Below are 288358 nucleotides of genomic sequence, written 5' to 3' on the forward strand. Positions count from 1 at the left end.
TTTTTATTAATTTTCATTTGTTATAATTAGCTATATATGACAGTAGAATGTATTTATGGATTTTGATAAATCATATATAAATGGAGTATAATTTCTCATTTTTTTTGATCATACATGTAGGATCACATCAATCATTCGGTCATATATGTACATGAGGTAATAATATCTGTTTCACTCTACTATCCTTCCTACCCCCATACTCCTTCCTTTCCCTCCACTCCCCTCTACCCAATTTAAAGTAACTCTATTCTTCCCTAGTTCCATCCCCCCACCTTAGTGTGAATTAGCATCTGCCTATCAGAGAAAACATTCAGTCTTTGGTTTTTTGGGTTTGGCTTCTTTCACTTAGCATGATATTCTCCAACTCCATCCAAGACATTGAATTGGAATGTCAGCTTTTTCCTGCTTTTAGACTCCAAACAAAATGGTGGTTCTTCCTGGTTCTCAAGTCTGATGACCCCCATGGCTAAAATGAGACCATCAGCTTTTCTGGTTCTCAGGTCTTGAGACTCAGACTGAAATTGCACCATAGGCTTATCTAGTTCTCTACAGTGCTAATTTACCTGAAGATCTTGAAACTTTCTAGTCTGTAATTTTTATAACAAATATCTTTCACTTGGTGTATTTGTGTGTGTGTGTGTGTTCATCCTATTGGTTCTGTGGTTCTCTTTCTCTAGAGATATACATATATTATATATACATATATTATTATATATATGTTATATATATATTACATATATATGCTTTTTTTTCCAAAGCAAATATCACTCCATGTCTTATATAAGAGTAATGACCCTTACAAGAAGAACATGGATATCTAACCCTCTGCTTTCTCACTATCCTGCAGTGATTTCAGGATAAGATGGTTAAGTTCATCAAGAAAAATGGTCTTTCTTGCTTTGTAAAGATTCTGTGGATAGGAACTTTTGTCTCTTGTCTCTAAGAGGCTCATTGCCACATGCAAATAGTCAGTAACATTGGCTAGAAACTCTATCCCAAGTCTGAAGCAAATACCAAGTATATTCACTGTAACCTCTAAATCAGATATCTTTGGATTTCTTTTCAGGAATGATCAAATTTTCAAATCTAGTTGAATGGTGATTATGCAACATGTGAAAATGGTTCTAGAAAAAGAGAATTAGATGAAATTTAAATTTTCTATACATTGTGTTCTACTTTTTATTCAACTTCAAGTTACATGAGAGTTCTTTGCATTTGGGTATGTGACCCTTTTATATGTCATTAGAAGCAAGGCTAATGGGAAACATCAAGTGCATATTAATAGAAGTTATTCTTAGAAAACAGTCAAATATTTGCCATCTTAAGCAATATTTATTAAGGAAAGTGTGAATGTTTATGTTAAGTATTTGTCCTTAGCCATTCTTCATGCAGTTTTGTTTTTTCATTCAAAATGCATTTAGGGGAAATGCACTGTGTGCCTGAAACCTTCTTTGAAACAAATATTCCAGTCCTGTATGAAGCTTCTGAACTCTTTTAATTAGAACATCCAGTAAAATTAATCAAAAGAAATATATATTATTTCTCTAATCCTAGAGTTCAATACATTTGGTAATATTGATTTGTTCAGATTTTAATAACAACAAAAATATTGTAAGTAAAAATATGCATAAGCTTTGTGACTCAGTTTTCTTATGGATATAAAGTAGGAATTCTTTTATGTAAATAGGATCCATCGATGCACTCAAGAACTACATAATCATACTAAAATCATAGGCAGTTCTCTGGTATATGCATATGGGCAGCATGAGCACCTCATATTAACCAAAGTGTCTATATCTGCAAAATGCTAATATCTGAATAAATTAAACACATTTCTTAATGACAATCAATTGATTTTCTTGTCCTTTACTACTGCCCCATGTATAAATGGTTGAAGGGAATCTTGTTTAATCCAGATGGAAAACAACAATAGAAATATTAATAATAAAAACTATTGAGACCATATTATATGGCAGATACATTTTTTAAAGTAGGCATTTTACTTTGCCCATTTACAGGGGAAAAAATTCTAAGGATTAGATAGATGAGTAACAGCTCTGCAGCCTTATACTTTGTGATAGAAGAATGATTCAGACTCATTCTATCTTAGAGTTTGGGTTCTATTTTATGCCTTTATTACTGAATTATAGTTATACATAACAGTTTAGCTCATTTTGACATAATCATACATGCATGGAATTTAATTTACTCCATTTTAGTTTCAGTCTTTGTTGCCTCTACCCCTTCTCCTTTCCTCCTCCTCCCTCCCTCTACTTTCCTTCCTCTACTCTACTAGCTTTTCTTCCACTCATTTATTTTTAATCGAAGCTATATATATATATATATATATATATATATATATATATATAGAGAGAGAGAGAGAGAGAGAGAGAGAGAGAGAGAGAGAGATATGGGGGGAAATTTCTCCCATTCTGTAGGCTCTCTCTTCTCATAGATGAGTTCACTGTGAAATGTGTTTACATGAGTATAGCATGATTTTGTCAAATTCATCCACATTCCCTCCCCTTTCCATCTGTCCTCTTTCCCCTTCAATCTCCTTCTTGAACTCCACTGATCTTCCTGCTATCTTTATGATATCTGATCCCCTTTTTCTACTTACTTTGCTCTAGCTTTCACATATGAGCTATAACATTCAAAACTTGATTTTTTGAATCTGTATTATTTCACTTAATATAATCATCTCCAGTTTTGTCTATTTACAGGCAAATGCCATATTTCCATTCATTATGACTAATTCCCCTTTGTGTATATATACCCTATTTTCATTGTTCATTCAACCATTGATGGGCAGTTGAACTAGTTCCTAACTTGACTATTGTGAGTGTGTTCCTATAAACATCATTGTGTCTGCATCACTGTAGCATGACAATTTTAGATCTTTAAGATGCATACTGAGGGGTGGGATAGCTGGGTCATATGATGATTTCATTCCTAGATTTTTGAGGAATCTCCATACAGTTTTCCAGAGTGGTTGTGCTAATTTTCAGTCTCAACAACAATGTGTAAATGTATCTTTTTTCTCATATTATTCCCAGTATTTATTATTATTTATGATCTTGATAATTGTCATCCTGATTGGAGTTAGATGAAGTCTCAGGGAGATTTTGATTTGCATTTCCTGAATGCAAATGGTGTTAAGTATTTTGAGCTTTTTATATTTTCTGAATGTTAATCCCCTGTCAGAGGAGTAGTTGGTTAAGCTTTTTTCCCATTGTATAGGCTCTTTTTTTCCTGTTCTTAATAACTTTCTTTGTTATGAAGAAGTTGATTTTTTGTTGTTTTTTTTATGCCATCCCACTTATTGATCCTTGGTATTATTTATTGAACTTTATGGGTCATGTTGAGGGAGATGGTGTCTGCAACAATGTATTGAAGGGTTGATCCTAAGTTTTTTGTTTTTTTTTAATAGTTGCAAAATTTCTGATCTACTTCCTAAGTCTTTGATTCACATTGGTTTGACTTTTGTGTACGGTGAGAGCTATGGCTCGAGATTCATCCTTCTAATATGTGTATTCAGTTTTTCTACTCCATTTGTTAAAAAGTTTATTTTTCCTCCAACATAAATTTTTGGTACCTTTGTTAAGTATTAGATGACTATTACTATGTGGATTTGTCTCTGTGTCTTTTATTTTATTTCACTAATCAGTCATATCTATTCTGATGCCAATACCATGCTGTTTTTGTTACCATGGCTGTTTTTGCTACCATAACTCTATAGTATAATTTCAGATCAGGTATTGTGATGCCTCCAGCATCACTCTTCTTGTTCAAGATTACTTTGGTTATTTTATTTTTTTTCCAGTAATTTCAGAACCTTTTTTTTTTCTCTGAAGAATGGCATTGGTATTTTGGTGGAGACTGCATTGAATCTGTATAGCACTTTTGTTAGTATCACCATAGTATTTTGACAAAATTAATGCTGCTTATCCAGGAGCATTTTCTTCCAATTTTATCTTCCAATTTTACTTTTCTTCCAATTCCATTTTCAGTGTTTTATATTTTTTCACTGTAGAGTTCATTCACCTACTTGGTTAAATTAATTCCCAACTTTGGTTGTTTTTGTTTGTTTAAGTTATTTCGAATGGGATGGTTTTCCTGATTTCTTTCTCAGCTGAATTCCTGTTGCAGTATAGGAAAACTATGGATTTGTGAATGATGACCTTATATCTTGCTACTTTGCTCAATTCATTTATCATCTCTAGAAGTCTTCTGGTGGAATTATTTTGGATCTTTAAAATGAGAATCATATCATCAGCAAACAGCGATGATTTGACTTTTTCTTGTCCTATTTGTATCCCTTTGATTTCCTTCTTTGGTCTGACTGTTCTAACTAGAATTTCAAGTAATATATTAAATAGGAGTGGTGAGAATAGACATCCCTGTCTTATTCCTGGTCTTAAAGAAAATTATTTTAGCTTTTCTCTATTCAGTATGATGTTGGCTTTCAGTGTGTTATATATTGTCTTTTAATATTGAGGTCTATTCCTTCTATGCATAGTTTCTCCATAATTTTAACATGAATTTGTGCAGGATTTTATCAAAACCCTTTTCAGCATCTATTAAGATGACCACATGACTTTTGTCCTTACTTTTAATTGATGAATTGTATTTTTTGATTTGTATTTGTTAAACAAAACTTGCATCCCAAAAATTAAAGCAATCTGATCATGGTTTATATTAAAACCAGTACAATTGGGAGATACATTTATTTATTTATTCATCAAATATTTGGAGGTTGGGATCTGAAGACATAAAGTGTGAATTCTTTTTTCAATGAGTTGGGAAATGCAAGGGATATCAGTGAAAAAATAAATGATTACAGAATAATATGGTTATGTGATAGAAGTTATTTTTTTTTAAATCACCATTAAAGCCATACAAAAGAAATAATTTTTTTTTGAGTTATGCTTTAGAAGAACTGACAGAAAAGTTTGTGCAGGTAAGTGACATAATGAAGACTTGTCTAATGTAAATTCTACATACTTTAAGTTTAAATACTAGAGCAAAAAATATCATAAATATTTACAAGCAGGACTTTATTTAATTGATTCTATTACCTGCTTCTATTACTCACATGACCCTCCAAAGACAGAGAGTATGTGTCAAGGAGAGGAGGAGGGAGACAGAAAGATATAAGATCTTTGGCTAAATGATTTTCATTGAATTACTAATTTTTCATTAATTTGATTAACATTTTAAAATTCCTTATTTATGTAAAAATGTTATTTTTAGGTATGAAAAATTGAAAATCCATCACTGAAAAAAGGAAGCTCTTCACTAATTCATGCCTCACCTTTTGGAGCTTAATTCTAGTGGAGAAAGACAATACAAATACATGCTGATATACAATTTGATAAAGTTAGATAATTACTTCTATGAAGAAAATCATTACAGAAAAGTCTATCATGGATTTTGGTAAGCATGTAAGGAGTGATGCTATTTCACAAAATATTATTTTATATTATGTGGTATTTGAGCAGACATCTGAAGGAATAACAGACTGACTATGAGGATTAATGTGGAAGGGCATTTCAGAGAAAGAGAGCAGAAGGTGCAATTGCTATGAATCGTTCTCCTCTGTTCTAAGAGAGGGAGGTGTTCTTTGTGACTGGGCTACAGTGACTGGGGAAGTTATAGGAAGTGAACTTAAGGATACGAAGGTCAAGGTCATATTGGGTCTGGAAGGTCATAGTAAGGGGAAAGTTCATTGTAGGAACTTGGAATCAAGTGGATCATTTAACACTGTAATGATTATGATTGTAAATTCTGGTAAAAGTCACTTAGACAGATAAACAACTTAAACTCTTTAATCATCTCTACTGAAAGCTTCTCTTTTAGGTTGATTGGTTACAAATCCTGCAACAGAAAGCAGTCTCCAGAGCGAGCCATTCTCATTGAAATCAGTAAGAAATACTTTTAATTTTAGTACCTGGAACTATGATAGTCAATATTGAAAGGGTAGATTAAAACTCAGGGAGTTGTTAATCAGCAATTAATTAGGTTACAGAAATATCAACACCAAGGTCATCAGTTCAAATCAAAGTTGTGGAGACATAATTGTTAACATCTGAAAGCACATCAGTGGGAATTACGAAATGGAGGTCTGTCTCAATCTCTTTTTCTTCTCAAGAAGAATTCATATGCATCAGCCAAGAATGACCCTGCCTTTGATAGTCAATGAAGTGCCTGTTGGAAGCCTTTTTATAGATGTTAAGGTTAAATGAATCTGGAAATTTGCCCATACGACTGGGGTAAAATACTTCAGCAGAACACATAATCAAACATTTTCTAAAATGGCATCAGAGTGTGTGTTCCCTAGTTGATTCTAAACCTCATTATGCAAAATGCACTGAAAAATGTAAGGCAGAACATGATGATTTGATTATGTAACAAAACCACTTAAATGTTTTCATTAGCTACACAATATTTTTGCAACAATAAAGATAATTGAGTGTTGAAAATGTACTAATTCATTTAATCCCATGAGGCAAAAAACAATATTGAGGGAAATAATGATATTGTTCGGGACTTTTATTAGTAGAACACAAAACAAATTTTTTTTGCTAACAAGCATAGAGTAAACTTAGAGTGAATTTTTGTAGAGCAATACCAAAAAATTTTAGGCATTTTACTTGTTGAATTATTTAAACTTAATAAAGCATTTGATTTTGCCTCCTTACAAAGTTCAGAGACTTGTGTAAGTTGAGTGGGGCAACAGGAACATTATTCGTAGCCCACATGGAGAAACAATATATTAATATTTGTGTGCATATGTATAGGCTATGTTGGAATTTGCTAAATTTTTAGGACTGTGTGAAGGAGAAGGATGAAATAGTGGATTGCCTGTGGGGAAAGTTGCCTGTGAATGATGTAATTCAATACACTGCAAAATGACCTTTTGTCCAGATAGGATTATTTTATTATCTGACTTTATAAAAAATGAATAAAATAAAGATATTAAAAGTCTTGAAAATATCACCTGAAATAATGTTTTCATTTTTCTATAAATGCTGAAGTGAAGACGTTGGGGCAGTCATTGATACACCTTCCCCATACTGCTAAAATGACCACAGATTTCATGCTGATAATTTTATTACTATACTAAGCTATCATTCAATGTGGTAATAAATCCTAGCTGAAAAAGGATTTCTTATTTTTAATATTGTTTTTCCTTCCCAGGTATACTGATTTTCATCAAAATTTCAATTTATAGTATAAACTGTTATCTTTAGAGGAATTTAAGAATGATTATAAAATTCATTTCAAGAAAGTATTTGGAGCATCACTAGATCTACTTTTATTGACTGATTTTATTCTTGCTGTTGGGAAACATTTTATTGCTTCACGTGTTTCTTTATTTTGATTTTTTACAGGATGTTGAATGTAAAAGAATAGTAATGACTACTTTTTTCCCCAGGAGGCATATTCCTTTTTCCATAAGGTTCTAACTCTTGTATCACTCTAATCTGTTTTCAGCAGGTCTGATTTTTATATTGGCTAGATGCAGTTCAGCTATGAGTACATCATCAAAACTTTTCCATGTCCTGATATTGGAGCATTGCAGAGAATATAGCAATTTCTTCATGATTTACACTCCAGCACAAACTTTCCAAACTGCTTGAGATTTCTTTCTTAATTTACAGCCCTCTCTTCCAGGATTTTGTTTTTTTTTTTTGTTTTGTTTTGTTCTGTTTTGATTTTTGCTGTTGTTGTTCATTTGTTTGTTGTTTTAGACTATTGGGGATTTCCTCTGTGCTCCCAGTCTTGTTGCTAGTGCTCTCTCATACAGGTGCTATCTCTCTGCCTTGCTTTGCTATAGTCCTGTGAAACTTTTGAAATGTACACAATGAAAATCCAGAGCATCTTCAGAGGATTCATCTCAGGTTCTCAATCTTTCTGTTAATGAATCATGAAGCCACGGGTGGTTCTGAAGGCTTTCTTCAAATTCTCCTATTCTGTCTTCTGACTTTGATTGGTCTTGCATGAATGTACCACCGGAGCCTTCTCTTTTCTTGTTCACTTGGCTCCGAACCCATCATGTGAACACTCAGTGATGACCATTAGGAACAATTAGTGTGTGGGTGCAGATTCTTTGTCTTGGGGGCTGCTTCATTTTCTAATGTATTTTGCTAGTCAATGCACATTCATAAAATTTCAGTCAATTTACTCTTATCCTTGTAATATTTTTATCCCTTAACTTCTTCTCCATTAGAAATTAAATCTGCTATAGGTCTTTTCTTTTAAAACGGGTCTGGTATTTTCTATTTGTAATTCATTTTAAATTTCTGATAGAATTGAAACAAAAACAAAACTTTACTTTCAAAAGTCATCCCGTTTTCCTCCTTGCTGAGAATGACATTATTTAATTACCTTCCTGGTAATCAGCAGTATCAAAAATTTCAAAATTATTTTTTGTAGAAAGAAAGATATCCAACATTATTTCTAAATAAATCATGATGTCTTCATCTTTTCGGATTGACATAATAAAACATAGACTGGGTGGCTTGTAAACAAAAGAAACTTATCATGGTTCTGGAAGAGTGGAAGTCCTAGATCAAGGCAATAGAGAATTCATTCTCTGGTCAGGGTCACTTCATGGTTTATAGATGTCCATCTTTCCACTATGACTTCACTTAGTTCAAAGAGACAAATATACCTCTGGGAACACTTTTATGAGGGCATTAATTCCATTATTCAGGATTCCATTCTCATAACTTAATTGTATCCCAAAGATCAAACAATTAGACACATCACATTGTGGATTAATTAGGCTTTAATACATGAATTGGGGTTGATACAAACTCTTACTCTAAACCACATAATATTTCTATATATTAGGACATTATTTAAACATATAAGTGATATGGAAGATTATCCAATGCCATCTAAAACTTTTTATATTTAAATGACAATTGCAAATCATTACAATTTTGTTAAGGAATTACTTTTAGTTATGGTTATTTCTGCTAAGTTTATATGTTCTTTAATAGGGGGTCATTCAGTTGCATGGAATTTAATCCCTCTCTTTCTAGCCTAAGGGTACTTTTCTTTAAATGCTAAATTAGAGTAATCCCACAAAAACTGAAAATCTATAACAAGAAATTTAATATTCCCATTAGATTAAATAATCTGCAATATTTTATTTTCTATACAATGATTCTGAATCCCACAGGTAAATATTTGGGAAGACTAATATGGCAGGTTGTATTGTATATTCAACCAGGTTTGTCAGTGAGATGGATCATAATATACTAACGTGGAAATTGGGAATCTTTAATTTTGATTATTGTTTTTTATTATTGTTTTCTTAATTATGATCTTTATCTTCTTTGGTGTACAACTCTTTCAAGATCAAGTACCTGACTGACTTATTCTGTTGTATTCCTATTATGAAAAAACTGTGACCAACTCAAAAGACATAGAGTAACTGAATGGATAAAAATACAAGACCCAAATATATGTATATTTAATAAAATTTTTAAAATAATTTTGAGATTTTTTTCTGCCACATGAATGTTATTTTTAATTTTTTTCTATCATATGAAGTATATGTATTTAATATATTGACAGTTACATAATTTAAATAAAATAATGCATGTGAAGTTTACATTTTAATTTAAAAAGTTATATTCCTCCCCAAAATTATATGAAATATGAATAGAAAATAGACCTTATTAATCCCAAAATTTAAGAGTGGGTTTGGGGTTCAGTCTTTTGAATAGTATGTGATTTATACAATATAACAAATTTGATCTAAAGGGTTATCAACTGGTAGGGCCACACATTAAATAATCAATACAATATGGAGAAGAACACAAAAAGTTTATGGAATTACTAGTGATGGAGATGTCCTTTTAAGGTGAGTCTTGGTTGTTGATCATACTCCACCAAGCTCCATTGTTTCCACTTTTTTGAGCCATTACTGCTCAGGTATCTGTTAATCATGCTTTTTATGAAGATATTTCCAAAAGAGATTAAGTAAAGCAGACTGCCTTCCTCACTGTGGTTGAGCATTATTCATCTTGTTAAGAATATAAATAGAATAAAAAAGAGAAAATAGAATGAAAAGAGAAACCTTCCTTTTTACCTGATTGTTCAAACTAAGGCATAGATTTCACTGACACTCAGTCCCAATTTCATTTCTAAGGCCTTAAGATTAATACTGGAATTTGTTACATTGGTTCTCCCAATTCTCAGGTTTCCAGAATCAGGCCAAAACTATGCCACTGGATTTCCAGGGTTTCCAAGTAACAGACAGTGGATCCTGGGACTCAGCCTCTGTAATCGCATTAGCCAATTCCATGTAATAGATACCTTCATATATTTGACATATGTCATGTGTGGTGTGTGTTCTATTGGCTATTTTTCTCTGGAGAACCCTAATACAGAGTCTTATTAGCAAGTTGTTTTTCCTCTTCTTTCATTTGTTTGTTCTTTTTTCCCATACTGTCTTTTGAAACTTTCTCCCTTCCTTCTTTCCCTCTACAAAATTGTATTGATCGCATACTACATATCAGACTGGGCACCTATTTTCAAAATTATAACATAGGAATGAACAAAAGAAATCTCACCCTGTCATAAAGATTGCATGTTATGGAGTAAACAGGTGATGATAGATACATAGATAGATAGATAGATCATGGGTAGCATCTGCAATGAACAATTAATGCAATGGGATGAAGTAATAGTAACTGCTCTTTTAGATGTCCTCTGGTCAAAGGCTACCATCTTGTGCTTAAATGAAGAGAGAGAAAAAGCCACAAAGATCTGAAGAGAACTGATCAGGAAAAGCACATATCAGGTGTTAATATTATGGGTACAGGAGCCTATTTACTATGCTCACCTAAATTTAAGGATACCCGAAAAGCTGCAGTGGGGTGAAGAGGGGGATGAATGAGCATTACATGATCCCAATTAGGTCATGAAAAGGACTTGGAGCTTTATTCTAATAAGAGTAGTTACTAGAGGGCTTAGAGCAGAAGAAAAGACATGATCTTACTTAAAACTTAAAAGACTACACAGGCTGCTTTGTGAAGAACCTATAGAGAAACAATAGGGGATGTTGTTTTTCACAGAATTGTTCAGGTTATGATAAAATTTTAAATTATTTCTTGAGAGAGTGTTGGAGCATATGGATATTTTCTATTGTAGTTTTAAAGGTCATTAGAGTATTATACATAGGATATGTTTTTAAGATTCTACTGTCAGTCAACAAAAATGCATTTGTTTTACTGATGACACTAAGATATTCAGATGGAAGGAAAGTGAAAATATCATAGTGTCTTTTAATCCTCTAAGTACTGAATGCATTATTAGGCTGAGTGTACCTTTTTAATCTTATAAAAGCAGACAGCACTTATAATAAATAGTTTAATGTCAAATTATAATTTTAAAGCACCATTCAAAAATATAAAATCGTTGATGTAATCAAATGAAAATAAATGTTCACCAAGAAAATAGTAGTTTCATATATTGATTTTTTTAAAATGAATAATTTGTCAGAGATTGTTACCAAAAGAGAAGATTTACAAATATGCATGTGGGATATTTTTAAGCATCATTACAAATTGCATTAACTTAAGAGAATTTACAAGAAGGTCTAGATTAGAAAAGATGGGGATCTATCTGGAGTTATTGATCTATCTAAGGAGAAGGAGGTATTTCACTTCAGATCAAATGTGGAATGATGGTCACCTTTTCTGAATTGCCTACTCTGACAGCCACTGAGGTAAATCCTACATATACAAAAATGCCTTTCATATTCTGCTGATTCATTGTTAGAGTAAATTATGATCATCCATTTAGTCAATTGTTGGATATCTATTCTAGATAAGTACCCAACTTTTAATTGAGAAAATAAAAATATGATTGTATCAACTTAGCATTAAGACCACTGAGGAAATCACAGAATCTCATGCCTTTCTATTATTCTGTAGAGAAATGGCTAGTACTTATTTACCTACAGTGGTAAAGAAGGAACTAATACATGACAGCTTTATAATTCACTTGTTTATTTCCTGCAGCTGCCTTGCAGGAAATGTGTGCATCATCTAATTGGGAAGGTGTCCACCAGCAATTACATCAAATGGAATCCGTGGGATCCAGCAATTACAGCAGATTGGATTAAGAGCAAATGCATGCTTACTAAATACTTCTTAATGATGTTGGTGACGATGACCATGCTATGAGTATTGGTGTAACATTAACTGTCAATAAAAGACTATTTTCACTCTTCTTTTTCACTACATTTTTAATATGACTACTTAAATCTAATTTTGCAGTGAAAGAATCTTTTCAAACTTTTTGTATGACAATATTCTAGATCTTTATAAATGAACTGAACAATCTCAGTAGTATGGTTTAGCTATATATCACACAAAGAGCAGACAAGAGTAATCATAATTTTTTTCTGTGTAATTCATTTTGAAAGTAACCTGAAATTAAATTATAAACATTAAATAATTTTATCTCTTAGACTGAAAAGATCATTTTCTCCAGAAATGAACTTCAACTGCATTTTACTCAGTGTACAACTATACTATTAAGCTCAGTATAGGACGGGGAAAGATGGATCAGCTCAGAATGCAGAAAACAAGTTTTTAAGTATTTCTCTTAGGAATCACGGTAACTTACCATTTAAATATTAAAAATAAAGACCTTAATCACAAATTCAATTATATGTAATTTATAAAGTATCATAAACATCATATTTGATACTATAAATGTCAATTACCAATATAATCTCCTTTATTGTACTCTTCTAGTAAGTAGGTATCATATGTTAAATATCCTCCAGAACTTAACATAGCACTAATTTTTGTACAGAAAAAGGGAACTAATATTGTAAATCTTGATATCGTAAACAAAAATAAGTAAAATACTAAATTTGACGAGAAATTCCAATTAGGGTGACTAAATTAAAATAATTATATAGTAGATGTCAGGAATTTTTTTTGTGTTTGGGTTGGAATGTAGCTCAGTGTTAGAGGATTTATTCTTCATGAAGTCCTGGACTTTGACCCCAGTACTCCAAAACACAAAACAAAACCACAATATATTCATATTTTATAAGAAAAACATGGGAAAACGTTGGGTTCCAGTTAGTATCTGGAGAACATTAACTTGATATGTTTTCCGTATAAAGATAAACTTTTAGGATTTTTATGTAGAACTTAAGAAAATAGGCAATTAGAATGGTTGTGTATGGAGGGTTGTTGTGTGTGTGTATGTGTGTTTCATTGTTTTTTTGTTTGTTTGTTTTTTGGGTTTTTTTTTTTTTTTTTGATGCACTAGTTGCCTTTTTAAAAATTCTGGCCTGTACATTACAATTTTTCCCTTAATTCAATATATAGATAATACAGACGGTCCTCCATTTATGATGATGTGATGTATAATTATCTTATTTATCATGGTGTGAAAACAATTAACCCTTAATAGAAACTGTATTTGGAATTTTAGATCTTGATATTTTTCTTGGATGTTTTAATCAGTTTTTTCATCACTGTGACCACAAGATCTGACAAGAACAATTTTAAAGGAGGAAAAGTTTACTGGATACTCTGTTTCAGAGGTCTCAGTCTATAGAGAACTGACTCCATTCATTGCCCCAGCTGAAGCAAAACATTATGGCAGAAGGGTGTGGAGGAAAACAAGCTCAAGACACAGCTTCCAGAAAGCACATTAATTTGGGGAGGGGGCATTAATTGTCAGAATATAGCAGGTGCTCTGTAAACTTTTGTCTTTTTGTGTGATTAATAGCTATTTAAATTCCTGACTCTACTTTCAAAATTAACTCTACTATGTGAGATGCTGTAAGGATAGTCTATGGAGAACAAGATTCTAGCATTGGTGACCATTTTTTTTTTTTTTTTTAATTTCTGTAATGTCTCCTAGGAGTTACTGGCCTTGCATATGCATGTCGTCTTCCTTAGCATTCCTACTGTAAACGTAACCTTTATGATTTATAACATTTATTTTGCTTTAATAACTGAAGTAAATCCCAGGGACCTTTAAGGGCATACAACAGGTCTCATACATTATCACTTTGATTAAATCTCAACTTCTGATTATGATAAAAGGGTACTTACAGCTTTCTAATTTATGGCAGCTGCATAAAATGCCTTCCTTTGTGTCATCATGACACTCACCTAGTTTTGCCATTGTTTTGGAGAGTATAAAAGTTTCAACAACAAAATCGATACTCTGTTTATGGGGTGGAGAAGCTACACCTTTATATAACTGACTTTTCAGCCAGTAAAAGAGAGGGGCAAGTGAAAAAGTGGGGGACTTGAAGCAGAGCCTGGGAAAATGTGAATACTTTGAAAATTCACGTTTAAATTGCAATAATCTTATGCATGAACCATTATAAAATAAAAGAGTTATTGTGTCATAATACAATATACAGAAAGCAATGTTCTAAAGATCTACTAAACCTTCTGGTGTGGAAGGGATAAAAATGAAGAAAAATTCAACATGACATGATTCAGTATTTCTCAGAGGGGAGGCCTATATCAGCATTTAGATATAGGCTTAAGTTTTTGTTATTATCAAAAGGAGCCATGGATTTAAAAAATTACAGATTACCAATAGAATTAGCACTGGTCTGCAGCAGAGAACATTGACTAATGTTCTGTCTCTGTATCTATTAGAAAAATGTCACTAATTTTATTTATGATTCCAATTCATGGATCATAGACATACATTTGGGAAAACCTCAGATAATGTCTTCCTAGCCTGATGTTACCACCCCTGGAGACATCTCCGTAGATGCTATAAAGCATCTAGTTACAGAAATGCACTACCTACCAAGGCAGTCCACACTATATTTGAAATTGCTTCAATTGCTCTCTCTATTGAGCTAAATTTGCTTCCCTACAACTTCCTTTCACTAGTCCCAGGTCTACTCTCTGGATCTGTACAAAATTATCTAATCCTTCTTCTCTATGACAACTCTTGACATAGCTGAGAACACCTATCATGCCTCCCTAATATTTTATTTTCTAGGCTATTTACCCATCACCAAAATAAAATTAACTATCCCTGACCTGTCTCATCTGAGGATGCTGAAGAGAAAAAGGTGAGATAATAGATGTGAAAGTGTGTTGAGTACAAATAAAATCCTTAAAATTGACCATTTTATATTTTAAAACTAATAAGTATGAAATTATTCTTCAACCAAAATGTCTTTTGCCATGGTACGTAAAATTTTCAACTGTTTATATTTCTGCATTTTTATGATTGAAATTTATTAGTGCTTGGGTAAAGAGTCAGTCAAAAGAGAATTCAAAATGTGTAATAATTAAAATAGGAAAGGAAAATCAGAGCTCTCTCCAGGAAGGAAAGAGAATCTAAGGAGAATCTTCCAATTTTGTAAATTTTGTAAGGCAGAATAAGTCAAGAAACAATGCCCAGGGATTCCTCCTGTTAAGATAACACCCGTTACCAAAAGAGAAGTCCAAACATGGGCCTACCACCCTGATATATGTACCTTGTTTCCTGCCAGCTTTGGAAGTAAATCAAGCTCCAGGATAATTATTCAGACTTGACAGCATCAGGTATTGTAAGATTGCATAAATTAAAACAAAGTATGTAGAACTGTATCTGTCTTCCTCAGTAAGTCCCAGATGTGCTAATCATGATAAATAATGCAGTCCTAGGGCTAAATGGATATCTTTATATACTTTCTTACATTTGTGTATAGGGTATGATTAGTGGGTGCAAAATTGTCCCAAGAGCACAAAGTTTGCTCTCCTATTCCTCTTCTCCTTTCCAGTCATGGAGAGAGATCTGAAATAGCATGCATCATAACTGACACAGTGATTAGAAAATACATGATTAATAACTTACTTAAGTCATTTGTAAATAAAATCAACTATGTTTCAACCCCACCACCAAATCTGTGAGGACTGATTCTTTAAGAAAAATCACTATTTAAATTGTTCCAATTTAAAGTCAGATAATAAGGGCCAGTCATGTCACAGTCAGAAGAACATTCTAGTCAGTGATTCAGTGAATTGAACAGGAGAGGAAAAAATGCAGAAGCCAGTACCAGATTATTTTTCTCACTAATGCTATCCAAAGTCAGAGGGAAAGACAAAACAGGTTTTCAATGTGCATAAGTTGTCTTAACTGCACAGGCTCAAGTTAGCACTTCTATTAATAATTCATTTTGTTTCCTCCTGATCTCACCTTTTACTGTATAAATCCCTTCCAAACTTTTATGCAAAGTAGAAAAACAAACCATGCCACTAGAAATTCTCTATATATCATTAATGTTACTTCCTTTTTGTATGGGTTTCTCATTCTAATATGATCATTCTAATATGCTGGAGTGTCCTTTGTTCATTGTTGATATTTCTGGAGACACAACAGGATATTTACCTCAGCTGCTATAAATTGTTGGCTTACTTCTCTTTGTTATTCATAAAACTGCACATGAAGTTCCCCCATTTTCTTTCTGTCTTGTTTTCCATTAGGTCCTGCTGACTGATAAGAATCTTCTGAATTTACAACTTAAATCATTTTATGGTTCTCATTTTTAAGTGCCTTTCTGAGTTTTTTCTCTGGTCTACTTTTCTAATCCCTTTTTCTATACCCTAACAATGCAGTAGAATTGGGAAGTACATTCTTGATTTTTTGTAGCTTGGTTTTATTTTCCTTTTTTTCTGATATGAAACATCTCTTTTTCTTCTCCTAGTATTAAACTCCTGAGTTTCATATGATACTGGTTTCACCAGGCTGTTGCTTCCATAGATGATCCAAAGTCAATTAGCATTGTGTAATTTTAGTTATGAATCTTTGATTGCTTGAAGGCCCCTCAAAGGACTGGTAAGAACACAGTCCCTTTACTTCTTTCTCCTGGAGATTAGCCTTAGGGACTTTTATTGGTCCTGCACCAGTGACAGCCATCTTTTGCCTTCAAAACTATTCTGTTCTGTTTTTTCATGATTGTGGTTGAGATGTTGACCAGGGAATGTTTTTCAAATCCATTTTTCTCTTAATTCTCTTTGAATATCTCAATAATATAATCTATATTTAGTATATTTCTGTTGCCTCCCTACACTAATGGTCTATGTGACCAAGAAGTATCATCATCAGATAAAAATGCCAATAAATAGTGAATAGAAGGACACTTTTTCAATCAGAGGAACATAAATTCAATAGGCTGTGTGTCAAGGATGCCAAAATTACTTTTTGTATATGGGAAATTCTTATGCCTCTAGAAGATCTATTAATATAAGTAGATATAAAATTTAATATGCTATTATCAGTCTGAAAGAATGTGGGAATCCAAATAAATAAGGTTATATAGATTCTGAATAGTGTACTTAAGGAAATTGGTTTCTTACATAAAAATCTTTCTAAAACCAAAACTTATATGAAATTTTGAAACAAACATCAAAATAATTCCAAAGACCAAAAAGAAATAAATTTTAATTTATAAGTTATTTCTAGCATCATAAAAACAAGAACCCAATGTATCCAAATTTCTGGAGTATTTTAAAACTATCCTCAGGAAAATGTTGTTAGCATGAAAACAGATTTTTAACAATTAAAGTATTTGAAAACTTAGAAAATAAAAACAAATTTAAAAAATTATTAATGAACAGGAACAAATAATGATAAATTAAAAAATAGAGAATGAGAAAATAAAAAAATCCAAAAAATCATTGTTAAAAAACACAATAAAATAAATACATTAATTATCTAATTTAGAAAAAGAAAAATTAAACAGTTTTTTTAGAAGAATAAATATAAATAGCAAGAAACAAACAAAAAACTGTTCCGCATCTATAGCAATCAGGGAATAGCAAATCAAAACTACATTGAGATTTCATCTCACTCCAGTTAGAATGACAATCATCAATAATATGAATAATAATAAATCCTGGCAAGGATATGGGGGAAAAGGTACACTCATACATTGTTAGTGGGACCACAAATTAGTATTATCATTTTGGAAAGTAGTATGGAGATCTCTTAGAAGAGTAGGAATGGAACTACTACATGACTCAACTATTCCACCCCTTGGTATTTATCCACCAAAACTGAAAGAAGCATACTGCTGTGATACAGGCACATCAATATTCACAGCAGTGTAATTTAAAATAGCTAAGTTATGGAAACAATCAGATGCTTGACAGCAGATGAATGAATAAAAACATTTGATATACACTCCATAGAGTTTTACTCAGCCATAAGGAAGAATGAAATTTTGATATTTGCAGTTAAATGGATGGAACTAGAGAACATCATGCTAAGTGAAATGAGTCAAGTTTAGAAAGTCGAAGGTCAAATGCTTTCTCTCATATGCAGAAGCTTGAGAGAATAAAGGAGTAAAAAAAAAAAAAAAAAGAGGTAGGGTGGATCCCAGGAAAATAGAAGGGAGATCAGTGGAGTAGAGAAGCAGATCAAAGGGAGGAGAAACAGAAAAAGGGAGGAACTGCAGAATGAATTTGACAAAATTATGCTTGTACATAGGTGAACATATCACGGTGAATCCTACCTTTATGTATATCCATGAAACACCAATTAACCACAAATAAATAAATAGAAAGAAAATCAGTAGAAAAGAGAGAGGAAGGAAGGAAAGGAAGTAGAAGTACTGAGTATTGAAATGGTGCAAATTATATTCCATGAATGCCAAAATAAGCCCCACTATCATGTACAACTATAATGTACCAATAAAACATAAAAAAAAAATTGAAAGCAAATTAAATTATAAAGTATAAGTTAGAGACAAAATTATTTTGAGAGAATATTTTATAAACTTCTATACAAATAAATATAATAATGTGGACAGTGGATTGATTTGTACTGAAGAAATAGATTATATTGCCAAAGAAATCAGGGAAGAGTGATAATAATGTTCTCAACATTATCTATGTATGTGCATTTAGGAAATACGCTCTTCTACATTATTTAGAAAATGAGAATAATTATAATTGGATTTACCTCATCACATTGTTCTAAGGATTGATTAAGCAGTATATAGAAAGTTCTTTGCCAATTTCTGCCACTTAGCTTGTGATTAATAAAACTTAGGCATTAGTAGAAGTGGCAATCATTATGTTCTGTAGCTCTAATATTTTATCAGCCACTGAGTCAGATGTTAAAGCATATAATTTTGCCTTTGAATTGCTTTGATTTTAACTCTTAGTACTGAGACTGGAAAATGGCAGGCAAGTTATTGTACACCTTTTCAAGTAAATGAAACCTAAATCAGTGACCAATTAAAATCAAGGTGTATAAACTAGCTCCATTTCGAAGCCTACTGGGTTTGATCGTTAAAGGCCCTCTCCAAGGCTTATCCTGTCTTCTGGCTTGGTTGACTGTTAAGTCGTGGGAGTATATGTAAACAGAGCTGGACAATGGCAGAGGGGAAACATGTTCCCTTTGCTAGGACTTGTCTGTATCTAGATCCTATGCCATCACTGTTAGCAGTAGCTAGTGACCTCATCAACTATTTTCCTGGCACAAAAATTACCATTTATAGCTTCCTTTTTGTTTCTCTGTTTAGCTCTCTAACATCAGTGATCCTCCAGGGATGGTTGTCTGGAAGTTTAGAAGTGCCATGCTGCCATTTTGACCCACTTCCCACTCCTGGAAATTTATACTTCTGACATACACCTTCATTTCCACTCTCATCCAGTACAGATTTCAAAGAAGCACAGAGGTGCCTGCCTGCTTTCCCCCTCAAATTCTCCTGCTGGAACCAGTTTTTGGTTTTTGTTTTTGTTTCTTTCTTTCATTGGTATAAATAATGACTGGACTCATTTTGACATATTCATACATGCATGGAATTTAACTTATTGTTTCAGTCCACAGTGCCCCTTTTACCTTTCCCTCCTGTCTCCTCCTATTGTCCTTATATCCTTATAGTTTACTGGTCTACCTTCTACTCATTTATAAATTTTTAATCAGTATTTTATCCATATACATAGAGGTGGAATTCACTGTGATATATTTATACATGCACATAGAATAATTTTGTCAAATTCATTCTGCATTTTCTCCACTTTCCCATTCTTCCTCCCTCTTCCTCAATCTTCTTCTATTCCAATGATCTTCCTTTTCTCTTTATATCTGACTCTCCCTTTTCTTTCACCTTACTCTGCTCTAGCTTCTACATATGAGAGAGAACATCTGAATCTTGATTTTCTGAATCTGGCTTATTTCACTTAGCAAAATGTTCTCCAGTTTCATCCATTTACTGGCAAATGCCATAATTTTATTCTTCTTTATGGCCGAGTAAAACTCCATTGTGTATATAGACCACATTTTCTTAATCTATTCATCTATTTATGGACAACTGGGCTGGTTTCATGTTGGTTATTGTGAATTGCATTGCTGTAAACATTGATGTGACTGTATCATTATGGTATGCTGACTTTTAGTCCTTTTAGATAAAAACCCAGGAGCAGGGTAACTGGGTCTTATAGTGAGTTCCTTTGTAACTGCAACTTGTTACTGCCCTTCCCTTTCATTCCTCCACTTGGTTTCTTCTGTGGAAGGGTGAGTAATGGCATTGATCAGGCAGATCATGTCTTATTTCAAATTCCCAACCTGTCAAATTGAACTGATACTCAAATGTTTTAAACTGATATAAGAAGGCTGGATTTCTTTATAATTAGAAGAAAAAGAAGTTGTCCTAAAAAGAATGTTTAGTATGAGTAGCAAGTAGTATATGGATTAGAATGTGGAAGGAATCAAATCAAAAAAGTGAACAAGAGAGAGAAAGTATATAATTTTTGACTCAATATGAAGAAATTCACATTTTAGTCTGTTTGTAATGATAACCTTTAAATGAGTTTTCAGGGACTGGGGAGGTAGCTCAGTGGCAGAACAATTGCCTAGCATGCAGGAGGCCCTAAGTTTAATACTCAGTATCACAGTAAATAAGTAAGTAAGTAAATAAATGTTTTCAGTTGAGGAAAGGAATGATCTGAGTTATGCTGCTGAAAAACGTGGATACTAAAGGCAAGAAAAAAAGGAATATCACTGCACTCATCAAGTGAGAAATTAGATGATGTTTGGATCTAATATAACAATGGGACTGATGGTGAATTAGATGTGGTATGGATAGAAAAATGAGAATAGTCAAGATGAATTCCTTGGCTGTAGACCTGGGAAACAGAGCAATTTGTGTGGTCATTTAATGAAGGGAGGCATCTCTGTTGCTCTAGTTTTGAGATGTGTGTAATTCAGAGGAAAAATAGTCTATATTTGAGAATGATATTCTAAGGGAGGTGAATGTAATGTTCAAAAATGAAAGTGAAGACTCAGGGTAGATGCTAATCACAGAATATTTATTGCCTCTTGTTGGAAAAAGATTTAACCAGAGGAGGGCATGAGGGAATTTTATGTGGTAATGGAAATGTTCTATCCCTTGGTACATAAAGCTACATGCATTTATCAAAACTCAAGGAACTATACACTTAAGACCTGTGCAGTTCAGTGTATATAAATTATACTTTAATGTAAAAACTTATGAGTTAGAGAAACAAAAGTAGTGTTGTTTACTTATAGAAAGGGATGGAGAAAATACAAAGCAATTCAACCACCACAGCTGTATAATGAGATAAGAGTGCAAAGCAGCTTTAATATTCTAGGTAAACTATTTCCACTTAGCTTATTACACACCAGTTTGACAGTGTTGACTGCCAAGAATCCATTGCAACTCAACCTGAGGAGGTGATTTATAAAGAATTTCCTTTGTGATAATAATAACGTATCAGTTAACTTTCCTTATATAATCAAATATATGAAAACTTGTGCCACCACCAGAACCTAAACTTTCTCAGGGAGTTACAGGGAAAATCTATCCATGCAAGTCTCAGTTCTCTGCATTGTCACAGCCTTATTGAGCTAAGGGCAAACATATCTTGAGTGCCACAGAAAGTATCTCTCTAAGGTTAGAGAAACCCAGAGATGTTCCAAGATAGTGAAGTGTGGTGGTTAATTTTATGCATTGATTGAAGTCTCCTTCCCCTCACTGGAAATATTTGCTTACTTTCTAGGTTAATGAGTAATTATGCTCTCAAAAGAGAAAGGTAAACTAATTGCCAAAACATCATTAAAGCTTAGAGATTCAGGGGTTCCTCTCCTGTGCTACAAACCCACTGCATCTTAGGTGAACACCTTGCCCTCATTGAGCTGCCTGGTGCTGACAGGGCATGGAGAGGGGATGCTGAGATAATGCCCTGACCACTGCTTTTGCTGTAACAAACTATGTATGTCTCAGGCCCAGGACTGGTGATCTTCTATCATGTGTATAATAAACAAACGTCACCACACAATTTCAGAACAGGAAGCTTCTAAAGGAATTGTGTTATAGATTCTCATACTATATATCAGTTCTCTAGATCAAGATCAAGGTCTTAGCTCTAAAGTCAGAAGACCCTAACAATATAGAAAACTTTAGGAGATAATTCTAGTCTGGTTGGTTTCCACAGGCTAAATCAAACATGATCATCATTGAATCTAACCACAGTAAAAACTCCTTTGCAAGTTTAGGTAAGTAGAGGGCTAGTAAAGGTGTTACTTAGGAAATTTTATGAATGTGTGTATCTTGAAATTTAGATAAAGTTGACTTTAGTCTTGACAAAAAAAAAAAAAAGACTTTTTTTTTTATTATGAACAACTGAATAGAAAGCATGGAGGGAAATATTCATTGCACTGTTTATGATGTTTCTTTATCTGTATGACAGACAATTCTAACATGTTAATTGTTTTAATGCCAAATTGAAAAAGAGAATCTTAGAGTGTCTCTGTTATATCCTAGAGGGTTATTTTTTCCTATGTACTAAGCACAGGCTAAGAAATATATAGTATTTTAGTTAGATTTTAATCAGTAACCTCATACTAATTGTTATTCTGTTTGTTTTGTTACTGGGAATCTAAGAAGTAAAGTTTCAGATCTATTATATATATTTTAAGGCTATTAAAAACCAAAAGAAATCTTTTACAGAAGATATTGCTCCATATCTCTTTTCTTAATGTCAGTTCTCTACACATCTAGGATTATTATATATCTCCTAGAAAACTCTGATCTTTCATGAAAGAAAGAAGTGCAGGCACAATCTACTTCTAAGAACAAAACCACTGAGTATCTTTCTTTTCAGAAGGGCAAAATAATCTTAAATTACCTTAAATACTAAGTGATACTATCTGGACTAGAACCCAAAGATAGAGAATATCACTGAATCCTTTATATCATTCACCAGTGCATACTCTAGAATTAATTAAATGCAAATTTCATAGTAACAAGGTAGTAAACTATCTTTTTTATTAGTCTTAGTTCTTGCATCTATCTATGCACTTAAACATTTACTAACAGCCAGCCTATCTTCCAGAGCAAATATCAGTGAAATATTCAATTACATTTAAGTTGCCTGATGGAATACAGGCACTCTTTTTAAATGTTCCATTAAAAATCTGAAATTTGGTAAATTCTTCCAAATTTATCAAAGTCAAATATTTTGTCAGTACTATAAAGAATCTAATCACCATGTATTAATAAAATGGCTAAGGAAAAAATAATTCAAAGTTATCCAATCTCCCAACGGAGCCAGGACATAAGTTCTCCTGCCAATGAGACTGTGGATCCTTTTCCTTAGGTGTAGAAAGGTGGGAAGTGACTCCCTTCACGTTCATTAAGTAAGTTTAGTGTGATAACCACAGTGCAGAGCTGGGACACCAGAAAGAAAGAGAAATACGTTTCATGGACTGAATATATGGACTTGATAGCTCTTAAAAGATGATTCTCAGTCTGTCTGAATACATGACTCCCTTTTGAAGTTTCCTTATGAAAACCCTAGGAGTTAAACTTCTTGCTCCAATTTCCTCCTGATCCTCTAATAAGTCCTACCATTCACTGAAGAACAGAATGATTCTCAGTATTTCTTCCCTATCCTCTCCATCATTTATGAAGCAAGCACTACTTGCAGAGCTTTTCTATACTCTCATATATTCCATCTAAACGTCCTTCTTTTATAATTTGGGCAATGTCTGTGGAAATGTGGTAAAGGATTGTCTCCCCAAATCCCTTTTCCTCTTTAAATACTAGGTGTGCTCTACAAACTCAGCAGTCCAGGTGTGATGACTTGAAGTTAACACACTGCTGATGGCTAGGAGTGGGGGTGTAGGAGAATAAAGGAAGAGGAAGATGGGGAAATGGGAAAGAGAAAGGAGAAGAAGGTGGTTCTTCTAACACAGAGAACAAGAAGTAGAGTTAGACCACTGTCCTGACATTAGGCAGCAAAACAAAAGTCAGGTACCTAGAGGAAATGGAAAATATTATCTCTGGAGGAAAGGAGAACATGACTACACCACTCCTTTGGATAGCCCAGAGGGTATAGCTGATAACTGCCCAGATTCCTTTACCAGTCAGCAGACATTGGCTTGTGAAGCATGTTGAGGAACAGATGAAACTGAGTTTCAGGTCCCCTCTGTGTGACTCTCTCTCCCCCTTTTCCATTATCCTTCAGACATGGATTCTACAGAGAGGACCAGAGTGGTGAGCCCTTGGGAACCAGACCAGTTCCGTATGATATTCCCATGTTATTTTTTTTTTCCTAGACCTGTCATGATCCTGTGTAAGCAACCAAGAAGGCAGTTCAGTAGTGAGCCCAGTAGTGTGTAAGCAACCAAGAAGGCAGTTTAATAGTGAACCCAGTAGTGAGGGTGGTGGTAAAGGGTTAATGCAGTAGAAGTATAGAGAGGAAGATTTGAACTAGGTAGCAAGTGAGAGAATAATGTTGAATTGTGTAGTACATATTTAATAGTTGGAAGTACTTACACTTGATGGGGAAGGAACACTTATCTGAAATTTTCTTAAGAATGTATTAAAGTAAGTTGAAGCTGCCTCTGCCTGGACCTCATAAAGAGACCAAGAGTTCAATGAAGTTCTGATTGTACAAATATTTAATTTTTGGCTTTGTTCTTACCTAATGCACAGAGAATTCCTGAAAAAAAATAATCTCTCTTTCCTTTTCTCTGGCATAGTCACAGATGAATCCTCACTCCCACATATACTGCAGGACAGATCTCAATGCTCTGATGGAGAGATGCTGAATTGAGGTAGAGGGTAATGGTAATCTTCATCACCCATGAATCCCGCACGATCTAAACATAGGAACACTTGCTTCCTTCATTCTTTCTCTTTCTTTCTTTCAGTTCCATTGCACTTTTATCTTACTTAAGTGCTATGATACAATGAAGTCTTCCAAGTTCTTGTTCTTTTCATTAGAGTCATATTCCTACCTTGAAGCCTGGTTGGAGAAATAGTGTTGTCTAGTCAAGAGTGAATTGACAGCTCAAAGGGAAACTCCTCTGGTTTGAGTTGGAGAAGAAGATTTAAAGAAAGGTTGAGGTGATCCTGTGTCTGACTGTAAAGGCCATCAAGACAGAGCTGGCAGTGCCATCCCTTCCCTGATCTGTGAGGTCTAGCAAAAAGAAAAGTGTCTCATTTCAAAGTAAACAAAGTGGGTCACAGCTGAGGCAGTCAAAAGTTTCCTGGTAAGCAGCAATGATCTGAGCAGAGTGGGAAACATAACCTCCCCTGGGGACTGCAGCCAGGAGGACTAGAAGGTTTGCCAAAGGCTGTAAGGAAGGCTGATTGGGAAAGCTCAACATGCTGTTAATGGCTGTGAACTTGCTGATAAAAGATCAGAAATGCAAGTAGATGGAGGAAAAGAGAACATACTGATTTCACATAACAAACTCTGAATTAATGTTATTTTATGTTATAAAGAAAAAATGTTTTATTTGAAATTAAAATTTCCTTTCAGGGGAGTCTTACAAAGGAAAATCTATGCCACTAATACGGTTGAAGGCCATTTTATTTTAGCTAAGAACCAATGTAGGTCTTGGATATGCAAACTAGGGCCTTAGAGCTGAGTTTAGAAATGGCAATCAGAACCAGCTGAACATGCTGCTTAGTGAAGTGAGAGGAATTTGAGTTCCTGGAGGCAGTTGCAAGGTTGAGGACGGGAGGAGGGACCCAAGAGACTGGGACAAGTAAGGGAGCCAGGGTGGAAGAAATGCAGAAAGGTACAGCAAGACAGGGGTAGAAAAATGGCCCTGTGGTTCAGCAAACAGCCAAAGCTAAAGCTGAAGCCCTGTACAAAGAACTTTGAACCTTCCATATGTTGCCACATGTTATTGGAAGGAACTAATCTCCATATTACAGGCAGGAAACTTTCAAATAATTAAATGTAATAAAATAATTAAGTGACTAGGATATCTTTTCCAGATTTCAGATATTTTTTAGGAATGCTAAGTAACAGGAAGAAAATATATGACCACCTCAAAATAATGTAGGAAACACATTTTAGGAAAGCTTTAAGCAGGAATGGACTGACACTCCAGGAAAGTATGTATCCTCTAAGGGAATAAATGTATTCATTTCCATTATTTCAGTAACCAAACATATAGTAGTTTTTCAGCATTTGTTAAATGTAGAAACAAATAAAAGGAGGAAGAAAGAAAAGAGCAAAAGAGGGAAGTTACCAGAGTGTCACTGATGGAGAGTAAACAAATAACAGCAAATATGTTCAGCTCAACTTCTCTGCCTCCCCCTAGCACCACACACACACACACACATGCACACACAGACACACAATCTTTTTCTTTCACCTATTACAATTATTTCTTCCATTGTTACTTTATGTAAAAAGTTCAACTCTCAACCTGGTGCTTTCTACTCTCTTGCTATGCTTTGTAATGGGGCCTGCATAGCATCTGGTGCGTTATATATTTCATGGATATTTATTTTCTCTTACCAAGGTTTTGGCATATAAACTTCAGGATGACAGGAACTTTTGTCTGTTTTGTTCCCAGCAACTAAAGAATGTCTGACCCGTAGTAGATATTTTATAGGAATGAATATAAATTAATGAATGAATGTTTATGAGATTCATGACACTTGTCTTTGGAAATATAAAAATGATTTTTTTTTTTTCCAGCAGAATTGAATGAATCACACTGAGGAAGTTGAAGAGTCAGAGAGAGAGAAGAAGAAGGAGGAAGAGGTGAAAGAGAAGGAGGAGAAAAAAAAATAAAAGGAAAAACCTATTACTAGCTATGAATTAAAGCCTGTCTGCTTTTATGTATTCAAAACCCCACCCAACATAGAACAGTAGTCAGAAGCTGGACCTAATTTCAAGGAAGGAAATTAGAAGCTTATTTTCTGTCTTTCCATTGCTTTTGAGCCCATGTTCTGATACAAGCCAAATGTTGTCCATCAGTCTGCTACAGCATGTGCTCTCATGTGCTGCCACACTTTTCTTTGCTGTCCCCCTGAGTTAAACTGCTTTGTTCTGCTGCCTTGCTGTCTAGGGCTTGAGATAAAAATGCTCAGTTGCCACTGCCATGCTGCTTGTCTCCAGTGTTTAAATGCTTCCATATCATGGTGTTCGCATCTGACTACATCTTGGCAGCTTCCAAATAAGACTTAGCGAAACCAAGCCACCACTGGGATGATAACTAATCATTTTGCAGAACAGCAAGAGTCAAACAAAGGTATAACTCTGAAGGCTCTCAAGTTTTCCTTTGAAGAAACAACATCACACCACATAGAGAAGCCGGATTATTAGCAAGTACCATCATGGGCACAGCTGTAATTGGTCAACAGCTCCAGCCCTTTAACTGTGAGCATCCTGAATACATACGGAATGGAGGAAATTGAAGTATTGAGCCCTTCTTCATGAGAAGTGTACAGAAGCCCAAAAGCCTCCCTCTTCTTTGTCTTCTACCTTTCCAAAGAGTAGCAGATGTTGGGAATTCTACAAAATTAGAAAAAATGCAAATGTGTACTAAACCCTGAGTATTGGTTAATGCAAAACTGCAGGAATGTTGAAATTCAGAATTTCCACCAAGTGATGTTTATTAATATGATCCACATACGCTTTCTTTTTTCTTTCGGTCTTCAGGGTGTTCTTTGATGTAACTCCAAGTGGCTCTACAAAGCTTGTGGAAAAACAAGTATGATTCTCTTATTTATTGAAAAAGAAAGGGCAGCATGAGGTGAATATTGATTGCCATTAGATTGTAAGCCTTGTCATAGAAAAGTTACCGAACAGCACAAATTATCATAGAAAGTAACTTTTTTTTTTTTCATTTTCTATAGCTACCACTTATCTACAATACCCTTCCACTAATATGGATAACCTTTTAAATTTCCTTACAGTATTTTGAAATGCAATTGTTTTCAGGATGCTTTCCCAATCTTTTGATCATATTTTCTATGTATTCATAAATTTTATAAAGTTATGGGACAAATATAAAATGTTGTCATAAGGAGTCATTTTTCAATATCTGTTGAATATTTATCTACAATAAAGAAATGACCTTATCTTGAAGCATAAACATTTACTGCATACATCTTGCCAGGGATATTTGTATAAAGTTCGAAGTGTAGAAATGTTCAATACATGCTATCAATCTTAGAAAATAAAAGCAGCCAAATTTTGAAGTCATAGTTTAAGTGTTTAAATTTAAAAGAAAATATTGAAGGAACAAAATAATTTAATATCTGCTCTCCTACCAGTGAGAACCAATGAAAACTAAATATTGCACTCATGTTATAGGAATATGGTTCCTTTACTGACTATTGAGGAACCACATTATGACAAGCAATCTTGATTTAAAAGTCAAAATTCGAAAATAGCAGTAATGTCAACCTCACAATGCATTTGTAAAATAAATGTCAAATCTTGTAGACTAATTTGTGCTTGGAAAAAATATGTCCATGTTTCTTTTTCTAAACGATCTACCCCCATCATTTAAGAATAGATGTCTGATCTCATACTGTAGTCCTGCCTTTCCAGTGCCCTCTACTGGACACTATGAAAGATGAATATGTTTAGCTCTTCCCCATATTAGCTTCTGATTTTATTTGCAATCATAAAACAAAAGGACAGAACTGAAAAGAATTTGAGAATGCCATCCTTTCTTTATTCTAGGGTTATCCCAAACCGCCAGTGACAGATGAAAATCTCTTCTGTTTTTCAAGATGGTTAGAAAAGCAAAGTAGTTCAAAATTATTCTGCTTGGTATTTTTATGCATCTGGCTTCATACTTTGGCTTCTTAGTGAGCTTCAGTGATGATATAAATTACTGCATTGCCACAGGTGCTTTCAGGGTGTTATAACCTAAAATACTACCTATTATCCTTTGAGCATAATTGATGTGGCTTTCATTTCTGACTGATGGAATCTATCAGCTCAACATAAAAATTTAAGTGTGCTTATCTTCATTATTTTCTTTTTTAGCTGTAGTAATGGGTATATATGCACAACTGAGATTGCAAAATAATAAATTCATAAATAAAAACTGCATTTTAGTATATGGGGTAAAATACCATTTATTAAACCAGAATTTAATATAAACCTTCCGTTCATATTTATCATGTGTGAATAATGTAGAATTTATTTTGCTTTGTTATATGCAAAAATCTCCAAAATAGTATTTAGATTTGCATCAAAATTAGTCAAATTGTCTAAAACTCTCTTTCGGTTCTTTTTCCTCTCTTTTTGGTATCAGTGGAATTTTTCAACTGAAAACGTAGGGGATGACATTTAGTACACTTCAGAGCTGATTTTAATTAGTTTTGACTCCATGAACATTAAGTACATATGAACATTTATATCAGAGAATAGCAAACCCATTCTGTCCCTTCTGTTTCTGAAATATGTGGAGGCTGCTCAGTGAACCTTTCTCTATGTCAAATAATAAAACTACCATTACCCTTAGCAGTCTTCTAGAGGGTTCATAATTGTAAGACCCTAATAAACTTTCTAATGGATATAACATTTTTCTATTTTTTGAAGTGACTATAATAACAGCTAAAATTATGAATAAGAAATACCCACAGCAGTCCTTATAAAATACCAATCTATATTTGTTAAAAATAGTTTTAAAGAGGCTAAAAGGATTATTCCAATTTCTATAGTCACATGTGTTTTCCAAATATGTATACTGAATGTGTATATTATAAATAATACTGGTTTTCATTATTCTGAGTAGTCATTTTTGACAAATGTTCTCTTCAAAATGAAAAAAAAAAGGGAAAGAAAAAGAAAATCCAGAGGAAACGTACAGGGACTTTTATTTTAACTTAAAAAAAAATCAAACCTTGTTCAAAGCTGACAGAAGAAAATGAACACACTGATCATATCTTGCAGAACCTCTTGAAGTGTAAATTTAGTCATAGGGCCAAACATAGAAAGTTGATCTCAACCGAATCTTCAAATGGACCAAACATCCTTTTGGACTGCATAGGGATTGAGTCAGTCATGGAGCTGACTGATGAGCTTTCTGTTTCTGTGCTTCAAGGTAGCATTCTTTCAACCATCTGTATTGGAGTTCTGGAAATATGTTAGAGAATAAAATAGCATGCTCGTTTTGCAGAATAATTCTAGCTTGCAATATTTTTGACCCTCTTTGTGTTCATAAGTCTTGTGATTCTATATTGGAGACCAAGGGCCTCAAGCTGGTATGTTTGTCACCCTGCTCCTGGGCACAGATATGTAATTTTTAACATTTTTGTTGCATTAGTCTACCAACTGCTGTTTACTAATTGCATGTGGAACTAAAAACATGCTGATGAAAGCCTGCTAATATAATAGGAAAAGTGTTAGATTGGAAATCAAAGGAGCTGAGTTTTGTATTGTTGGTTTTTGTGGTTCATTGTGTGGTTTTCCCCCCCCCCTATTTCTGTCACTATCTATTTCAGAGTCACTGATGCAAAATGTGTTGTTATATTCTGAAATAAACTCTTTGAAAAATATTCATTTTAATAAGGTAGATTTGTACATCCAAAGGTTTTATTAATATCTCTGCTTATCAGTCTTTTCACATCTCACTGCTAATATGTTATCACGTTCAAAACAAAAAATTTTAAAATTTTCTTTCATGCATCTGCTTCTCACCATAGTCTTCTCAATCTCAGAAAACAATAATTATTTGGGACAAAAATTCTCAAGGCTTCCTTCTTCCTTCAATGATTTGCTTCTTTGAAATCAGATTCCAGTGTTTCTGTAGCATCCCACAGCTGGTTGACATATGAATGTTGAAGAAGTGAGCCAGGAAACACAGCTTTAGGGAAGACTCCCAATAAATGACACCTTTTCTAGATGTGCTATTCTATCATACATTTGCCCATGTTATGTCCACTGGTGAAAGTCACCTCTTTGTGTATCACATATCCATTAGCACTACTGTAACCAACAGCAAGCTTCCAAGATTGTCTAATTGAGTGTCCCTATTTTTGGGAAACCTCTTTAACTATTTTGTACAACAGTAATCACTCCTTCATTTGCAATATCCTAGGACTTTTGTTCTCATCTCTACTGTGGAATTTATGTCCTGCATTATAGTTGAGCATCATGCCAAATGGATAGGATAGAGGATGCTACAGAAACACTGGAATCTCTGAGTTCAAAAAAAAGCAAATCATGGGTATCTTCTATACTTGGAAAAACCCTCCAAGTTCCCTTTATCTAAATATTCCACTGGCCAGTAAGACAGGAGACCAACAAAGTAGGAACTGGACCCTATCTTCAGTTTAGCAGCAGTGTTATGTATCCAGCTGCTTCCTGCTGCTAGAGGATTTCTTAGTACTGAATCTCAGTTCTATTTCCCCACAGGAGGCAATCAGGAATGAAGTCTGGCCTCAACAAGAATGAGTGGAAATATAGTCATACTTCTTTGATGTTTATTTCTATTTTTGTAACCCCAAATATTTCACAACATTAATATTTTATTGTCCCTTTCCTTATGTTACTAACACATGAGGCAGAAATGCAAGAGAGCTGGTATTGTTTGATGAGCTTATTACTACCCATTGTGAGGCTCAAGGCTTTTAGGTATCATTCCTTATTAGTTTTTAATATAATGTTAATAATCGTAACTGTTCTGTCAGATATAGTAAAATTGAGTTTAATATAGTAAAGAAACTAGGTAATTGTATTATTTCTGGCTTCTAATCCTAATTCCACAATTAATCATTATATATCACAAACAAGGCATTTACCCTTTTTCTTAACATCCACATTTAGCCAAAGAGGAGTTTAGGCTATATATTCATTATTCCCTGATTCTAGAAAATTTTTAAAAAATATAGGTAATAAGTGAAATTAGTAAAAACTTAAAATTACCATCAATAGTTATTTGAAAGGCTCTGAGGTTTCTTTTTGTTTGTTCATTTATTTTAAATATATCATTTAGTTACTTTTATAGGTGTTAGAAAGTATTTAAAAAATTCTTTGTGCATGAACACCATTTTTTTCCTCTGCCTGAAAAGACAAGCAATGCTGATTTTAAAATTTCACTTTATTTTCCTTGATGGGATCTTAGACTGATGGTTCCATTTTGACCCAGGAAGCCTGAAAGACTCCTATCACAGGATAGTAGACATCATTTCCCTCATAACATTCCACTTCCCTACTTCCCTGGTGCTACATTTAACCACATTCAAGGCTTCAAATAAACCAAGAAATATATCTATGGAAGTTATATACAGGATATCTTACTAGTAAACTAGAAGTTCATTTAAAAATAGCTATTAAAATCAGAAAGAATATAGCTTGGAGTTAAAGAATATGTGTAAAAAAAATGGTTACCATGACAAATCAAAAAACCAGGGATATATTGTATAGGTTTTTTTTTTTTTTATTAATCTGTTTTTTAATGCTACCTTCCTAATAGTTATGTGGTTGTGGTAGGCAATTTATATTTTAGGATACTTAATAACTTAAAAAAATCAGTAAGTAGAGATTTTTTAAATGATGCTTTTAATATCTGGTTCAATAAAGCACATAGCAATTTCAAAGAAAAATTTTTGTTTATTAAAAAGCTAAATTTTGAATGAATTCCTTTGATAATATTTCTGTGTGCATTCTTTTCAACCACTCATGATCTCATCTTCTCATTGCTATTAGATTAAATCTTATTTACAAGTATGTAGGATGCTTAAATTGATTTATTTCCCTTTAAAAATTTTTGTATGTTTTCCCATCTAGCTGTATGAATAGTAGAATGTATCAGACATTATTACTCTAAAAAAAAATGTGCAACTCAGACCCATCCCTGATAATCTTACTTTTTTGGTCTTCATTTTTCAAACATATTTTCAAAAGAATATGATCCTGACAAGTATTTAAAGGAAACATATCATCACATTAAGCCAGGTATCATAGCTACATGGTACAGGATTAAGTAGCTTAAAAGACATTGTCACTGATCCTATATTCTTCCCTCTTTCTTGACAGCCAAGGTCATGTTTTCCTGTCTGCAACTACAGGGATTGTTCTCAAGGAGTTTTGTAGACCCAGGTCTGTGTACCTCAGTTGATTCATTCTCTTGGGGAAGAGGTGAGGGAATCATCTTTGTAATGATTTTTATGTTAGAACACAAACAGAATTTTTTAAATCATACGAAAGACAGCTGCATTCATTTACAGCTGCTGGTGAAAAAAATATCTCTGAGAACAGTTTACTTCTATTTCTACTTAGTTGAAAATAAGCAGAAACAAATTAGGCACTATTAGGATGACAGGATGTGTCCCATTCTTCCCCTTGAGTACCTCCTCTGCTGCCATGCCCTCTTGATGGGCTCAGCTTTGCCATCACCTCCTTCATGAATCCTATGACCTCCCTGTTTCAGCCTCCTGCTTCCTAAGCCCCTGAAGCCCATCAGGACATGTGAACTGATTGCCATTGCCATTTACATGAAAGGATTTCAAGTATTCTTCTAAACCAGTCTTAGGATCTTCAGCTTTTTATTTCTAATTGTGAAATAAATGTTATAAATTCATGAGCAGATTGTTCACTGAATTGTTAAAGTACCTGAAATCAAAATACAGTCAGCTCTGTTATACTTGTTTTGAGAATTTGAATTTGTTCTAATATGATTGATATATTAAGGAACAATTTAAACACAATGCAAATTTCACATTTGTTTCTGTGGGAATTCCTCTACCAGAAAAACTAAATGAACTCAGAAAACTGCATCCAACTGAATCCAGCTGTCTAGGAATACACAGAACTCAAATCTGCACACACCTCAAACATCTAGTAGATATCTCATGTAAGTCACAGATATTCTCATCTGGTGTTACAAATTTCATTCAGTTTTGGTTGTATCGACCTTCTACCACCTATTAATAATTGAAGTCCTACTCTTCCATCTTTTATTTTCATAAGTAAACTTCACAAATTTAAGTGACATATTTTTGTACTAATAATGTATTTTTAAAACACTTAGTGCATGTAAAATTTCACTACTACTTTTTTTAAAGTTCTTGTCCTTTTTATTGTATCACTGATGAAGTTTTTGAGTGTTGAGTGATAATATTTGAACAATTTTGCATGGCATGATAATTTGGAGGAGTGTATATGCAGCATAAGTGCAGAGCAGACTCTAAGTAACCTCATCCGTTATCAAGATTTCTTTAGGAGGATATCTAACAATTCCTTTTAGTCTTTTCTGACAACTTCTCAACCTTGATTTTGTCCACATCAACACTCAGTTGAGGCACAAAGACCAATTTTTTTTTTTGTAAATTTGAGAAGAGATATGCAGTGACATAGGTATTATTTCAGAGAGTTTGACTTTTATTGTGAAAGCAAAAATTACTCTTGAAGAATTTTAAGTTGGAGAAAGGCCAAGATAATGACAAGAATCAAGTGCATTCAGGAGACGGCTTTGCATCAGAGTCTCTATCAGGGGGCGCTGATGGGGATGCTAAAAGCTGTGAACTATAGGACACAGATTGTCATATCATCTCTGCAGTCCCAATGCTGGGAAGGGTGCCTGGCCCAAAAGGGCTCAGGGATTTGCTGAAGTATATTACAATAATACCAATGAATGATACTGTTCAAAATTGTCACTGAGAGGCACTGAAGAAGACTTAATAATGATACAGATAATCATTTTCACCATTTAGACATGGATATATTCAGAAACAAAAGCGTTGACATTAGGAATTAGAACAAAAATGATTTTTCATTTGTTCTAACTAAACTTATGTTCTTTGGGCTCTTGCTTAGGTTTCATAGTGCTTGGGCACAGTGCCTTTCCCATCAGTATAAAATTGATAATTATTCAATCCATCAGAAAGCCAATTGATCAGAACATTCTGCTTCCTCAGAAATATTCTAAGTGGCTGTTGTGTGTAGTATAATGTCTTCACACACTCTTGCTACTTTAACGTTTTGAGAGAATTTTGGATGTTTATAGAATCCTCTATAGATGAAAATATGGAAAATTCATTCATATGCAATATTTCCACAGTTAAAGCTAAAAAAGGGAATGGAAACCAGAAGTAAAACAATAGAGAGTGTGGAATCATGAGTATGCCTTTCTTTAAATGTGGTTGCTGCTGCATGACTCTGACTTCATTTCAATTAAGTGCATATTACAACTCCCCAGGTGGGTAGCCCATCTGCTCCTTATGGAAAGAAGTGCCACCCAAGTTCCTGGCTTTCTTCCCTGCCAATTAGTCCCCTATATGCATTTTATATGTGTTGTGGAGCCTTGGATAGGTGTGAAGATTCAAACCTTCTATACTTTTACTAAAACCTGGTTTAAGCATCACTGACAAAGGAATGGAAAGAGTGAGTACATATCAATATGGGAACATAGGAATTTCTATATTTGCTACATATATCTTTATTCTTTAAGTGGTTATCTGAATTTGAAATGATGTTTTTCCAGGCTTAAAATAGATGAGTCGCCTAGTAATAGATTTGTTTTGAGTAATAATGTCATTTTTCTCTACCCTACTTCTCACGGAAATTCGAACATAAGACATTTTTCTAAACATAGTTTAAATGCATGTCACTAACATGGTCCTATTGACCTCTGTGTATGTCCTACATGTTTTCCAGTTACTATGAGTGCATTGTATTTTACCCCAAGCATCTTTTATTGCCTTATAGCATTATTCTGTATGGCAAAAATGAAACTAAACTGGAATTATTCAGGGCAAGTAATACAGTGGGTTTTTAGGAAGCCTGAGGCAAATTGACTGTTTTGCATTCAGAAGAAGCCATTGGAGAGTGACAGTTCAAGAAAAACATTTTTGTGAAATAGGTGGCTGAGGAAACAGGATTTGGGGAAACTTAAGTTAACACATTAAATCACAAATCTGTGCCCCCAAAATAGATATCCTAGAAAGAATGCTACCATCTTCAATGCATTTACTCTAGTTCCTTCCTGAATGTTCAGTCACTGTCATGGAAAAGACATGACCTAAATTAAAGTTATAATACTGCTTGATAAATCTTGTTTCAACTTAATAGAGTGAAGACTGAAATGATAAGCTTTATTTTTACTGTAAAAGTCCAAGTCCCTCATTAGTAAATACTTTCATTATAACTTTTATAACAGTTATTTTGGGCTACTCTTATCAGCATAAATTAAATTGATACTGCAAAGAGAACCAAAATAACAATGGTTTGAGAAAAACAATAGAATTTTATTTCCCTTTCTGTGATATTGCAGAAGTAGGTAAGAGGTCCAAGACAGGCAGTTCTGATCCATTAAGTTATTGAAGAACCAGGCTTATTTTTCTCTGCCATTCCAGAGGAGGTTGTGTTCTTTGTCTGCATTGTTGAAGCTGGAAAATATCACTAAATCTCTGTGTTTCTATTATTAAGAAATAAATTAGGAGATGAAGCATAATTTCCTTTTTAAATGATGTGATTCAAGAGTTGTGCACATGATTTCCCATTCCTACTTGCCAGAGAGGTTCTGAAATACAATCTCAAGCTGGTATCTATTTGTTCAGCTAAACTCAGCATTCTATTGATCAAAGGAAGAAGGAGGGAATGGGTACCACACCTACTGGTAGGTGCTTGTTAATTTTTTAAACTAATTTAATAATAAAATATTTTCCACAGATATAACAGGGGTGTTTTTTAAATAAATCATAAAAGGTTTCCTCTGCTTAAAATCATTTAATGGTGCACCATGTTACATCCTACCATCAATTACAAGGCACTGCAGGCTCTGAGTTTTGCCTGTAACTCCGACACTTTGTACATTTTGTTCCTAGTATCCCATTTTCCAACTATGTTGATTTACTTTCTCTTTTTGCTGACATCCCAGTCTTCTAGATGCTTCTTTGTTCCTGCTACCCCTCCTTTCAGAACTGCTTTTATTGTGTTTTAGTCAGCATTTTTGCTGCTGTGACCAAAAGACTTGACAAGAACAATTTTAGAGGAGGAGAATTTTATTTGGGGCTCACGGTTTTAGAAGTCTCAGTCCATAGATGGCTGGTCCATTACACTGGGCCTAGGGTGGCAGAAGATCATGGTGGAATGGTGTGGAGGAGGAATACAGCTCAGGACAGGATAATCAGGAGGCAGAAAGAGACTAAACTCAGCTCAATGAAAACAAAATATATACCCCAAAGGCATAATCCCCAATGATCTACCTTGTCCAGCCACACCCTACCTGTTTACAGTTATCATTCATTTAATCCATATCAGTGAATTAATGCACCAATCAGGTCAAGACTCTTATAACCCAATTATTTCACCTCTAAACTTCCTTGCATTGTCTCACACATGAGCTTTTGGAAGACATATCTAAACTGTAATACCATGGTTCTACATATAATTGTCTCATGCAATGTTTAGTTCAAGCATCATTTCTTCAGACACCTTTGACTACCCTACCTGATTTCTCCAACTCATTGTGCCATATTAAAAAATTTACTTCATCGTACTCATACTGTCAATTATTTTGATTTTTTTTTATTTGCTTACAACCTGATTTATCCTCTGGAATATAGGCTGAAGAAACAGATCTTATTTTTATTTTATCTAAGATAACCATCTCCTAGAATAATTATAGTTACTGGATCATAGTTGATGCTCAAGATATTTAGGAAATGAAGGAACAACATATAATTATAAATATGCAATGTCCATATATAATAATTGCAGTACATTTTGGGGGCATTTTGTTGTCCAAATGTCTGTAGGTTTCTTACTATCTTATGATGAAATGAAAAATTAATATAGGGCTAAGTGATGTAGCTCAGTGTCAGAGTGCTTACTTACCATGTTCAAGGCCCTGAGTTTGATACCTGCTCCTGTAAAAATATAACAGAAAGTAATGTAAAGGGTTGATATACAGCTCATCACTTGTCTCACCTGAGATGTAGGCAACTTCCTGACCATAGCAGTTTTCCTAATAAGGTTCTATATAATAGTATGCTTAGATAAGTATAATGTTGTATTTTCTATTATGATTAAATTACCAATACATTTTAATTTATTTTATACCATAGATATGTGTTTATATTTGCTAAGTCCTGAAAAATAACATTCTGAAGTAGAATCAAATATTTGTCGATCTAAAAACTAAAGACCAAACTTTATCAGAAATAAATAACTTCCCAAATCATACTAATCTTCAAAACACAAAAGAAGTAAGTCATTTTAGCAGAAATGAACAATAATGATATTAGAAATCTAGAAGTAAAATAAATAGCATAAAATTTTAATATATATTTACACATGTAATTACTGTTATTACAATTGTAAAAGGTCTATGTTCATTTAGTTCTTCATCTTCTAAACAGTCATATGAAGTGACTTAACATTTAGAAAAAGTGAACATTTATTTCATTGCTCTTTGAAATTCTTTGTGCACTGCTCATTGAAGAAAGCAATAGTCATCATATGGTAACAGAAACAGTCCCTTGGAGTTCTCAGAACTGGTAGACTATACCACAGGAAACATAGCAGGTTCTCTAACATGTGCACAGTTCATTCATTTGATCTGAAAAGTGATAAGCTTCAGAAGATTTGCTTTGATTCATTTCTCAGTTGGCAAAATTACGATTGTATTGCAGAATCAACATTCCATAGAGCTTTCTGGAACCATCTGCAAAGTGGTATATTTTAAAAAGCTAGTTTCTAAGTAAACTGGTTCCTTGGGATAAATATAGAAGGGAATTTCTGTGAGTTTTATGATAATCAGTGATTCCTACTGAGACTTAACAATTATTTTATTAATGGTAACAACTGTGTCATCTCTGTGCTACTATTAATAGAAGCCAATTGAAATGAAAAAATGTTTTTTATATTCTAATGGACCACAAAACCCTTATTTTAAAATTATTCAAAAGTGGATTAAAATATGAAAATACTATTAAAATTTAATTGTCATTTTCCTCTCTTAACAAAGTACCTGGATACATGTGAAGCATCCAAAAATTGTTTCATGTGCTATTTTTGGGAGACTTCTTTAGGTATTGAGTAAATATTGGCCACCTGGAAAAGTCAATTGACTCAAAATACCTACCATATCCAAAGACATTTTCTGAGAAAAGAAACTATTTGTTGAACACAAGTTTTTGTGCCTTTTATAAAGTTTTACTTCATTTTTAATTAACATGTAATAATTGCACATATTTGAGGTACAATATGATATTTCAGTCTGTCATGAGAAACCTTGACTGTAACTTAGTGTACTGGATCATTATTTTTGTCTCATTGAGGCCTTTAGTTGTGAAACACACAAAGGGAAATTAATATAAGGAAATAAAAGCAGAGAAATAGAAGCTGATGGGTGGAGCCAGAAGGATATCCAATGAGGAAAATTGCTGAGGAAACTGGACACAAAGTCATGCTGAAGTCACTGGGTAGAAATTGTCAAACTTAGCTTCACCTTAGAATCACTGGGGGAATTTTAAAATATCTGCCTAGTATGCATCTTGGATTAATTTAATCAGAATGTCTGAGATGGACCTCAAGCATTGGTAATTTTAAAAGTTCCCCAGGTGATTCCATTGTTCTTTCTAACCAATCTGAATACTATATCATTAAATTAAGTACATAAAGACTAAGTGGGAAAATCAAGGGTTCTTGTTCAAAATTAACAGACTGTAGAAAATATTTAGGAAAAAATGTTCTCAGAATTGTTAAAAAGCCGTTGTAGGGGTTAGAGATGCAGCTTAGTGGTAGAGTGCTTGCCTAGTATGGGTGAGCCCTGAGTTTGAGCCTCATCACCACGAAGAAAAAAAAGAGTGCTTGTACAAACCACATGCTGAAATAAATTTTGTACCAAATAAAACCATACAAGACATATTTTCCCTAGAAATACTCAGAGGTGCATTTTAAAAATAAAGGAAATAGACATGTGGCATAGAAGGAAAGTCTTATGACTCAGAACTTAAGAAAGGAAGTGAGAAACTGAAAATATTAAGGAGTATCTTAAACATTAATAAACAAACTACTATACTGAATTTCCATTGAAAAACTGCATGATACAGGGTGTGGTTTAAAACAATTCCCCAGCTGGTATTTGAATACCAGATGTAAGTCTGTCTGCACCCAAATTCACTCATTCTGCTACATGCAGATGGAAGACATACTTTGGTATTTTAATTAAATATAGAATGTATAACTAGTCTTTGTGTATTCAACATTAATGGTAAAAGTATGACTTAAGTGCATATTTATTTTTGTAATAAATGTAGACCTTAGGACTGGAGTCATATGTTGACATCATAAATGGATTTTTCTTAAGTTTTATTAGTGTTTTTTCAACCTGTTTCTTATTTTCCTAAGAAATTATCCAACCACTTGCATAAACTAGTCAAATTTTCAACATACTTAAAGGCAAATATTAATGTTGCACTGACATTGAGGGAAAATTGTATTTATTACTGAAAATATACCAATGGTGACTGCTGAAATTCAAAGAAGAAATCTTAACACAAGTGCATTTCTTTAGATTTTGCTTTTAACTCTATCAAAGCTTTGAAGCATTTTTAATATTTTTTCTCTTCCTCTGCCTTATTATTGTGAGAAAGAGATGACGTATTCCAGATGTGTTTAAAATTCTAACAACACACTTTATGCTCTCCCACTGGCTTGCTTTATTTTTAGATTAGCTATAAAAAAAAGCATAAATACAAGTGCTAAAAACGCTGTACGTAGTGAAAATACAATCACTAAGAATGTTACCAGTGTTCTTATTTCTATATTTCATTTTATTTTATTGCAATATATATGCTATATTAAATTCTGGAACTTCTAAAGGCTTATTTGATACATGGCTAAAATTCCATCCTATTTCTTTAGAATGAAAATATTTTTAAAGTAGCAAAAACCTCCAACAATAATATTTTTATACCACCCCTCAAAAAAAAGGAAGAAAACTAAAAGTAACTTGTATATCAAGGAGACCCAAAGTAGAATACAAATGATTCTAACTGGACTAAATGAAAAATGTATCTACACTGAAGAGGGTGGAAGAAGCCAGAGGTACCCTGAGTCATGTCATAGACAGGAAGAACTCTGCACAAATGCTGAACTATGGTTGGTGAACTCTCCTAGTCTCCTCTTCCTCCTCCTCTTCTCTGGACAGAGTGAGTACAAACGTACTTCCCACTATCATAATTTCTCACAAGGTTATGGGATAGCCACTCTGAAATTACCAAATAAATATACTATAGATAACAAATAGGCAACAAAATATTTTGTGCTTAATAAAAGCCAAGTTTCTCATTGTTGGGGAATAAGCTTATTAATAGAGGAGAAAACTTAAAAAAAAACGCAGCAAAATATGCCCTGTGGTACTGAATTCAGTATATAAATCCATGATAGATGCATAAATACAGGCTTAATTTACATGCTTATGCTCACTAACTCTGCCCACCAAGATAGTCAAGAAGCAATGATACCTAATAGTAATGAAAACATCTAGTGCCAAATGTTGTTTTCCAAAGGTTGTTCTTTAATGTATCAAACAGGGCTTTCTGGCAAAAGAAGTGGTTCCATAGTTGGGCCATGGAGTAAATAGGCTGGATGGAACTTCTTGTGGTATCAGAAATTGTGTAAATACTCAAGGAAAGGTGGGACCTTGTTGAAAAAAGAAACAAACCAACTAGAAAGAGCTTCTGTTGACCAAAGATAAAACAATTTGATGGAGAAAATAAATGATGATAACATTGGATTATAAATTCAAAAATACAATAAGTATCTAAGTGAATATAAGGCAAATAAAGGTATCCATTAAACAAACAGAAGAAGAAAGGAATGATTTTCATTACAGTGGAATGCCAATCAATAAATGTAGGAAAAAAAGAGAGAAATAGAAAGTCACTATTATATAAATACCGCAGTAATGATTATTGTTAAATAATTCCACAGGTGAATGCTAAAATCAGGCATTGAAAATTTGAGGATTTTCATAGTATCAAAATATCTTTATCCATATAATTATCAAACACAAAGAGAAGCAGAGTAACTTCACAGTGAAAAAACCCAGAAGATGTCACGTTAATCAAGTTGTAAAGGTCAACATCATCAGTAATGAGATATACTGATATCATAAACCACATCAAGCACTGCACTAAAAAAGACTTCCTGGTTTATGTGATAATTCTGCCAAAAATATGTAGTTGCTGATCAATCATATAATATCAGACAAATGCATATTCTGATAAATTTATCAAACGGCCAATGAAATTTCTTTAAAAGTATCAAACTCATGAAAGACAGAGATGGACTGAGGAATGTTATAGACTTCAGGAGACTAAGGATAAATCACATCTCAATGCAATGTGGGATGCTGGATGGGATCCATAAGCAGATATAAGACATTAATGGAAAACTGGAAAATTTGAATTAAGCCTTCTCTTTATTTAATAGAATTTGGCCCATTTGAAGTTCCTGATTTTCAGAGTTATACCATAGTTTTGTGAGACTTAACATTTGCAATGTTAGATCAGATGACACAGACTATTTCTCTACTTGTTTTTTGTAAGTTTATTGTGAGTCTAAAATTACTTCAACGGAAAAGTTAAATAAAAAGGCTGAAGGCAAAATATTTTCTTAATAAAAATAATAGATGCTTCATATTCTCATTATGTTTTTGTTGTATTTAATGTATATGAGAACATTTTATTATTTTAATAATAATAATTAAAAATTGAGAAGCATTAGAAAAAAGTCAACACAAATTGTCCAATATCAAATGCTAAAGAAAATTTCACATGAATTAAATAATTTACTGCTAATAAGAAATAATTTAATAATATATTTAAAATCAATTGTCTAGTTATAACAAAAGCAATTTTTTTTTTTAAATATGAACAAAGAAGATAAAAAAACAGTAACATAAAAAGTTCTCTAGGACACACAAAAGCAAGTAGTTCAACTATGTACACTACTATTTCGCTTTGTTTAAAAAGTGTTTTAACTGTATTTAAGGAAAAATAGTGGAAAGCTCTGATGAGAAAGTAGCAGAGCCAAGAGTGGAAAGTGCCAGTGAGACTGTCTTATCTTACAATCTTTTTGTGTTTTAAGCACACACAAACATACACAAACACACACACACACACACACACACACACACATATAAAAGAGTAAATCAGTAGAATTAATAATGCAAACATTTAAAAATCTTAAACTAAAATTGGCTAGTTAGTTAACTAAATTCTAGGAACAGAATAACCAATGAAATAACTCTAAGAATTTCATTACAAATTTGATGTCATGTAAGAGGATTCCCTTCCTTGACTTTTAATTTTAATTTTAATTTTTTTTTGTATCAGGAATTGAACCCAGGGGACCTTAACCACAGAGCCACATCCTCAGTCCTTTTTTACTATTTTTTGTTTGTTTTGAGACAGGGGTCTTGTTTAGTTGCTGTGGCTGCCTTTGAACTTGTGCTCCTCCTACCTCAGCCTCCTGAGCTATTAGGCTTTCTTGATGAATTTAAACCATCTTTCGAAGGTTTCTTTAAAAATTTTATTAGTGCATAATAGTAATACATAATCATGGGATTGATTTTGCCATATCCATAGGTGCATATAATATAATTTTCTCCAGTACTTCCCTTTCCCTCCTTGACTCTATTCTTTAGTATTTTGCAGAGAAGCAGTAGTGTCTTCACCAAAATCTGTTATTCGTTTCTTGGGTAAATGACTGTATCAGGATAAATCAAGTGTTATTTAAATTGGAAGTGTTTGTCTTTCTTGTTTTGTTTTCCTATAAATTAATCAGATCATCAATCAGTCCAGACACCAGGTTGGTTACACTATCTTGGTTTCCACCAACTCAGGACTGAGTGAGCGACTGTGAAGGTGACAAGCTAGAATTATTCTTGTTACTAAGAATGATTTATCTGCCATGAAGACTCACCAGGAAAATCATGGTGATGTTTTACACAAAATGAAAAGTAAATAGCCTAACATAAACATAAACTGAAAACTTCAAAACAGTTGTCAGAAAATTTGACATAGAAAGTTCAACTGCCTTCAAAATTACGGCACTTGACTACATTTATAGAAAACACATCTCAACCTTAATGGACAAAGAGACCACAAATATTAGCCCCCAGTCTACAATATAGAAAATTTAAAAATTCAAGTTCATTTGAAATTAAAGATATTTTAAATTAAAACAATAAAATATCCAAAACCTCAGTGATGAAATTAAATATCAGTTGTGCTAAGGATGCACTGAATTATGTACTTATACATTCTTATAGCACTGTAAATTTGTGCAACACTTTTAGAAAGAAATTTGGCACCAAAGTACTATGCATACACAATCTCAAAACACTCAATTCCTTTGATCTAGGACCTGGTTATTTCACTTTTATACATATTTTAGGAAAATAAACAAAATTTGTCATTACAGTGATGTTAAGAATGGTGACAATTTGAAAGCAACCTAGGATAAAAAATTATATTTAAACCACACGTTAGAAAATCATGCAATGCTTATAATGGTTTCTTGTGGAAATTGATAATAAGTGAAAAATATTTATAATATTAATAAATTCCACCTGAAGAATTAAATAGATAATATTAACACAGCCATTTTAAAACACTTGCATAGAAAATGATTGGAAGATAATACACAAAAGTATTATTACTTATTTTCCTAGAGGTTGTGAAATGTCTTGCTCTTTGCACTAATTTCTTCAAAGTACATTTACTACGATTATCTCAAAGAAAATAAAATGAAAAATAATACATTTTCATATAAATAAATTATTACAATCTTTATAAGCATATTCTCAAAACCTACATAACAATTTGTGGATTTAACCCAATGAACTTTCTAGCACAAAGTCATCACATATATCATGAATTCCACATTAATAAGCATTGCTTTATTTTTGTCCTTAATGTATCCATTTATAATCACATTAAAAAGGGGTTAGTAGGGACAATAGCAATGGGCAATGAGAAAATCATCTCAAAGTCTACCTCTTTAAAGGCCTAAAAAGGACATTTTACCTCATTCTACAGGCAAAGGAAAACTACAGAAAGAATAAAAACTTTATGCAAAATTTATTATCAAATTTTAATATTGATTTGATGTTTCTGGTGCCCTATACAGACAGAAATTTAAGGTCCTGAATCTCAATAACTAAATAAAAATAAGAAAATCATTTAGTTTTTTTATAAGTATATTAAGTATGTATAGTTACTTGACTATGATCTTCACAGATTGTTATGGATTATCACTGTTTATTTGAAAAGCTTTTTTTAAAAATCAAAATGTACTCTCAGGAGTTCTAATAATTCCTGAGAAAAAATATTTTTACCGTCATGTAATAAACAAATTACAGTCTTTAAGATGTTTTCCAGTTATGCAGAAAATGAATTTTCATCAAAATGACTGGATCAAACTCCAAGATGCTGTTAGTCAGAGGTTATGATAAAAGAAAAGCCTGAAATCCTTCTGCATAATCTTATTTTTTACCCTTGTGGTTTAAGTAACTGATGTTAGACACTCCAGAGAATAATAATTAATCTTCTCATTCTCCTGGAAGGAACGTCTTGGTTACCGAAAGCAGATTGTCTATATGGCTTGATGGAAGGACCTTTATAAACACGTGGAAAAGAATATTAACTGAGAACCTCCTTCATATTTACCATCCAATTATTTTAGTGAAAACCTTGCATTCCCCTCAAGAGAAGGATCCAGTTTACCCTAAAATGGACACTAAATAATCAGGCATTTCTTAATAGTGGACCAAGATAAATCAATCACTAGAGAGTTTAAAGTTAATATTGAGAATTTTATTCTCCCCACTGTTGCATGAATTTTTGAATCTTGAAAACTATATTTCTAGGCATGCTGATATTTATCATTTCCTCTCCTGACAGAAATCTGATATCTAACAATTTAAGTATATTAGGACAGTATCTTCTTTCTGACACTAACTAGGAAATTTCCAATATTTTAGGTGCTTGAAATCCCAAATGATTTTAAACTGAATCTCGTGCAATTCCTTCTTCAGATTTCTTTCCTCAAATAATCTCTTAAATTAGGTAAGTTATGAAATAAAGAGAAAAAAAAAGAAAAGAAAACCATAATTAAAAAAATGCTCATTTGAAATCCCTATTTCAGATCTTACTTAATATAATAGGTTATAGTAAATAGACTATGATAATATAACAAACTATGATAAATCCATTAACATTCACTGTGTGTTTTATTCAGATTTGTTGATGTAGAAAAATATTAGAATTTTGCATTTTATTAAATGTCACATTATTGGAAATTTTTATTTCCAGTATTCACAACCAGTTGTGAGTTTAAAATTTGTGTGTGTTGATGAAGTCACCAAGTCATAGTTCAATAATTGTGGTATCTTTTCAGTTAGTCATTCAAACCAGGAAGCTTGCTACTTTTGAAGCTTGGCAAGACTTGCTGAGATTCAGTTATCCCAGAGAGAAATTTGAGTTTCTCTTTAGCTGGTTCAAATACAATGGAGACATTAATGTATTTTGTGAATGCTTAATATGTGTTGAAATGATTAGTTCAGAACTTTACATGGAATAAGAAATATATATTTGCTTAATTTGGATTTATGGTATAACAGGTGTAAGAACAAAAACATAAACATATGCACTACACAGAGGCAAGCCCAAATCCACAAGTACACACCCAAACACAAAACACATGGATCTAGTTATGATTTGTTGTGTTTGAGTTTTTGTATGAACAAGAAGAGCTAAAGGAAAACTGAAATTATCAGGAAGTTGTACCAGACTGAGTGACTTAAACAACAGTCATTTATTTCCCCCCAGTTCTACAAAGCTTGAAGTACAAGACCAAGGTGTTGACTGGTTTGGTTTCTTCAAAGGCCATTCTCGTTAACTTGCAGACCACCTTCTTACTGGATCTTCAGATGGACTTTCCTCTGCACACTCCACATTTCCTCTTCTTATCAGCATCAGTCAGACTAGAATAGGACTTCTCCATTTGGACACATTCACCTATTTAAAGGTCTTATCTCTAAATACAGTCACAGTGCTGGAGGTTTGGACTCCAGCATATAAATTACTGCTACTTATTTTCTATTTCTCTCAATTTTAGACATAATTGCTTAGTAACAATTTTCTTAGACAAGCAAAATAAAAATTAGACCTGAATTTCAAAAGTATCATGAAGTCATACTAACTAGAGAAAGTCATAGTTTTCATGAACTTTCACAATAAAGAATGTTTCTTCAGTACTTGGATTAACAACTGCATGTTCTAGCATAATCTTAAATACTGTCTAAATATATAACTAAATCCAGTAGAGGCCTTTCCTGCCCTTTGATAGAAATCTTCAGTCAGAACTCTTAAAAGGAATTTGAAAATTAAATCATCATGATTTTATTTTGTTACTAAAATTTTTATTTCACTGATTATTTTTAATAATCTCTTGCTATGTAAATTAAGACTTCATAGAAAGGTAAGTGAAGTTGATGATGCATTTTTTATCTTTTATCATTTTTTCATAATTAACTATTTGCTAAAATTAAAGCCTTAAGTGCCAGGTATGGTGGCACCCATCTTTAGTTTAGCTAATTGGGGACTGAGATAGGATGATCCTAAGTTTGAGACCAGCCTGGACAATTTAGTGAGACCCTCTCTATAAATAAATCAAAAAGGATTGGGGATATAGCTTGGTGGTAGAATACCTCCAGGTTCAATCTTAGTACCAAATAAAGAAAAAAGAAATAAAACCTTGAAATTATTATTTCCCAAATTATGCCTTCACTAATGTTTGGGCAGGCCTATATATAGGAGAGGATGTAGGAGACAACATTAAATAATTTGGTGGCTTCCTATAGGTAATGGAAGTAGAAACTGCTTGAAAGGAAGGAAACATTTTCCACCCACTTACACTTCTTCCACACTCTATTAAACAGTGTTCAGGTATGGTATTTGTCATATAGTTCCAGCATGTGATACAGTAGATTAGTGGGTGGAGATAGATGGAATTTGTTCATGTAGTTAGAGCAGCGAACATGTGGAGATAGCAAACATGTTAAACTAGAGGGGAAAAATGCAGATAAGGGAAATCAGTGTGACAAGAGTGAGCTTAACTAACCAGAGAACAAAAAATCAGTGTGTGTTTGTTGGTGGAAAGAAACAAGAAACAAGGCAAGAACCATACTAGAACACTTGAGATGAGATGCCCATGCAGATCAATCAGTTGCAAACCTAAGGTTGCTGCTGGCACCAAAAAAATCAACCCTGAAGAAACTACAGAACAAAATGTTTGGAGAAATCAATCAAATTTAAAAGTTTTAGGAATCATTTGCATAGATCAGAAGTTTTCTGAGGCTGGAATGGCAAGAAGGCAGTGGCAGAAAATATGGAGTAGAGGTTGTAAATTCTACTTTCTCCCCTTCACAATATAGCCAGATATGAATTGTTTCATTTTCTCTGTCCATACAAATTGACAGCAAGAGTGGAGACCACTAGTGGGCAACAATTGGTTGTAATAATTTCAGTGCAGCACAAATGTCATTCTGAATTGAGAAAATAATGATGAGATGCAGTTTATACATGTCTCTTCATCAAAACCTCCATGGCTGGTACATTGTCTCTTATTTTAGTACTTGTTTCTAAAACTGTTGCAGGAAAATCTATGACAATCATTCTGCCTTGGTATAGTACCAGTAAATGTGCTTGTCTAAAATTTTAGTGCTACTTCTCTGCCCTGGGGCTGATTCCTCCCATCCTCTTAAACTCTAGGAAAGTAACAGCAAATAGTCTAATTTTCACCATTCTCCAGTGCCCATCACTAGACAAGATAGTTTTTAACCCCAGGAAAACAAAAACACAGTCCTATTAATATAACCACAAGTGCATCCACCATAAAAGAAAAACAGAGTAACATATATCAAAGATGAAAAGAGACTTCTATTAGATTTAACAAGAAAAATCTCGGATTCAGTAATTTGCTGTGTACAGGTGATATACTTAAAAAGACAAATTTTGAAAATGAAAAGATGGAAAGACATAACTGAAGGGAAGAGAGATTGGGTATAAATTTCATATCTGAATTACAGAACTCTCAAAAACAGTCTATGAGATGAAAATGAGCATCCTGTGCTGATAGAATTTGTTTAAAAAGTCAAAGTAAGCTTCGTAAAAGCCATGTATTAAACACTTCAATCTCTAAATTTATAAAGCTATAACTGATGCTGTGGATTGACTCAGTATATTAAGGGAAGTAAAAGCAGATTCACTCCTAAAAAGCATATGGTGAGTTAGACACCAGATGGATTAAAGGTCTAAATGGGAAAAGTAAAACTACAAAGTAAACAGAAAATGGGAAAATTCTTTTTAATCACACCTTCAAAATAAGTTATGAAACATTGTATCTATAGTTCAATTACCTCAAAATTAAAGACTTATGCTCAATAAATTGCACCATAGCCGAAGTAGGTAGATGGCAACATACTGCACAAATGTATTTACAATGTCTAAAATAATCAGTCAACATCAACTATGTATGCATAAATATCAAAGTAACAAACAGTAAAGAACCTGACAGAAGCATATACAAGATAAAGGAAAAGAAGGTCCAAACATTTAATAAACATACAAAATATTCAAACATTAAGAATTAGAAAAACACAAGTAAAATGACAAGCACCTCATATCCATCAGATTGAGAAAAGTCAGAAAGATGATTAATGTCAAGATATTCACTGAAATGTGAAGATACAAGGAACTCACAAGCATTGTAAGAGAACATTTTGGGAAGCCATTTTGGAAAGCAATGTAGCAGTACTAAATCAAATGTCATATGCATACCCTATGACTCAAGAGTTTCAGTGCTGGGTGTAAGTCCCAGAGAAATCACACAATTCTATAAGGGACTGCATGAATAGATTGTGATAGTGAAGTTTGAATAATCACTCCATGGGGTGATTATCTGTATATGCATTAATAGAAAGTTGTGCTAGAGTGCAGAACAAAAACACAATAATCACAATAAGATGCATAGGACAATGCCATTTACATAACTTAGACATTCATGTTGAAAATATCCATTTTTAATTCAATAAAGGGTATCCGTCAAGCACATTAGAATGGTGCGGAATGAAAGGTAGTAGTGATCCAGGGAGGAAGGAGTTATGGATGAGAGTACAGAATAGAGATGCAGTTGATCAAATAAATAATTTAGAAAAATCTTGTCAAGGAAAATGGACTGTGATTAAAATGAGTGATTAACTAAGCCATTACATGTGACTAAGACTGAAACTAATCACTAATATAAATTTAAGTGTAATATTAAAAAGAGAATAATATAAAAGTTAAGTAAGCATCAAAAAGGTTTTCACTCTTAATAAAATTGCATTATCTGTTTCAGTAAAAGCACATTATTGACAGAAATGAACACAATGGCAAAAATATATTCTATGAATGTAGTAAGACACAAAAGAATGTTTTATTCCTCTTCAAATATAGGTTTGCATGTAAATTTGATTATTGAGTAATAATCATATTTTCACTTCTTTTGCTGTAATCTTATTCTTTGAAAATACATGTTTAGCTGTTGTTTCTAATAAAATTCATTGAGTATCAATATATTTGTGGGACAAATTTAAAGACATAATCCAGAAAAAACTAAAACTAAGATTGTTAGCATCATTAAAGTTTTCATCTACTTTCATTAGAGAAATTTGATTTCAAAAAGTTTTCAATGAACAGATCAATTATATAAAAGTCTATGACATTTTTGTTTTTAATAGTTTTTTTAAACCCATCTATCAGCAAATATAACATTGTAATTAATTCCAAGAACATTTAATTTACGAACTCAGAGTCTATGTCTTGTATTCCAATTTCAAAATCTAATATACCAATTTATATTAATGAAGATTCTTGGGACTAAAATATATCCTCATGCTTGCTAAATAGAAGGCACTGACATTTTCGACTATATGCTCATCTGATCATCAAAATGGCTTCCAAAAGACAAATTATTTCATTTCCACTGTCTTTGGGAATGATTTTCTTGCTTCTTATTTTGGATAATCTGACCTTTTATCAGATCGGTACCAACAGATGCAAAAAAGAGGATCAAATATCATTAGAGAACTGGAACATTTTTGAGGTAGTATTTTCTTTGATGAAGGCAAAATAATGAACTCAATGAAATGGCAATATAGACATTCTTTTCTCCCACCCTGCTATGACTCTTCCACTTAGCAAATGATGTGGAAGTTGTCATTTAAAGGGTGTTTTGGGGTTTTTTGGGGTGTACTGGGGATTGAACTCAGGGGCACTTGACCACTGAACCACATCCACAGCCGTATTTTGTATTTTATTGAGAGACAGGGTCTCACTGAGTTGCTTAGCAAACTGCTTTTGCTGGGGCTGGGTTTGAACTTCCAATCCTCCTACCTCAGCTCCCAAGCTGCTAGGATTACAGGCATGCACCACCGTGCCCAGCTCAAGGGTGTTTAAAGTCTGCAGCAAGTGGGGTTTTTAGTTACTTAGCATGTCACATTCGCATTGTGAGTAGGCATGACTATTTGAGACTCTGAGAACATCAGAGGAAAGTAGGGGCCCAGACAAAGCAAATATCTCTTGACTACTTTCACCTCTGTTACTTATTCCTTTTTTTCTTTTTCAACCTCTGCTACTTGTTCCATAAGCTTACCTAAGTTTTGTGGGCTATTTGTGTCTCTTCCTCATGCCTTTTTCATTATTCCTTTTTTGTTCTTCTGTTTCCTCATTTTTATGATTATAATATTAAATATTTAAATCAGATAAGTTAAACTTTTATGTTTCCTTCTTTCTCAAGCTCCTGGGAAAACATGATTTTTCTTTTAATTAATGAACTTCAAGGGAAAGAAAGAAATTCAGTTTTAATATGCAGACCACCATATGTAGACTGCACAGATCACACATCTTTACAGCTTCCGAATAATTCTCTCTTGTTTCTAACTAACTCAATTAGATGTTTTTTTTAACATCTCATAGTATCAGTCACACTCATTTTTCCCCACACTCATTCTTGTGAAAACACATTAAATTTATATTTAGTTCAAAAGCTATTAGAAAATGTGAGAATCTTTATAATAATGCCAATTAATGGGCATATTATGGTCTCCTAAAAATGAAACTTAATAATCATAGGGAAGCCAAAATTAATACAGTAAATATACTGATTAATATAATCTTACAAATATTCTGGAGAAACAAATGACAGACTTAAGATAGTATTCAACAGAAAACATGGGGATTTTGTAAAGATGTGAAGCTTGACATGAGATTGGAAATGTGAAAGTAGAAGGGTCAACAGCATCCAATCTTCCTCTCTTGTTTCTCCCCCATACATCAGATAGAAAAATCTACCATAAATTCACACAAGGTGTTGTGTTTATTGACCTAACTTCTCTGACTTAAAACCCTTGCGTGCCCATGCTTAACATTACCTGAAAGACTTTGTGGTCAACATATGCCCACAACTCACCTGGGCCTTCACATGTGCTCCTTCTAGAGACCAGAACCTCTTCCCTCATTCTCTTCTGTGACTCACTCATTCCGAGCATCCTGCAAGGAAATACTGGAGGCATATTGGTTTCTCTGTCCTATTGAATGTTTTAAGCATTATTTGAATTGAAATGATAAAACATTTCTTGGTTAGCTTTACATTCCTAGGAAAGAATGGGAAAAATAATATGTACTTATTTACATATATAATGATTTTATTTACCAGTATCTGCAGTTCCTTATGCTGAGTATAAAACTATGATTCCCATGCATAGATCACAGGCTGAGTTTACATCTAAAATTTTATGTGCATAAAATTTGTTATGAGATGGAGAATCACATTTTCCACCTCATGGTGTTTGTTCTGTTCAGAGACATAATCTCAAAGTCCTCTAATCTACTTCCATGTAAGAGTATCCAATACTTTATTAGTTTGAAGTTAAGTGTAAGGCAAAAGTCATGTTGATCACTCTATTTGTGATTTTTCCTATTGATTTTTTGCCTTTTTTATTCACTAATTATCAAATTATTATATCATATCATAAATATCAAGTGAGTAAAACAAAACAAACAAACAAACAAACAAAAAACACTTTGCAATGATTAACAAGTTCTGAAACTCTAAAATACAGTATTTGGAGTGCAACATTTCTATGCTTAATAAAGACCCAGAATTATTCTCCCAAAACACAAAAGTAATAGTTTTCTTACTTGTGAAAAATCTACATAAGCAAACTGAGATTTCATATGTGAAAGTGAATTATGGTCATTTATATGGTTTGCTTGTCAAAAAGGTGAATAGTCACTGATCAGAAAAAAAAAAAATGCCTTAAATCCTTCTCATTTTTTCTTTATGAAAATTCATCCTTTTCTGTATACCCCCAAATTGTGTTTCTGCTGTCATACATTAGATAAAATATTGCAGAGATTTAGAAAATCAGGCCCCCCTCTGTAAATGGAACAAATGACCTCCTTCCAAACATCCCCCCAGAGTAACAATCTAATTTTCAACAATTTTGAAGGAGTCCTTTGAATCAAGTCATGACTTTTTAGATATCACCTTTATTGAGTGACTTAGAAGTACCACAGAGAAGAAGAGAGACTGTGGGTAGTATGAATTCTCAAATATGTACATTTTAGGAACTCATATGAGATGAAAATAAATGTGTATGTTTGTGAGTGTGTTTATACACAGAATTTTGCATGAGACTGGTTTCTACTATGTAATTTCTAGACAACATTTACCATTTTCATGCTATTAAAACTGTTGACTAAAATAATAATTTTGACAATAATGAAATCATATAATACAAAAAGCAATAGAAATTATAACACCTTTTTAAAATTTCATTAACGCAATTTCTAACAACCTATCCCATCTCATCTCTATTTCTCAAAAAGTTTATATAAAACATGGTTGTTTGACCATGATCAGTGGAAACTGATCTGCAGTTGCCTTAATAGATTTAATTTCAGGCCTAAAATTCAGGTGTTTTGTACCTACTTATGAACTAACACTGGAACACACTTGGAAAAACTGGAGCTTTTTGAAAGCAATGATAAGGAGATTTTCAAACTTCCTATGTGATGTAGAGTTGAGTGAATTGTGATTGATCTTTAGCAAGGGAGACGTAGTCTTGAGAGAAAAATCATAGTTGAGAAAACATGTCAGAGAAAGAGGGATTGCTCAGATATCACCTAATGCATTGATTGATTAAAACAAAGACCATTTGAAATAATTGAAATGCTCTGAATATTAACCAGATGACCACTAAGGATAATATAATCCACATAGCTAAATGAATTCAGACTGAGTCAAGGTGATAAATGACTACATATATTTTTCAAATATTGAGACAAGATTGGACAAGATGGATTTAAAATTCTCTTTTAATTCTTAGCTGTGATAAATCTAAGGTAATCCAGGGTTATGGTTCCAAAGTGTCCCCTCCATAATATAGGAGTAACCAATGTGATGTTTTTAAGAGGTGGGGACTTGAGGAGTTGGTTAAGACTTGAGATGTTCCCCCCTAACAAAGAGAACTGAGGCCATTGTAAAAGAGGTTTTGTGCAGAGTTCCTTGGCATGAGCGTCCATCTTCAGTCATGAGGAGACATAGCATTCCTTTCCTGTGAAAGATTCAGCAAGAAGGCCCATCCTGGAAGAACAGAACTGCCCTTGCCAGACAAGCAGACCTGATGCTTTCTTGATCTTGGACTTCTCAGACTCTAGAACTTTGAAAAAAATAATTTTATAAGTTGCTCAGTCTCAGGCATTGTATTAGAGGCCATAAATGGGCTAAGATTGCCAGCACCAAATGTTAAAGCATCGGTCAATTTGCAAGCATATGTAAGTTCATGGAAATGTGTGTTTATGTGTTTATGTGGAAATGTGTGTTTCACTGGAAGTGGGATAGGTAATGGTAGATATAAAAGAAGCTTAAAAAGTTGTATCACAAGCTATGTAAATATAATAGTTACAAACTGCATGACAACAGTTAAATGCAAGCAATATAATGGACAAAAATGTACTGTATTAACACAGATGTGAAACAAATTACAAATTAATTTCTGTTTAGATCTTTTATACCCTGGTCCTTATTCAAGTTTCTCTCTTTCCAGACTCGAGTCAAGATTCAGGAATAATTTTGCCTGCCAATGCCATCAGGGTCGAAACTCCTGTAACTGCTCACAAACATTAACCCATCTCAGGGAGTCTGATTCAGTCAGTTCCAGGAATTCTTCCACTTGTGGACTGTGCTCAGGAAGTAGGAAGCTTCTCACACTCTGCACCTGCATCACCTCATTTCCCTCTGGATTCTGGCCAACCTCCTGGAATGCTGAAAGAAGGTTGGGCGTCATGCCCTCTGCTCCTGGGATGTTCAGACATGTCTGGAGTCCTTCTGCACTCATGACAGCACTCTCAGAGCACAGGACGCAGATGCAAGCCTATTGCAATCACAGGGGACTGTCTTTCTAGTTGGAAGAGAAGTTTTTCTCTTCTGCTTTTAAATCATTTTTTCTATACACTATAATTCTCTTCCCCATGTTTTTGGATGAGATGTTTCATCTGTATTATTAAATCCTTTCCTCTCCCTTAGGTTAAGCTTTTAAGATAGTAAAAACTAGTAGGCCTTACAGGATTTTCAGCTTTTTGCTCCAGTACATTTGGTTCTTCAGGAAATAAATACAAGCAGACCACTTGCTTAAATAGAGATGAGAGAAAGGGAAAGACACAAGGATTATTTAAATGATTAATGTCTCAAAAAATTGCCTTCTTCTCATAACGAAAACCCCATGATGACATATACACGTATTTAGGTGATTTGAGATTCTGGAACAAGGGACTTAAGAAAGTACCAGATATCAATTTCTTAAAGAAAAGTTTCAAGAAATTAGATTAATGATAATTTATACAACAGGTAAAATAATAGGTTTTGGGACATGGACTGTTTACATAATCTTAAGTGGTGGGATTAAGAATAATGAGTGTGCTTTTAGGGGACAAGTTGTGTCTTTCTCAGTACATTCCAGAAAGGATGCTGCAGGAATGGATTGTTTCCAATCTTAACTCAACTTCCATTTCATTCTCTGCTATCAAGTTGAATATGGACAAGCATCCTGTCGCTACAAGTGTCTCCATCAACTTACCTTCAATATGGCTGGTTGTGAGTTATTCCAGCACATATCAACAACAGAAGGATGTGTCAGAGCTTTTCTTTTCTTTTCTTTTTATAGCACAGCAGATACTGATGAGCCACAATCAGCAGGAAGCCACTGATAACCATTTTGAAAACTGCCTTTGCCTTTGATAATAATTCTGTCATAGTAACAGCTACAAATTCACTACAAATGTGCTGTTATCATGGTTGGGAGAATTCTGGCAAAGTAAATTGGCTTTTTCCCTTAGAAGAGTACAAGGTTTAGTCATTCTTGTAGAAATCCATATTGTTCGTCCAAATTCATAGCCCTTTTCTTTCCCAGCAATAGATACAATATGAATTTTAAGTGATAGATATAGATTATCTTTTTCAGTCTCCTTTGCAGACAGCCAAAGACATATGACTTGACTCTAAGAACAGAATGTAATGTTGATTAGTACAGACTATAGTAGGTCTCCTTAAGTAAAGGGTTGTCTATTTATTCTTACAAGTTTTCCTTTTTTTGTTGTTAGAATGCAGATGTAATAGCTGGAATTGAAGCAACTATCTTGGACCATAAGGTTGAAGCTACCTTACCCAATAAGAACAAAATAGATTGTGGCATTCATATTTTGAAGCTACCATTCTAGCCCTAAATTTCATATTAGAATTTTTATTTGAAATATATATACTTCTATTTTGTCTGAATAACTAGTTTTTTTAAGGGTCACAGTCAAATTTAATACTAAAAATATAGTAATGTATATGTGTTAATCCAAACTGTAATAAAACTTTGTATCAATAATGCCTCTGGAAATAGACTGAATAATAAAATATGTATGGAACTAAAGTAGATTTGTATCAACTTAAATGTATGTAAGACTGGGGTTGTATCACAGTGGTAAATGTGTGAGAGTCTGGGTTTAATACACAGTATTGCAAAAATTAAAAAAGTAGATAGGTAATTAGTTGCCATAAAAGGATATATATGATATTAGCTGTTTTAGTCAGGTTTTTCACTGTGGCATCTAAAAGACCCAACCAGCACAATTGTAGTCAAGGAAAAGTTTATTCGAGAGCTCACAGTTCCATAGTTCTTACTCCATACAAGGCCTGTTCCATTCCTAAGGGCTTAAGGTGAGGCAGAATATCATGGAGGAAGAGTGTGGCAGAGAGAAACAGCTCACGTGGGGATCAGAAAGCAGAGAAAATCCTCTTGCCAGATACGAATATATACACAAAGCCACGCCTCAAATCCCACCTCTTCCAGCCACACCCTACCACTTCAGTTCCCACTCAGTTAATCCCTATCAGGGGATTGAATCACTGATTGGGTTAAGACTCTTACATCCCACCTCTGAACCTTTTTGCATTGTCTCACATGTGAGATTTTGGGGGACACCTCATATTCAAACCATAACATTAGCTAATAAACATTTCTATCATAAAAATAATTATCTTTTTCAAATAATTATTTAAGATCACAGTTACCATATAGCTTAAGAAAAAAAGTACATTTTAGTAATCACTGTAAAGTATTCAAAATCTCTTTAGATAAATCAATGATACTACTTAACAAAATACATTCCATGTGCTAAGAGAATTCTATGGATATAGAAACAAATATTTTTCAACAGCAAATTGTATTTTTTAACCTCAGCATTTCAGAGTTTCACTCTCCTTTAGAGTCTGGACCAGCTTAGATGTCAGATATGACAAGAGGCTCAAGCACTTAGAACATTAACCTCATTTTCCATCTCACTGAAATGTGTGAAAACCAAGCTGGCATGTAGCGGATCTGTGACTGTGTAAACAACTCAGTTGGTCAATTATTATTACTTTTTTTCTGACTAGAACATATTAAAAAATATTTCTTGGTATTTATTTTTTTTAAAATTGTTTTCTAGTTGCAAGAATGGCACACCACTGTGACATTGTTGCCCATGGCCTATAGTGCAGAATAAAGCTTCAACCATAGATAGGGACATTTCCAATGATTTCAACAAGCACGTTTCTGTGGAAGGACTTACTGACACATGACCAGCTTGAACCATGTTTATTAATTATTTTCTGGCAATGTAAAGCCTTTTTTCACATTTCATTATTTTGCATGTACAGCTGTTTACCAATTAATAGAGAAAAGTCCATTTATAAACCACATCCTGGAAAGAATGAATTAGGTGCATTTGTAACAAAGGATGTCGTTAAAGATTTAACAATATTACTAACATTCCTGGGTTTCACAATTTTAGGTTCGTAAGTTTATTTTTCTTCTGTCTTCCTTGTTTGTTTGAAATCCTGGCATAACTTTAAATGGTGTGTGTATGTGGTGGGGGGGTGTGGCGGGGAGGGTTTGTGACAAAGAGACAGAGAAAGAGAGTGAGTATAAAAAGAACTCTTGAGAGGAGAAATGTACCCATTTCAGACTCATTATAGAACACAATGCAATGATATTTGTGCTTCCAAGGAAACTTATATGGTTCTCATTTTGTCAAAATGTATAAAGTCTATGCAAAATACATTGTTACTCTTAAAAATAATTTTGGATGATGTTTTGCTGGGTGTGGTGGTATGAGTCTGTAATCATTACTACTTGGGAAAATGAGGCAGAAGGATTATTAATTCAAGTTCAATTTGAACAACATAGCAAGACCCCATCTAAAATATGAGAATTTTGCTTCATTTGGATGATATTGGCCCTCTATATAAAGGACTGAGTTAAAGATGCTTGTATTTTACATGGGGTGAGTCAGTTGAAGATGGAGTTTCTTTGAAATAGTGAAGAGTAGCAAAGAGACCAGGACTGCTAAAGAAAAGCTAGCCTTCACATAACAGAGTGGCCATTTCCGAAGTTGGTGGAAAATTAAAATGCACCACCAGAGAGAGGTATAGTTGCACACACACACACACACAGTCTCCTGCTAGGCACAGGGGCACACACCTGTAATCCTAGCAACTAGAGAGGCTAAGGCAGGAGGATCACAAGTTTGAGGAAAACATCAGCAACTTAATGAGGTCCTAAAATACTTAACAAGACCCTGTCGCAAAATGAAAAATATAGAGTGGGAATGTGGCATAGTGGTTGAGCACCCCTGGGTTCAATCTCCTGCCAAAAATCTCTTATTTGTTTAATGATATAGGATGATATGCAATTCATACTCTAAACTTTGATCCAAATTTGTCCCTTGTCTCTTTTGTTCCTGTTTCTCAATTTAAAGACAAAATTGTGATCTGTACTGGCATTTGCTTTAGGGCAACCTTGAGTTGAGATAATCACCATTTGCTTTATTATTGTGTAATCCTAGGTTGTTGCTAATTTACGATAAAGTAAGAACAGTGACTTGTTCTAAACTTAAAATGCTTTTCACATTTACTTCTCTTGAACTGGTTTTCTGAACCCTCAAGGTTTATTGTGTTTTATTCTTAAGGAAAAGGTCCATTAACTTGCTAAGAACTTTTCACAGAAACTTATTGCTGACTTTGATAATGGTCTAAAGTTGGCAATATTAAGAGAAGATGAAGACAACCATTGTCAGAACACTAGATTCATGCCAGATATTGTTAAAATATTACGTAGAATTAGTAAAATACACTTTTTTATGTGTATTAGGTAAATTACAATTTCTGGGTCATACATGTAGACAATATCATTTTAAAGATGCTCAGCTATAATTTTTGTGTGACTTATTGCATTATACAAGTGAAAAAGTTCATCTTATTTCTTTTTCTTAATAATTCCACCAACTGGATGGTGTACATATTATGTATATATATTATTAATATATATAACATATTTACACATATATAATATATTATATAATACAACAATGGACTTGCATTCTGGGAACTCAAAGATAATTAATTTTTGAAGAGAAAACAGGGCTCTTTCCACGGGGCGATACAAGATGGAGGACTAGAGGGTGACTACACCCCCAGTCACTCCAGAACCCAGGAGTCAAGAAGGGGAGGCATTGAGAGACTCGGGCTAAAATAGAGCCACGGGTGAGTCTGCCCACTGGGTAAAGCTTGGCCCGGGTGGCAGGCCCAGATAGAGGTGGCTTATCGGAGCAGGGCAGGGCAGCTAGAGTCTTCCACAGTCAACCCTGCGCACTCAGGTGGTGGGCCTCTCCCACACAGCCAGCTTCTCCAGGTTCTCGGAGCAGGCCCCCTAGTGAGAGTCTTTCTGATCAGAACAAGCTCCAAGTCCCGGAACCAGCGCAGCGTGCTCCGACCCGCAAGCGGCTTCAGGAACCAGGACAGGGCAGCCAGAGACTTCCCCAAGGAGGCCAGCTGCCTGCGGTGGGAGGCGCCTTTCAAGGCTAGCTTCTCGGAGCAGACCGCCCACTGAGAGCCTTTCTACATAGAGCCAGTCACAAGTCCCCGAGCCAACAGAGAGCTTCGATCCGCAAGCAGCCTCTGAGATCAGGGCAGGGCAGTCAGAGACTTCTCCAGGCGGCTCTGCCCACTCTGGCCACAGGCTCTTTCCACGGGGCGATCCAAGATGGCGGACTAGAGGGTGACTGCATCTCCAGTCGCTCCAGAACCCAGGACTCAAGAAAGTGAGGCATTGAGAGACTTGGACAAAAATAGAGTCACGGGGTGAGTCTCCCCCACTGGGCGAAACGTGGTCTGGGTGGCAGGCACAGATAGGGGTGGCTTATCAAAGCAGGGCAGGGCAGCTAGAGTCTTTCCCAGGTAGCCTTCCACACTCCGGCGGTGGGCTCCTCCCACACGGCCAGCTGCACAGTGCAGGCCCCCAGTGAAAGCCTTTCCGCACAGAACCAGTTCCAAACCGTGGAACCAGTAGGGGGCTAGGGGCAGTTTTCTTCGGATGCGCTGCTTTATCAGATTCCTCCAAGACATCAGGCTACTGAAGGCTGGGAGGTGATACACTGGAAATCTACCAGGACACTATAAGCCAATAGAGGAAATCTGCGATATCTCAGAGTCCCACTGATATATGACCAATATGAGAAAACAAGGCAAGAAAATGTCCCAAACAAACCTAGATACTACATCAATAAAACCCAATGACAGCACAGCAGAAGAAATGTCAGAAAGGGAGTTCAGAATGTACATAATTAAAACAATCAGGGAAGCAAATGAGCAGATGAAAGAGCAAATGCAGGCATTAAATGATGGCACCAATCAACAGTTAAAAGACCAAATACGGGAAGCAAGAGATCATTTCAATAAAGAGTTAGAGATATTGAAAAAAAAAACAAATTGAAATACTTGAAATGAAGGAAACAATAAACCAAGTTAAAAACTCCATAGAAAGCATAACCAATAGGATAGAACACCTGGAAGACAGAACCTCAGGCATTTAAGACAAAATATTAAATGTTGAAAACAAAGTTGGTCAAACAGAGAAGATGGTAAGAAATCATGAGCAGAATCTACAAGAATTATGGGATGTTGGGGGCTATGCCATGCGAACTCGCCAAAGATGGCGCCTGGCAGCTAGCCAGAAGCTGTTTTGATCACATCGGAGGTACGCGTGCACAGGTGTTCTCAAGTGCTCCTGCTTGTGCCTGCTCATGATTGGGCAGCTGGCTCCTCACCTGATCTCAACTGGTGTGGCTCCACCCTCCGCCTCTTCGAGGGAATATAAGCGGACAGTAGATAGTAGAGAAAGAGCAGCGGTGTGCAGAGAAAAGTGACAAGAAGCAGCAGCATGCAGAGAAAAGTGACAAGGAGTAAGGAGCGACAGTAAGAGGAGCAGCTAGCAGAAAGAAACAGAGAAGTCATTAGCAGAAAGGAAGAAGAAGAAGCGGCAAGTAGATAGAAACAGCAAGTAGGGGCAGCGGCGGAAGATAGAGCGGAGAGTGGAGAACTGAGAACACATTTTTAGGTTACAGATCACAGACTGCAGTACGCAGGACACATCCCTAAAGCACCTTAGGTAGACGGACCCTTAGTTCACAGGATGCAGGATGCACCTTTAAGAAGCAGCAGCAAAACTGAGAACACATGGATTTCTGAAAGTGTAGTCTCTCTCTCGCTCTCTTAATCAAAGTCTTTCTCTCATGCAAAGCCTCTCTGTCTCTCTCCTCTTAAAGCAAGCAAACCTCATTTCCTCTATCCTCTATACCTGTGCAAAGTGTTGCCGCAGGCGGTGACAAATTGCCATGGGTGGCGACAATGGGATATCATGAAAAGGCCAAATTTAAGAATTATTGGGATTGAGGAAGGTTTAGAAAAACAAACCAAAGGAATGAACAATCTATTCAATGAAATAATATCAGAAAATTTCCCAAATCTGAAGAATGAAATGGAAAACCAAGTACAAGAGGCTTATAGGACTCCAAATATACAAAATTACAACAGACCCACACCAAGGCACATTATTATGAAAATACATAACATACAAAATAAAGACAGAATTTTAAAGGCCGCGAGAGAAAAGAATCAAATCACATTCAGAGGGAAACCAATAAGAATATCAGCAGATTTTTCAATCCAGACCCTAAAAGCTAGAAGGGCCTGGAACAACATTTACCAAGCCCTGAAAGAAAACGGATGCCAACCAAGAATCTTATACCCAGCAAAATTTACCTTCAAATTTGACGATGAAATAAGATACTTCCATGATAAACAAAAGCTAAAGGAATTTACAAAAGAAAGCCAGCATTACAGAACATTCTCAGCAAAATATTCCATGAGGAAGAGATGAAAAACAATGATGCAAATCAGCAACAGGAGGCGCTAGCCTAAAGGAATAGCCAAATAAAGGAGAAACCAAATCATGTCAAAAAACAAATATGAGTCAAATGACTGGGATTACAAATCATATCACAATAATAACCCTGAATGTTAATGACCTGAACTCATCAATCAAAAGACATAGACTGGCAGATTGGATTAAAAAGAAAAATCCAACAATATGCTGCCTGCAAGACACTCATCTCATAGAAAGAGACACCCATAGACTAACGGTGAAAGGATGGGGAAAAACACATGCACACGGACACAGCAAAAAAGCTGGGGTATCCATCCTCATTTCAGATAATGTGGACTTCAAGCCACAACTGGTCAGAAGGGATAAAGAAGGACATTACATGCTGCTTAAGGGAAGCATAAATCAGCAAGACATAACAATCATAAATATCTATGCCCCGAACATTGGCTCATTCCCGTCCATCAAACAAATCTTTCTCAATTCCAGAAATCAAATAGACCACAACACAATAATACTAGGCGATTTTAACACACCTCTCTCACCACTGGATAGATCCTCCAAACAAAAATTGAATAAAGAAACCATAGATCTCAATAACATAATCAACAATTTAGACTTAACGGACATATATAGAATATACCATCAAACAAAGAATGAATACACTTTCTTCTCAGCAGCACATGGATCCTTCTTTAAAATAGACCATATTTTATGCCACAAAGCTACTGTTAGCAAATACAAGAAGATAGAGATACTACCTTGTACTCTATCAGATCATAATGGATTGAAATTAGAAATAAATGACAGAATAAAAAACAGAAATTTCTCCAATACCTGGAGATTAAATAATACACTATTATATGATGAATGGATAACAGAAGACATCAGGAGGGAAATGAAAAAATTCTTAGAAGTAAATGAGAACAAAGACACATCATATCAAAATCTCTGGGACACTATGAAAGCAGTACTTAGAGGAAGATTTATTTCATGGGGCGCATTCAACAAAAGAAGTAGAAATCAAGAAATAAACGACTTAACACCACAGCTCAAAGCCCTAGAAAAATAAGAGCAGACCAATACCAAAAGTAGTACAAGACAGGAAATAGTTAAAATCAGAGCTGAAATCAACGAAATTGAAACAAAAGAAACAATTGGAAAAATTAACAAAATAAAGAGTTGGTTCTTTGAAAAAATAAACAAAATTGATAAACCCTTAGCCACACTAACAAAGAGAAAGAGGGAGAAAACTCAAATTACTAAAATTCGGAATGAACAAGGAAACATCACAACAGACACGAGTGAAATACAAAACATAATTAGAATCTATTTTGAAAATCTATACTCCAACAAAACAGAAAACCTCAAAGACATCAACAAATTTCTAGAGACATATGAATTACCTAAACTGAACGAGGAGGACATACACAACTTAAATAAATCAATTTCAAGCAATGAAATAGAAGAGGTCACCAAAAGCCTACCAACAAAGAAAAGTCCAGGACCAGATGGGTTCTCAGCCGAGTTCTACAAAACCTTAAAAGAAGAGCTCATTCCAATACTCCTCAAAGTATTCCATGAAATAGAAGAGGAGGGAACCCTCCCAAACTCGTTCTATGAAGCCAATATCACCCTGATACCTAAATCAGACAGAGACACATCGAGGAAAGAAAATTTCAGACCAATATCCTTAATGAACATCGACGCAAAAATTCTCAACAAAATTTTAGCAAATTGCATACAAATATATATTAAAAAGATATTGCACCACCATCAAGTGGGTTTTATCCCAGAGATGCAAGGTTGGTTCAACATTCGGAAATCAATAAATGTCATTCACCATATCAACAGACTTAAAGTTAAGAATCACATGATTATTTCAATAGATGCAGAAAAAGCATTTGATAAAATACAGCATCCCTTCATGCTCAAAACACTAGAAAAAATTGGGGTAGTGGGAACATTCCTTAACATTATAAAGACCATCTACGCTAAGCCCATGGCCAATATCATTCTAAATGGTGAAAAACTGAAATCGTTCCCCCTAAAAACTGGAACAAGGCAGGGATGCCCTCTTTCACCACTTCTATTCAACATCGTCTTTGAGACTCTAGCCAGAGCAATTAGACAAACCAAAGAAATTAAAGGGATACGAATTGGAAAAGAAGAACTCAAACTATCCCTGTTTGCTGAGGACATGATTATATATTTAGAGGAACCTGGAAATTCCACCAGAAAACTTTTAGAACTCATAAGTGAATTCAGTAAAGTAGCAGGTTACAAGATCAATGCTCATAAATCCAATGCATTTTTATACATAAGTGATGAATCTTCAGAAAGAGAAATTAGGAAAACTACCCCATTCACAATAGCATCAAAAAAAATAAAATACTTGGGAATCAATCTCACAAAAGAGGTGAAAGACCTCTACAATGAGAACTACAGAACACTAAAGAAAGAAATTCAAGAAAACCTTAGAAGATGGAAAGATCTCCCATGTTCCTGGATAGGCAGAATTAAGATTGTCAAAATGGTCATACTACCTAAAGTGCTATACAGATTCAATGCAATTCCAATTAAAATCCCAATGATGTACCTTGCAGAAATAGAGCAAGCAATTATGAAATTCATCTGGAAGAATAAAAAACCCAGAATAGCTAAAGCAATCCTCAGTAGCAAGAGCGAAGCAGGAGGTATCGCAATACCAGTTCTTCAACTCTACTACAAAGCAATAGTATCAAAAATGGCATGGTATTGGTACCAAAATAGACAGGTAGATCAATGGTACGGAATAGAGGACATGGACACAAACCCAAATAAATACAATTTTCTCATACTAGACAAAGGGTCCAAAAATATGCAATGGAGAAAAGATAGCCTCTTCAACAAATGGTGCTGGGAAAACTGGAAAACCATATGCAACAGAATGAAATTAAACCCCTATCTCTCACCCTACACAAAACTCAACTCAAAATGGATCACGGACCTCGGAATCAGACCAGAGATCCTGCATCTTATAGAAGAAAAAGTAGGTCCAAATCTTCAACTTGTTGGCTTAGGATCAGACTTCCTTAACAGGACTCCCATAGCACAAGAAATAAAAGCAAGAATCAACAACTGGGATAGATTCAAACTAAAAAACTTTCTCTCAGCAAAGGAAACTATCAGCAATGTGAAGAGAGAGCCTACAGAGTGGGAGAATATCTTTGCCACTCATACTTCAGATAGAGCACTTATTTCCGGAATCTATAAAGAACTCAAAAAACTCTACACCAAGAATACAAATAATCCAATCAATAAATGGTTAAGAAAATGAACAGACACTTCACAGAAGAAGATGTACAGACAATCAACAGATATATGAAAAAGTGTTCAACATCTCTAGTAATAAGGGAAATGCAAATCAAAACTACCCTAAGATTTCATCTCACCCCAATTAGAATGGCGATTATCAAGAACACAAGCAACAATAGGTGTTGGCGAGGATGTGGTGAAAAAGGAACACTCATACATTGCTGGTGGGGTTGCAAATTAGTGCAGCCACTCTGGAAAGCAGTATGGAGATTCCTCAGAAAGCTTGGAATGGAACCACCATTTGACCCAGCTATCCCACTCCTTGGCCTATACCCAAAGGACTTAAAATCATCATATTACAGAGATACAGCCACATCAATGTTCATAGCTGCTCAGTTCACAACAGCCAGATTGTGGAACCAACCTAGATGCCCTTTAGTTGATGAATGGATAAAGAAACTGTGGCATATATATACAATGGAATATTACTCCATAATGAAGAATGATAAAATTATGGCATTTGCAGGCAAATGGATGAAATTGGAGAATATCATGCTAAGTGAGATAAGCCAATCTCAAAAAACTAAAGGACGAATGATCTCGCTGATAAGCGGATGAGGACGTATAATTGGGGGTGGGAGGGGTTAGCATTAGGGTTAGGGTTAGGTTTAGGGTTAGGGATAAGGAGTGTGGTAAGAATGAAGAAAGAAGGACTGTATAGAGGGAAAAGAGGGTGGGAGGGGTGGGGGGGAAGTGAAAAAAATAATGAATCAAACATCATTGCCCTTTGTAAACGTATGAGTACACAAATGGTTTGCTTTGACTCCATGTACAAATAGAGAAACAACATGTATCCCATTTGTATACAATAATAATAATAAAAAAATCCTGCATATGAATTGATTTCTCCAAAACACAATTTAAATCAGTTTTTTGAAAGAGTAGATCCAAATCCCAGTTTTCTCCTCCTTGCTGTAGACACTTGGTTGCAAGGTCCTAGAACATCAAACATTATGGCAATCATTTAATAAATATTGACCAATGAATTTAATGGGCAAAAAAAAAAAAAAAAAGAGAGAGAAAACAATGTATTTTCATTCCGAAACTATTAAACCTAATGGAAGTGTTCACATGTGATTTTGATTTAAAAGTGCATTAATGATCACAAAAAATAAGATAGATTGTGCAATGAATTTGTTCAATCAATAGAAGATATACTAGTCTTTTTATAATGCAAAGAACATTCAACAAGAGATTACCCTTTTAAGAACTTTCCAGTGTAAGATAGAATATTATTACCTAAAGACATAATGTTGTGTAGCAGTTTTCTAGAGCTTATCCATCAGGCATAATTGAACCTTTGTTCTTGTTGAATAGCAGCTCTATTTCCCCTCCCCCCAGGAAACCACCACTCTGCTTCTATGAATTGGACTATTTTAGATCCTTCATATGAATGGGATCGTGCAGCATTTGTCCTTCTGAGTGAGGCTTACTTTACTTAGCATTATGTCCTCTAGGTTCACGCACCTTTTCCCATGTGTTCCTTCTCTTTAAGCTGAATAATATGACGTCATATGCATCTGCTGTATTTCTTTATCCATTGGTAGAAATTTCATTGCTTTCACACTTTGTTGTGAACAATGCTGCAATGAATGAACATGAGAGTTCAGATATTTCTTTCAAATCCTGATTTCAATTTCTTTGGAAAAATCACACAGAAATGGAATTTCTGATAGTTCAGACTACTTTTTTTTAATTGTTTTGAGGAAACCTTATATTGTTTTCCATATAATATACATCATTTTACTTTCCTATCATAGATATATAAGAGTTCCAGTTTCTCCACATCCTAATCAACCCTCTTTAATTTTTTAATAGCTATCTTAGTAGTTGTGTGGTAATAGCTCATTGCAGTCTTGATTTGCATTTCCCTTATGATTGGCGTTGTGGACTAAATAATCCTGTGTCCTCAAAATGAACATCTTGAAATCTAATCTCCAGTGCAATTTGTATGTTTAAGAGTGTCATTTGGGAGATGATTATGTCATAAAGGATTAGTCCCTTGTGTAGGATCAGTGCCCATCTAAGTAGAAGATAGAAAGCCACTTCAACCCCTTTCTGCCATTTGAATACACAAGGACAAAATGGATGGACCAGGAAGAAAGAACTCAACAAAAGATCTGCCAGAACCTTGATCTTGGACTTCCCCTTCTCCAGAACTGTGAGAAATAAATGGTTGTTGCCTAAGTCATCTGATGTATGGCAATTTGTTATAACAACCTAAACAGATTATGACATTTTTTTATAATATATAGGCAATTTGCATGCTTTTGCAGAAACATCTATTCAAATCCTTTGTAATTTTTAGATGACTTATGGTGGTTTTTTTTGTTTGTTTATTTTTTGTATTGACTTGTGTAAGTATTTTTGTGATATTTTGTATATTCATGTCTTATTGAACACATGTTTGCAAATTTTCTTCTACTCCCCTGGTTGCCTTTTCAGTCTTTTAAGAGTTTTGCTGATGTATTATTTTGTAACTTCATCACAATTAATCATTGCATTGTCTTATAATATATCACTCTCAGGAATTAAATATGTATTTTCACAGTTAATTCTCTAATGGAAAATCTGCATACTCTCTACTATAGAATGTGGAGTATCTGATTAATAGAAGGAAGTTAAATGAGCTTTATCATTGTGGAATACATAATTATTAATAGATTACTTTTAAGTTAACACAGGTCAAAAGGTATCAATGCCATTATTCTTATTTTATAAAGCAAGTTGAGCAAATTTATACTCAAACTTATATTTCAGCTTCTGCCTTCCTAATAGTAAAGGTCCCTTTAGTGGTTACATTCACCATGTAATTCACTGAGGAATCAGAAAAACATCAGGTCCAAATATTATAATGTATATGTGGCTTCAGACCTTTCCATAAAAACTATTGCATTATTGATGCAATAAATGGAAAAATCTGAAAAGCACTCTAACTCCATTTAGACCCAATTGCCATATTTGTCTTAATTAAGTCTTAAAACATGCATTGCATAGATGTAAACAATTTTGTCTAGACTGATTTTATTAAGAATATTACATTTGTCAATATACTGCATCAATATTTAATGAAAAAAACAAATATTTTCTTATAAATTCCTTTACTTTTCTTATTTTTTGAGAAAATCAATCTGAAAGAGATGATTTAATGAAGATCATGTTTCATTTGCAAAACCAGTGAAGACTGATAATTCATAATGGAAGAATTATGTGGAGTTTGATAATTTACCAAAGAAATTCATATCACTCAGTTTGCTCTTGTGTAAAAATATGTACAAAGATGATTTGACTATGCTTTGAAATACACTGAATTCAACTTGCTTTCTTGTGCTGATTTGGTTTAAAAGGGCTCTATTTAAGTATAAATGGAAGAAGGAACCTAGGAAAAACTTATAGAAAGTCAAAATCTTTGTGACCCATTTAAGTATATTTAGAGTTAACTTTTTTTCTGTTCTTTTGATGTCATGTAATATTCGTTTCACAATAAAATATAAGCCTTAGCTCTATCACTCAAATCAGTTCTATTATCCTGTTTGGCAGAAACCCAAAGAAGACAAACATAGATTCTTGGTTTCCATTAAAACTTGGGGAATCTTTAAAGCTTATTTAAGGACAACAAGAAAGATCTGCTTCTATACTTAAGAGCTATATTTCAGAGACATCCAAAGAAGTGGGTTGGGTTTCCATTCCATGCAATGACTATTTTAGAAATAAAAAAAAAAAAAAAACAGAAAGTTACAAGATATGCAGCTAAAATCCAAAAAATTCATTGGAGAATATCAATATCATTCAAACTGCAAACACAATAGCACAGACACACACTTTTTTCTACCACTTCAGCAACTGAGAGACCAATCCATGTGGGGAATAATTCTAGAATCTTCAATTGCATCAAGATTCAAGATGAACTTAAAACTTCCAGGCAGCCATTGCTTAACCGCAACTCTCATTTTAGATCCAAATTTATGCAGTGGTCTCTCCCTGGACTTTAAATTTACTTTCCCTACTGATTTTTCTATCACAAAATTCTTTTCCAAGAATCATAAGGATAATTCCATGAATCAGTCCTTTTGCTCAGCATCTAGTCACCCTAGAAGAAAGTAATGAGAACCAGTCATTGTGGCACATTTATGTGATTTTAGAAAGGTGAATTTGACCTTTTGTCTTATCTAGTCTTAGTTTACTAAGAACTTAAACTGTTTATAGTTGCTTTCCTAATTGAAAGAAAAAGAGGAAGTGAAACTACTCTCTTCCTAGAAAATTTTCCTCTTTCATGAAATATCATGGGCTCCTCATAAAGAGTTTTAGGTAATATTTGTACCTATTCTAGTAATTAATATCAACTGTCAAAATTCAAAGTATTATATAGCAAAGGGAAGATAAAGAGAAGAGAAAAACAAAAGACCCCATTAATATCAAATAGTGGAGAATGGATAATCTTACTATCTTAAATGAATCTTCTTCCTAATTGAAGAAATGTTACCATATCAAAAAAAAAACTTAGCTTTTTCCTGGCCAAAGATTATTATAGTCAAATACATTGCAATATGAAAATCACAATAGAACAGTTAGTTTAAAACATAATTTATTTGTTAGATTATAAATCTCGATAACTGAGATATTTTCTTATTTATAACTAATAACTACTAATCTTTACTATTTACTGCATAGTTCCTTTAACATCATGAGACTATTAAGAGCATGTCCAAACTGATTGATAAAAAATACATGAAGCATAATAATTTTTATTGCAAATATTTATTTTTCTAGTGGTGTGATGAGATACAAATAAAATAGAATTGTTTCAATATTTTATGAAATCAAAAAACTCCATTGCTTACAAGTAGGCATTTACATTTGGGGGTAGATAAGTGAGTTGTGTTTTAAAGAAATGAAGATGGATTTAAGGAAAGCATCTCAGGTGAATAGAAAACATAATTATTTTAACACTAAGAAAAAAGTAATTTTTAAGTGAAATTAAAACCTTTAATAGACCCTTCAGTAGCTAGAGAAAATTATCATATATATATTTTCTCTTTATCTAAAGGTATGAACAGTTCTATGTAAATGCAAAAGATGCAAAAGGATAGAAAATTATAGATAAAGACTGTCTTGTCAGAAAATTCATCTTTTTCCCGAAAAAATATGGTGACAGCTTTCCTCCTACTCACCTCACATTAAAAAAAATTTATAGATGACGTTTAATAGTATAAAACTATAAATAGTCATGAGAGTAGACATAATATATTCTAAAAATTCTAAGCATATTGTTGTATTATGTGCCTTTTACTGTTCAATTTGCACATTATGTGTCTCTAAATTTGTGACTGCCCACAATGTACTCACTCAATATTTGAAACTTCACTATAATAGTTGCTTGGTTCTACTTAAAAGGACAAACATTATACTCTCCTCTGCTTTTCTCTTATGACCATAAGGTTTGAAAAATGTACAATATTATTCACTTTTGCAACCATAATTTTTGTGTCAAAAGTGAAGTGTTTTCTCCTTTAAAACAGTGGTTATACATGTCCCCTTCCAGACAGTCTTTTTTCCCATTCATCTGTTTTCTTCTTTACCCAAGCAATAGTTACACATCTCTTTTGGCTTTCTGAGAAGATGGAATGATAGATAGATAGATAGATAGATAGATAGATAGATAGATAGATAGACAGAAAGTAGTAAATATAAACAGATAAAACAGACTAGGAAGCATACGTAGGATGATATGAACCTAAATTTTTTCCATGCAAATCAAGAGTCAAGGAAGAAAAAGTGAAATGATCTGATCATGATTATAGAAATGTTAAGGAAGACACCAGGTCTCCCAAATGTTTGCAGAAAATTTCAATTTTTATTAAAAAATACTTACTTTGGGAACATTCATACTTAGCAGAATCATGGGTTATAATACTCTTAGGTGTCCTCTCTATCCTATCTCAGTATAACTAACTCTTTGATAAAAATACAAAGAAAAAGCTAGGTATGGTGGTGCCTGCCTATAATCCCAGATACTAGGGAGGCTGAGGCAGTAGGATTTTGAATTGAAAGCCAACCTCAGCAATTAAGTGAGACCCTAAATCAATTTAGGGAGACTTTGAGACTCTGTCTCAAAAAATAAAATATAAAAAAGGGGATGTGGCTAAGTGGTTAAGTGCCCTTGCATTCTTTCCCTGGTTAAAAAAAAAAAAATTAATAAATAAGAAAAAATTTTTTTATTTTATTGTAAACAAATGGGATACATGTTGTTTCTCTGTTTGTACATGGCGTAAAGGCATACCATTTATGTAATCATAAATTTACATAGGGTAATGTTGTTTGATTCATTCTGTTATTTTTCCCCTTCCCCCCACCCCTCCCACCCCTCTTTTCCCTCTATACAGTCCTTCCTTTCTCCATTCTTGCTCCCCTCCCTAACCCTAACTCTAACCCTAACACTAACCCCTCCCACCCCCCATTATGTGTCATCATCCACTTATTAGCGATATCATTCGTCCTTTGTTTTTTTGAGATTGGCTTATCTCACTTAGCATGATATTCTCCAGTTTCAACCATTTGCCTGCAAATGCCATAATTTTATCATTCTTTATGGCTGAGTAATATTCCATTGTATATATATACCACATTTTCTTTATCCATTCATCAATTGAAGGACATCTAGGTTGGTTCCACAATCTGGCTGTTGTGAACTGAGCAGCTATGAACATTGATGTGGCTGTATCTCTGTAATATGATGATTTTAAGTCCTTTGGGTATAGGCCAAGGAGTGGGATAGCTGGGTCAAATGGTGGTTCCATTCCGAGTTTTCTAAGGAGTCTCCACACTGCTTTCCAGAGTGGCTGCACTAATTTGCAGCCCCATCAGCAATGTATGAGTGTACCTTTTTCCCCACATCCTCGCCAACACCTATTGTTGCTTGTATTCTTGATAATTGCCATTCTAATTGGGGTGAGATGAAATCTTAGGGTGGTTTTGATTTGCATTTCTCTTATTACTAGAGATGTTGAACATTTTTCAATATGTTTGTTGATTACTTGTAGATCTTCTTCTGTGAAGTGTCTATTCATTTCCTTAGACCATTTGTCGATTGGATTATTTGCATTCTTGGTGTAGAGTTTTTTGAGTTCTTTATAGATTCTGGAGATTAGTGCTCTATCTGAAGTATAATTGGCAAAGATTTTCTCCCACTCTGTAGGCTCTTTCTTTGCATTGCTGATAGTTTCCTTTGCTGAGAGAAAGCTTTTTAGTTTGAATCTATCCCAGTTGTTGATTCTTGCTTTTATTTCTTGTGCTATTGGAGTCCTGTTGAGGAAGTCTGGTCCTAAGCCGACATGTTGAAGCTCTGGACCTACTTTTTCTTCTATAAGATGCACGGTCTCTGGTCTGATTCCGAGGTCCTTAATCCATTTTGAGTTTATTTTGGTGCATGGTGAGAGATATGGGTTTAGTTTCATTCTGTTGCATATGGATTTCCAATTCTCCCAGCAATAAATAAGAAAAATTGAATATGTTAATGACTCAGAAGAAATCTCTATGAGGTTGTTGTTTTTCCTTTTTTTTGTGGTGGGGTTGCAGGTACCAGGGATTGAACTTGGGGGTACTTGACCACTGAACTACATATCCAGCCCTAATTTTGTATTTTATTTAGAGACTGGGTCTCACTGAGTTGCTTAGCAAACTGCTTATGCTCATTCTGCGTTTGAACTCAACATCCTCCTGCCTCAGCTTCCAGAGCTGCTGGAATTATAGGTCTGCACCACCAATCTCAGGTGAGATTGGGACTTTGAAAAACACAGTGAGTTTAACCCTGGAGACTGAACAGTTACCTGATAATGTTGCTTTGTGTCAAGCCTCCTAAGGAAATACAAAGGTAGCTACATCTTAATATTGTGTTTTCTTGTAGTTGAATTGAGGGAAATGTAAAAAGAAAGAGGTGAAATTAATTTAATAATATATTTGAATGTAATATATTCCAAGTATCATTTCAACTTACTGCCTTTATATCCGTTGGATTTTTGAATACTCATATACATAGTTTTGTCATTTTATCTGTTTTTGCTGCATGTTATCTGTTTTTGCATCCTCCTTGTGGGGATGATCATCGTTTTGATTTCTGTGTGTCTTGCCCTATAATATATAACATCAAATCAAATTTGATTTTTTTTTTTTGGATCGACAAATTTGTATTATTTAAAATGTTCATGAATCTTTTCCCTCTCTGATTTTTAGGTTTCTTCTCATTTTTGGCCTGTAATTCCTTACTATCTTGCCAGTTTATGCCTTAAGAATAACTAAAAATATACTTTTTCTCCAGTGTTTTGAGTTGTCTGTTTGGAACGATGATCAGAATAGCCTACCTTACTTTATTTCTGAAAAAAGAATTTAATAGAGGCTGTTATGTATGTGAATGTGAGCAAAATCATTCAAATACTGTGGGACATCATTGTGCAATTTCAAGCATGTTATTTCTATGACCAAACAATTTCACAATGGAATATGTACAAGAATGTTCATAGCAACATTGTTAGAACAAAAGAAAAACATAAAACAAACCAAAGTCAGGAACCATCTTGTAGTAACCTTATATTGAGAGAATATGCATTAATTCTGAAGCAACTGGGGAATATTAGGTGCCAAAAGTTAAACAAATTATTAATGCATTAAACAGAATGGGGAAATCCATGAAACATGTTTCTGAAAATCCTGAAGTGGATGGTTCCATTTTGACAAAGCTCAAAGAAAGCAAATAAAGATTATATGATTAATAGATACATAAATGGTGAAATATTAATAAGAGCAATACTCATTATCACCAAATTCAGGATGTTGGCTATTTTCAAAAGAAAAGACACAAATGAAATATAAGATAAACACACAGGTAGCTTAAAGATATTATTAATCAAGATATTGAATAATCTAGTTCTGAATTTGTTGCCAAAAGCTGGGTCCTTGTCCCTGATGCAAATCCAATATCGAGGACATGGTTTTGAGAAAAAGGAGAAATAAAGTTTATTGCTTTGCTAGCAAAGAAAAAATACAGGAACTCCTGTCCCAACGACTGTGATTCTATCCATCAGCAAGAACACAGGGTTTTTAAAGAGGTGATTCAAAGGCTACATTTCATGTGTCCTCTGTTGGAGTAGTAATTAACTTTTTGCGGGGGGGAGCGTATGGATCATTGAACTCAGGGGCACTTGACCACTAAGCCACATCCCCAACCCTGTTTTGTATTTTATTTTGAGACAAGGTCTCTCTGTGTTGTTTAGTGCCTCACTTTTGCTGAGGTTAGATTTGAACTTCCAATCCTCCTGCTTCAGCCCCTGGGATTACAGGCATGAGCCACCAAACCAGGCATAATTCACTTCTTAATTTGGGAGATCCTCATTTCTGAGATGTTCTGGAACCAACCCCAAAGTCTGGATTACTTTGTTCCTATTATGGGTGTGTACTCAAGAACAGATAAATCTGCCCAAAAATGGGAAGAAAGGTAATCCTGTTTCCTCTGAGATTAGGGAGTGGGGGGGGATTAGGTAAGAACAGGGAGAGAGGAAGCGAAAGAAACATGTCCATTTTAAAAATCAGTTGCAGTGGCAGAACATAAAGTGGACACTGTTACAAATTTATGTAGTGGTTTCAAGTGACATGATCATCTTGGCTTTAAATAATTCTAGCAGAATGTTTGTTCTCTTAATCTTAACACAGGATCCAACTGTGCGTCTATACTGTTTTAGACTGGAGTTCCAATATAATGTCTACTACAATTGGAAGCTACCTATTGCCCCCCTCAGATGTCTAAATTTACTAAATATATTATTTATTTGTAGTAATTTTCACCTTTTTAATTATGGCTACACAGAGAAATGTAGAAAGAGATTAAATAATAATTCCCTAGATCAATTTATTCCTTGTAATTCAGGCACATGACTTTTGCAGGCTGTATTAATCTGTGTCATTTACTTACAGTGGAGTTGTTCATGAAATAGTCTTTTGAATTCTATTTAAATTCTTGCTACACAAATATGATTAACAAAATTTAGAAACAGTTGAACTCTGTTAAAATAAGCTGGTAGTTTGTTAATATGATTAAAATTTACCAGGACATCCCTGCAAATAAGTGAAAAATTTCTAGAAGATTTTGCTTTCAATAAGGTCAGCAGCAGCGTCATAGACAAAAACTGCTAACCTGATGCTAGTCAAAATTAGGGACAGGGGCAGGATCAAGATTGTTTTTTTTCTTTTGACTTTTCTAAAGAACTTACTTGAAATGCTTCAGAAATAAAAGATGAAAATAAACATCAAGAGAGAAAAAAAACATTTTGTGATATCATTTAACTTTGTATGTTTTTTTTTATTTTGAATAGAATTGTGGCATTAAAATATACCTTTCTTAAAAAGAGTTTAGCAGTGTATTTTTTTTCTTTAGGATTTTAGTTAAAATGAATGACAGACAAAGCATAAATTTTTTACATTGCACAGAAAGTGAGTTTTGAACTGTGTTTATGTGTCTAATAGAAAATAATCACTGAACTTGGTATATTTTTTGACATATAAATATATCCCCAGTTCTACAATAAACTCCCCAAATTCCACAGACTTATATTTACTTTTGTCTATATTTCTGTACTAGCATATGGTATGTTTGTCTAAATTAGTTAAATAGTATTTGAGATTGCACAGAAACAAAAACAAAACAAAACCCAAGGCAATGTGAAACATTCATATTTCAACTCATACATCAGTTAGTACTATAGGAAGTGTTGACGGTTTTTCAGGTGGTCATGTCACCTTTGGTTCCCAATTCTCTTTTGAGAGTGAACGAGTCTTCTGGAATGAACTCCCTAACTCGAATTGGTGTGGGATACCTAATTTCCAAGCTGCTTTTGAAAATGAGTCTCTGGGGTAGCAGCAATGCTATTGTATCACCAATTGAAAAATTCCAATTTACTTTCCCCTTTAGATCTGCACAGAGAATAAGTCCACATCAAATTGTTATGATCAAGGAAGATATTGCCTGTAACAGTCATTCCTAGTTTAAAAATGACTTTACTATGGTTGAAAAGAAGTATACACATCAAATAATAAAGGGAATGGGAAGGACTGAAGTGTCTCAAAATGAAACCAGATGACTTTGACTATAACTGATAAAATGAATTAACAAATAAAAGGTAGTAAATAAAAATAAAGAGCTGTATGTGTGTGGGGGGGCATAGTGATATAAACTTTTCTGTATCTGAGTAACTTTTCAAAATTCTGTAGTTTAGAGTATATTTCTTTTGAGGGGGCATATTTTTAAAAAATATAGGAAGAAAACGATTTAGTGTGACAAGAAAAAAATTATCACAGACTATGGAAATCACATATGGTCTGGAATGTGGGATAGGTCCTTTTATTGAAATACTGTGTCAGTTTCTCATAATGACTTGCAAACATCTAAATTTGAAAATTCTTGGTTAAAAAATAATTAAACAAAATAATTAAGCAAAAAATACATGGCATGTTTTTTATGCTTGAGCAAAACAACCTCAATGTTCTCCTCAACTTGACTAAAATGATCAAGGAGACTTCTTCCTGACTCTAGGCTCATAGCCTTCCTTTTTCTGAAATAGTTTAGTTTAGAAAACTCCCATTATTTCTGTTTCTTTGAGATGTAAATTTTATGCAATACAGGCATGTCTTTTGCAAAGACCAGAAAGCCATCCCTTTGAAATACATCATCAAGAAAGTTAGTGCTCATTTCTCCCAGTCTCTATGTGAGGATAGAATCCTAGCTTCTTTTGTAAGCACCAATTATCCAACACAGATGGCCTCATCACAATGATGAACCTCCCGATTAATGTCTTTCAGTACTTGCCCAGTGTTTAAAAACCTCCCATCTTTTGTTTCAGTGAAGTTGAGTTAAATGTCTTTCCCCTATTGCAATAATCTTGACCTCTACTGAAGTCCTGAATAAAGCCTTGTTTGCAATGTTGAATAACTATTTAGTACAGTTTTTCTTTGATAATTCATGGATATTACAAATATTCACATCAGAAGTTTCTTAAGGAATGTGGATTGAAAAATATTACACCCTTAGATTATTGATGCATCATTTAATCATTGTAAAAATATGATTTCTATGCATTTTCATGGGTCATGAAATGCTTTCAAAGTCATTATTTAATTTTCAAAATAGCTCAGTGAGATTGGGAAAGATGACATCAATGGGTTTTTATGGAGATATTTGAAGTTTGGACTTATTACTTGCCCAAGAGTACAATGCAAGAGAACTCTGTAGTGACACACTAGAAGTGAACATCATTGAGTTTCCCTATTATTCTTGTTTCCACATTCTCCAGGTGCCATATATTAGTTTCCCTTAATGCATCATTTATACAAATGTTGAGTTACCCAGAGTTCTACTACTTTAAGAAAATGGCAAAGTTGTAATTTAACTGAAGCTTTTTTACTTCAATTACTTTGTTTAATCTATTACCTTAAAAAGTCATATTCTACTATTCATATGTAAATTTATGTTAACTGTATGTTAATCCATTTGAACAAAGATTAAACTGTAAAGTCTATTTGCTTCTAACACAGAGTCTAAAAGCTGACATGATTTTTAAACACAGCAGGCACTTTTTGTTAGGTAGATATATTAATAAAGTCAGACTTTCAAGGAAATCACATTTGTAATCTGTATTTTTTGGGATTTGTATTTTTTGTAATGTTGAAGACAGGGTTCATATATTATACTATATACTATTTATACTCAAAAACTGATGATTTTGATGATTGTACAATTCTATGTTATCAAAAATGTGAACATACCATCTATGGAGTAAAATGTTCTCTCAAAGAATATATGTCCTTGACTTTACAGTTGTTTATGGCATGGGTGTTAATCCTTTATGACAATCCTTGTGAAAGAGCTTAACAGAAATATTCTCTGAGATGCTTTAGTGAGAGAGGACAATTGAATTTGTTATACTGGAATTGCCACGATATCCACTCTCATGTTCCATGGGACAAGTTAATAATATGTACAGGCCAGCTTCTCAATTAATCTTTCCAAATCTATTTTCAGATATTTTTAGGGATGAAAATCTAGAAGTGATGAAGATCACTAACTCATGGAAGAGCTGAGATATTGACACAGGTCTCATTGACCCCAATACTTTAAGCGTATTGTCTTGTTTTTAGATGCTTTCCTTGATCCACCTTGAACAAAACCCAGTCTTATTAGTCTGATTTACATAAATGTAGAAAGCCTTAACTCCTTCATCCTGTCACCTTGAGACAGAATAATTTCACAAAAAAGAGAACACTCAGAAAATCAAGATGTGATACTTAATATGCAGAATACATATGAATCTTACATGGTGAATCTTTATGATATTTATATAATAGTATTTGGTAATTCTTCAGAAATTATTTTTATCATAAAGTACAGTTTATAAACTTCAACTTAAAGTATCCTACTTAAACTACAGAGTAAAAAAATTGCATCAGTCTGTAGATCAAAATTTGTTTTTTGTTTAGCAGCTCATCTTCCCATTAAAATTTATATTTAAAAATTAATGCACTACTAATTGATTATAAAAAGCATATTTAGGATGGGTTCAAATGATTGCTTCAGTGAAAAGATTTTGGGAGTGCCCTCTCCTATGTGTGTGGTTATGTCCATCAAGAGACCATAAGAAGAATACAAAATTACTGACAAAACTCTCAAAAACAAACTCTTCCAGTTTGGGAGAAAATGTTTCACTCACTGTCTTTATTTTATCTTTCCTTCTCATATTGGTCTTGACATTGGGTAAGAGCCATAGTTTGTGTTGGTTACAGGAAGTAGAATAAAATGGAAGGACATTATGATATTGTAAAATATCATAAAGGAAGAACCATAAAATCAGTTAAATTTTCTAATATCCTACTGTGTAGGTTTTCTGTTCTGCTTTACTTCACAAAACCTTAAAGAGAGAAAATATCTTGTTAGTAATAGCATCCTCCTTTAGTAATAAGACATACTATCACAGTGATCACTTGTAAGCACGTACATGTGCACACAGACAGGAGGGTGGGGTAGAGAGAACATGCTTTTCTGACATTTCAAAGAAGACCCTTTGGCCATAAATTATTTACTACAACACTAAAAGAAAATCATAAAGAATGTATCAGGGCAGTATACATGCACATAGTCTCAAAGAATTAGGAACTGAAAAATCTTACGGGGCAACTATTATATAATAAAAGGACAATAGATAAAAATATGAAGAACAGCAGAGATGAAAAAAGACTTAGGTGAGACATTGAACTATTGCAAAGAAGCTAAAATAGCAATAGCAGAATTAAAATCCATAATTGAGGTGATAAAGAAAAGCATTAATCGTTCAGGAAAATTGAATTAATAATCTGCAAGAGCAGGTTTTAAGAAATCCATTAGAGTCTGAGAAAATGAAAAAGAGATGATCAATGCAAATGAATATGATGAATGTGAATAAAGTACAGATTGTGGAAGTTTTACTTGCAGAAAACTGGTGTCCTTGAAAAACACTGCAAATAAGTATATGAAATAAGTATCAAATAAATATATGAAAATGGCAACAAACAATATAAATCATAAAACAGTAGGATTTCAGTTGGCAATAGGAATGTGTATGCAAAAATATATGCATGTGCAAATATATATATATATTGTATTATATAATATATTCATAAAAAACTATACCATCAGACAAGTATTTACTCTGGAAAGTGGTAGATTTTTTTTTAAAAGTAGTTTTTAATTTCTCTACATGTTATAATGAATCAGTACTTATTAATATAAAATATCAAGAATGTTAGTGTGGAAAAGCATATATTATACTACTCAGACTAAGTAAAAATAAGAAAATATCATCCTGTATAAAATTGCAGTTTTAGTAAGTTCCATTTGTCTAGTATTGCTACCTGCTTTACTTCACATTGCTACCTATTTTACTTCACATGTTCTAAACAAACTACACCATAGCAGTACTGCAGAAAGAGTTGAACATGACCATTTATATCTATCCATGGAATTGTCTATTTCCTTGTGAATCTGCTGATTTTTCCAACAGGAAACCCTTATATCCTACAAAGACATGAAGCAGAAATAAATAGCAGGAGCAAAGATAGATAAATAGATTTAGGTAGGTAGATAGATAATCTAAACACATAGGGGGAAGGAGAAAAAGGAAGTCATGAAAATATGAACAGAGGAAAAATATTTGTCAGTATAGTTTGAACATGTGTATTCTCAGAGCTTTGTTCACCTTGGCATTCACTGTCTATTTTCTTGTTGAGAACACATACATTTGAGATGACTTCTATCCTCTCAGGTCCTTGAATAACTCAGGCTCTCTGAGGTAACTACATAATTCACCATACCCTGATCTGAATTGATTTTAAAACATCCATCAAAAAGCTTAAATGGCACTTCTGGGCCATGTTATGGACCTTTTTACTTATTGTCTATATGTAAATTTCTTGTTTTGAAAGACAGTAGCATTTTATATGGTTTTTGCCATCTGAATGATAAGTGCAATTTTGTACAATAAAAAGAATTGCTTTGAGGCAGTTGAGATTTAATTAAATTCACTGAGCTTTGTGATTTAAAAAAAATGCTACTACTAAAGCTAGAATGCCTACGACATGTTTTGGAACCAGTGCTAGATTCCTCTCGTACTTCATTATAAGCCATGACAGATGATTGAAAAAGCATCTCACATATAAAATGTATTGATTTTGATAACAGTTCGGAGCTTAAACTTAGCATCAGTACTGTGAATTGTTCAAATAAGCACGCACTACACTGTTGACAATTAAAGCATTTAAAATAATTTTTAATTATTAAAATCCAACTGTATTATATATTGTAGCCTTATACTTCATATTTCTGCCAATTGAATAAGTAAATATTCATACATAAACTATCTGGTTAAGATATGTAGACTTATCATTTCGCTAAGTTGTAGCCTCCTGAAGGCTTAAGACCATACTTTATATTTCTTTTCTTACTTGATGATTATCATAGTGTGATTTACTTGGCTTATATTTGCTGATTAATTGACTGATTGCTGTCAAGACTTTGCTAATTATTCATCAAATTTCAATAGCTTCTTTCCAAAGAAAGTTAAGAGATCTCTACAGAAAGCTGCATATTTATATTTCATAATGTAAGTTGAAAGTAGTAAATCCAAAGAAGATGTATAAAAAGAAATAGGAGAGATAAAAAGAATAAATAATAATATCATTCCAACAAACACTTATTGGTCACCTAATGTCATGTATTAAAATTTTGCATTTCCAAGTCAACTAGCTGTCAGATTGTTTACTCGATAAAAAGTGGGGAAAGACCCTCTTAATTGCATATGTCTCTTGTATTCTTTCTCTGGACTCTCATGGATATGCTTCATTTCCAGTTTTAAGCATTGTTTCAATTTTTCAGGTTGCCATGCAATGTGTCACAGACACAAGTTAACTTGTGCCATGTGGTGCAGTTTCATAGGAAGGTATATTTGGGGAAAGGTGGAATTATATGCACAGAATTAGTTGAGTAGTATCAATGCTCCAAACCCTCATTATCTCTTGGTTTAGGTCAGGTTTTGATGATCTGTACGTTGTAGCGCTAATAAAGTTCTTATAAAAGGATTCTATTTTCATAATGTTATAAAAATATGTGGCAGTAGAGGAGAGAAGGGAGGATAGGGAAGAAACCACCTATGTAACTATGTAATAATGGAAATTTCCTGTTCAGAGTAGTTTCCTGCGTTATCAGTCTATCCTAATCATCTAACTCAGATATGCTGGGACAGTTCTTTGTTAACCAATACATAAAGGGTATGCGTGAATATCTATAGTAATCCTTGGTCAAAGATAAGAACGTTCAGAAGTAAACATTAAGTCACAAACCTAAACCTTTTAGAATAAAGAGGTATTACTGCAGCTGTAATATTGCGTTTCTGGAATGTTTTGACAGTGCTTGATAAAGAACATGCAAGCATTGGGTGACACATAATTGAGCATTGGATCCCAACCACTAGTCACTCTGCTCTTGAATGAAAGGATATTTATATTATAGTTCATGCAACACAAAAACCTCTATTTATCATTAATTCTTTCATGGCTTTATAATAGTACATTTTCACATGACAAAAAGGACTAATGGTATAGTTTGAATGGGTCCTCCAAAGTTTTGGTGTTAGAAACTTGATTCTCAATCAAGTTTGGGATGTTTTAGGGGTATGAAGTTATGAGATTTCTACCATCGTGAATGAAATGATGCTGTTATTGTAGGAGTGGGTTTCACTGAAAAGGACAAATTCAGCCCTCTTGCTCTTACTCTCTTTCTTGTACTCTAATTCCTTTCTATCTTCCACCTCGAGATGAAGAAACATGTAGGCCTTCATCAGATGCAACCCCTTGATCTTAGACTTCTAAGTCTCCAGAATTGTAGGAAATAGATCCTGATCTTTGAAAATTATCCAGCTTAGGTATTCTGCTATAGCAGCACAAAATTAATGGAGAACAAAGGAAATATCATTTCCTATGGAATATAGTTGACTGGTTTATATAGATGAATATAATTTAGAGATTTTTAGAATGTTTCAAATATTTTTTAATTTATTTGTGAAAGATGTTTGAAAACATCATATTTTCTAGCAATCCTAAAACTCTTCTTAAAATTTTCCTGCCTACACCATCATAAGGATCACCTTGTCACCTAACTACTTAATAATCACACAAATTGTTGATTTTACAAACTGTATTTGCCATTTAAGATCTAATTCTCTTTGTCTATTTATATTATTTCAGATCAACTATACATGTATAAAATATGTATTGGATGTTTGGAATTGTAAGTTGTTTGTTGCAATGATGTTCTGTTTCATAAATTCATGAATTATTTACATTTTTTTACAAACTTTTTGCTCTTGTTTACTCACACTTCAATCCTGTATTTTCTTTGCAGAAACTATTTTTTTGCTTTATTGTTATTATTATTACTATTATTCTATATGGTAATACAAACTAAAAGGAATAGAAGTTTCAGTAAAGATCCTCAAGAGCAAAACAGTTTAGGGAATATTTAATACCAAGTATTCTATTGTGCCTTAGAATAATTTTGGTTGGCCATTTTTATTAGTCTACTCTTCTAAAAAAGGAAAACATCAGAGGGGTGAATTGTGAGTTTCTTACTAGGCCTCTCATTCTATTTTATTGCATGGTATAAAGACACTTTAATTAGAATTGCACAAAGAAATCAGGGGTTAAATAGTATTGTAAAAATGCACACAATTTTTTATTTATTGTTCACTTAATTTTCTCCTATGGTCTGTTCATAATTGCTTAAAGAACAAATGCCTAAAGCAGAGAAATTGAAGTTTTTGCTATACCTAGATTAGTATATATTTGGATTGTCATTTCAAATAAAAACTCTGAAGAGTAGCTTATTCACCTCAATTCCCATTAAATCCTTCCTCCAAAGTTGTAGACAGAACAAAGTCATGAGTTGTGTGGTTCAACTGAAGTGATTTTTAGTTTGTTCAATAATACTTCTTCCCTACTATTATGGTTTGGATTTAGAATTTCCCCCAAAGTCTCTCATATTGAAAGCTTTGTTCCCAATGGAGTGATATTCAGAAGTGAGGATTTGGGAAAGTGATCAAATCATGAGTACTCTGACCTCATGGATGGATTAATTCATCGAGAGATTCATATGTGCTATATTGTTAGGAGTTGGTGGAAACTATAGATGCTGAGCCTTCTTTGAGAAAGTGGGTCACTGGGGACATGCCCTAGAAAAAGATATCTTATTCTTGGACCCTTTCTTGTTTTCTCTCTCTGCCTCTCTGTCTCCCTCTGTCTCTGTCTTTCTCTCTTTCTCTCTGTCTTTCCCTCTCTGCTTTGTTGTCGCCATGAGGTAAGCAGCATCTACTCTACCACACCTTTCCATCATGATGTATGTCTTGCCTCAAAGCAATGCTGCCTTGTGACCATGGACTAAAATGTCTGATAACATCACCCAAAACAGATCATTTCTCCTCTGTTGTTTTTCTCAGGATTTTCGATCCAGTGACAGAAGGCTAACTAACACATATCACATGCTACTCTCGCAAATAAAATAGGATATACAATAGAACTGTTTTAAAACCATTTCAAATGTGTTCATAGTAAGTTTAAAATAGGTATACACTGTTTCATGACAAAAATGTGATAAAAGTAGCAAAAGTATTAGAATTGGTGGAAATTTAAAAGAAATAAAGGATGAGGACAACTTCTTTGTTTTTGTAAAATCTAAAATTAAGAAATACAATTTTTTTTGCATATTGTCTTATGTGACATGCATTTATATGAAATTAAATGGTGTTAAAATTAGAAACTTTCAATTTGCAGATGGAAACTGACATGAGGTAGAACAAATGCTTTTGCTATAAAAATAATTGTTATCCTTTTATTTTCTTTGTAAAAACAGTGAATTTTGAAAATACAATGTATGTTTTTATACGTGTATACAAAATAATTTCAAGTGCATATGTGCAATCTTATGTGAGTTTGGAAGTCTTCTCTTTGAAGAATTTATATTTAGATTTATAAACTTACTGTCATTTCAAAAATGACTTAAAGTATATTGAAATTTACCTACTTGTAATTATACTTTTTATTTTCAGAAATATAATCTTGGTAAATTTTAGAACACACAGAAAAGTAGAAATAGATAATAAGAGTTCCCTTGTGTATAAAAATTAGTGTAATCATTTTGACATATTTGTAGTAGTTTCTAAGTTTATGTATTTGCAATCAAGTGTTTATTCACTTTATATTACAATAATATATAATATTATTTTAAGTAGACTTGATATAGAATTGCATTCTTATTTTTAAACTAAACACAAATCATAAATAATATCTTATATCATTAAATTCTGTTTTAAGATTTATGTTTAATCATTCCAGAGTTCTATCTTATAGCTGTCCTAAAATACACTTAATTACTATCCAAACATTTGACATGAATGAGGTTTTGCTACTATAAATCTGCCATGATTTCTTCTTTGAGTCTAAATGTTTGTCTAGATTTTTTTATTAGTTCCTTGGGATAGACTTCTATAAGAGAAATTACTGTAGCAAAGGGTATGAACTTTTTACAGACCTTGGTCTATATTGACAAATTGCTTTGCAGAAAGTTTATACCGATTTACACTCTTACCAGTAGAGTATATAGATGAGCCTGGTAGTGCACACATTCTAAATATAACTTTTAAAATGTTTGCTGATTTGGTGGTAGATCATAGTATCCGTTGGATATTGTAACCTGAAAACTTTTAACTAATGGAAAGACTGCATTTTTTTTCATGTGTTTGTATATAATGTGTATTTATTTTTCTCTGAAATATGTTCATGTTGTTTTCATGCTGCTCTATTGATGTTTAAGCAGGTACATCTTGCTTTAAAAGTTTGTAATTACAGTTATGTGTTAATTTTGCTTCTGTTTCTTCAAAATATTTTGTAATTGTGGCTTTGCTTTTAAGTTTATTCTTGGTGAATTTCATTATATGCATTAATTTTTGGATCATTTACTTTCCCCTTCCTCTCTTAATTCAACTTTTATGCTTAGAAAGTACTTTCTAAGTTGATAATCAGATAATTCATTTTCAATTTTTTTATAGATTTGTAGGTCTCTTAGTATAGAGATGTTGATAGAGTGTATCATTATTAAACAATAATCATTATTAAACCACACCAGATTTAAAAAGGGGCATAGTCATATTCAGTTATTTATTATATAACATGTAACACTTTTTAAGATATGACTAACAGTTCATTTAAATTTCTTGGGAAATTTAAACCTATTTAAATTCAGTGTTTGAGAAGTGTCAGAATTCCTTTAACCTGTCACAAATTTTGATATGCTATAATAATATTGATACACTTAAAAGGGAAATATAACACCATATTCCTGGAATCAGTCTTTTGTATAAAAAAGTAGAAAAAGAGTCATCACATAAGATTCTATTTTATTCTGTGGTTTTTCACCTCAGTACAAATTTGTTGCACCACCATGATTTTCATCACATTTTCTTATAAAGTTATTTTATCCATTTGAAACTTGTGTGATTTTCTTCTTATATTTAACAAAATGATTCTAGAGTGATATGGATGAATATTCTCAAATGATATCCAAATGATACCTATGAATGACCATTACTTTCTGGTTTATAAAGAACTTGTACATCCATTCCCTCTACAACTTGATCATAGGCCAGCTGCTCTGTGAAAATGGTATATCTATTCTTCTTTTCTCCCTACTGATGAGAAAAGTAAGATTCAAGATGCTGAGTAGCTTTCCTAAAACCATATGGTTAAAGTTGACAGGCCTGGGGTTTAAAATATTTCTTTTTAGTCCAGATCCCATGTCCTCTGTTATAATAGATTCTTAACTCCTATCATCGTTTGGATTTGAGGTGTTCCCTCAAAGTTTTGTGTTAATACAGGATTTAGAGGTGAAATGACTGAATGAGAACTGTAATTTTATCATTCCATCATAGTTTAAATGGTCTGAGTAGATGGCAACTGTATGCAGGTAGGGTGTGACTAGAGAAGGAGGGACACTATAGATGTGTCCTGTCACACATTTCCAGAGGTGCATCTTCCCTGTAGCCCCTACTCCACAACCTTGGTCTTTTTTTTTTTTTTTTTTTTTTTTCTATTTTAAAAATCTTTATTTTACTTTTCTGTGGTGCTGAGGATCAAACCCAGGGCCTCACACATGCTAGGTGAGTACTCTACCGCTGAGCTACAATCCCAGCCCCTCTCTGCTTCTTGAACTGAGAAACTTTCCTCCACTGGGCCTTCTACCATGATGTACTTACTACCTCACTTTGGACCCTGAGACCTTTGAAACTGTGTTCAAAAGTTCAGCTGACTTTTCACCTCTAAGTTGTTTTTGACAGATATTTTGCACAGTTGACTTAAACAGTTCCCAATTATCAAATTCTCTTATGCCAACAAAGCAATAATTGAATGGGCTTCAGTCATAAAGGAGTAAATTGCAGTCTAAATATTAAAATGCTAACTGCTTTGCATGTGACAAACAGTAGCTTGCATATAAATTTTCAAATTTATTTACCTCAAAATATTATCATAATTTTCTCAGATATACTTTTTCAAAAAAGTATATTTATGCATAAAGATACAGGCAGACACATTAAAGGAGTGACAATTTGGGGAGCACACATATTTTAAGAACGTATAATTGTTTTTAAAATTGGCTCTTTAAGTTCTGTCAAATTGCTTGGTTTAATATTAAATTAGATAGTGATTTTGAAATTCTTATCCCACTGTGAAAGTTGTGTAAATGTTGTAATGAAGAGGAGGAAGAAGTGTAGGAGGATGATAATTCCACAACTTGTGAGATACAAAGGTTTCGCGTCTGATCCTGGGTAGAAGTTCGCATCATGTGATTCCTGTGGGTTGAAAAGCTACTCAAAGAAGTTGTTCTTAATGACTTAGGGACAATTAACTCAGTGTTGATAAAGAAACACTTCCTCTGTGAATAAAACTCAGGGAGAGTTTTGTGCAATTTAAAACCACCTAAGATTGGAAAACCATGAGAGAGCATAGGAATATTGTTCTATAAAGTGCTAGAAGGATGGTCTGAATTATTTATTGCTGCCTACTAGGAATCTATCAATTTATTTAACACACCTATAGATATCAAGTCAATCTACAAAAGTATGGTTTAAAGTGAGGTTAAGTCTTTCCCAGATAATGTAAGTTTTTAATTTTTTTCTTTATATAATAGCAACTCTCCATGGGGAAACACTTTCCTCAGTGTCTTCATAGCTAGAATTAGCATCTGTTGATAATTCTTGCCAGCAAAAATATTTACTATGTGGTAAAAAGATCTATCTTCACTGTTTCCTCCACATTTATCAGTTGAGATTCCACTGGAATGAAGAGTCTCTGCCTTTCTCCCCTACTTATTTTTGTTGAACTCTCTCTTCTCTTTGTATCATCTTCCTGTTATTAGTATGGACTTATGAATTCCTATTTTATTCAATGGATTATTTTCTGAGCTCTCCTTATTTAATTTTAAACTTATACTACCCCTGATTTTGCTCAATTCTGGAGATAGTATTCCTTTCATCTGGTTCTCCTATCCTTTTATTTTCATTTTTATTATTATTTTCAAGCACTATTTACATTCTAAAACATTACTCATTCTCATCTTCCGGCCTTGAAATAAATTCATCCAGTACTTAAGGAAGTCTGGTTCCTTTCAGTGGGAATCATAATTACAAATCAAGATCTGTGCTAATTTTATTGGATGTCATTGTGTCCAAGCCTACTGAGATATCTGTGAATGTATGTCATATGTGTATGTTTGTATTAGTGTGTGTGTGTGTGTGTGTGTGTGTGTATGTGTGTGTGCATATTTACATGTGTTATGTATATGAGTACAGTGTATGTATGCATGGATACTGAATACATACTGATGCCTCTACCTTCAGTTTTCTTCATTTTTCTTGGCTCCTTTGCCCGGTCTGTATTTGTGTGTTCCTTCTTTAAAAATGAGGACGACGGCATAGCTCCAAACACCAATACACTTACTCATTCACTCAATCTGACAACTCATGTAAAACAACGTCAGCATAGTAGACCCATACTACTATGAAAACAAAAACTACAAAGGAGAGTTTGAGATTTGTTTGTAGTTTTATTTTCTCATTAGAAAGAAAGCTTGGAGTTTAAAAGTTGTATTCAAAAGTTACATGCATTAGTTTGACTTGTTTCTGTTTTTATTTGGTTTTGCTTTTTCCTCCTTTGGTGTGTTTGTTATTCGTGTGAAATACAGTCGAGTTCATTTATTTCTGTTTGTATTCAGGTTTTTTTTTTTTTTAATTTCATACTGATTTTCTTTTATTTATTCAATAATAAAGTATTAGCACACACTGGAATATATTGTATCAAAACAAAACTCAACACATTTCTTATGGCTAAAATATGCCTCTACTTTAATCACACTACTTGAAGCATGAACCTGGAGTAAGATATTCTGCTTACAGACCTTTGCCTGTTCTTTGTCCATGACAGTGAATTGGTGAATGACTTTTCTTTCACCATTACTTTTGCTGGACTGTGACTGATGTATGCTGCGTCTACTGTGTTGAGAAGGCTCTGTGAACAAAGTCTGGGTTTTGTACATATTCTCCTACATCCTGAGTACTGATGTCTGCCATGGACTTGAGGCTAGGGCCAAGACACCCATGTTTATTTGCCAGAAAAGGGCACTTATTCCTTGCAGACTTCATTTTCTGTTTAAAAATGGAGGCACACTTTATAGTGTTTCCTTATTAGCTCCACAGGTTGTTCTGAGAATTCAATCATATGGTATTTGTAAATTCTTTGTAAATTATAAATGATCTTAAAATAGAGGTTATTACTGAGTCTGGAGCATTATCCAAGACATTAGTACCTAAGTCCTTTTTACCTTATTTTAAGAAAAAATCATTTGTGCCTTATTTTTGAAACCTCTGCATGGTGGGAGTTAAAGTCCTACCTCAGAGATTAAGGTCTGTAATTTTAGAGTATCTAAGAATAGCAGGATAAAAATTGACCACAGGCTAGCTTGTACTGGCCTCTCCAATGAGCCCATGGGCTACTGGTAGGTCATGATCACAAAGCCTTCCAAGCTCTGCCATGTTTCCTTTAAAGATTACCTCCGCTGGAATCCTAAGAACATCTGATCCCAGCAGGAGGAAAACTTTAACTCTCTGCCTTTTACATTTCATCAGTCTGACTTCTGACCTTCCCAGCCAAACAGGGAACCAGTGATGGAGTCTGTACTTCTGATTATATATCTTAGCTTTCCTAGTGTATCATACAAATAAGCACCTTTCTCTGAAGTTTTCTAGTTCAGAGCCATAGAATACTTGCCACCATGCCTTGATCCCCAGACATGAAATCCCTTGAATCGGGCTGCCTATGGCGAGTGCTTGTGCATCAGTGAAACCGGAGCAGCGCAGAGCACTTCTCCAGGACAGACCCTGAAGCTGGCAATAAATTTGATTGAGCAGCAAGAGCCACAGGGGAATCAAATACTGTTTTTCTTTTGCCACAAGGAATGATTTTTAAAACCACTTTGGAATCTCCCACAATTCATAGGTCACCCCCACTATATTATGGAGAATAAAATGCCCAGGCAGGATCATCATCCCACATAGCAAAATATCGGATTCAGGCACCTTAGAGGCATCGGAAAATAAGGAACTATGAGTGGCTTATCTGTATAGTAAATATTTTATTTTATTTTTGTTTCCATTTATTTGTTGACTAGGCCAAATGCAAAATATATTATAAAATAAAGAAACAAAACACAAAGTCACCTTCTTTGAATATTTATCTGCCTCTTTCCTGGCATCAGATTGTTTATTCATTTGTATTTGTATTTATTATTCATCAAAGCACTTTGATATTTAAAGCTTCATGTCAAGAGATGGAATGCAAATGGTTACTTCTCAAAAAGGAACCCTAGAACTTCAAATTGTTTTGAAAACCATAACATAATTTTAGCCTCACACACACAAAAAAATTATTTGATTATCATAAATTAGTGTACATGGATGTATTTTATAATAACATCCAAGTTATTTAAACATTTTAAAGACATTTCACAGCAGATATTCCTAAATCAGCTGCTTGATTGAAATAAACTTTGTTTTAAAAACAGGTTTTATAAAAACTTCAGTATTACGATAATATAGAACTGTTATAATAATTTCAGTATTTTTATAGAACATATAGTTTTTATAAATTAGATGGAAAGGCAGATAAAAAGCTAGATAAATGTGTTATTTTCAATAAATTAAATATATTTTTGTTGCTACTTTTTCCTTAAAGGTCTGTTAAAATCTACTTACATGCAAGATAAGACCTTACATTTAATGATTAAGTACAGCCTCAAATAACAAAATAAATAATAGACCAGATACGTATAATGTTTCAGTTTAAAGGTCTTCATTTATAGTGTAAATTTTGAAGTGATAGATTTATTATGAAATCCCCCTATATCATAAATTGCTGTTACTAGTTAGTGACTATAGATATTATAAAATGCATTGGCAATTTAAAAAGTGAATAGAGAAAAATAGAATTATGAAAAATAATAATGGCAAGACTGTACTAACTTCACTGATAATCTAGATAAGGCATGGAATCAGAGAATGATCACAGAATAATTTTAATTACATTGACAAATTAGGAATATAAATCTCTGTTATGAAGAATTAATTATTAGATGCTTTTTAAAAACTTCAATATAATATGATCAATTTTGTCTATAGGTGGGTTGTCAAATGTACCAGCATTTGCCAAAATCAAATCGAGTTAATATTTCTTAAAATGATTTTACTCTACATGTGAAAATGCATTGCAGTTCTATCTCAGTTATATATTTTTTCTATCATTCTGTGTGTTCTGATATTTCTTTGTCTTGAGAAGAAAAATTTAGCAGCAAAATGTGTTGCATTTTCCATAACTAATGTAATACATATGCTTGCAGCTTACGATTTAGATTCATTTTCACATTCTAATCTGTAAAAACAAAAGACCAATTATAAAGACATGTAGTAATTATTTAGTAGCTATCATTGATTTTTCTATTATTTATTCTAGGAAACAAAATTTCACTCATTCTCAGAAACCTTTTATGACACGTTTAAATGTGCTCTTCCTGTATATGTATATTCATTCATTTTTTTAAAAATGGTATCGGTTTGTTTTCCCTTTTTTAAAATAACAAGTAATCCGTCTGTATCAAAGGGACATTAGTTACATTTGTATGAAAAATGATTTTTAAAAAAATATTGAGAAGTCAAATCAAATAAGCAGTAATAATAAAGCACCTTTGATTACTAATTTCTATTGAGTTCCTGCTCTCTGTGTTAAAATGATATGGTACAGTTTCTACAATAGTTCCACATGGGTCATTGCAGCTTCTAGTGGATTTTTAAACAATTGAGCTAAGACCTTTGAAGTTAGGGATTTGTCATGGAAATGGGACACAACAGTATCCGCAGTGCCAATGATATTGCTGGACTATGCTTGCTATTAGTGGGTATAGCTAGAACTGGCTCCTATTGTGTTTTGCAAATTTTGACCAAAGAGAAGTCTTTGACATTTCAGCAAGAAATGGAAGTGCCTCACATGTTTTTGTTTGTATGGTGTGAAAGGAGTGTGTCGCAGTATTCATTACCAGGTCAGTTACTTGGGGTTGGCTAATCACTGGTCCTAATGCAAATCCATGATCCCAGCTTTTCCAGATATTTGTATGGCAGGCAGCTACACAGCAGCAACTTCTGTAATCCCTTCTCCTGCAGTTAGAGCTACTAGAAAAGCTTAATAATATCCCAGAGGCAAAGATGAAACGGTATTTCCACAGCTACTGTTTGCTGTAGAGAGCTTTTGAAGTCAAGCTTAAGATGTCTTTATTTCCCTACCAGAAAGAAATTTTTTTCACCCTCTTTTACTCTGGTGTTGTCATGATGATGGCTTTCTGCTTGAAAAATATTCCAAGAAGCTGCAGCTCTCCCATAAAGCATCAGGGAATGAGAACAGCTTTTCATCAGGGGCTGTTGGAATTTGTAACTACAGTTTGTCACTGCCGAAACCCAGGGCTATGCTGGTAGTGATCTTAATTTAAAACTCCCAGTTTCTTTCTTATCAGGTTTAGGGCAGCTGCAACTTTCACTGTCAGCTCATTGGGCTCTGCCCTCACTTTAAACTTCGTGCTTAATTAAATTCTAAATTGGGTGTAGCATAGTGCTCCCAATTCAACCTTTGTTCTATACCATCTAGAATACAAAAAAAAAAGCGTAGCTCAAGAATGCACAGAAGGTTAAATTAATTGCGGTAGTGGCAAACAAGTTAACATTCATATCCAACTTAAGGGACAGGAAATTATGTGCTAATGTGGAAGCCATCATTTCAGACAAAACCTGATCATAGGATTGCAACGAAAAGTTGGCAGGAAATAAAAAGCAAAATAACTTGCATTTACTTATTTTTTTAAACAGCATAAATGGCAAGTACAATAGGAACCAATGAATTTTGGACAAGAATGTTGTAACAAGAAGTCCTAATTAATTAAAAAGGAAAAGCAGCAAATCAAACCTAACACAAAAAAATAACAACATAAAAGCAACTATACCAAGCAGGGTTGATGCTTCTCCAGAGAACTAAATACTGCAAGTATCTTCATATGGCAGAAAAATATGGTTTGTATAAAAAGAGGTTGTTTGTTGACTTTACTTTATTGTGAAAATCACATCAGGTTTTTTTCTACACAGAATGTGAAAGTATTTTATGAAAAAAATAACATAATCTTGGCCAGGTATATATTTGTGGATTTTTAAAAAAACATATAATATATAAACTTAAAATTTATTGCAATTATATGAACTTTAAGTAAAAGAACTTTCAGGGAAAAAGTTCAATTCTATATATAGATTTTTTTTTTAAATTTAAAAACAGAAAAGTTAATGAACATTTGAGGAAATATGTCATGTTTTGTTTTTATGTCAATCTATCACCAAAAGATACTGTAAAATATTGAGAATCATATCATTAGAAAACAAATGCTGTCCTGTACCAACACTAAAATTCTGAAGAATTTAAAAATTGCTATAATAAAATAATTAATTAATAATTGTCTATATTTAGGAATGTTTTTCTTTAATACCAAAATTTCATCCATAAAAAAATTGAGAATATTTTTGCATTTTGAAATATGTTTTTTAGGCTCATCTGATTTTCAAAAAAGATTGGGAAAAAATGAGAAACTTACTACATTACTAATAAATAGGTTTATAATTTGTTTCAGAATGGTAATCCAAATAGTTCAGTATGAGAGTTTGGAAACATGACTAATGGGGTTAGTTCTAGGATGAGTGCTATTTAATAATTCCATCAATCATCTCAAAACATGCTCATTTACTTAGTTAATAAGATCAGAATGGGAAGGGTTATTTAGCTCCTTGAAGGACAGAATTAAAATGTAGTGTGACCTTGAGAAATAACAACTTTCAGAAGTCATCAGAATCAAATTATAAAATCTTCCAGAAAATACATATTAATATAGTTCTATAGGCTTAAAATATATGAATATCAGATTTGGAATAGATAGATTTATTAGAATACATCAATCTCAACAAAAAGCACAAGTGAATCAGAAATCACTGCTTCCTGAGAGAAAGTTACCATGGTTACCAGCATGACCACTGAGCTTCCCTGGGGTGGATTTGAATCCTGTCTCTGCCTATCTCACTAACTTGTGTGTTCACTGTCAGCCACTTAGAATCTCTAGGTTTCAGGTTTGTCATCTTTTAATGGATGAAAGTTGTAGCCTGATTTTATAGAACTTTTGTGAGAATTAAACAATGATTAAACAATTTAAGAATGCTTGCAATTTCATAAAACATATACAACTACCTATATAAATATTTGTAATATATCTGTGCTGAAGGTCACCCAACGAGGAGTGGATAGAACAGTTTGGGACTATTATCCACCAGGAAAGATGTTCCAAGATAGGTGCAGTTAGATCTGGTTTCTGAAGATATCAGCAAATTAAGGAAAAAGTTTGATTCAGATAAGCACAATCATGTCCATTCAGAACCTTAAAAAGTAGTTAAAAATACAGAGCACTTTCCATATGTTTTCTTGGTAACTGAAGACAAATGTGACTTAGGAAATTGAGGGAATTTCATTCAAGATGTAGAATCATGAAAAATATAGATCATAATATAAAATCTTGTGAATTACTAGCCTAATCTCCTGGTTGAAAATTTTTACTTTGTGATTCTCCCATAGTAAGTGCCAAGAAAAGAATGAGTATTGCTTCACCCAACTGCAAACACAGATCGATGATACTGTTCTGAAAAAATGGTATTTTATTCACATAAAAATAAAATGCAACACACTTTTAACTAAATAATTATTTATGAATATCATTATTTGGGGGGAGTTATTAGGGAGGAGGAGTGAGAGTTCAGAAACACTTGTATGATACTATCCTGCAGGGTTATGCATTCATCACTGTGAGAATTATCTATAGGGAAGTCACTGCTGTGAATGAGAAAATACACCAGGCAGTGCTGGCCTCTATTTTATGTTACAGTCTTCCATAAATGTCTTCCTCAGAATTGAGTATAACTTGATTAAAATAGTTTATTTTATGCCTCAGTTTTCTTGTCTTTACTATAGGAATACTACAAATTATTAAACGCAAATAAAACAGATTAATTCCAATGTTTCAATACTTCGCAATTGTGTGGTACATATGTGCAAAATAATAAGTCATCACTCCATGCTGAAAATAGCCAGGCCCAAGAGCCCAATAATTTAGAGTACATAAAACACTGACTCAGTTTGAATTTCAGTTAATTAGGTCAAGATAATTTGGTAGCTGAGCACTAAGGAGCAGTGGTGATGGGTATCTCTGGAGTGCCTAGAGACAGTGAACAGAGCTGACTCAAATAGTTTACTGAAATTGGTCATGCCCTACAGCCTGCAGATTTGTGGCTCTTTCTCATCCATTCCAGAATGCCAATTGTCATATGAATGTCCTCTCAGCAAAGCTCCATACCCAGTGCTTACTTTCAGAGGTACTGTACAATATAGTCCACACCATAATGAATCCATCATTAAAGATGTCACCAGAGCTGCTGAAACTGACCATAACAAGATCCAGAGATCTCTCAAAGAGCTAATCCTATCCATGTTTAGTTGGGGCATTATCTTTCTCCACTAAAAGGCATCTCTTATTTTCTTTAATAAACTTTTGTTTTTTCAGCTGAGTATATAAGAAAGTGTGTCACTTTTCATAAATGTTTCTTCTGTGCTCTTTTATTTATTTTCAGAAATACTAAGAATTCAGTGTACTTCAGGATTTAATATGTAGCCTGCTGCTAAACTATTTATGTAAAAATAATAGCTAAAACATTAAGAAAAATGATATTAAAGCCAACCCCCCTGCAAGCACCTGAAAGAAATATCAAACTCTGTCAATGTTCCTTAAAATAAAAAAAAAAAAATACTTGATCAAATTCATTTTTCTAACTTTGGTTAAGAATTTCTTTCAATAGGGGTGGGGGAATGATTTATTCTTGTGATTAAGAATTTAAATTCTTGATTCTAGTTCTTGCCTGGAGTACCTGAAGGAAATGAATCGAGTCAGAGTAGCATTTCCCTGATCTCATTGACAACAAATTTTTAAGTGCCTGCTTCCTGATAATTGCAATATCAGGGGTGGTGAAGAATGGAGTGGATTTAATTTCAGCATATCAGGTTTAAATTTTTATTTCCCACACTAAAAAATTTAACTCTCCTGTAGGGTTGTTTTAATTAAGAGATAGGAAAAAGAACACCTTTGCATCAAATAATTCCTACTTCGATAATTAGATTTTGTACAAATTGCTATAATAACTTCTGTCTTTCCATCTCTCCCTTCCTTTCTAGTGTGTGTCTGTTATTTATCTAATTGCATTCATCACTCATTCACAAAATCAAATATTGACTGTAGACCTACCAGGCATCAGGTTCTGAATAAGACACTAGTTTAAATTTATATTGCAAACGGTGATTCCCACCCTCATGCTATTCACAGGTAACCTGGAGGAAGCAAACAGAAAATTGCATGCCATGTGTCATCATTAGAATCTCATGGTGGTGTGAAAAAGTGATACTTCAATCAATCGTATGTATGAAGAATGGATGACTTCCCAATAGATCAAGCCCTGTGATCGGGCATTGGTCACACACACTGGAAAACAAAATGATACCAAGAAAACCTACAACAGCCCAATAGTTTGAACTTAATAATACCTGGTTAAAAGTGGTGAGGGGGCACAAAATATATATTGAACTTTCTTAGACTTATATTATGACTTAGAAAAATGTTTTACTTTGAATTCCATGTAGAATTGATATCTGAACTGTAATCCAGAAAACAACTATTCAGGAATTTGGAGGGAAGGAAGACTAAAAGGAGTTTTTATATGTTGAGGAAATGGGATAGATTTTACAAATGCTCAACCTGAGAGGGAATAAGGCTATCCTAGAAGTTGATAATGATCTTGTAACTAGTACATAATGAGTTCCTTTAATTCAGAAATTTAACTTTGGTCATTTTTGTTAATATCAACATCTATCAGAATGTTTATTAAAATATAATCTCATAAATGACATTGTGGATATGGAACAATGAAAATCATGCTTTAGAATGTCTGATGTAAGCTTGAGAGTCCACATTTCTGACAAACTCCCAGGTGATATAGATGCAGCTTATCTCAGGACCACACCTACAGAGTCACTGAACTAGCACTTTGCTCAGTTGTATAGAGGAGATCAAAAATCTTTGAAGAAGAAAGGATTATGTATAAATTATTTAGTTAAAGTAATTTAAATAAAGATTCATGCCATGTCATGGAAGTGCAGACGAAGACAGGAAACTACCTATTCTGAAAAAGTATTTATGGAAGACTTTCACAAAATGGCATTTGAGCAGAATTTTGATTAGATTCAATAGAAAGGCCAAGGCTTTTTTAAAGTTAGACACAAAATTTCATAGCTTTCCTGTGGATCATCCATTCTGGAGATTAATGGTGCATGCAAGGAAGCAATGGCAATTAGAAAAGTGAACTGAAGATATATTAATTCTTTCACGTAAACTATCCTCTACAAATAATATCAGAGTGCAATAAAAACTTTTTGTGATGTTGACTGCCCTGTGGTTACTTTTGGGGAAAAAAAGTCAATAATCATAGAGGAAATGACTCAAGCTAATTATCCCTAAAGATCTAATCATGGAGAGGGAACGAACTTAGATAAATAGAATAATAAACGAAGCTTATACAAATCTATCCTCAGCATGAATTGCTTTGAATAGTGTAACTGAGTCATAAATTGAGGGGTTAGAGCCTTAGAACAAGCAGTGGGGACAGCAGAAAGATGCTGACCTTTTCTCTGATCCATGCCCCTGTTTTTTAGACTGACCTGTCAAGGTGTAGGTGGCTTTACATCACTAGCATATCAGCCAGCCCTGATGTTAGCTATTTGCAAACAGCTCAGGCCCTGCCCTTCATCAGTGCCCCCAAACCAAGACAGCAGAGATTTGCTGCCATTCACATATTAGCCTGCTCCTTGCAATTGTCCAAGGTATTTCTTGGGTCACTCAATTTAGACTGATTCTGGCTTGGGAATAGCTTAATGGCTCCAAACAAGGATTATACTGTAGTGTGGTGACTTTGGGTTAAATATGGACCTTTAGGTCTCTCTCTAGGGACAGAAGTGAGTAACCATACTCCAGGTCATCTTAGAGATCAACCGTGGGGTTAGCAAGTTACAATGTCTGCATTTCCTTTCATGGAAAGCCAAGGAGTATTAATTCTTTGGAAATGATTTAACAATCATCCAGATATACAACAAGCTTTTATGAAATTTTGGCATTATGATGAATGCTGGGTGATGAAGACAATTGCAGCTTAAAGAGGAAATGGTTGCTCTCTGCTATTGCTTTCAGTGGACTTTCATGTTTCATATTATTCCCCCCATTTCTTAGACAAGGCACAAATCAAAGGGGTGTCAAGTCAAACTATGTAAATTGTCTGGGTCAGTTGAATGTTAGGTAGTTGTCAAAAATAATGTGATGAGTGTATTTGCTGGTGATCACTTGCAAGAAGACGACATTTTAAGGATGCCTTCTTTTACTGATGCTAGTCCCTGGGTCATATAGCCATCCACAGGCAAAGACACACATATGGTTTTTCACAATTGTACAGTGAATCATAACTGCTTCAGCAAATTAAGGAAGAAAAGGAAGGAGAGCAAGTACATGCACATGTTCACACATAAGCACACACAGAAAGGAAGAGAGAAAAAGCTTACTCTGTTCAAGTCTATTTTATCTCCTTGAACTTGGAGGGGAGGAGTGGGACTATTAAAACACTTTATTCATCTAAGCAATTTAGTATTGGTAAGATTGTTGAAATGAAGGGAGGTTCAACATCCAGGGATCTAATTTTCAAATTCATAACTAACTGCAAAAACCAAGAGTGGTGTCTGTATGCCACTGAACATTCCTTCGATCACTGCCAGTATCATTTTAGTAAATGATACAACAGCTTCATTAAAGTGTGGTCTTCCGTGCATCTCTATGAATGTGCCTTTGACTTTGACTGGGAAAAAAAAAATCCAACAGTACAGCTTCCAATAATTTCATTCTTGTTGTTATCACTTAAATATTCTCACTGATTGAGATGTTACATATCATTTTGACTTGTGTTAACTTAATTATTTCTTATCTGTTGAGGATTTAAACATGCTGGTGTAGCTGGCATTAATTATTAAATAAAGGAGAGAATGATCTGTAAAGCAGAGATGTACTATAGATGAAATCTTTTTTTTTTTTAATCTTGCCCTTAACTTCATCTCTTATTTTTTTTTCAGACTTCAAAAAGGTTCATGGTACCTGCAAATTAATTTTAGATAAAATGAGGAAATTTTTAAGTACAGGAGCTGCAAACTTAATAGTCTGTTTTATTAATGAAGGATTTGCTTATCAGTACTTTTAATTTTTTGAAATGCTTCCTTCTCAAGAATGGCAGGAAATATTGAAATGTCAGACCCCCATGGGAGGCACCAAAATATTCATGAGTGCCTCAGAGAATCTTATCTATGTACAAAGAGAAAAAATATGCCTAGATATAGATCATGGAAAACTTATTTTTTTTTCCATACATAAAATGCCTTTCCAATGAAGTCATATTATTTTCTGATATAATCAAAATTTAGTGCTCAGAAACTGTAAATAAAATCCCACCCATTCATTAAAACATAAAATGTTTAAATACTATTTAAATGATTTTTTAATTTTAAAGAATAAAATAAAATATCTAAATAATGCAGAAAAAATGTCAAAAGGATCTCAAATTTGTCTCATTCTCTAATCACGAGCCATTCCACAATTTCTTCTCACATCTAGTATTTTCTCTTTACATTAAATCTGGCTGCTGCAATTATCTTAAATCATTTTACCTAAAACATTTCATCAGCTTCTAACATTCTCTAGTAGTACAGATAGATATTTTTCACTTGGACAGTTCTATCTTTGGCTAACTGATTATAAAACTGTCTTCATTTTCACTTTAGCTCTCTCTTTCTTTCTCCCCATAGAACATGTGCTTCCTAAAAATCAGTTTTCACTTCCCAGGTAAATTCCATTTTAAAACATAGTTTAGTAGAGACAAATTGATAATTTTAATTTTGAATATTAAGCTACGAGGGGGATGCTAAAATAGATAAAAGGACTAGACAGAGGAAATTTTGAAAGAGCAAAGAAAAGCTGATTAAAATAGTTTCTGTCAAAATTAATTCATGAGTTATTTTGAGACAATCAAATGTCAAAACTGGCATATTTATTTATAACACTCAAGTATTTTTTAGAATCAATCTTAAGTAATCATTAACAATTAAATATTATAAATAAATTTTTTTTTGTCAATTATATAAGTCCAGATTTGCCTTTATTGTGTATCATTCTGGAACATGACATTCGCAGAAATCAACTGACTTTATCTGACTCAGTTACCATTGTATAACTTCAAAATACAATTTGTTTGGCTATATTCTAATTGTTTTGATGATACTTAAATAACTTACTATGCTTCCAGCATTTAACATGTAGTAAGTATATAAAAATAATTTATGAGTTGCATTTGAAAGCAGATAGATTAACTAGTCTATACCTAAAAGAGCTTTAACTGTACTTTTCCCACACTGAAGCTGTTATGCATGAAATATATAGCAAAGTAGTGAAAGAGATAATTTAGATAATTTAGGCAGAAGATCATCATCCATGTAACTTCACAAGTAATTTGTTGGTAATGTGCACAGATCTAGAAGGGAAAGAAAAGAAGCAAGACCTTTAATCAAATAGAAGCTTTTTTTTTTTAAAGTCTATTGACCTTGCTTCAGTACTAATAATCAGTTCTTCCCATCCAAACAATTAGTGTCTTTAGAATATTGTTTAAGAAATTTAAAGAAAATCATTCATAGAGAGAATTTTTTTTACTCTTTGATCTCATTCCTATTATTATAGCCTCCTTTAATCTTCAATACATTTTTCTCCAATTGCAAATGAATTATAGGTAATAAAATAATTCATTAATTATAGAAAAATGCAGAAGCCCCTGCCAATGGGCCTTTTTATATGCTGCTAGGATTGAAAATTAGTAAGTTTTTGAGGAAAATTTTGATGGGTAACACAACTTATAACTCAATCTCATTTGTTTGGATTCTCTTCATAAAATCAATGTTAAGGAAATGATAGAAACGATGCTCACAGATATGCATGTAAAGATTTTCTAATTGTTCAGTTTGTAATCCAGGAAGCAAACTTGAAAACATCAAATGCTTCCTAGAAAATCTTTTATGGGAATGTAGCAAAACAACAATGGTTCCCTGAATTCTAGTGCACAGGAAGATGTTGCATCAATTAAAATGGTCTTGAAGGAATACTTCATAAAATGGAACATTAAGTGAAATACTCTTAACTTGCAAAAGAGAGTTGCTGTAATCGCATTTTGTTTTAAAATGAATTCCACATGTTTTTAAGGAGGAATAACATTTTAAATGTATATTCTAAAATTGTAAAATGTGAAGTTTTGATCAAACCTTTTGTGAGTCTGAAGGGTTAAAATAATAGACAATAAAAATTATTTTTCCACCCAAGGAACATGTATAGTGAATCTTTCAAAAAGCTTTGCCTTTCCTGTCTCTAAAACCTTGAACTCTTTAGACAAACTGAGCCTGGGGGGAGCTATGAGACCTCTTCAAGGGTTCTCAGATTCCTAGGAGATTCTTCTGTACTGTTCTGATTTCATTGTCCTCTTCCTTCTTCCTTCCTTCCTACTCCTGTCTTCTTCTCTCATGGCCTGTTCTTCTCCTATCTAACCCTCCCCTGATTACTTTTCTGTTGAATTTCTTTTCCTCTGCCTCTACTGTTTTGGGTGGCTTCCTCCTGTATAGCCCATTCTGCTCTTTATTACCTCCCTTTACTGCTTTTGCTGACTGGAGACTGAGAACTGAACACAGAAAGCTTCAGTTCTGTTTTGTTTTGTTGCCTTTTGAATCAGAACCATGAGATTTTAAAAATAAATCACTCTCTGATTTAGAATCAACCAGAGAAACTCTCACAACTAAAGTCAAGAAGACTCTTAAGAGTAGTTGGTATCACGGAGACTACAGTAGCAACTACCATAATCTTAACACTTATGAAAACTGTGCAAAAACTTTATGCTACCTAAGCTGTTTAATTTATAAGTCAATTATATATTATACAGTATAGTAATAAAGATGCTGCCCTTATATCTTAAAATGTGACCTTTTATAAGAGAATGCAGGGTAAATACAGTGTTTAAAATGACAAAAATATCTCCTGTTATAAAAATTGTATCAAAAATCATGCAAACAATGGAAAATTTAGATATTTGTCCTCAACATTACAAAAATCTCATTTAACAATACTTTAAAACATATAAATCTTTATGAAAAACTGGTGCAGGCTTCTCAGGATACCTCCCCTGCTGCCTCTTGTGCTTGGATGTCAACAGCAGGTTATAAAGTAATCACAAGACCAGTCCAGAACAAGCAAGTAAAAAAGAGTGAAAATCCTTCATGCTGAAAGAGGTACCATTCAAGGCTTGCAGAGTGAGATATTTAAGCCAAGTCCTGCAGGTCAAATGATACTCCCTATTTATATGGAAATGGTCACATTCTAAGCATACAGCATAAGAACTTGCAAAGATTTGCTAATGCTGAGAAGAGCTCAGAGTTTTCACCTATTCCCTAGCACTTTTTCTAGCAAGACATAGGTTAGGAGACAATTCATGATTCAATCCCAACCAGAGAAGTTTTGTTTCAGTTTCTTGAAGGGATTTCTCCTACAATGGGTACTGTTTAGAAAACAAAACAAAGGAGAAATTGCAGGGAACTGAAATACAGTGTGAGTGCTGACCCTTCCTATGAAAAGTCACCAAATGACTTTCAGAAGCCTCTGTGACCTTGGCAGGGTGTTTCCACATGACCTCACTTGAGATTTGGGAGAGATTGCCCACTCCTGATCTCTATCAGGTCTCAAAGAATATGATTTTCCACACTTTTGTGAAATCTAGTCCCTTCTTCTCCAGAAATAAACACATACCACACACTTGGATACATTTTATCTGCAAGTACTGAGAATGACAGGAATATGCTGCATACATAACTAGTTCACTGGATAATCTAAATTTGCAATGATTTTATTCCTTGTTTAATTCTCTAACAATTCTATCTCGAATAAAGTCTCAATTACATATCTAATTTATTGCTCATCTCCTCTCTTTCCCTCTGTGTTGCTGGTCTTGGGCCTGAGGGATTAGGATCTGCTCTTTCATATCGCCTCCTGTTAACAGAAAGCTCAGTCTTGTGCCACATGCAAATCCAATAGGGAGCACACGGTTTTGAAAAAGAGAACAAAGAAGTTTTATTGCTTGGCTAGCAAAGGAGAAGCACAGGAGACTTGTCCCATAGGCCGTGATTCTGCCCATCAGAGGAAAGAGGGGACTTTTATTTATTTTTTAAGAGAAGAAGTTTATTTTGACTCATTGTTTGGGTGGTTGTAGTTCATGTTCAGTTGTCATTGTTGTGTTGGGCCTGTATGGTGGGAGCATGTAGTGACACAAAACCACTTACCCCTTGGTTGGAAGTGATTGATAGGCGAAGTAAGGGGTCAGGGTCCCAACATTCCCTTCAAGAACATGCCTTTGGGCTGGGGAGATAGCTCAGCTGGTAGAGTACTTGCCTTGCAAGCACAAGGCCCTGAGTTCGATTCCCAGTATCGCAAAAAAAAAAAGAAAAAAAAAAAGAATATGCCTTTGATGACCAAAATCCTCCACTAGGGCCCTCCTCTTAAAGATTCCAACATCTCTTAATATCTCACCACCCTGAGTATTAACTGCCAACCAAAGGTCCGTGGATGAACCGGGGGCTTTTAAAGAGGTGATTCCAAGGCTATATTCCCCACGCTCTCTGTTGGAGGTGTAATTCACTTGTTACTTTGGGGGTTAGTCATTTCTGAGATCTTCTGGTGCCAGCCCCAAAGTCTGGATTACTTCCTTCCTGTGGTGGATGTGTACTCAAGGACAGATAACTCTGTCCCTTAAAATGGGGAAGAAAGGGAATTCTGTTACCCTGAGGTTAGGGAAGGAGAGAGATTATTAGGGAGGAGCAGGGAGAGATGAAAAGAAAGAAACATGTCCATTTAAAAAAATAATTTGCAGTGGCAGAGCAGCAAGGGCTACATTCAAAGCATAAATGGGCCACTGTTGCTCTCCCATTCCTCTAGTGGGGGAAAGGAAAAGTGGACTTTTGCTGCACTTGCTTCTTAGTGGTCACAGTTTCCCTGGGGCAAGAATGCTGAGCCACTCACTGCAGCATCCTAGGCAGGTTGATGTGTGACTTTCTGAGAGCCTGGCTGTTTCCCTCCATGTACGTACGTACCATTGAAGGAGATCTTTACTGACTTAACCTTTTCTAACACCCTTCATCTCCTCCTCTTGTTAGAGCAGACATTGGTTCTCAGGCACCTCTTGCCATGGTTGCCAGTCCTCCTGGTTTAAATACTAGCAAGATGGTTTACGCTAAGCTAATTCTTACAGTACTCACTTGAGCCTCCATAAACACTGATGTCCTTTTCTACCTTCCTCTGTGTGCCAAGATCTCTCTTTGCAATGATCTCCCCTCCACTCACTTTTCTTGCCCAGATAATCAAAGTAGACAGAAATGTAAGTTCATTGCATAAGCAGATGTCCAAGAACTTATTATGCCACTCATATTTTCTACAAATAAAAATCTTGGAGTTCCACCTTTGGCCTTGTGGGAGGAAAGCTAGCATAATAAAAAGCAGTAAAAATTCACAGTATTCACTCTTAGACCCAATTCCATAAAGGTCTCAATTCCACACCACCATGTTATTGTACCAACTGGAAGTTAACAAGTGGAGGAAAGTAGTGGTTTGTTTTTGTTTTTGTTTGTTTGTTTTCTGGTGTTGGTATATGTGAGCATGTATGCATGTGCATGTGTTTACAAAATATAATAAAATCATGAGATGCCTACTGCCAATGATTTTCTGCCCTTTTGGGTACTTGCTGGCTATGCCTCCCTGGGATTCTGATAAAGTGGGTAACAGGGAAAGACTCACTTAATGTCCTCCTACTACCTCGGATTGCAGGTTATTCTTTCCATTCCATAGGAGAAATTTACTTATAACTTTTCTTATATCTATTGCTTTGGTTGAAGAATAAGGAATATAAATTGGCAAAAACAATCAAAGAAGAGATAAACAGCAAATCAATGCGAAAGCAGAATACAGCTAGGCATCTCTGCTCTGGAATCAGTGAAGAAGATACCTCTAAAATGCTTACTTTATCTGTATTCCTGGTATGTTAACATAAGTCCCCTTCACTGCAGAGTAGCTTTATTCACATGTCAGGAGATATGGCCAAATCTCTACATTTACTAGGGAAATCATTTTGAAAATCATTTTGGAAAGAGCTAGTTTTTCCATACTTTATAAAAACCTTATTTTAGACCACTATGGATAGTGAAGTAGCATCTCCCTGAGATAAAAATTACTACATCATATAAAAATTACCATGTAATGCATATGGAATAACTCAAATATTCCCCAACCCATGAGTTAATTAGTAAAATGCCCTACATGTATGCAATGGAATATTATTTATTAACAAAATAAAGGAGGTTCTGATGTATGCTACAACACAGATGAACCTTTAAAACATTATTCTAAATGAAAAAGTCAGTCAAAATAGATCACATTGTATGGTTTAATTGGTATAAAATATCCAGAATAGAAAAATCTACAAGCACAGAGAGAATTTTAGTGGTTGCCTAGAGCTTTTAAGGGAGGACAAATGTCTAAAATTAGATTGTAGTGGTTATAGCACAATCCTTTAGATTCGTTGGACAAACATTTAGCTTACCATAAGTAGATGAATAGATTGTATGGAATGTGAATGATGTATTACTTAATCTTTATTTTAAAAAAAACAAAAATATGTAATATGGCACTTTACTGTCCCAGTGAAAGGGACAGTTAATCTTACAGTCATCTTTACTGCTATACTGCATTTACTTTCTGTGATATATCCTAAATAAACAAATGGGTGCATCATTGCTATAAAAGAATATGAACTTGTTTGAACAACAGGAATTGGTTTTTCTTCAAGAACATCAGTGTAAGATGTACACCTGCCATACTGCTTGTCTCTTGCTAATTCGCTTTACTTAGATTGAATTAAACTTAAGTCTGAATCTAATATTAGTTGAATATAAACTTCTTAGAATAGTGGCATGGGGTGTACATCCAAAATCAACAGGAAACATTAGGATGTGGAAATAAACCAAGAGTGATATCAATATATTTTAACTTTGTTATATGTAGTGACATTGGTACTTTTACCAGCACCATAGTCCAGATGCCATCAGTCCATAAAGTATGAATTATCCTTAGAAAAGATTGAATCTTCAGTCTGTATATTCACAGCTCTTCATTGCTTCCAGCATTTTGTGATACTTTGCACTTTATTCATGACTATAGATTTCTACTATGACTCATTGGACTATACTGCATATTGCATATTACATTATGTAGTTTCATCTAGATTAATGTTCATAAAATAGGTAAGTACCTTAAAATTTTTCCTAGGAAAGAATTCATGAAAACTACAAATTCATTTTTCAGCAGGCAACAAGGCAACTAAAGATCAGACAGGTATACTCCCAACAAAAGCTCTCTGTGAACCAACTTTGGAAGTAAAATTGTTAGTATTCAAAGAAATCTGGAAAAAATTTGACTGAAATTATATAAATTGTTAAGAAGTCACTGTGAAATTTGGATTTATGTTCATTTACTGTAGTTAATCATAAACTTCTCCTTAAGTGTGTATTGTGTTTAAATGATTACCTAGTGATAATATGATGGCATAGCAATTATGAATGTTTTTTTAGAAACAAGTATCCACATAACCAGAAGAAATTATATATATTGTTTTAAAAAATCAGGACTCTGAGGACCATTTTACATAATTTTGCTTGATTTAATGATAATGTTCAGAACTTGATTAAAACAAAGAGGATCAGGAAAAGGAAGAGGAAGGAGGTGGAGGAGGAGCTAGAGTAGAGACAGGAACCGGAAAAGTAGATGCCACCTCAAAATAACTTTGGAGAAAGAAAAAATAAAAGCATTGGTTGTTTTCTTTCATTTCAAAATGACTATAGAAAATGGTATGTTGATGAGCAATGAGCCAGGTCTCATTTCTTTGTTCAGTATGTGCTTTTGGAAGAGAATTCTAAATATAAACAGAATAAACCTTTGAACAAGTGCATACAAAGAGAGTATAAGTGAAAACTATGCTTTTTAGTGCAGTGAATGTATAATTTCTAGCATGCCTCAATTTGGAGATGTTTTAGACATAAGGAACAAACTGTGTGACCTGCTTCCCTTGTCTAGTTTTTGGAAGACTTAGCATAGGAGACAAAAGAAAATCTTTAAAAACTACTGCTTTAACTAAAATAATGTCATCTTAGAAAATGCTGGTTAAAGCTGAATAAAGTGACTGCTTTGACTTTAACTTTTTTCTCATAAGGTTGCAGAAATAGCACCATTTGTGATATATTCACTGCATCATTCATAGGTAAGCTATTTCAGTAGAGAAGCTGTAGCCAGAAATGGTCAAAATATCACATATGGGAACTGTAGTTGAAAAAAAGACATTTAAAGCATACCTTCTTTAAAACATTTTATAATATGATTGAAAATGAACAGCACCAAAAAAAAAAAAAAAAAAAAAAAAAAAGAAAGAAAGAAAGAAAAGAAAAGAAAAAAAGAAGTCCAAATGTTACATTATGGGAAAATTACTTGGGACAGTTATTGTACTTAAATTTTTTTGTTTTATTAAAAAGACAAATTTGTGATGATAAAGGACGCTATCTAGTAAATAGCACTCCATACCTCCCCTTTCCAAAAGAAAAAGAACAGGGTAAATAAATAAGTAAATATCTAGTGTTTAAAACTGATTAGGGTGGTTTAATGGAAAAACTACTTATTTTCATGGAAAATAAAAAGGAAAATTATCATGCAGCATGTAAGATATTTTAAAAATATATTTTTAAAAATGTTTCCATCATTAAAGTGATTTTCTTGTCAGAAAATATAAGAAAGTTACTAATAAAATTTCTTCTCTAAATACTTAAAATTCAAGACAGAACATGTACTCTATTTTGTTCAAAATAAAGAATTAAAATTTCCACTCAGAGGTTGTGTGTTAGATGTCTTTTCATCACTATGAACAAAATACCTAACAAAAACAAAAAGGTTTTATTGTGTTTCAGGGTTTGGGAGATTTCAGTCCATAGTCCACTAGCTCCAAGGCAGAAACACTATGGTAGAAGAAAGTGGCAGAGGAAAGTTGCTCAAACTGTAGCAGTCAGGAAGGAGAGAAAGAATGAGAGAGAGAGAGAAAGAGAAAGAGAGAGAGGACGCCATTGCATTTGGATAGCATACTTTCAACACACAAGAGATTTTGGGGAACATTCCAGATCCAAACCATAGCAATTTGTACCCAGTTTTAAAAATACAGACATGCAGTTATATCTAATTAATTTGCAAAAATAATTACATGGATGTTTTCTAAACAAATTGCAAGAAAAAGTACTTGTGTTTTATATAATAGGTAGTTGGAACTAGTCATTGAATAACTGAATTTAGTAGGGATAGCTAATAATATATTTTCTTTTATTATCAGATTTTAGTAAGAAATCTTTCCCCTATGACACTTATTATAACAAGTTTTCAAATAAACAAACTTAGAAATATGACATCAAAGAGTTATATTATGAAATGTTAAACCAATATTTAAAAACTAAAAAAACATATTAAAATCTCATTATTTATTATATTTTAGGGAGAATATAAGTACTTTTTGACCACATATAAGTAAATGCAAGTAAAATACTTTTTAAAAAAATATTGTTAGTTTCAATTACATTTTTAAAAATTCATATTATTTATATGTATCAAAGTCCACATATTTATATCATTTAGGATTCCTTGGACTAAAAGAAATAAACTTAACAATAGATTAAGAAAGAAACACATGCATTGATTTTTCAAGAAGTCTGGAAGTAGGCAATATCAGAGTCGTTTCACTAACTCAATAATTTCTTCCATAATATTCTGTCCTGTCGTTCCACAGGTCTTCACATTGTCATGATTACAACTTCTGTGAATTCTGAAGTACCTTCAGGCACCATGCCCTTAAACAATTTTATCCAAAGATAGCAAAAAGGGGGCACAACAACAACAACAATTCTTCTTGGTAGAAATACTTCCTCCAGAGATGAAAATCTTGGAAATCCCTAGCAGAATCCTCCTGTATTTCATTGTCACTGGTTGGGTTCCATAAACCAAACACTGGCAGCTGAAAAAAGGCTTGTCATGATCTGCTGAGATTAAGAACAATTAATTCTAAGGACTGAACAAATCAATATCTGTGTCATAGGGTGCTCTGTTAACAAGGAAGAAAAGAGTTGCATCTGTCAAACAAATAAGTTTCTGCACCAATATGTATTAGTATAATACTTTCTGTATCTAATTTAAAAAAAATAAATATACCTATAAGGAATGTATTGCTCATTTTTCTTTTTCTAAAAATTGCTATCAAGGAAGTTTGCTTATTTTTCTTTCCCAGATAATTACATACAATCAAACCATGAGTGCACCTTATTCTTAGTTATATTTCTAGCAGAATTAGTTAATTTAAATTTTCTGATTGATCATTTTAGAAAGTGAGTTAAAAATGAATTACCAATCAGTAAGTGCAAATTCTGTCTAAAAGAATTAAACATGGTAGTTGTCTTAAGTACTTCAGTCTTTGTTTTCATTTTCAATATGCCATTCTTGTTTGAAGGGAAACTACTGAGTATTCTAAAGAGCTCAGACAAATGATACCTAAAACTATCACAAACATTTAAGGAAATATCTACTATGGCTATCATTGAAGGAAGAAATTGAGATATCATAAGTAACATATTTACCAGTGTAATAAATATCTAAACTTCTTAGACAACAACTGATCAGATGAATATTGTATTTCTCTTTATCTCCAGCTCACATGGTATGTGGGAGATGTAGACAAATATAAGCTAGATATATTTGAGATAAGAATAGAAAATAGAGAGCATTGAGTTCATAGAATGGTTTGGAGTGATGGTATCATTTAATATACAACTACATTTATTTTGTTTTTCTTACCATTTTTATTTTCTGATAAAATCATTTACCCGTAATGTACTAAATAGTTAATGTGTAACTAGACTTTTACCTTATTGTTCTAAATTTTCTGTAGTTTTATTTAATTTCCTCATTTGTGCAATTTTTGTACATTGAAGTTTTTCTCATAATTTTTTTTTTTATCATTTTAGTTTTTTTGTTTTGAATTTTCTCAGTGCTTTATTCTTCCTCACTCTCCCTATATCTTTTGTTGTTGTTGTTGTTGTTGTAAAATTAGTACTGTCCAAACAAGGTTAAGAAATCCATTATTGTCAGAACTGAGGATTTGAAGTGAACAGTGATCTGGGCTTGAGCTAGTTCAGTTTAGCAGATGAATCTGGTCTCAGAAATTTCCTGTAGATCTGCCATTGTCTGTAGAAATTTCTTCCACACAGAAAATGTGTATTTCAGTGTATTCAAAATATTCTTCTCTTCTCAGTCATTGTACCTACCTCAATGGATGCCAGAACCACAAGTGGAATTTTTGTATCCTTAGAAAGCAACATGCATGTATATCTTTCACAAATTGCTGTTGACATTCGCCATTCACTGTGTAGACCATAACAGTATCATTGACCAGATAAAATCAGAAAAATAATCATTCTCAACTTCAAATATGTATGTTTATTTTAAGAATATTCTGTCTGACTACAGGCAGCTACATAGATCGTGTTTAAATATTTCTCTGGAAAACATAGCTCTTTAAAAGTAAATATTTGTGTAAAAGGTCTCTCATTTTTAATTGTTTTTTTTTTTCCCACATGCATTCTAAAAGTGAATCTAGAGCTGCATTGGTCTTTTGGAAATTTTTGCATAAGCTAAATGATTTAAAATTGATTCTAGTGTTATCAGTTACTTCAAATGGAAAGTCAACTAATCAGAATAAAGATTTGACTTTTAAAAATACAATTTGTGAAATCATACTTGAACTTTGAGAAATTTTCTTTGAGATAACTGATATTGTAACAGCTATGCAAACTCAGATAAAAATTCAATATTTAGGATTAAATTATTTTTGCATGATAGGAATTGAAAGTTTTACATTAAGAAAACTATAATGCAGAAGAGGCACACATATATTTCACAGGTATTTTCAAGCAAATTTGCTATTCTATCAATCTAAGTAGAAGCCATAATGTCCACTGGATAATAAACCATACTAAAATTTATGGACTTAGAACAACTTATTGTTATTACTTCTCGTACTCTGCGAGTGATGGAATCCAGCTGGAGCTTTGCCTGAGGTCGCATATGTCTGCAGTGAGATGGTAGTTGATGTTGTTATCATGTGATGTTGGGTTGGACGTACAAGATGTCTTATTTACATGGTTGGTAGGTAATACTGGCTGATTCCTGGGTACTCCGAGTTTGCTGTTACCTGGAGCACTCACGTGTCTCTTCTTCACAAGGCTCAGGCTTCTTAAAGGTAACAGCTGAGTGCTAAGATGATTCCAAATATGGTCCCAAGAGATCCGGTTGGAAGCTGCAAGGTTCTTATGAAAAAGTAATACATTATTAGTTTAAATGCAGGCACAGTGCTAGTCCAGATTCGAGGGGAAAAGATTATAATGGGGCCTAAAAACAGAATTAATTCATGGTTCAACTTTGCACACTAGCTGTCACATAGTTTTTATAAAAATTATGTATTCTACCAGTTTAAACAAAAGAAAAGAAGTTTCTAGGTGGAAAAAATAAATAAAGATTCAGAATTGGTGAATTTCTTACAATAGTGGTGTTTTGTTTATTTGATTGCTTGGTTGCTTTCCCTTGTTTAGTGAGATTAAAGTTGGAGGTGGGATTCTTGAATTTGTATAAGATCTCAAATGATAGATCATCCTGAGACATATAATTAAGTATTTTAGTTGTGTGAAAAGCATCTGAAATATTCTGCAAGTTTTTGAGGAGGAGTTGAAACTTATAAACTGAATAAAGAAAATCTTTTTACCTTGTTGTATATAAAAGTTGACAAAATCACAACCCATCAATATTTTAATGTGTCTAAGTTTATCTAATGAATTATTTCATGGTCTCCTTACATGAGACAAAAGGGCTTTATATATCTGCTGAAGTTTGATGGCAAATATTCTATCATAGCAAGAAGTTTTAAAGTATTCATAGAAACCAATTCTGAACTAGAGAGCAGCCCAGCAGAGGGCTGTTACAGGACTGACATTAACTTTAATCATCCAAGTGGTGCTGCTGAATGGGAAGTTGCAGGTGAAGGTCAAGGTTAGAGATGCCACATTAAATAATCAGCATATACTAGAATTTAAAGCCAAGGGACAGGGTGAGAGAATCTTAGAAGAAAATATAGAAAGAAAGAAAAAGAAAGACAGATGTTTTACAATATTTAACATTTCAGAAGCTGACAAAGAAGACTTAAATAGAGGAAGTAGCAAGTACACAGAACTAGAAGACATTTTAATAAAAGAGGATTTATTTATTAATAATTATTTCCAATCTTGCTGACAATTCAAATATAAGGATTCAAAAATGAAGCATCATTGATTTCATTAACAATGGGAACAGTTGGTTCGGTTTTGTGGGGGAGGAAAAAGTCCATTTTGTCATAGGATCAAGAAAAAATGAGAGTAGAGTGCAGAAAATACATAAAAGATAATTCTTTAGAATAGCTATTTTGTAAAGATAGGTAGGCGGTGAATGGAATATCATTGGATAAAATGCAGGGCCAACATTTTTTCTAAGTGTGATGGTGTATTTATGTACTAATGGACATTATTCAGTGAATAGGCAATCGTTTAACAACAGAGAAGAGAGAACATTTGCAGGCATGTAGTACTGGGGTGGATGAGCATGCAGAAGACTTGGTCTGATCCTCTGTTTCATTAGTGAAATAGAAAACGAGAACATAAGGTGAGAGTTCAGTGTAGGAAGGGATTTAGAGAATTAAGAAGAGCAAGGCATGGAACACTCATCTCAAAAGGATATTCAGAAGACTGGAAGAACAAATGCTGGAGAAGGTCAGATCAGACATGTCATGAACAGTAAAATGAGCCTTTGGAGGAAATTTAATAATTTTCATGAGCCAAGACTCTTATGATTCATTGTAATAGTATTAATATATTAATGGTACCATATCCTAATGATGCATTGTCCTATGATACATACACTAATGAAATAATGAGAAGACACTCAGTGCTAGTTAGGCCCTATTATATTTTCAACATAACCCTCAAAAAAGCCCCACATAGTAGATGCCATTACAATAACAATTTGACAGTTGAAGAAATTGATGCTCTGGAATGTTGCAAAAGATAAAAACAGAATTTGATGCAGAGAGACCAGGTGAAAGCATTTGCTCTCCTATACTGTGTTGGTTTTGTATTTAATAGAATAGGTAAACACATATATACTCCAACCCAGTTAAACTGAATATCAAGTAGTTGCCTAGGAGTCACCGCACAGAAAACAGAAGACTCAAACCTAAAGTTTTCTTTAATCTATTGAACTTTCAGTAATGAAGATGGTCTAATCTTTTAGCATACTCACTAGATTTTGTTCAGTTCTATTTATGTTCATAATCATTTAGTTTGATCAAAGTTATTATATAATTAGTTCTGTTTATTTACATTAGAAAATATTTCATTTGTAGTAAAAAATGTAAAGTAATACAAGAAGTAATCTAAGCTCATAGAATATACAGAATATATAAAACAGGTTTAAACAACTATAAAAATAATATGCTAAATAATAAAAATTAAATATGGAGAGTGTTCTATTTTATATTTGCAATTTTACATGGGATTCCAGTGAGCTATATATGTTAACTTCTTTCATTTTTCCTTGGGTCATTTCCCTCATATCAATCTTACTTCTAAGGTCTAATTATCAATGTACACCTGTAAATCCTTACATGGTTATGGTAGGGTACTAACATCCTTTCAGCCTCAGTCAGGAGAGTCATTAATAACCTAATAATTTGGAAGTTATTCCTCAAATTACAAGATAGAAACATGAAGATGTATATGGGCAATCTTTTAAAAAGTATGTATGTCAGTCACAGTTAGCATTAATTTGTGATATAGATCATTAAATATAGAAATGTCTTTAAAGATTAGCAGGTATGCACCTTAGAATGTACAATAGATATTTTATTCAATTTGTAGTGCTATAGCAACAATGCATGAAACTCTAAAATCTTTTATGACAGCCAAGAAAGCCATCCTTGGAACAAACTGCTCTAAAGAAAATTCATCTGTTCTATGCTAAAAATGGTGAGATTCTAATGAGAATGTATCTGCTGATCAACAACCTATTTCTACCATTATCTAAGCACCATATGGCATAACATTCACAATAATTTTAACATTTGTATTATCATAGTGAAGCCAGTTTATCCTCAATTCTCATTAAAGGAAAAAGAAAATTCCCAAGTATGCCCACAAAGATAAATATTGAAATAAGAAATCTTTGCACCATTATCACTGTTTGTACTCCCCTCCTAGTGCATAGTTTTCAAGCACAGCAGGTAAAGTAGGAACAAAGTATAATAAAAAATACAAAGTTAATTTTTGGATAACGCATTCAGAATTGTTCTCATACCTGGGCCATTGCCGTTGAAAGAGGAAGCAAAATCGAATTGCAGTATTTCACACAGAAAAAATAACAGAGAAGTATATCTTCATATTTTATGTTTCTGGAAACTCAAGAAGCAAAAGAACCAAGCAGTTTTGACATCTGCTATTTAAAGTATTTACTGATGTGCAAAGGAGAAAACAGAAGATTCCTTAAAAGCAATAATCAAAATATACTGCATATTGGAAGACATGATAGCACTTGAATCTAGCCGCCCTTTGAAGAAATGAGTTATGTTGCAGATGGCTCCCATCCGGCAAGACTCTTCTGTTTATAGTGCTGCAGGTGGTAGAACAGGACACAGGAACAGGGGTGGAAAGGTTAAAGCTATATAATTCTCTCAACAGTAAGTTCAGTGAAATTAAATCAAGTTCTCAGCCTCCATTCTTTATCAGTAGTGCCATCTAGAGTGACATGGAAAATATCATTTTGATGAGCTTTAAATTTAGTGAATGATGTCAGTTTTTCTTAATTTAGAATACTAGTCCAAAGAAAATAACTGTATTATTCACAGTTAGAATAGAAATATATCTTAAAATAGTGACTAAATCTGAAGTATGCAATTTAATGTACTTATACCATTTTATGACAACTTTTGGCATTTGGTTACAAGAAGAATAACTCATACAATTAGCTTGATGACTAGGGAATACATTAAAATTAGAAAGTGGATCAGTCAAGATACACCAGACAACAACCCTCTCAGATCTCAGTGTTCAAAACAATAAAATTCATATTTTCCTATGTTTGTGAGAGACATTTTTCTTATCCAAGTTATCCACAAGCAGAGCGAAGGTTTTGCCATCTTATTGTTACCCACTCAATATATACTTCTGTGATCTTCACTGAAGAAGAGAATTTGAGATCCTGGAAAAAAACAATTAAATCCTTTTGCTCAGAAACCACACACTCCACTTTTAATCATATTTTAAGCAAAACAAATTAATAAGTCCATATCTAATATGTTTGGATAAATGCAATTCTTTTATGTATCTATGTGAAAGAAGAAGAGAATCTGAAATACTCGTGACCAATAATGGTGTTACATAAATGCAAATCTATGTGCAGAGTGATAGAGCAAGATGGTCCAAGCCACAGTATGACATCATATCTAATTTTTCCTAATTTTTTACTGAAAAAGTCTTTATAAATGTCTTTCTCAAGGGATTTCTATATGAAGACATACACATCAAATTTAAAAATCTAGCTAATCAGAGGATGAAGAGGAACATTGTAGTCACTTAGATTTGCAATAAGTTTTAGAATACTAAGATATATACAGTCTTGAAAGTAGAGGGAAAGAGACAATGGCACTTTCATAACTAGATATCTAGACAAATTTATAAGATTGTTAACTTAAATTTCCTAAATTTTGCATAACAATTTCAAAATCTTTTATTGGTGAGTATTAACTTTGCTATTGTGATTGTGCTGCTACAAACAGGGTGAACATGTGACACTAAAGCAGGCTAACATGGGTTGTTCTGTTTTTAGATTTTTGAGGAACTTACATACTGATTCTTTACAATGAAAACATTGGTTCATCTGTATTTTTCTCCAAATACCTTTACTGTAAAGATATAAAAAAAAAGTATGACAAAGTTAATAGGATCATTTTATACTCACCTTGGGACTGAAAGTCTGAAAGTGTCTATTACTAAATTCTTTGTTGTGACCTCTAGACTCTACTCCCTTGCTCAATAGAGTTGCTTAAAAAAATTTCAATGTCCAGAAATGTGGATAAGCTTAGAAGAAAACGTGCACAAAACTATCAAGGAAGCCATTAAACATACTGTCACTGACCTAGCCTAGCAAAGTTGGCTTTTATTAAATGGCAGCTGTGCCTGATTAAAAAATTATGACTCCCCTCAGAAATCATAAGGGTCATTAAAAACCAAGTCATAAAATCCTCTGCTCCCTAAAGGCACACTGTCAGAGAACACTTCTGATTTCCTTACTGTAATTTAACTTTAACTACCATAATACCCAATATGTACTTAAAAAGATTTTTTTAAATGTCATTTTATCCTTTACATACCTACCCCAAATGGTTAAATAATTATATTAAATTAATATTTGAAAAACACAAATGATCTGAATTATAAATATGGCCTGATACTTGGTCACCTTAAATAATCATTTTTTCAGATAGATTAGTGAATTTCAACCAATGCATTTTAATTATCTTCATATATCTTTACCTTTATAGTTTAAAAGAGATTGGATAAGAAAAGAGAAGAATAACTAAGAGAAAACAATCTATGAATGTTCCCAGAGTCACCAAATGTTAGAAATGGAAAAGTTTGTATATATTACCCTACTTCTAAATTTATAGATCATGTTAGACAACATTATTTCTGTGTGTGTGTGTGTGTGTGTGTGTGTGTGTGCACGCGCGCAGGCGTCTAATTCTCTTTGGAAGGAGATTATTAACATGTTCTTTGTATTTTAGCGGCTTTGTCTGACTTCTCTGGCAAAGGTTGCTCTCTTCAAATTCCAGTTGCAGTTAAGGTTGACAATTGGCTACAATTATCTAGATAATTTACAGAAAGCCAACAATGCAATTAGTGTAATGGACCAGAAAGTCCCTTATAGCCATTCTTTCAATGTCAGTGCAGAGTTTCCACATGATAGTCATTATTATTGTTAAAGTTCAAATTTACAAGTTTTGGATTACATATGAATTGCTGGGGAGAATAGAAACACTACCATGCCATCCTCTATGTCCCAAGAGTATATTCGGTTCATCACTTGACTTTATTATGGCAACTATGTATTTTTTTTTAATGAGAATTTATTTAAGCTCAGAAAACATCAAATATTGTGGAATGTTTCTCTAATATTTTTTATCTATGAAGAATCTATTATCCATTTGCGTATCTAATATTAATTGAGTTTTAGATATATACATGAAATATGTATAAACTGAACATAATATTAAAGACTATTCACATATAAACATAATTTACATATATATAAATTAAATTTATATGTACAAAATACATATACTTGAATGTCATAAATTTCATAATTTCTTATTTTCCATGTCATGTAGTATTTGTGTTTCTTCTACAGTTCAGTGTTATGTGACATCTCGGGTGTTTGTATTAGCTGAATATTTGCTGAATGAGGTGTTTTTGCATCTATTTGTCATCAGAATGCACTGATTCTTTGTTTCCTTATTTATACCTTAAAGAGTTATTATTTTCATTGTAAATCCTGTCCCCTTGGCTTTATTGATATTTGTTAGTAGAAATTTGCTAACCTTTTGTTAAAAAATTTTCTGAAATTACACACACATGGCTCACGCTAATCATTTTGAATATTGTGGAACATTGCTTTTCTTAAAAGTATAAGCAAAGGTTTGCTGATTTTTTTTCTCAGTGTAATTATTAAAGTTCAGTAGGAGTATCTTGAAGTTTTTAAAAGTTGGCTTTATCTTATTCTTACTTTAATAGGCCATGTTTACTTAGGTAAGCCTCTTACAGACTTTGAACTTCTTCTCATTGGAAAATAGAATAAATTAAATAAACATACCTTTCATTCCTTAAAGTTTTCAGGGCTATAATTGTAGTCTAGATAAAGTCAAAAGATAATTTTCTTTCAATCTGTCTACCATGAAAAAAATTGTCAACATATTGATACTTAAATTTGTCATTTATTATGTATAAAAGACCTAAACAGACCTCACCAAAGAAAATGTAGAGATGGCAAATAAGCATTCAAAAAGATGTTCAATATCATTTCATCAGAAAATTGCAAATTAAAATAACAATAGGTACCAGGACACACTTGTTTATATGGCTAAAGTCTAAAACACTGTGAAGATTAAGTTGTGTCCAGAATGTACAGCAACAGGAAATCTATTATCCATTCTATCAGGAATGCAAAGTGATGGAGCTACTTACCATATAACCCAGCTGTTCTGCTCCTTGATGGTTATACCAATGAATTGAAAACTTATCTCCACCCAAAACCTGCACACAGATGTTTATAGCAGGTTTATTCACAATTGCCATGACTTGGAAGCATCTGAGATGTCCTTTAGTTAATTAATGGATTTACCAATTGTCATACATCTGGACAATGGCAATTTATTAAAAAGTATAAAGGAATGAGGTAAGCAAGTAATGAAAATAAGTGGAGGAAACAAATGCATATTACTACGTGAAAGAAGAAAAACTGAAAAGTCTACTTATTGTACAAGTCCAACTGTATGACAATCTGGAAAAGGCAAAAATATGGGGAAAGTTAAAGGATTGATGGTTGACAGTGGTTGCAGGGAAGGGGAAATGAATAGGCTAGGCACAAAGGATTTTAGGACAGTGAAACTATTCTGTGTGATACTACAATGTCAAATACAAGTTAATATAGATTTGTCCAAACCCATAGATACACAACAGCAAAGAGTGAAACTTAAACTGTAGACTTTCTGTGACAATTATGTTTCAATGTAGTATGTTCAACTATTGTAATAAATGGACCACTGAGGTGTGGGAGCCCATAAGGAGAGAGCTTGTGCATGTGGGGATGTGAGAGTACCTGGAAACTATATATTCTGACTGCTCAGTTTTGCTATGCAGCTAAACTTACCCTAAAAATAAAGTTCATTAATTAAATATAGCCATTAACACTTGATTTTAAAAATAATAAATAAATAAATATAAAATGCTATGAAAGAAATAATATCGGGTTTGAATTGAAATGCATAGTGTGTAAATTCATGCATTATTTTTTGCAGTTCACTTGGTAAATTTTTTGGTATTTTTTTCAAGCATTCAAGTATATTACAACTTACTCATTTACTTATTTAAAATAGTTCTGGATAAATAGTATAATTATTCCTATCTTACACATGATGGAGTTATAGGATGGTTAACTTGTTTTATGTTATAGAGTTACTGGGTCAGATCTCATTTTAGTTCAAGAGGTCTGACTCTAAAGTCTATGCTTTTAACATTTAATTAAAAATTGCTTCAAACATAAATAATAAAAGTATTCAATGTGCTTGACATTTGAACTAGCAATCCTTTTAGGAAATAAAGAATTGGTAAATATGAATATATGAATATGGTCATGGGGTATCATTTAAAAGAGCGATCCACTGGAAACAACCTAAATAACACACAAAAAGGAAATGATTTAAAAGAAATTACTGTACATTCTTAATATAAAATGCTATGGATATATTAAATATCATTCTTTAATAGTTAATAACACAGAGGAAAGCTTATGATATGTTTTTAAAAGAAAGTAGCAGGTTACTTCACAGCAGGTACAGTGTAAATCTAATTTTATATATGTATAATTTGGAATGTTAAAAATGATAATACAAGGAAGATATAAATTTTATTATTTTTTATTTTATGCTGCTGTATTTTTGAAATTCTTAGGATAGATATTTATTGAATTTATAATAAAATAAAATATTAATTGAAAATTTTCTGTAAAGGCAGCTCATGTCTTCCAATTTTTGCCAAGCAGTCCTAAGAAAACAATATATATTTGCCCATAGCTATGTCCTTTCTCAATGCATTTTCATCATATTAACAAATTATAGGCAAGAGACACATCATAGCCAAGTAAAAGAAAACAAAGCATCTGTCTGTTCAATGAAACCTCTGACCATGAAGTGGCAAAGGGCTGACCATGGTCTGGCTGTTCATTTCTTTAATGATACTTACCCTACCAAATGGTGATGTGTTAATAGGAGTTTTGATGCATAAAGTACAAACTTCAATTTTTATTCAAGCCATGTAGAGAGATACTTAAGGTAAATAAATGTAAAATATTGCTGGTTCCCTTTAATACTTCTGGAAAACAGAATTCTGAATTGACACTCTTAATTTCAGTGATAATATGAATCAAAAATAGTCATTTGTATATCTCTGTCCTCAAAACCAACAGTAAATTGCAAAAGTGATCTTAAAGGATTAAGATATGTTGCTATAGCAACTTCTTATTTTCCAAGAAACTGTTAATACAACTAAAATATATGAGAAACGGGTTAGGGATGGTTTCCATGATTAAAAACAGTAGATGCTTTGCACTTTAAATTTAATGTCACAACTATTATATACATTAGAGTGCTCAAGAGAAGAAAAACATCTACCTTTATGCTGTAATTCTGAAACATGTACTATATAAACTGAATTCTGTCCACTAAGTAACAATAGAACAATGCCTTATTGTACACTTACTAAATAAATTTTATTAGATGAATGAGTAAATAAATAAATTGAAAAGGGTTACAAATGGAACAAGATTTAAAGAGCCTAATGACTTATTTTTGTATTCATGTGTATTTAGTGAACTACAATTGAGAAAAAATAAATAACAAGTCTATTGTGAGTTTCCATTTCATTTTAGAACTATGATCCAATTACTTTGTTCATTGTGTACTCGTTTCTGTGTGCTGACCTGGTCTTTCTCCAATTATCTTCTGAACCTCTCTTCCTCTTGTTTTGGGGTCCTTTTTATTAGCTCTTAGTACTTGTGTAAACTCTTGGGGTCAGTCACAAGCACTAAGCCTACACTTGAATATATGCATGTCAGGACAATGTAGGCTGTGGCAGGGTGATGCTACAGACTCCCACTTCCGTTACCTGCACACTCCCTTACCTGCACACTCCCTTACCCCACATGTATGGATGCCTTCGACTCTGTATCAAACAACATCAGTGCTATCTCCAATTGGTTTTGAAAATGAGAGTGGCATTCAAATTCCTCTTTGGCAGAAAGTGTCTTTGATTCATTTGTTCAACAAAGTTGTATTAATTGTCTATTATGTTAGGTTGTAGTGAAGAAAAGAGATGCTCTCTGCACTGCTGCTCTCAGGGGATTGAAATCTAGTGAGAAATAAAGAAATAAGCATATGATAGGCTCTTCGGTAAAGTGCTATAAAGGAAAAAAAGGTGCAATGATGGAGAAGGAGATATGATACCTGTTTAATTAAAGCCCTCAGAAAAGTTTTGATGAGGAAGCATTTTAAACTGAGACCTGAAGAATAAAAGCCAGCTATGAAAAGAAGAACATCCCAATGAGAAGAAACTGTATGTACGAAGGCCCCCAAGAGAAGCTTGGTGCATATATGAAATTGGTTCCTGAGAATAATAGACAAGGGGAAGAGCAGAACATGGCTGAGGTAGGAAAGCCAGGGATGGCAAATTTACCTGAGATTCTAGAACTGGTTTGGAGTGAGCAAAGAAGGCATCAAGCAGGTAAATGATGCAGATGTTTCAGTTTTTGAAAGCTTATTCTGCTGCCGTGTGGAGAATAAATTGGAGGAAAGTAGGGAGCTCAAATGGAGGTTAGCACTAAATACTCTAGGTGAACAGTGTTGATGAATTCACTGGGGACACAAGAGGAGAGAGAACATTTGGGAAATTTAAAGCAGAATGATAAAGTTGGCTTATGGATTGGATATAAGGATGACAAAAGGAGTTGTAATGAGTAAGAATAATCACAAACTGGTTAGGTGGCAAAGCCATTTGCTATAATGAAGAAAAGAGGAAAGTTCATGTTTGTGGTATTAGATAAGGAGCTTTCAAAAAATGAATTTCGAGATGATGTTGGTACATCTAAGTGGAAATGCCCAATAGGAAGGAAATGGTTACAGATGGGTTTCAAAGCTTTGGGATTAGCTAAGACCATCTAAGGAGAGAAGATGGACAGGAAATATGGCCTATACCCTAACTCAGGAGGGCACCAAAAAATTTGCAAAAAGAAGGAGCTTATGAGGAAAAAATAAAATGAAAGCCATAGATGAAAAAGAAAAATGAGGAAAAAATGTGATATTAAAATCAAGAGGATCCAAAGTTGAAGAGAAGAGGAGATCACATATCACTAAGATTTAGAGTAATAAAAAATAAGTACAATATCTTTGGGGTTCATTAACAATCTTGGGGCATTGTATAGGGGAACTTTTACAGGAATAGTACAAGGAAATTTTCATCGGAAATTAATGCAAGGTAAGAAAGAGATCTAAACATCTTCTAAAGGTGCAGGATAAAGAAACTGACATCCATCTGCACAGTATAATATTATTCAACAAAAAAAGAAATGAGCTATAAAGCCATGGAAATACACAGAAGAAACAAAAATGCATATTACCAAGTAAAATAAACTAATCTTAAAATTTCTTATACTGTGTGATTCCTAATATGTGACCTTATGAAAAGGCAAAAGTATGAGAAGCATGAAAAGAATCAGTGGTTGTCAGAAGTTGGGGACAAGACAGTGATCAATATCCACTACACATAGAAATTTTAGGCCAATGACACAGTAATGATTGACATGTGTTATATATTTTTCCATGCCTGTAGAATATACAACACTAAGAGTTCACCCTAATGTAAACTACAAAGTCTGAATAATAATGATATGTGGGTATGGATTCATCAATTGTAATGAATATATCATTCCAGTGGAGAATGCTGATGATAGAGTTATGAATTTGCAAGGGACAGGGGATATCTCAGCACTTTTTGGATGAATTTTCATATAAACACAAATTTTCTTTAAAAGTAAAGTATTTTAAAATTCATACAAAGTTAGAAACTAAAGGATAAAATACAAATAATATTGTATGAATTTTGACTTTTATAGATAATGGAAAACTGAGAATTTATGGGTAAAGGGAGTTAGAATGAAACATAGGATATATAAGAATGTTTTGACTATATGTTAAGAAAAATACAGTAGAGTAGAAAAGAATGAAGACCTAGAAAATGAAAAGAATACAGGGGAGATTGCATGCCTTGAGCAGTTAGAGGTAAAACTATTATTGCATATTTGCAAGGAATAGCCTCAGAGAGCAAGTAACTTTATTTTCTTGATCAATGTTTTTATTTTTTTAATCTAAAATACTGTAATGGAAAATTGCAATGCTCTGGTTTGGCTATAATGGTCTGTACCTACACTGTAGATTACCTTACCTGATATGAACAACCTGACCTTTTTTATAAGTAAGATAGTTAGGAGTGATTCTCATCTTTCAAACATTTTTCTAGGTCCTTTCATATATAATGCAGCATGAGTCTATGGATCTATGTATTGCAGCATGAGCTTTCTTATTCTTCAACAAAGTCATCAAGGAGTTTTATTGTTTTTGTGTGCAAAGGGAATTAATTTTTGTGAGGATGCTCATCTTTTCATCTACATAAAAATTAATCTCCAATATTGATATCTGTAATAAGCTTACAACATACTTTCATGTTGAGTTCTGTGCTTTGAGAATCATAACCAGGAAATAATTTGATAATTGTGCAGGATGGAAAATAATCTATTAGACCCAAAGTACTTTGTATCCTATGGCAGTTTGGGCAAGTTCTCCATCCAAATGGCTTGTGAAAAGTCACAGATTTATCATCAGTTTTTCAACATCATGTTCATTTCTGGTTGTAGTTAATGGACCTTCATTGGCCTTATTACACAAAATGTTTAAACAAAGTCTGTGAGCCAAAAATAGGCTTGTAAACTATGCTACTATATAATTTGTCAGACAATCTTTATTCTGTGGAAGTCTATAAATATATTATCATATTTCCACAAAATAGATAAAAACAATATAACAAATAATATTTCTTTTGTTAAGCTAAATCTTCATTTGGAATTTTGGTATGTTTCACCATCTTACCCTGGGTTACTAAAGGTTTCTAAGCATAATATAAGTTTTACTCTCTTTTAAATTTCTTGGTATCCCTTGAAATAGACTTATTCTTCACAAATATAATAGATCATATCCTGCCAGAGATCCGTATCAGACTCAGCTCAATGCCATTGAGATACACCATTGAGACAAGAACAGAGATGACAAGTAGAAACACAGTATTGGAGATTGATGACAAAATGCGAGCGGTTCCCTTTGATGATTTCTTGTGGAATATTCCCACTTGAGTTACAAGAAAAAAAGCTGATCGCCATGGTCAGTACCTTTATACTGTCCTTTAGGAAAATTAGCTAAGAAATTATTTGGGCTAAAAATGTATCCACTTTAATCCATAAATTTCAGAGAGAGATGCAATTGTTAGTGGAAATCAATCTAAAAAACAAGAAAGTTTAATTTACAGGGAACAAAACCACAAAGCACTAAAAAATATTGCATTTTAGTTAATTGCATGTCTATTAAAATATTAAAATAGACAGGAACACAAAGTGAAAGTGTACTAATGTCTGAATCAAATAAGTTGGAATGAAGGGACTGTAATCATCAATAGGCAGATAAATGATAAAATATTTATTATATCACATTAGTTATACAATCTAGGTGGGTACATCTTTATCCACAGTAAGAATACTTAAGCTTTTTAATAAGTATGCACTATTTCGTAGTAAAATGTTTGAACAATAAAGAAAACCTGAATTCAAAAGAAATTTAGAAATGTATTTAGACAAAGACTGATATTATTGATCTTATTTACTGACAAATGCCACTTATGCCTAGATACACTCTTTTCAGTCATCTTTTCCAACTCCAGTGACTAGCACTGCTTTAACTCCATCTCTATCACTTAACAGAGTAAATGATTCTCTAAATCCATTTCATCTGAAACAGAGAAAAACAGTAAATAAAAAGAAGAAGGAAGCTTTGGGTTTTCTTGATTGATAAGGACTTATACATCAACTGATGAACTGATGAACACATACAATTTGATTTGACTTGTCTTCTATTTGGAAGAAAAGGCATCTGTCCCTTGTCTCTACCATTAGGGACAAAGCTTGAGATTTGACCACTGTTGGAAAGAATATGTCTTCCAGATAACGGTGCCTATAGAAAGACAGGAACACAAAGCTTTAACTTAGGAACTTTGCAGGTTAAATCCGAGGGAAAAATTATGAATTCAGTAAACTGAGTCTGTTTCCATTCACAAGGAAACTCCTCTTTCACATTGCTATTATTCCTACCTCTTGCCTACAAAGGAATACTCAATGCTGTGTGTTCAAAAAAAAAAATTAAAATCATCATGTTCTGTTACATTACACAGTTTATACTCTTTGTAGGAAAGAAAAATGAGAATACAGAGAAGTAAAAATATAGTATAATCTCAATATAGGAAATGATCATTTTCACATTTTCAAAGTATACTATTTCACATTCTGTGTATGTATACATTCATAAAAATCATTATTTATTAATTTATTTCATTTTTAGTTTTTCAATTTTATAGTAACAGAAAATATAAAAGTGGAATGGAGGTATAAATTGAAATGATGTATGTATATCACAAAAATAATTTATTTAATGTCAGTTAAGTGATAATTCTCCCAACACTGGTCTATCCAAAGAACAAGTATAAAAGACTTAGCTAAAATATAATACACAATTATTAATTTTGCAACATGATTGAAATTGTACCCTCATATAACATGTGAATTGATAGTTTGACTTTTCTATATCTATTTTTTAATAGTCTTTTAGTACAAATCATGAAAGCAAATAAGGGCCTGCCTATATTTGTTTCAGTAAACATTTATGCACACATATCCTTGATCATTTGTCCAATGTTTGCTCATTGCAAATTTTTGAAGATAAATTATTAGATCAAAGAGAATACATATTGATATAATCTTCCTCTAAAAATCGATTACTCAAATTTAACTTACATTAACTGAAATATAGATTTCTATTATATCATCCCTTATCCAACACTGGGTATTAGTCTTTCTTTTTATTTCTGTCCCAAAAAGCACCATTCTTTAAAAACTTTGAAATAGAAACAGGCCACCCTCCCATTTGTGGTCCATGGGAACTACCAAATCTACACCACTGCCAACGTAATCTCTGCCACTCTTGAAGGAAGACCTCAGAGTGTGGGTCTTTCTTTTAGGAGAAATCAAGGTGGAAAAGCCTTAAAAGACTGCCTGGAGGATAACAAGTGCTCAAAAATTTAACTATTATTATTATTATTACTTTCAGTTTCCATTTCTATCAATGTTTTAATCAGATTTTTCATTGCTGTGACCAAAAGATCTGAGAAGAACAATGTAGAGAAGAAAAAGTTCATTTTGGTTCACAATTTCACAGGTTCAGTTCATGGTTGGCCAAATCCATAGTTTTGGGCCTGAGTGAGGAAGAACATCAGAACATCATGGCGGATGGACATGGTGGAGGACTGCAGCTCTGGATGTAACAGTGAGAGAGAGAAAAAGAGAGAGGGAGAAAGAGAGAGAGAGAGAGAGAGAGAGAGAGCTCCTCTCACCAGGGAGGGAAAAATATAAACCCCAAAGTCATACCCCAGTGACCTTCTTCATCAGTCTCATCTTACCTGTTTGTAGTTACTGCCAGGTTCACCCAAATCATTGGATTCATCCACTGACCAGGTTACATGTATTATAATTCTTGCTTTGTCTCATGTGAACTTTTGTGGGGACACCTGATTATCTAAACTATAATAATTAACAATTTTAAAAAACTGAATATCTAATGGCATAGTTAAAATAAATAAAACATTGCTTCTTTCCTTCTTACTCTAAATATAAATAATTTTGCTTAAGTTAACATTTCCTATTGACCAAAGTTTAAAACTCTGAGTATTTCATATTACTAAATCCCATTTTAAATTGCTCATTAAAATGTTTTCTGGAAAATAAATGCTTTCTGGTAATCAATAAGCCTTAATACTGATTCTAAAACAACAGTTTTTTCAGACTAATCTTTATTTCATTTCTTAACATTAAGAAAGGCCAAATTAATATATTGGGAAAAATACCCAAATAGAGACAAATCTAGTAATGGATAAATTGTTCTAACATGATATTTAAAATGCAGATCATATTTTTCTGCAACATTTCAAGTGGTAACTTATATACTTTCTTTGTTTAAACCTAGAATTATTTTACATAACTTTTGTTAATTTTAAAATTATTATATTTTATAATATTATTCTACTTTAGATTCATGCTTAATAATTTTGAGAAACATTGAAGAAAGAGTGTTTAATATGTTTAATCCCTAATATGGTTTGGATGTGATGTGTCCCCCAAAAACTCATGTGTGAGACAATGCAAGATTTGGAGGAAAAATGATTGGGTTCTAGCCTTAATCTAATTGGTGAATTAAGTCCTGATTGGATTAACTGAGTGGTTACTGGAAACAGGTGGGGCATGACTGGAGGAAGTGATTCATAGGGGGTGTGGCTATGGGGTATCTATTTTGTATCTGGAGAGTGGAGTCTCTCTCTCTGCTTCTGATCATCATGTGAGCTGCTTCATCTGCCACATTCTTCTGCAATGATGTTTTACCTCACCTTGAGCCCTGAGGAATGGAGTTGACCTTCTATGAACTAAGACCTCTGAAACCATGAGTCATGAAATAAACCTTTCCTCCTCTCTAGTTGTTCTGGTCAGATCTTTTAGTCACAGCAGAAAAAAGCTGACTAAAACAACCCCATTTTCAAGAAATTGCTTTCTACCTTCTTTCCATATTTTTATAAATCTCTACTTTTTAACTTCCCCCCTTTTTTGTGGTGTTAGGGATTGAACAAGAGTCTTGTACAAACTTGGCAAATACTCACATCCCCAGTCCCCTTGCCATGTTTACTTTTAATAAGTTTTGTCTCATTAAAAGGTAACTTTAGATACACAAACATACAGACATGTATGTATGTGTGTATGTATATGCATTTATTAAATATAATAAAGAGATATGTCCAGGTTAATGATGCAATTAAAGGTACCATATTAGTGAAAACAAGCCAAACTGTGTCAGCAGTGTAACAAAATAAAAGCTTCTTTTTCACTTGCCCTCTAATGTGGCTCTGTAGCAGAGTTCCGCTCATGACTATCATTCAGTGAACCAGGCTGGTTAGGTTCCACCGTTCATGGTGTCTGGGTTGTCTTATGTCTCCTCTCCCCAGTGAAGGTTTTCTGGAGCCCTAACCCCTAGTACTTCAGAATGGGACCTTATTTGAAACAGAACTGGTTGTAGATACAACTATTTTAGCTGTGGTCATATAGAAGTAGGGTGGCCCCTCATCCAGTGACAGGTGTTCTAAAAAGACATTTGAAGAAAGTGACACCTAGGGAGAACGCCATGTGATGAAAACAGACTGGATTACGCAGAACCTAACAGGAAATGCAGAAAATTGCCAACAACCACGGGAAAGTAGGAACAGGACAGAAACTCGTTTTTAGAAGGATCATGGTATTGGCAATTCCTCTATTTCAGAATTCCATCCTCCATAAGAGGCAAGATAAGAAATCCCCATCCTTTTAAGCTTCCCACTTACCATACTTCGTTATTATAGCCCTAGGAAACCAATGCACATAGGTGGGCAGGATTATTGAGGAAGAAAAATAGAAATATGGTAAATCTCGCATTGGCTATTAGAGCTTCTACCCAGAAACATCACATGTTATTTGCATTTAAATCTGTTGGTCAAAGAAAGCTTTTTGTTCTCATTTACATTCAAGTGGTACCAAAAAGGTAAAGCAATGAGAATATCTGGTTAAATCACCCCAGATTATTCAGAATATGTATTCACTTGTAAAGATACATTTTTAAAAACTTGTTAAAAACAATGCATGAGCAACTAGATAATTACTATATTTTTTTTCCTAGAAAAGAAAACTGGGACTTTAAAGTGGTCTGATACTATGCCATTTAACTAAGCTGCAACTATATTTCCATGTTTCATTCCAGTTGATATTCAACCATAAAAGTAATTTCCATGAGATATGGAGAGAAGTTGTAAAGCAAAGCATGATTCTGGGATGGATGGTGTACAGCATCAGGCTTTGCTGTGTCTCACAGATGGTATTAGTAACTTGCTGACCCAGCTTGCAGAGAACAGGCAGCTGCCCACGAGTCAGACCACTGGTGCATGGACCTGGGCTATTCAATGGAGTTCTGGCTTTGACCCATTTCAGAGTGGGCCCAGTAGGTCCTTGTACCCACGGAGTGGTTGTTGACCAGTTACAAAAGGTAAATTTGGAACACACATATTCCAGAATTGGAATAATTATAAGAATTTAATAGATCTGCTATATTAAATACTGAAAGAATGAGTTGCCTATTTAAAACAGATAATTTCTTAAAGTGTTAAAGAAACATACAGTTTCCGAAAGTACACAGACATAAATCTAATAAAATATATGAAAGAATTTTCCAAAGGTGAAATAGTAGACTAATAATTGAAAACTCAAAGATGGGAAAGTATGTTTATAAATTATAAAAATCAATGTTGCAATTTTCAATTTTACCTCAACTCAAAAAAGAAAAAAACAGGTGATTGTAAACTGTATGTGGAAATGCAAAGGGTCAAGGTAGGGAAGTACAAGGTGGGGCATTCTTGTGAGAAATCAAACATTTGGAAACAAAATATGGAGGAAATAGGACACACAGAATATAGAAACAGACGAATGGAATGGAGTGAAAATCCTGGGAACAGATCTGTGGATGCACAATCATTTTCTTGAAGGTAATTATGATATTGCAGTTTATGAGAAAGATAATTTTTTGTAAATAATTTTTTTGTATTACTACTGCTAGATATCTATGTATGATAAAATGTAATAGTATTCTAGTATAGAATTCTAGGTGAATCAGAAAACTAAATTTAAGCAAGCAAGCAAACAAAAAAAATGTTCAGAAGATAATATAGGAACACATTTTGTAACCTTGGGGGAGGGAAAGATTTCCAAAGACACAAACCCACTTCTATGGTTCAGATGAATATCACTAAATGTCTATGTGTTAAGCTTCATTTCCCATAGTGATGCTGTTGGGAGACAGTGGAGTCCTTAGGAAGCAGGGCACTCTGACAGGTCATTTGGGTCACTGGGGGCATGCCCTTGAAGTGGATTGTGGGAATCTGTGATCCTCTCTTTTCTGTTTCCTGGCCTTGAAATGAGCTCATTCACTCTGTCATATAATCCCATGATAATTTCCTACCTCAGAAGAGTACAAAAGAAAAGGGGCCACTTAATCATGTAAAGAAACCCCTAAGACCATGATCCAAAATATACCTTTTATCTTCTTAATTGTCTCAGGTATTTCATTATAGTAAGCCAAAGATGATTAACACACCCAATACCCATACTACATCAAAATATTAGTAAATCTGAAAAAGTTAAAAGCAAAACCTGTACTTAACAAAAGATACATTTATGTCCTTTGATAAAAAGTCAAAAGGCAAACCACATAATTGGAAATCACCTTGACAACACACAAAAAGGGGAAGGACTTGCATCTTGAATATATAGAGAACTACTACAAGGGGATGAGAAAGCACAGTTGACATTAAAAAAAAAAAAGATGAAAGGTTTAACAGGCACTTCATGAAAAGAAAATATGAAAGGCAGAAAGTAGGGAAAGTGTTTAACACCTCGTTAGGGAATGCTGATTCAAAGCACAATTTGATATTTTTCCTAATCAAAAGATAAGTTAAACTATAAGCATTGTGATAAGAAAATATGACAAAGTAAAGCAACGAAAATGCTCATTAGTCGTTGATTAAAGTTCATATTAATACGACCACTCTGGAAAAATTTTTCATAGTATCTCGGATATTTGAATTAACTTATATGATTATCAAGTAATTTCAATCTTGGTATATGTCCTCTGGAAATGCACACTATCATATTCAGGGCTGTTGAATAATTCTCATAGAAGCTTTAAGTGCTGCTAAACTGGAAATAACTAAATTTCAATAAACCTTGGAACAGCTAAATATCGGTAACATATTTACAATATGGAATACGATATAGCAATGAAAATGAATGGATGGATCTGTAAAATTGAACTTTTTGGGTGAAAGAAGCACGCTGCAATACTAAAGATTTTGTTATGATTTCACTTACTTACATTCCAAAATGTGAAAAACAATATTAAAAATTTGAGGCTTGCATGATTAGCTGATAATACTTGAAAGAAAAACACATAAAAGATGTTTTAAAAATGAATGCTGACAACTTTATCCAATGTTGATAATGAGATAGGCGATTTAGACTGAACAGTTATGGCAAGACGAAGGCTATTGTTGATCCCAAGAGGAGTGAACTCATTCAAGTGACTTGTAGGAGAGGCAAGGGAGAATTGACTGAGTGGGACAATGTGACTCAAATGTCTCCATGTAAATATACTTTACATCACTTGTATTCTCTCATACTAAATCCTGACCTTCAAGAACATTGCTCTTTTGTGGAGCATTCTCAGTGTATGACCAGAGCAAGGGGTCTTATAAAATTATCTAACCTTAAACTTTCTTTGGATTTTTTTCTCATCTATCAGTTCTACTGGTTTAAAGTTAGGCATTTCATTTCTAGCCTAGTGATTAACCACATAATTCATGGATATAGTTAAGCCATAGTTTCCTAATAACTGTAGAGAATGGTGTTTAGGTTTTTATTTTCTCTACTCTGGTCTTTTCTCATATGAAAGTTTTAAATCGCTTGTAACTTAATTGCATATTCTCATTTTGCAATATGATTTCTGTAATCAATATCTGCTAGACAAAAATATGTTACTAATGTCATTGCCTTTTGGGTAGTCAAAAGAAGTTCTCCAGGTAGTCAATTCCCTGGGTCCTTCTTCATCTGAAAATTTCTTTTACTCCCATTCTTGAATGATGTGACTGGATTGAGAATCTTAGTTCAGAACATTGAAGCTTCCCCTTTATCATTCTGCATCCAGTGCTGCTATTAAGTCTGTGGTCAATGACTCTTTTTCCTTTGGAGGTGACCTGCCTTATTTTTCTCTGACAGTCACAGTTCGAGTTGTCTCTATATTTTTTGTCTTAGAAATTTATTGCATATCTATCTGTTCAACTGGGTGAACATTTTGGCTATTATTTTCACAAATATTAGCTCACATACATTCTGCTGTTCCTCTCCCCTCATTGCTAGGAAAAAATGAAGATGCTCTGACTCTTCCATGTGTCTACCTTTTATTTTATCCCTCCCATCTATTTATTCTTTTTACCCCGAGTTTTGTGACCTTTCCCCAGCCAAATATTAGAGTTTACATTTTCTAGTCCACCAAAACCTTTCTTTGTATTTTAAACTAGCTTTTTAATAGCATTTTGACAATGTCTTCTATCACTCCCATCATTTGGTAATGAGGACAACCTTCACCATGTGTCAGTCAAATCCTCTGTCTTAAATCCTGCAACATTGCTGCTGCTGCTGTTGTTGCTGCTTACTTTTTATTTTTTCCTTCTGTTTCTCACTTAATCAGAAAATAACTCGTTAAAAAGAACAAAGAAAAAAATGAAATAAGGTGTTTTAGTTTTCAAATACAATTCCTTGCCAACTTTATTTGACTAATGTAGCAATATGCAACAAGTGACTACCACCTATCCTATGCCAGCCAGGATTTGAGGCTTGGGATAGGATATGTTTTTGAACAAGACAGGAAAATAATCCTTTCCCCCTTGAAGGCATTTAGTGTCCTTTTTTTTAATTGTTTTTATTTAGCTTTTAATTTTTTACAGACTGCATTTTGATTCATTGTACACAAATGGGGTACATAATTTCATTTCTATGGTTGTACACAATGCAGATTCATACCATTCGTGTAATCATACATGTACTTAGGGCAATGGTGTCTGTCTCATTCCACCATTTTTCATACCCCCTCTCTCTCATTTCCTTCTACATATTCTAAAGTTCCCCCATTATTCTCTCATTCCCCACCCCCACTCCCATTATATGTCATCCTCCACTTATCAGGGAAAATATTTGACCTTTGGTTTTTTGGGCTTGGCTTATTTCACTTAGCATGATATGCTCCAAAGCCATCCATTTATTTGCAAATGCCATAATATTATTCTTTCTTATGACTGAATAGTATTCCATTGTGTATATATATACCAGAGTTTCTTTATCCATTTATCTTTTGAAGGGTATCTACGTTGGTTCCACAATCTAGGTATTGTGAACTGAGCTGCTATAAACATTGATGTGGCTGTGTTACTGTAGTTTGCTGATTTCAGGTCCTTTGGGTATACCCTGAGGAGTGGGATAACTGGGTCAAAATGTGGGTCCATTTCAAGTTTTCTTAGGATTCTCCATACTGCTTTCCAGAGTGGCTGCACCAATTTGCAACTCCACCAGCAATGTAAAAGTGTGCCTTTTTCCCCACATCTACACCAACATCTTTTGTTTGTGTTCTTGATAAAAGCCATTCTAATTGGAGTAAGATGAAATCTTAGAGTTGTTTTAATTTGCATTTCTCTAATTACTAGAGATGTTGAACACTTTTTCATATATTTATTAATTGCCTGTGTGTCTTCTTCTGTAAAGTGTCTATCCAGGTCCTCGGCCCATTCATTGATTGGGTTCTTTGTATTTTTGTTGTAAAGTTTTGTAAGTTCTTTATAAATTTTGGAGATAAGTGCTCTATCTGAAGTGCGTGTGGAAAAGATTTTCTCCACTCTGTCCTTTATAGTATTTTACTAACACAGATTCTGTGACAGTAAATTATTTAAAAATAGAGACTTTTCAATGTTACTAATACAAAATCATTTATTTCTATAGGTTTATTGGTTAATAATTTTTGCTGAATGTCTACATATAAATCAATATACAATATTCTTTTGGGGGGAATACAGAGAACATCAAAGAAAAATAAGATAATTCATCAAAAACTCTAAACCAGAATCTTAGCCAAGAGCAAAAAAAGAAATATGCACACACTAATATGGAAAAAAAATACCAACTTAATCTATGTATACATATATAATAATCTATAAATTTAACTTTTAATATATTTTTGTGAAATTTAATTATATTGCATTATTATAGAATAGTAAAAAATGTACAAAATATAAATTTTATAAGCATAATGAAGGTATAATGAATAAAATGTTTAAAAATTACTAATGGTATAAAATTTACCCTCTAATCTTAGAAGTGTTTTTATCATGTTCTGGGCTGTTGGATTTTCTTCTTTCTAATCAGGTACTTTAATGTTACCACTGGGTATTTTGAGAAATATGCCTCATTTGTGACCCCCCCTCCCCACACTCTCAGGATCCCTGTTCCCATGTACCCTCTAATGGTGCCAACAGGAGGAGCCTGTTCTTCCTGGCCCAGAGCCCTTAGTCTGACATCTACCATCTGGGATTTGTTGCTTGCATGATCCTGGCCCAGTATAATGTATACCATCTCCTCTAAACAATTAGTGTCAGCAGTCTGGTCTTGCAACTTTTTAACTATCTGATATGATAAGCTAATCTGTATTAATGGGATAGGGTTATAGGAGCAACTACTGAATAATCCTAACATGGAGCTTCCAGATACCATGTCCTTGTCTTTAATAAAGTCAGTCTAAGAGTGGGAATTGCAGGTACAACTGTAATCATGCCATTCTTCCCAATCATTAGAAAAGACATTTGGGGAATAGAACAAAAAGTTACTGTGCTTTATTTCTTTTTAATACTGGTCTTGAATATCCCTTTTCTTTAGCAATATACCTTGGATGATACTCAACATTCATTTAGTACTTAAAAAGTTAAATATTAATTACTTTTATCTAGTTTAAAATTAAATTATCATAATAATTCATTAGATGTATTAACAGTTTTTTCTTGGTGAGAAATTGAAATGAAAGTTAAAGTCTATACCACAAAAGTCTATGCCATAGTATATTAGTCAGGGTTCATTCAAAGAATCACTAAGACCAGAATTATATATTTTTTATATAAAATTATATATTTTTCATATGTTTAATTATATGCGTGTGTGTGTGTGTGTGTGTGTGTGTGTGTGTGTGTGTGTATAATTTGTTAGAGGAAACTGACCTCATGAAATTATAGAATTTGGTGGCACAATCTCTGAAAAACTTCTGTCTTAGTCTCTGAGAATGGAGTTTGAAGTTCACAGTGCAGTAGTCCAGAAGGGAAAGATGGATGTAGCAGGAAACGCTAATGATAAACAAGAGCTTTATCCTCAGATAAATAATCAGTAGGTGGCTTAAAAACCAAAGGATTAAAACATAATCATATTGTATAATCGAAGGAAGCACCCAAGGCATAGAGCATACAGAATTTTATTCTCAATATTTTCAGAAGTAAATTGTCAATCATTCCTGATTGCAATGTTTTATTTGGTCATTATTTTTTTTTTCAGTAAAAAATTTTAGTTGCACCAGTAAAATTAACACTTTCCAGAGTAAATCAAGATAAGTATTCAGATATAGGTCATTTACTACCTTAACTAGAATTAGGTCTGCAATCCTATCAGATACTTAAGAAACATAGTTACCTAATTAATGGAATTTTCTTTATCTTATCTTTGATATTCAAATTAATCCTACCTTTAAAACAATTGAGAAATAAATTTGAATCCTTATGTTTCATTTCAGAACAAAATTAAAGCAATATAAAATCATTAGAAAAGTAGTACATCTGAATACATCTGAATTAAAATCCAGAAAAGTGTGATAGTTCTTCAGAGTGAAGAAAAAGATGTGTTCAAATACAAAGCTACTTCAAACTACTTTTCTGTCTAAGAAATATTTGGAATACACTAAACAACATGGAAAGGAAAAAATTGCAAACTACTTTTCTGTTTAAAAATATTTGAAATACACTAAACAACATGGAAAGGAAAAAATTATAATAAACCCTCTAAATAAGATAGGAAGATAGATTGATAGATAGATTTAAGTGGGAATTAATCTTCCACCCTGAAATTGCTCCTTTTAGAAATAAAAAATATTAGTAGCTTCCTATTTCTTCTGGTTAGTTTATTCTTTTTGGGGGGCAGAGTACTGGGAATTGAACTCAAGGGCACTTGACCACTGAACCACATCCCCAGCCCTATTTTGTATTTTATTTAGAGACAGGGTCTCACTAAATTGCTTAGTACCTCATTTTTGTTGAGGATGGTTTTGAACTCGAGAGCCTCCTGCCTCAGGCTTCCCAGCTGCTGAGATTACTGGTGTGCGCCACCATGCTCAGTCAGGTTAGTTTATTCTTATGCTTACCTTTATGTCTTATACACAAACACATGCACATTTTTCTTTTTCATGAAATGAGTTTTAGGCCTTGTGAACAATTTTCATTTCAATGTCATGGATCTTTTCCAATAACAATACATTAAAGATTATAGACTTTTTGTTTTGGTATTTCCATAGTTTTTCCCTCATATAGTTATAACATCATTTACTTAACTAGTCTCCTGATTTAGGAGGTTTAGATGATTTCCTTTGTTGCTGGTTTATTTTGCTATTACCCAGGATTCTGCAGCAAAAAACTTTGTACAATTGTAATAGAATTTCCTAATTACTGCTGAACAGTTTGCTACAAGTCGAATTGTTTATTCATAAATTTTGCCCTTTTGAATTTAAAAGGAATTCCTACTTTATATTTAAAGAGATATTTTCACCAGCCATCTTTTAAAAATTTTTGCTAACTTTATAAAAAATTATTTTCTCTTTTGAATTGAAATAAATAGTGGGTTGAACATCATAATGTGTATTTGATATCTAGTTGTATTTCTTCTATGAAGTAGCTCTTTATGTTTGTTATTTGCTTACTTAAAAAATGTATGGCCAGATTCAGTTGCACACACTTGTGACACAGTGGCTTGGGAGGCTGAGGCAGGAGGATCTTGAGTTCAAAACCAGCCTTTAACAAAAAGTGAAGCACTAAGCAACCCTGTCTCTAAATAAAATAAAAAATAGTGCTGGGGATGTGGATCACTGGTTGAGTGTCCTGAGTTCAATCCCCAGAACCCCATCCCCCCGAAAAAAGAAAGACATGGGGACATTTCATCTTTTCTTTATTGATCATGTGTATTCCACATACATATGGAATATTCCACATTAGAGATTAGTCACCTGTGTGTTTGTTGTAATTTTCTGACACATATACAGAAATATGGAATTTAGCAAATAATTATAATGCATACATATTCATCACTTTATAGAAACTATATCTATCACTGAGATTAAGCTGCAGGGCAATCACCCCAGAGTGGTTTGGTTTCTTTCTGATCATACTTTTCTTCGCTAATAGAGGCCAGCAATTTTTCCTTGCTGCTTTTTCTTTTGTCTTCCCTATCAATATTTCTCTATATTCTGCAAATATGTGTTAGATTTTTTATTTTTTTATACTAAAACAAAACAAACTTTCTTTGATATTCCATTCCCTTCCAGCTTTATTCTTTTTTTATTTTCTTCACCTTTCCTCAAAGGTTCATAGCTGCAGTGTCTCACCTTCCACTTACTCTTTTAAATACTGGGTTAACTCCTCAAGCCTGTGGGATTACACACCCATAATCCCAGCAATTCAGGAGACTGAGACATGAGAATTGCAAGTATGAGATCCATCCGGGGAAATGAGGTTCTCTGGCAACTTAGGAAGCCCCTGCCTCCAAAGAAAGATATAGAAGAGGCTGGGGATGTAGCTCAGGAGTAGGGCAGCTATGTGTTCAATTGCCTGTACAACCAAATTAATTAATTAATTAATAAACATGGCATAAAGTGAGCCATCTTAGTTTTTTGATGTGTATAACTCAATGGTATTAATTACATTTTTGTGCAGCCATCACCATTACACATCTCTGAAGCTTTTTCTTCTTTCCAAACTAAAGCTCTTCACCTGTTAAGTCGTAACTGCCTTTTCTTCCTCTTCACCCAGCCCCTACATCCACCATTCTATTTCTTTCTCCATAGATTTGATTTCTCTAGGTACCTAACATAAGTAGAATTGTACACAAAGACAATTGTTCTTTGTGTCTCACTTATTTCACTTAGCATAATTTCAAGATTCATCCATATTGTTGCATGTATTGACATTTCATTCCTTTTGAGGCAAATAATATTCCATTGGAAGTGTGTACAACAATTTGCTTACACATCCATCCACCAATGAACACTTGGGTTCCTGCTACCTCTTCACTAGGTGAACAGTGCTGCTGTGAACCTAGGTGTTCAAAATATATCTCTGAAGTCTTCCTTTCAATTATTTTTGATTATAGTCCTAGAAAATCAGTTGCTAGATTATAAGGTAATTTCATGTTTAGCTTCTAAAGGAACTACCAGATGCTTTTCTATAGTTACTATAGTATTTTATAAAACTGTTTTGGGATCCTTGTCTTCTGTTATTTATATTTTATATGCAGTCTTGGGATTTTAATTTTTCTGTAATAAATATGTTACTTATTCCTGTTTATAACTATTAGGTCACCTGTCATTTGTCACATTGTTAACATCTTCCTTTTCCTTAGTTATTATCATACTTTGAATATAACAATATAAAATAAATTTTGTAGAAAAATTTCTGAAAAATATTTGCCTCCTATGAACCATATTATTTGTTATGGAAGCCATCCTCTAATACTATGTGATTCTATATAAACTGGAGTTTGTAATTTTATCCAAAACTACATGGTACTATGAATGGAAATACTCTCAAGCCCCAGGTGGCCAGATTTCATTCTGTTAGTTCCTATATCCTGTGTTCCCAGAAGAATACCACGTACAAAAAAGTTGCTCAATAAATATTTGTTGAGTTAGAACTAGCTAATTCTGGATTTTATTCTTCACTATCAATGGTTGACTGTGGGTGCATGTAAATCAAACTAGAGTATTTTGGATGAAGATAGTCATAATATTTTCAATAGCTTCTTTTCCCTCTGGGATATAAAAGAAAAGATTAATGCTTCCCAAAATGTGGCATGTGTCAAATTATCTTCTATGGTAGAGATTTGAACAAGATCCCTAGTGATATTTCACCCTGTTCTCATAAAAGTACTTAGAAAAAAATGTCAGCATTTAATTGTTATTCTTCGGGAGAGGGTTTTGGGTGGTCGTCGTCACAGTTAAAAACTAGTTATTTCTATAAGATATGCTATCATAATTTTGATGTGGTTAATTAAACAGTCTTATAAAATAAACAATGACTCCTGAAATAATAAACAGTGTCTTTAGGCTTCATTATGTGTAAAAAGGAATGATTGATTAAGAATATTGTATGTAATAATCTTGGATATAAAGGTAGCCTTGATATAAAGATAATCTTTTAGGCACATGTAAATAGTGAACATGGGACCTGTTTTACTCAATGAAATGAAAATCAAAGTTGAATGTATTTATGGAGAGTTTTAAAAACCATTGTGCAGTATTTTATAAAATGTATTTGTTCCCAGAGTTTGTGGTCATTGAATTACAACTCTACAGATGTGTGAAATACATTGGTCTTTCTCTCATAGCCAAAGAGTGTAAATGCTATATAAATAAAAAACTCTCCAACACACGTGATCTATAAATTTTGATAATATGTGATAAGAAATATATCCACATGCACAAAGAGATGTATGAGAATCTTCACATCAGAATTGTGACTTGATAGCAAAAAGACTGGAGGCAAACAAAAATTTCATCAATAGTACAATGGATGTGCAATATACGGTATTGCTTATAGCATGGAACACTATGCAACAGTAAAAATTGAATAAAAAGTACTACATTTATCTAAGTAGACAAATAAAAAAAACACTGAGGAAAATTAGAGATGTTTGCAGAATAATTCATATACCTTTAACCTTTAAAAAAATGTGGGATTATATACAAAATTATATATGTACAAAAATACATGTGAGCACATATATACATGCATATGTGTGCATACCTATGTATGAGTAAAAAGCCTATATATATTATACATATGAAGAAAAGCCAATAAAAAATGAAAAAATAAATATGAAATTCAAGATAAGTTGTTTTTTATTTATTATTATTGTATACAAATGGGATACATGTTGTTTCTCTATTTGTACATGGAGTCAAGGCATACCATTTGTGTAATCATACATTTACATAGGGCAATGATGTTTGATTCATTATTTTTTTTCCTCCCCCCCGCCCCTCCCACCCGTCTTTTCCCTCTATACAGTCCTTCTTTCCTTCATTCTTACTGTACACCTTATCCCTAACCCTAAACCTAACCCTAACCCTAATGCTAACCCCTCCCACACCGCATCATATGTTCTCATCCGCTTATCAGCGAGATCATTCGTCCTTTAGTTTTTTGAGATTGGCTTATCTCACTTAGCATGATATTCTCCAATTTCATCCATTTGCCTGCAAATGCCATAATTTTATGATTCTTCATGGTGGAGTAAGATTCCATTGTATATATATGCCACAGTTTCTTTATCCATTCATCAACTGAAGGGCATCTAGGTTGGTTCCACAATCTGGCTATGGTGAATTGAGCAGCAATGAACATTGATGTGGCTGTATCTCTGTAGTATGCTGATTTTAAGTCCTTTGGGTATAGGCCAAGGAGTGGGATAGCTGGGTCAAATGGTGGTTCCATTCCAAGCTTTCTGAGGAATCTCCATACTGCTTTCCAGAGTGGCTGCACTAATTTGCAACCCCACCAGCAATGTATGAGTGTTCCTTTTTCACCACATCCTCGCCAACACCTATTGTTGCTTGTGTTCTTGATAATCGCCATTTTAATTGGGGTGAGATGAAATCTTAGGGTAGTTTTGATTTGCATTTCCCTTATTACTAGAGATGTTGAACACTTTTTCATATATCTGTTGATTATCTGTACATCTTCTTCTGTGAAGTGTCTGTTCATTTCCTTAGCCCATTTATTGATTGGATTATTTGTATTCTTGGTGTAGAGTTTTTTGAGTTCTTTATAGATTCTGAAAATTAGTGCTCTATCTGAAGTATGAGTGGCAAAGATATTCTCCCACTCTGTAGGCTCTCACTTCGAATTGCTGATAGTTTCCTTTGCTGAGAGAAAGCTTTTCGGTTTGAATCTATCCCAGTTGTTGATTCTTGCTTTTATTTCTTGTGCTATGGGAGTCCTATTAAGGAAGTCTGATCCTAAGCCAACAAGTTGAAGATTTGGACCTACTTTTTCTTCTATAAGATGCAGGGTCTCTGGTCTGATTCTGAGGTCCTTGATCCATTTTGAGTTGAGTTTTGTGTAGGGTGAGAGATAGGGGTTTAATTTAATTCTGTTGCATATGGTTTTCCAATTTTCCCAGCACCATTTGTTGAAGAGGCTATCTTTTCTCCATTGCATATTTTTGGCACCTTTGTCTAGTATGAGAAAATTGTTTTTATTTGGGCTTGTGTCCATGTCCTCTATTCTGTACCATTGATCTACCTGTCTATTTTGGTACCAATACCATGCCATTTTTGTTACTATTGCTTTGTAGTAGAGTTGAAGATCTGGTATTGCGATACCCCCTGCTTCGCTCTTGCTACTGAGGATTGCTTTAGCTATTCCAGGTTTTTTATTCTTCCAGATGTATTTCATAATTGCTTGCTCTATTTCTGCAAGGTACATCATTGGGATTTTAATTGAAATTGCATTGAATCTGTATAGCACTTTAGGTAGTATGGCCATTTTGACAATCTTAATTCTGCCTATCCAGGAACATGGGAGATCTTTCCATCTTCTAAGGTTTTCTTTAATTTCTTTCTTTAGTGTTCTGTAGTTCTCATTGTAGAGGTCTTTCACCTCTTTTGAGAGATTGATTCCCAAGTATTTTATTTTTTTCGATGCTATTGTGAATGGGGTAGTTTTCCTAATTTCTCTTTCTGAAGATTCATCACTTATGTATAAAAATGCATTGGATTTATGAGCATTGATCTTGTAACCTGCTACTGTACTGAATTCACTTATGAGTTCTAAAAGTTTTCTGGTGGAATTTCCAGGTTCCTCTAAATATATAATCATGTCCTCAGCAAACAGGGATAGTTTGAGTTCTTCTTTTCCAATTCGTATCCCTTTAATTTCTTTGGTTTGTCTAATTGCTCTGGCTAGAGTCTCAAGGACGATGTTGAATAGAAGTGGTGAAAGAGGGCATCCCTGCCTTGTTCCAGTTTTTAGGGGGAACGATTTCAGTTTTTCATCATTTAGAATGATATTGGCCATGGGCTTAGCGTAGATGGCCTTTATAATGTTAAAGAATGTTCCCACTACCCCAATTTTTTCTAGTGTTTTGAGCATGAAGGGATGCTGTATTTTATCGAATGCTTTTTCTGCATCTATTGAAATAATCATGTGATTCTTAACTTTAAGTCTGTTGATATGGTGAATGACATTTATTGATTTCCGAATGTTGAACCAACCTTGCATCCCTGGGATAAAACCCACTTGATCGTGGTGCACTATCTTTTTAATATATATTTGTGTGCAATTTGCTAAAATTTTGTTGAGAATTTTTGCGTCGATGTTCATTAAGTATATTGGTCTGAAATTTTCTTTCCTCAATGTGTCTCTGTCTGGTTTAGGTATCAGGGTGATATTGGCTTCATAGAACGAGTTTGGGAGGGTTCCCTCCTCTTCTATTTCATGGAATACTTTGAGGAGTATTGGAATGAGCTCTTCTTTAAAGATTTTGTAGAACTAGGCTGAGAACCCATCTGGTCCCAGACTCTTCTTTGTTGGTAGGCTTTTGATGACCTCTTCTATTTCATTGTTTGAAATTGATTTATTTAAGTTTTGTATGTCCTCCTCATTCAGTTTAGGTAATTCATATGTCTCTAGAAATTTGTTGATGTCTTCGAGGTTTTCTGTTTTGTTGGAGTATAGATTTCAAAATAGCTTCTAATTATGTTTTGTATTTCACTCGTGTCTGTTGTGATGTTTCCTTGTTCATTCCAAATTTTAGTAATTTGAGTTTTCTCCCACTTTCTCTTTGTTAGTGTGGCTAAGGGTTTATCAATTTTGTTTATTTTTTCAAAGAACCAACTCTTTATTTTGTTAATTTTTCCAATTGTTTCTTTTGTTTTGATTTCGTTGATTTCGGCTCTGATTTTAACTATTTCCTGTCTTCTACTACTTTTGGTTTTGGTCTGCTCTTCTTTTTCTAGGGCTTTGAGCTGTAGTGTTAAGTCGTTTATTTGTTGATTTCTACTTCTTTTTTTGAATGCGCCCCATGAAATAAATCTTCCTCTAAGTACTGCTTTCATAGTGTCCCAGAGATTTTGATATGATATGTCTTTGTTCTCATTTACTTCTAAGAATTTTTTTATTTCCCTCCTGATGTCTTCTGTTATCCATTCATCATATAATAGTGTATTATTTAATCTCCAGGTATTGGAGAAGTTTCTGTTTTTTATGCTGTCATTTATTTCTAATTTCAATCCATTATGATCTGATAGAGTACAAGGTAGTATCTCTATCTTCTTGTATTTGCTAACAGTAGCTTTGTGGCATAAAATATGGTCTATTTTAGAGAAGGATCCATGTGCTGCTGAGAAGAAAGTGTATTCATTCTTTGTTTGATGGTATATTCTATATATGTCGGTTAAGTCTAAATTGTTGATTGTGTTATTGAGATCTATGGTTTCTGTATTCAATTTTTGTTTGGACGATCTATCCAGTGGTGAGAGAGGTGTGTTAAAATCACCTAGTATTATTGTGTTGTGGTCTATTTGATTTCTGGAATTGAGAAGGATTAGTTTGACGTACGTGGATGAGCCAATGTTCGGGGCATAGATATTTATGATTGTTATGTCTTGCTGATTTATGCTTCCCTTAAGCAGCATGTAATGTCCTTCTTTATCCCTTCTGACTAGTTTTGGCTTGAAGTCCACATTATCTGAAATGAGGATGGATACTCCAGCTTTTTTGCTGTGTCGTGTGCATGGTATGTTTTTCCCCATCCTTTCACCTTTAGTTTATGGGTATATCTTTCTATGAGATGAGTCTCTTGCAGGCAGCATATTGTTGGATTTTTCTTTTTAATCCAATCTGCCAGTCTATGTCTTTTGATTGATGAGTTCAGGCCATTAACATTCAGGGTTATTATTGTGATATGATTTGTATTTCCAGTCATTTGACTCATATTTGTTTTTTGACATGATTTGGTTTCTCCTTTATTTGGCTATTCCTTTAGGCTAGCACCTCCTGTTGATGATTTGCATCGTTGTTTTTCATCTGTTCCTCATGGAATATTTTGCTGAGAATGTTCTGTAATGCTGGCTTTCTTTTTGTAAATTCCTTTAGCTTTTGTTTATCATGGAAGGATCTTATTTCATCGTCAAATTTGAAGGTAAGTTTTGCTGGGTATAAGATTCTTGGTTGGCATCCGTTTTCTTTCAGGGCTTGGTAAATGTTGTTCCAGGCCCTTCTAGCTTTTAGGGTCTTGATTGAAAAATTTGCTGATATTCTTATTGGTTTCCCTCTGAATGTGATTTGATTCTTTTCTCTCACGGCCTTTAAAATTCTGTCTTTATTTTGTATGTTATGTATTTTCATAATAATGTGCCTTGGTGTGGGTCTGTTGTAATTTTGTATATTTGGAGTCCTATAAGCCTCTTGTACTTGGTTTTCCATTTCATTCTCCAGATTTGGGAAATTTTCTGATATTATTTCATTGAATAGATTGTTCATTCCTTTAGTTTGTTTCTCGAAGCCTTCCTCAATCCCAATAATTCTTAAATTTGGCCTTTTCATGATATCCCATAGTTCTTGTAGATTCTGTTCATGATTTCTTACCATCTTCTCTGTTTGGCCATCTTCTCTGTTTTCAAGATTAAATATTTTGTCTTCAATGTCTGAGGTTCTGTCTTCCAGGTGTTCTATCCTATGGTTATGCTTTCTATGGAGTTTTTAACTTGGTTTATTGTTTCCTTCATTTCAAGTATTTCAGTTTGTTTTTTTTTTTCATTATTCTAACTCTTTATTGAAATGATCTCTTGCTTCTAGTATTTGGTCTTTTAACTGTTGATTGGTGCCATCATTTAATGCCTGCATTTGCTCTTTCATCTGCTCATTGGCTTCCCTGATTGTTTTAATTATGTACATTCTGAACTCCCTTTCTGACATTTCTTGTGCTGTGCTGTCATTGGGTTTTATTGATGTAGTATCTAGGTTTGTTTGGGACATTTTCTTCCCTTGTTTTCTCATATTGGTCAGCTGTCAGTGGGACCCTGAGATATTGCAGATTTTCTCTATTGGCTTATAGTGTCCCGGTAGATTTCCAGCCTTCAGTAGCCTGAAGTCTTGGAGGAACTTGATAATGCAGTGCTTCCAAAGAAAGCTGCCCCTAGCCCCCTACTGGTTCCAGGGCTTATAGCTGGCTATGTGCGGAAAGGCTCTCACTGGGGGCCTGCACCGTGCAGCTGGCTGTGTGGGAGGAGCCCACCGCCGGAGTGTGGAAGGCTACCTGGGAAAGACTCTAGCTGCCCTGCCCTGCTTTGATAAGCCACCCCTATCTGTGCCTGCCACCCAGACCACGTTTCGCCCAGTGGGGGAGACTCACCCCGTGACTCTATTTTTGTCCAAGTCTCTCAATGCCTCACCTTCTTGAGTCCTGGGTTCTGGAGCGACTGGAGATGCAGTCACCCTCTAGTCCGCCATCTTGGATCGCCCCGTGGAAAGAGCCTGTGGCCGGAGTGGGCAGAGCCGCCTGGAGAAGTCTCTGACTGCCCTGCCCTGATCTCAGAGGCTGCTTGCGGATCGAAGCTCTCCGTTGGCTCGGGGACTTGTGGCTGGCTCTGTGTAGAAAGGCTCTCAGTGGGCGGTCTGCTCTGAGAAGCTAGCCTTGAAAGGCGCCTCCCACCGCAGGGGGCCGGGCTGCTTGGGGAAGTCTCTGGCTGCCCCGTCCTGGTCCCTGAAGCCGCTTGTGGGCTGGAGCACGCCACGCTCGCTCCGGGACTTGGAGCTTGTTCTGATCAGAAAGGCTCTCACTAGGGGGCCTGCTCCGAGAACCTGGAGAAGCTGGCTGTGTGGGAGGGGCCCACCGCCGGAGTGCGCAGGGCTGACTGTGGAAGACTCTAGCTGCCCTGCCCTGCTCCGATAAGCCACCTCTATCTGGGCCTGCCACCCGGGCTGAGCTTTACCCAGTGGGCAGACTCACCTGTGACTCTATTTTAGTTCGAGTCTCTCAATGCTTCCCCTTCTTGACTCCTGGGTTCTGGAGCGACTGGGGATGCAGTCACCCTCTAGTCCGCCATCTTGGATCACCCCCCAGGATAAGTTTTAAAGTAGTAAAATCACTTAGTACCTTGGTATGGGAAGTACAGGGAATGCTACTAAAGAGAAATGTCAGAAAGACTTAAATGTATACTATCTATAATATTATATTTCTTATTTTTTCATGTGTTATATAATTTTATTTTTAAAATGTCTCAAATATTTCATATTTTTAAATAAAATTAATTAGAATTATGAATACAATTTCTGACAGCTCAGACTTGTCTTTTCCCCCTTATCTATCAATAATCAAGAAGATAAAAAAATTGTTGTCCAGTTTTTATTTCACTGAGCAGAAAATAGAATGAATATCATATTTGGCCTAAGGCATATTAAGGACAACCTCCCTCTAGCTGTAGTTTAGAGTCAAAACTTCTAAGTGTAACTTAGGTGATCTTTCATTTTTTGATCCCTTCCTGCTACTTTCTCCATGTAATCAACATTACATCAAGTGATCATCATCCTCAAATCACAAGTGACAACATATACCATCTAATTGTATACTGTCTAATTGTAAGTTCTGTTGTCTTGAGATTTTTTTTTCTTTGCCTAAGAGGACACTATATCCTTTTAAAAACAATTACAATTTGCGGGAAGGTTTTAATCCTGAGATTCCCAAGTTTGGCTGTATTTCTTATGAGCACCTAAGGCCCTCGGTTTTGTTTCTGTCCCAGGGTTCACATGTTGCAATGCCCCCACCCCTGCTTCTGTGCGACTCTAACTGCAGTGTGAGCTTGTGAGGCACAGTAGGGATGACTCACAGGTGCTATTACTAGGAATATGAGCACTGAAGGACCCTAATAGAAGGTCCTCAAAATGAGCACTTGAAACATATACTAAGTGTTAAACATACTTGGGATCTGGGATGCCCCCAAAGATCATATGTTCAAGGGTTTGTCCTGCTTTTTGATGACTCCACAGTGTTCAGAGGTGGGGCTTTTGCAAATTGATTAGAATATTTTGATCTTATCATTGGAATTATGCATTGATAGAGTCATTATTTGACAGACTACTGGAGCTATTGGAGGGCAGCATGCCCTGGAAGGGCACATCTTATTCCTGGTGCTCTCTCTCCTCTCTCTCTCTCCCCCTCCCCTTCCTCACTGCAAGCGGTCAGCAGCTCTCTTTCACCAAGCCCTCTCCACCATGAAGATTTACTTCAACACAAGTCCATAGCAATGGAACAAGTTGACCATGGATTTAAACCTCTGAAGCCATGAGCCAAAATAAATTTTAGATCCTTTACTTTGTTTTACTCATGTATTTTGTCTAACAACAAAAAGCTGACTAAGAGAGTAAGCCAAAACAGCTGTCTGGAAGAGTCAATTATGAAAGTAGAGGCTAACTTTTATATTTCTAGAACAATTGATGAAATTACAAAATTAAATAGAAAATAAACCCCAGAGAGATTGTGAGAGAAGGAAACAGTTCTCTGGAATTCCACAAATTTCCCAACAAAAGAAAACTCATGGAAGATAAACTCTCCACATCTAAGAAATGATGCAATGATGTCAAAAGTGACCTCATTTTATGCATAACTATGAATTATAAGAAAAACAGAAGGTTACAATTGAATGCATAAAATATTTAAAGATATTTTTAAAATGTTATCAAGAAGTCTGTGAAATAGAAGCTTATAAAAAGCCTTAAAAGATGTACATTAACTCAGTCAATACTGCCTCCATCTGTCTATAAACATGTCATTCTTTCTAACATTAAGAACAAAAGTACCTGTTCTGCCAATTTTGTTTCATTACAGCAATGAATTTGTATGCCAATCATCTTTATTTAATATATAAAGTAAACAAATATTAGAACAAAATAAGTAATTATACTATTTTTTAAATAGTATAATTCTGAGAAAAATGAAATTTAAAAATATCAGGTTAATGCCCCAAAGCATATGGTCGCTTTAAGGTGTATGTGGGAGTAGATCTCATCTTCTGTTCCAGGGTCTACAATATTTTCATTTGTTCCATGCTGTGTTTATGTTTTTAGACATACCAGGAAAGCTATATGAACATGGTATTTCCTTTAAGTTACTCAATTCACACATTTTTTTGTTTGCTTTTTGGCCCTGAATTTTGTCCCCTCTTTATGTGCTATGTTCGTATTGCAGTTTTTGTTTTACTAAGGATCACCTCTGGTAAAAGATGACATTTCTTGAAATTCTTTATCCACTGAGGATAATAGCTTTCATGTTGTAAAAAGATCACTTCCCATTCCAAGGCAGGTTGACTAATACCCTAGCCCAGCTCTGAAGACTGAGCAGCATGTGCCTGGCTCCCTAGAACTCCTCCACTCACACACCACACTCTTGAAGCTTTTTGCCTCCCAAAACAAAGCATGTCCATGGCTCATTTTTTGATTTACTGTTTGAACATGAATCACTCCTATTAACTGCTAATCTTTGAAAAGGAATGGTATATAAATTATTTACTTGAAGCAATGACTTGTGACCTCAAACTAAGAGTTTTTTTCCCTTATAGTCAATAACCTACCCTGACTTTTAAGAGGAGATACACCACACCACATTAAAATGCACTCCGTTAAGCTGGCATGGTGTGGGCATACTCAGTTAGTCAATGAGATGAGATGAATTTGTTTGCCTTGAATCTCTTGTAGCACATACACAAAGTGAACAATGTTAGGCACAAAATTTCTAAGGAATAAGACTTTTTGAAGATTAATTGTAGGAACATTTCCCTCACTCCCATAAACTACTTGTGTAGAAAGTATTTATGGATATTTGTTCTAATAAAGAGAAGGATGCTCAATAAAGCTCCTTGAAGTATAGGAATTTTTTCAGGTCCTGGAAATACCTCTTTCTTGGTGTTCCTGTAAGACTGCAGTACAAGACGTATCTCTCACTGTGTTGTGCAGTGCATAAATATGGTATAGAAGATGGGGCTGAAGTCCCATTCAGTGTTCTGGGGCTTACAGCCTGCAAGCAAAGAAGTTTAGGAAATTTACATTATGCAATGCAGAAGATATAGACTTAATTAAAGAGTGGTCATTGGAAGAACTACAACACAGAGAATTTGTCAAATTATGATACTTGAAATGTAGCAGTGATCTGCAGATAGGAGCTGAGAGTACACATGGTAACCCTTCTTTGGAAATGAAAAAGAAGGAAGAAAGTATAGAGAGTGAATTGCCCATACCCGAAACACCATGGCAGCAGAACCCCATACTGTACATCACCACCACGAGCAGATACCTAAAGATGTGAGTCATTGTCGGAGAGATTGGATATTCAGATAACTAATGAGTAGACTTTATCCCTGTTTTTCACAGCATTTAGGCAACTCTACCATCTGATCATCATATATCCTCTTTTACTACTTTGGACAATCCAGATAAATTTGGGGAGAGAGAAGTCCTACCATTCCCTTCTGGACTTTCAGTCATTCTCTTCATTTGCAAGAGAACTTCTCAAAACCCAAAAATTGATAAAAGCTTCTTAGTTGATCATAATGAATGTATCCTGAATGTGAATGTTTACCAAAGATAAATCGAATATTTAACTGGAAATGATGGGTGGAAAAAAAACTCAAATTGATTCATATTAATCTGATTTATTTTCATACTAGAAGAGGAATAAGAATACCTCAGAGTTAAATACATAAAGCAAATATAATTCTTGGGTTTCAATGTAAACTCCTTTAAAATATAAATGCCACGTGGGTAGTGATTTTGGTGTCGTTTTCTGACTGATGTATCCTGAGTGTGTAAAGTAGTGCTGGGTCTGTATTTAGGTTTTTGATAAATGCTTGTACATGCTTAGATGTTTATAAATCAGGTTATTTTAACTGATATGTTATAAGATATCAGCATAGATCCTACAAAATAATGAAAAGTTAATAAGAGAATATGTTGGATGTTTTTATTCCAATAAACTTGATAACCTGGGCAAAATGTACAACTACCTTGAAAAACATAAATTTCTAAGTTTGACATAAGAAATGTAAATTCAGAATTTTCCTATACCTGGCAGAGAAATTTGATCTGTAGTTAAAAATCTTTACACAATGAAAACTTCAGGACCAGATGGTATCACTGGTAAATTCTTTCAACATGTAAAGAAGGAAAAGTTATACCAATCTTAAATCACTTTTTTCAAAGAATAAAGGAGGGAGTAAATCCCAACTAGTTTTACGAGACTAACTTTACGAAACAAGAGTTATGCTAGTTTTACGAGACTAGCATAAACCAGATATGAAACCCAGATGAGAACAAAGAAATTTGGCAAACAATTATCACCTACAAAGACAGATACAAAATTATAAATATTTATAAATCAAATCCACCATTACAAAGCAAAGAATAATTCACTGTAACTAAAGAAGTGTATTTCAGGATTAAAAATTTAGTTTATACTCAAAATTAACTTAATACATAATATTAGCCCAAAAAGTCCATAAAATCATTTCCAAAGATGTAGAATATCACTTTAAGACTGAACACACATTTATGGTTTTTGAAAATTAATAAGTTGGGAGTAGAAAAGCACTCTCTTTTCTTAAAATAAAACAAGAGTTAGCTTTCCATGTGATGGTGAAATATTGAATGTTTCCCTTCTGAACCCAGAAATCGGCAAGAACATGCAAAAATAATTTCATTCTGAATTTTATTGGTTAACACTAGGTAGAGCAATATGAAAATAAAAATAAATGAAAGATAAACAAATTTAAGAAGAATCAAAATTCAAAAATTTTTAGATATGATTATGTATTTAGAAAATCCAAAATAACTTATACACTAGTAGAAATAATAAGTGAATCTGGCAGGTTACTAGTAACCGTGTAAATAGAGGTAAATAGGTTTATGTCTATATATGTGAAATGAATAATTCTAACATAAAATTAAGAATTAACATGATTTAAAGTAGGTCTCTAGCAAATGGTTTGTTCCACAACCACACTCCAATGTCACAACTCACTTTTTCAAAGCCAAAATTTGCACTTACTTTTTCTAGTCTTCTAAGACAGAGGCTCCTATAAAGAAAAGTAATCATGAGAGTGGCATCCCTGAAACTTCTACATATAACATAAGCAAATCAAAGTTTTATCTTGTTGGTCAGAAGCAAGTTCTGCCTATACTCAGAGTAAACCTAATTCATTAAGGTCCCCTAAGGTGTGTCATGCAAACTGTGCAAACTTTGAATTCAATGAGGCATAAGTTACTAATTCATGAACAGATTTCCAAATAATAAAGAATGAACAAAACAAGGAGCAAACTACATATATAATATGTCAATAATTATGTTTTAAAAATCTGCTTAGATATTTGTCTTTAAATTCCCAGAGCACTGATAAAAGAAAGAACAAGAAACTAGCTAAAGCAATCCTTTCCGCCAAGAGTCACTGAGTTAGGGCGGGAAAGCAAAAGAGACTTTGTAAGTACCATTTTTTGTATTTACAGATTTACACCATTTATAAAATACCTTTTTCAAATAATAAGGTTTTCTAAAGGAAATGCATGGTGACTAATTTAGTGCTTCAACTTGACTGGGTTAAAGGATGAACAATAGCTGGGAAAGCATGAGTCCTGAATGTGTCTGTGAGAGTATTTCTGGAAGAGATTAGTATTTGAATCGAGACACTGAACAAAGAAGATCCACCTTCGCCAATGTGGGTGGGCCTCGACCAAAATGTTGAGGGCCCAGATGGAACAAAAACGGTGGAGGAGAAGGGAATTCATGCCGTCTGCTGGAGCTAGAACACCCTTCTTATCCTGCTTCCAGACATCAGTGATCTTGATTCTCTGGCCTTCAGACTTAGGTATTTACACTAGTGATTTTTTGCTCTGGTCCTTAAGCCTTCAGCCTTAGATTAAATTACACTACTGGTTTTTCTAGTTTTCCAGTTTGTAAACAATATATTGGACTATTATGCCTCTACAGTCATGTAAGCAAATTTTCATAATAAATATGCATAAATATATATGTATATGAAGAGATTTATTATGAAAATTTGCTTATATTGCTTACATTTGCTTACAATTTATATATATATATATATATATATATATATATATATATATATATAGTATATGAGTATCCTGCTGGCTCTGTTTCTCTTGAGAAACCTGAATAACACAAACTAATATTTTTTAAAAATTATAAAATATGAGATCATGCAATATATAAGCAAAAATAAATCAGAAATATCAGAGGATCAAATATTTTTTCCTTATCTTGAACTGCATACAAGGGAATTAAGATTCCTTTCTAATTATGGTCCTTTTGTTTCATTTCATTTTTTGAGATGTGGTTTACTATATTGCCCAGCCTGTTCTCGAACTCAGGCTCAGGAGATCCTCCTGCCTCAACCTTTCAAATATCTGGGACTACAGGCACATGCCACTATTCCCAGCTAATGATGGTTTTTAAAATCAAAGTTCCAAATATAAAGGATAAGTTGATACTCATCACATGAAAGTTAATTTCAGAAGACTAATGAGTTTGAATTAATTAACAATTATTAACTCCTCTAAATGGTAATAAATAAATAGAAAATTAACAACTGCCTTTACCATCAATACTCTGATTAGGATCATACATTCTGTAGAATCAATTACTAAGAATAACCCCATTGTAAAACGCATACAATATATCAATATCCCACTTGGATAAGTCCTAGTATGTTAACTGATGTGGGGTTGTGACTTTTATTTTGCTGGCAACATAAGACTGGTATTCCAAGGAACACAGTAACATGTTTTAGGAATAACTGCAGTGTATTATTACTATATTTACTTCTCAGAGTTGTTCTCTACTTTTTTTTTGATAGCTTTCAAAACCTATCAGTAAATGGACTATAATTGAGTCTTAATAAGCATTTCGTAAACACTCAAAAATGGGTGATTAAAAAGAAGTTATAGTTTTCAAAAATTGCAAATATAAAAAAATGACAATTATCTTTTAAAATATCCTAACTTAATGTCCAAGAATTCTGAAAGTGACACATAAGAAGTCAAAATTCAGTCCATCATCTGAAATGTGGCCTAATATAAAATGCCTTCAGAATGCACAAAAGCTTCTCTATAATAGCATCACAGTAGTTCACACACATACATATGTATGTGTACATATGTGCATGTGTGTATGTGTAGATGTGTGGTTAGGAAGGTAGGTATACATGTGTCAATACTTCTCTAAGTGCACTCCTGGTTTTAGAACTTCACATATTAGGTCTTCTATTCATTATGAAAATCATTCAAAGCAGTTACCATCATTAGCCTCAGTTGAGGAAACCATAGCATAAAAAGTTTAAATGTGACTTTTCTTTGTCTTAGAACTAGTAAGTGACAGAACCAAATTTAATCCCAGGCTTTCTGGTATCAGAGTCCAAGTTCTTAAATATTGCCCATATAGCCTTTCTGAGGTGTACTGAAGTCCTCCAGCTGGGAAAACCACAGAGGAAGGAATTAGACTCTCGGAATAGCTTTAGCTTATCCCCCAATGGGAGGCAGGGAAAAAGAACTGCAGTTATGGAAAGAATTTCTGTGCTAACATCTCTAATGATAAAATTTTTGATACTAAGTGTGTCATTAAGACACATGCCCTTTCCCAATAAAGATATTATCATTTCAAAAATATCCAAACTGATATGCTGTGCTGCATGAATATGACTCAGAATCATCTTCCCTGCATATTTTACAAGCTTTCAGACTTTTAACATGACTTCAACCAACTCTTGAAGGAAAAAAAATTGTCTGCACGTATGCAATGCCTGCATTTCAACACAGCTCTTGTCATCACTCTGCCCTAAATTTGCTGTCAGGGAAATGAGAATGATCGGAAGTATATATAGGCATATGTGCCTGTGTTCTGTTTATATTTTTCCTCTTTGAGAATCTCTGCTTAAACTTTAAAATACACAAGAAGATAGTTTTTATTCTTAGAAATAAATACAGACTTATAAATACTAGAACACATCAACATGTATTCTGGGTGCAAAATTTAAATTACTTCATTATGAGCAGACTATTAGTGCTGCTTATGACCACTTCCCTACGTGTTTCCAGCACAGAATATCTCATTTCATTGTATAAGTTAAAAGGTAATGGGAGATTTTGAACAAAAGGCTCATTTACTGGCAAATTTTAAACCATCTATCATTAATTTGTACTTCTGTGCTTTCTTACCCCCACCCAATGCATATGCATTTAAGTATACCAGCCTTCACTTTAAAAAATTCTGATTCTTGACAGCACTCATCTCAGTCTATACATAATTCATTATAATTACTATCAATAACTTTCTAGTGCCAAGTTCAATTCTCCCATGAGCATAGAAAAGGAGTATGGCTGGCTGCATGCTTTTAGGCACATAAAACTGTCATAAGAGAGTGTGTGTACATTACTATTAGTGGATACCCACAGACTGCTGAAGAAACAGAGTACTTTTACAATGTGCAGGCATTGTGCTCCCATCAACTGAAGCAGGGAATACTTACAGCCAGAATTGCATAGAAAAATTCGGAAGCTTAGATTGAAGTTTGCAACAAAAAAAGATCACAACTTGATTACTGTTTTAGCCTGCATATTTTGAGAGAAAAATCTTGATGTCATGATTGTGTAGTGCCAGAATCACTTGTGCTTCTTGCGGTTTGGTTGGGGAGGCACTTTTCTCACATGGAGTTAGGACTTTTATAATGACAATGGAAACATAAGGCATTTGGAAGGAGATAGAATAATGATGTTGGTGATGCTTGCAACCTCCCTTGGATTTGTGGGAGAATAGAAGTTTGGAAAACGAGGAAGGGGTTTCTCAGAACAGGAGGAGATAGAAGTGTTTCCATTGCTGTGTGTCTGTGTAGGAAAGAAAAGAAAGAGTTTAGAGCTATGCAATGATTTCCTACCTCTGAGAATAGTCCATCTACAATTCAACAAAAGTTGTCTGATTTCCTTAACTTATTCAGGGAATAAGGGCTGCCTCATTTTTTAAAAATTGAAATACACATTTGGAGTCAGCATATATTTCAGCTTTCTGAGAATGTTCCAAGATTTTTTCGGATCCTGCTTTTTGCCCTTAGCTCCAATAAGCCCATTGTGGTTGTTTCCCTCAAATTCTATTCTCCTGGGCGTGCAAATGTGCCACAGGCCTGCTGCATGTCCATCAGGGATACAGAGGTTGTCAAAAGCCCTCCAGACAGAAACCAATTTGACTTGCTCAAAGAAACATGTTCCTTAACGTTACTCTAATTTTTCCTTTAAGTTAAGGCGTAACCATAAATTACTTAATAAATCTTCATGGAATACCTAGAAAATCAGTGGATATAGGAAGGTCAAGATTTTTCAAAAGGTACGTTTAAAGCCAACATGCCAGGGAAATACATTGTAATGATTTTGCCCCCTTCAAAGCAATCACTGAAGAGGCTCTGTTCCATTTTAACATTTAGCTGCCATAGCTCTAACCTGTGTTGAATCTCTTTTGGAATTGCCTTCAAAGTTAGTTTACGAGCCACATAAGAAAACCATTACTTTATGGTTACACATCGTAAAGTTCCATAAAGGGAATAGGAAAAACAAAGTGAAACAAATGGGGTGTGGCTTTACCCACCCATAAAATCAGCTGAAAAGATGGGCTTTGCATCCTCCCCTGAACACTGACAACTGATGTTCCTTTGGATATACAATAGAAGGTTTCTAAAAGAATTTTCTAAAAGAATCTTAAGTTATCTGTATCCCTTATGCTATAATTTTCCATAAAGTCAGGCAAAATAGAGGATATGTATCTTAAAGATCATAGGTAATCTTGCAATTATGTATATTCACCTTTGTTTCTAAACTAGACAGGTACCCTTAGACAACCATTAATTGAAAATAAATTATTACATGAGGAAGGTGCTCTGTTCTCATGTAAGCAGCCCCATGGCTTAATGACCTCTCTCCACATCTACCTTAGTTTAGGTCATTATCCATTCTCTCATTCTTTACTGCTATCCTTTTTTACCAGGTCTGTGTTTCTAATTCCTTGTCAGCATCGATGACACTTGGGAAAACCTTACAAGGTCTCCCCTTTGACTTTAAAATGAAGTTCACTCCTTAGTATGGAATTCAAATCTTTCATGATCTGTCCTTATTGAGACTCTGCATTAATTAATCTAGTCTTGTGATAGCCTCTTTTCTCCTTAATGCCTGCTGAATTAATGGATTTGATCCCAATAAAGTACTGTCCTTTTTCTAGTTCCAGTATTTCACATGTGCTACTCACTGCTACCTGAAATGTCTAATCGAGCTTTGAATGTACACAACAGCTATCTTTTCCTAAAGCTCTCTTCTTGTTCTAGATCAAAGATATAGACTTGCACCTTGTTAGCATTGATTCTTACCATAGATAACTAGCGTACATTATTAAAAACATCAAGATCTTAGACAATCTCTAAGGTCATGACTCATTAGGTGTGTTCTGCACAAGAATTTTTATTATTTGGAAAAATGTCTGGGGGCTCTAATGTAGGATTCAATACCATAGTTTGAGAAAATCTTTTGGGATACTCACTCATTGCCCTTACTGACTGTAGGAAATAATTTTGATCCTCCAAACCCCCTGCTAGGAATAGATGATTAAGCACAACATTAACCAAATAGTTGAACCCTGAGAAAGAATTGATGAATAATTAATTTTCATGAAATATCCACATGATCTCTTAATCTATTGTGGTAGCTAGGGTGAAAAGAAGGTTGTAAATAATGATGTCCTTCTTGTGCATGCATGCTACTACTCCCATCAAGAGATAAGATTTATATCCCTTTCCTTGAATCTGTGCTGTTTGTGTGACTCTTTTGAACAGTACTATGCAAAAGAAGTAACATTCAAAGACTTCTGAGTGTAAGCGCCATGAAAATCAGGGGCGGGGGCAGCTTCAGTCTCTACCTTTTTGGAATAATTCTTGAAACTGCAATGAGAAGCCCACACCACAGAGAGGGGTTATGCATATGTTGGCTAGCCAACAGCTCCCATGTAGTCGATGGCAGAACTGGCATCAATAGCAACTGTCAGCCTGATGTAGGAGCTGCCATGGACTATTGTAGCCCCAACAAGCAACACTGGGAGGGTAGAAGACCATCCAGCTGTGTCCAGTACCACAGAATCCTGAGAATAAATTACGAAGTATTTTAAACTAACATATGATAATATATAACTGAAATCTCCATCCAGGTTTTACTATTTATGTACTCCTGACATCCACGTGAAAATCCATTCCCCCAATTTTGGAGGACAATGTGATTATTTATTACACCCTTAAGTGGAATTAATATGGAACATGTTAAAAACCAATTTGCTTTTCCCTGTTTCCATTTAAACGAAGATTTATATTATACAGATGCTTCTGATGCTGGTGTCACATTTTCTTGACTGGCATCTGATATCAGCCTAAATGCAAGTGGCAGTTCTGACTTACCTGTTCTGGGGCCCTATCTGGTTCTAACTACATATTGCCTATATTCCTTTATTCTGTGTTAAGGCCCATTTTTACTTGAAAGGAGTTTGCTTGGCTAGTGCACAAGTGCATTTTTAATTTCAACAAGTAGGTCCTTTAAACAATGTGGTAGGTGAGAATGGATCAATGTTCCAACCTCCCATCTTTCAAATAAAAAATACTGGAGTGTTTTGTGAAGTTCTTAGACATCTTGGTTAAAGGAGAATCTTGGCCTTCATGAATATGTGCATCCTTTCACTGACTTTTCCTGTTTCATTCTCCCCATTTCTTTACTCTTGCCCCCTAAACTCATTTTGCAAATCCTTGTCTCAGTCCTTGTTTCCCAGAGAAATCTTTACACTGCTTTCAGTGGAAGGCAAAGTAATGGAGTTATGCATATACTACTGTTACAAACTGAATGTTTATGTCCTCCCCAAATTTAAATGGTAAAGTCCTAACTCTCATGCAATTATATTGGAGATGGGAATCTCTGAGGAAGTATTTAAGGTGAAATTGGTCACAAGAGGGTGACCTGAAACCAACAGAACTGATGATATTCGTATAAGAAGAAAAACAAAATTTCTGTCCTTTTTCTCTTTTTCTCTCCTTTTCCCCCAAGAACACGTATCCAGGAATGTGAGGTCCTGTGAGTCACAGAAAGAAGGCAGCCATCTACAAACAAGGAAGAGAGCTGTCACCAGACTCTCAACTGACTGGAAACCCATTCCCAGACTTCCAACCTCCAGAACTCTGCTGAGATATAGTAGTTTCCCATTAGTTGAAAGGTTCAATTTGCATCTGTCACTCTTGTCTGGGTTGCCCTTACTCCTCAGACTCAGGAATACTCACATCAGTACTCTGTTAACCCTTATGAATCCTCCATTACGGATGTAAATATTTGGGATTCTGAAGATGCTGTGGAATAGTATGGACGCTATCCCAGGCCTACCTGCAGAGACCCTTCCATCAACTGCTTCTGTTACACCACCATGTGGTACTATGTTATTCTGAATATCTCAAAATCTTGAGACTCCTTAAAGACATTTTTAATTTTCTCAAGCCATTTCCTGAGGATCAAAACATAATGAAACACCCCATACTAGGATTTCAGCAAACCCATTGACCTTTATTATTACCTTTTTGTCTTATTTCATGCTATTACAACATATCATATGCTAGGTGACTTAAAACGATAACAATTTTATTTTTTCACAGTTCTAGAGCCTGGAAATCCTAGAACAAAATGCTGGCAAATTTAATTCCTGACAAGGGCTTTTCTTGATTTGCAGATGGCTTCCTTTTCCTTATGTCTTCACATAGTTTTTTTTGTTTGTTTGTTTGTTTGTTTTCATTGTGTATATTTGGAAGAAAGGTAAGAGAAAGAGGGAGAAGACATCTTCCTCTTGTAAATTCACTGATACAATCAATGGCCCCATTCTTGTGACCTAGTTGAACTCTAAATATCTTCCAAAATGCCCATCTCCAAATATCTCTAGTCTGCACATTAGAGCTTCAATATATTAATTGGAGGGGTACAATTTAGTTTTTATGCTTTTCATTCTTAGATTTAACCCCAAGATTAGTGGATAATAACACCACTATTACACACAGCTATTTTCCCCCAGTGTTTAAAAAGTTTTTTGTTCCCCTTGTCCCTTTGGAAAAATTACCACTCCACCATTATATTAATACCCTTTTCTCTTTTTTTTTTTTTTTTTGGTTTGGGTTTCTCTTTTGTAAATGATGTCAATTTTTACAAAAGCCTTGGATTCTTAATGAAAAAGTACTCAGAACCAAGCTTTGATGGTAGGACAGTTCAGGGAAAGGAAAAATGAACAAACTAAAACAAGCAAACAAACACATACATTTGGAACACTTTGAGATAATGTCTTTATTATGTTATAAATGTCTTGTTTCTTCTAGAGTTCAGATGTTTTGACTTAAATATACTAATAATTTGCCAATGCCCAATCTGCCTTTCTGCCCTCTAAAGAAGTTCAGTAACTCTTTCCTGACCAATCTGTGGGGACGAGCAATCAACATCCTTTTGTATCACTATACAAAATACTTCCATAAAAGTTAAAAATAACTAAGTCAACTTAGTTATTACTTTGTGAGAAGTAGTGAATATATATTTATGTCAGTATGTATTCTATTCTCTTTCTTGACTACATGGAAGAGCTAAATTAAACAAATCTTGATATATTACTAAGACATTCTCATTTGTAGATTTAATTAAAGCATTTTATGAACAAATAAAAAAGTACAAGTGTCTATGTACATGTATAACCAAAGTCCTCCCCCAAATTCAGCAAAATTAAAAACCTTAGTTAGTTAAAACCCTCATAATATAATTTTAAGATACAAGGTGATTTATCTTATTAATTTATTTTATGTAATATCCAGTGGTGTTTTCGATTGTATTTTTTAACCTTGCACAAGTCAACTTTTCTTCCTCCATTAGGGTTGCATCTGGTTTTATTTCTCTTTCACAAAGATAAAAGTAATTACATTAGCTCTTTATTCTCATTCATATCTATTGTCATAGTCATTAAAGAAACTCTGAAATTACATTGCATGGTGAGCCTGAGTCAAATATACTATCAGACAGTCTTGCTTTCTAATGTATTCCTGCTCCAGTATTTTGTCCCTGTTAAACTTAATAAAATCAAGTCAGCCTTTCAATATTTCTCTGTTTTTGATTAACACCAGATAAAAATTTCATGGAAGATGGTTTTTCTCAGTATTTTTAACATCATTATCCATGCAAAGGGTTAAAACTTTCGTATAATTTTTGTATAATATAATTTAAAAGCTTTTAAAGAAGATAATAATATTTAAATAAGTTATTTCATAGGCAAATTTATAAAAAATATTTATATCTGTTTAACATACAGATATATAGTTCATAAAGTTAACTGTTGTTTTTTTATATTTTTAATACAGTGTCTCACTGTACTGCCCAGGCTGGCCTCAAACTCCTGGTCTCAAGTAATCCTCCCGTCTCAGCCTCCCAGGGAGCTGGGATTATAGGTGTGTGCCACCATATCCACCTAAGTTTTTCATTTTAGTAAAGAAAATTAAAATAATGTAACAAACTGGAAAATAAATAACACTAAACACTATTTATTGACAGATACCAGATTGTATGATAAGAAATTTACTTTTGTTAACTGTCATCTTCAAAATAATCTTTTGAGATAGATATTTCATTCTGTTTTACAGCAGAAAAACCAAAGCCCAGATGGAGTAACTTTTCTATCATCACAGCGTCAGTGAATGTTTGGACTAGAACTTGAGTATCTGATCATTTTAATAAATCACATTACCTTCTACTTATGGCAAAATAATTATGACCAAATAGAGTACAGGTTGATATTTCAGGCAAGTCGATGATAAAAATATTTTAGTAAAGAAGCCATTTCTTTACCTCCATTCACAGAACAAATCAATTCTGCTAACAGACTGTAAGCTTCTGCCAAATGGAAAACTGTGAACTGAAATCATCAGGCTCTAAGACCAGCACAGTCCTCAACAGAGAGGACAAGTTTCTGAGAGCAAGTATAGATCCTTTATAAATTAGGTTGTATCCTCCTAGGATTTCAAAGTGAAAGAAAATGTTTATGGAATCTAAGAAATAGGGTCTATTCACTGTGATTATATTTTCATTGCACAATTCTTGAAGATGAAACTGCTACATGGCATCTAGATCACAGGAAGTTTGTACCTCCCTCCTGCCTTACCCCATCTGTGAATGGTTACCATGATCATATGACTGCCCCTCTTTTTCTCTGCTACTGTAAGTTGGCATTCCTTTCCTTCTTGTACTTTCCATAGTTAATAACACAGCCTTAGAACTATTAGGATACTCTGTTTTGTTTTGTTTTGTTTTCCCCTAAAAGGCTACAAGTAAAAGAAAAAAAAACATCTGGGACTAGGGAGAAATCCTTTTCTTGGATCTTTCCTTAGAGCATGTTTGGTGACCTGGAGGAATAAAGATGTTCATGTATTATTAACTGATAACTGTGATTGCTTTTTCCAAGTGAATCATTGTCCTCAAGTTAGATTCATCAAGTTACAGTCTGACCACACAGAAAGTTAATACAGGTATTCATTCAGCTAGGCAGAGAAACTGGATCACCTTGTTAAAAAAAAAAAAAAAAAGAAAGAAAAAAATGTTTTGCACATCCTGGATAAGAATGAGAGCAGTAAACCCTGGTAATAAAAGCGACTCAGAGGGCACAGGCAAGGGTCTCAATAAGAGAGATTTTTAAATAAGTAAAATTTGTTATTTAATTTACTCATATTCCATTGAATAGAACTATAAGTTTAAAAACACTGTTTTATCTTAGCTAGTAAAATTCTTTTAAAAATGATTAAATGATGACTATTCCCAAACTCATACAGCAAGTTAGAAAGGCAGAGACCGCTTTTAAAGAACTAGCTATTTTGATTATTTTTAATTTCCCCTTTTCATTTAGCACTCTTCTTACCCATTGTTGCCAGTAGCAAGATCTCTCAGAAAGCCCCAAGAGGCTCCTGTGCTTTCCTCAGGTACAAGAGGATAGAAGGAGGCAATGAAACAACTTTCTATCTAGCAGTGGCCCAAGGACAAGTGAAATACTGGTTAGAATCATCAAGACAAATCTATAGGGTCTCAGGGAGACAGAATGAAATGCTTTCTTGTGTTTAAATTAAGATGTGTTATAAAGTGGTGGATATTTGAGTTTTTATCTGATTGCTAAAATGTTCTTTTTATAGCAAACCTGCATTGCTTCTATAACAAAAAGGGCGGTTTAAGAGAAAATGACTCCATTCTGTGTCATAATAAAACTTACTGCTACTGGAGCTTTATAGAGTAAAAAGGGGGTTCCCTGATGACTTTCTCTAAGAAATCTACAAACCTCATTTCTAAGACAGCACTAGGGGATCAGTTAGGATAGCTTTAACTTAGCCATAGAGAAGAATGTTCTCTTGACTCACTAATCCATACTTACAATATAAGTTTTAATAAGAAAACCATAACAAAAAGACAACAAAAAATATTGCCTGAGTCCATTTGGGGTTATTATTAACACAATACCTGAGGCTGGTAACATATAAAGAAAAGAGATACATTTCAGTTCAGAATTGTGGAGGCAAAGAAGGTCTGAACTTGCCTCACAAGGGAGGGCCTTGGCCTGCATTATAACATGGTAGCTGGCATCACATGTCAGGAGAGGACATAAGAGCTGTGAGTGGTACATGCATAAGAGTCTCAACCTGGGGTGACCTTGCTTTAGAACAACCCACTGGTGGTACACAATCCCAATGAAAACTAACCCACTTTTATGAAACAGGCATTAGTCCCCTCCAAGGGTGAAGCTCCATATCCTAATTACCTTCAATTTAAAGATTCCTCTCAGTACCATTTCCCTGGGATGCAGCTTTCAGTACATGAAACTTTGGAGGGAAAACCACATTCAAACCACCGCAGATATTCTCTGAAAACTCCACATACATCTCTAGTTTGTACTGTTTACCCATTCTGCACCATTCAAGATGTTCCAGATTTATGAACTCTGTAGCATGCACCTTGCTGCATTCTAACTTTGTATTTGCCTGTCTCCTTCATTAGACTATGAAGATTTGGAAGTTAGAACTGATTTATCATCTTAGTATTCTTACCACCTACCACAATTTCTAACTCAGACTAAATATATTTCTAAATTTGTTGAATTTGGAACAAATGAAAGGAGATGGGAAGAAGGGGATAAAAAGGAGAAAAAATGAGCATATTATATATTTTGGCTATGGATTGTTTTATAATGCAACTAGGCACATTAAAACATAAGAAAATGCACAAACATTCTAACTAGAGTATTTGTGGAAAACCCATGTCTTAACTATAAAACATACATACAACATGGTCACTGAAGGCAGCCCCACCTATAATTTAAAGTATGTAGTACAATGCTTAATGAAATTGTGTGGGAGTTTTAATTGTAAATATTCTAATACTTGTAAATGAATTACATTTAAATTTAGACTTAATTATTTGTTTGGACAATATGTTTTGCTCATAGATCATAATGTGTCTTAAAAATATCATTGTCCTTTAATGGAAAGTTGTACTACAAGTCAAATACCTGGGTTCATAGACGGTAGCATGCCAAATTAGAGAAGTCTCTCTAAATGGCATCAGGCCTGTCTTTCTCTGTATCATTAGTTAATCATCCAGAATCAATCAACTTCATCATAAAGTTGGATGAAGATTACAGAAGTATGCTTGGTGTCTAATATTATATTTAGTAATTTAGTCTAATATTGATATTTAGTAATGCAGCAAGAAAGTAAAAGAAGAAGGGAGAGAAAGGAAAAGAGAGAGAGAGAAAGAGAGAGAATTTTTGTTTTTGTTTATGTTGTGCTGGGACTTGAACCCAGGGCCTCCCTTGTGCTAGGCAAGTGCTCTATCACTGAGTTACATGACATCCCAGATTTGTGTTTCTTGGAAAAAAATTTTCAAAAACCTTGCTGGTTCTTACATTTTACCAACTTCTGCAATTGTGTTACATTTAGGTTTAATTCCTCCCATTGCAACCTAAGCCTTTTGTTTGTTTGTTTGTTCCTTCTATGGAAAAGAGTTGGTTGCCAAAATCCTTTATTTATTCCTAGTCTTAGTTTTATTCCTCAAAACTGTACAATATCCACTTTTTCCCATTATTCACTTGAGTGGAGTGTTTTCCCAGATCATAAAAATGGACTCTAAATGGTACAGTCTTTAAGGTCTGGTACACATATGTATTTCTTTTCATTAATCATTTAACAATTTAGCTAACACTTGGATGACAGAGATTCATTTTTTTAAAATGATGTAAATTTATCTTCTAATACTGTGCTATATTTTTATTTTATATTTTACAACAGTAACAGTTGTAACTCAAGAAATGGTGAAAAGCAATCCTTTCAAAGTTTTACTGATTGGATATATTTAAACATTCATTGGTGAGAAGAAGCTGAGATTGTGAATAGGAGAATCTCTATATAGGAGAATCTTTATGTTTTAATAAAATGTGGCTAATCAACCCATTCATAACTGGTTGTAATCAACCAATTCATAAATCCAGATCTTCTCAATTCTGATCAGAAATATTTAATTGGAAACTTTAAAATTAATGGAATCCTTTTTGTTTAGTAATTACTTTAAATATAACCTTTGGGAAAATGACTAATAATTGAATTTCTGAAAATAAATCAATTAATGTAACTATGCAATATGATTGTATTTCACCTGAAAATGAAAAAGTGTTGTCTTGTCTCATCAAATGTGAAGTGTTCTCTAGGGCAATTTTTCTAATGCTTCACTATCATTAACTTGAGCGTCATTGTCCTACACCTGGACTCTTTCTAGCGTAGATACCAATATTTACTAGAGGGCTATAACCAGATGCAGCAAATAGGAAAGATGTCACATGCCATGTGGGACTGTAATATAGTGCACCTGACAACTGGCAGAGCCCCTGGAAACGAGGTTTAATGGCTAAATGAGTGCAATTAAGTGTGCTGTTACATCTTTGCTGTCCCAGAGTATGAGAATGTTTAATGTGACTCATCAGTCCCATTTCAAGTTCCAGACACTTGAAAACTGAATGCATAAATAGCAAAAGCCACAGTAAATCAGTTGCACAAAAGAATTTATGATTACATAAAGAAATAAGAATCATTTTTCATCTGCAGGCTTCTTTTCAGTAACAGAACCAGTTCAGTGATACTAGAATTGTTTCCAATTCAACCCATTTAACTTTACTCTATTGCAAGTTCCTTAAAATGTTATCTATATTGCTAGAGCAAACTAACTATTTGTAAACCATACCTTCTCTGGCAGGTCAGGGATGTCTTTCAATTCCACTGTAAAACTCAGGACAGCATTGCTAAATTAAGGTTAAGAAATAGGTCTGCAATGACCTATGTTGCAACGCCTATCCAACAGTCATTTTGAAACAATCAATAGTACAGACAGCCAAAAGTTCAAGATTACAAAAATTGCCCATTTGGACAATCAAGATAAAAAAAAAAAAGAAAAGAAAAGAAAAAAAAGTGGTAGAACATCATTTTGTGTTTCTCTGATCAATTGTTGTCAAAAAAAAAAAAAAAAAAAAGAGGAAAATATAAACTCCCTCTACTCACGGTCAATAAAACCATAATTTTAACTTTTGTAGAAAAAAGAAGTAACATCACAACTTTGTAAACAGAAAGGAAGATTTCAGACATGCGGCCACATGAACACCCTTGAAGGGTCTAAAGAAAAGATTTAAGATGATCTCTGATAAAGTCAGTGAGTGCACACAAAATAAAAGTGATTAAACAGCATGAGATCAGGTCTTTTCAGAGAGAACAGAAAGTATTCTCTTGCTCTAAAATTCTTTTCACACCAGAAAATTACCTCTTTACTGGAAAACAGTAAAAAAAGAGTATTAATCATGATTCTCCTTTTTAACAAAATTTAAACACCAAAATGTTTTACGATCAAATAATCTGATTGCGTTGAATTATGCTGTTAAAGTTGAAGCAGACTTTTTAGATTTGAGTTGATTTTATCTGAAATTTTATTTTATTATAAAACTATATGAATTATAAGAAAAGTCAAAGCAATAGTGAATTTAAAAACCACAGAGGTTAATATTATTTATTAGCTATGTGCCATACAAGTCTGATAAATATATTTGCAGTATTTTTCAAAATATATTGTTCTATGATATTTTAGTCTGAATCCTACAAGGATAATTAGAAATAAACAAAAGTTAAGAGAATACAATTGCTTTCATACCTGATAGATGGAATTAGAAGCAGTCAGTGAGGTCTTTTAGATGCACACCTGTACCATGCCTGCTGAAGCAGATGGCCATGTTGATGAGAATTTCAGACAGTTTACAACTGGACGGTAGGTCCAAAGTCAGTTCATTTGGGAAAAAGGGCACCAACTGAGAAAGCTCACCTAATAAGAAAAGGATTTCTCCAATTCTAACCATTGGTTCATTTTGTTCAATGATGGTTATTTTGGTGGAAATGTTAGTATTTTGTTTTTATTTCCAAACATAAGTCAGAAAAATCAGCTGATATAGCGTATCAGCTATGATAATGGAGAGATGCAGGTTTAATACAAACAAAATTAACCCTACTTTTCATTTATGAATTGGAATTCACTGGTCACAACAAATAGAACACTGCACACATTTCATACACATATTATTGGGTGACTGAGGTGACTTTTCCTTCTTGTTACATATTAATTAATAAAATGGTTAACACTCAGCACATAGCATATGGCACTTCTTTCACACCACTGTGAGCCATACCACAGAATGCTCCATCACCCTTCTAAGAGTTTTTTCCTTCTCCTTCTTCACCATATGGCCTTCAATTCTAAAATAGATCTTTCTGTATGTACTCCGTGCCTTATTCAATATTCCATAGTTGGAAATGAGGTGTGGCTAAATGATGAGAGCAAATTCATATAAAATTTCAGATCCCAATTGATTCTATAGTTGAGAAGTCTCATCTCTATGTGTGTATTTCTAGGAATGCATGATTTCCAGAGAAATCAACTGATATCCAACTTCTCTAATAACAGAAAATTAAGATTATTTTGCTCTAAACTACTTAGTTCAAACCACTTAGCTATTCAGAAGTTTGCCTCAGAAATGCAATGAGCTAAACAGGAACAAATCAAAGTTTGACATAAGGAATTGTGTCATGACTTCAATATATAATTAGGTTGCAACCTCAAGGCTTCATGGTTGGATTTATGATATCAATTAAATCATAGTATCCTTAGTGCTGACTGGCAACCTCAGTTCATTTCAGACTCGATGCTTGATTGAAGACATATTGTTGGATTAAAGATATTTGCCTGAATTATATAGTAAGGTGTATTTTGTCCAGGAACATTAGAATAGAAAAATTTGTTAGAAATCTATCATTATTCTCAATTGTAAAGTTTCAAGGAAAGACCTTATGTAAAATTTATCCCCTACTAAGAGTCTTATGCTTATGACTGTTAGACAAAGGACTTGTCACTGTGTCTATATCTGCTGAGAAATGTTCTGGACTTCCTTTGACCTGTTTAAAAAATAAGACCTCCTTATTGAGAAACAAAATAAGTGTAATCCATCCTTAAAAGAGAAGTGTAATATATTTGCATTTCTCTGTCTCTGTTGTGTCCAAAACATTTCTCTGATTATCCAAATATTATGTTTTATCTTTCCTGATAATACTCAATAATTATCTCTAATTTGTTTATACTTGCATAGAAATTTCACATATTACTTCTTACCATATTAAATTAGGATTATTTACTAGCAATCATTCCACTATTTTCCCTAGTAAATTTACTCTAAGAAGCTTGAAAACCTTATTATATTTACTTTTGTATTCATGCTGTATAAAATGCAAATAATTTTTAATAAATGTTTTTTAATAAATAAACATTATACATTTTGGTGAATATTTCCATTGTATATTTCAGTGAATTTATTTAAAAAAATTTAACATTAACAGTATTGTTATACATTGAAAATGTTTCAGATTAAGACTGTCACTTATTTTCTATTTTTCCTTATAATAACTAAAAATTAAATTTTACAAGAGAGAAATCATGAAATAAGAAGCAAAATAAATTACTCAAGAAATTTTATCTTCTGCTTAAATGAGCAGGAGATACAGTTTTTAAGTTTCAAATAAAGTTAATATGTGAACCTACAGAATTATAGAAAACTTTGGAAAAAAATTTAAATAGAACATTGTTACTAATTAATATTACATTTAGAAAGGAAGGTATGCTATTCATTTATCATTGATATATTATTCATTCATGTGCAAGAGTTTATGTAGAATAATAGAAGAAATAAAACAGATCCATTGTGTTCATCATGTGCTAGCCCTTAACATTGGGCTTAAAACTGAGGCTATCATGAAAATGATTAAAGAAGTTTTAAAAGAGAAAATTCTCAGCAATATATGACAAAGGATCCTTTGTAGACGGGTACACGAGTTTGTATCCTTTCAGTGGTTCTAATGCTTCTGGTGAAAACAGTGATTTTGTTTAAAAGTAGTTTCTGTTTTTTCAATATTACGTGTACTCTTCAAAATGTCATCCTAAAACACAATTAAAATACCAACAACTTAAAATCATTTTAATTAGGATATAGACTAATAAGGTATCAACCTAGCTTATTTTAGGAAAAGTGTGAACAGGTTAATTATCTCTTATAGGAAATGATTAATAGCTTCTGTTAAATCAGTGGATCTACATCAAGGAGAATGATAGACCTGTATCTGAAAGAATAGATGCAGGAGATTGTCAAATTCTTACAGATTAAATGAAATGAATTAACAGAATCCAGGTATAAAAATAAGCACAGTTAAAAGAGATCTTTTTTTATGTAAATGAATTTGGGTTCCATTGCAAAATACTTTTCTGAACCAAACTATGCATTTAATAAGAATTATATTTCTTTGTGGTAATATTCAAGATGATAACAAAGAACCTCATTGCACTGAACTGAATCTTTGATTTAATTCAATAAGTTAGTCTATTAACTCACTTTATTCCAGATATGACAAAATGTAAACAATTAAAATCAAAACAAAAATATCCATAATTGAAAAGTGAGAACATCTTTGAAAGCAGAAATAGAAGTAGATGACTTATAATGAAGTGGGATAAGATGAGCAAATCACAGATTGTGAAGTCCTGTGAAACAGCAGCATGCAGGTTAAGGAATTTGCTTTTGAGTTTTATTGCAGCCAATCCAAAAAAAAAGATATGTGAATTATTTGCATGATTTACAGTGGCCATAAGGCAAAAAATCAATCATTCAAAGGTATCATTGGCAATCCTAATAATGAGATGAGAGACATATTTGTTCAATTTTGACAACTTCATATTAAATGACAAAGTATACGGAATCATTTGTATAGTAGACACAGTAATGTGTTTCATGAAGTTGTAATGTATTTCTCAAGGTATATTAATGATACAATGCTGAAGTTTTAGGCAGTAAAAGTGATTTGAACTTCATTTGAAAATTCCCAGTGATTGAATTCAATTCTTGAATAAAATGATATCAGCTACAAAATTATTTACTGTGCATGCTTATGTCATATTCCATAATTATTACTTCTTATACTTGTGCTTCTGAGACTTCCATGGCTAAAGAGTCTGAGATTGCATGTCAAACAAATCCCAGAACAATTCCAAATGATTTGATGATCAGCTGAGTAGGAAGTAGATGCAAAGTTACATTTTGTACATTGAGAATACTACCTTAGTCTCCAGACCTCTATAAAGGAAGTAGATACAAGAAATATATTTGGTCATTGTCAATATTTTACTGCCATATGTAGTTTTATCTAACACAAAGAAGAATGGGTGAGTAAGGCTCCAAAATTCTACACAAGTCAGCAAGTCAGATAAATTCTACACAAGCATTACAGGAATATTTAACTTTCTAAAAGCTATTAGTTGAGAATTATAAAGATTCCTTATAATTTCAATAAAATATTTAATGTGGATATATACTTATATGAACTTAATATATCAAATTTTGGTCCTATATTTTAGTGGTAAAACTTGAAGATAATAGAGTTTTAGACTATCACTCTAATTAATCAGTTAACTTGATAAATAATTCCACTTTTGAAACATTTATCAAAAGGATGACTTGGTTTTGTTCAGTTTTTATTAAAATATTTGTATTTATAGCAATAAAGTCATATCCCCTGCATATAAATGAATATTACATATAAACAAGTTCAACATTCAGTTAACAAATAGTTTTAGAACGACAGTAATTGTGATAGTGATAACTACCTGTTTCTCTAGTTTTATAGCTTGCCAGACAGGCACTGTTCTAGTTGCTGTATAAGTATTACATAATTAATCTTCACAAATTCTCACTAAGCCTCTTGGCCGACATCACACAAGTGCTAAGCAACTGAGCCAGAGTACTCCAGACCATGTACTTAGTTGCAATCAAAGTGTAGAAGCAGACATTGAAAATCGTACTATAAACAGGACAGGCATGACTCTTACTTTGGGTACTCAGATTGGTGGGTAACTGTATTTAATATGTAACCGCAGTGAAGATGTGTTTGGGGATGTGGAGACTCATAGTAGGTGAACTAACTTAATCTTGAAAAAAAAAAAAAAAAAACCTAAACCTAGGTAAGAACTTGCCAGGAAATGTTTGGAAAAGAATAGCTTTCCAGAAGACAAAAGTGCATTTGTAAAATCCTATGATTCTATGAATTTGTAATCTTTGGTACAGCTATCTTTGCAGTCTGGTGCTTATAGGAAAGTTATCTCTAAATTGTGAAATTAAAGGGCTTAGCCATATTATCTTCCATCTTATCTTCTAGATTTATAGTTTAAATCAATATATTTTTAAGTTATACAACCTTTGCTTAAAATACCATTTTAGATTACATAAGAATAATTTATTTCATAGTGGGTTTAGTTAGTTCTGACAATAACATTCTTAGCATCACAATTTTTAAATGCAGAAGTGCATGACACCAAAATGCCTGGCATATTTACTTCACCAGCAAATACCTAAGATAAGTTCTGACATTTTTACTAATATTACCAAATACAGTTTCAGGATTCAGACTACAAAGAGTTGTAGTAATATTTTCTTTCAATCCAAGTTGAACACAAAGAATGAGAATTAGTCTCAAAAGCAAATAACCTTGTCCTCTCGGGAGAACATTTTATGCAATACAGTGCAAGCTGCACAGCTATAACACCAGAGGTGTCATTTCTACAATGTGAATTTTGAAAGTAAAGGGCACTTTAAAGACACACACCCAGCCCCCTTGTCTGTTGTAAGCTGGATCGCTCAGCAGTACAGAATCAATGATCTGAACTAATACCACAAATCATTGGCATGGGAAGAAAAATAGAAACTAGGGACCTCAAGGTTTTGCAGTTGTAAATAATAGCATTGATAAAAGAGAAAAAGTACAGAAAAAAGTAATGATTTTAAAAGTTCTTTTTCCTGTCTTCACAAAATGTATATCTGTATTTTAGGATTCCTAGTTAATATAGAGGTCCAAGAACATGACACAATCTTATCTCATATTAGTGGTAAGCAATGTCTACTAATAAATGTTTTGCACTTTTCAAGAAACTCATTTTTCGAGGTGAAATAAATTATCTTTTCTATGTGATTTATACCTGCAAATGTAGTAATTCTATTATAGTGTAAATTAAATGCATTACACAATCTCATTTCAAATAAATATTAAAGCTGTTTTAACTGAATGGAAATCTAGATATCATATGATGCAAATCTAGATTTCATTTGATGCATTTTAACCATTTTAATCTACATTTATGAAAGCAGGAGTTTTTATACTCTTTTCATTTTCAACACTAAACAATATAGTGTCTATATAAATAAAACCACTTTTGTCTTGCAGGATTCATTGATATTTTATGAAATGTGCTTTCCTTCTAGAAATTTTAAAATTATTTTCATTTTAGTGTAGTGGAATTAAACACAATAGTAGTGTTCATTGTGATATGTCCATAAATATATCTCACATAGTTTACTCCATTTCAATCCCCCTTCCATCCATGTAGTAGCCCCTTCCTTCCATGTCTTGTCCCTGAATTCCTCCTTCAAATTGATCTTCCTTCTATTTACTCATTTATTTTTTATTGGTGCATGATAGTTATATATAAGATTGGAATGCATTGTGTTATGATTTGGATGTGAGGTATCCCCCAAAAGCTCACATGTGAGACAATGCAGGAAAGGTTCAGAGGAGAAATGATTGGGTTGTAAGAGTCTTAACCCAATCAGTGAATTAATTAATGGGGGTTAGTCACAGCAGCAAAAAGCTGACTAACACACATTGGAATACATTCACACATGCACACAGCATAATTTTGTCAATTTCACTCACCAGTTCTTCCCCTTTGCTCCCCTCCTAACTCCCTTTTGGTCCCCTGCTTCTACTCTGCTGTTCTTCGTTCTATTTTCATAAAATACCCCTTCTATATTCCTTTTCATTCTCCAGCTTCCACATATGAGACAAAATAGTCAACCCTTGACTGAGTCTGGCTAATTTCATTTAGCATTATGCTCTTCAGTTTTATCCATTTACCAGCAAATGGTGTAATTTCATTCTTTATGACTGAGTAGAATTTCATTGTGTATATAAGTACCACATTTTTTTTATCCATTTGTCTATTGATGGACACCTAGACTGGTTATATAACTTGGTTATTGTGGTTTGTGCTTCCATAAACATCAGTATGCATATAGCATTACAGAATGCTGACTTTAGATCTTTTGGATAAATACCAAGAAGAGAGACCCCTGAGTCTTATGGTGGCTCCACTCCTACTCTTTTGAGGAATCTTTATACTACTTTCCAAAAAGTTACTAAATTTTAGTCCCGCCAGCATTTTATAAGTGAAGGTTTTAACCCACATACTCTCCAACAATTATTATTATTTATATTCTTCATTGCCGTTTTGACTGTGATGAGATGAAATCTCAGTGTAGTTTTGTGTTTCCCTGACTGCTATGAATTTTGAACATTTTTTCAATCTATTTATTGGCCATTTGTATTTCTTCTTTTTAGAAATGTCTGTTTAGATCTTTTGCCCATTTATGGACTTTATTATTAGTAATTTTCGTGATAAGGGTTTTTTAAAATTCTTTGAATATTCTGACTATTATTCACCTTTTGGAAAAGTAGCTGGCAAAGATTTTCTTCCATCCTCTAGGCTCTCTTTTTATGCTCATTTTCTTTGCTGTGCAGAAATTTTTTAAATTTAAGGCTACCCCTCATTGATTTTTTTATTTTATTTCTTGAGGTTTATAAATCTTAACTAAGAAAATCAGCACCTGTGCTAATGGGAATTGTCTCCCCCCCCTTTTTTTTGTCTAGTAGCTTTACTGTTTTTGGTCTAATTTCTTGTTTTAAGTCATCCTGTTTGCATTGCTTTCTTATGGTGGTCCTATGAAATTATATAAGGTCTTGGAAACTAATTATTAAGTTAGACAATACTATATAGGGAACACTGAACTTCAAGACATCAGTTTCAATCTTGGCTCTATCTCATTTTATGTTGAATGCTCTTCAAAAGATAAACTGAACACAGAGGTCCTACTTAACCTGTCAGCAAAAATACCTATGCCATAGTAATACCTTCCTCCATTCTTTGTTCTTTCTTCCATTGAGGAAAATAAATAAATATTGTGTACTGAAAGTATTATTGTAAGAATTTTTTAAAAATCACACTTATTCCTTGAGTTCTCACTATATTTAAAAACCACACCAGGTATTGCAATGATTTTTATTTGATAGAAATAGAAAGTAAAGGAGATCTCAGAGAATTGAAATGTTCAGAAGGAAGAGTAAGGTTTAAATGCTTAACTTTAAATTTTCCCATTCATTCTTGTTCAAAGAAAACTAAACAATGGTATCTCTAGAATACAGATAAGTGTGAAGAGCAAACATGTTATACACAGATAATAGCAGCAAGTGAAAATCAAGTAGGAATTCAAGAAAATAAAACAGGCATTTTCTTAGTCACAGAGTGCATGCATTCCATAGATATGAAGAAAGTATTTAATTAAATGAGTAAGTCTAGCAGTCCCAAAGGAAACCACAATAACTGCCCTTGGGATTGTCAGTTCCCAACAAAGTTACTGATAATAAGTGTCTAAAGAGTCAATAAGTTAAATGTATGTCCTTTAACACTCCAAACCTGGAGTTCCCCCCAAAATTTGACAACACAAGTCTTTCTTTTCCTCTAAAAGCCCCCCACTTTATTGTTTTAAAATCAATTTACTAACCCCTCAAAAACAACAAAAAAACTGTGATAGATTTATTCAGGATGTGATTAACTGGTTTTCCACATTTATATAAGGTAAATATCTGATAATACTTAATTTTTTTCTTTAAAAACATTTGTTTTGTTTGTTCAAATTATTTATACATGACAGTAGAATGCATTTCAGCACACCATGCATAAATGGTGTATAACTTCTCACTCTTTTGATTGTACATGAGGTAGAGTTAAAAAGGTTGTGAAATCATATATACACAACTGTTTAGAGTTTTGGTCAAAATGTAGTGATGCTCTGTATTAATTTCTTGGATAACACAGAAGAATGCTATATGGATGAGTCACATAAAAAGTAAGGTATTTTGACAACTTAAACCCAATGTCTGAAGATAGAAATTGAGTTAATTATATTGACCTTTTACTGGGAAAATCTGGAGGGAAATGAGATCTTTTGAGAATGTACATTAACATCTAAAATACAACACAAAAGTTCTCTCACATTTTTAATAAATTTATTTTAGAGCATTTTGTGGTTCATATCAAAATTTCACAGAAGGTACACAGATCTCTGATATAATTCCTGCCCCCAGACATGCATAGTCTTTTGCATTATCAATACCTTCCACCAGTCTTACATTTTTTTCAATAATGAATCCAAATTCACATGTCATTATCACGCAGAGTATATAGTTTATATTAGGGTTCATTCTATGTGTTTAAACAAGTGTATAATGACATGGTACTCTCTTTGTAGATGCACACAGAATAGTTTCATTGTCCTAAATATGTTTTTCTCTGCTTTTCATCTCTCCCTTGTCTCTAGCAGCTGGTAAACATTGATATTTTTACTTTCTCCACACTTTCGTTTTTACCAGAATGTCATATGCTTGGAATTATACAGTATGCAGTCTTTTCAGATAGGTTTCTTTCACTTAGTAATATTCATTTAAGTTTCCTCTGTTCCTTTTAATGGTTTGATAATATTTCTTTTTAGCACTGAAAAATATTCATTTTCCAGATGTATCATGGTTTATTTATTCATTCAACTACTGAAGGATGTCTTAGTTGCTTCCTAGCCTTGGCAATTATAAAGCTGTCATAAGCATCTGTATGCAGGGTTTTGTGTGGATGTTAAGTTTTAAATTCCTTTGGTAAACACCAAGGAGTGCAACTGCAAAGACATGTGATAAGACAGAATGTTTACTTTTGTAGGAAACCACCAAATTGTCTTCCAAAATGGTTTACCCATTTTTCATTCTGACTAGAAATGATTGAGAGTCCCTGCTACTCCTTAACTTCATTAGCATTTGTTATTTTCCAAGTTCTGGATTTTGCCCCTTCTAATAAATGTGTTGTTGTGTCTCATTTTCTGTCTAATTTGCATAACCTAGGTAACAGGTGATATAAACTCATCCTTTTTATATTTATTTGCCATCTGTCTATATTTGGTAAGGCACCTGTTGAAGCATTTGGTCAACTTTTCAGACAGTTTATTTGTGCTTTTATTATTGAATTTTATAAATTTTTAAAATATATTTTGGATAAAAGTCCCTTATCACATATGTTTTGCAAATATTTTCTCTCAGTCTATAGGTAGTCTTTTCATTCTCTTAGCAGTGCATTTAATCGCATAATTTTAAAAAAATTACTGTTAATGAAATTTAGTTTATTAATTTTTTCATAGGTCATGACGTTGATGTTGTATACAAAAAGGCACCACCAAAATCTAAGTCACGAAGATTTTCTCTTACATTTTCAAGAAATATCCTGTGTCTTTGCATTTTACATTTAGGTCTGCCAATCATTTTGACCTATTTTCTATGAAAGGACTAAAGGTCATGTCTAGAATCTTTCTTTCTTTCTTTCTTTCTTTCTTTCTTTCTTTCTTTCTTTCTTTCTTTCTTTCTTTCTTTCTCTTTCCTTCCTTCCTTCCTTCCTTCCTTCCTTCCTTCCTTCCTTCCTTCCTTCCTTTTTTTCCATGTGAGTATTCTGCCATTCTTTTACCATTCATTCTAAAGATTATCTTTGCTAGTATTATCTTTATTTCTATGTCAAAGGTCTATTTTGTTCCATTGATATATTTGTCTAATTTTTAGCAATACCACATTCTCCTGATAGCTGTAGCTTTACAGTAATTCTTGAAATAGCATTATATCAGTCTTCTAAGTTTCTTCCTGTCCTTCAATATTATGTCAGCTATATTTTATCTTTATCCTTTGCATATAAACTTTAAAATTGTTTTGTCAATATCCATGCTATAACTTGCTGGGTTGATTACAATTGTATGACAACTGTAGATCAAGTTGAGAGGAACTGGTATGAAATATTGAATCCTTTCCACTAACATGAAATGACTCTGCATTTCTAAAATTTCTTTTATCAGTTTTGTGGTTATCCTCATACAGATCTTACACATACATTTGCTAGTTTTGTACCTATTTCATTCACCTTGATGCTAATGCAAATAATAGTATGTTTTTGGGACTTCAGTTTTCAAATTTTTTATAAAAATTATATGTACTGAAGGTATACAGTGTGACGATTATGACAATATTATATATAAATGTATACACAGATAATAAATTGATTACTACAATGAACTAATAAGCATATTCATCTCTTTACATAGTTACCTCTTTTGTGGTTAGAAAACTTGGTATCTAATATCTTAGTAAATCTAAATTATGTAATATGGTATTATTGACAATAATTCTAAACTATAGATAAAATACCTATAATTTATTCATTTAATATAACTAAACTTTCTTCACTTCCATTCAAATAGGGAGGTGTCATTCAAATTATAATGATTTCTTAATTTTAAATTTCACTAATTTTGTCACTAGTATATTAGATAATGATTGACTTTCATATATTAGCCTTGAATTCTACAACTTCATTATAATTGCTCATCGGCTTCTCAAAGTTTGTTGATTTTTTCAGATTTTTTATATTGACCAACATATAGTCTACAATAAAATATTTTTCTTTCTTTCTTTCCAATCTGTTTATGTTTTGTTGTTTTTTCTCAATATATTGCATTAGCTAGGACTTCCAAAATGATGTTTACAAAGCACTGCCTTTTTTTTTTTTTTTTTTGATCTGAGTGGGAAAACTTCAAGTTTCTCTCTACTAAACATGATGTTAGGTATAGGATTTTTTGCAGATATTCTTTATTGTTTTGAGTAAAGTTTCTTTTGCTAATTCATGATAGCTTGTATCATGATTTGCTACCGCATTTTGTCAAGAGATTTTTATTGTATCTATAAAATGATCATGTGTTTTTCTTCTATTCATTTATTGATCATAGATTATATTAATTGATTTTCAAATGTTGAACCAGGCTTTCATACCTTGAATAAACTATGATGAATAATTCTTTTCATATGTAGTTGGTTGTGGTTCACTAACATTTTGTTAAGGATTTTTGCATCTATGTTTCTGAAAATCATGAAGGATGTTAGTCTGTAATTTTCTTTTCTCTCTTTTTTTTGGGGGTGGGGGTGTGTGTGTAATGCCTTTGTCTTGTGTGTTATTTAGTAATGTTTGGCCTCTATGTATTTTAAGATTTTTCCAGTTATCTTTCTCTTATTAATATCTAGTTTAATTCTATCACAATTTGAGAGTAGACATTTTATATTTATTGCTAAAAATTTGTGAGCTGTGTTTTATGACCCAGAATATGATCTAACTTGTGAGTATTTCATGTGAAATTAAGAAAGATGTATATAATAATCATTATAAAATAGTCAATAAATGCAAAAAATATCCAGTTGATTAACGGTGGACATAACTATTTCTAACAGAGTGATATTAAAGTTTTCAACTGTCAATTTCTTCTGATATTTCTGTTTTAACTTCATAGACTTTGATGTTCTGTTGAGTCTAGATTTTTTCTATTAATCTGAAATTTTCACTTGGTTTTTCCAAAATTTATAGCTAACTTATCTGGAAAAGTATAAATTTTTCAAAACTCTATTTTTGTGAATTCAGTATAATTACCAAGGTTAATAAAATGCTCATAGTTGCAATTAAATTTTAGCAAAGGAAACATATGAGGCAGTAAATATGTGTTTTATATGTATAATATTGTCACATGATACTCTGGGGACTTTTCTGATTCCAAGAAATATTAATTGCTAAATTATGGTGCTTCTAACCTGTGCTAGCTACTTCCTGTAAGAAGAGGGTACAGCACATTTTGGGAAGAGCACTAAACATTATGAAAATCTTTATTTAGATGGTTATACTTTTTATAATCTATGTTTTTTTACAGATATCTCTGTTTTTTTGACAATGCTAAAGTACTTCCAAATTCAGTTGTATTTTGTGGAATGGGTTAAGTCTTGTCAGAAGGAAATAAAAAGGAAATTGCTGAATTAAGATTTCACACCTACGATTTGTATTGGAATAGTAATCGACCATCCTTTTCCTGGCTTTCTGCCTGAAGCATTTGTTTAGTCAACAGCCTGTAACATTCTAATAATGTGAAACATCTTCAGGAGACAGGAAAGGCTAACAAATAATTTGAACATAGTAACACATATTTTCTATGCCTTACTAAACTTGTCCCTCAAAAAGTTATATTCCTATAGGGTTTTCTAGGAATTGACACTCAGACTTATGCAATGCGTGAAAGTAATGTACAATCATTACATTATCTCCAAAGAGACTTTATCTTAAAAGTGAGATTTGTTAGATTTAGACATATAAATTATAATTTATAGGTTCAAATGTTCAACACTATAATGCCTTTAAAATGCATTATGAAATGCACCATATTTTGAATCCAATCATTTTTAGAGGACAATATATTTATCTATTAATTTTAATATTTTTACATGTGTCATCATTCACATCTATGCACACATGCACATGAAATTTGTTTATTTTTACATAAATTACTTCTATGAGGAGATTAAGTAAGGACCTGTAAATCTTTGGAATTATTAAATGTTCCTAAAGTGCAATTCTATTCCATAAATTAATTTTAAGAGAAGAAACATCCTAAAGTCCATCACACATTAGAGAGAAATTCTGCACTGATGATCACTTTCTGTGGAACTAAGATACTAAGCAGAGACAAAGTGTGAATAGGAGAAACAAAAATGAAATTAAAGAAAGAGAAAGACAAAATCTGTGAAAAAGTGCAACAATTCCACCTGACAGAATTTTTGTATTTTTATTTTATAATTTTGTACTAAAAAGAAAATCTTATGTTTCCAGGAAATGTCCATTCATTGTTGACACATGTCTATTCCCTTCTAGGTCTCTGTTGAGTTTGAACTATTCTGAAATTGATGTATGCATTTTTCCATGATTCAACTTGAATGAGGCTAGAGGGAAAAGATACTTTAAAGCAAAGAGTAAAACTGAGTTCTTCCTCTAAAATACATATAGGAACTTGCTATAATCTGTATACATATAGGAATTATTCTAATCTGTCGAAAACATGACCACCAGTATCTAATTGTCTCCTTTATGAGTTCTGGTAAAGATCTACAAATAACAGTCAAATGCAATGCCTTCCCAGATGCATAGATTGCCTACAGGCCAGTCATGATCCAGACACTTTTGAGGCCGTCTGTATACCTAGACTTGTTTTCTGTGTGTGATCTTTAAGTTTTGTACTTTGTCTAAAGTCCTGAATAATGAAGATGCTTTTTTTTTTTTTTTCTGTTTATATGTTACTTACACACAGAGGACTGTTACTAAAACACTTCTGCTCTCTGTAGGATGCTGTACTTCTCTCCATTTTTTAAAAAAATCGTCGTTCTCCCCTTGGGGGAAGAGCTGGGGAGTCAGGGGAAGTTCCTCTCATTTTCTAGTCATGTATTTTCCCTTTGAGGGTTACCCTGATCATGTTTATGTATTTTCTCTTCTCTGATCTTTTTTCGAGATGTTGGCCTGTTTTTTTATTTGTTTGTTTTTCCCATTTTGTCTTGGTATTACATAAGCCTGGATTCATTCACTTTCTCTCACATCTTAATAGAGATTTTCCAATTTGTAGGCATCCCATTTCATTCTTCCTTTTGACAGGCTTCACTTGTTGATAAAATGTTGACAATTTGAAAGTATTTTTAATCCAATATGTCTGCTTCTCTGCTACACAGATTCTGTACCCAGGATTCCTATTTTCCATAATTATGTACTGTCATTTTTTTTCCTTTTCCTTTGGTCCTGGGCATTGAACCCAGAAGCACTTTACCCCTGAACTACATCCTTGTAAGTTCTTAGAACAAAATGTGTAAAGATTTTGCAGAGATTCAAATATTACATGTAGCATTTATTTCTAAATAAGTAAGTGATAATAACTGTTTATCTCCCAGGGAACTAAAATTTGCACCTAAGGCAGGGATTTGTTTCCAAAAAATAGTTAAGCCAAAGGAAACGAGAGAAAGCATAACATCTCACTCTCAAACAGAATTTAATTTTGATATTTTGGAAAAGGGTGCGAGTCTACCCAAAGCAACATGATTTCTTTGTGAACCCACCTAACTGACCACTGTTGTCTGTGTGTGTGTGTTACATATTATAAACACACAAACATATATGTATATATAAACACACTTCAGCCTTGAGAAAGAGTGAAGACAAAGAAATATTGACTAAAGAAAAAGAAATTAATATGGAGGAAGAGAGAGTTACTATGAAAAATTTAAGACTTACAAACAGCTTATAACCTTTTAGCTTTCTTTTTTAATGTTTCTTTAAAAAATAAAAAAGTTATCTATTAAATATAATCCAACCAAATTCATAGAGAAAACCTGCACACTAATATGAACTCTCCCAATTATTGGTAGCTAATATTTTTATAGGATATTTTTAGTAAGTGAAATAGAAACATTAAAAGGTAAAAATCCATATTCCATCAAGGTAAAGTAGGTTCCATTCAGATGACATTTATACATGTTGGGTGCTCACAAAAAGTATAGAGATCAAGTTTTAAACTTCGGTACCTGGATGACATAAATTTATATGACTGAAGGCAAATGTGCCTTTTAATTATGAATTATATGGGTTTTGGGATGTTGATATATACTATATATTCTTTATTTAAACCAAAAGTCATCTCATGCATTAGTTTTTCTATGTAGTTAGTTGTTTTCTACTGTCTGCTAATATAGTTCTAATAAGAAGTGGGATATCTAAGATGCATGCTTTTCAATGTTTAAAATCTATGATATTGTAGGGAATGTTCATTATTAAATACAGCCAAATGTATTTAGCACATATATTCTTTTTTATGAGTTCAAAAGAATGGCATGTGATTTTAAAATTCAAAAAGACTAAAAAAGAATCTTTTAGTAAACATGAAGGAAAAAGTGATAAAACTTATAAAATTTAACTGGAAACATTAATTTTATTTTGTAGTGGTAGATAAAAATCTCTATTTCAATGAGCTCTCAGATTATATGAAAAGTGGTAGTTCCCTAGCTTATATAGAACAAAATCTTGGTCCCTAGACTTAATAGTTTGGAGATAGTTTATTATTCAGCATTTATTTTTGTAACATAGTTACTTGGTTTGAAACTAATATGAATCTCTACAAATGTATCACATCACAAAAACCATTTACTTTAAAATTTTCATTTTCATTTATGAATTAATTGTGTGATTTTCATTTTTTATGAATTTTTTTACAAAATATTCTCCTACACAGGATATAGTCATATTCAACAAATATTTAACATAGAAAAGAATGGAGACTTTCTCTGACTTTGAGGTTCACAATAAAGCTATAATTCAAATGACTATTTGATGTAGGATTTTAAAAATAGGATCACTTTATAGCACAGAGAATTATCACACGATCCAATTTGGTCATTTTCTGTTGCTAGATTGTGCTTCAACTTTAGCTTGAAATTTCTTAATATAATGGACCAGCAATTTTAGTATCAGTTTACATTTTAGCAAATAGGCTAAGTCCTTAAGGTCACAACAAATGTGTATGTATGTATAAGTGTGTGTATTTAATTTTTTGTTGGTTTTGTTGTTGTTGTTGTTGTTGTTGTTGTTGTTGTTATTGGGGATCAAATACCAGTCCTTACATGTGCTAGGTAGGCACCATACCCCTGAGCTATATCCCCAGTGCACAAACATATTTTCAAAGTAAAAAACAGGAAAAAAAATCACACCTTAAAAGCTGATTTCCTTAATTTTCATCATTATTCAAACAATCTCTCTCAATATTTCAAATTGATAAAAATGGTTTTGTTGATCAAATTAAGCATTTCAGACACAAAATTCACTATTTTGACAGTGAATTTTGAAGCATATAAATGAAGATCCCAATATAAGCTTTATTCATATGAGAAAGGAGTTGGCTATAGCTCACCTTGGACAGATGGCTAATGAATGCCTTTACTTTAGGACTCAGTGGTTAGTCTCATTCAAAATGATGGCCACTTCCTATTTTTATATATGACTATCAGCTATCATGGGACAATGTCAATTAGAAGCAGCAGGACCTCCAGGTGTTTCCCTGTAATTAACTGATTGTGGAGTGTTTATTTCAGTAATGCATGGAGGTGTCTTTTTATTCAGTAGTACATACATGTAGGACATATTATTTTCTAAATAAATAAAGCATTCAATTAAAATAAAATGAATATTTGAAAGAAAAATTAAAAAGCTTTTTAGGCAGACTTCACAAGAATCATTGAGGAAATTCTTTTTCTGGAGCATAATGAAATTATAAAACTGTAGAATTACACTCAGAATATGTGATAGACACCAAAGAATAATGTCCAAAACCTTCAAGCAGGGCACAGGTGACATGCAGTCTGGTCAGGAAAAGGGCCACAATTTATATTTTGCTCTCTTTCACTTTTAAATACCTATAACCAATAGGGAACATAAAATGTAAAGCAGAATGTTTTGATTCTAACTATTTCTTTGAAATGAAGCATGGGTTGTGCAGCTCCACATGACTGTCTGAATTTCTTATTTGTAGACAAAAATCCCACTTGGGACTTCAGCTTATGTGGTTTGGAAGCATGACTAACTGTCAAAATGGGCACCAAATGAAGATGTGGCCTATACACATTGTATGTGTATTTATTTGTAATCTTTCAATGTACAGCCTAATGAGGTCAAAAGAGAAAAGTTCTCAAACAGTACCTCAAGACATCTAGATTCGAATGATAAAATTATGGCATTTGCAGGCAAATGGGTGAAATTGGAGAATATCATGCTAAGTGAGATAGGCCAATCTCAAAAAACTAAAGGACGAATGATCTCACTGATAAGCAGATGAGGACATATAATGGGGGGTGGGAGGGGTTAGCGTTGGGGTTAGGGTTAGGTTTAGGGTTATGGATAAGGAGGGTGGTAAGAATGGAGGAAGGAAGGACTGTATAGATGGAAAAGAGGGGTGGGTGGGGTGGGGGGGAAGGGAAAAAAATAACAGAATGAATCAAACAACATTACCCTATGTAAATGTATGATTACACAAATGGTACACCTTTACTCCATGTACAAACAGAGAAACAACATGTATCCCATGTGTTTACAATAAAAAAAAAAAGACATCTAGATTCAAACCTTATTCATAACTAGTCACTTTGATATAGGTTCAGGCTTGTTCATGGCTTTTGAAGCTCTCTCAAGTGACTCAAAGTATCTCCATGTGGATGTCATAATCTCAGTATTGAAAAATTATAATTTTTTCGGAATCTTCTTAAAAATCTTGGTCTTTTAGTTTACAAACACTTTATACACATACATGTATGTTTATGTTATGCAACCAAATATGGTGTTTTTATGATATTTCATATATGTACATTTTATCCTCACATATCTATGCATACACATATGATTTACAAAAAGATGTTTTATTGTTTATATAAATAATTTCAGAGGATGAATTTTGGCAGCCAGGCATCACGCCAGGCATTGTGAAATACTGTAATATATTTAGTCGACAGAAATGCAGGAGATAGCACAACTACACCTATTTTAAAGATGAAGAGACAAACTCAGAGAAAGCAAACAAATGTTGCACAGTCACATAACCAGAGATTTTAGTTTAATTAGTAAACAAACAAGCAAGAGTGGTGCTGGGGCTGAGTTAGCTCCCAGACAGCGGAAGGTGATAACATGTTCATTTTTGTGTTATATGTCACAACTCTTCAACTTGCAACAAGTACCTCTGAACAATCCTACTAAAGCTGTGTGGAAAATGTTTAAATATATTGCCACTCTTCTGTTTAATAAACCATTAGAATTTTCTTCTCTCCATATGTCATTTATATACGTGACTGTGGTCGACAATTATCACAAGTATAAATTAAATGTCATACTTAGAAATTTTTCTAGTATTTTGTTCACATTTTTGTTTCTTAAGTTATTCAGGAAGCTTATGCTTTTAATGAAAATAACAACAATTTTTAAAATACTTGTTGTGTTTAGTTATATTTAATCCCTTTTTAATAGAACTGACTGAAGAGGATTAAACACATGAGAAATGAAATGAATATTAAACACTTAGGAATAAATAAATAACTTTGTCACTGGAAAGCACAAAGAAAATAGAGTTAATATATTAAAATAGCAAAAATACTAGTAACATTTCATATACTCTTTCTAATTCAAATTCAGACATAAACAATAAATATAAATGTGATTTGTAGGAAAACTGTAGCCAATAAAGAAAATAAATTTGTTTAGGTAAATGACATTCTGAATGTTTAGGAAAAAAATTCAACTTTCTCAACTAATTTGACTCAATTAACTGAGAAAGTTACATGTCGCATTCCATCTGTGACTAAATTTCCTACTGGTTGAATGTCTAGATTATTCAAGGTTGACAAAAGAGTAGACATAGTTCTCTAGTGTAAATAATTATTTGGTAAAATTCAAAATATCAGTTAACATATTCAGAGTATTTATCTTAGATAGGCCTTGCGATGATTTATATATCTCTTAATTATTAGCTCTTTTAATATTTGTACAAAATACTTGTGATAGTTCCTATTAATATCCCCCTATTAAATATGGGAAATATGAAGCCAAGAGTGATTTGGATTCAAGATCTTGTAGGCTTCCAAGGTTCCAGACTCTGTTCAATCAATGTGGCATACTAGTGTTTCACCATGTTATTAACTAAAGTATTGATATAAAATTGGAATTGGACCACTGTCTCTTGTTTTAGACTTGGCGTATAGTGTGTACTGAATGAACTTTGCTGTCAAAACATCCCATATTTTATCTGTAGATCCCTCTGTTGTTTACTATCTATGTGATTATAGGAAGAAATTAAGCTTCTTGAGCTTCATTATCAATATGATGTAAAAATCACACAGCAGCAACCTTGACACATGGAAGAAGCAACATAAACATTGGTTATTTAAGTTATTAAATTTATTACCTAGGGAGACAAGAATGAAATCAACCAACTTTGTATCTAATATTTCTGTAAAAGTAGCAAATTTTTGCCATTAATATTTAAAACTATAATAAGGCTAAAACTAACATTTAATATTTAGATTATTTTATTTATCACTGCTAGGTTTTGGACTAGGTACCATTATTAACAAAGGATTGCCAAAGAAACATGGTTTTCCCAATCTTGGAATCAGAGACAAGTGACCTGAAAATATATCCAGGTTGCATGGACCCTCATCAGTTCCCATGTTACCAGCCAAACAATAGAACAGCAAGATACTCAAGGCTGAGAGAAGTGATATGCCTGCCATTTTTCACACTTTTCCTTGTATTCAAGAATGTTAAGTGTCCTCTGCAAGCAGTTTCTTTAATAAGAGCTCTTTCCTTTGTAGCTCAACACAAAACCTTTTTTTTTTTTTTATTTCCAATCTTCACTAAAATTACTGTTGCCCAGGATAACCTTGTTGAGTCAAAAATCACTGGATGTTTTCACTCTTTATATTCCTGTATTCTCTTGACATTTGACTCTGATCATTCTTACTTTCCCAACTCTCAGATCTTCCTGAATACCACATTCTGCTGTTTGTTCTCTAGCATCCTTGTCTTGTTGCTTTTTTGATAGGCTGTTCTAGTTTATCCTTAAAAAGTCAGAGTTCCATCTTCAAATGTCTTCTCCAGTGATTCCAGGCTCTCTGTAGTTGATATTGTGCAGTTCAAATGCTTTGCCATTTGTATTTTGAATTCTTTAAAATCATTTTTTCTGACCCAGATAAGTCTTCTCATATCCAGAGCTATCATTATTGACCTCTACTCATTATTTATATTTCATTATTCTACAGACATTTCCAACTCAATATGTTTAAATCTGAAAGAAGTATTATCACTCCTAATCTTCCTTTAGTACCAATATTGTTTCTTTTTTTGATATGCTGATCTCAGTGAACACCTGGTTATCAACTGTGCTGATGAGACAGGAAATGAAGCAATCAACCTTGAATCTCTCCTTCAGAGTCTACCTCCAAATCAACAAACATATATCATCTGTCCTATATCTTCATTAACTCTTAACTCCAGTTAAATTCTTTCCATTTTCCACTATACCCTAGTTCAAAACCCATCTATTTAGCCTATGAAAATTTTCAGGTGATATTTCTTCCTAGCTTTGAACTTGCTTTCTTTAATCCATTCTTTAATGTGTAATCATAGTAATCTACAATGTTCATTTGGTATTATCACTATTTTGCTTAAGCTAAATAACTTGCATATTACTTAAGATGAATTTCTAACCCCTGCTTTCTTTAAACTACTCTTCCTTTCATCTTTTTTATATTTGTGATCGCATTTTTATCTATCTCCCTCTATAGAATTTTTGCCAATGGTTAGCATGTTTCTTCCTCTTCTATCACCTAGAAAAACTTACATTACCACAACTTCTTCATGTTTACTTAGCATGGTTCCCGTCTCAGGGTAAATGCTGCTTTTTACCCTGTTGCTTAACTGGGCTTGGTGATTTTGTTGCTTCTCCAGAGAACTTTTCTGAATCTGTCCTCCACAGGCAGGACAAGTACTACTTTGTTGTATTCTGAGTCTCTCACTCTGGTAGCAATCCTCACATAGTATCACCAGTGCTTTCCCACCTCAAAGCCCAAGAGCCAGATATGCCTGTCATGGTTGTGATTCTTAGTAAGGCTCTCACTGATCAAGGTCCCTGCACAGAGCTGAGTTCAATGAATAGTTGCGCAATGAATGAACATGTTAGAGAAATTACCAAGTGACCTCAGAATAACTGCAATCTGTGCAGATACAGAAATGACAGCAATTCAGATATAGACCAGACTGAATAAAAAAGTTAAACATGCTTTTCTTGGAAGACGTACATACTATGCCACAGAGTAAAAGGAAAAAGAGGGAATTACATAAAATAACAATGATTCCAGGAAAGGCACAGGGAGGAAGAGAAGGCAGTGTCCCAGCTGTAGTAATCAAGGTGCCCATAATCACAAAGACTTCATAAGACACAGACATGTATTTATTCCTGATTAATTCTTATAAAAATAATCCATTCATTATGCTTTGCAATATATGCCTTCAGCTCTGTGAGGAATTCTCAATAAATAGTAAGCCTTGAATCATTTGAAGATCTCTTACCACACATTCCTGCTGTGAAAGCTGTTAGCATACAATACTTCTTAAAGATGACATGCTGCATATTGTACCTGAATCCAATGGGAAGAATAATGTGGATATTTAAAATAAACAGAGTATATTACTTTTATGCAATTCTTATATTATCTTTGTCTCATGCCCAGCTTCGTCTTTAAAAATCCACAAAGAGTATAAAACCTACTCTAGAACAGTTCATTTTAAACTTAGTCAACCAAGCCTATAAATGAATATATGTGTTTTCACCAAGAAGTGATCTCCTTTTTCCTTCATCAATTTGTAATCCTGGAAACAGTTCTTCACTTGATGTGAAAGGTACTCAACCAAAAGTTGTAAAAACAGCCTCTCCTCAATGTCTCCATTCTACTTGATTATTTTAGGGAAAAGAAAGTCTATGTAATGCCCTCCTTCTCTTAATTTCTTTGGCTGACCTCCAAAGTGTAGCTGTCAGCTAGTGTTAGCTAAATAAGTATGAGCCATGGCCCAAGGCCCACTTACTGTCAGTCATTTGGATGAGAAAATGCCCCATGTATGAGCACTGTTGAATGTCAGAAATAAGGACCATCAATATAACTCTCTTCAATCTGATGCCCAAAGACTGAGTAAGGACATGAGAAAGTGTTATAAAAACAGACACAGCAAAGTTCATGAACATATTTTTAGATTCAGAAGAAGTATCTCATTCAAATACAATTGTCTCACCTTAGAAGGAAGTCTTTTGTAATTAACCTCATCTACCATCTTTTCTACTTGCCACCTCAACCTATATTTACACATATTTAATATTTTCATCATCATTTTAAAATATTTTCTTTGGAAATGTAATCTTCATTCATGCATATAAGTGTATGTGCACATATACATATATATGCTCCATCTACTCATTGAGATTGTAGATTGATTAATAAGTTTTCTCTCTTCAATTTGTTTCCTATCCTATCTCAGCTCTATCCAGAGTACCTAATCTGCATTAGTTTTTCAAGACAATTCATTGACTAACAGTGTAAAAAAAAAAAGTCTTGCTTGTAATTACTAGATATAATCAGTCCCATAAATTATTAAGTTTTTCTCTTCTATTTGCCCAAATAAAAATTGCAATAATACAATTTTTCATTCATAGATCGTCCCTCTGTACATGTCATCTTTTTTGATAGTTATAATATTAGAAATGTCAAGCAACATAGACATTAATAAGCATAATGATAATTTGCTTTAGTAAAATTGTTTTCATTTAATATTAAAATATTTTAAAAATAGAATTTTCAATTGTAAAATTTTGAGTAAATGTTAATTATACTAGAACTTATACCTTTCTGGATGTTCCCTTTATCATCAGAAATAGAATATAGGACTATGACACAAAAGATTCAGTTACTATTAAAAAATAAAGCTTTGAAGTTATAAGAAACTAAGATTATTTTCCTTTTCCCAAATTTATTTTAAAGTTTTAAAATTACAACAATAGTTGGGCTGGGGAGATAGCTCAGCTGGTAGAGTGCTTGCCTCACAAGTACAAGGCCCTGAGTTCGATCCCCAGTACCGCAAAAAAAAAAAAAAAAAAAAAAAAAAAAAAAAATTACAACAATAGCAAGGCACAGATAACATTGTTTTAAAAAAGGCAGGGGTAGGTGCTGTACAAGTATGAAATTTTCCTATTTTATTAAAAATAAGCAAAAGACAACTGTACAGGTGTTGTTTTCCTCCCAGGTTCCTGGTGTAAAATATTAAGTGCTACCTCTGGATAGGCGTATATACATGCACACAGATCTAGTTCTCTACTAGTACTTAGTAAATTGAAAATCAGCTGCAGTTTCTAGTTTCTTTCCTTTTTTTTTTTTTCTTCTACTTCTTTTTTTTTTTTTTGGAAGTGTATTCTTTTGTATTATTTATTTATTTTTTACAGACTGCATTTTGATTCATTGTACACAGATGGTGTACATCATTTTGTTTATATGGTTGTGCACAATGTAGATTCATACCATTCATGTAATCATTCGTGTACATAGGGTAATGATGTTTGTCTCATTCCACCATTTTTCATAGCCCCCTTCCTTCTCATTTCCTTCTACATAATCTAAAGTTCCTCCATTCTTCTCTCACTCCCCACCCCCCCCACTCCATTATATATCATCATAGTAATTAGAGAAATGCAAATTAAAACAACTCTAAGATTTCATCTTACTCCAATTAGAATAACTACTATCAAGAATACAAACAATAATAGATGTTGGCATGAATGTTGGGAAAAAGGCACACTTTTACATTGCTGGTGGAATTGAAAATTGGTGTAGCCACTCTGGAAAGCAGTATGGAGACTCCTAAGAAAACTTGGAATGGAACCACCTTTTGACTCAGTTCTCCCACTCCTAGGTTTATACCCAAAGGACTTAAAATTAGCTGCAGTCTCTTTACTGTCTACTTCCCACCCCTCCCCACCTGTCCTCCCCACCTACACTCCACTGATTCCCACTCCTCATCTATAACTACTTATAAAAGCCTCAGAAGTAAAAAGAGATCATGCTAGCAGTAGGTCTGCAGCCCCACTAGACCTAGTAAAGAAACAACAAAAAAGTCCTCCTAGGACACAATCCATCAGTGTCTTGGAAAAACCCAAGTTTGAACAGGGCACACTGAGGCAAAACTAAGAAATTTATTTTAAAATGGTTTTATACACTCATAGGAACAAAGATCTCTAATTTTGGATATCTTAGAATGTGAAACAAAGTTAACATCTGACTATACCTCTTTAAAAAGAGCACACTAGATGATTGAAAGTTAAATATTTTAATTGGTTAAATATATTTAATTGATCAAGTATTTTATGATCATTTAAGTCCTTTTAACACTTAAAGACAAAGATGTGTCTTACTTATAATAATTTTGGATCGCAAACATTTCTTTGATACATTGTAATGAATCAAACCAGAAAGCCTATGGGAAAGCCTAAGATTTTTTTAACATTTGTTCTACAATTTTTTTAAAAAATTTCACTTATTATTATTGTTGTGAATAGTTGTATTAAAATAGAGCATAATTGACTTTGTAGATGTCCACTCAATACCAAACATCACTTACAGTAGTATGTGAGACACACACACCACGAACAGAGGCCTTTTTTAATGTGGGTTAAAACTTTCTTTACTCTCTTTGGATACAATATGGTCATGTTAGGTACTTTTTGACAAAATAAAATGTCTCCATTCATGAGTGTCTAAGGACACTTTACTCCTCTTCTCTGGTGTCAGTGGAAGTCATGTATAATGCAGCTGACACTGCTGGCCTTGTGATGAATCAGCCAGTTGTATCTTGGACTGCCACAAAGCTTTTGTATTACTGGTTAGCAAGGGCAGAGAGAAAGTGAAAACTGATAGGTTAATATATGTGTCATACAATGAAAAAAAAGAGACTGAGAAGTTCTGTTTTAATACTTACAGAGAACAGTTTCTTGACATATTCTCCAGTTGAAATTCACAATTATTCACTTATTTTATTGTTGATTATAATTTTATCATTACATAGCCATTTTCCCCCCAGTACTGGGGATTGAACCCAGGGGCACTTTACCACTGAGCCACATCCTCATCCCTTTGTATTTTTATTTTAAGATAGTGTCTCACTAAGTTGCAGAGGCTGGCCTCAAAATTGTGATCCTCCTGCCTCATATGATTGCAGGTGTGTGCCAAATACCTGGCACCATCTTATATTCTGAATTTGCATTTCCAAAGTAACTTGGTGATGCACACAATTCTTTCTTCATTAAATATGGAAACATTTTTGTTAATGATTTTTCATATCTTTTTCTATCAGTCTTCTTGTTTTAGGGAATTCCAATTACATTTACAGTAGACCGTTTGATTTGACTCATGGGTTACTGATATTAGACACCTCTCTCTCTCTCTCTCTCTCTCTCTCTCTCTCTTCTTAGAGTGCATTATATTTTGGATAGTTTTTAATGGTTTTGTCTTCAAGTTTGATATCTTCTTCTGCAAAAATCTCTTTACCTGCTGAAAGTTTTATTCTTTGTATTTTCATTTAACATGCTATAGTTTTATGTATAGGGCTTTGACTTGGGTCATTTTTATGTTCTTAATTAACATGCTTTATCTTTCCACTTGTTCTGAAGATAGGGAATGTAGTTAAAATAACTTTTATAATGTGTTCTTTTCTGTTCATGCTGTTTCAAATATGAATAGGTTTCGGTTCACTTATCTTACTAAGTGTAGATCACATTTCCCTGCTTCTTTATGTTAGGACATTTTTATTGGATGACAGACACTAAATAATTTACTTTATTGATTATCTATGTTTCTATATTACTATAAATATTATTAAGCTTTGTTATGGACACAGCTAAGTTTCTTAGAAGCAGTTTTGTCTCTTTGGAGTTTTGTTCTCATGATTTGTTAGATGGTACCAGAGTAGTATTTTATTTAGGGTTCTTTCTTCCTCCCAAGAAGTCTCTTCTGAGGATTCAAGCAGGCAGGTTTATATGTATGTATATGTGTGTGTGTATGTATATTAGTCTGGTTAGTGGAGACTCACTATGGCCTTGTAAGATCTTGAATACTGCTCTCTCTAATATTCTAATATTTCCCTGATTTGAGGTGATTTCCGCACAAGCACATGCACTCTAGAACACTAGGGGGACCTTCCAAGAAATCTCTGGAAATGCCTCATTTTACAATTCTCTCCTCACTGGGATTCTGTTGTGGTTACCTCAAACCATTTGACTAATTTCCTCAAATCTAGGAGCTCGTTGGGCCTCAGCAGTATTTTTAAAAACTCCTACCTGCCCCCATTCCATAGCACAAAGTCTTTCTGAAGGAAGTAAGTTGGAGGAATCATATGGTCTGATTAATCTGTTACTTGTTTCCTTTGGATCACTCTCCTTTGGTTCCCAATGTGCAATATCTTTAAAAACATTGATTTGTGTATTATGCCTGATTTATCAGTTGTTTCAAGTGGGTTGCTAAATCAAGTCTTATAACTCCATCTTGGCAAGAAGTAGAAGTTCCTTTCAAAATACTAGTTGATAGATAACATCTCCTATGTAACATATCACTGGTGACATGAAAACCAGACGATGTAATTCTGTCAAAGAAGAATCAGTGTCTACATCAAAAGCCAGAAGCTATTTTTAGAGGATTACTCCCCAATAAATGGACTTAACACCAGAGAAGGAAGCCTATATTGAGGCATTACAACTGTTCTCATTTTTTCAGTTTTACTTATGTTTTATTTTCAAGTATCCTTATCTATTCATGAAAAATGAAGAGATAGTTTTTATAGTGGCAATTTTATTATCAATTTCTGAAATAGTTAATGATATTAGCATATAAACATTATTGTATGATTCAAATAAAAATAGGTTAACACCAACAAATACATAATTTTATACTTTCCATTAATGTAAATAAAGTTTCAGGACATTCATTATGTTAGAAGTAAACTTTTGATTCTATTAAATAGTAGTGTAAAATGAGATAAAGTATTCAATTTTGGACATAAAATATTTTGCTCTTATTTTAAAACACAAAGTCTGATAGAGCCCAAACTTATGGGTACATCAGTGTCCTTACTAAATTAAGAAGTATGTGAAGCAGAAATATATTTGGTAATATATTTCCTGCCTCTGTAAGAAGTTCCAAAAATCTACCATTAGATGTCAAATTTATTATTAAAAATGAATACTTTATGTATGCAGAGTTGTGGTAATTAAACTATAAGATTTTTGCCACAAAACTGATTTTGAAAAAGTACATCAGTGTGGAAATAGATATTTTCTTCTTGCTCTGTAATCTCAAACATTTTTAAATGATTTAGCCTTTAAAGAGCAACTTTGTAAAATTCAAGTATACCAAATTGTGTTGTCACTGTTTTGTAAAAGAATTGTTAATTATTTGTTGTATTTTCCTCAAAATCATTAGTTAAAGTATTTGACAAGCAGCATAAAATACTTCAAGATTTTATGTTTGAATTTATTGAAATTATTGATTATAACTGAAAATAAAACAATATTGAAACATGTCTAAAAGAGCAATAGAGGACAATGAGATATGAATACAAACTGTTTTATTCAACTTTGTATCTCTGTGAGCAAAATATCTGATAAGAGCAACTTACAGGATGAAAAGTTTATTTGGGACTCACTTTCAGAGGTCTCAGCAAAAGATGACTGACTCCATTACTCTGGGCCCACGATGAGGCAGTGCACCTCATGTTGGAAGAACCCAGTGAAGGAAAGCTGCTCAGCTCATGGTGGGAACAGGAAGCAGAAAGAGAAGGAGGGAGAAGGCAGGTGCAACCTTACGTAGCATGTCTCCAGTGACTCAACTCCTCCAGTCATGCTCCACACCTGCCTATAGTTACCACCCAGTCAGTCCATTCAAAAAGGAATGAACTGATTAGCTTACAACTCTCACAATCTAATCATTTCACATTAAATGTTCCCACATTAACAGGAGCTTTGGATGGACACCTTGTATCCAGACTATAACAGACACCTACTAGAGTGGCCCAAATCTCAAAACCTAACAATATCACATCAAAAACTGGTGAGGAAAATAAAGAGAAACTCATTCATTGCCAGTGGAAAGGCAAAATAGTGCATCCATTTTAAGAGGATAGTTTGACAGTTTCTTATAAAACTAAACATACTCTTAACATGTTATCTAGCAATTATGCATCTTAGTTGGTACCCAAATCATTTGAAAACTTATGTCTACCCAAAAATCTGAACATGGATATTTTTAGCAGCTTTGTTCATAATTGCCAAGATTTAGAAGCACCAAGATGTTTCCCAGTTGGTGAGCAGACTGGGAAACTATAGGAAATTCAGACAATGGACAGCTTATTCAGTGTCAAAAAGAAGCCATCATTCTATAGAAAATAGATAGAGGCAACTCGAATGTATAGTACTACATGAAAACTGGTCCCAAAGTTATGATATTCTGAATGTTAAAACTGTAGAAACAGTAGAAAGGATTATTGGTTTCAAGAGGTTAGTGGGGGAGGGAAGGATGAATGGGCAGAATGCAAAAAATTTTAGGGTTAGTAAAATTATTCTGTATGATACAGGTCATTAAGTATTCATCAAAAATTCATAGAATGTACAAGACCAAGAGTGAAACCTAACATAAATGCTGCACTGTAAATAATAATGATGAGTCAATGTAGGTTCATATCAAATTCCATTCTGTGGTGGGAGATTATACTACAGGCTAGAGCAGGTGGCAGTGGCAGGGACTACATGGAAACTTTGTACTTTCTCTTCAGTTTTTCTGTAAATCTAAAACCTCCCTTAAAAATCCATGTAAAACAGAAAAATAAAAATAAAAAAATAAGACACATAAACAAACCATATGGAACATGAAAGAATCAAGTGACCAGAATTCAAAATGAGTATTTTAATTTTTATATTTTGTAATTACACTCTGGAAATGTAAATTTTAAAGAAAATTTTGCATTGATGTTTAATTGGTTCCTATGTTTAATTTCTTAAATTATACTGAAAATTGGAGTAGAATAAAATTGACAAGGTTTACAATTTTATAGCAACTGACTTTGGCAAAGTATTCAAATGAATCACAATATAGGCACATTTGAGGATTTGTGCCATATAAAAATATTTGTCAAAGAAAAATACCCTGAATAAAATAAAAAAGCACATGTAAAAATATTTAGACTGAAGCATTCACATGTCTGCATAGAAAATAAAAGGTTATAGATATTCTCCATTTAGCAATATTTTCTGAGTTTATGAAGACCTCAACATCTATTGAGAGCATTTTAATTTAAAAATATTATGATACACAAAGAAAAGTTGAATGAAGTCATCAATAACTTTAAACTATTAACAATAAAAGTCACATTTTAAAATGATTCAGGGTGGTTTTATATTTAAAAGAACTTACTGGAAAAAATGTCTTTTGTTTTTTTTAAATATATCAATGACATAATATTAGAAACAGAAAACTGGTTAGACTATGTGAAATCTTCTCAAATTATTTTACTTAATTTAATTGTCAACATACAAGTAGTCAACATAAGACATTTAAAAATTGCTTTATGAATTTTTTAGAAGGAATCTTGGTTTTGAAAATTACATTTGGTACATAATTATTTTATACAAACAGTTGATAAACACATATTTTTCCAGGAAAATATCTGATGCCTCACGATCAGGGAATTAAGTGATGGGGCCAAGATTAAGTTCTGCCGATATACAGTTGGTAAATGCTTACCTGACACTGAGACTTTTGACTATGACTATCAAAATGTCTGCTCACCTAATATTGAAACAATAAGATTAGTTTCCCCCTTCATTCTTTGAATTCACCAACCTTCCTATTGGCACCAGATCTGCTATTTTGCTGCCGCCATTATTCTGCCTCTCCATACCACTTTACTACCCAGATTGTTAGCCCTTGAACTTCCTAGAGTGTCATTGGTCCAGATTGTTATTACGCTACGAAATTCCACTACTTAAGAATAGTTCCCCTGCCATTTCTCCATTTCTCTCATTTCTCATTTCCATTTCGCCATTTCTCTCCCTCACACTCTCACTTTGTCTCTCTCTCACTCTCTCACTTTGTCTCTCTCTCTCTCTCTCTCTCTCTCTCTCTCTCTCTCTCTCTCTCTCTCTCTCTCTCTCTCTCTCTCACCCACCCTGTGGGCAGACACTCTTCCTGTCCACTTAATAAAATCTCTTGTGTGAGGTCCAGTGTCTGGAGTGGTTTTCCTGGCTGCTTTTGACTTCCTTCACCATCCAGGCATCAGCCTTAGCATTTTATCCAGTGTATTATACTACAATAAAGAAAATGAAGAAGTTGACTGCCTTATTGAAAACATTTTCAAAATTCACCCTTCTCCACCCAAACAGCCTTATGGAAATTGTTTCCCACCCATTTTACAGGATATTTTTTGGAAGATCATGAGCTAAACCCAGAAGGAAGGGAACATAAAAGCAATCACAAATCAGTGACTTAAAGAAGGGTAAGAAATAAGCAGAGTTTTCCCCTTCACTGGGTAATATGGCAAATGGTCAACGAGCTGGTGAGAGGAAGAAGATTTGGGATGGTGGATCAGGATTGAGAAACTCTTGAGCACCTGAGTTAAGGCTCATATTTGATCCTCATGGGTTTTTTCCTGAGGGGTAATATAGGCAATATGAATGATTACTGAAAGAAACCATCAAATGACTTTAGGGATATTTGAGAACAGTGTTGTCTTGCACTATTTTTTATTTCTTTTAATCTGAAAGTTGACCCGTAATAGGTTTCTAGCCTCCAAGAGTAGATTTGCAATCTTTATGACTACAAGTCATATTCAATAGTCGAAGATGGGCAATCTGTCAGGGGGGACTGAGGGTAGCCCTAGAAAGGCCTGTTTGCTTAATATGAATGTGGCTCAGAGTATCCCTGAACACCAAATAGGGGAGAACTGAGATTAATCAAAGCTCAGAGAGGGTCTAGGACTGGAGGGTCTCCAGATAGAAAAAGCCCAGACTCAGTGACTGTGTAATTAGAGGCAGGAAGGAGGGCAGACATTCACTGTGGATACTACCATCCAACAGTTCATACCTCAGCAGAGACCAACAGGCACTGAAGAATAGCTCTTAGTTTAGAACCCAGAGACACCTGTATATGGCAGAGTCTGAATTACCTTCAAGAAAGAGAAGCAAAGTCTAAATCTAATTCAATATTTATATTTAAAATTGCCTTAGTTCTGAGAGAAACATTAATGAGTTACTTTGAATTTGTATGATGTTTTTTTCCTATCAGTATAAAAAGAGGTTTGTGAATTCCATTGATTTATTATAGAAAAATTAAATTACTCTATTAAGTTTAAAATTTGTATCCCTGAGATTTATAAACCAAATCAATTTTAAAGTCATTCACACTAAATAGTATTTTATGAGGTAACTGTGATGGTGCTTAAAAGAGTCTTGAAACTTTTGCTCTTCATAATCCTACCAAAGTAGTATTTTAGAAGTAGCGTTTTAGAGTTTTATCTATAAGGACGTTCACTTACGCATTAATTACAACAGAGAAAAAAGTGCTATTAATCTAAATATCAATGATTTGGTAATGAATAATTTTTTTAAATTTTGATTTATTGTACACAAATGGGGTACAAGTGTCATTTCTCCAGTTATACACAGGTAAAATTCATATGTTTGTCCTTGTCCCCTGAGTTTCCACATTATGCATTGTTTTCTTCATTCATTATGGTACTAAACTCTATTTTTGGGTTTTCCTGAAACTTCATTTAGCCAAACTTGGACAGATTTCTCTCCAGTTCAGTTGTAATAATCTCAGACATGAACTGTTTCTCTTTTCTCAGCCCCAAACTTTGTCTCACTTCACAGGTCAGATAGTAAATCCTTCACACTAAGGGTATGTTTCGTTAATTTATTTTTGTCAGTTATTGTTTTATGCCTGTCTCTAAGTCTAAAATATATTGAATTGGAAATCCTAAAATTTCTTGCATTTACTGTACAAGTGACTGTCATAAAAGATTACTGTTGTTCCCTATTATCTTCCATTTTGCTTTCTGTGGTTTTAGTTACTCACATACAACTGTGAACTAAAACAATTAAATAGAAATGGCAGAAATCAACAATCAATAAGTTTTAAATTGTGTGTTTTTGTTGGTAGTCAGATGAAATCTGCTATCCTGTCAGGGTCATGAATCATCTCCTTGTCTAGCCTGTCTGGACATATGCTAGGTATATGCTACTACCCATTAGTCACAGATCAGCCAGGTAGGTTATCAGATCACGGTCATTAACTCATGATGTTTGTCTTCAAGTCACCCTTTTTTAATTAATAATGGCCACGAAGTGCAAGAGTAGTGATGGGGAAAATTTGGATATGCCAAAGACAAGCCGTAAGTGATTTCTTGAAATGAAAAGGTGAAAGTACAATAAAAATTGTGTGTGTGTGTGTGTGTGTGTGTGTGTGTGAGAGAGAGAGAGAGAGAGATAGAGAGAAAGCATATTTACGATAACCTTTATTACATTATATTTGTATAATTGTACTGCTTTACTATTAATGTTACTAATCCTGTACTGTGCCTAATTTACCATAGGTATATATACACAGGAATGAATGTAGTATGTATAGGGTTTCATACTCTCCATGGTTTCAGGCATCCATTGGAAAGTGTTGAATAGTATTCCGCAACGATGAAGGGGACCAACAGTAATTGTATTTCACAGTAAACAAGTGCAGTGCTTTATTTGACAGAATTAAAGTTTTTAATTTTTTAAAACCTTATGATGTGAGTGTCCAAGTCAAGTCATCTTCTTCAACTCCTTACTTTAGAACATAATGTGTGAGTCCTGTGAGTTAGTGTTCTTATCGTTAGATAAAAGAGGAGCTTCATGTATTTACATGTTGTATGGGCTCAAAGTTACTTTAGACTGCAGTGTACTATAGTGTGCAATATCTACTAATATTTTCTATTAATTTAGGTAGATACACATCATTCAAACTGGTAGTCCCTGTAAGATGCAGGGAGAATGTTCCTCTCACTTTCTAATAGTATGCCTAGTTACAAACAAAAGGCTATTTTGGAAGAATAAATTCATTATGCATATCTATCTGTCTATCTATATCTATCTATCTATCTATCTATCTATCTATCTATCTATCTATCTATACATATATATAGATAGATCTTTCTTTATACTCCCCTACAAACTATTTGAGAGTAAATTGAAGGAAGTACCCTTTACCTTAAAAATGTTAGTGTAAATTCCCTAACAATAAGAATAATCTCTTAAGTATCTTACATAGCAACAGTAGCAATACAAATCAGAAAATTAATCATTATAAAAATTTCATACAAATCTTAATGTAGATGTTGAAATCTTACCAGCAGTCCTGATAATATCCTTTACAGTGTTATTTTATGGTTCAGGATCCAGACCAGGATTATTCATTCCATATCTTTAATATGCAATAGTTCCTCTTTCTTTTCCCTGGAGGTTTTGACATTTTTGTGAAAAAAATAAACGCTATTTTCAAAGAAATATTTTCTTCATAATTATAATCCTCTTTAATAAAATAATACTTTATTATCTGCATGAATTTTGTGAAGGTATCTCAGTGATGATAATTGCAGAAGGTTAGAGATCATGGGCTTCAGTTTATAATTTCTGTGTCTTTCCAGATTCCTTTGGAGTGAGTCTAGTATTATTTTCCATACCAATACATGATATTCTCAGTCAATATATTGACAGCTATAAGGGAGATGGTAGATGGACAATGAGAAGTAAAGGAGAGAAGAGGAAACAGTATAGATTTCTTAAGAATACCACAGAAGGAATTTTCACACTTACCTGAAAATTATCCTGAAGGCTTTTACACTATTGAAGATATATTTGGCAAACATATTGAAAGTGCTTCCTTTTCCCTCCAAATAAATAAGTCAGTAAATTATTCTTTCAGTTCTTCCCAAAATATTGCAGGAAAGAATATTTCTCTTGGATATCCAATTTAATTACTTCAAGAGTGTTTCTTGTTGCAATATATCATGGCCAATGAAACTTCCCGAGAGATTTACAAACCTGCTGTGAAAAAAAAATGGTGAAGTACCTTGGTTACTTTTCACAAGTTATGTGTAAAATTAATGTAACTACAGCTGTGCTTTGAAAAACGTAGAGTCCCCATGCAATGGTATCAAGCAAAATTGATGTAGAAAACATTACAACTTATAAAGATTCTAGTGCTTTATTAGAACATCTTGCTCTTTGTATATTACTAAAACATACATAATAGAAAAATGTTTGCCTCAATGCAACCACTTGAAACCATTGCAAAACATCTTAAAATCCAAAATGGTTAAGTCCATTTCAATGACACAGTTCTTTATTTCCCATAAAAGATAATTAAGGCATTCTCTTGCCTGTTGGGACAACTGGGAGAATGAAATATATTTATTAATTTGAAAATGAGTTATGAAATTGTTTTAATTTTTTCTATCTCTTTTGTCCTCTCTGATTATTTTATAAATCTTTTTGTCAGGATCAAGACCAGGCCAGTGGGTCAATTCCTTATTTCGAAGATTAAATATGTTCCAATAATCATTGAGAGAAATTAATTTTACTAAAAGAATGGTTTTGAAAAGTATTTTCTACCTTGTGCATATATTTCTTAACTGTCTTAAAAGTTACACAGAGAATAGCATTTTTGTTAATGTATGCTGTTTCTCAGCTGAACATCTCTTGAGAGTTACACTTAACATGCTGTAATTATTTTTGTCATTTTCATATAAATCAGAAAAATACATATTTAGTGTTACTGACATAGTGCTGTGGGCAATTAAAAAAGACAAACATTGTTGATAGCTTTATTTTGGAAATAACTATTTTTTATTCTAACAGTTTACAATTTTTCTGTCCACAATATCCCTGGAGTGCAACTGTAAAACTATATGCTCATACCTTCTTAAGAATAGCTTTGTGGATCCCACTGGTGGATATAATGACCTCTTTCACCTTGTCAAAAGGGCAGACTTGTCAAGCTCACAGTAGTCAATACTCTGTAGAGCATCCCTTTAGCTCAGAAACATGGACCAAGCAGGGACTTTGGAGTGCAGGTGCTGAGACGTGTGGGCTTGACAAAGACAAATAGTATCAGGACTCACCAGCTGATCAAGGACGAAGGGACATTCTCTGAAGCTGAAGCCCACTTAGATTTCTCCTATATCACTTAATGATGTGAGCAGAGACTTAATTCTTTGAAGTTACTGATTTAAGGAGCTGAAGAGCAAAGGAAGCTTTTTGCTTGATCTGATCCTTGTTATTAAAAGAAGCAGAGGAGATAAAACACTTTCTATTTTTATCGATTGATGTATTTTGAGGTCAGTATTTTAGTCTGTTCATCTATATCTTGCCCTCTGCCCTTATTTCAAAGTATTTATTCACTTCTGATTAGAATTTCAATTAATTTGCTGAAATATCTGTTAGCTGATTAGAGTTAACTCTTTCCAATTTGAGAGAGACTTTATTTTATTTCAGTTGTACTGTTGATCATCAGTTATTTTGCACCACAATTTAATTAAAAATCCCAATTGAAATGTCCTAGAAAATGTACTGAAATAAATTAAACTAGTGTGACATCCATTCCAACATAAGTAAAAAATCTGGATCTTCTTTTTCTTCCAGAATAGTCTATTCTCTCATGTCACTCAAACAAGTCACTTTAGGGAATCAAATTCTATTGCCCCCCTTTGTTTTGCTGCCCAGATTCACTTTATGCTTCTGAAGTTCTAGGAAATGAGGATGTAAATGCTATTTCACATTATAGAATTCCAATGACCTTCTGAAAATTTCTGCAGATTCCCAAGTCAAGAATGTATAATAACTTATAGTCTCCTCTATCCCTCTCTGCTGTCCCTGCTTATTTATTTTAGTTTATGGATCTTATTTACTGTACGGGATCAACAGAAATGAAATATTCTACCCTCCTCCACAAATACTTCAGTATCCCAAGACATTAGCATGAAGTAGATATATTTGCTGAGAGTTTTGGAAAGATGGGAAGTTTTAGAACACAACCATGCTGATAGCACCATGTTTAAAAGTTCAATATCTGAAGTGCTGCCATTCTCTGAAGTCAATTTCCTTAAAATTTAATTTGCATCATAGCTCTTTTCTATCTCCAAACTGCTGTCATTTTATAATTCAGAAAATTTACGAATCTGTATTTAACCCCTGCTAATTCTTTTTCATGGAAACTCAATTCCCATTCCACAGTACTTAGAAGTCATTAACAGACATCGCTTATTTGCCTAAGTTTTTCCTAATACTTTCTTCCCTAACAAGGGAACGATTGTTAACTTTGAACATTTTTTTAAACTATCATTCTTCAGTCCAGGGAATTATGCATCCTGATTACCTGTATTAATGTGGTTAATAATACATATGTTTACATTTTGTTTCAGACTTGATATTTAAGTTAAATAAAACTTGTAGTACTTTATATTTTTCTCCTTCCTTTGTCTTTCCTTTAACTTTCAGCCCAAAGGACAGCAGAGTTTTTCATTTCAGGCATCATCACTGAGCTCACATTCAGTTGCAGTGACGGTATGATTACCAACAACCACCAGCATTATTTCCAATATCCTCCCACTTTGGGAGGACTTGGTGCCTGTCCAGTGTTTCGAAGTTCAAATCCACTCTGTGAGAGAAGCTGTGGATTCTGGAAGCAAATCTGTCTTCTTAAAATAAAGATGATCAATAGCGATCATCTGCCTTTGATACCCAATCTCCACTCCACATCTCCCTACGTTTCCTTGTGATGTTTCCCAGAATATCTCATGTTTTTCATGAGCATCTGACTATTATTGCTGAACTGATACTCTTTCCATTGTGCAGAGAATATTGTGAAGCAGTTATCACTGATAAACCAGCTCTGGAGCTTAAGCTGTCTTGATGCAACTGCTCTTTCCTATTCTCCATAAAGTTTAAGTACCTATATTTATACTTGATATAAATTGTGGCTTATTGGTAGCCATCTATTAATTATTGGCACCAACAGCAGACAATAAATATAACTAACTGTATATGGCAATATGCTGAACCGAACTTTATTATAGTGACAGCTTCCATTTCTCCAACTTCACATTGAAGCTTCCTGAAATTGTTGATTTTATTTTTAACAGTCAAATTCAACTCATAGATCAATAGAGTGCATTTGGGAAAATTACTTAGTCTCTAGGAGTCTCAGTTTTCCCATCTACAAAACAGTGGAGCTAGTTTCTAAGGACTATATGAAGCAAAGATCACTATCTCAAATACCCACAAAATTCAGGTTCATACATTTTTATACCCAGATAACATAAGGAAGTAGAGATTTAGGGAACTTTAGAAGACATGTACTATACAAATGCATTCAAATAGAAAGAAAAAAATTTTCTTGGCCATCCACAATTTTTGTTAAATATAAAAATACTTAATATGCAGGAAGTTCAAATATATTAATTCTTTCTTGGTCTTCCATTTTCTTTCTACATATTACCCCAAAATATGAGTGACACCAGCTTTATGAGTAGTATTGAAGTAAAAAAGATGGTTAAAGCATTTTCCATGTCCGTAAAGATTACTGAATCTCCTGGGAGAGACACATATGTTAAGACATAAGCAGGGAAGAATAATAATGAAAATATAAACCAATTTTTCTGTAAACACTTAAATCACCAAAGAAGGACTTGTTGGGGTGTAAGGGAGAATTTTGTAGATACGCTAGTATATGGAATAGGTTTGCGGTAAAATAAAATGGTGGAAAAGAGAAATGGAGTCAAGGACATCTAAAATTACAGGAACAAATTGTGCAAAAGTATAAAAAAAATGAACATACATGGCAATGATCACCAATGTTGTGATCTTGAACTCAGACAACCATAGAAGAATGTATTTTGCATTACTATAAACTAGATAAATTCTTATCTGCAATCTTTAATTATTCAGCATTATTTTGAAGTTCTAATGCTTCTTTTCAAAGATTAATTCCCAGAATCTAAAATCATTTGAAAGGATATTTTATAATAATTTACATTAAACTTGAAAATGTAAACTCAACATATCTTAATATGTTTCAAAAACATAATAATTTTGGAGGAATTCTTTGGAGATGCTCTATAATTGCTATTGGCATTTCTTGTCTTCTCACTCATGCAAGAGGGCACCAGTATTCAACGTTAGTTGTTCTATTCTTTAACTCCTTAATGGTTTACTGCTTTTTATTTTGAACTTAATACTTCAAATCTGCACTGTCATAATAAGTTTGCTACCCTCAGCCTCTCCTCCCCCATTTGATTTGTCAAATTAATATTTCTAAAACCCATTGTGATCCCATTATTTCTCAGCTTAACCACCTTTAGTAACAACTCATTGCCTATCAAATAATACAAATAATTACAAATTAAATACAATTATTCAGCTTGGTTCAAACTGTTAATATGAATTTTGTGTTGACATATATGCCTGAATTAGAGTGACTACGATGAGAAAAACAGGACAAGAGTGTTGATTTAAATCATAATTTAATGGTCACTTTGGATAACTTTAGTACCCATTGCACATTTTCCAGTCTTGGCTTCTGCTATTAGACAATCAGGTTCATTTTTAGGAATTACTATAAAGAATTGGAAATAATATAGATGCAGATTGGAAATAATTTAGTACAGGCTTCAGTATTTCTGGAAATGAACAGAATTACACCTGACTGAGATGAGAATTTCTGGCAGCAGAAAAAGAGGAGACAAATGTTGCTGAAGAAACAAGGAGAAGGGAAAGCGGGTGGGAAAGAATGGCAGCAGGCAACAGGTGAAAATAAGAATATCAAGGGTGGAAAATAAGAATATCAGGGGTTGAAATTGGGTGAATATTTTAAAGAAACAGGTTAACAGGTTTAGGAGTCTTTTATCAGGAAGAAAAGAACCACAGAAGCAATTATTTGGGATTAGAAGTTTCATGCAGCAGATAAATGGCACTCAGTTTCAGTAAATAGAGAACTCCAGTACCATGAGTGAAGACATGAAAACCAGCAGGGAGACTCCTATCCCACACTTGTAGTGGTGAATAGGCATATTGCACTTTCTTAGGAGCTGAATTTACTTCAGAACTTTGGTAGAAGCTGCAGAGCAATGACATGTGCAATACATTTTGTCCCCCTGGGAGCGTTTGAACTGGAGTGGAGATAGGGACCCAATCCAGATCCCTGTGTAGTTCTCTTATTAAATTTGTACTGGACACTCTAACATTCATAAATGTTTTGGATTTATAAAAATTATTCTAATTTATGGAAGAGATTTCCCCTGTAACAATAAATTCTCAGTGGAGTCAAAAGGTCACATGCATGTATTCTCAAAGAGAACACTGTAAAATGATGTTCTGTAAGGGAATTTTGCATATATCAAGTCATATCTATATATCTATTTTTCTATTCCAGCTTCCAAACTTGAGGGCAGTAGTGAAAATAATATGTCACCCCCACATTAAGAAAGTTTAGAGTTTTGAGTTTTAAGAAAATCAATTATTCTTTTTTCATCCAGGCACTTTTATTAGGCCCGTTTTATAGATGTAGACACTGAGCAAAGCAAATTAAAGTAACAGACTTTAGTTCAGGTAAACAAAAAGTACAATGATAAGAATTTCAATTGGAAAAGTTTGGCTTGAAGACTCCATATTCTTAACCATTTTCTTATCCTCTATCTTTAATCTTAATGAAGAATTAAATAGTGTTCAGCCAAAAACATTCTAGGCTACATAAAAATAGCTACACATGTATCAGTTAGTTTTGCTGCATAAAAAACTTAGAGACCTAAAACAATGATCTTATTTTACTGAACTAATTAGACAAACGAAAAAGAACACATTCTGTAGGACTACAAGAACTAGATAATTGCCTACCTGAACTGCTTAATTTCTCAGCAATACTCTAAACACCCTAATGCCTTCACCAAATATTTGGTCCCAGAATCTAAAATAACCTGAATGGGTGTTTTATTATGTTATACAATAAATTTAAAAACTTAAATTCAGCATAAGTTTCAACAGCATAATAATTGGGAAGTTAAAATGCTGTGAATCAGTGACCATTTTCCTGCTCTGGATTGGTAGGGTAATCTCTGAGCACACTGAGGTGATGGTCTGGGACACACTCAGTAACAGGTCTGGCAGCTGACAGGCTCCAGGCTAGAGTGCCTTAAGTTTCTTCTCATGGTCTCTAATCCCACAAGTTAGCCCAGGCTCACTCACATGGATGTTTCAGGAGTGCAGTGAGCATGAAGAAGTAAGAACCATTGTAAAATCTTTTTTCAAGATTCTACATCATAGTTCTCAATCTGGAGCCATTCCTCCTACCCTGAGGGATATTTGCAAATATCTGGAGAGAACTTTTTGATGGACACAATGAGAGGGGAGCTAAAGGAATCTAGTAAGTTGAAGCAAGGATATGACATACTCTGCAATGAAGAGGAAAACCCCACTCAATGAAGAACTATGCAGTCCGAAGTGTGAGTGTCACTGAGGTTGAAAAACCCTGATAAATTTGGATTGCACTTGTTAGTGTCCCATAAGTCAACAATAAGCCCTTGCATAACCAACTCAATTTCAAGTGGTAAAGAAATTGATTCCATCTCTTGATGAAAGAGAATAATTTGTGATTGTGCAATCTACTATTGCAGGTAATAAAGTTATTTGACAAAAGAAGATTATAGGAAAATGGAGAAATAAGACAAAATGACAAAGAAAGAATCAAAGAACAGAGGGTACTGATGAAGAAGAAGGAGAGAAGGTGGTGAAAAGGAAGTGGAGGAGGAGGCAAAGCAGAGTGGAAGGGGATAAGAAAGTTAAACAGTAAGTTCACCAGGAAAGCAAACCTGGAGAGATTTTCACTAATATTTTTTTTTTATTTAATTAAACTCATGCACTTATATAGGGTTATATATATATATATATATATATATATATATATATATATATGTTTTTCAAGGCACTTAAGAAATGACTGCCACTCAAATGGGATTTTATGCCCTTAAAACACAAAAACAATCTAAAACAGTAGGACGTTAGTCTACGTGTAGAGTATTTAAAAAACTTGGTAAGAAAAAAATTGTAATTGATTGAGATAAGCTTGTCCAAAGTAATTACTGAGACATTCATATAGTTCATCAGCCATAAATCCATTCTTATATTTTCTCTTTCCATAAACATAATCATTGCTAAAGGATAAGTTTGAGTCAATGTGTCTTACTGAAAGATCAATATGCCTGACCGTATCATAAATAGAGACTTACCCAAGGGAATTGGTTTATTACATCCATTTTCTTTTGGAAGAGTTCTTTAAATCTTGGTCTATTTTAGTTAGGAAGAAAAAAAACAGAAAAGTAATAAGAAAGGTTTTAGCTACTTCAATTATCTATTTCAACTTCAGGAACATCCAGGGCACAATTTTTTGGTAATTTTGATACTTGATTTAGCTGTAGTTATGTGATATAGAATAACTGGTAGTGAATGACTGAACTTTTTTTCTCAATATGAATGCTTCCCAATGTGTGAATTTGGGGCATTAATTGGAAAAAAATTGCTATAATTATTAATTATATATATATAATTGATTATCACTATACATACATATACACATACATGTATATGTACACACAAACATGATATGTATATATCTTTCTCTAAATGTGTACACACACACACACACACACACACATATATATATAATATGCATACACATGCATACACACACACAATGGAGTTTTACTCAGTCATAAAGAAGAATGAAATTGTAGCATTCGCTGGTCAGTGGATGGAAATGGAGAACATCATGCTAAGTGAAATAAGGCAGACTTAGAAAATCAAGGGTCTTTGTGGGTTTTCTCTCAAATGTAAGCATTAGAGTCAAGGGAAAGAAAGTGGAGATGGGACTCAGATATCATAAAGATAGAGAGAAAATCAGTAGGTAGAAGAAGGAAAGCACTTAAAATTTTGACAAACCTGCATGTACTGAGTGCCTGAAAAATATTTCTGCTTGATTCAGAATGCCTGAAAAAAATTTCCTCTTTATGATGCCAAACATATGTGCTCATGTTCTGTGCAAATTAAAATTTACAAAAAGGTGTTAGACAGATATCACCATAAAATTAAAAATTAAAAAACTGCTCCAGGAAACTTCCCTGTTTTTCATCTCATACATTTTACACCACAGAATCTGAAGTCCATACATGCTTATTATCCTCCTACTTCATGTGCACTCATTTTAACAAAGGGTGAATTTTATCATAGAAGTTTACATATTCTTTTCCCATAATAAATACAAATTCCTCCTTCCAGCAGCTTTTCTTCAAAATCCTAATGAGGAGCAGTGCAGATTAGTGGACAAAACAGCTTCTTAACCCAGCTTTTCACCTCAGGCCTGCTGTTTCCTAGAGCTGATCTAGTCTTTGATATTATTGAGTTAACTTCTCAATGGCCTTGCTTACTTGTATGTAGTAAAATAACTGCAGTCTACATGTTAATTTGCTACAAAGGATAAAGGAGATAATGTACACAAACCACCTTACATTGTTTATTTAGAGTATATGCTCACTTAACATAATACATGATTAGTTTCTATTATTTTGTGAAAGTTTTTATACTAGAAATTAGAATACATCGAATTTTAATCATTTCTTACATTGTCTGTCTCATTGCTTTCTAGTTTCCAAGATTTGTGATTCTCACATGAAAGAGAAAGTAAGGAAAGAACTCTGCTCCACCAATTTTAACTATTTATTACCACTCTTTCCTTTTTCTCTTGTCTATTTTTTTTATTCTAAAATTTTCTTCCATACTTTTTTCAGCACATAACATCACTCTTGGTTAAATTTTTTAATTAGTTAAGGATTTCATAATACTTTTAGTTGAGACCTTTATAAATACATTTTTAAGAAGCAGCCAATAGAAAATAGACTTAAGTAAAAGTATCTAGATGGTCAAGTAGCAGTTACTGATTGATTCATGACTCTATATTAGGAGCACTAACAAATGAAAAACAATATATTTTGTTTGGTAATTAGAAAATATTTCCTCTGTTTTCCTGATATCCAAGTCATTTTCAATTTATTTCAGATGTGAGAGATAGCCAAAATGAACTTAAATAGAATGTCATGTTCATTATTTCTGTCCCTAAGGGAAATATTATGCATAATCAATATTCCTCTTATTGATTATGTACAGTGTGCTAAATAGCCATATTATAAAACATGAAGGACAGAGTCACAGTTTTTTTAGACTACAAATAACCCCCAAATAAAATATTTCTGCACAAATCTTTGGTGACTGGCTATGGCAAGAATGCAATATGAATTGATGGGCTCATTTATCTTCGCCTCTTCGGAGACCACTTTATATTTTTTACCAACTACATTAATACATTCTGCATGTTTGACTATGAAGAGTCACTGCTATGAGATACCTTTCAACAGCTCAGAACAGTTTAATATTATCAAGGTTACAGCTGTACTTGTTCATAAATAATTCATTTAAAATGCATTTTTTAATTAAAAAAATAGGTCATATGATTCATTTTGCAGTCCTGTGGGTCGTCAGTAGATCATCTGGGCATGATTCATTAATACCTTCTCTATAATCTGCAGTCTGCTATCCCACATTTGTTCATAAATGAACTGAGTAATACCGCCTATGACTCCCAGGCTTTCATTGCAAAATTCACAGAGGCACCTTTGACTAGCTCCTCCATGGATTTAAAAACAATATGGGTTCATCATATTTCAATACACAGATACCAGCCATGTGGTGCTCAGAAACCTTTGCCCATTTGTCAGGCTAAATTGTAGTTCAGACTTGGCAGCAAAGAAAATAGGGCATCGTATTTTTACTTTCATATAACATTACCAGGAACTGTAAACTGACACAGTAAAATAGAAAATAGTTTAGGATATCTCTGGTAACACATATCTATTCCTGCACTTGAGGTCTTTGGAGAACACGATTTTTAAATGGAGTACTTATATTGCAAAGCCTATTTTCAGAGATATTTTCTGTTCTGTTTTCAAAGATTACTGAATAATGGCTAGTAACCTGACAGGCAAATAAAATTCTCCAAAGATTTTGCATTTGAGGATGTTCATAAGAATTTTAGGAATGACTATCATCCCCCATATTCCACTGTAGGACCGGGATATTCTTGTAGTCTACTTCAATAATATTAGTGGTCAATACACTTTCAAAGCACAAGTCATTAGAGCAATTAATTTATCTGACAAAGGTACTGAATCCGCAGATTCAATCTTTATTCAAACCTTTTTTTCCTTGCAGAGAAACAAGTTCTGTCAAGACCACAGATAACACACCTAAATTTATCTTACAAGGTAAACTTTTTTGAGACAATATGGCTTGTAAACATCCATCATGTCCTTTTTTTCACAAGCATTTTCCAACTTTTTTTACTGCTTTTTGCATTGCAATCTACAAACACCTCCAGGACTGTTGATCTTGAAAATTTATTTATAAATATAAACCTTCTTGTGTTAGTCAGATTTCATTGCTATGATAAAATACTGAGTAAAACAAACAACTTAAAAGAGAATGATTTATTCTAGCTCATGGTTTCAGAGGTTTTAGTCCATTGCTGTCTGGCTCCATTGTTTTCAGATCCTTCCATACTGGTGGAAGGGTGAACTGAAGCAAAACTACTTGCCTCCTGGGGACCAAGAAGCAGAAAGAGAGAAAAGAATGATTCAGGGACAATATATACCCTTAAAAGGTGTGACTCCAGTGACCACCTTTTTCCAAATGGGCCCCACCTCCTATTAATCAGTTCAACTATGAACTCACCAGGGAATTAATCCATTGATGAGGTCAGCAGCCTCATGATCGAATCACCTTCCCATAGACTCTGAAAGCTGCTGCATTGGTGACCACGCCTTTAATATATGAGCCTTTGGAGACATTCTGGATCCAAACCATAGCATTTTCATTGTCTTTGTCCTGGGCTTCACTAACTACATATGCACATTTATCTTTCTTTTTAATACATGATGATTTCCACTTAACACTTCATATCATATTTGTCCAAAAAGATTGCTTGTTAAGGTTATCAATAATAGGTTTCAAAGTACACCTGAGCACTGAGTGGTCTCTCCTTTGTTCTTGCTGTTGAACCTTTAACTTACTACATCTCCCCATCATTTTCACCTCCTACCATTTTGAAAACTTGTTTATAATGGTTTATAGTATTTTGTTTAATGTCTATATTTTCAAAGTTTTGTTTCTTTATTCTATTTACTGTACATCCTAGGCAGATGACCATAATAAAATTATTTCTTCATATATATTAACTTCTTAATATATATTAACTTTAAGTTGTTATATACATATAACTTATGTTATATATATATGTATACATATACATATATCAAAGTCATAGATTCTACTAAGAATCCAAACCATTTTTCCAATAATTTATTACAGATCTTACCAGTTATAGGTACTTCTCAAAATCAATGCTTAAAGTAGCATCAATTCCTTAAACTCTTCTTTTACGTTTTTCAGTAAATGACATTATCACTTATGCTCAAAGTACAGAGAAAGTAAGGTTATACTTCACTATTTTCCAAGTATAGCTTGCTTTTCATTTTTCTTTTCTTTTAATTTCTTTTCCTTTTTCTTTCTTTCTTTTTTTTTTTTTTTGTTACATGTTTAGACAAACATGTGCCACTTCCTCCTCCCAACAATTTTACAAGTGACCAATGATAGGGCTGTCTTCCTGAAGCTTATGGATGTATAATTTGTGTTGTAGAAAAATTCTTCAAGGAATAAACTGAACAGGGACAAGAAACAACTTTGCTTAATGAAGAGGTATTTGTGAGCCTTGCTTCTGTTGGGTGGGCATTAATCTAAATGTTAGTTCTTGACCAAGGGAAGACTTCATCAGGCTCCTAAGGCTACAGCAACCATTATGTATCAGGTTTCAAGTGACTCTGAGAGCTGAAACAAAGTCTTTCAAATAGGCCATTGACCAATGCTTTCGATATGATACTTTCACCTGTAGCCCTATTTCTAAGTTTTCATGGACATACTCACCCTTTTTAACTCCGCTTCCTCTCCTTGTTGTGATAGATAACTAAAACCAAACAAATATCTGTGTTTCCTTCTGTTATTCTGTCATTTCACTGATAAATGAATACAGTAGTAACTGTTAGAATTGGGGAAGTGGAAAAACAGGAAGGCAAAAATTTGATAATATTTACAAAGTAATTTTCCTCTATCAATAAGAATATTCCTAAACTCTCTTCCTTCTGTATATGATACCACTAGTCCTCCCTTTTCCTTACTGAGGGTGACAATCTACCAATTTTTAGATCCCTCTCTCTTTGCAAGCAACATGAAAACCCAGATGACAGGGTTTGCCTATTTTCCTCCCCCTGCTTGATTTATTTAGCAAGACACCACTTGGTTGCATTATTCATAAATGGGAAATGTTTTTGTATTCAAAATCCATGACACATTAGAATTTTATCTCTATAAATTTATATCTCCAATCTATTTTCTTCCTATGACTATGGGCACTGTATTCTGGTACCTGCTTCCTCCCTCATCCCCATTCATAACACTCAGCACCTCAGCACCACCATATTTGTAATTTAATTATTTTACCTTCTTGCCTGATGGAATTCCTCAAATGATGTGATATTGTTATACTCCTCCTTTTGTTTCTCAAAACAGATCAAAATATTTTTCAGATCTTTGCCAGTTTTCCTTTGCTTAATTAAAACCTTCACCCAAAGATGAATGGACCATCATGGAATATGTCAACAGAAGTAGTTTACCTTACCCCCAATAATTTGCATGCCTTCATATTTCTTTATTTTTCACTACACCTGTGCTTTCTATAGCATAGCTTTCACTACACCTATGCTTTTCTTTTTTCCCAAGATGATACCCAGAAAACAAACAATATGTGAGGAAATTACCAACTATCCAGAAAATAATTTAAACCACATTCCAGATTACCAACAAAATCCCATAGAGTGCATTGGTTTCCAGATAAGGGAATTCCCTTCAAACGTCTTCTGGTTCTACTCCATAGTCATAAAGAATTTCTCCATACACAATGAAGGACAAAGGGCCTCAACTTTTCTAAACTACAGAGGATGCTGATGTTGATGATGATCTTATGACTTCAGTTTTTCTCCATCTCACACCACTCCCTGACATGTCTGAAAAACATAACTTATAAATCCAAGCCAAATTTAGAAAGTGATCATCAGATCTTGAACATCATTAATATCTTGATTTATGCAGTACTATACCCATCTCCATTGCTGGCTCCTTTCGTTAGAACGATATAGATTTTACCAACCCTGAGAACATACCTTTAAATTGCCTCAGACTTTACTTTCAACAAAGGAGTACATAGGATCACAGTAGTCTTATGAGCATCAGAAGGGGAAAGATAACCTGCAGAGGTGAGAGTATCCAAAGAGAATTAGATCTCAATTCACATTTCCATCAGAAGATTTATTTATCAAGTGTCAAGTGTTAAAAGTGTCAAGTCCAAGGATTTAACTTAAATCTTTTAGGATGCATTCTTATTTATAGCTAAAGAATAACCAAAAGGGCCATCACTGGAAATAACACGAGAGGCACATATCTGTTTCTGAAGAGTCTTTGTGTTTTCTGGATTTCTTTACTATCTGTAACATCACCCTTTTACCTAAATTTGCCTTTTTCTTTGCATTACTTTTTGTTTAATGACTTGCTAAGAAATTGTACCATGCTGTGGTTCTGCTGCTCCCTTGATATTACTTCATGATTCACAGTTATTCTGGCTTGTTAGCAGGACACTACACCTTCTCTAATTGTTCCATGTGCAAAATTGCCCATGGGTACATTCCAATCTAGGTATACACTATTTCAACAAAAATGTAACAGAGCCATAGTTGATATTATTCATGTGGAGAAGATCCACTAAATCAGCCAGTGATGTGAATTTAACTAGTGAGTTCTATATAATCAAATTTTATTTTCTTTTTTCAAAAAAAAGATTAATAATAGTCATAAGAAAGACTATATAGAGAGAGTTATTTAGGATCCTAAGTTTACTAGTTTAACGTTTGTAAAATAATTAGAGTTAATGTGATAGATATTTGTAAATATTTTTATAATCATGCATTTCCAAAAGGAGTTGATGTATTCTATGTGACTCTAATTGAGTAGAACCAAGATCTATGAGTCAAAGTAGAGGGGAAATAGATTTTAATTGTCTCAATGCACTGGACTACTTTGAAAGGTGGCGAGTTTTCAAAATGTGAACCAGGGTCACAGGTGCCCTTTGGAGATATTTCATAAAATTTCTGTAATGAATAAAAGTTGGACTACACCACTTCTAAAGTGACCTTCCAACTTGTAAGGCTCTGTGCTTTAAGTGCTTTCATGAAAGATCAGGTACAGAAACTATGTGTTCTGGTTTCAGGTCTGAGTTTCTCTTTTTTTTTTTTTTTTCCATTCTGGCCATTAGAAATTGTTTAAGACATGAAGAAGATATTTATTTGCTGGTTTTATATATATATAAAAAAAAGGCAACAACTTCAGACAACATCAAATTATTACTAATCTCACAAAACCAACACTTGCATGCCAGACAAAATGCCTCCTGAGTATATCTTCTTTTCTTAGTTCTGTACTGCAGTGTTGATAATTACATGTTTGAAAACTAGCTCACATGAAATATTAGACAGGCAATACTAACTGTTCACGCAAGGGTTTTTTTTATTTTTATTAATTTGCCACAAGCAACTCCATTCCTGATAAGGCAATTAGAGGATAAGGGATAATTCATTAATCACACACTCAGGAGAAAATGGTTTATGTGGTCTATTTTTGCCTGTATGAAACAAAGCACCAAATGCAAAAATGTTTATTGTGAAGTACTTTTCCCCATGAGAATGAAGAAAATGGGAACTAAACTTAGCATTTTAATTTCTGTAGAATCCTGTTGTATTTGAAAATGTCCCTTTTATTATCATCACCATGATACACAAATCTTGAGTTCCAGAAAGACAGGCAAATGGTGAGGGAAAGCTAATCATGGTGTGTAGACATTTAAAGAACAGAAGCTGGGGCCGATGTGAACCAATTAACAGAATGTAAGATGTAACAATATGATCTAACAAAATCTAAAGAGCAGAATCAAATAACAAAATGTGTATGTGACTTGTGTATTCTTAGTAAATTATATTAGAACAAACTTACGATTCTTTTTAGTAATAGCATGCAACATTTACTTTTTTGGATGTTATCCAGAGAATGAAGATAACATTTGTTAATATCTAAAGGTCATATGTGCTTCTGGTTTATAATTTAGTATATTTCCGCTACTCTGTTCAAGTTAATTTTATTTATTTCATCAGATTAATTTATATTATTGTGATGCTGATTCTGTTATTTTAAAATTCAGAGTAATATCTATCAAGTAATAATATTTATTTGTATTAATAAAATTAAATAATTTCTTAATTTCATTTGATTTTGAATTTACAATATGTGATTCTTTATAAAAGCATTATTTTGTGAATGATTTTTCAATTTTAAAATTGATAAAAAATGGATTATTTGACTCTACCATCCAAAAATATAAATATTCATTTATATTTTGCTTTTGTTTAGAGGAAAACACACACACACACACACACACACACAGACTAAAAGCGTATACTAAAGTTTCCTGAATAAGTAATTCACAGACCCAGGAACATAAACTTATAAAAATTTATAAGGTAGGATTCAGAATTATATATATATATATACATATATACATATACACATATATACATATTTCTGTGTATATATATATACAGATATATACACACACACGTCTTTGTAGTTGTAGATGGACAGCATACTTTAATTTTCTTTGTTTAATTTTATGTGGTGCTAAGGATTGAACTAGTGCCTCACGCGTGCTAGACAAGTGTTTTGTCACTGAGCTACTGCCCCAGCCCAAGAATTACACTTTTTATATCATGTTCTATGGGTCAAATCCTGTTCGTTGTTCTGTTTCACCCTTTTCACATTCCACTTCAAGCCCCTGCCTAGAGTATTCAATCTCCAGGATGCTTATATTGCAAATATGCTATTCTGGTCACCATGGTCTCAGTCCCCTCTCCTTGCCCATTGTAGCCACCATCACAAAATGAAATTTCCCTGCCCTGCAGTTTTTAGCTTTTCCCCTCCTATCTCAGTATTTAGCTTTTTTCTTCCATTCATTCCAAATCTGAAAACTACCAAATGCACATACAGACTTGATGTTTTGGTTGAAGAAGTGGAAGCAGAACTAAAATGGATCATAAAATGCCTCTTTTAGTCTATACTTTGAGGCTCTATTGAAAGTCTAAAGCAGGTGAGTGAATGATGAGTAGTATTGGGAACAAAAATGTTTTGGGGCCATGTGGGAGAGATTGAGCCTGTGGGAGGATGTGCAGGCAGACATACCAGCACCAACAACCTGGGAAGTATAGGGAAGATATGCAAGGATCATGACCTCTATAATGAAGCAGCCTGTGATCTCTTTGAAAAGTAGAACAAAGGCATATAAAACTACATTTTCTGTTGTCTAAAAGACAAGTGGCTCATTTCATCAGGTAACAAAAACAAAATGAAAACAATAGTCAACTGTGCTAATGTTCTGAAGTGTGAATTGGAATATCCATGCCAATGTAAGTCAGCAAATGTAAAAGCCCAAAGAATACTACCTTTCTGAATACTTGGATTCATGCCACAGATGTCAAATGAAATGCAAGAACAAAAAAAACATTGAAAGTAAAGAGAGAAAGAAAATGGGCAGTAGAGCCTTATAAAAATGCTGCAGCTCCATTATGGAATATTAGCCCTTTTACAAACCCAGACATTTGCCTGGTGATTTTCTTCTGCGTGTATTTATTTAGGAAAAAAAGAAATGGATGAAAGAAATGGGAAGCAGTTAGACTTTAGGGTTACAAAAACAAGGCAAGGGGCAGGTACACAGAAGTGCCTGTGTTGGACCAGCTTCTACCTGACGGTACTGTTGTCAGGATGTAAAGGGATAACACAGAAAATCAGCATGAGAACAGCAGCTTGTCCACAATGCCTGTATAGAAGAATAGCCTTGGTTTGTGAATAAATGCTCTTTGTGTTTCTGGCTCAGCCTTACCTTGTCTGCTACCTGATGGTCCACATTTTACCTGCTGGCTGCCACCTTTTACAGATTAGCTAGCTCTACTGGCACTGTTCAGCTATGGAGCATCACCTAAGGCACCATCACAGTGTCAGTTTAGCTGGTTAGAACAAAATGTTCTATCATCTAAAAGCATGGGGGGTGGTTTAATTAGGCCATTTGGCCTTTTACAGAAACCCTCTGCCCTCAGGACCTCAGGCTGTCCTTACTCTTGCTTCTTAGAGACATGTGTAGTCATCCTGACTCACCAGCACTACCTGGAAAACATTTTCAAAGAGCCTGCTGTGAGTGGTGGACAATTTAAGGAGTGTCATCCTGTGGGAAAACCACCTTGTTTTTCAGATAATCATGTTATTTGGAGATATGTTTGTCTTTGCTACTCAGAAACAGCTTGGTCTATCTATTGCAACTCATGCTCTTCACGTTTAGAGGACATTGAAAGTCTTTGTAGCAGATATGTAATCACCGTCTGTCTTGGCCTTGGTTGGGATCCAGTATTTGTAGATAAGGTCAAAAGGTGATGTTCTTAAGTGGCATTCTCCAGGCATCAAGAAGCCCTAGACAAGTGCCTCGATAAATGTTTCTCAGAGCCATAAAGAATGAGAAAGGTTTGCAGCTAACACCTTTTGTTCCTTTGATTTGGTTTAAAACTAGAGGGTATATTGACATCATGCCCTGACTTTTACAGTATTATGTGCAGGGACAGAGATGTTGGAGTATTTCTTTATGTTTAGTCTGAAGTAATTCCAATTTGCACTGATGTTGCTTGTTGACATTGGGATATGTGGAAAAATTACTTCTGCCTGAGAAATCGATGAGAATTTTATTTTTCTATGTAGCATATCTATACACTAAATTTTGAAACATAATATTTACAAACATATTAATCATGTGTACAGACTTAAAAAACAGAATATTAGATATTCATAGAATCATACTTGTTGAAGAAGAAACAGGAAACAGGCTCAGGAATATTTGATCTCAACTGTCATGACAACACAAAACAGGAAAATAAGGGTCTACTATTTTTAAACCAGGCACCATTTAAACTTTATTTACTCTTAGAAAAAATATTAATAATCTCAATTGATTAAAAATTTAAAATGTGTCAAGGTAAATTAGGCTATGGATTATGGTTCAGTTTATTAATCTGAGAATATATAAAAGACTATCTAATATATTGTGATAACTTAATGTGGAAAATCATGTAACCTATAAACACTGGAATAGATGACAGTTATCTTTTAAATGCATAGTTAAGGTTGCCATTATGTTAGAGAGACCCACAGAACCAGAATCTGAAGCAGAACTCTGGAGGAGGTAGGAAAAGATTATTATTGTCAATAACCTAGGGCTAGGATTGTTATCACAGAAACAAACAGAAGACATAAGACTTTGGACAAGCAGAGTGAATTGAATCTGAGATCAACAAAACATTAAGAACAAGGAAGAGATATTTCTTCAAAAACTGGGAATAGGGAAAAAATAAAGTAGAAGGTTATCCTTATCAAAAGGAAGTTTGTCTTCATTTTGGGGTCCTGTCCTATAGATTTCACTGGGAAACACCTTTGTGGATGGACCAAGAGTTTCCATTTGGAGATGTTTTCTGTGTGTTTCTGTTCAGTGTCTAAATGCTTTTATTCACCAACTGCTATTGAACTGCAATTATTGTATATTCTTTTCAAAGTTTGAGTTCATGAAATCAGAAAGTACATGAGTAAACCATTCGCCTTGAACAAGTCAATATAAACAACCACAGTGATATAATGGAACTTCGGTTTAATCAACTTACAGATAGACACTATAAAACAAGACAGGATGAAAAAAGATCAATCAGCTTTGAAAAAAATCCAATGAATCTTTTAATATTTAAAAATAGAGTCTTTGAAACTAAACACTCAAAAGGTGAATGAGATAGCAGACTAGACACAGCTGAAGAAAGATTTAACAAACACCAAAGAATTTATCCAGAATGCAATATAGAGAGATAAAAATGGGAATGTATGAAAGACAGACTATAAACCATGGAGGACAGAATAACAAGTTCTAATAAAAATTTAATATGAACTCCAGATGAAGTCAATGGAAAATAGGGAAGAAGTTATAGTTATGTTCCAGAGTTGATGGAACACATTTTCATGTCAGGTTGCTATAACAAGAATTACATTTACTGGTTTGTTTAAACAACATTTATTTCTCCCACTTCTAAAAGCTGAAAAGTCCAAGCTGAGTGTGTCAACAAAGTTGGTTTTGGTGAAGGAGCTCCTACTAGTTTTTTCACTTGCTGCAGTGAATAAGTTCAGATTTCTTAATCCCATTATAAGGGCATCAATCCCATCATGGTACCTCTATTTCTAGGCCCACACATGAACCTAATCCCTTCTCAAAGTCCCTACCTTCTGATACACATTTGGGGATTAAGGTTTCAACATACAAGTTTTGGAGAAAAAACAACATTCAGTCAATAGCAGAAGCGAATCTTCAAATCTGGAATAATTTAGTCCCAATCAGGGTAGAAAAACTGAGATATATTGTAATGATATTGAAGGACAGCAAAAACAGAGAATATTGTAAATTCAACAAGGAAGAAAAAAGATTGGCTATTAGAGAATCTAACTAGATGTATAACAGGGTTTTTTTTTTTTAGCAGAATCCATGAAAGCCAGAGGCAATAAAATTATACCTTTAAATTACACTTGAACAAAGATCTAAAGCGTATGTAAGAGTTAGCTATGCAAATTTCGGGAGGAGAGGGCAGGAAAACAATCCTAGTCAAGGCATGGCAGTACCAGGTTCCTAACAGACTGTTTGCTCCAGGAAAAGACCAGTGTGATAGAGTAGACCAAGAAAAGAGGATAGAAGAAGGAAATGAAATCAAAGCGAAGAGTGTAGGTTATGCGGGGCCTTACTAGCTACCTAAGTACTTTCCCCTCATGTGTAATGCAATATGAACCATAGGAGAGTTTTAAGCAGATAAGACACATGATCTGATTCACATTTTAAAAAGATTACCAGAAGAGAGAACTACTGTATGCTTAGGCAAAACAATTAAGAGGTTGTTTCAGTAGTCTAGAATTGGGCTTTGGTGTTGCACCCAAAGTGGTAAAACATGTACCAATTGGGGGAACATTTTGATGGTAGAGTCAGGATAATATCCTCATTGATTAAATACAGAAGGTAGGAAAAAGAGTGGAATTGAGGGCGATTTGATGATTTTGACTTGAGAAGTTTAAATTATAAACTGGTTTCAACCTGATGAAGAAGGTTGCAAGTGAAATGAATTTGGGGAAAAGGATATTATTTTGCTTTAAGTATGTTACCTTCGATAAGATAAAACCTGAGCATAGGATGAAGTTTCTGGATCTGGGATGCTTCACTGGATTTTTCTGCTATTACTTAACCTTGCCCTCAACACTATAAAGAAACCTTTCATTAAACTCTCCTCAATTACCTTGTGTGGAGTTTCTGTTTCAAGTTAGGACTATACATGGTACAACTATCAAACAAATAATTGAGTAAAGAATAAAACCTGTTTCACTTTCTTGAAGCCTTAGTGCCATAATTCTTTAAATGGCATAAAAAGATTTTTAGAATTAAAAAAAACTCGCTATATTTAATTAGTGTTGTACTGTTGGAGTTTCATGAATGCAATTCAAATGTAATAAAATAATATTGCAAAACTAATTGTAGACAGACCATGTGTCTGGGATTTTTTGTTTTTCTTTGCTTTGCTTTTTTTCTACCCTAGAATGTAAACCCATAATTGCAGGATGTAAGAATGATATTAGTCACATTTCTATAAGGATAGAAAAGATTACTGTATATAAAATTTGTTTGAATTTATATTCTACTAAAAGAGATTTTCATAATGTCAAGCATCAGAGAACATTTTGAGAAAATGGTTGCCCAAATGTGGAACTTAATCAATTAGCTCTATGGAAATGGAAAATAAAAGCTGCATAAAGGTAATGGACGTATAGACTCTACCAAGGGATAAATTACAGTCTTAATCTTATTTTTACAATTTCACCTGTGAATTAATACACACTGGTAAACCTTCATTTCTCTTTTCCTTGCTTTTGGGACAATGCACAATGTGAAGATAAGGGGCCTCCTTCAATACCACTGTTATCCAAAACAGATGCAGCTCATGTCATAACACCTATTCAAATAATACCTCTCATAGGTGTCATGCTCAATAAAACATGTTCTCTCCAAAACTCAGAATGAATTAAAGAGAGAGGAAAACAAAAGCCATACTTTTAGAACTACGATTATATTGAAATTTAAACACCCAAGTGAAAGAGATTTACATAAAAGAATATGACCTACATGATATAATGTACAAGAGTGAAAATTGTTTCTCAGTTCTTCATAAAAGTTCAGCTTGATTGGCAGGTACAATGTAAAAACAATATGTATGCTCTGCTTTCATTTAGATTTTCATTCTCCCACACCACGTTGGATTATATATTTATTTCATATTTCACCACAGCAATAATCATTTCAAAGCATGTTAGTACTGTGCTCTCTGCATTATAACAACTATGTGCCAATAGAATTTTTGCCTTTAACCTTGGTTAGCTTCCCATAACAGTCTCCTTCATTTATTTGAAAGAAGTATAAAATAGTGGTACTATATACTGCATGGACATACAACTGTTCACGTATACTAAGTTAATAAAACTTTATAAAATATTCTTGAAGGAATTGGGAACTAATGTCTTCACTTAATAATATAAATTGAATTCTACGATGTGGACTCATAAGAATCTTAGGGACCTATTACATGGCAGAAAATGCACTTATTAGAGGGAAAAAGCAAACAGATATATTTCATACAGTATACTTGGGCAAAAATCCATAAATCATGAATACAAAATTTCCACATACAATATTATGTCCCAAAACAGATACTAACAGAGTAGGTTGTATGGCAACAGAAACAGCTTACAAAAACCCTGAAACTTCAAGATTTTCCTAAAAGAGATGATTTGATATTGCTTGCTAGATTGTCACATGAAATAGACCTAAGGTACTTTGAAATCTAGAAAAATAACACCATGCTGAATGAGCTTCCAGCTTACAATATGTGAACATATTAAAGTAGGACAGAAGAGGCTGGACACCTGAGGAATTTTCAGGAAGCAGGGTTATTGACTGCAAGATTCAGAGGTGGCTCTTGCCTAAGAATTCTTCTTCTGAGCAAAGATTTTGGAAATTCTTTGAACTTTATATCCAGTGGAAAGTGGGATTTGGAGGTTTTGCATGACAAGTGCTTTCTGTTCCACCCTCTAGACCAGACACAGTTTTCACCAAGAAAAGAGATAATATATTTTATACAATAAGCTTGCAGTCTCTATTTTGTGGGCAAACCTGGCATTTGCCAGAAACAAGAAACTACCAACCACAATAACCTCTGCAGACATCCTGCTGATCTAACAAGAGGAGAAGCTCAATTATGGAAGGGTCTTTTGGGTGGGGTTACCTGGTCTGCTTCAATATAAACCTATTAGACATAATTTTTTAAGGAAATTTACCTTTTCTTGAATATATTAATCCTAGAATCAAGGTCTAGAATTATTTTTGATGATTCATAAAAGTAAACTGTTTTATTTTCATACTATTATAATAGTGAGATAAAATCTTTATGGTCCCTAAATAGATGTGGTATTTTGTAAAATATTCTGACATTGAAGTTGGGTACTTCCAGCAAGAATTTCTGTAAGGGACCTTTGAAATAATTAATATGGGAAAATAATTAGCTTTAAATTTGGTCAGTCAATATGTATGTAGGCCTTTGCTAAACTGTTTCTATAGTAAAGTTGACAGAGTATACTATATGGAAGGACAGGAATTCCTCTGAGTACTTGCAGATTCTGATTTGGAGGTGAGGTGTGTGGTAGTGACAAGTGCAGATGGAAGAGCCATTTTAGGCATATGAAAGAGAAAGCACATGAAGCACATCCAAATGCCAAATATTAGCTATAGCTCATTAAGAAGAAAGCTGGAGAAGTATTTGATACTTCTTCAGACTGTATTGATGATAATTATAACTGGAAAGGTAGATGAGAACATCCAAAGTAAATGAATGCAGAGAAACAATGTAAAAGCCAAAACAGGAACCAAGTAACAATAATATTTAAGGAGAAAAGTGCATGGACCAGCATCAGTGTTCACAATGGGTGTGAAGAGAGAACCAGAGGAAAACCTAAGAAAGTCACATGGAAAGCCCAGAGGAGAGAAGATTGCCATGAGAGTCAGATGAATCGACTGTTCTCAGAAGGAAGTCAGCCAGCAGTATCCATTGCACCAGAGCTATCCAGCAATGTTAAGGACTAAAAAGGGAATATAAACATCCATTTCCAGTAATGGATGACTGGGGATTCAGGCCAACCTCCCGCTGAGGGGAACCAACACATAAAAATAAAGTAGTTGGACTAAATGAAACAAAATGAAGTCATCAGACACCTAACAGTGTCGTAAAGAAGATACAGAAGGTAAGTAGAAAAATTGATTTCACTATTTTTGCCTACTTTCAGTGACTTATGAAAACAACCAGATGTAATTAACAGGATTTCTTCTAGAAACAAAATGGCTATCATCTGACCAAGTCAGAGAGAATGTAATAATTTGCCCTGAAAAGTGTGAAGCATCAGCATGCTTCAGCGTACCTCTTGGGTGTTTCTCCATTCTTTGTTTCTTTGAAGATAAGGTGGGAAGCCCAGTTCTCACATTTCACAGCCTGAGAAACTGTCTTCAAATCTAACAATCTACAAAGAGGGAGTTCCAGAAGCAAATTCTTCTAGGGAAGGAAAACTCTCATCGTTTCTGTCTGGTGAAGATTATTGACAACATCAACTCTTGAAATTATTTCCAAAACGTTTTACTCCTCTTTGTTGTTCTTCTGTATCAGAAGAGTTATCTTTCCAAGGGGAGTATTTAAAAGAGTGAATGTAACAGCAAAGCAGAGTACCTGTAGAAAGGCCAGCTCTGAGAGAACTAGCTCAGCCTCTAGGTAAACATAAATATGTTACTTTTTACAATCAATTTTTGAACATGAAATTCAGGCTTTGAAAAAAGTACTTTTTTTCTTAAGTAATATTTTTTCCAGATGCCTTAATTGTTTCTCTACATTAAATTGATTTTAGTAACACATAGAACTGCTATATTAGGAGCAATTAATTTTAATATCTCTAAAAAAATCAAATTTTAAAAGGACAGTCAATGATGATTTTCCCCTAATAGCTTGCATTATTCATTTACATAAGAAACAAATTTTCATGATTGCAGAAAGATATTAATCTAATATTTAAAAAAACAAACAAATAACCTTTGCTCTGTGGGGCCCATGGGAGATATCAGAGAGCACAGTTGTTAATGTAGTAACCAGTGTAAGTGATAGGAGGTAAATAGCAGAAAGGAAAACAGACTGTCTGTAAAATCTCACTGATTCCAGTGTTGTGCACAGGCATAGAAAGGGCTGCAGTCAGATGACCAGACCAAGCACTTCACAGCATGTATTCTCTCTCCACTCCAGTTCATCCTCACCCATAGCTTTACTAGCAACTCTCAAGGCCTTCTTCTGCATTCTCCACCTCTTGTTTGTCTACTTCCACTTGCCATTTCAAAGTCACTTCAACTAAACTCACAGTCTTTCTGTAAAAACTGATTCTTCTATAACTTCTTCTATTTTCATAAGTGACACCACCATCCTTGTCATTTAACAAACCAGAAACCTGTAGTCATCTTGGATATCTCTCTTCTCTTATCTATTATTATAGAGTGTTACTATATACATGCTGTATTGCAACATGTATTGATGATTTTACATTCTATTTGGAATCCATATAAATAATCATTAGGAAAAATATTTCAGTATTTTTAATACTCACTGTCAAGGCCACACATTACATTCATGATATCTGTTTGTCTTCTTTCTGCCTTCTCTTTTTTCCTTCCTCCCCTCCTTCCCTCACCCTCCATCCCTCTTTTCCTCACTTCTTTTCTCTTACTTGTTTTTCCTCCCATTCTCCACCTTTCTTCCTTCTTTCCTTCCATTTCTAAATCTTTTATATAGCAAGAATTTTTTACTAGAAGTGTGTGTAATTGTGGGTCTCATAGATTCATGCATCAAATTATACATTCGACAGGTATATATTGTGCACCTATTTTGTAGATTGAACTATACTAGGAATTCATATCTCAGCATAAATTATGCCAATTCCCCAGCCTAATTTCCATTTATTATTTGAAGCTCTATTTTAAAACTGTGGTTGAATTGTGTTTCAGACAGACAAATGTGCCTACATATCCTACATTATTTTGAGATGTTCCATGGAAATGTCTATGAATTGGGTTTGGACTGCTTTTCTGACCCACACTGTGAATTCATTTTTATCAAGTATAATATGAACAATTGTGTGCTTAACTCTGTGATAGGACCAGAATACAAAGATGAATACAACATAATTCATACTTACACTATAGTAGAGAAAACAATTAAAAACAATAAGATGTGAACTATGCTCTGGCAGGGTGAGAAGTGCAAACCAGAGTCATAAATTCCCTGGAAGGAATGTGTCTGGAAATACTTTATAGCAAAGAATATCTTACTAATGACTCTTATATTCAGAAAATTCTCTCCCCCACCACCAGTAGTAGAACAGTGCTCTCGCTTTTACAACAAGCTGAGATTCTTGATCTTAATTTAGTAACTTATAGCAAGTAAATTATGTTCTTAGAAGCTTCTCTCATATTACCTGGTGAATAAGTCAAAGGAACCTTCCTCGCCTCGTAACAATATATAGTATACTGGGATTCAGAAAACAGATATCGACTTCAATATTTTGTGACATTTTCATAATAATATAACCATTGCTATTTTTATTACTACTATTATCAATAGTAGCTGTAATCATCATATCTTTCTTATTATCCAGATTGGCATTATCCAAAGTAAAATTTAACTCTGGCCCCTAAACCATTCAAGAGGAAACCTTTGAAGTTAGGGAAATAGTTAAAAATTATCATTATTCTCCAAAATATAAAAATAATGTTGAGATAGAGAAAAGATGATCTACGAGTCAAACAGAAAGTAACCAGAGCAGCTGGGTATGAATGCTAAGCCATGTCTAGTCCACAGGAGTGTGGGGATAGGTCCCAAAATCAATATGGAGGGAGCAGAGAAATCACTATAGGTCAGAATCCCAGATTCAAAAACAAAATGGCAAAAAGTTCATGACATTGAGAAAACTTCTCAGTAATTTGAAACCTAACTCAAAAATGGAGATCCACCCTGAGAACAAACCATTCCCATACTCATTTAGTTCCAATAAAGTTTGTCCCAAAACAGATCAACAAACTTTGTTAGTTAGATTGTTTTAGAAAGTAATAGTACACAAATTTCTGCTTTTCTGACATCTGAAAAATAAAATTATGTACTATGGACCCAGATATTTGCTTTTATATTAGTAATACAACATTCTTATTATCCATCATGAGTATTGATATTTATTATGGTTAAACTTGAAAAGAATCTTAAATATCGACCCCCATGCCTAGGTCGGACGCCATTGGGCTGAGCTAGCCAGCCCGCCTGACCCCCACATCGAGGTTGGACACCATCGCTGAGCCTGCCTGCCTCCCCCCTACTGCTGAGGGACACTGCACTTGCCCCTGTGCTGACTCAGCAAACCCTCACTGGGGCTCCCCAGCTTCTTTGGAGGCTATTCCAGGCATTTTGAATTATTCCTGAGGGCATGGCCATCATCATTGGAAGGGTGGCTCCCTTCCTGAGACACCACAGGAGACTGGAGGCCCTTGACAGGACTCAGGATTCAAGAAGCGGAGGTATTGAGAGACTTGGGACCAACTCAGAGCAGCCGGGTGAGTCTTTCCCACTGGGTGAGGCTCCATGGATGGGTCAGTGGTTCTAGAATGCAGGGAACTTCATGGAGTAGAGTTGCCCAGTGAGACTCCCCCACTGGAGCTGTGAACCCATATAACTGGGAGCATTGTAGAGGAGGATCACCCAGCAAGAATCTTCAGCACAGAGTGAGGGTCCCTGGCCTGGGCAGTAGTTCCAGGCCCCGGGGAATGTCGCAGAGGAGGGCTGCCCAGCAAGAGTATCAATTGCATGGTGAGACTCTCTGGTCCAGGAGGTAGGTCCAGATCCCTGGGAAGGTCACAGAAGAGGGCTGCCCAGCCCAAGTGGTAGTTCTGACCGAAGGGAACTTCTCAGAGGAGAGTTGCCCAGTGAGACGTTCCCACTTGGTGAGTCTTCCCTGCCAGGCGAGGCTTTCCCACCAGGGTGGTAGAACCAGAGGCACAGACCCAGACCAGCTACGCCCCAACCCATAATCTAGTCCCCCTTTTGACTGACCATCAGTCAACAAGTGGAGGCGCCTCTTCCCACCAGCAGGAAATATATCCCACCTGAAGGCCACCACCCCTAGAGAGGCAGCTTCCTTGCGTAACACTGCATTATCAAGTTCCTCCAAGACTTCAGGCTACTGAAGGCTAGGAGGTGAGTTATTGGAAATCTACAGGGACACTATAAACCAATAGAGTTTCACTACTAGAGGGGTAGATACCTGACCAATATGAGAAAAAAAAAGGGAAGAAAAAGTCCCAAACAAACCTAGATGCTACATCAATAAAATCCAATGACAGCATGACAGAAGAAATGTAAGAAAGGGAGTTCAGAATGTCCATAATTAAAATGATCAGAGAAGCAAATGATGAGATGAAAGAGCAAATGCAGGCTTTGAATGATCCCACCACTCAACAGTTAAAAGAGCAAATGTGGGAAGCAAAAGAACACTTAAATAAAGAGTTAGAGATACTGAAAAATAAAAACAGACAGAAATCCTTGAAATGAACAAAACAATAAACCAAATTAAAAACTCCATAGAAAGCATAACCAATAGGATAGAACACCTGGAAGACAGAACCTCAGACATTGAAGACAAAATAATCTTGAAAACAAAGTTGAACAGAGAAGATGGTAAGAAATCATGAACAGAATCTACAAGAATTATGGGATATCATGAAAAGGCCAAATTTAAGAATTATTGGGATTGAGGAAGGCTTAGAGAAACAAACCAAAGGAATGAACAATCTATTCAATGAAATAATGTCAGAAATTTCCCAAATCTGAAGAATGAAATGGAAAATAAAGTACAAGAGGCTTATAGGACTCCAAATATACAAAATTGCAGTAGACCCACACCAAGGCACATTAAAATGAAAATACCTAGCATACAAAATAAAGACAGAATTTTAAAGGTTGTGAGAGAAAAGAATCAAATTACATTCGGGGGGAAACCAATACAGATATCAGCAGATTTCTCAACCCAGACCCTAAAGCTAGAAGGGACTAGAACAACATTTTTCCAGCTCTGAAAGAAAATGGATGCCAACCAAGAAACTTATACCCAGCAAAACTTACCTTCAGATTTGAAAATGAAATAAAATCCTTCCCTAATAAACAAAAACTAAAAGAATTTACAAATAGAAAGCCTGCACTATAGAACAATCTCAGCAAAATATTCCATGAGGAAGAGATGAAAAACAACAATGTAAATCAGCAAAGGGAGGAACTACCCTAAAGAAATTGCCAAATAAAGGAGAAACGAAGTCATGTCAAAAAACAAAAGTGAGTCAAATGACCCAGAATACAAATCATATCTCAATAATAACCCTGAATGTTAACGGCCTGAACTCATCAATCAAAAGACATAGACTGACAGATTGGATTAAAAAGCAAGATCCAACAATATGCTGCCTGCAAGAGACTCATTTCATAGAAAGAGATACCCACAGACTAAAGGTGAAAGGATGGGAAAAAACATACCATGCACATGGACACAGAAAAAAAACAAAGTATCCATCCTCATATCAGATAATGTGGACTTCAAGCCAAAGTTAATCAGAAGGGATAAAGAAGGACATTTCATATTGCTTAAGGGAAGCATCAATCAGAAAGACATAACAATCATAACTATCTATGACCCAAAGAGTGGCTGATCCATGTATGTCAAACAAATCCTTCCAATTCCAGAAATCAAATAGACCACAGCACAATAATACTAGGTGATTTTAAAACAACTCTCTCACCACTGGACAGATCTTCCAGACAAAAATTGAACAAAGAAATCATAGATCTCAAAAACACAATCAATAATTTAGATTTCATGGACATTTATAGAATACACCATCCAACAAAGAGCGAATACACTTTCTTCTCAGCAGCACATGGATCCTTCTCTAAAATAGACCATATTTTATGCCACAAAGCTAATGTCAGCAAATACAAGAAGATAGAGGTACTACCTTTTATTCTGTCAAATCATAATGGATTGAAATTAGAAATAAATGACAGAGTGAAAAACAGAAACTACTCCAACACCTGGAGATTAAATAATACGCTATTGTATGATGAATGGATAACAGAACATATCAGGAAGGAAGTTAAAAAACTCTTAGAGGTGAATGAGAACAAAGAAAGAACATATCAAAATCTCTAGAACACTATGAAGGCATTTCTTAGAGGAAAATTTATTTCATGGAGCGCATTCATTAAAAGAAGAAAAAGTGAACAAATAAACGATCTAACACTATGGCTCAAAGCCCTAGAAAAAGAAGAACAGAGCAACACCAAAAGTAGTTGAAGACAGGAAATAGTTAAAATCAGAGCTGAAATCAATGAAATTGAAACAAAAGAAACAATCGAAAAAATTGACAAAATAAATAGTTGGTTCTTTGAAAAAATAAAGAAAATTGATAAACCCTTAGTCACACTAACAAAGAGAAAGAGAGAGAAAACTCAAATTACTAAAATTTGGAATGAACAAGGAAATATCACAACAGACATGATTGAAATACAAAACATAATTAGAATCTATTTTGAAAATCTATAGTCCAACAAAATAGAAAATCTTGAAGACATCAAAAGATTTCTAGAGACATATGAATTACCTAAGTGAACCAGGAGTACATACACAATTTAAATAGATCAATTTCAAGCAATGAAATAGAAGAAATCATCAAAAGCCTTCCAACAAAGAAAAGTCCAGGACCAGATGGGTTCTCAGCCAAGTTCTACAAAACCTTTAAAGAAGAGCTCATTCCAATACTCCTCAATGTATTCCATGAACTAGAAGGTGAGGGAACCCTCCCAAACTCATTCTATGAGGCCAATATCACCCTGATACCTAAACCAGACAGAGACACATCAAGGAAAGAAAAATTCAGACCAATATCCTTAATGAACATTGATGCAAAAATTCTCAACAAAATAATAGCAAATCGCATACAAAAATATATTTAAAAGATAGTGCACCACGATCAAGTGGGTTTTATCCCAGGGATACAAGGTTGGTTCAACATCCAGAAATCAATAAATGTAATTCACCATATCAACAGACTTAAAGTCAAGATTCACATGATTATTTAGATAGATGCAGAAAAAGCATTTGATATAATACAGCATCCCTTCATTCTCAAAACACTAGAAAAAAATAGGGATAGTGGGAACATTCCTTAACATTGTAAAAGCCATCTATACTTAGCCCATGGCCAATATCATTCTAAATGGTGAAAAACTGAAAGCATTCCCCCTAAAAACTGGAACAAGGCAGGGATGCCCTCTTTCGCCACTTCTCTTCAACAATGTCCTTAAAACTCTAGCCAGAGCAATTAGACAGACCAATGAAATTAAAGGGATAAAATAGGAAAAGAAGAACTCAAACTATATCTATTTGCTGATGACATGATTATATATTTAGAAGAACCAGAAAATTCCACTAGAAAACTTTTAGAACTCATATGTGAATTCAGTAAAGTAGCAGGATATAAGATCAATGCTCATAAATCTAATGCATTTTTATACATAAGTGATGAATCCTCAGAAAGAGAAGTTAGGAAAACTAACTCATTCACGATAGCCTCAAAAAAAAATAAAATACTTGGGAATCAATCTAACAAAAGAGGTGAAAGACCTCTACAATGAGAACTACGGAACACTAAAGAAAGAAATTCAAGAAAACCTTAGAAGATGGAAAGATCTCCCATGTTCTTAGATAGGCAGAATTAATATTGTCCAAATGGCCATACTACCAAAAGTACTATACAAAATCAATGCAATTTCAATTAAAATCCCAATGACATAACTTACAGAAATAGAGCAAGCAATCATGAGATTCATCTGGAAGAATAAAAAACCCAGAATAGCTAAAGCAACTCTTAGCAGGAAGAGTGAAGCAGGGGGTACCAGAACTTCAACTAAACTACAAAGCAATAGAAACAAAAACGGCGTGGTATTGGTACCAAAATAGACAGGTAGATCAATGGTACAGAATAGAGGACATGGACACGAACCCAAATAAATACAATTTTCTCATACTAGACAAAGGTCCCAAAAATATGCGATGGAGAAAAGGTAGCCTCTTCAACAAATGGTGCTGGGAAAACTGGAAACCCATATTCAACAGAATGAAATTAAACCCCTATCTCTCACCCTGCACAAAACTCAACCCAAAATGGATCAAGGACCTTGGAATCAGATCAGAGACCCTGCATCTTACAGAAGAAAAAGTAGGTCCAAATCTTCAACATGTTGGCTTAGGATCAGACTTCCTTAACAGGATTCCCATAGCACAAGAAATAAAAGCAAGAATCAATAACTGGGATAGATTCAAACTAAAAAGCTTTCTCTCAGCAAAGGAAACTATCAGCAATGTGAAGAGAGAGCCTACAGAGTGGGAGAAAATCTTTGCCACTCATACTTCAGATAGAGCACTAATTTCCAGAATATATAAAGAACTTGAATAACTCTACACTAAGAAGAAAAATAACTCAATCAACAAATGGGCTAAGGAAATGAGGAGACACTTCACAGAAGAAGATTTACAAGCAATCATCAGATACATGAAAAAATGTTCAACATCTCTAGTAATAAGAGAAATGCAAATCAAAACTACCCTAAGATTCTTTCTCACTCCAATTAGAATGGCGATTATCAAGAATACAAGCAACAATAGGAGTTGGCGAGGATGTGGGGAAAAAGGTACACTCATACATTGCTGGTGGGGTTGCAAATTAGTGCAGCCACTCTGGAAAGCAGTGTGGAGACTCCTTAGAAAACTTGGAATGGAACTACCATTTGACCCAGCTATCCCACTCCTCAGCCTATACCCAAAGGACTTAAAATCAGCATACTACAGAGATGCAGCCACATCAATGTTCATAGCTGCTCAATTCACAATAGCCAGATTGTGGAACCAACCTAGATGACCTTCAATGGATAAATGGATAAAGCAACTGTGTTTATATATATATATATATATATATATATATATATATATATATATATATATACCACAGTTATACAATGGAATATTACTCAGCCATAAAGAATAATAAAATTATGGCATTTGCAGGCTAATGAATGAAATTGGAGAATATTATGCTAAGTGAGATAAGTCAATCTCAAAAAACCAAAGGACGAATGATCTTGTGGATAAGTGGATGATGACATGTAATGGAGGGTGGAAGGGGGCAAGAATGGAGGAAGGAGGGACTGTATAGAGGGAAAAGAGGGGTGAGAGGGGTGGGGGGGAAGGAAAAAATAACAGAATGAATCAAAAACTATTACCCTATGTACATGTATGATTACACAAATGGTATGCCTCTACTTCATGTACAGAGAAACAGATGTATCCCATTTGTTTAAAATAAAAATAAAATTTTAAAAATATTTTAAAAAGACTCTTAAATATCATTCTGATCCATTCCCTAATTTTAGTGATAAAATTCAAATCCAGGGGTTTGCATTTGTCAACTTTCCATTGTTATGGCTAAATACCTGGGATATCATCTTGGAGGGGGACAGATTTACTTTGTTTTACCATTTCAGGGGACTCAGTCTAGGGTAGCTTTGCCTCATTGCTTTGGGCCTGCAGCAAGGCAGTGGATCATAATGGCAAGCCTGTGACAGAGGAAGCTGCTCACCTCAAGGTAGCCATGAAACAAAGTGAAAAGAAAAGGGGTCAGGGAACCAATATTCCCTTCCATGTAACAACGCCAGTTACCTAACTTCTTCCACACAGGCCCAACCTCTTCACTCTCCATCACCTCCCAATAAGGCCATCAGCTGGGGACCAAACCTCAACACATGAGCTCTTGGGGGACATTTAAGATCTGAAACTTAACAGGGTGAAGTGACCTTGAGAAGGACATATATACAAACATGCTGGTACTTTTGAAACCAGGATTAAATACTTGATGTCCTAATTTCTAGAATGGTGTGTTTTAAAAATACCCACTGTAGGCATGGGTACCTTTATTTGTCAACACAAACATTATACCTGCAGTGATGTATAAAGAGTCTTCAACTAAAATGTAGTCATTTTATTTTATTTTTTAAATGTAGTCATTTTAATGATTAAAAAACATTTTATTTAAATAATCTGTATAAAATATGTAAATGTGTCATTTCATATTTGCATATGCCACAACACCCCAGTAAGAAAATTCACACACAAAAATGTAAGCTTTCATGGAATGAACATTCAACAAATTATAATTTTACTAATACCATGTCAAATATTACTTCAAACTACATATGTGTTTTAACTAAAGAATCATTTCCTTGGCAAATGCCCTAAAACACTAAAAGCAAATAATTTTCTGTGATATAAAATTTTTAAAATAGATGGAAGATGAGGAAGAAAAAGAGAGATGCAAAGTCTCAATCTGTCAAAGAAAGCATTGTGTTCTTAAAGCTCTCAGACTTCGAGGGGAGAAATGAACAAGCACAGAGGCATTAGAAATGAACTTCATCATTTGCTGTCATCTTGTACCTTCATGAGATATGACCCCCCCTCAACTGCAAGCAGCCCTCTTGAAGGTAGACAAAGAGGGCAGAAAGATCAGCAGTGCAGCCTGTGCCACCTTGACAGGTAAATGGAAGTGGCACTTCTAATGCTGTTACTAATTTATTAAGTATTCCAAAGTTAGAATTTAATCGGAATATTTTTGTCACATTATCCATCACACATGCAGAAGAGATGGAATTTTCTTAAACAGCCATGCAGTACAGCACCCTTAGGCAGGCTTTTAGTCATTTTAGTTTGTCACAATGGACTAGTTCCATTTTAATGATTTAGTTAATTGTGTGACAAGCTATGAAAAATGGGAGTGACCCATGACTAGTCCAAAGAACATGCTTAGGTCTAGCAGTTGAGTCACTGAGAACCACTCTCATCTGCAAATGAGCAAAAAATGTCCACCTTTTCTTCTTCTTTACAAATTTCAGATTTCATATGTTAAACAAAAGCCAAGTCAGTGAATAGCTGTTCATTTATATAAAGATGAAATAAGAATGAAAAGTCACCTTTAGCAGCTTAAACGATCAAGTTAAATAAGACACAATTTAGGTGAAAAGATAATTAAATATTGAAAATGTAATGATCCATTTGACAAAGGTAGGAAAGGAAGTGCAGAGAATTACAAATACAACCTCCCCATCTGGAAATCACATTCAGTATACTTTGTAGGAGAACATGTGTATCCAGTATTACTTCCTCAGTGTATCAATCAACCTATCATTTAATTAAGGCACATTAATATTATATTTATTGTGCATTGTTACATCTGTTGATTAGATCAATAAAAATAGCAATGTCTTATTTCTACTCTGCTTTGATTTTATCTAAGAATTTATGGGTATAGACAGGTGAGGTGCCATATATGTACAATCCCAGTGGCTTAGGAGGTTGAGGCAGGAGAACAGCAAGTTCAAAGCCAGACTCAGACTCAGCAACTTAACAAGGCCCTAAGCAACTCAGCAAGATTCTGTCGCAAAATAAAAGCAAAATACAAAGATTGGGAGATATAGTTCAGTGGTTAAGGGTTTCTGAGTTCAACCCTTGTTACAAAAAAATAAATAAATAAATAAATATAATCCTAGACTGTTCTGATATTTTCTTCTTTCAAAGCATTAATATTTTTGCCCCACACTGACTAAAATTTAACAAAGAAATGGATCTGGAAGTAAATAAAGAATAAATTAAATGATAACATAAATTCAGTCAAATGAAAATATTATGGAATGTTTGAATCAGAAGATACAGGCCCAAGTAACTGATTGAAGCAACTTGGGAAATCTCTGAGATGTGGTTCCTGCACTTGTGAAGTTGGACTGACACCTACTTTAGCAAGATTGTTGAGAAAATGCAAATTTGTGTGAAAGCAATGATATAAGCTGACATCAATAGGACCATGTGTTGTTGTGAAGACCAGGAAGTTAAGAGAGTTAAAGAGCAATCTCTCTGACACATTGAAATAGACCAACAGGAACATGAAAGAAGAGTATCAAATTCCATTCCAGAAAGGTATCACTAACCAAAAAGCAACAATTTAATGATGTTTCAAAAGTACTATAGCACAGTTCAGAAAAAAAAAAAAAATATCATCCATCCTACTTAATGGTTAAAGTACCATATATTCTAAATAAGAATAAATTGAGATTCATTATTGATCTGGCAGGTAAATGGATTGTATGATGAATCCCATCTGTTGTTTCTCTATTTTTATAATGTTTACACGATATATGCTCCCAGCACTTTATCATCATACTCTGAAGACTTTTAAGTGGAATAGATACACATTGAAATTCAATGCTGAAAAATAGACAGGAAAAAAAACAAAAACAAAACAGACAGTGACCTGGTCATAACAAACAAAATAGAGCAATTTTGTGACAGGCAACATGCCAACAGTTTACAGTGTATATTATACTCATTTCAGTGTTGTCTAAATGACTTTCTGAAACACTGAATAAAGCCATACATGCTAACACTTTTGAAACAGATGAGGGGTTGATGGTATCCATTTACAGTTTTTTTTTTCTTCTGGAATTTACTACATTTTTTTCATTACATTCATAAAAAAATTTCATATGTAAATATTTTCTCTTAATATAAGAATAAAATCTCTTAGAAGATAGAGTTGTTATTGTTTATAAAATGTGATTAAACCAAAAAATGTTTTAAGCCATATTGTAAAATAAAATATTCTTTTAGTAAACAAACATATATCATTTATATTTTTGAGTTCACATGATACTTCCCCTAGAATGTATTTATTTCCATACTAAATAAATTAATTCATCAGAATATCCATATGTACATGCAGAATCCATTTTCCTGAGCACATACAAAATTTCTAATTCCACTGCTGAAACTACGTTAAAACTTAATTCATTAATTACTCTTAATGTTGCAGGATTTTCCTTATGATCTATTTACAGATGACTTCTCTTCCAAATTAACTTAAATGACCAAATGTGATCCATTATTTATTATCAATCAATCAACTTACTATATATCCAGAGCTTTCCAGATGTGCTAGTTTATGCCTCATTTATACCTACTGACCAGGAATCTCGTGTGTTTATATACCAACTGAAGCATTACTTCATAATTATTAATGATACTTTTGCTCATAATTGCTTAAGCCCTGATAACTTGTGAAGATTCTAGTCACATTTGAAGTAAAATGTGTGGCATTTAAGAAGGAAGATTTCTGTGAGGAAAATTTTATATTTTGATGTTCTCATTTATAAGGTGAGATTATCCAGCCGTTGGGTAAAACCTTTCCTTGAGCATTTGCTTCTGGAAACTATACATAAACTGTCTTCATTGGTCACATAATTGTGTTACATGCATCCCTTAGATGAGGGATCCAGGTCAGGTGATCTCCAAGACCTTCAAAGTTCAAAACGTTATGTGCAGCCCGGAGTCAGCCACTGAAAATCACTGCCCAGTGATCTCCCTAAACTCTAAAGATGTGAACTCCTTCTTCATCGCTGTCCTCTTGTTTAACTCTTTTGATTACAAACAGTGATGAAGTGTTTAAGATCTCCAAATACTCAGAGAAAATTTCTTATTGTTTTTCCCAGGTACTATAAAGGGAATTATTTGGTAACTCGAGAAACTGTAAGAGAAAAAGTGAAAAGTCTCTAATTTTGCCCCTAAAAGTCATGGCATCAGGGAAATAAAGAGGAAAAGTGTGTGCGTGTGTGTGTGTGTGTGTGCCACTGTTGACCTCACATTTTACCCTTCTGTGTGTTAACTAGCTTCACTGAAATCTCATGTCATGTCTCAAAATCTCGGCTTCATGAAGCAACGTTTCACACAGAGAAAAATAAATAAGAATCATCGAAACATTCAGAGTGTGGAACCTGAGAGTACATGAAATCAGCTCTAAAGGTTATAAAAAAGGTATTCTAGCATAGAACACAAAGTCTATTTTTTTCATAATTGGAAAAATTATCAACGAGATTGAAAAAGTAAGAAAGTCAAATAAACTCTATACCATGATGTGTTCCTTAAATGTTTTTCATGCCCCCCTCCCTCAGCTGTCCCTTCCACTCACCTCGAGCACCTTTCCTGTACACATTTACTCAGTAAATTGCACACCCCAATCCCTCCCACCCTCAGTGCTCCCATCCACCCTCCATAACCACTTAGGGGCAATTCCCTAGCAGAATGAACCTCTTCTTAATTCGTATCCATAAGTGAGTGACCTCATTCAGCCTCATTTCGTAAATACTAATTTCCTTCACTTTCAGAATCCACAGTTCTACTGTGCTAATATGTCAAAAAGGGTGAATTTTTTCTCTTAAATACTTAAAGAAATATTTAGACTGAGCCTTTCTATTAAATATAGATCAATATTATCTTAGTTTTTGTGTACATCATAGCGATCATCACCAACTAATTTAGGTATCTTTCCCTTCATAAAATTTTTGATTCTCTTAGAAATATTAAATATTTAATAGAGAACATCAGACTATCTCCAAAATGTATTTTTTTTTTTTTTTGCAGGCAAAACTAGAAAGATGGAAAGAAAATGCACAACTTTTTGCTGAATTTACCACCTACCAAGGAAGTGAAAAACTTGCAGTACATAACAAGTAATTGGTGAAAATATTACATAGAGGCCCGACTTTGGGAAACATGACTTATAAAAAGTTAACTCATGACCTGGGAATCCAGTCCCATCGTTTCTGCAACCCACTACTGTCCTTTTCCTTTAACCTCCCTTTCCTTTATTCTGTCGGATGAGGATACCATGTGGGTTACCTCCCAAGAGGTAACCTACCATTTGTAGATGAAGTTTAGATTTTTCCTGTTCCAGATTTGTAACCATGATGGGAATTAAAGTTGAGGACTTTGGTAGTATTGAATAGGGAATTCCTAAATCTGCCAGGAAGTCAGCAGAGGAAAACAATTTCCCAGAATCCCCAGCTATACTTATAATAGCCCTGCAGAAACATCAGTTTACATCCTGAATGACTCTGTAGTGTTATTAATATACAATTAAACATCAGTTGTACGTGGGTGTAGGCATATTCAGACAACCCTCAGATCCAGCTTCTTATTTGTTTTTTGATTCCTAAAAATCAACATCAAATTGAGTTTTAAGGATCCAATCCATTGGCAAATTTTGAATGTTTGTGCCTTTATTCATTATAATATTATCAAAAAAGACAAATGAAGTAGCATATTTGGAAGAACTTTGAGAGCCTACCTAAGCAAGCATTGCATAAGTGAAAAGTATTGTAAACAGGCAACTGAGGAAAATGTGCTGCCTGAGGAAAGAATTGACAACACGGAGACAGCAACATTTCTTGCAGTTGGACAGAAAATGTGAAGCGGTACTGAGCCAGGTGAATGGAAAAAGGATTTAATTTTATTGAGGACCATGACAAGTGCCAGTAACTAGGAAAGAAGTGGAAAGAAGATCTGATTGTTTGGAGAACCCTATTGTGGAGTACCTGATGAGATTTCCAGATTGTCAACTGGACATTTACCCTAAGTTGCCCAAGTGCCAACTCCTTGTCACTGAATTTCAATAGACATGTTATTAAGGTCATGCAGGTGGATTTTGGTATCCATGTGTGTGCAACACATAATCATTTACAGAAGCTGAAATAATCATTGTTAAGATATCCAGAAAAGATCTTGGATATACAAAGAAAAGACTGCTCAGAGAGGGTAATGAACATTATTCTAATTAACAGTTTTGATTAATGTAAGTTAAATATCTTTACTAATTAAAATTATATTAACAAGTGTTTTTTTCTGAGTTTTTTTAAGTTTTAATTTGTTAATACTGGCAACATTAATTGTTAATTGAAGCTTTATCTGTACCTGTGCTACCTTATTTTATTTAATAATGGTGTATCAACTACCATAATACTCAAGATATCAAAGGAAAATATGATCTGTAGCCAGTGGATATACATGAAGAGTGTTTTTACGAGATCTAGAACACAAAGTGAATTTGGGATTGTTGAAAAAAGAAAAATCATGAGTACATATATTTATTCATTAATTTAATTTGTATTTATACTAAATGATATTCTTGCAAAATTTTGATGTGCTTTATTGTCACATCAAAAATCTTAGCTACACTACTTAAAGGACATAGGGGAATGTGGATGTTCCACCCTGGGCCCCCTTCTCTGCTTCCCATAAAACTTACACTCTCTCAAACAGTGGCTCAGCTATTATCCTAAAATGATCACAGGGGGAATTTGTTTCTATCCTGTGCTCTGTATTGTCTTCTTATTTCACATCCTTCTCTTTGTGTTAAGAACATTCCTCTCATATCAGTGAAACAAAGCCTTTATAACTTTAAAAAGCATCTGTAAAATATCAGGATTTTTTTTTATTGTAAACAAATGGGATACATGTTGTTTCTCTGTCTGTACATGGCGTAAAGGCATACCATTTGTGTAATCATAAATTTACATAGGGTAATGTTGTTTGATTCATTCTGCCATTTTTCCCCTCCCCCCCACCCCTCCAACCCCTCCCCTCCATCTATGCAGTCCTTCCTTCCTCCATTCCTGCCCCCCTCCCTAAGCCCAACTCCAACCCCAACACTAACCCTTCCCACCCCCCATTATGTGTCATCATCCACTTATTAGCGATATCATTCTTCCTTTGGTTTTTTGAGATTGGCTTATCTCAATTAGCATGATATTCTCCAGTTTCATCCATTTGCCTGCAAATGCCATAATTTTATCATTCTTTATGGCTGAGTAATATTCCATTGTATATATATACCACATTTTCTTTATCCATTCATCAATTGAAGGACATCTAGGTTGGTTCCACAATCTGGCTATTGTGAACTGAGCAGCTATGAACATTGATGTGGCTGTATCTCTGTAATATGCTGATTTTAAGTCCTTTGGGTATAGGCCAAGGAGTGGGATAGCTGGGTCAAATGGTGGTTCCATTCCAAGTTTTCTAAGGAGTCTCCACACTGCTTTCCAGAGTGGCTGCACTAATTTGCAACCCCACCAGCAATGTAAGAGTGTACCTTTCTCCCCACATCCTCGCCAACACCTGTTGTTGCTTGTATTCTTGATAATCGCCATTCTAATTGGGGTGAGATGGAATCTTAGGGTGGTTTTGATTTGCATTTCTCTTATTACTAAAGATGTTGAACATTTTTCCATATGTTTGTTGATTGCTTGTATATCTTCTTCTGTGAAGTGTCTATTCATTTCTTTAGCCCATTTGTCAATTGGATTATTTACATTCTTGGTGTAGAGTTTTTTGAGTTCTTTATAGATTCTGGAGATTAGCGCTCTATCTGAAGTATGATTGGCAAAGATTTTCTCCCACTCTGTAGGCTCTTTCTTTGCATTGCTGATAGTTTCCTTTGCTGAGAGAAAGCTTTTTAGTTTGAATCTATCCCAGTTATTAATTCTTGCTTTTATTTCTTGTGCTATGGGAGTCCTGTTGAGGAAGTCTGGTCCTAAGCCGACATGTTGAAGCTCTGGACCTACTTTTTCTTCTATAAGATGCAAGGTCTCTGGTCTGATTCCGAGATCCTTAATCCATTTTGAGTTAAGTTTCGTGCACAGTGAGAGATATGGGTTTAGTTTCATTCTGTTGCATATGGATTTCCAATTCTCCCAGCACCATTTGTTGAAGAGGCTATCTTTTCTCCATTGCATATTTTTGGCCCCTTTGTCTAGTATGAGAAAATTGTATTTATCTGGGTTTGTGTCCGTGTCCTCTATTCTGTACCATTGATCCACCTTTCTATTTTGGTACCAATACCATGCCGTTTTTGTTACTATTGCTTTGTAGTAGAGTTGAAGATCTGTTATTGCGATACCCCCTGCTTCACTCTTTCTGCCAAGGATTGCTTTAGCTATTCTGGGTTTTTTATTCTTCCAGATGAATTTCATAATTGCTTGCTCTATTTCTGTAAGGTACATCATTGGGATTTTAATTGGAATTGCATTGAATCTGTATAGCACTTTTGGTAGTATGGCCATTTTGACAATATTAATTCTTCCTATCCAAGAACATGGGAGATCTTTCCATCTTCTAAGGTTTTCTTGAATTTCTTTCTTTAGTGTTCTGTAGTTCTCATTGTAGAGGTCTTTCACCTCTTTTGTGAGATTGATTCCCAAATACTTTATTTTTTTCGAAACTATTGTGAATGGGGTAGTTTTCCTAATTTCTCTTTCTGAAGATTCATCACTTATGTATAAAAATGCCTTAGATTTATGTGCATTGATCTTATATCCCGCTACTTTACTGAATTTACTTATGAGATCTAAAAGTTTTCTGGTGGAATTTCCTGGTTCCTCTAAGTATACCATCATATCATCAGCAAATAGGGATAGTTTGAGTTCTTCTTTTCCTATTCGTATCCCTTTAATTTCTTTGGTCTGTCTAATTGCTCTGGCTAGAGTTTCAAGGACGATATTGAATAGAAGTGGTGAAAGAGGGCATCCCTGCCTTGTTCCAGTTTTTAGGGGGAATGCTTTCAGTTTTTCACCATTTAGAAGGATATTAGCCATGGGCTTAGCATAGATGGCCTTTACAATGTTAAGGAATGTTCCCACTATCCCTATTTTTTCTAGTGTTTTGAGCATGAAGGGGTGCTGTATTTTATCAAATGTTTTTTCTGCATCTATCGAAATAATCATGTGATTCTTGACTTTAAGTCTATTGATATGGTGAATTACATTTATTGATTTCTGGATGTTGAACCAACCTTGCATCCCTGGGATGAAACCCACTTGATCATGGTGCACTATCTTTTTAATATGTTTTTGTATGCGATTTGCTAAAATTTTGTTGAGAATTTTTGCGTCGATGTTCATTAAGGATATTGGTCTGAAATTTTCTTTCCTTGATGTGTCTGTGTCTGGTTTAGGAATCAGGGTAATATTGGCTTCATAGAATGAGTTTGGGAGAGTTCCCTCCTCTTCTATTTTATGGAATACTTTGAGAAGTATTGGAATGAGCTCTTCTTTAAAAGTTTTGTAGAACTCGGCTGAGAACCCATCTGGTCCTAGACTTTTCTTTGTTGGAAGGCTTTTGATGACTTCTTCTATTTCATTACTTGAAATTGGTCTATTTAAATTGTGTATGTCCTCCTCCTTCAGTTTAGGCAATTCATATGTCTCTAGAAACCTGTTGATGTCTTCCAAATTTTCTATTTTGTTGGAGTATAGATTTTCAAAATAGCTTCTAATTATGTTTTGTATTTCAGTCGTGTCTGTTGTGATATTTTCTTGTTCATTCCGAATTTTAGTGATTTCGGTTTTCTCTCGTCTTCTCTTTGTTAGTGTGGCTAAAGGTTTATCAATTTTGTTTATTTTTTCGAAGAACCAACTATTTATTTTGTCAATTTTTTGTATTGTTTCTTTCGTTTCAATTTCGTTGATTTCAGCACTCAGTTTAACTATTTCCTGTCTTCTACTACTTTTGGTGTTGGTCTGTTCTTCTTTTTCTAGGGCTTTGAGCTGTAGTGTTAGGTCATTTATTTTTTGAGTTTTACTTCTTATATTAAATGCACTCCATGAAATAAATCTTCCTCTAAGTACCGCTTTCATAGTGTCCCAGAGATTTTGATATGATGTTTCTTTGTTCTCGTTTACCTCTAAGAATTTTTTAATTTCCTTCCTAATATCTTCTGTTATCCATTCATCATATAGTAGCATATTGTTTAATCTCCAGGTGTTGGAGTAGTTTCTGTTTTTTACTCTTTCATTAATTTGTAACTTCAATCCATTATGATCTGATAGAATACAAGGTAGTGTCTCTATCTTCTTGTATTTGCTGACATTAGCTTTGTGGCATAATATATGGTCTATTTTAGAGAAGGATCCATGTGCTGCTGAGAAGAAAGTGTATTCGCTCTTGGTTGGATGGTATATTCTATAAATGTCTGTTAAGTCTAAATTATTGATTGTGTTATTGAGATCTATGGTTTCTTTGTTCAATTTTTGTTTGGAAGATCTGTCCAGTGGTGAAAGAGGCGTGTTAAAATCACCTAGTATTATTGTGTTATGGTCTATTTGGTTTCTAAAATTGAGAAGGATTTGTTTAACATACATGGATGAGCCACTGTTTGGGGCATAGATGTTTATGATTGTTATATCTTGCTGATTTATGCTTCCCTTAAGCAGTATGAAATGTCCTTCTTTATCCCTTCTGACTAACATTGGCTTGAAGTCCACATTATCTGAAATGAGGATGGATACTCCAGCTTTTTTTGCTGAGTCCATGTGCATGGTATGTTTTTCCCCATCCTTTCACCTTTAGTCTATGGGTATCTCTTTCTATGAGGTGAGTCTCTTGCAGGCAACATATTGTTGGAACTTTCTTTTTAATCCAATCTGCCAGTCTATGTCTTTTGATTGATGAATTCAGGCCATTAACATTCAGGGTTATTATTGAGATATGATTTGTATTCCCAGTCATTTGGTTCATATTTAAAATTTTTGACTCATCTTGGTTCCTCCTTTATTTGACAGTTCCTTTAGGATAATTCCTCCCTTTGCTGATTTGCTTCTTTGTTTTTTATCTCTTCCTCATGAAATATTTTGCTGAGAATGTTCTGTAATGCTGGCTTTCTTTTTGTAAATTCTTTTAGCTTTTGTTTATCATGGAATGCTTTTATTTCATCGTCAAATTTGAAGGTAAGTTTTGCTGGGTATAAGATTCTTGGTTGGCATCCATTTTCTTTCAGAGTTTGAAAAATGTTGTTCCAGGCCCTTCTAGCTTTTAAGGTCTGGATTGAAAAATCTGCTGATATCCGTATTGGCTTCCCCCTGAATGTAATTTGGTTCTTTTCTCTCACAGCCTTTAAAATTCTGTCTTTATTTTGTATGTTAGGTATTTTCATTATAATGTTCCTTGGTGTGGGTCTGTTGTAATTTTGTGTATTTGGAGTCCTATAAGCCTCTTGGACTTGATTTTCCATTTCATTCTTCAGATTTGGGAAATTTTCTGATATTATTTCTTCAAATAAATTGTTCATTCCTTTGGTTTGTTTCTCTAAGCCTTCCTCAATCCCAATAATTCTCAAATTTGGCCTTTTCATGATATCCCATAGTTCTTGGAGATTCTGTTCATGATTTCTCACCATCTTCTCTGTTTGTTTAACTTTGTTTTCGAGGTTAAATATTTTGTCTTCAATATCTGAAGTTCTATCTTCCAGCTGTTCTATCCTATTGGTTATGCTTTCTATGGAGTTCTTAATTTGGTTTATTGTTTCCTTCATTTCAAGGATTTCTGTTTGGTTTTTTTTCAATATCTCTAACTCTTTATTGAAATGATCTTTTGCTTCCTGAATTTGCTCTGTTAACTGTCGATTGGTGCGATCATTCAATGCCTGCATTTGCTCTTTCATCTCATCGTTTGCTTCCCTAATCATTTCAATTATGTACATTCTGAACTCCCTTTCTGTCATTTCTTCTGCCATGCTGTCGTTGGATTTTATTGATGTAACATCTAGATTTGTTTGGGGCATTTTCTTCCCTTGTTTTCTCATATTGTTCAGGAATCAGTGGGTCATTAAGATATTGCAGATTTCCTCTATCAACTTATAATGTCCCTGAAGATTGCTAGTACATCCCCTCTTATCCTTCAGTAGCCTGAAGTCTTGGAGGAGGTTGATAATGCAGAGCTCCACGAAGAAGCTGCCTCTCTAGGGGTTGTGCCCCTCAGGTGGGGTATATTCCCTGCTAGTGGGCAGAGATGCCTCCCCTTGTTGACCAATGGTCGTCCAATGGGGAACTAGACTGCGGGCTGAGGCAAGGCCTGTTTGTGCCTGTGTCTCTGGTTTTACCATCCCTGTGGGAAAACCTCCCCCGGCCGGGAAGACTCACTCGGTGGGGACGTCTCGCTGGTCAGTTGTCCTCCTAGAGGATCCCCTCAATCTACAACTACCACCTGGGCTGGGCTGTCTTCCTCTGCAACGATCCCAGGGGCCTGGACCTACGTCCTGGGCCTGGGAGCCTCACCCTTCGCAGGCGAGTCTCCTTAGGCTCCCTCTCCCAGAGAATCTGCCCGCCGCCCTGGAAATTTCGCTCCGCCCCTAGGCGTGTCTCTGTGCGGCTCTTCCAGCAAGAAGCCACCTAGCTCCTGGGACCCTGCTCTGCACCAATTGCCTGGCTATGCAGCCCCTCCTCTGAGCCACCACCTGGAGCCCCATACAATAGCTCGGAGACCCAGAGACCCGCCACACACCTCCTCCTCCGGACAGCCTCCCGGTTTCCGACGCAATCACTAGGAGTCCAAACAACTCACTTCGGGTCTCCTCTTCCCGCCAACCACCCGTAGCCCTAGGCAGACATTCCAAGTCCAAGTGACCCGCCCTGTTCCTCCTCCTCCTCCTCGGGGTAGCACCCCGGGTGTTCAGGAGTGGTGGCTCCGAGACCAAGTGACTCACCACGCTCCTCCTCCAGGCAGGCCACCAGTGTTCAGGAGCGGTCGCTTTTAGTCCAATCAACTCACCACTCGCCTCCTCCTCTGGCAACCACCTGTGGCTCTGATGCAGTCACTCCTAGACCAAGAGTCCCACCGCTCTCCTCCTCCAGGCAGGCCACCAGTGTTCCGGAGCAGTTGTTCTGAGTTCAAATAGCTCGCCACGCAGCTCCTCCTCTGGCAACTGCCTCTGGCTCTGATGCAGTCACTCCTAGGTCAAGCAACCCGCCCCGCTCCTCCTCTTCCTCCGGGCAACCTCCCGGTGTTCAGGAGCACTCGCTCTGAGTTCAAACAGTTTACCACGCAGCTCCTCTTCTGGCCACCGCCTGTGGCTCTGATGCAGTCACTCGTAGACCAAGCGACCCGCCGGGCTTCTCCTCTTCCTCTGGGCAACCCCCCGGTGTTCAGAAGCGGTCGTTCTGGGTCTAAACAGCTCGCCACGCAGCTCCTCCTCAGGCAGCTGCCCGGAGCCCCAGTGGTTGCTCGAGTCCAAGCGCTGTGCTGAGCCGCCTCCTCTATGATGATCCCGGTTGTCCATGTTTACTGCTCCAGGGGGGGAGGGGCTTCTCGCAGAGCAACTCTACTTCACAAATTCCCTGCGTTCCGGGGCTACCGCCCCTTCCGGGACGCCTCCCCAACAGGAGAGACTCACCCTGCGGCTTTGAGTTGGTCCCAAGTCTCTCACTATCTCCTCTTTTGAATCTTGCATCCTGGAGCAACGTGAAATGCAGTCGCCCTCTAGTCCGCCATCTTGGTCCACCAAAATATCAGGATTTTAAGAATCTTCATTCCTGAAAATGCCTTTCTCCACCACTCTTGTTTTATATTTGGGCATGGTATAGAATTTTAAGTTGACATTTCTTCTTGGTAACTTGGAAGCATAATTCCAAGGATTTATTCTTGTCCGAGTACTATTTCTTATAAATAGGATGTTATTCTAATTCACAACTAGGATGTTATTCTAATTCACAAAACTTTTCCTGCCCCATTTTTTTCCCCCTCCCTGGAAATATTTGTTGACTTCTCTCTTTTCCTGTAATTTTGAAGTGGGTGTTAGAGTGGGTCTTCTTAATTCCATTATTTTGGTTATAACAAGGTGTTTCCTTCCAATGTATATCTCCTGTCCTTCCAATACCATACATACATTGGCAAGCCACTACCTATCTCCACTTTTATTTGTTGTAGTCGCTTTATTTGTCTCACTACCTATTTCATGTGGTAGCATATTACCTGCTCTCCTGTAGATGAAGAGCTGAGAACCAGATATGTGGCATCTCAAATTTCTAAGCCTCTTCCATGTTCTATTGTTGAATCCTCTTGGTAACTTCCTCTTTTGGAGCTCCCTGTGCCCATTTTATCATATGATTAATCTACCCTTGCTGTCTTTCAAAGTTCTGTTGTCATTCCTTGACTGCGATTTCCTCTTTGATTCGCTATTTTTGTTAGATAATTTTAATTCCTCTATTGTTTTTTTGAGGAGAGAAGATAAAGAGGTAAGCACATGTATTGCACTATATTTAGTGTAATATATTTGGTTTTAGTCCTTATAAATGATTTCTATGTATTTCATAGAAGATCCAAAGATATACCAGAAGATTAACTTCTGGCAGATGGAGTAAGGAGATCTGTAAATTTGCTCCTCAAAGAACAACAATAAAATAGGCCCAAATTGTCAAAAACAATAATTTCAGCACTTGGAAAATCAACCAAAAGCTTACAACAAACAGGAGAACTTGAGTGAACATGCTAAACATGACATAGGAACAACAGCAGCCTCTCTCCCAGAGAACACTTCCATTGCCACCCACCTGGCTCTGTTGGTATTGAGGTTCAACAAAAGCAAGTGGGCCTGAAAAGCAAGCAACTTCCACCCATTGAACTACTAGGCTCACTGGCTTCGGAGTTTGCCACTCCAAGTGCAAAGCAAACAAGGAAAGCCAACCAACCACAGACCTGGGAAATACTGATAACTAACTGGGGATTCCAGAAGGTGAAAAATCATAGAGCACTCAGTAAGTTTCTTCCCTGTCTCAGGTGGATCCTCCCATACAATATGTGATCATTGATGTTTCTGATTCACTTTTCTCTTTTTGATTTCACCTTTAGGTCTGAAACTTCTGAAGTCTCTGTGTCTAAATAGCTCAGTGTACAGTGCAGACAGGTTGCAATTGTGTTCAGACATCTTTAGCAAGACATCAACTTGCCCATGCTCAAGTATTGGAGAGATTTTGAGAAACCAGAACCCTCTTTCATTTTTAATGCAAAAATAAAATTGTGCAGTCATTTTAGAAAAGATTCGACAATTTTTAAAAGGTAAGTGTAAACTTAGTTTTCAATCCTATAATTTCACTGTTAGAAATATTTCTAGAGAAATGAAAATGTATAAGCACACAAAGATGTGCAAATGAGTGTTCATAACAATATCATTTAAAACATCCCAAATTGGAAAAAGTACAAATGTTCATTCAGAGGCAATTGAAACCAAATGCGATGTTTTCAAACAACAGAATATTATTTAGCAACAAAAAGGAATAAAATGTGAATACATATTACAAGATTTATAAATGCCAAAGATATAATGCTGTACTAAATAAATCCAATCAAAGGCTACATGATGTCTGATTGCATTTATGTTAAACACACAAAAGCCACATTACTAGAGATATAAAATAGATCAAAGGTTTCCTGAGCCTGAGAAAGGGGTGAGGAGAGGGAGTGATTGGAAAGAGTAGGTATGCACTATAGAGTGGTGAATGGAAATTTTGGAAACCATTGAAAATATTTAAAGCTGAATTTTGATGACGGTTGCACAGCTTACATTTTTTTAAAAAAAGAATTACGCTGTACACATAGTAAGTGAATTTCATCTTAAGTATATTGTACCTCAATAAAGCTGGGCAGAGAGACAGAGCAGGCAGGGAGAAAGAGAGAGAGATTGAGAGAGAACATGCAAACCCAGATGAGTAGTTTGAATACACAATAGTTATTACCTGACCCAATTTATCTGGGCATGTTTTTAGCAACTTGCATTGAATCTGGGACATATCATCCCTGTGATCTTGGTCAAATCACTTAATTTATCTATTCCTAAGCATTTTTATTTACAAGAGTTTCTATGTTTTACAATTTTTCAATTCTTAATTTTTTCAATTTGCTAATATTGGATGATTCAAGTTAGAAGTAAATATTTGGTTGCTAATATAGAGTCTCAGTAGAAGTATTGGCATTTTCAAAAACCATGCAAGGATAAAAGGTAGAAGTCGACAATATATAACACTTCCTACTTGAATACCAGAGTTTATTACATGATCTTCACTACCACAGAAAAAAATGATCATAGTGGTAACAGGAAATTCAAGCCTTTTTTGATTTTTGAGGCTTAACTACAAAGAAAAATTATTATGATAGAAAAAAATTATCATGAAGACATTGTTACACAAAATTAAACCACTCCATTTATCTGAAATGTTAAATTATGCTAGAGAAGGTGTTAGAGGCCCATTTCCTTGACTGCTGAAGGTTAGATTATACTTGTGAAGAAAATACAAAATTTATAGATGAAAAATTCATACAAATGAGAATAGACTTGACTTCCAGAGTAATAGTGATTTATACAAGAGAGAAAAATGATAAAATACGTTATGTGGATGTTGTACATGGAGAATACTTGATTAACAAGGTGGGATGAAAAAAGGAAGAAGGTCTACAGATTAGCATTGGAAAGGGAAATATAAGTTTTTAACACTTTGAAGCTGGATATACGTTTTAACTATATAATAGCATTAAAAGAAATTAAAGATTTTTAAAATGCATGTGAAAACCGAGAAGCTTCTTATTGTTTACACAGTTTATTTATTAGATGAAATTATCACATATAAATGAATGACCTTTAAAATACAGAATCCCAGAATATTTTAAAACATGTTGCCTTGAAGGAATGCAACCCAAAACAAATTATCTCTAATTATACACGTAAATATAAAAATAGGAATAGATCCAAGAATAAGAAGTATCAGTTACCTTCCAAATTATTATAGTTGAATATTGCCTTATTTGCCAATGTACTGAAAGTCAGTTTTCATTCTTTTATTTTTTTGGCACTGGGGATCACAACCAGGGGCACTCTACCATTGAGCTACATCCCCAGTCCTTTTTATTTTTTATTTTGAGACATGTCTCGCTCAAACACCTAGGCTGACCATGACTTTGTGATTCTCCTGTCTCAGATTCCCGAGTGACTGGAATCATAGGTGTGCACCATGGGAAAAAAAAAAAAAAAAAAAAAAACCTCTGGAAGTTTTAATGTCATCTACTCTTTTACTTCATTGTGGTCATAACACTAATTCTGATTCTGAGCTAATTTAAAGTATCTATTTCTTCCTGTGAGGAAACAGATTGGTTTGCTGATATACAATGTGTAAAACCCTCACGCTCTGAAGCGCTCTCTGTGAAAATGACCCATTCTGCTCTTCCACACAACAGGAGTGTCTTGTGGAATAAAGACACATCACATGAGCTTTCACTGAGGTGTAAATACTGCCAGGAAAACTATGCAGTCCAGCTACAGAAATGTAGTGAGTAAACAAAATTCACTTTCCACTCGCCCTATTCTCCAAAAATAACACAGGTCCAAGAAGAAAGCCTCTCTCTCTGCTCCCCCACATCTGTCTCTATGAAGCTTAAACCTATTCATCAAACAAAGGACCTTCCTTTCCACAGTGCTGTGAATGGTGCGAGGTTCTGCTTAAAATTGCCACCATTAGTCTAAAAATATTGCAGACGCTTGCCTCAACCTATGCTTCAGCCACGTTCCTTGCTATAGACCTTTCAGTCAGTTCCGCTTGATGCATGATATTAGTTTTAGGTTGGTCCCTTGACATAATCTTAACTACTGTCAGTGTGAAAATTTTCTCTACTTTTGGAAATACTTTTTTGAATCTCTGCCTTGCCAATGCTCTTACCCATTTCAAATGTCAACCGAATGCATTCTGTTTTTCATCTCCTGTGTTTCTTAGATTCTTTTTCCTACTGCTATTTCTGGTTTTCACTATAGAGCCACACAACTTTAACCGTAAGATTTTTGGAGACATGGTTTTTGTGAAAAATGTTATTTGAATAAGTGAATTTTAAGACATAAAAAAATCAAATAAAAACTCAAAATACACTGTTGATCATTTCAACTCTCAGCTACTGTTTAAACCTAATGGGACTAATCAGAAATGTGAAATTCAAGAAAAATTCTATTCAAGGCATGAGTTGCAATTCACCTAGTTGAAATAACTGAAGTGAGAGAAACCTGCAAGGAAAAAACAACCAACAATTATATATGTCCTAGGAATTGAGATGCAACTGATCCTTTATTTGAGATGAGTCTTATAGTGAACTGCATGTCATGCTCTTGTATATCTCTATACCTTGTAAACTGTGAGCACAATCATTTAATAACTAACAGGCAGACACAGGCTTGGAATGCAAGTGCTCACAAATATGTAGACTTGATGTATCATATTAAAATGATCATACCAAGAGAAACATAATATGTTATTTATAATTTTCTTCCTGATGAAAATTGTTTTGCTGGTTATATATGTAAAACATTCATCTCAAATATATGAGGTGGTAACGTGCATTTAACACAGGAAAATATTTAAATAAACTCTTAAGTTGAAACTGTAGTACAAAAATGCCTGCTTATAAGCAAGGAAATAGTTGAAGCCCAGTCCTACCTAGATTCCTTGATCTAATAACTTTAGGTTCTTTTCCCCAAATCTTTGTTTCCTCTTCTGTAAAAAACAGGATTGCTTTATAGTCCTATTGTATATTTTGCCACAATATTCTGTCTAGAGAGCAGTTCCCCTGGAAGGTTAACTTCTGTTGCAGAGACATGATATTGCTACTTGGGTTTATTTTTCAAAATATTCAAAATATTTTAGTATTTCTTAGCATCCATGACTTTTGCTAATTTCTGCTCTGAAAAATGCATTTGATGCTTTGACAATTATAAGAGGTGTGGAAACATTCACTCATTTCAAATGGTATTAGCTCAGAAAGGGATGAAAAATAAGTTCTGGCATGAAGAATGAGAATGAAGAATGAAAAAGAGAGAAAATTGCTAAGATAAGAAATGCCTTTCTAATTAAGTACACTAAATGCACTGTTTCTGGTATGCTAGAGCCTCAAGCATGTATCTGACTTGATCCTTTCCAAAGTAAAAAATACAAACATATTTCAACTTAGTACAGGACTTTTTCTCCCTTAAAATTATGTCTATTTCTAAATGGAAGTTTAAAGACAAATTGACATTAAAAACTGTTAACATTGATGGACAATGGTTACTCCTTCATTGAAAGTTTACCTGTTGTCTCAATCATTACATAATGAACAAAAGACCAAATAATATAATCTTCTGATTCTAAACATGAAATGGTTTTAAAGTTAACCAGGTTTACTTGATTGTGTGACATTACTGATAAGACAGGTTGAAGTCTCAAATATCAGTATACATAGAAGATATATCTTTTAACTAAGTAGAGAAAATCACTGTTTTATATTAGTCAAGATTAGAAATAATATGTGAAATATAAAAAAATGTGGGAAAGACAATTAGTGCTTTGGTTTCTGATATTTTCTAAAGAAACAATGTTTTGGTCAGCTTCATATTGCTTTAACCAAAATGCCTGATAAGAACAATTTTAGAGGAGCAAAAATCTATTTGAGGATCATGATTTCAGAGGTCTAAGCCCACAGACATCCAACTGCATTGCTCTGGGCCCATGATGAGGGAGAACACTATGGTGGAAAAGTGTGGTGAACAGTGACTCAGGACTGGCCACCAGGAAGCAAAGAGAGACTACATTCAGCTCACCAAGGGCAAAATATATACCCCAAAGGCGTGCCCCCAGTGACTCACATTCTACCTGCCTACAGTTATCACTCAGTTAATCCATTCAAGTGGATTAATGCACTAAGTTAAGGCTCTCATAACCTAATAATTTCATCTCTAAACTTAATTGCATTGTCTCTCACATGAACTTTTGGGGGACACCTCATATCTAAACCATAACAAACACTATCAGAGAAAATTATCTGGGGAATATATCACATGCATTGTGTATTTGTTCATATTTATGGAAAAAATTTTAATGGGAAAATTGGGGGGGTTTCATTAAATTCCAGGGTGCTCATTGTTTTCAAAGCATGATTTTCACTGAGTTACACTTATCCAAATGCAATGCACATTTATTTTAACAAACTATATGTTAACTAGTGCATTTCTTCAAAATGCATGTTAAGACAAACATTTCCAATGTAGAGATAGCACTGGCACTATTTTTTACATGTGTTTTCTATTTTAGGTGCAGTGATGGTAAATTTTGATATCAGTGAGGAACTTAAGGTTTTTAGGAAATTTTTAAAGCTACATGAAGATATCCAAGATACAATTTGTGTATCCAATGGTAGACAAATATGTCTGAGGCTTAGTCCTTCATGTGTTTTTATTGGATGAGTACTTTAAGAACCAAGTGTTTTGGAGGTATTTAGTAAGTTCTGCTATTTCCTATGTGTTAAAGGAGCTTTTAATTTAATTATCTAAGGTAAGTTTTAAATAAATGGTAGCTATTGGAATCACCATTAACTATTAATTGAAACAAACATACAAGCAATAAATGAGATTTGTTTCCAAATATTATTTAGTCTACATATTCACTGAGATGTCTGGTTATTTGAGAGTTAAACAAATTGAAGTCAATCCCTATTCAAGGCAGTCTGGGGTCGTCATCAATATCTCCACATAGTCTTCAAGGGAAAGAGAAGACTCTAAGTTTTCATAGTCATATTTTGTTCAAAGTGCCATTTGCCCTTCCTTAAGATTTTCCAGATTTACTCACATTAGGGCTTGATTGGATTTGGGGGCAAAACAAATAACTTTACATCAGTTGATGCCCTGGTTTTAAGGTATTTTGCTACCCTACACTGCTACTATTTCTCTGGGTCACTTGTCTTCTCACAGGTTCCTGTCCTGTTGTTGATCTCCCAGGTATTTCAACACCCTCTTCTCATCTTACTTTAGCTTAATATCCTCATGGACTCTGAGGCTAAGTTTGCTTATCTAAAATCTCACTAATCTGCCCTATCACGCTGCTTTGTTCTTGCATAATCACCTACAGAGTCATTAAAAGTGATTACCTATTCACTGATGAAAGATACTTTATTTAAGGACAGTAACAACTACTACAAAACTGTCAGGTTACTGTAATTATTAAATATTAAAACATCACTGTAAATTATCTATTACTATTATTATTCCTGTTTCACAAATGAGGTTAAGACTTATTTTCTGGCTTTCTATGTTTGCAAGAGAAGGGAAGAAAAACAAAGGCTTGACTATTAACATTCTAATCTTGTATTATCCCATCTTTTTGGCACCCCATGGAGTTCTCTGTTTTTGATAATAAGTTACCAAATCTATACGATATGGAATTCTTTTTAAACTAAATATATGCATATTTCTTTTTCCCTGTACATTTGCAAATATTTAGAGTCTGGAGATTACCCCATCGTATCTTTTTCTCTGCCTGGCTTCTGTTTTCCATGATAGTTCATGTGTGAACACAAATACTGCAGAACCTGCAAGGGGAGTTAGCATGTGGGATGTGCATCTTTCATTATTTTTCTTCTTCCCCAGCAAAATGCTATGTATTGCTAGAAGATCTGCATGAGGACTGAGAGGATGGGACCACAAAATGAACAGAATTATTCCAAAATATTCTGACATGTGTGCAAGTTTGGATACCTTCTCACTGAATGCAGACAGTACACCATCTTTTAACTGCATCTCTTTGGTTCTTCTCAGGAAAAGAAAAAGCACAGTAGATTTTTCAAACAGAGTGAATTTAATATAGACAAATATTATATATTGGGTGAAGAAAATGAGAATGTAATAGGTAATCTGAAGCAATTAGTCCATCCAGGTTAGTAGTAGTAGGTAGCTGGGAAGACAAATAGTTCAAAGGAGAGTAAGAGGAAGCGGAATGGCCAGAATCTGGAAGCCAGGCCATGTAGCTGGACTTTCTACTGGTATATCCAACCAAAGGGCAAGTATAGCTTCTTCTGGAGGCTGTGGATCAGATCATAATGGGAAAACTTTCCATCCTCCAATAACCTTCTGGTACTCCCATATCAGAACTGGTCAGAAAGTCTACAAGCAAAGGAGTATAATTTTTTTTTTTTCCTAAAATACCTAGTGGAGCAGAGGTCAGTGAATAGAAGAATAGGCAAATAAAAGGCATTCTTATCCACAGTCATTGAATATCATCTCTAAGTTTGGTTAATGAATGGATCTACTAATAGAGACTTTACAGCTCTGATATATCAAAAATGATTTCTAGGAAACAATAGTTGTCTATTTTATTATCAATATTAACAATAACAATTTTACTTTATTAATAGAATTATTTAATAATTTATTTTTACCCTAAGTAAAATCATAAAGGCAAACTACAGAGCTATTCATGACCAGTATCTTGACTTTTTGTTTTAATATTTCCTCTTTCTTAAGTCTTGTAAGCTACGGTCTCCTCTTTGAAGCCCTGGTTTCAGGACTCACTTTTCAAGATGTGTGGTGATTCATTTGGTTTGGGTTACAGTATATTTCCTTCCTCTGAGAAATTTTCTGATCCTATAAAATTTTTTTAAAAAAATGTCCACGTGGGGTTCATGAATGTATCTGCTAAGGGAGAGGGTAATCTCTAATACGGAGGAGGGGCTGGGAAGAAAGAGCAAGGAGATGCCAAATGAGCTCTCAGTGCTTCTCTGCAAGGTTGGCTGTGGCAGGTCCTACCTTCCAAGAACCAGTTGAAAAAAAGGATGCTAGCCAGTTTTCTGAAGGTCTCAATGAGACCGAAGGTGAGGGAGGCTTCTGCTCATAAGCTGAAGCCCACTTACTCAACACAACAGTCCTGCACCTGGAAGTTTTTTTTTTTTTTTTTTTTTTTAATTTCAATGCCATCTCCTGACAAATCCAACATTCTGGCCTGAGAACCTAGGGATGCTGTCAACTGACTTTCTTCTTTTTTCTCTTTTGCTTGTTTTGAGAAACTATTTAACCAAAATAAGTCATTCTTACTTAAGAGGCATTGGACTAGTGTTTAACAAAAAGTGTTAATGGAGAACTATGTCTGTATTGCCTATCCATGCATCTTAAAAGCTTTACCATTTGATATTATTTTCAGGCTGAAAAGTACATTGAATGATGTTTAACAAGCATTATTTTCCACAGGAAAGCAATTTTTAATTAATAAAATTTGCTTAAAAGATATCCACAGAGTATTTATGATTTTGTTGTAAAATATTAAATTTGGAATTATTTATGCAAACATATCATTAAGTCCACAAATTTTAGAGTTCTGTTTGGGATAATTTTTGTCCCAAGCAATGTTAGGTGGAAAACATTTAGGTAAATTTAGTAATATTTAACATGCCTAATTATTTTCAACTCTTTTATGTTCCTGTATGTTTAGCATAATAAATTTTCTCTTTATTTCTTTTAATTTTGTCCCTTCAGTTTATATTTAACTCATTTCCTAGTATGCACTTATATGATGCTTTTCTACAAAGAGCTTAAGGTGCTTTATTAAATCTAGAAATAATTTTCATAACATTTCAAAGTATGTTGAACATATTAAAAGCCTTTCATATGTTAAGAGTCTATCTATCCACCCATTCATACATATATGTATAAATATTCAATTTCAGTCACTTTTATACTAGTTATTCCAATAAGCTTTCCAAATTCCAAAAGTTTATGTCATAATATTTATTTCAATTAAATAAAGGAAATAGAAAGTACAAACTAATTCAACATTAAAACAAATGTTAGAGATATGACACCTCTTCCAAAAACAAACCTATACTCTTAGAAAAAAAATATAGACTATAATGAATAGCTTTCTCAATATTTTAGCAGATTTATTTCCTCTAAATAGAATTTGATCTCAATGTCCAGAGTATACTAAATTAATTTAAGTCCTCTAAATTTGGCCCCAGTATTTTTAATAATTTATATTGTTAATTAAGAGATATTGAAAACCTCATAAAACAAATGAGTAGCTTACAAAACTATCAAAAAAGGAATGCTTTGATGAATATCACTCATGTTCAGAAATCAAATTTTTTGCCAAACTCCCCAGAAAGCCTTACATGCCCCCTCAGTCCACACCCTGTCTCCAGGGTATTAGTCCTGATCACTTTTTTAGTAACTAAACCTACTTATTTTGTCATTCAGTTCTGTTTCTGTAGACAACAAAGTTTGGTTTTCCTGGGGATTTTTTCCCTAATTTTTTTAACCTATAGGATTCTCCTTGATTTCTTCTCTTTTCTGAAACTGTTAAATAGCTTGGTTGATCTGTGCTATAGGTTCTCACGGGCTGGATTTTGCTAACGACATCCCTGTATACTTTCACATGTTTCTCCACATTTCCTGAAAATTGGTGGTTGAATCTAAAGTCTTAATGGCACCCTGGCTTAGCATTTTAATTTTTGTTATTTAGGTAAATCTACTTCACAGTGAAGGTGTGTTCTTCACTAGGAATTCTAGGAGCTATTTAATGATCAATTGTCTCTTTTGGTAAAGTAGGGAACCTTTAATATTTAATGTCTAGATATTTTCATTCCTTAGGATTTGCAAAATGTTGACATTGCAATTCAATATGTCATTCTTTTCTCATGTATTCATTGAAATATTTCTTTAAAGAGACACTTCCCTTCATCTACTCATTCATTACCCAATTCAGTGGTTCTTATAAGAAAAGAAGGATAAATGTTTGATGCGTTCCTTTTATTTATATCCATTTACATTCTGAAGATGTGTTTTGGCTATAATTCTTGTATATTTTGGAACATAGTTTCTATAACTCATACTTAAATAACACAGCTGTGCCTTTCAAAACAGAAAAACGGTCCTATTCTAGTTTTGGTCACATATCCAAGTTATTCAAAATTTGCATTTGAAATATTACACCCTGAGATATATAATAACCAATGTTGTGTAAATTCCACTTCTTTCAGAGCTCCACCTTTACTTGTATCAGATTGTACCCACTTTAATCCATCCAATTTATGGTCATCTACTATGCTTTGTACCTTCCTTCATGCTACCAGTATTATGATTTTATTTTGTACTATTGTTACTGAATATATTATACCAGACCCTTTCAAAATTGTGTGTTTTCAGTAACTAAAGTTTTTTTTTACCCTTAAAATTCTCAATTTCACTTATATCTCAAGTGGAGAAGGATCAATTTTGACTGAAGTTGTAGACCATACCAAACCCTTGATCAAGATGATTAGATCTTACTAATTCTGTCTTGTGTAGTAAATTTTTCTAATAGATCTCAGTCTTAGAAGAAAACAAGAATTGAGAGGTGATTTGAGAGTCTTCAGGGTCCATGTGTAACTTCTCAGGGAAGAAGATCAAGTGGGAAAATGATTATGTTGTCCTACATTTAGGCTCAGAAATATCCATTTGGAGTACAAAAGCGTGAGGCTGGAAGGAGTATGTTGTACCAGCCCAAGTGAAGGAAAGTGTCATAGAAGAAGAGAAACAGCAGGGTAAGGACCAGATGATGCAGCAACTTTATGTCAGTGGTACTGCTTTTTATGCTTAAGGCTATTGGTTTTAAGCAGAGAGATGTTCCCATTTCCATTTTGAGATCACTGCAGATAAAAAAGATTTAGAAGGATCAAGAATGGGTGTGGAGAAACTTGTTAAAGAGATAATGAAATAATCCTTGTGAAACTCTGGTAGATTACACAAATGGATATGAAGAAGAGAAAATTAAATTAATATATGAAAAACACTTATTGTTCCCTTTTACATTAGTAAAATTGAAAGCTAAATTTGCAGTGTAACTAGAAGCAGGTGTTTTTCATCTAAAATAGGAGGCCTTCATATTGACTTACTCAGGATAGCTCTCTGCTCTCTCCCGCCTTGCCTCTCCTTATATTCCTCTCATTCATCCTCATAGTTCTTGTTTCTAAGTTTTAGTGCAATTCTAATCTTGGAATTAACAAATGCATGTGCTGATAACATAAATTTTTTTGTCTTTTTTGGTATATAAATAATATGTATTAGATAAATGGCATAACAGGTTACTTTGGAATTTTTTTTTCTATTAAAGGATATGACTAAATGTGAATACATTGTGATTTCTCTTTAGTTTATTCATGGGAATTAGCAGGACCAACATTTTAAAGAGCTTATTCGGAACAAAAAAAAATATCTATCTTATATGTTTAATTTTAATCTTATTAGAAGTACAAGCCTGTGCTAGATATTTATCTTTCCTAAGATTTATAACAGGATTATGCTACCAGTAAATGCTACATTTAGTATCTTTTTCTGTCGGGGTTTCGGCCGGACCCCTGGCCCTAGGTGTGGCAAGGCTAAGATGGCACCTGGCAGTGAGCCAGAGCAGTTAACTTTTGCACAAACAACTGACATTATTTTGAGGAAGTTCCAGGGATTGGCTAAGCTCCCTGATGGACAGTACAGGTCCACTATATGCCTGCCTTTGCTGCCTGTATCTGTTATGCTCTCCCCTTGTGCGAAAATGCTGATTGGTTACAAGTACTGTATATATTGGAGTGTAAGTTCCTCAAAGAGGAGAACAAAGAGAGAACTGAGAGGATGGGGGTGCGCGCAATAAAAGGGCTGAAAAGAACCAGGTGTCGTGTCTCTCTGCGGGCGGGGAGCGCGACAAATGGCGCCGAAACCCGGGAGCCAAAGAGCAATAATTTTTCACAGACAAGGGTAAGTTAAGTGGTAAGTAATAAAGTAATAAAATAATAAAGCAATAAAGTAATAAAGTATGGAAGGCTAGAAAGCCCGGTAACAGAGAAATATTAATAGGCTTTAAGCCCGGTAACAGAGAAATATTAATAGGCTTTAAGCCCGGTAACAGAGAAATATTAATAGGCTTTAAGCCCGGTAACAGAGAAATATTAATAGGCTTTAAGCCCGGTAACAGAGAAATATTAATAGGCTTTAAGCCCGGTAACAGAGAAATATTAATAGGCTTTAAGCCCGGTAACAGAGAAATATTAATAGGCTTTAAGCCCGGTAACAGAGAAATATTAATAGGCTTTGAGCCCGGTAACAGAGAAATATTAATAGGCTTTGAGCCCGGTAACAGAGAAATATTAATAGGCTTTGAGCCCGGTAACAGAGAAATATTAATAGGCTTTGAGCCCGGTAACAGAGAAATATTAATAGGCTTTAAGCCCGGTAACAGAGAAATATTAATAGGCTTTAAGCCCGGTAACAGAGAAATATTAATAGGCTTTAAGCCCGGTAACAGAGAAATATTAATAGGCTTTAAGCCCGGTAACAGAGAAATATTAATAGGCTTTAAGCCCGGTAACAGAGAAATATTAATAGGCTTTAAGCCCGGTAACAGAGAAATATTAATAGGCTTTAAGCCCGGTAACAGAGAAATATTAATAGGCTTTGAGCCCGGTAACAGAGAAATATTAATAGGCTTTGAGCCCGGTAACAGAGAAATATTAATAGGCTTTGAGCCCGGTAACAGAGAAATATTAATAGGCTTTGAGCCCGGTAACAGAGAAATATTAATAGGCTTTGAGCCCGGTAACAGAGAAATATTAATAGGCTTTGAGCCCGGTAACAGAGAAATATTAATAGGCTTTGAGCCCGGTAACAGAGAAATATTAATAGGCTTTGAGCCCGGTAACAGAGAAATATTAATAGGCTTTGAGCCCGGTAACAGAGAAATATTAATAGGCTTTAAGCCCGGTAACAGAGAAATATTAATAGGCTTTAAGCCCGGTAACAGAGAAATATTAATAGGCTTTGAGCCCGGTAGCAGAGAAATATTAATAGGCTTTAAGCCCGGTAACAGAGAAAAAATTAATAGGCTTTAAGCCCGGTAAAAGTTCACAGAAGGCAGGTTCGTTGCCCGGTAAAATTAGTTAGTTTCAATTTATGAAGTGGTACCAAACTGTGTGTGTGGTGTGTTATTTTTGTGTTTGTTGTGTGGCTTGTTTGTGTGCTTGGAGCTCTTAGTGCTGTAAGATTTAATCATAGGAACAGAACTGTCTGGGACTGGAATGTAGCAGCCTCTTAGGGAGTTGTTGGGGAATCACGGACATTGACACCGGTGAAGACTCGAGACCTGTGGGCAATAGTTAAAAAACACTCTTTTGTGGAGCCTCTGACTGAGGGCAGTCAGGTTTTGGAGAAAATATAAGAGAAAAGGTCTAAAACATCAAAAAGGGCGTCAATAAGATCAGGGACAAACAAAAATAAAAATAAAAGTGGATGTAAGGAACAACTTGTTAGAAAGAGGGAAATCAGTTTAGGGGAGGGTCCCCCTAGGCAGAGAGCTCAGCAGCTCCATTCCTTGAAAGTAGTAAAAAATAATGTTTTGTGGTTTTCTGCATTCAAACCTAACCTGATTTCTCAACCAGGAAAAAAAGGGTTAAAAAGTCCTAGGTGATCCTCCCTCCCCCTGCCACAATGGAATGTAACTACAGCGTCTCAAGGAGAAAAGGGGGGTAACCTAAAGATAAGAAGAAAAGAAGAAAAAAAAGTGTCCGTTTTAAATTCCTGGGCCGCTGCATAAAACTGACTTATTCTTCAGGATTCTTGTTTTGTTTTGTTTTTTCTTTAATGCTGTATTTTTGAGCTCATAATTTTAATCCTACATACCTAGGTTAATGATTTTATTTTTGATCAGTTCTATTTTTTATTCAACTGAAGTTTTTGAACAGCTGTTTCATTGCAATGAACATTTACCTATAAAGTTACAAGGCCTTTAATTTTGTGTTATATGTTATGTTGTGCTGTCTAATGTCATGTTTTGTCTGCGTCAAAACTGAGAGCTCTTAAATTAAAATTTAAAAATGGATCCAAATACTTTTATTCACGTGATTTAAAAGGGTTCAATTCAAATTGAGTAAACTAATAAAAGTGAAATGTCTTTAAAAATAACTTACAAGTCTCCAGGTGGTCAAACTAATGAAATGTTAATGTTAAACAATGTCTAATATCAATTGCTTCTAGGACTTTTCTTTAACAGGAAAGAGGCAGCAGATCCTGTTCAGGACACTTGTCTGATATCTTGGTTTTATAAAATAAATAAATTGGAGTTAACATGTATGGGATTACTCAAATGTGTTTGTAGAGATGTCTGGCTAATTTACAAAGTTAAAATGCTAATTGTTAAATAACATCAGGTACTCTTAACTCCTTTAATTCCATCGGGTATCATACTTAACCTTATTGGTGTTCTCATAGGATGGTAAATAAAAGGGTTTAAAATTGCTTTGTGTCATCACTAAACTAAAAACAAGGTTACTAAGAGTTATGTCCTAACAAGTGGAATTCTGTATACAAAGGGTCCCAAAAGTTTCAACTGTGTTTCAATTAGAGTATCTGAATTCAAAAATTTCATAAGAGTTGTTTCAGAATGTGAACAAAAAGGGGTCAACAAATAGAAAAGAGAAAATAAAAGGTTCTGGGTTTGGAAATATATTTAATAAAAAGGAAAAGAAAATGTTTCTGGATAAGAAAGTCTGTGTGTAACAAAGGGCAAGTTTCAACAAGTCTGTGTGTAACTAAGTTGGTTGTGTGTATGTAAAACAGCTAAAGCTATTTAAGGTTTTTCCTAAGGTGAAATACTAATGTGTTGATATAAGCCAAAGTTTAATCTATATGGTAAAATAACAAAGTTTTCTTAAAAACACCAATTCATTCTTAACTTTGTGTCTCTTAAGTTTTATTAAAAATAGGGGTTTATACAATTATGGTTAAGCAACTGTTAAAGATTGTACTGCATTATAAAGTCTTAATTTTTCTTTAAAAACTAAAATTGGTAAGAACCAATTCCTCACTAAAATTAAAATAACTCTAACCACAGATGTACCTTAACCCACAAAAACAAGGTATTGTTAAACATACACATCTCACCCTCAAAAATGCTCTTTATAAACAAAAAGGGGGAATAGAAGAGACCTTCAGGTCCCCTAAAGATAAACTTTCTCTTTGTCTCTTTGTTTGGGGTTTTTTAACTCTGGGAAATAAGGGTAACTCGGTGCTTTACTGGAGCTGCGGCTCAGTTTGTGTGTTTCCACGGAATAAACTACTTACTACCTCTTTTTAGTCTCTTAGGAGGAACAGTTCAACTATGTAACAAAACAACTGCTTCTCTCAATTGTACTTCAGATTTGTGCTATCTCTCAATGTTAAAATGCTTCTAGGTTCCTGCTGGCAGACTTAATGTGTGTTCCTACTTTCTTGCCCATACCAGTTTCTGTTACAGATGATGAATTGCCAGTATTGCTTTCTAGAAACAAGAGAGACTTTGGAATCACCACAGCAGTCATTACCACCATAGTTGCATCAGCAGCAGCAGCAGCTGCAGCAGCTGTAGCCTTGACGACATCAGTAATTCTCTTGGTGAACCAGAGGGTGGACTTACTCCAGGAACAAATGGACATTTTGCGGGAACTGTTAAGCATAGGATGCATTTATCACCTAAGAGGACTTTGTGTTACACCCATAGCTTATCATAACTTCAGCTATGCAGCAAATTTGTCTAGAATCTTGTTTGTTCAGCTACGTACCAACTGGTCTTATGAATTTGATAATCTTACTGCTATTCTTAGATCTCAAATTGTTAGTCTCAATGCTACTAGAGTTAATGTAGCCCCTATGTCCGAAGTGCTAAGTTGGCTATCCTCTTCTTTCAGTTTTGTAAAACAATGGGCAGGTATGGGAGCCTTTTGTATGTTCATGGTTGTTGCTGTTGTCTTCCTCACACGCTTTATCATGCGCATGCGCCGAGATCAAGCTAGAGATCGTATCATTTTCCATCAGGCCATGGCTGCCCTAGAGGCCGGCAGTTCCCCACAAGTATGGCTCACGATGCTGGATCGCTAGCCAGACGGGTGAGGAAGGAGGTGACCACTGTACCGACCTAAGACAGGAGCTGTAGCATGCTCTGCAGTTATCCGATGACGGGTAAGGACGGTGGTTGACCACTCCGCCTAAGACAGGCACGGTCCCGAGCTTTCCTTTTCTTTTTAAAAGAGAAAAGGGGGAACTGTCGGGGTTTCGGCCGGACCCCTGGCCCTAGGTGTGGCAAGGCTAAGATGGCACCTGGCAGTGAGCCAGAGCAGTTAACTTTTGCACAAACAACTGACATTATTTTGAGGAAGTTCCAGGGATTGGCTAAGCTCCCTGATGGACAGTACAGGTCCACTATATGCCTGCCTTTGCTGCCTGTATCTGTTATGCTCTCCCCTTGTGCGAAAATGCTGATTGGTTACAAGTACTGTATATATTGGAGTGTAAGTTCCTCAAAGAGGAGAACAAAGAGAGAACTGAGAGGATGGGGGTGCGCGCAATAAAAGGGCTGAAAAGAACCAGGTGTCGTGTCTCTCTGCGGGCGGGGAGCGCGACATTTTTCCATTAAGGTATTCAAAGAGAATCTGTATTGAAATGATTATGGAGGTGATGGGACTTGGAACTGCTTGGTAGTGGAACATGAATTTAGGATTGTTGGTGGACATTTTGCAACCATATAGACACATCAAATGTGTCAAGAAAATCTCTGCCAAGATAAACTAAGTAAAGTATTGATGATATTACATGAGAAACTGGTCCAGTCCATTTATTTCTGAATTTCTTGGTTACAGGAGGCAAAGCAAATCCTGTTTTATTTAGGGAAGCATTCCCTTTGCAATTAATCTGACACATATTCTGAATTTCATTACCATGATAATTGTCAGATAATCATAAAAATGTATATTATTGTTGTAATCAGTTTTTGTAACTGTGCCAAAAGACATGACAAGAACAATTTTAAGAAGGAAAAGTTTATTTGGGGGCTCACAGTTTCAGAGGTCTCAATTCATAGATGAATAACTCCATTTCTTAGGACCTGAAGTGAGGCAGATCATCACTGCAGAAGCATGTGGTAAAGGAAAGCAGTTGGAGTCATGGCACCAGGAAGCAGAGAGAGAGTTCCACTCACCCCAGACAAAATATATACCCCAAAGTCACGCCCCCAATTACCCACTTTTTCCTGCCACACCCAACCTACCTACAGTTAATCACTATCAGAGGATTAATGTACTGATTAAGTCAAAACTCTCATATCCAATAATTTTACCTCTAAACTTTTTGCAAAAACCCACACATGAGTTTTGGGGGAACACATCACATCTAAACCATAAAAATTGCATTCAATAGAATACCTTCTTGGGTACATCATGTAGTAAAACAGTATAAAATGGGAAGATTCACACCCAAAGACATTACCATTCTATCATGATTTTTTATAAATTTTTATTTAATTCATTTTGAAATTATAAAATCTTTTCAATTTAGTATGTCAATGTCATACATCTTTGACTCTTCAGTATTAGACAACAGATTTGATTCTCAATATCTGTTGTGATTTAAATTATTTAGTGGAAAATCAATGACTTCTACTTATCTATTTAAGCTTCTATTTGATACTGCATCATCTTTAGTGATTTCCATGTAAAACAAAGAACTAGCATAGATGTACATTCCTCCTCAATTCATTTTCTTATTTCTTTCATCTGTGTCATAAGCATAATGTTTCAAAGATTTACTATATATATTCTTTGAAGTTTTCCTGCTGTAATTATGCCTTCAGAGCACTTTGCCAATTGATTGATTGAATTTTAAAAGGCACTTAAAAGGGTCACCAGGTGAGACTTCCACACCAGGAAGACAGACCCAGAGACCCAGGCCCAGCCCACAGTCTAGCACTCTTACTGCATTTGATCATCTGTCAACAAGTGGGGGTGCCTCTGCCCACTAGCAGTGATTATACCACACCAGGAGGCCACCATCCCTAGAAGTGCAGCATCCCTTTTGGTCTGAACAGTATTGTATACTATTCTTGCAGATTTTTTATTAGTAGTAATATTATAATTATTCCTATTATACCTACTATTATTCCTACTTTTCTTTTATTAATATTTTTCTCATCTTCTCTATTTTCTTCTTGTCTATCTGTCTCCTTGGAGACTCTCCATTTTCACATGGTAACACCAATTTCTTTTAATTCCACTTTCACTACTCCTGTGACATAGTACCTCTATAGACACACTTCTTACCTCGTTAACGTATTCTACACACCTCCCCATTCTCTTTGTCCACTTTTAGAAATTGCGGTCCTTATTCCAAACCTATTGGTTAAGGTGTAGGTGATAACTGAACTCATAATCACTGTTTATTAAGACAATATGGTTAATATCTCAAAAAGGGACTATTTGAGTTAAGGACGCATATTGCTTGTATGGGGTGCTGCTAATAACAATCTCTCACTTCAAGGTGAGGTATTAGAAACGTGCAGGGACACTATAAGTCTATAAGAGGAAAATGCAATATCTCAAATTTGCACTTCTAGAGGAGAAGATACATAAATGACATGAGAAAACAAGGGAAGAAAGTGTCTCAAACAAACCTAAATGCTACATCAATAAAATCCAATGACAGCATAGCAGAAGAAATGTCAGAAAGGGAGTTCAGAATGTCCATAATTAAAATTATCAGAGACACAAACGATGAGATAAGAGAGCAAATATAGGCATTGAATGATCACACCAATCAACAGTTAAAAGAGCAAATACAGGAAGCAAAGAATCATTTCAATAAAAAGATATTCTGAAAAAAAAAACAAATTCTTGAAATGAAGGAAACAATAAGTCAAATTAAAAACTCCATAGAAAGCATAACCAACACCTGGTTATGCTAGAACACTTGGAAGATAGAACCTCAGAAATTGAAGACAAAACATTTAACCTTGAGAAAAAATTGACCAAACAGGGAAGATGGTAAGAAAATCATGAACGGAACCTCCAAGAATTATGGGATATCATGAAAATACCATATTTATTAGGATTGAGGAAGGCACAGAGAAACAAACCAAAGGAATGAACAATCTATTCAATGAAATAATATCAGAAAATTTCCTAAATCTGAAGAATGAAATGGAAAATCAAACACAAGAAACTTACAGGGCACCAAATGTACAAAATTACAACAGACTCACAACAAAGCACATTATAATGAAAATCCCTAACATACAAACTAAAGATAGAATTTTAAAGACTGTGAGAGAAAAAAATTAGCTAACATTCAGGGGGAAGTCAATACGGATATCAGCAGATTTCTCAACCCAGACCCTGAAAGCTAGAAGTGACTAGAACACCACTTTTCAAGTTCTGAAAGAAAATGGATGCCAACCAAAAATCTTATACCTGGTAAAACTTACCATCAGATTCAACGACAAAATAAAATACTTCCATGATAAACAAAAGCTAAAAGAATTTACAAATAGAAAGCCTGTACTACAGAACATTCTCAGCAAAATATTCCAAGAGGAAGAATTGAAAAACAATGATGTAAGTCAGCAAAGGGAGGAACTACCCTAAAGGAATTGCCAAATAAAGGAGAAACCAAGTCAAGTTAAAAACCAAATACAAGCCAAAATGACTGGGAATACAAATCATATCTCAATAATAACCATGAATGTTAATGACCTGAACTCATTAATCAATGGACGTACACTGGCAGATTGGATTAAAAGGAAAGACCTAACAAAACACTGCCTTTAAGAGACTCATCTCATTGAAAAAGATACCCATACACTGAAGGTGAAAGGGTAGGGAAAAAAAAAATACCACACACATGGACTCGGTAAAAAAAAGCAGACTTCAAACCAAAGATAGTCAGAAGGGATAAAGAAGAACATTTCATATTGATTAAGAGAAGTATAAATCTGCAAGACATAACAACCATAAATATTTATGCCACCCAAAATGGTGCATCCATGTATGACAAACAAATCCTTCTCAATTCCAGGAACTAAATAAACCACAACACAATAATACTAGGTGACTTTAAGACAATTCTCTCACCACTGGACAGATCTTTGAAATAAAAATTGAACAAAGAAAACATAGATCTCAATAACAAAATTGATAATTTAGACTTAACAGACATATATAGAATATTCCATTCATCAATGAGTGAATACTTTTCTTCTTAGCATCACATGGATTCTTCTCTAAAATAGACCATATATTATGCCACAAAGCTACTATTAGCAAATACAAAAAGATAGAGATACTACCTTGTATTTTATCAGATCATAATGGAATGAAATTAGAAATCAATGACAAAATAAAAAACAGAAACTACTCCAACACCCGGAGATTAAATAAAATGCTATTAAATGATGCATTTTAAATAGAAGACATCAGGAGGGAAATAAAAAATTTCTTAGAGGTAAATGAGAACAAAGATACAACATATCAAAATCTCTGGGACACTATGAAAGCAGCACTTAGAGGAAAATTCATTGCATGGAGCGCATTCAATAAAAGATGAAAAAGTCAACAAATAAATGACCTAACACTACAGCTCAAAGCCCTAGAAAAAGAATAACAGATCAACACCAAAAGTAGTAGAAGGGAAATAATTAATATCAGAGCTGAAATCAAAGAAATTGAAACCAAAGAAACAATCAAAAAAATTGACAAAATAAAAAGTTGGTTCTTTGGGAAAATAAACAAAATTGACAAACCCTTAGCCACACTAAAAAAGAGAAGGAGAGAGAAACCTCAAATTACTAAAATTCGGGATGAAAAAGGAAATATCAGTGACACTATTAAAAAACAAACATAATTAGGTTTCTAGAGACATATGATCCGCCCAAACTGAATCAGGAGGAATACAAAATTTAAATAGATCAATTTCAAGCAATGAAATAGAAGAAGTCATCAAAAGCCTACCAACAAAGAAAAGTCCGGGACCAGATGGAGTCTCAGCCGAGTTCTACAGGACCTTCAAAGAAGAGCTCATTCTAATACTCCTCAAAGTATTCCATGAAATAGAAGAGGAGAGGGCCCTTCCAAATTCATTCTATGAAGCTAATATCACCCTGATAACAAAACCAGAAAAAGACACATGGAGGAAAGAAAACGTCAGACCAATATCCTTTGTGAACATAGATGCAAAAATTCTTAACAAAGTTTTAGCAAATTGCATACAAAAATATTTAAAAAGATAGTGCACCATGATTAAGTGGGGTTTATCCCAGGGATGCAAGATTGGTTCAACATCCAGAAATCAATAAATGTAATTCACCACACCAACAGACTTAAAGTTAAGAATAACATGATTACTTCAATAGATGCAGAAAAAACATTTGATAAAATACAGCACCCCTTCATGCTCAAAACTCTAGAAAAAATAGGGAGAGTGGGAACATTCCTCAACATTGTAAAGGCTATCTATGCTAAGTCCATGGACAGCTTCATTCTAAAGGAAGAAAAACTGAAAGCATTTCCCCTAAAAACTGGAACAAGGCAGGGATGCCCTCTTTCACCACATCTATTGAACATTGTTCTTGAAACTCTATCCAGAGCAATTAGATAAACCAAAGAAATTAAAGGGATATGAATAGGAAAAGAAGAACTCAAACTATCCCTATACGTTGATGACCTGATTATATATTTAGAGGAGCTGAAAAATCCCACCAGACAACTTCTAGAACTCATTAATAAATTCAGTAAAGTAGCAGGATATTAAACCCATGCTTGTAAACCTAATGCATTTTTATTCATACATGATGAAAACTACCCAATTCACAATAGTCTCAAAAAAATAAAATAAAATAAAACACTTGGGAATCAATTTAACAGGAGATGTGAAACCTCTACAGTGAGAATTACAGAACACTCAAGAAAGAAATTAAAGAAAACCTTAGAAGATGGAAAGATCTCCCATGTTCTTGGACAGGCAGAATTAATATTGTCAAAATGGCCATACTATCAAAAGTGCTAAACAAATTCAATGCAATTCCAATTAAAATCCCAATGACATACCTCATAGAAACAGAGCTAGCAATCATGAAGTTCATTTGGAAGAATATGAGACCCAGAATAGCAAAGCAATTATTAGTAGGAAGAGTGAAGTAAGGGGTATCATAATACCAGAATTTCAACTATACTATACTACAGTACAACAGTAATAAAAATGGCATGGTATTGGCACCAAAATAGACAGGCAGTCCAGTGGTACAGAATGGAGGACACAGAGACAAACCCATATAAATACAGTTTTCTCATACTGGAAAAAGATGCCAAAATCACACAATGGAGAAAAGATAGCCTCTTCAACAAATGGTGCTGGGAAAACTGGAAATCCATATAAAGCAAAGTGAAACTAAACCCCTATTTCTACCCTGTACAAAACTCAACTCAAAATGGAGCAAGGACCTTGGAATCAGACCAGAGAGAGATTCTGCACCTTATAGAAGAAAACGTAGGTCCAAATCTTCATCATGTCAGCTTAGGACCAGACTTCTTTAACATGACTCCCAAAGCACAAGAAATAAAAGCAGGAATCAATAATTGGGATAGTTTCAAAAGAAAAAGCTTTTTCTCAGCAAAGGAAACTATCAGCAATATGAAGAGAGAGCCTACAGAGTGGGAGAAAATCTTTGCCACTCACTTCAGATAGAACACTAATCTCCAGAATCTATAAAGAATTCAAAAAACTTTACATCAAGAACACAAATAATCCAGTCAACAAATGGGCTAAGGAAATGAGGAGACACTTCACAGAAGATTTACAAGCAATCAACAGATATAAGAAAAAATGTTCAACATCTATAGTAATAAGAGGAATGCAAATCAAAACTACCCTAAGATTCCATCTCATCCCAATTAGAATGGCAATTATCAAGAATACAAACAACAATAGGTGTTGGCAAGGATGTGGGGGAAAAGATACACTCACACATTGCTGGTGGGGCTGAAAATTAGTGCAGTCACTATGTAAAGCAGTGTGGAGATTCCTTAGAACACTTGGAATGAAACTACCATTTGACCCTGCTATCCCACTTCCTTGGCCTATACCCAAAGGTCTTAAAATCAGCGATGCAGCCACATCAATGCACATAGCTACTGAATTCACAATAGCTAGATTGTGGAACCAACCTAGATGCCCTTCAACAGATGAATGGATAAAGACATTGTGGTATATATATACAGTGGAATATTACTCAGCCATAATGAGGAATAAAATTATGGCATTTGCTGGTAAATGGATATAGTTGGAGAATATCATGCTAAGTGAGATAAATCAATCCCAAAAAACCAAAGACCTAATGATCTCTCTGATAAGTGGATGTTGATACATAATAGGAGGTGGGAGGGAGGCAAGAATGGAGGAAGGATGGATTGTATATAGGAAAAAGAGGAGTGGGAAGGGGTTGGGGGGAAGGAAAAATAACAGAATGAGATAAACATCATTACCCTATGTACATGTATGATTACACAAATGGTGTGACTCTACTTCATGTACAGAGAAACAAGAGTTGTACCACATTTGTGTACAATGATTCAAAATTAAAGAAAAAAAAAAAAGAATAGTGAAGTTTATGAACAAGGCCGTAAGCAAACTCAGGATTCCTGAGTGGCTGCAGAGACTTTATAAATCATGACAGTTATTTATAAGATGATGGAAATTTTGTGTTCTTTTTTATATTTTTTGAGAAAGAGAATATAGCTTTTTATCTGATTTTCAAATAAATCCATGCAAAAAAATGAGTTAAGTAAAACAAGAAAAATGGCACTTAAAAGTACGCAAATATTTTTCATCATAAGTATTTCACTTGCACACACAGAGAAGAAACTGTATCCCTAAACTCGAATATCAATTCAAAGGAAACCCTTCAAAATATCAATTTTAAATTCATTCTCCTTTCAATTGTTCAGAATCATACCATATTTTGTTTTCTACTATTAAAGTCATAACTTTTTTGTCATTCTGTTTTTCTTAGCTTTAATTTTTCATTCTGTCTTCATTATTGTTGATGGAAAAGAAGTAAAAAGAGCTGGCCTTTTAATAAAATATTTTATTATAAAGATATTTACTATTCATGAAGGCTTCCAACTTCCTATTCTACTTTAAACAAGATTATTTTCTGGGACCATGTGCAGTTATCCTCTTTGGATAACTTTTCTTTGTAATAATAGCATCCATACTACTGTGTCATATATTTCATGTCTTTATTTCATATTTCATGGGATTATTTGTTCAATATACCATGGTGTAATGGTTAATCTAAATTGCCACCTCGATTGGATTAAGAGATGCCTAAGATTAAGAGACTTCTGGGTGTGTCAAGGAAGGTGTGTCTAGGAATGACTGGCATGTGGGACAGCTGAACTGAAGTGGAGAACCTACTTAACTATGGGCAGCATTGTCCAAAAGGTTGGAGGCTTGGATGGAATAAAAGTTGGAAGAACAAGGAAACAGCAGTAGACAATTACTATTCTTCTTGATGGGGTTCTTGATTGCTGCTGCAATTGCTTAAGGATATCAGATGCCAACTCCCTCACTCTTCCAAAGCTCTGCCAGTGATTCTCCAGGGAGATTTGAAGTCTTTGGTCCAGGACTGGGGTAGCATCATTGACCCCTCTTGTTCTTTGTTTCAAAGTCTTGGACTGTGCAGCTACTGGTTGCTCTAGCTCTCCAACCTGCAGAAAGCCATTGTGAAAGCATCCAGCTTCTGGTTGTGTAAGACAATCTATTAAATCCCCTTTTTCATAATTATAAAAATACATTATATATATACATAATTTTGTATATATATATCCTGTTGGTTCTATTCCTGTAGATTAACCTTGTAACACTGACTAATAAATATGACATGTATGGTCAAGTCTGTTTTTATTGAAGACTTTTAATTTTGGCACATATTGAGATTTATTTATTTTGTTCTCACTTTTCATTAATGAATTGAGGTGGTCTAAAAAAATCAATCTTGAAAATAAATTTATCTCAGTTTTTTAATGCCTTGCTACAATATCTTTTCATATCTGGACTTTTTAATGCCCAGTAGAAGTCCATGCTGCTCTATGTTTTAGGTGATCTATTTGACAAAGTATAATTGCTGGTTTTATTTTGCTGTGTTGGTCCCCTTTAAACTTTATTCTTGGAATATTAAGATTTTTTTACCAAAAGTTCATGAGTAGACATGAACTTTTCATTCATTTATCCCATTCAGTAAGCATTGAACTTTTCATTCTGGTAATGAATAACCTTTTTTGTTTGGTTGCTTGTGTTTCATCTTTGGTTTTGTTGTTGCCACTGTTGTAACTTGGGGGCCTTTTTTTCTTTTTTTTTTTAACATAAAGCCAATTAACTTTCCTGAAATTCTCAAGAAGTAGATTCTGGACATCTATTAGTTGCTTCTTATCTGAAACTTAACTTTCTCTCATTTTTTAAGCTTTAAAGTAATTATAATATAATTTTCTTTTTCCTGGTTCTGAGAGAACTACATTTTCCTGATCTGAGAGATCTCTCCCAGATTACTTTATTTGGTTTGACAAAGTATCCATTTTACCTTTCAGATGTAAGAAACCTTGAACTTTTAAATTTTAAATTTTCATCTATATAATATCTGTACTGCTGTGTACTCCTTTTCCATAGAACACTTATTTATTGTGTGAATAAACTATTCTCTTGAAGTTTTCTTTTGGCTATAAAGAGAAATTTATTTTCTTTTTTTTTTTTTTTCATCTTACATCAAATGATCATTTTCTTGTAGTTTCTCTCATTAGTCGTATTTATCTTCATTTTTCTCTTCTGTGTAGGTTGTGTTTCCCCCATTTAATAGCCAACACTCTTTCTTTGTCATTTATAACTGAAAACAGGCCCAGGCTAGCTGGAGGAAAAAGGTTCTTCTGCAAGGTTTTCGGTTTATTTCCTAACAGTTTTCTTCTTGACAAAGAAAAGTTAAAAGTGGTTTCTTAGTCCTAAGGGGGTGTTGTCTGCACAATTTATTTTTAGAAAACAAAATAAGGGAGAGTGGAAGGCAAACAGGCAGGCTTGGACTTGTTCCTCCTCCAGCATCACAAATCAGAAGCAACATGGAATAGAAGACAAGTGCATCTGTTCTGTAACAAGTCTATCTATTTCAAATTCTGGCTCTGTCACTGATTAAGTTCCATGGCATGGTGCTAGTTACTGGATCTCTTTGTTCCTCTTAATTCTTACATCCAAATAACAGATTTCAACACTGCGTTTTCTTGTACACTACATATATGATATTTAGAACAATATCTAGTACATAGTAAGCACTCTGAGATTAAAAATGAAACTGAATAATTTTATTTTAGTAAATATATATATTTAATATATATACACACACACACACACACACACACACACACACACACACATATATATATATATATATATATATATATATATATGTATGGTAAGAAGTACTTTGGGTTATTTTGTGTTTATCTGTTGCAGAATTCTAAAACTACATGAATCCCTTACTGTCTCTCTTGAAGTCACACCCACTCCAAACCTTATTGGGAAGATTTTTGCGTGCCTCCAGAGTCCAGGTTTAGTTTTAGATGCCACTGTTGCTTTCCTTTGATAACAGTGGTGAAAAGTAGGGAGAAGGACTGTATTCCCAACTGTCTTTTAACAGTAATCATTAGGCCAAAACTACTTGTAGTAATCACACAGTCAATTTCTACTCCCTCTGAAGTTTGAGTTCAGAACCTGAATTCCCCTACTCTGAAATTTGAATATTTCTAAGGCATGGGCTAGAAGAATGGTTTTCACCTCTGTTGAAATCCTCCCCTGAATTTTATTTTAGTCTACACAATCAATACAAAAACATCTACTTTTCTTATTCCACATATTAGATGTTATATACAGCTTAGGGATCCTATTGTTTCTCCATTCCATGAGTTCATTTGTCTCTCCAAAGTCTTGCTGCCATTTTGAATGTGAATTAACTCTTAATTTTGTACCCTGAAATTTTCAGGTTGGTTTCTGCATCAGTTAAATCCTTAGTTCATGTTTCTCTATGTGTATGTGCTTATCTATATTTAATCTTTGTTCTCAGTTTCCTGAATGATTTAGTTTCCATTATTGTATTTTATAACAAATATTAGCTTTTGAATTTCCCAATTATGTTATTAAACAGAGTAAAGACTGTATTTTAATATCTATATATGTGACTATACATATTAATACCATTTAAAATGTCAACACAATTCTTTGTGTTATTTAAAAATTTTGAATGGAATTAACTTTCACCAGGGTGAACTTAACTTAATGCATGTTCCCATTTTGTTGTTATTAAATTTTAAAGGCATTTTTATGTGTAACACCTCACAGACATTAAGGATTTAGATTGGTTCTCTTTCTCTTAGAAATACAATCTGTCTATATTGAAAACAATGAATTCATTCATGGACCATATTAACAAGTCAATAATTTATGGCCCTTATTTACACATAAGATATTAAACATATGCAATGTAAACCTTTAACTATGAACAAAGAAATTCATATCTTAGGAGAATGCCGACTTGAGAAATTAAACTAATGGAACATTCTCACTTTTAAGGTCAAGGTCATGATTTAAGTAAGGGAATAGATTTACTTACAAATGGAAAAGACCATTTACTCAGATGATCTAAAATACCTTTTCAGTCTTCTACTTTTCTGTGTGGTTTGTAAGTGAAAGTTTCAGTGTGGATGAGCTAGCAATGAGGAAAAATCAAGGCTCTGTGATATGACAGGGATCCTGAGTGCTGTAAATAATGGCAGTGTTCCAGTATTTGAAATTGTTTCATTTAAAAACTAAGCATTGGGTTTCCACACAGTGTTATAAGATTCTCAGCCTTTTTGATTCAATTTAGAGAAAACATTTATGAAGTTTAAATTGTTCCTGGCAATTCTACATTCTGTAGCATTTTAAACAAGTGAATTTTATACCAAACTCCCACACAGAATGTAGGTGAATCTCAGAATATACAATCACGTCCAATTCATGAACCAGTCTTACATATTTGTGAGTTCAATTGTGCTTTTTTAACAAAAGTATAGTCAAAATTGATGAAGGTAAAATTTAAATTCTCAACTTGTTGTTTCTCCAATAAAATGACTATTCAGATGAATAAGAAAATAAAATAAATACAAGGAGAACATGAGGCACAAGGTTGGCCTATGTTTCACTTCCCTTGTCTAATCAGATAAGATGTCCATTTGAAAAGTCATGATTTGACTCATCATCTGCTTTTGTCTGTCCTTTTGATTTCCTTTATGGGTAAAAAATGTAAGGAAATCAAGCAGCCATGTCCTAACAAGGGAAAACTAATACACTTTAATGCTACATGGATTAGACTTGACCTGGAGTTTAACTTGTTTTGTTGCTTAGGAAATTTTCCTGTTATTTATTTATTTTTTATCTCAGTTCTTGGCATTTACAGTATAATTACAAGATACCTATGGGGTCCATGGCATATGAATGATGAATGTGTTCCCAATTCATTCTACTTGTTAGGAAGTTTGGGTGACAAAACACTTAGAAAGTGTTTCATGATCTCCAAATTTGACACTAAGTGGTATGTATAAAAGGTTATTCTTGTATATTTGGTCATTCCCATGCTGATTTCTGTTTTCCGTCAGAACTTTGGAGGAAATCACCTCTTTTACTCAAAGGCCTTCATTCACATCCAGTCCTAATGTACAGTGATTAGCGGGACTTCAAATTACCAGAGTTTCACTAGTAGTGTGAAGAGTTACCTTTTATTATTATACTTTATAAGCTGACTGAATTAAGTTAAACCTGTACATCATTTTTCTTCCTGGAAATTAAAAAGATTTACACTCACTGTTTTGAACAAGTACCTTTTTCCTTGCAGCTGTCAAAACAAGCTGTCATTTCAATTATCTAGAGTGTCTATTAGTCAATTTTTAATAAAGTTCCAACTACGTGTTCCTGGATTTTAATGAATGGCATCCCTTACACACCTTTGAAATATGTGCTTTGTGGCCCCTAAAGAATTCAGAAATTAGGTAGAAAATATTAAATAATTTAATTGCAAAATGCTTTACATTTTTCCACACTGCATGAAGTGCAATCTTTTCTAGCAGTTGTATTTCATTTAAAACTCCTCCTTCTTAGCAATCACAGCAGAAACAACAGTCATTGGCAGCATTGGTGGCTTTGAGATAGAGTTATCTTTTCAAGGGACCATTATATAAACAACTTGTTTCACATATATATTTTTCAATTTATTTTCAAGGTATGATTCTCCCTTCCATCCTGACCACAAACTCCTGAAAAATAGTAAACACAGATAATTTTTCTATTTTTACTGATTAGTAGTTATTACTTATATAATTTGCTTTCATTACATTTTTCACTAAAATAATATAATAACTACTCATATTCGGGTCTTCAAAATCTCTAGGTATTCTCCACTTCAGAGATTAGGTAGGTCAGTCCCAGTGCCCTTGGCTGGTTGACAAGAGGTAGAGGACTTACTTCTCTTGGTGATCAAAGCACTAATGCAAGGTTTAGTCCACTTCTCCATCGTGGCCCTCGTGGCTAAGCTGTCCTTACTCCTAGAATGTGCTCCTTAACTCTTACTGTGCTCCTGTTAAAGCCATTCTTTGAGGGCTGAGTTCAGTTTTCTGTAACTATCATGTATTTACCCCCAAACCAGTAGTGGGCACTCAACAACTCTCTAAAACTTCAGACTTGTCCCCTTAATGCCTCAAGTTCAACAGCTGCTTCACCCTTAGCATTTTCTAACTTTACCACATTTAATTTTATATTTTTCACTATGTACCTTTTCATTCATTTTACTTTCTCCCTTAGAAAATGAAATGCCCTTGAGAGTTATTGATCCAGTTTAGATTGTCTGGGTTTATTCATCATAACCTTTATCATATTTAAAGAGTACATAATATTATTTAACAATGTAGATTGTCTCATCACAGGTATATAGTTTGAATCCATTGCCAGAACTTAATTTGTGATATATTGACCATTTATTTAACATTTCATTGCATTCCTTTTATGATCTGTAAATTCAATAATAAGAGTACTCATCTTTAGGTTTGTAATGAAGACTAATTTTTTTCCAATTCTGTGACTTGTCTTTATTTTTTTATGGTGTTTTTTGAAGAACAAAAGTTGTTCGTATTTTTTTATTTGGACAAAGTACAATTTACCTACTTTCAATCTTTCATTTTGATTTTGATGTTGTATCTTAGAAACCACTGACTAATTTAGGATTGCAAAATCAATCTTATACTTTCCTTTAACATTTTATAGTTTTATCTCTTACATATAAATTTTACACACGTCGGGATGAGTTTGCTGTGAAGAATGGTCTCTGCTTAATTCTTTTGCATATGAATATCTGGTTGTCTCAGAACTATTTGTTGAACAAGTTTGTTTCGCCACTGAATTTTCTGACAACCTTGCCAAAATTTTGGAATTTCTTAAAGAAATTCTAAACTCTATTGCTTCTTGGACTTTCGGCTAAGATCAAATGTGGATTCTAAATTCAATTTTATTGGTCTGTATGTCTACCATAATGTAAGAATCACATTCTTTTTATCCCTGCAGCTTCTTTTTTAAAATCAATAAATGTGAGTTCTCTAACTTTATTTTCTAGTTTACTTAAGTTATTCTGAATGTTTTGTATTACATATGAATTTCAAGATTGTTCAATCAAATTATACAGAAATGGCAACTGAGATTTTGAGAGGGGTTGTGTTGAATATGTTGTGGATGAAAAGCATTACTCTAATAAGATTATTAAGTCTTCTGATTAATAAGCATGGATATTATTCCAGTCAAACTATCCTTTTTCAGTTGTGTTACCTATAGATATAAAAATTCCTTGGATTTTTAAAACCCATTATGGTTTGAAAACAACCTGACTCAGAAGAGACTCATTTAGAACATTGAAATTGTTATTTAAAATAATAATATTTAGAATTTTATCATCACATTTTGTGTAATATTTCCCTTTCTCCTTTGTGTGCTCTTTTTTAACTATTGGATTGGCAACATTTTCTTTATTCATTTTATCAGTCTCAAATGTTATGGATCATGTGTATTTCCTCTCCTGCAATCATTCTTATTACATGCCCAGTCAAAAGTTATAAATATTCTTTGTAAAATTTTATATGAATATATGTATGTTTTGTTTTGTACAAATTTAATCAAATAATACATAGTATCATGGAGTCAGTTCTTTTATTTTAAAAATATCTCTCAATGTAAATTCAGACATTTCTCAGCAATAATAAATGGAGAATCTCTTATTATTTCCTTAATTTCTTGGATAGTATTCCATATTGTGGATGTTGCATACTTACACTTACTAAATTTTTATACTTTTTCAAAAGTAACATATGTATATAATAAATAACAAAACAGTACCAAAGATATAAAATGGTAATAGAAAGTTAAAGCAAAAAGACACGTTCCTATGACAATTTAGAAAGCCCTTTATGATGTGATTGTTATTTATCTGTGTAGCCTAAATGAATGACAATCCAACTTTAGATTACAATCCAGCCAAATTGCCTATTTCCTGGATCTTCTGTGTGTCTCATTTTCTTACTTCATCACACTTGCACAGTCTCCTCATTGCACTCTACCTCTCAGTAAGGCAATTAACATGATCTTCTTCCTCCTTTGATTTTCAGTGTAGATGCTATTTTCTCTAGAAATCTCTCCAACTCTACATTTGTTATCCCTTGAAAGTCCACTCATACAACTTAAATTTATTCACTATTGCACTTGAAAACATGCAAACAATGATTTTTTCTATCAATCTTAAACTACAAATTTCACGAGACAGAATGGGGCTGTTTAACTCACCATGGTAACACAAAGACGTAGCACTAATAGTAGGTATCAACCAATAGTGACTAGATAAATAAAAGAGGCAATATATATTATTTCTTTCATTTTTGGCTTATAGAAGTCCAGACCTTGTTTACTTTTGCCTCAGATCCAGTGGCACAGTGCTGCCAAAATCACCACTTCCAGGATGATGACAGGCAGTAGGGTAGGCAGGAGAGGGGCCAGAAGTGATGGCTTTTGAACACTTTCTCCAACATACTCATCGTATTAGTTAAAATTATGTATATGATAGGACTGCATGGTATTACAATGATATTATAATTCTAATACTATAATAAATTTGGTTAGTTTGTATATCACACTTATTTCTTCTATCAAAGAAAGAAAAAAATGCTTTGGGGGAAATTGCTTTAAAAATTTCTTTTCATAAGCTTCTTTTAGGAAAAGAAAAAAACTCACTAGATTGATTGCTAAATCTTTTTACCCAATTTGATGATTTAAACTATAGTGAACTATTTAAAACTATTATAAAATATTTGGTTTTGAGTTGACTAGTTTCTCCTAACACACAGTTAATGTTTTCTTTGAGAATATAAAAAGCTTATTCTTGGTGTTCTGCCCTCAATTAAAGATATTATCATGTTCTCACATCTACCCAGACATGTAAGTTACTGTCTTCATTTCCTCCAATTTATTCAACCCAGATTTTTAACACAACCATCAGGATTCCCAATTCTAAAATTAAGACAAGTCCTAAATTCATTATCTCTTCTCCATGCTACAAATGTAAGTCAGTTTCTTGTCACCTCACTTAGACTCTTAGAGAAAATGTAGGTAACTAACTTTGTCTTTGGTCTCAACCCAATCCAATCTAGGTTTCTAACCATTACTAAATTTCTTTTAAAATGTTTATCATGTCTCTCTGTCTCTCTTTCCACTCTACAACCTCAAACACACACACCCACATACACACACACACACACACACACACACACACACACACACATCTTGATGATGAGATTACATTCTGAGAAATGTGTCAAAGGGTGATTTCATCATGGTGTGAACAGCATGGAGTGACTTACACAAAGGTAGAGGGTACAGCTTCTACAATCCCATACAAACTTGCACAGCGTGTCCTTGTACTTATTGCTCTAGAGAGATGTAGCTCAATGGCATTTTTATATCTAAACATATCTAAACATAGAAAAGGTACAAGAAAAAATGATTTTAAAAATGGCATACCTATATAGGGCACTTATCATGAACAGAGCTTGCAGAACTGAAAGTTGCTCTGGGGGTTCAAAGAGTGAGTGGTGAGCAAATATGAAGTCCTAACCTATAATTCTATAATACACATACTTTCTGAGTGCTGTACATTTATACTTTGGCTATATTGAATTTATAAAAAAATCTTTTTTCTTCCATCAATAATGAATTAAACAGGTTACTCTAACATTTTTATTTTAGATTTATTTTTTAAGTTATTTTTATTCTTTTCTAGTTATATTTAGCTTAAAACAGAAACACATCTGATAATTGTATAAAAATCATTTCATGTCTTATTTTTTTTGTTACTTTTTTATGTTTTTGTGACCAGAAAATCTGACAAGAGCAACTTGGAGGAAAAGTTTATTTGGGGTTCTTGTTTTCAGAAGTTTCAGTCTATAGAAAGTTGACTCCATTGCTCTGGGTCAAAAATAAGTAAGCACATCATGGGGGAAGGCCCAGTGGAGGAGGAAAGCTTGACCCAGTTTAAGACAGGATCAAGAAGTAGAAGGGAAGAGGAACTTCAGGGAAGACTTACCCTTCCAGGGCTCGCCCCCAGTGACCCACCTCCTTCAGCCATATCCTACCTGCCTACAGTTACCACCAAATCCATTCAAACTAAGATGACCCACTAGATTTTATATATATATATATATATATATATATATATATGGTCAGAATCATCAATATTATTCTCTCTCTCCACATGTTGTCCCACTGGTAGATCTTCTGGGACAATAACTTGCATGGAACTGTTATCTCCTGTGATAACAAGGAAACTTTCTGGAACATCCCCTGAAAGGGTTACCTAAGAATATCTTGAGGAGGTGTCACTCTTTCCAAAAATTTGTCCATGGTGATTTGCCGAATTTGTTTCTTTTCTTAAGATGAAACACATTAAAGATGTGCTTGTAAGTTGATAATATACCATTAAACTTCCTCTCTGCTAATGAAAACCTTTTCAGTGTTGGAGACTATGTTTTCAAACTTAAGAACTTTCTTAGGTTCTGCAAAATTTCCTGCTATACCCTTCACTGTGAACTTTTTTGAAGGTTCTTCTCATGAAGATTACTTTTCTCTTGCCTCTTCCTCTGCCATGTGTTCCTGTTGCAGTTTCTACAGCTCCTCAAAAGATAGTTCCTCAGAAACCCCCTCTAATATCTCCTTAATGTAATCCTTACACACACCCAAGTTAAATTTGTTTGCCATCTCAACCATAGATTATTGATTTTTTCAATCTCCTCATCCTTGGCAAATCCTTTGAAATAATAGATGAATCTCTTGAGTGTCTTCATTAGATGTCATTCATAGAGTCACTGGAGACTTCACCTAAGCTCAAACAAGGTTATTGATGCGGTAATAGATATTATAATTCTTACAAAATTACATCAGCATCTTCTCTTTTTCAGTTGCAGGAATAGCCTGGGCAAAGGTCTTCCTCAGGTAACAGGCCTTAAAAGCTACTGTAGCTCATTGATTCCTTGGTTTTATCAATACATGATGTTTGGAAGGAGAAATACTACTTAGATTTTCAGATGAATGTAACCAGCAAAAGAAGCATGTTTTAGTCAACTTTTTCACTGATGAGTTAAAGAGCTGACCAGAACAATTGATGAGGAGGAAAAGTTATTTGGGGGCTCACAGTTTCAGAGGTCTCCATCCATAGACAACAGGCTTCATTCCCTGGAACTGGAGGTGAGGGAGAATATGATGGTGGAAGAGTGTGGGGAGGGAAGCAGCTCACATGATAACCAGGATGCAGAGAAAGAAACTCCAGTTGCCAGATACAAAATATATATACCCGAAAAGTACACCTCCAATGAATCACCTGCACACCCTACCGACCTTCAGTTTCCACTCATTTAATCTCATAATGGGATTAATTCTCTGATTGCGTTAAGGCTCTCAAAATCTCTTCTCCTCTAAACCTTCTTGCATTGTCTCACACCTGAGCTCTTCAAGGACACTTAGTAACTAAACCACAAAACAAGTGCAAAATCTTGGAAAGCACATTATTCTCAAACAGTACTTCTCCATTTTCTGGAATAGTAATTCAGGAAGGCATCTTGAAAGAGAAGTTGGTTCATCCATGACTTCTTGCTATTCCTATCACACATTGCCAGTGTGCTTATTGATATGCTTGAGGGTCCTGGGATTCTCAGGATGCCAGATCACAAGGTTTTTCAGTGTGCAACTTGAAACACTGATCCCAAGCAAAACTGTTGTCTTTTTCCTTAAAAACCTTTAAACTTGTCATTGTCTTGATCATCTTTTGGATAAAAGACCTTTAAGGCATCCATTTCCTTATGAAGGTATGAAGGGGGATTTCCTTCATACCACAAAATTTCTCTGGTGAATGATTTTCCTCTACAATCAGCTCATCGAGAATTTAGAAAAATTCTTCAGCTGCCTTGACATCAGCACTCCCAGACTCACCCCACACTTCCACATTATGTAATAAAAAACGATCCTTTAATCAGTTAAGCCACACGAAGCTAGCAGTAAATTCAGCATTGCAGTCACCTCCAGCTTTTCCTTTCAATGTCACAAATTTTGTGCTTTCACTGTGATTGCCATAGTGTTGACAGGTGTACCCTTCTGTGTCTCATCTTTAATCCAGGTCATGATAAGTTTCTCCATTTCTGATGTAAGTACTTCTTGAACATTTGTTAGTCTTGTTTATTTCAATGAATCGAATGCTTTAACAGCTCTGTCACTTTGTTCTTGTTCATCACAATCGTAGCTATGATGGAATAGGACATGTCTGCCTGACTAGCAATAACCATCACTGATTTTCTACCTTCATAGTCTTTAATCACTTTTAATCTGGTTTTCAGGTCAATCACTCAATGTGGTCTCCTACTGGCAGCATTAGTAATGATTTTGTATGCTTAGGGGCCATAATGAATAAAACAACATGAGAGTAAATCGAGCACAAGAGAGAAGGATAAGATCAAGAGACATGGTAAACGAATGTATGAGGCTGCTGCCTGCTTAGCATGGCATATTGGTTTATGGTGATCTTCATATATATACACACATATATGTATATATGTAAACAGAAAGATTATACTCTAAAATACATATAAAAAACAGTGTAGCAATGCATAAACTATATAGTAATTATCATTATCAATTATTATGTATTACACATAATTGTATATAATATAGTTTTAAGGTTGACAGCTCAACAATTTTTTTTTTAACACCAGCTTTACCACAAACATACAGTGAAGCACTGCATATGATGCCATAATGCCTATGACATCACTGGTAATTTCAGCTCCTTTATAATCTTAAAGGCCCACCATCCTACATGTGTTCTGCCATTGACTGAAATGTTATACAGCACATGACTACACTTAAAATCCATAGATGATTACACAAAATCCCTTGTCTCACGTGACTAGGTATATTCTTCAACAGAAATATAACATGATACATAAATTCGACATGTTACCTTATACTTTGTAGGGTTACATCAAGACAAAAGAACAAGGTGTAATTAAATTTTGACATTTTATTTAACTCAGTACATTTAAAATTTTATTTTATAAATTAATCAAATTTTAAAATTATTAATGGATATTTGATATTCTTTTTTCATACAAAATATCTTAAACCTGGAGCATTTTACATTTACAGAACATTTTTTTTCCCAGTTAGTCATATTTCTGCCTCAACATATACTAGTGATAAATAGTGATAAATACTAGTGGTAAATAGTGGTAATTGTGTTTCAAGTGGTGAAAAAAGCTAAATCCAGGTTTGTTCCAATGGTGACAAATTTTTCAAGTGCTGGGAATTCCCAGGAAGACTGGCACCCCTGGAGTAGCCTCATATGTCAAATAAAATGTTAGTAAGATTTTTCTCCATGTAAAAGACTAAGGTTAATGCAAAATAAGGAAGATTATATCACCTTATTATTGCCCTTATTAAAAAATTTAGAATAAATGAAAGAAACATTTCCAAGGGTATCTTGAAATTATTTTATATAACTATAATGTTTAAGAGAAAGAATATGGAACTTTTTTCATGAATCTAATACTTGGGGAAAAAAGGTCAATCCAAATACATTCCATGAGACCAACATTATGCTGATATCAAAACTAGATTAAAAAGAAAGAAGGAAAGGAAGAGAGAGAAAGAGAGAAAGGGAAAGAAGAAAGAAAAAAGAAAGAAAGAGAGAGAGAGAAAGAAAGTAAAAAAAAAAAAGAAAGAGGAAAAAAAGAAAACTATATCCTAGATGAACATAGATACAAAATTCCTCAACAAGATGTTAGCAAATGGAATCCAACAGTCTATTATAAAGAATATTCAGCATGATCAGATAGCATTTATCCTAGTTGTGGAAGGATGGTTCAACAAACATAAATCAATAACCATAATACACCACATCAACAGAAATAAAGGAAAAGCACATGTGATCATCCTAATAGATGTAGAAAAGGTATTTGATAAAATTCAATATCCCCTCATAATAAAAATGCTGAACAAAT

This window comes from Sciurus carolinensis, chromosome 7 (genome assembly GCF_902686445.1).
Source record: "Sciurus carolinensis chromosome 7, mSciCar1.2, whole genome shotgun sequence".
NCBI classification, from domain to species: Eukaryota; Metazoa; Chordata; class Mammalia; order Rodentia; family Sciuridae; genus Sciurus; species Sciurus carolinensis.